At 43.3% G+C, this 287038-nt stretch overlaps 1 protein-coding gene, 1 long non-coding RNA gene and 1 pseudogene across 2 annotated transcripts; 2 read left to right on the plus strand and 1 right to left on the minus strand.

Moving 5' to 3' along the window:
* Positions 1 to 13318: 13318 nt before the first annotated feature.
* On the plus strand, positions 13319 to 22793 carry POLR2M (RNA polymerase II subunit M). The gene is made up of 4 exons (XM_062206005.1): positions 13319 to 13553; positions 15519 to 16178; positions 18725 to 18929; positions 21622 to 22793. The coding sequence occupies exons 1-4, from the start codon at positions 13441 to 13443 to the stop codon at positions 21763 to 21765; spliced, it is 1122 nt and encodes a 373-aa protein (XP_062061989.1). The 5' UTR covers positions 13319 to 13440; the 3' UTR covers positions 21766 to 22793.
* Positions 22794 to 27156: 4363 nt separating this feature from the next.
* LOC133769576 (uncharacterized) lies at positions 27157 to 187141 on the plus strand. Its single transcript, XR_009867211.1, has 4 exons — positions 27157 to 27360; positions 100905 to 101145; positions 150166 to 150283; positions 186812 to 187141. It is a non-coding gene; the product is annotated as an uncharacterized LOC133769576 (long non-coding RNA).
* Positions 187142 to 218068: 30927 nt separating this feature from the next.
* LOC133770586 (zinc finger protein 200-like) lies at positions 218069 to 231195 on the minus strand (annotated as a pseudogene).
* Between the last annotated feature and the right edge of the window lie 55843 nt (positions 231196 to 287038).

A 287038-nucleotide genomic window follows, 5' to 3' on the forward strand; every position in this document is an offset into this window, starting at 1 on the left:
TTTTAATTGATGTCATTTTCAGTTTTATTTACTAGCACAAATAATATGGTAATGGATTTTCTGACACACATCTGATTTGATATAGATATAGAATTTCTTTAGGAAGTCTACATACATAAAGGCTGTGTGTTGGATTGTAGTGTGGGAACATCTTCAAATTTACTAGATTTGGCTGGATTCCTTTTCAAAGATTCTGTCAATTCAGTCTTCATTGTAATACATAAGTTTCAATTTCTCCTATCATAAAGATTTAAAAATTTCAAAGATTTTTGTTTTATTTTGCATTGCTATGAAGTTGAAGATATTTTTTGTCTCCTGACTTTTCCAGTTTCCTCTTTTATGAACTGTGTATGTTCTCATCTGTTTTCTCACTGAATTGTTTGTTTTGCCTATTGATTGGTAAGAGCTCTTTTTATATTCTAGACACTACTTTGCTGATTATATACATAGGAACTTTTCCCCTTTTACACTACAGATGTTTTTGCCTAAATGTAGTTGGATTTATGAGTTAGTTCCCAGAGAGCTTGAAACTGAACTCCAATACAGTGCCTTGGAAGCAGACCTTTTCCAGCCCTGAAGTTTTTTTTGTCCTGCTTTGATAATTCCAAATCGATCTCTTCCTAAAGACTAACTTACTGAATGAAAGAAGTGATGGGTTAGGTCCAGTTGGCCCCATGGGGTTCCAGAGCACCAGATCTCTTCTATGGGTAACATCTTGCTATTAGACTTCATCTTGGAGTTTTTATTTAATTTTTTTTTTAACAGAAACCCCAGGCCCTAAGCAAGCAATAGAATAGTCACCTGCACTGGCCCCAAGAGTGAATGAAGCCCACTATGCCATCATCAAAATTTCCAACAGAATACAATGGCTGTCCTGTCATTGACCAATCAAAGGGAGACAATGAGCACTGCAGAAAAACCAACACCTGCAAATGAGCCGAACATGCACCTCTAACCCCCAATTGCATATTGTACGGTCCTTTACTCTTCCTCTCTTGGGAAGTCTTGGACATTAAATGATAACTGCCTATACTTCTTTCTCTAACATTTGCAAAAAAATAAATTCTTCCTTCCTTCCTCTACCCTGACGTCAGTGATCGACCTGCTGCATGACTGGCAAGCTGACCCAGGTTTTGGGTTTCTGCAACGAACTTCTAATGTGTGCCTTAGGAAATTCTTCATAACTTGTGATCATTAAGATTTTTTTCTGTGAACTTTTTTTAAAGTTTTTAACAGTAGTTTGTTAATCCATCTGGAATTAATTCTCACATGTGTTATAAGTTATTTTTTTTTCCATATAGGCAATCAATTTCCCTAGCATGAATTATGAAAATTCAGTATTTCCTCATAATTTTAAGTCTCAATTCTGACAAATGTCAAGTTTTCACGTATACATGGGTCTGTTTTGGTGTTCTCTATTCTGTTTAATTGGTCTGTTTGTTGTGAAGATCATATGAAATTAATAAACTGTAATTAAAAGGCACAGCACACAATAGGGGAAAGCGAAAACCAACATTCTCTCTCCTCAGTCAGTTCTCTAAGCCTAGTCTAGTCATACATCAAGTCTTGATTTTCCTAATGGAAAGATGCTGTTGTGTTCCTCTGTGACCTTATCTGTTCCAAGTCTTATTCTCAATGACTTTATCTGTTCCAAGTCTCTGGCTATCCTTTGGTACAAATTACCTACTAGTCAGTATTCTGCTGCCCAAGTTCCTGCCTCTTGGTCCACTGTTGCTATGGCCAAGTCTGGTGCAAAAATTGAGCATGTATGTCCACCTACAGCACTCCCACCCTCCCACCCCCACTCTCCAGTGATCCCATGTAGGGGGCAGGGCCATCTCTTTGTACTGAGGGACCCAACAAGTGTGGAACTGAACATTTTCAGTCTTTGTTACATCAACATTCCTGTATCAGTAATCCAAGTGAAGGAGGCAAAATTAGATTTCTTAAAGAAAAAGGCCATCTGTCAGCAGTTTAGAGGGAAAAGGCAGATTACATTACAGGTAGGGAGACCACTTAGGCTATCGTAATATTTCAGTCAAGGGTTTGGACAAAAGCAATGGCAACAATGATGAGTATATAAGGGATGCTGAAAGAGGTGGCAGAAGGAAGAGCATACAGAGAGGAAGGGAAAGATATGAAAGGTTTTTGGGCTGCAGGATTTCATGACCTGTTAGGTCGAAGGGAAATGAATAGTTAGGCTTAGATTCTTAGTCTCTGACCTGAGTAGCTAAGTGGATGGCAATGCCACTTAAAGAATGGGAATTAAAAAAAAAAGGAGAGTGAGGTAGGCAGAAGGAAATGTAAGTTTGGTTTAGGATAAGTTGAGTCTGAGAAGTCTTTGGGAAATCCAGGCAGTAAGGCTTTTAGTCTACTCTAACTCCGGTTGACAGCAAAAACTCAAAAGCCTGGAGAGATTTATGCCTTGGAATTCGTAGCAAAAAACAGTGGGTAACAAAGTCAGGTGCAGTGAGAAGGAGAAAGATTAAACAGCATTTCTTGAGTTTGACAGCCAGAAGGAGACTTGTGGCACTGGCAAGAATGGTGAAGAAATGGAGCCAGAGTGTGGACAATTCTTTAAAGAAGCTTATATCTGAGAAAGAAGGGGGAGAGAAGCAAATGGGGAATGGCATGAGAGTATAATCGATATGCTATTCACTGGTCATACTTAAAATGTTTTTTGACTTATCAAATAAAATCATTGCCATAATCAAGGCATTACCTTGGTAATGATTTTATTTGATAAGTCAAAAATACTTTCTCTTGCCCTTTATTTTATTTCCCCCCAGCCCTGCCTACGACTCATGTCACCTAGAATCACTGACCTGCTTTCTGTCATTGTAGATGAATTTGTACATTTTTACAACTTTATATAGATGGAATCAGAGTGTATACTCTTTTTTCTGTCTGCTTTCTCAATATCATTGATTTTCACTGGAGTCGCATGCATCATTGTCTTTAACTGTATGGATATACCACAATTTGTTTATCCTTTCACTTTTGACATTGGGTATAAATAAATGACATTGGGTCATTTATATGTCTTCACTGTTACAAATAAAGCTTATAGGAACATCTGTATATGGATGTATGCTTTTGTTTCTCTTGGGTAAATACCTAGAAGAATGGCTAGGTCATATGGCGGATTGTAAGTAACTGCCAAACTAGTTTTCAATGTGGCTACACTATTTCACATTCCAATTAGCAGTGTAGAAGAGTTCTAGTTGATCTACATCCTTCCCAACACTTGGTATGGCAAGTCTTCCTAATTTCAGAAATTCTGATAAATGTGTATTAGTACCTTCTGGTGCTTAATTTGCATTTTCCTAGTATATAATAACATTGATCATCTTTTCATGTGGTTATTTTCATCTATTCATCTTCTTTGGTGAGATGGACATTCAAATATTTTATAACCTATTCTTGAAAGTGACATCCCCTCACTTCTGCCATATTCTATTAAATGAGTCAATAAGTGCAGTTCATGTTCAGTTGGAGGAAATTAGCTTGGAGTAGGACAACTAGGGACCATCTTAAAGGTTTCCTATCACTGATAGATTCCTATTTGTCTTAGCATAAAATCCAAACCCCATGTCTTGGTCTATAAAGCCCTCCAAGATCTAGTCCCAGCCTTCCACATGGGTCTTTTTGTTACTTGAATATGCTGAGCTGCTTCTCCTTTTAGGAACTTAGTATTTTCTCTTTCTTCTTGAGATGTTTTTCCATTAGACTTTCCCATGGCTGAAACTTCTTGTCACTCAGGTCTCAGTTTACAAGTTATCTCTTTGGAAAAACAACCATAAGCACCCAATCAATCTGAGTAACCTCTCCCAGTCACTCCTTAACACATCACCCTGTTTAAATTTTCTATGTGAAACTTAGGACTATCTGTTAGAATGTATGTTTCAGTGTGGCAGGAAATATGTTTGTCTCATTCATCGCTATATCTCCCCTGCCTGCAACAATGTTTTGCATATGCAAGGCACTCAATAAGTATTTATTGGATGAACAATGAATGACATCTCTAAGGAGGCAAGGACAAATGGGATCCAGAACATAGTTAGAGGGATTAATCTTGGGTAATGTTCCTGTGACTATTCATGTTTAATAAATTACTTCAAACTTAAAGATACAAACTTACTGTATTTGTTATGCTTCAGATACTATAGGTCAGCAATTCAGAAAAGGCTACCTCTGCTCTACAATGTCTGGTGCCTCAGTTTGAAAGTTTTGAAATCTTGGACGTTCTCAACAGTTGGGGCCTGGAATTATCTATAGATCTGTTCACTCATGTCTGGTGGTTAATGTGTCTTGTTGGTTCAGACTCCAGCTTGGGCTGCCAGCCCAAGCACCTCACAAACTCAGGCTTCTTTGTGATTTGCTTGCTGAGTTCCAAGTATAAGTCCCCATGAAAGTTAGAAACTGTATCAACTTTCATCACCTATGCTGGAAAAATCATTTTTGCTCTAGTCATAAACATGTCTAGATTCCAGGATAGAGAAGACTTGCCTCATCTCTTGATAGGTAGAATATTAAAACTCACATAGTAAGAAGAACATGTAGAATGGGAAATACTTTTGTTGCCATCTGGTCAACCCCAGATACATCATGGCCAGTTTTGGGGTCATTCATGCCTCAACCCTGAGAACCAACTTAAGAAAACAGAAAAACAACTTGGAAACTAAAGATTATAATAGGTGCCAACTTTTGTATTTTTAAGTTGTATTTATTTATAGGAAAGGCAGAGTTACAGAGACAGATAGACAGAAAGAGGTATCTTCCATCTGCTGGTTCACTGCCCAAGTGACCACAATAGCCAGGGGTGAGCCAGGCCGAAGCCAGGAGCCAGGAAATTCTTCCAAGTCTCCCAGGTGGGTGGCAGGGACCCAAATAGTTGGGCCATCTTCCATTGTTTTCTCAGGCATGATAGCAGACAGCTGGAATGGAAGTGGAGCAGCCAGGACTCAAACCTGTGCCCATATGTGATACTGGCACTGCAGTTACCCACTACTCTGCAGCATTAGTGTCCAGGTTAAAAACTTTTTTCTTCAATTGTGTAAAGACAAATGGAAGCCATTCCCAGTACCACTGGCAAAGTGATTTAGATTTTTAAATCTTCTACTGAGCATTGAAAAATAAAAGCCAAAGCCGGCACTGTGATATAGTAGGTTAAGCCCCCGTCTGTGATGCCTACATCCCATAGGGGCACTGGTTTATGTCTTGGCTGCTCCTATTCTGATCCAGCACTCTGTCCAGGCCTGGGAAAGCAGTAGAAGATGGCCCAAGTGCATGGGCCCCTGCACCCATGTGGGAGACCCGGAAGAAGCTCCTGGCTCCTGGCTTCTGATCAGCTTGGCTCCAGCTGTTGTGGACATCTGGGGAGTGAACCAGTGGATGCAAGACCTCTCTCTCTTTCCTCTTTCTGCCTTTCAAATAAATAAGTAAATCATAAAAAAGGTTGTCTCTTTTCTAATACATGTTCTTAGTACCTTTGTTAAAGATCAGTTGGATGTAGGTACATGAGTTTATTTATAGGGTCTCTGTTTCATTGGTCTATGGCTCTGTTTTTATACCACTGTCATGCTGTTTTTTTTTTTTTTTTTTTCAGGCAGAGTTAGACAGTGAGAGAGACAGAGAGAAAGGTCTTCCTTCCATTGGTTCACCCCCCAAATGGCCACTACAGCCAGCTTGAGCCGATCTGAAGCCAGGAGCCACGTGCTTCCTCCTGGTCTCCCACGCGGGTGCAGGGCCCAAGCACTTGGGCCATCCTCCACTGCCTTCCTGGGCCACAGCAGAGAGCCAGACTGGAAGAGGGGCAACTGGGACAGAATCCGGCGCCCAGACCGAGACTAGAACCCAGTGTAGCCGGTGCTACAGGTGGAGGATTAGCCTAGTGAGCCGCGGCACCAGCCAGTCATGCTGTTTTATGTTTTGAAGCTTCATAATATGTTTTAAAGTTCTCTTTTTTCTAGTTTTGTGAAAAATGTCATTGATTAAGTAGTAAAAGTCTCCCACCAAAGAAAAGTGTGGAACCAGACAGTTTTACTGCTGAATTCTTTCAAACATTGCTTTGAATCTATAAATCACTTTGGGTATATGAACATTTTAATGATATTAATTTTTCCAATCAATGAACACAGATGTCTTTCCATTTCTTTATGTCATCTTCAATTTTTCAATAATGATTTATATATATTTAAGATTTATTTTATTTATTTGAAAGAGTTACAGAGAGAGGAAGAGACAAAGAGCTTCCATCCACTGGTTCACTCCCCAACTGGCCGCAACTGCCGCAGCTGAGCTGATCTGAAGCCAGGAGCTTCTTCTGAGTTTCCCATGTGGATGCAGGGTCCCAAGCACTTTGGCCATCTTCTGCTGCTTTCCCAAGCCATTATCAGGGAGCTGGATTGGAAGTAGGGCAGCCGGGACCTGAACCAGCACCCATGTGGGATGCTGGTGCTGCAGGCTGGGATTTTAACCCGCCACACCACAGTGTTGGCCCCCAGGGATTCATACTTTTTCTCATAGAAATCTTTTCACCTGCTTGGTTAAATTTATTCCTAGGTATTTTATTCCATTTTATTATTTTTGTAGCTATGGAAATGAGTTTGCTTTCTTGATTTCTTTCTCACATAACTTGCTACTGGTGTATTCTATGCTATTGATTTTTGCAGTTGATTTTGTTTCCTCCAACTCTTTTTTTTAAGATTTATTTATTTGAAAGTCAGAGTTACATACACAGAGAGAAGGACAGGCAGAGAGATAGATAGATAGAGAGAGAGAGAGAGAGAGAGAGAGAGAGAGAGAGAGTCTTCCACCCACTGGTTTCACAACGGTCACAACGTTGGCCACAATGGCCGGAGCTTCGCCGATCCAAAGCCAGGAGCCGGGAGCTTCTTCCGGGTCTCCCACGTGGGTGCAGGGGCCCAAGGACTTGGGCCAACCTCTACTGCTTTCCCAGACCATAGCAGAGAGCTGGGTTGGAAGTAGAGCAGCTGGGATGCTGGCACTGCAGGGAGCAGCTTTACCCACTACACCACAGTGCCGGCCCCTTTCCTGCAATGTTGCTGAATTCATTAATTAGTTCTAACAGCTTGTTGGTGGAATATGTGAGTTTTTCTATATATAAGATCATGTCATCTGCAAACAGGGACAATTTGACTTCTTCCTTTTCAATTTGCATACTCTTTATTTCATTATTTCTTTCTTTTGCCTAGCTGCTCAGGTTAGGAGTTGCAAGTATTGGCCGGCGCCGCGGCTCAATAGGCTAATCCTCCGCCTGCGGCGCCAGCACCCCCGGTTCTAGTCCTGTTCGGGGTGCCGGATTCTGTCCCAGTTGCCCCTCTTCCAGTCTGGCTCTCTGTTGTGGCCCAGGAAGGCAGTGGAGGATGGCCCAAGTGCTTGGGCCCTGCACCCGCGTGGGAGACCAGGAGGAAGCACCTGGCTCCTGGCTTCGGATCAGTGGGGTGTGCTGGCCGCAGAAGAATATTCACCATGATCAAGTGGGATTCAGCCCTAGGATCCAAGAAGGTTCGGCATAATCAAATCAATAATCATAATACATCAAATGAACAAAATGAATGGTAAAAAAAAAATCATGTTTATCAACAGCTAAATGATAAAAAGCATTTGATAAGTCCAATATTCCTTCATGATAAAAACTGGGCAAATTAGGCTTATAAGAAATGTACCTAAACATAAAAAAGCTTATATACAACAAGCTAACAGTTAACATATACTGAATGAAAAAAAACAAGATAACGATGCCCAACTTCACCACTTTGACTCAACATAGTACTTGCAACTCCTTTTTTTTTTTTTTTTTTCCAACAGGCAGAGTGGACAGTGAGAGAGAGAGAGAGAGAAAGGTCTTCCTTTTCTGTTGGTTCACAACCATACTATCCTGAAAGCACCTGGGCTCATATTTATACTCTTCTTATTGTGCTGTTGGATTTGATCTTCTAGTATTTTGTCAAGAATTTTTGCGTATATGTTTATGATGGATACTGGCCAGTACCTTTTTTTCCCCCTATTTTTTAAAGGTTTATTTATTGGGGCTGGCACAGTGGTGCATTAGGTTAATCCTCCTCCTGCGGCGCCAGTATCCCATATGGGCGCTGGTTCTAGTCCCAGTTGCTTTTCTTCCAATCCAGCTCTCTGCTGTGGCCCGGGATGGCCCAAGTTCTTGGGCCCCTGCACTCGCATGGGAGACTGGGAAGAAGCACCTGGCTCCTGGCTTCGGATTGGCACAGCTCTGGCCATTGCAGCCAACTGGGGAGTGAACCAACGGAAGGAAGACCTTTCTCTCTGTCTCTCTCTCTCACTGTCTGTAACTCTACCTGTCAAATAAATAAATAAAATCTTTTTTAAAAAAAGGTTTATTTATTTACTTGAGAGTAAGAGTTACACAGAGAGAGGAGAGGTAGAGAGAGAGAGAGCAGTCTTCCATCTGCTGGTTCACTCCCCAATTGGCTGCAATGGCCGGAGCCGTGCCAATCCAAAGCCAGGAGCCAGGATCCTCTTCCAGGTCTCCCACATGGGTGCAGGCGCCCAAGGACTTTGGTCATCTTCTACTGCTATCCCAGGCCATAGCAGAGAGCTGGATCAGAAGTGGAGCAGCCAGGACTTGAACCAGTGCCCATATGGGATGCTGGCACTGCAGGCAGAGCTTAACCCTCTATGCCACAGCACCAGCCCCAGTACCTTCATTTTTTTGTTGTTTCTTCGCTTTGATATCAAAGTTATGTTGACCTCACAAAATGAGTTTGGCAGAGTACCTTCCTCTTCTTTTTTTTTTTGAAATAATTTAAGAAGAATTGTTATTCTTCTTTAAATGTTTGGTAGTATTCTGCAATGAAACCACCTGGCTTTGAGCTTTCCTTTAAAGGGAGATTTTGTTTGATGATTTTAATATGCTGCTCATTATTGATCTGTTCAGGTATTCTATTTGTCCTTGATTTCATTTTTGTAAACTGTATGTGTCCAGGAATTCGTCCACTTATTTTATTTCATCAAATTTGTTGTTAGATATTTGTTCTTAGTAAACTCTAATAATTCTCTTTATTTCTGTGGTGTTAGTCATCTCCATTTTCATTTCTGATTTTATACATTTGAATCTTGTCTTTTTTCTTGGTTTAGCTGAGAGTTTCAATTTTATTCATCTTTTCAAAAAATTAGCTACTCTACTTTTCAAAAATCTCTATGTCATTTATTTATGGTTTGAGTTTTATTACCTTTTCCTTCTGCTAATTTTGGATTTGATTTGTTCTTATTTTTCTAATTCCTTTAGATGCAGTGATAAGTCGTTTATTTGAGATCTTTCTGCTTTTTTATGCAGACATTGATTGCTATATACTTCCCTCTTGGGACTACTTTTGCTATATTCCATAGATGTTTTGGGTTTCCATTTTCACTTGTTTCAAGACATTTTTTTTAATTTCCTCCTTAATTTCTCCCTTGACCTATTGGTTCTTCAGGAGTGAGTTGTTTAGTTTACGTTTATTTATGTAGTTTTCAAATAATCCTTTGTTATTAATCTCTAGCTTCCTTGCATTGTGATCAGAAAAGTTATTAGATATAATTTTTATTCTTTTGAATTTGATGAGATTGATTTTGTTACCTACCAGATGATCGATCCTGGAGAATATTTCATGTGCTAGGGAGAAGAATGTGTATTCTGCAGCTGTTGGAGTGAATGTTCTGTAAATGTGTGTTTGGTAGTTCCAAACAAGTATCAAAATGTATGAAGTATCAAGTATCCAACTGAACTAGGGTGTGATTTAACTCCACTGTTTCTTCCTTGATTTTCTGTCCAAATGGTCTGTTCATTTCTGAAAGTGGGTTGTTAAAGTCCTCTACTATTTTTATTGGAATCTATCTCTCCCTGTTGGTCTATTAATATTTATTTTATGTATTTGGGATCTCTAATACTGGCTGCATATATATATCTATAGTTGTTATTTTTTCTAACTGAGCTGAACACTTTGTTTATATTATGATATTCTTTGTCTCTTTTTACTGCTTTTTATTTAAAATATATTTTATCCAAAGGCATTACAGCTACTTCTTGTTTCTTTTGGGCTTTTGGGTTATAATATATCCTTTACTTTCAGTCTATAAGTGTCCTTAGAGGTGTGATGAGTTTCTTTTTTTTTTTTTTTGGAAGGCAGAGTGGACAGTGAAAGAGAGAGGGAGAGAGAAAGGCCTTCCTTTTTCCGTTGGTTCACCCCCCAATGGCCGCTGCGGCTGGCACACGGCGCCGATCCGAAGCCAGGAGCCAGATGCTTCTCCTGGTCTCCCATGCGGGTACAGGGCCCAAGCACTTGGGCCATCCTCCACTGCACTCCCGGGCTACAGCAGAGAGCTGGACTGGAAGAGGAGCAACCGGGACAGAATCCAGCACCCCAACCGGGACTAGAACCGGGGGTTCTGGCACCGCAGGCGGAGGATTAGCCTAGTGAGCTGTGGTGCCAGCCCTGATGAGTTTCTTATAAGCAGCATATAGTTAGGTCTTATTTAACTGGAGAGTTTAATCATTTATATTTTAGGTATTTAGTTGTGGGTAAAGTCTCACTACTGCCATTTTGATACTTGTTTTCTAGTTTATTGTAGTTTCTCTCTCTCTCTCTCTCTCTCTCTCACACACACACACACTTTCTTTTGTAATTAAGTGATTTTTCCCTAGTAGCATGTTTTTGGTTCTTTGCTTATTATTTTTGGCAAGTCAGTTATAGATTTTTGCTTTGTGACTACCATGATGCTTACAAAAATCTTATTTTGGTTGTAACAAGCTATTTTGAAATGAGAGCAACTTGTCATTGATTATAAAAATAGAGAAACAGGCCGGCGCCGTGGCTCACTAGGCTAATCCTCCGCCTGCAGCACTGGCACCCCGGGTTCTAGTCCCGGTTGGGGTGCAGGATTCTGTCCCGGTTGCTCCTCTGCCAGTCCAGCTCTCTGCTGTGGCCCGGGAGGGCAGTGGAGGATGGCCCAAGTCCTTGGGCTCTGCACCTGCATGGGAGACCCGGAGGAAGCACCTGGCTCCTGGCTTCCGACCAGCGCAGAGCGCCGGCTGCAATGCACTGGCCGTAGAAGCCACTTGGTGGGTGAACCAACAGATAAAGGAAGATCTTTTTCTCTCTCTCTCACTGTCTAACTCTGCCTGTCAAAAATAAATAAATAAATAAAAGAGAAACAAAAAAGCCAAAAAGAGATAAGAGATATGAATAAAGAACACTATACTCACACTCCATCCTCCCCCACATTTTGATTTTTTTTGAATTTCCGAATTTCCATATTTCCATTTACCTATTTCTATATTGCCTGTCTCTTAAGATTTTAATATAGTTATTATTTTCTTAAATTGTCTTGTTTTTAGCCTTAACAGTAAATATATAAAAGATTTATGCACAGTATTAGAGCATTCTGAACTTGTCTGTATGATTATTCTTACCAACAATTTTTCCACCTTTTGGTGTTTTTTCCTTACTCATTAACATCTTTCAGTCTGAAGAACCACTTGCAGTATTTCTTGTAAGCAAGGTGTGGTGGTGATAAATTTTCTCAGCTTTTGTTTGTCTGGTAATGTCTTTATCTCTTCTTCATATCTGAAGGACAGCTTTGCTGGGTACAATATTCTTGGCTGGCAATGTTTCCTTTTTTTTTTTTTTTTTAAGATGTATTTATTTACTTGAAAGGCGGAGTTACAGAGAAGCAGAGGTAGAGAGAGAGAGAGAGAGAGAGAGAGAGAGACATGTCCTCCATCTGCTGGTTCATTCCCCAGGTGGCCACAATGGCCAGAGCTGAGCTTATCCGAAACCAGGTGCTAGGAGCTTCTTCTGAGTCTCCCATGCAGGTGCAGGAGCCTAAGCAGTTGGGCCATCTTCTACTGCTTTCCCAGGCCATTGCAGAGAGTTGGATCGGAAGAGGAGCAGCCGGGACTAGAACCAGTGCCCATATGGGATGCTGGCACCGTAGATGACGGCTTAACCCGCTATGCCACAGCGCTGGCCCCCTGACTCTAGGTCTTTACATAAGCATTTCTTACTCAGCTAGGACTTGAGTAAGTTATTGAAGCCCCGAAAGCAAGGTTTATATTGAGAATGTGTGTTTATGTTAGTTACTCTGATCACAATGGACTAGATGGGGCTGGGGTGAGGGACAGAAATAGCTACATTTGAACTCCTTGAAGTAGCTTTGGATTTTACCTGGCGCTTCTGTCTGGTTGCAAGTTGCTTGCGTTTCTATAGTATCTTATATTGGACTGAGAAAACATCAACTGTCTGTATCAAAGAGTGAGGGGAGGGTGTTTGGAAAGTATGGGGTAATCCAAACCCTTCATGTCCGGTGTCCGCTGTGAGTCTACAAGCTCCCCATTCTTTCCTTCGGGATGTAGCTCTGGTAGCTCAGCTATAGAGCGGGTAGAAGCTGACTCTGATGCCTACCACACTGCCTCCTCAACAGCCAGAAAGAAAACTGTGCAACCATTTTATATGTTCGTAAATAGGTCTAAAGGGAAGAGCGGTGCCTTCAAATCGGGGTGCTGGAAAAGGGAACTGAGTTTGGAACCTGGAGCTGTCACTTAATTTGTGCCCTGGGAATATTTGCTCCCATTTTTTTATTTTTTATTTTTATTTTTTTTTTACAGGCAGAGTGGACAGTGAGAGAGAGAGACAGAGAGAAAGGTCTTCCTTTTGCCGTTGGTTCACCCTCCAAGGGCCACTGCGGCCAGCGCACCGCGCTGATCCGAAGCCAGGAGCCAGGTGCTTCTCCTGGTCTCCTATGGGGTGCAGGGCCCAAGGACTTGGGCCATCCTCCACTGCACTCCCGGGCCACAGCAGAGAGCTGGCCTGGAAGAGGGGCAACCGGGACAGGACCGGTGCCCCGACCGGGACTAGAACCCGGTGTGCCGGCACCGCAAGGCGGTTGCTCCCATTTTTATGCCTCTGTTTTCCTATAGGCAAAACCGGGAATTAAGAAAGGTTTTCAAAATTTGTATAGATAGCGTCCTCGTCACCTCTGTTGTGGATCTCTGGAAGAAAGAGAGAGAGAGAGAGAGAGAGAGAGAGAGAGAGAGTGTGTGTGTACATGAATGTGCCTTATCCTAACTCCTACTCCTACCGCTTCTGAATACACAGGTGAACGTCTGCGGAACGTGCCAACCTGCACACACAGCGAAGTCCCGCCAAGCCCAGGCGCTGACGTCATCCCCCAGAACTTCCGCCCCTTCGCGCTCCCCCGGGCGCCCCCTTCTCCTGGTCCGTGTTCGTTTCCGGCGTTTCAATAAAGCTCGATTCGCCGCGAAGAAGACTTGTTCTTCCGGGAAAATGGCGACTCCCGCTCGTGCCCCGGAGTCGCCGCCCGCCGCGGATCCTGCGCCAGCGGCGGGGCCTGCTGAGGAAGCCGAGTGCCCGCCGCCTCGCCAGCCTCAGCCCCCGCAGAATGTCCTTGCTGCCCCGCGGCTTCGAGCCCCAAGTTCCCGAGGACTTGGGGCAGCGGAGTTTGGTGGAGCTGCGGGAGATGTTGAAGCGCCAGGAGAGACTTTTGCGCAACGAGTAAGCTGGGGTCCCTCCGAGTCACAGCCCGACTCCTAGGGTTGGGGCTCCCGGGGACGCCCCCTGCCTTCCACCGCCCCGCTCCCTCCACTGGAAGGTGACCTTGCCTCGGGCCGATTCGTTTCGGTCCCGCGGCCTGCAGGCAGCCGCAAAGCCACGCCACGTTCCGGCCGCCGCCGCTGCCCGTGGCGGTGGCTCGTGTCCCCAGCGGCTGCTCAGCGTGGAGCTAAGCTGGTCAGCAGGCTCCTCGTTGGTTTTATTTACTCAGTTCCCATGCTGGCTTTGAAGGGGAAGCTTGTGTCCCAGATAACCCCGTTCTCCCGCCCCGTGCCTGGTGCCGAAAAGAGGTTGCTGGTTTTCTCTCTCGATCCTTTTCTTACGGGAACCGGTGAGGAATGAGAAGAGTGAGATTTAAAGAACGGTTTCTCAGGCCGAGAACTTGACTCCCATTCAGCTGGCAGACGTAGCGGATGGTCAGCAGGGGCGCGAAATGACAAAAGGGGTGTTTGAAAGGCAGCTTCGTGTCCAGCAGCTCGGAGCAGGATGGCTTGACGGACTAAGAGGCTGAAGACCCCAGGAGGATACTTTTGGAGAGGTTTCCTGCAAGGAGGTCGCAGGAAAGTGAACTGGGACGGCGGCCGTGGGATTGGCAAAACTTTGTCAGGCAGGGATTAAGATGGCTGAAGTTTCCCATGTGTAAGGAGAGCCACTAAAAAAAATAGGAAAAGTGAGGGAAGGGAGTAGAGGCAAGGTTGATTTGTACTTTGAGTGCATGGAGTTGAGAGGAGAGCAGGAGAGAGGGAGGGGGAAGGGAGGGAGGGAGGAGGGGGTTGGAGAAATTGGGGACTCTTGATTGCAGAGTTGTTCATAGGTAGTTGAAACGGAGAGCATGAATGTAATGTCAGAGAAGAAAAACTACTGGAGGGCCTCAGATGTAACCTCGCCTCTTATGTATTGTATGGCTGAGAAAAGGAAATTAGAAAAGAAACTTATGTCACTTCCAAAAAAGCACAGTCACTTGGGGGTCTTTGTAGTAGACAGGTGTTGCGGTGACATTGTGAGAATGGCAGTGAATTAACATTTCGGTATGAAGATCTCCTTATACTCTTATTTAAGAGCTGGGCATGCCAAAGAGCTCTTGTTTTTCGTGAACACATGAGCACACATTGCACTTCAGAGCCAGGATGGCATCACACATCACGTGGCTTCTAGAAAAGTTCACCCTACCCCTGTGAGAACTTGAGAGAGAGGTGGTAAATAACGCTTTAGTAGTGTTGTTGGAATGATTCTGACCCTGCAGGCCCATTCCCCCACCAGGCTTTGGAGATTACATTTTAAAAACTATGAATTTGGGGGATATCTTGTATGATAATCACACAGGTTAAGTCTCCCCTATCTGAAATGCTTAGGACCAGAAATGTCTCAGATTTTGTTGTTTTTTTTTTTAATTGTCTTTAATATTTGTATATTCATAATGAGATATTTAGGGGATGAGACCCAAGTCTAAACACAGTTCATGTATGTTGCATATGCACATAGCTTGACTTTTAGACAGGTTTTTATTGTGCCTGCATTTTGACTACAATTGTCACATAAAGTCAGGCATGGATTTTCCACTTAGAACATCATGTTAGCGCTAAAAAAATTTCCAGATTTTCAGATGAGAAGTGTTCAGCCTGTATTCTTCAAGTCCTTTTGCCAAGATTCTACATAGAAGAGACAGATGAGGCCCATATTCTCTGTCCTTCTATCCACTTGTTTTTAAATGTATTTGGAAAATTGTTGTATTGTTTCATTCCTGTTTGGGAGCTGTTAAAAATCAGACATTAACTTAAAAATCAGCTTTGCTCCCTTGGAGGAAGGTGCTTTTTCTCTCCTTGGAGGATGGTGCTTTGTCTGTTAAGTGTTACGCCTCAAGTTTAAAGCCATGGCCCTAATGTATACCTGTTCTTTTCCATTTGACAGAAAATTCATTTGCAAATTGCCCGACAAAGGTAAAAAGGTCATAGACACCGTTGCCAAACTGAAAGCTGCCATTGCAGGACGTGAAGAGGTTAGAGGGAAAAGTGAACTCTTTCATCCTGTTAGTTTAGACTGTGCGCTAAGGCAAAAAGCAGATGCAGTTGATGTGGACATACACAAGGCCCAGAATTCTGACCAGATACTTGATACGTCATCACTAGTTCCTGGCTGTTCCTCTGTAGATAACGTCAAGTCATCTCAGACAACCTCACATAAACAGGGACTTGTACCTCCTCCTCACATAGGTGAGGAAGAGACTCTAGAGGCTGAGGACCCCGTGAACAAGTGCCCAGCTTCCAGCAACAACAGCGCCAGCGTGCTTTCCTCGGCTGAAGCCGGAGGGCATCTCCCTCAGCATAGTGTTTCAAGTCAAGCGGAGGACGTTTCCAGCAGCCTTGACAACCTGTTTATTGATAAGTTGCAAAGGATCACAATTGCAGACCAGAGTGAACATCCCTCAGAAGAATACACGAGTTCTGAGAACTTGACTGAGAACGTGACGGGCTTTGGGAGCGGGACTCAGAAGAAGCCTCATTACTTGGAAGTGCTAGAAATGCGAGCCAAAAACCCACTGCCCTCACCACATAAATTTAAAACCAATGTGTAAGTATCGTTGGAAACATACTAGCACAGGAACCTACTATTTGTTCTACCCCAAAATTTGGGAGGCGGCCTTAAGCACATTTGGCTTCCTTTGAGCGCTGCTTGTGGTTAGAGATGGAGCATATTATGGAAGCAGTGAGACTAGCCTCACTGGAGAGAGGATTCTTGTTGAAAAATACTTTTGTTTTTAAAGCCAAATAATTGAACAGATTTTATGTTGGTGGGGGAGTATTAAATTTCAGGATACTTAGCCAGTATTTCATAATAAACAGAGCTAAGGAGAGAATTTATTGACTTTTTTATTAGAACCAGTTTCTGGTTACAGCTCCCCCTTTGATTAGTCTGTAAGGGCAAAGCAATGCAAGAAGTGATGGACTCTCAGCAACATTGTACTTATACTTGTGTGTTCACGCTATATGTAGGCCTCTGGTGCTGTGAGGACACAGTGAAACAAAGTTTCTGTTACTCAGTCTAGGATGCTGATGAGGAATCAAGGTTTGCATACCTGGTGAAAAAAAAAATCAAAGTATATAATAATAGTTTCAGTGGGAAGGGAGATGAGAGGAGGATAATAAACTGTGAAAACAGATTCAGGCAGCATGGGCAAAAACCTTGCTTCTGAGTTCCTTGCCATTGTTTGGTTTTTGAGATCTCCAGGAAAAAAAAAAAACTCTTTAAGAGAAAATAGTAGGTAATTACTTGTAGCAGGTGTAACGTCCAAATAAGTAGTGGCTGGTTCATGCCTATGTTTCCAAAGATGGAACATCAGATCCAAACTCAAACTATTACTATACTACTTTGAAAAACAAAATCTTTAGCTAAAAATATCTAAAAGGTGTTTTTTTTGGTTATTTTATTATTATAAAGGGACTTGAGTGAACGTTCAGCTTTATCCTACCTCACTATTTGTTTTTAACCTCAAATCATCTTATTTCTGGTGTGTAAGAAACTAAGATTATACTACTTTAAATTTTAGGAGTAAAAAGTAATCTGTGAGTAATCTCTCATCTTGTATGCAGTGAGGTATCTTTCTTCACTTCTATAAGGACATTTTAGAAAATCTAGTCAATAAATAAAAGATGTAATGATCCTGATTCTGTATTATGATCTGGCTGGGATCGAGAGAGATTAGGAAATAATAATGAGGGCCTCTGAAGGTTAAGGAATTTAAAGAGAAGGAATTTTCTGTGCAGTTAGATCAGGAAAGGCTAGGCCTTGATGAGTCAGTAGGCCATAAATAGGCAGGGAATGGGTGGCTTCCATGTGTGAGCAGTGCCTTGGAGTTTGGACAGTGGATGAGGTTGTGTCCTTTGGCACCTCCTCTGCTTTCCTTTGGCTTCAGAGGCAATTTGAATGCTAAAAGCTGCCTTTTATCTGCTTTTAGTCTAAGTCTTGCTAGAACTTTAGATTTGTGTGGCAGGTTATCTATAAAACATGACCACTTGGGTGTCTGTGACAACTCAGGTTTTTCATGTACAAAGTGAAACTCCTATTTATATCTAAACTGACTTTCCTCCCATAATCTCTAGGTTAGAGTGCTACCATATCTCTCTGCCCCATCCCCTCCACTACCTCCCAGGTGTCTTTTCTTTATATTTGCTAGCTGTGAAGATCCACATAATTTATTTCCTTAATCTTCCATCTCTATAAATGTTCCTATCTTCATCCCCTCCTGTCACAGTGAAGGTTTGCATCTCTCTTGAGCTATAGTTGTGGACTGTTCTTGCCTAGAGTCTTAACTACCAGTCTTTCTTCTCCACTCCTGCCAGAATCAAACTTGTAATATGCAAATCTCTACCAGTTATTCAGACTGTAACTCTTCCTTGTGATCTGGGCCCAGCCTACTTCCCAGCCCTCTCTTGCCTTTTCTGTCTTTTCCGTCCTCTTACTTCTGTATGCTGCAGCCATGTTGCCCCTCACTCCTGGTGCTCCAGTGCCCTTCTCCCCCTGTTACATGGTGAGCACTTATTATTCCAAAGCTGTTCACATTTCACTTTTTTGAAACTGGCAAACTCCTTGTCCCTTGCTAGAACTGGTCGCAACTATGATAGGATCTGTGGCATTATATTTCACTGAAACTGTTTACATGTTTATTTCCCTCTTTTGGACAGTAAGCCCTATAGCCAATGTTCTTTGAATGAATAAGTGAAAAACATAGCTTGGATTCGATGTAAGATTTAAAGAGGGAAGGAAGAAGAAAGAGCTTGTGTGTGCTGTATGTAGATACTCCTTGACCTATGATGGGGTATGTCTTGATAGCGCATCATAAATTAGACATACTACAGCTAACCTACAGAACACCATGGCTTAGTCTAGCCTACCTGCAATGCTCAGAACACTTATATTCACATACCGTCAGGAGAAGTCATCAACACGTGCCTGTTTTATAATATAGTGACTACCTCATGTAATTTATTGAATGCCATACTGAGAGTGAAAAACCGAATGGTCGTATGGATGTACTTTACCATTGTTAAGTTAGGAGCTCACTTGCTCTATTAATGGGAAAATACCTGATTGTATAAGGTAAGTTTTCCCTCCTTTAGGTTACCTTCGCGACAGAGTGATTTGTCTAGTCACCGACAGCGGGGAGAGTCTCCTGTTGCCTCAGAAGAGCGGCGACGCAGGGACAGGCAGCATCTTGATGACATCACAGCAGCTCGGCTTCTCCCACTTCACCATCTGCCTACACAGCTGCTCTCTATAGAGGAATCTTTGGCACTTCAGAAACAGCAGAAACAGAATTATGAGGTATTTAGAGTACAGTTTTTTTCTTGTCTGTGTGTTGATGGGTCAGAATTCATTGCAGGTAGTCGGGAAGGAAAGAATGCAGTAGAAGGGGTTGGGTGCTAGAGAAATGGTCAGCCATCCCACTGGCCATCAGTCATGTGCCTTTAGTTTACAAAGAGTCACAAAGTTGCTAAGACTTCTGGGAAACAGCTGGAGGTGATCAAGTCTCCCTCAGTATTACAAAGTGGTGATTTGCCAGGAAACATGGGGAGACGACTGCAAAATTTTACATCTTAAAGCCCATTGCTGTACCACTTCTGTCAGGATAGGATAGCAATGTTCCTTTGTCTTTCACCTTCTAAATTAGATTCATTGGTGGAATCTAACCCAGAATCAGGGAACTGTAGCTCCCAGGCTTCCGTCTGTGCAGTACCAGGGGAGTGCCGAGGAGCGGTAGAGGATAGCAGGTTGCCAACAGATGGTGGGACACACTGCTTACAGCATCATCTGCTTTTGGTGACTTCGTGTTAGGTAGTACTTTGTCCACTGATCCATGTGTTTGACATAGAACTTTAAGTGGATGTTGAGAATATATGTATAGATTAATGGGATGGGAGAAAATGTGTGTAGAATATAGGGGGAATAGAAAGGGTTGCTGTACTTAGTGATAATTTGAGCCTCCGGGTAAAGTATCCTGTCTTACTTCCTAGATATTGCTTAGCTAGATCCCCATCAGTTGCTATGCACTAACTAATAGAAAACTAGGCTCTATTCTCCCTTCACTTTTCCTTTTTTTCTTTTTTTAAAGATTTATTTTATTTATTTGAAAGAGTTACAGAGAGAGGTCTTCCATCTGCTGGTTCACTTCCCAGATGGTCACAACAGCCAGAGCTGAGCCGATCAGGAGCCAGGAGCTTCTTCGGGTGTCCCACACAGGTGCAGGGGCCCAAGAATTTGGCCCATCTTCTGCTTTCCCAGGCCATAGCAGAGAGCTGGATAGGAAGCAGAGCAGCCGGGACTAGAACTGGCACCCATATGGGATGTAGCATTGCAGGTGGCGGCTTAACCTGCTATACCACAGCACCGGCCCCTGCCTTCACTTTTCTTAAAAATTCAGTTGTCCTGGATTGGTATTTTTGAAGCACTCTTTTTTTTCCCTCAGATTTATTCATTTATTTGAAAGGCAGAGAGAGAGAGATCTTTGATCTGCTGGTTCACTTCCAAAATGGCCACAACGGCCAGAGCTGAACTCATCAGGAGCCAGGAATTTCTTCCGGATCTCTCATGTGGGTGCAGGAGCCCAAGTACTTGGGCCATCTTTTACTCCGTTCCCAGGCACATTAGCAGGGGCTGGATTGGAAGTGGAGCAGTCAAGATTCAGACCAGTCCCATGGGGGATGCCAACACTGCAGATGGCAGCTTTGCCTGCAGTACAACAGCGCCAGCTCCCCACTCCTTTTTAGTAGTCATTTGTTTTCCCTTTTGGTGCATTAGAAGTGTCACCTACTTAGGACTGCAACATCAAGGAAATGTTTTTAAATTATCTGTGGAATCATAAATGCCATCCTAAGATGTTTTTAGGTTAAATTAAACCCTGCAGCTTGAAATTAGCTTCCTTGCTAGAGACATTGTAGTTGCTCCCACTATACTTTTAATATTCCTAGCCTGAGGGGAAGACAATAAAGAAGTTGAAGTGATAAAGGAAGAAGGAAGCATGAGAAAAGGGAGGAGCAAAGCCAGGAATGAGCATTGCCACCTGCCAGCAGTTGGTGGTGAAGCCCTTGGGTGTGTGCAGTAAGCACATCACCAGTGTCTAAAATTTATTTGGACTTTTGTTGGATACTTGTTTCTGTAGGACTTTTTTTTTTTTTTTTTAAAGATTTTATTTATTTATTTGAGAGGTAGAATTACAGACAGTGATAGGAAGAGACAGAAAGAAAGGTCTTCCACCTGCTGGTTCACTCCCCAAATGGCTGCAATGGCCAGAGCTGCTCTGATCAGAAGCCAGGAGGCAGGAGCTTCTTCTGGGTCTCCCACAGGGTACAGGGACCCAAGGACCTGGGCCATCTTCTACTGCTTTCCCAGGCCATAGCAGAGAGCTGGATTGGAAGAGGAGCAGCCGGGACTAGAACCGGTGCCCATGTGGGATGCCGGCGCTGCAGGCGAAGGATTAATGTGCTACGCCATGGCGCTGGCCCCTCTGTAGGACTTTTTTTGGATAGAGGTAGTCATTTTTCTAGCATTAATTTCTTGATTTTCATTGTGCTATTGAAGTATAACTCTCAGGCCTAGAAGCTAAGATTTAATCTAGGGAGGAATGCTCTGTCAGGGAATTCAGTACAGCACTGGAGATTTTTGACATTAGATAAGTCTCATTGTTTTGTATGTACACATGCATGTGCCCACAGACTTAATGTACCCATATTTGTAACTGTTGTAAAGTTAATTTGTAAAGAGGTAGGATATTTCAGTGCATTGTTGTTCGGTAGTGGACATCAGTTACCACAGCTAGCAGGCTGATAGCTCTCAGAAGCATTGCCCCTTTGTATTTGTTGTGGGGCACAGCCATTGGGTTCCTCCCATTGCTGGAGAGACCTTCAAGTGGGGTGTTAATGCCTCTTTTTTTCTGAGTCTGTTTGAAGAACTTACCATTGAAAAATTGTAAGGAAAAGGTGTGAATGTGTAACTTTTTCCTTTCCCCTTTGTTTTAAAGGAGATGCAAGCAAAGCTCGCAGCACAAAAATTAGCTGAAAAACTGAATATTAAAATGCAGAGTTACAATCCAGAAGGGGAATCTTCCAGGCAGTACCGGGAAGTAAGGGATGAAGATGATCAGTCCTCTGATGATGAATGCTGAAGATGGGCATTGGATCATCTCCTAAACCTCAGGCTGTTGAAATGCCATCTCTCACATCATACTTTGTAAGCATCAAGATCAGTGTCAGACCTTGTTGAGGAAAGAATTTTGTGAAGTTACACAACGGCAGCTGTGAACAAAAGCCCAGTTTGTCTTTTAGATGACTTTCATGTGCTTGAAGTTTAATATTTGAAAACTGTATGTAACCACATTGTATTAAAGTTTTGCAGTATGTTGTGCATCGGTCTGATATTTGAGTGTATGATAAAACACATTTTTTTCCTTTAAGCCAAATGAAAGATAATTTTATTTTTTAATAACTCAATCAAATAGGATTTATTACATGTCTTTCAGTGAAACACTTAGTTGTCCCAGGCAGCTAAAGTAAATTAGGAAGACATAGTTCCCTGCTTTTTTAAATAATGAAAGGATGAAGTCTGGAGAATTCTGCATGTTTGCATGGAGTTACTGAGATACTGGGTTTGAAATACCTAGGAAGATACTCAGAAAATTTTTAACAAATGTTTGTTTCCTTCCGTCTCACCTTAGGAAGAATGTTACCTTTCCTCTGATCAGGAATAAGGATTACTTTGAGTATATGCTGGAAGGTGGAGGGTCTGTATAGATGACCAGGTTTGCCTGGAGTACTATGAGATATAGGAAAAGTCCAAGCCGACTGTGCTTGGTGGGAGCAATATCTCTTCTGTGTTTCACCTGATTTGAGTTCATTGCTCTCACGCATGATGGGTTCATTGTGTAGGACATGAATGTTTAGTAAGGAAACCAATAGTTGTTTTTTAAAAGTTACAATTGAATTGTCAGTGTATTTTTTTTTTCTTCAAAGAGGCATACATAGGTTGTAGAAACCTCAGTCTTATACACACACACATGTGTTCATGTCCTTTTAAGTGATTTTATGGGTGTCTCCAGAGATTAATAGTTATGTTACAAAAAAAAAAAATTGTCTAAAATGTTGGAGCTTTTAAAAAATGTTGAAAGGAAAATAAAATATTAGAGCAACTTAAACACTCATGGTTGTATTTTACTGGTATTTAGTTAAATTTAACTTCCTACTATAAAAGAGTGTTCATGTATGAGATTTGACTGAAAATATGTTTGATAGGAAGGGCTCAGTTCTGTTTCGTACACTTCCAGTTGTGGTAACTGCTTTCTGTCTCCCCTCTCCTCCTGGAAAAGCAGATGAAAAAAATGTACTGAGCTAACAGTCTTAACTGTTTTTAATTTTTGTAAGTAATAACATGCTTTCACACCATAAAATTTGACGTTCCATGTCAATAGAATGAAATACACCTGTTATTTCTGGAAAATTGAGTGGTATGCAAGGGCTTATGTGCAGGTACTTACAGTGTCCTGTAATCCTAACACCCAGACACAATCTGAACATTTCACTGTTTGTTTTTGTACTTTTCTATGTATAGCCATACACATATTTTTTTAGATTTTATTTATTTTTTATTTATTTGACAGAGTTATAGACGATGAGAGAGACAGAGAGAAAGGTCTTCCTTCCATTGGTTCACTCCCCAAATGGCCGCTACGGCTGGCCTGCTGCGCTGATCCGAAGCCAGGAGCCAGGTGCTTCTTCCTGGTCTCCCATGCGGATGCAGGGCCCAAGCACTTGGGCCATCCTCCACTGCCCTCCTGGGCCACAGCAGAGATCTGGACTGGAAGAGGAGCAACTGGGACTAGAACCCGGCGCCCACACGGGATGCCAGTGCCGCAGGCAGAGGATTAACCAAGTGAGCCACGACGCCGGCCCTAACCATACACATATTTTTTAAAAACGCGTCATCCTGTACACTGTTCATTAATCTGTGCTCTATGCATTGTATACATTTTCCCATATTAGATATTTTGCATTTTAGGTAGCTGCAGATTGTTCCATAAAATGGGATGCCATAACTTTTATAATCATTTTTCTCTTAACAACTTGATTGTTTTATGTAATCTATAAACAGTGATATAATCAGCATCTATAATCGCATCTGTTCAAAATAACACTTCCAGAAGGTACATTTCTAGAGGTAAAATTGCTAGGTGAAGGTATATGTGTGGTTTTTTTTTTTTTTTTTTTTTTTTTTTTGATACTCAAGAGTACTTCAAAAAGCTCATGGAAAATGCATATTTGTAAAAACTGCATGGATTTCAGAATTTTTTACATGAAAATAAACGTATCTTTTAATTCCATTTTTCCTTGAACTTTTTGAAATATTCTGGCAGGTCATTCCAGCGGTTGTGTCCATTTAGATTCCCACTAGCATTATCTTAAACTCTGAGAATTAAAAATTACTAAAAATATTTGCAGATTAAATAATTACAGAAAGGGGCTACATTTAAAATTAGTGATTACTTAGGGAAAGTTGAATGTTTTTTCATGTGGCCATTTATATTCATTTTTTTGAAAATTGCTCTTAACATTTTTTTCCTTTTCTCACCTTTTTTCTTGGTTTATAAGTTCTTTATGGCAAAATTTTTTTATATTACTTGCTTTTCAGTAAAATTTGTAGTGTTTCTATATTGAAGTTTTTGTTTTTAGGAGTCTACCTTTGCATGAGTACTTGAACATACTTTTCCTATTCCCAAAAGATATTCCACTTTTAAGACATTTTTAATTCAAAAGGAATTTTTATTTTCCTTATAATCATTTAATATACTCAGTTTTATCATAAAAAATTTCTTTTGAAGCATTGTAGGAGATGAGGATTTAATTTTAATTTTTGCAGTTTCCAGTTGGTTCAGAATCATAAATCACTGCTTCTCCCTCTTGATTTATAATGCTATTTTTATAGAATATTAAATTTCTATGTCTTTTGTGTCTTGGACCTATTTCTGAGAGACTTTCTAATTATTTATATTCTATCAGCAGGAGTTTAATTGATGCCAATATTTGGTAGTATAAGTCATCCCTTGTTCTTTTATTTGTGAAATATACAGAAAAGTATATAAAACCCATGTGTAGTTCAGTGGATAAGGGAACATTGGTGTAGTCCAGAACTAGACAGAAGCTACTGCTGGCACTCCATAAACTCCATGTGTCCAGACCCTCTTGATACTTCTGTCTTTTGGAATTGACAATCATCCTGAACACGATAGTTCTACACTCTCCTGGAAAATTATTTTACCAGTGATATGTGAACGATATAGTCTTGTTTTGGCCACTTTGGACTTCTCTAAAAATGGAATCATTCTTTAGGTTGTGTGTAGTGTCTTTCACTCAACGTTGTTTGTAAAATTAATGTCACATGGAGGTGTGATTTATTTTCATTGCTATATAATGTGCTATTCCGTTAATATCTGCATTTATTCTATGTGATGGACACTGATGGTATTTTCAGTTTTTGGCTATGGTAAGTAATCCTGTAATAAGCTTTGTGTGCATAGACATGTTTCTGTAAGATACACACAGGAGGGGAATTGTTGGGTTTTAAGATACAAATATCTTTCACATTTTGTATTCCCACAATCTCGTTCATGTTGTAAGAGAGTTCCAGTTTGTCAGCATTTGATATTGCCAGATTTTATTTTAGCCAGTGTGATGTTTACATAGTAGCGGTTCATAGTGGTTTTATTTTGTATTTCTCTGATTAGGAATGACACTGAGCAACTTCATTATTCCTCATTTTTTGTTGCTGGATTTGTTTTGAAAAGTGCCTTTTGTCTGTTTTCTATCATGTGTCAGATATCCTTTTCCCCTCATTGATTTGAAGGATGTATTCTAGATACTAGGCTTTGGTATTTGATTGAAAATTTTGATATTTGGCTCGTTATATTTGTTATAAATATCCTCTCCCTTTCTAGGAATCACTTTTATTTGCTTCATGGTATACTAACCAATAGAAATTAATTTTAGTGGCAAATCCATCCTTTATGCTTAGTGCCTTTTGAGTCTTGTTTTTTCCTGTAGTCAAGAAGAGATGTTATTTTAAAACACTTTATTTAAAAGTTAAATAATTTTGCCTTTCACATTAGATCTTTGATATTCCCTGTAGTATATTCATGGTTGAGGCAGGGATCCTAGCCATATGGAGTACATAGACAGCCCTTTCCAGCTGCTCCTGTGTAGGTCAAGCATCTGTGTATGTCTGTGTTACTTTCTAGATTCTCTCCTTGGTTCCATTAACCTATTGGCACTAGTATTACACAAATAATGTCTAATTTTTGGTAGCTTTGTGTTACAGTTAGAGCAAGGCCTATCATATTATTATTCAAAGTGGGTTGGCTGGTTTTGATCCTTTGCATTTTCACACAAATTTTCAAGTCAGTTTGTCATGTTGGGCGAAAAAATCCTTGGTAGTGCAGCTTCTTCCTCATTCACTTTCCAGAAATGCTTGTTATTTTGCCATAATCAATTAATTTTTTATTCCTCTCTGTATCTTTTTGTAAGTATTTTATGTGTTTTTGAGAAGCAGAGACAAAGATCTCCCTTGTGGTGGTTCATGTCTCAAATGCCGGTAACAGGGCTGGGCCAGTCTGAAGCCAAGAGTCAGGACTTCAGAGTCACCCATATACAAGGCAGGTACCCAACACTTGAGCCATCACGTGCTGACTCCCAGGATGTGTACTGGAAACTGGATTCAGGAGTGGAGCTGGAACTCAAACATACGCTCTAATATATGAGCCTCCCAGGCAGCATCTTAGCCACTGTGCCAAATGTTCTCTCCCTAGCCATATATATTTTAAAACTTAAGGGATAGAAGATTGGAATCTTGTCATTTAGTAAAGTATACTCAATGTTTCTATAATGGTGACTCCTTTTACTTTCTTGGTTCAGTAGGAAATTCAGAATACTGTTTCAGTGTGAATACCCACAGTATTGTGCAGTTTGGATTGAGAGGAGATAATAAGTTAGGAAGAGAAAGGATTTTAAGAAGTCAAATTGAAATTCAAAACAAGAATATGGAGTGAGTGCAGTCATTGTGAACTCTGGTCTTCAGTGGCAAGCATTAAACTAGAGCTTAACCTGAACGTGGAAGACTGTAAGGATTAATCTCATTGTACAGTAGTCATGTATAGGAGTAGTAATTCTTCATTTTCATAAGACATGTCCACTAATCCATGTTACAGTCTCTGAGGAGTCAGGAGAATTTCTGTGAGCCATTATGGAGGATTGGTAGTTGGTAGGATCATCTCTGTTTCCTGTAACTGGGATGTGAGGTGATTCGCTCAAGGTCTCTCAGGCAGCCAAGACTGAACCCAGCATTCGAGATTTTGGACCCTGGACTGCAGGGCCTTCTAGGTGAACACTGCAAATCAAGATTGCATTCAGGCTTTAAAAACCGAATGCTCAAGTTCCTCTGAAGGTGTTTGTCTACCAAAGAGAATTGTTATGATTTCTTATGGATGTTTTGTTTTTAATTGTTTTAGGACCACGTGGCCATTTCAGCCACTGCTGCTGCCTTCTCTGTTCCTAACTTGATAGTTGGCTGCGTGACACTGGAAGATACTCGAGGAAAAGTGACATCAGGTGTCACAGAGTTTATTCAGGATGGCCAGGTTTGTCACACTGAGTGAAAGTAAAGTTGGAGGAAAAAGAAATCACCTTTGTACAGGAGAACTTGAGAGTGCCTATGCCAAGTAAGTGAAAGGATTATGTACCCAGCTTTTATGGAGATCATACATGGTCATGTGAAAAACATGGCAAATCTCATTAGTGACGAGCTGCTAGACAGCAGGGAGAAGCTTAAAGCTGTTATTTTAATTCCTGGGTAAAGTGAGGAAGCTTTGATTCTGGGCCGATGAACTAAAGCTAGTGTTGGATGATACGGAACTACAGCCAGACCACAAATCAGACGCGATTCTGAGAGCAGAGCCTGAAAGGCTGCACAATTAAATATGATCTATTACTTCCCAGATGATTTTAGAAAACTTGGAATAAAAAAAGAGGAGAAAAAAGGGTAAGCCACCGGAATAGCATTAGATTATTAGATTTAGGATTTAACTGCCACTATTTCCTTTGAATCCAGTGGGAAGTTCTGTACTCTCTTGACTATTAAATCTCCAAGATGAGGTCAGCAACCCCTTATCTAATGTATGGGGTATGTTTTGAGAGAAAAACATTTCAAAGTACGGTCTTTATGGAGCACTTTGAGGACCAAAAGATTTTATATGAAAACCTTATTGTAACGATGGTAACAATTATGCTTGAAGTAGTTTAGGAGGTTCCCTTTGCCCATGAAGTAAAATGTTTTAAAATCACCACCATATGAAACTTTAAGTTTCGTGTTAAAATTAACTGAGAACAATAGTGAGTCCCTCAAAAAGCTATTCTGACAAGGGGAAATTAGGACATTGAGCTAAGGAGAGACCCAGCTTTGTATGGAAAAATTTCACATTATTAAGGCAAAAGAATGAGAGTTGTAAATCAAGTCCTTATTTAGAGACTACAGAAATATTTCTTAAAAGATGGAAACTCAGCTCAGTGCTTGTAAATTTTGTCTGAAAGTATTGCTAGTAAATACATCAGTTCTCCTGATCAGTACCACATATATTTATTGCATTAAATAGCTTTTCTAGTGATTGCCTTGTAAAAATGAAAGCATGTCCCCTATTGATTATTTAGATTTTTAAAAAGATTTATTTATTTATTTGAAAGGCAGAGTTACAGAGAGGCAGAGGCAGAGAGAGAGAAGTCTTCCATCCGCTGACCAGTCCTCAAATGGCCATTCCCAGGCCACTCCCCAAATGTCCACAATGACCAGAGCTGAGTCGATCCAAAGCCAGGAGCCAGGAGCCTCCTCCAGGTCTCCCACGTGGGTGCAGGGGCCCAAACACTTGGGATGTCTTCTACTGCTTTCCCAGACCGTAGCAGAGAGCTGGATCGGAAGTGGAGCAGCCAGGACTTGAACCAGCGCCCATATGGGACACCAGCACTGCAGGTGGAGGCTTAGGCCTCACCGCCACAGCACTGGCCCCAGTTATTTAGATTTTTTTTTTTTTTTTAAGATTTATTCATTTATTTGAAAGAGTTACATAGAGGAGAGGCAGTGAGAGAGAGAGAGAGAGAGAGAGAGAGAGAGAGAGAGAGAGAGAAGGGTAGGTCTTTTCATCTGCTGGTTCACTCCCCAATTCGCAAGGGCCAGAGCTGTACTGATCTGAAGCCAGGAGCTAGGAGCCTCCTCTGGGTCTTCCCTTGTGGGTGCAGGGGCCCAAGGACTTGGGCCGTCTTCTATTGCTTTCTCAGGCCACAGCAGAGAACTGGATTGAAAGTGGAGCAGCCAGGACTTGAACTGGCATCCATATGGGATGGTGGCACTGCAGGCAGCAACTTTACCTGTTAAGCCACAGCGCTGGCCCCTGGCCCCTAGAGCTAAAGTCATTGTGATGACAAGACTCCATATGGCCTGCTCTCAGCATCTGTGACAGTGTCACTCACCTGTGGTCATGCAGGTTCCTTGCTGTTGCTGTGACAGGTGAGGATGCTCCCACCAAAGGGGCCTTTGCATTGCTATCATGAATGTTCCTTCCCCAGAGATAAGCAGGGCTTGTTTCCCATTTCTACAAGTATTATTCAAGTGTCATCTTATCAGGGATGTTAGTAAATTTGAAATAAGCCCCCTTCATGTTTTTCCTAGAATGGGGCAGTTTCCTGCTTGTTTATCATCTGACTTCCCCCACTACAATATGAGTGCAAGGACTTTTGTTTATTGCTATCCCTAGGCTAGAATAGTGCTAATCACAGAGTAGGCACTCAATAATATTTTGGTAGCTGGATGCATGGGTGAGTGAGAGGAGAAAGTGGGTAGGTGGAGAAGAGGAAGGCGGGACTTGGGGAGCCACCCCTGCATGTGCCTGATCCTCTTCACTTCTATGTGTGGTATTGCCGCCTCCCACCTCCACAGCAATTTGTTGGTTAGGAAATGATTTTGCATCTGTGGTTTCTCTTAATCTTCATCCCTACCCTGGGGGAAGAGGGGGTAGTATTATTCCAGCATTCTCCTGAGAGGGTAATTGAAGGGCGAGGGAGTGCCTTTCTCAAGGTCACACTCTATGAAGACCTGCATCTGTTTTCCTCTAAGTCAAGTGCCCTTTTCAATTTCCCATGCTGCCTTTCCTATTGCACTGTTTGTTTGCATTCCAGACAGTTAGTGCCTGGTTTTCTGTGGGCGCCCAGCAAGGCTAGAGAGGGGGAATAATCCCATTTCATGTCACCAGGGCCCTTGTAATGGGCCTAAGGCCAGGCCCTTCCCTCTGAGTCTGACAGCAAGCAACACCATGACAGCATCTAGCACTCTTTTTTTTTTTTTTTTTTAATTTTAAAAAAAGATTTAATTTATTTGAAAGGCAGAGAGAGAGAATCAGAGACAGGCAGAGATCTTTTGTCTGCTGATTCGCTCAAATTCCCACAGCCACCAGATATGGGCCAGGCTGAAGTCAGTAGCCTGGAACTTAATCTGAGTAAATTGTGTGGGTAGCAGGGACCCAAGTATTTGAGCCATCACCCACTGCCTTCCAGGATCCATGCTAGCAGGAAGCTAGACTTGGAAGCAGAGCTGGGACTTGACCCAGGCAACTCTGATGAGTTTTCCAAGCAGTGACTGAAAAATCTGTCACATTCCACATGCCTGCTTCCAGGCTGTAGCCTTCCTGAGTACCTTCCTTAATGATAAGAGAGAATGGGAGACAGAAGACAAGGAGCAGGAAAAGAGTCCTCTTTCACACTCAGCCCATCCTAGGTTTTAAGAAGCCACCATCCACAGCCATTGCCTCACCCGGAGGACCGGTCCAGTACTCGGATCTGTGGCTTTCTCTCAGACTAATGTGGGCAAGCTGTTTACTCTGAACTCCTCAGTCTGGAAAGTGGGGTCAGCTCATAGGCTGATTGTGAGCATTGGAAGCCTTCTGTCTAATGACTTTCAGCTGTTACTCTCCCAGCTTCCAGCCTGTGTCCTTGAGAAGGGCCACATCTCACCACCTTCCTGCCCCTCTCTCTGAAGCACTGCTTTATAGAAGAGGACAGGAGAGTCAGACCACCTCCTTGGAGCCCTTTCAAGAATAGCTGCTAATAGCTTGCGTTACAGAAGGAGCATCATTTGAAGAACAAGACCTGGGCGTTCCTTCAGAAATGAGGGTTATTCTATCACGCTGCAGTTCCTAGGTTTGGGAGCCAGAGTAGAAGGCACTAACTTCACAGGCAGAGAACAGTCTTGATGGGATGATGACATAGGTATTCAGCTTTGCACTTTGTCTGTGATGACCTGTAGGCAATCTTGCAGACAGACGTAGGGACAATGAGAAAACAAGCCTGACCTTAGTCCATGATGGGGCTGCTTCGTACGAGAAAGTGGCTGAAGCCCACTGATTGGATGCCCAGGGAGAGCACAGAACTGGAAGAGAAATCAAGCAATGACAGAATCTTGGGGGACGCGATTGCAGATGAGCAAGAGCCGTCCTGATGTGCAGCAGATTTGGGCTGGGCTTCCAGGCACACACCATTGTTACCCAAAGTGCAGGGGGCCAAGAGACAAACAGCAGCAACGACCTCGTTTCCAGTGCAAAGGAGGGGTTTGGCTTTGACACTGAACCTTGGATTGGATGTGGACTGGTGAGATGGGGAGTGTTTAGGTTCAGCATTCATGAAGGCAGGGAGGCAGGACAATGCAGGGCATCTGAGAAATGGTGAGAAGATGGTTATATCTGGTCAGGAGTACTCATAGAATTGGATTAGAACTCCAAAAGCATTTAAAAATTCACGAGTCACAGACTGAAGTTTTGGAACTTCGAAATGTTTACTATTATTACGGACTCAGAAATAGAATTATTATGCAGGACATTTCATCAAGGGGAGCTCTTGGAAAAAAACACTGGGGGAAAGGAAGGGAAGGATCAAAGTTGATGTGGGAGAAGTTGGGCTGTGTTAAGATCTCATCAAAGACCTCAGCGGGCCTCTGCAGAAGCCCTGGGGGTTGGCTAGCACTTCCAAGAAGTTTCTCTAAGGGTTGTGTAGAGGGTTGAGTAGTGGCCCCCAAAAGATACGTCCTAGTCCTAACCCTTTGTTGTAGTGAATGTGAACTTATTCGGAAATATGGTCTTTGCAAATATAGTTAATTGAAGGATCTCAAAATCACCATGCATTTAGAGGGAGCCCTAAGGCCAATGACAGGTGTCCTCCCAAGACAAAGGAGAGGGAGACTGGACACTAGCACTCCCAGAGGAGAAGGCCATGTCAAGACAAACGCCATGCATCTACAAGCCAAGGAATGCCTAAAGCTGTCAGAACCTGGTAAGAAGACATGGACTGGACTCTCCCTTAGGGTCTCTAGAAAGAACCAACTGGCTGACACCGTGATTTTAGGCTCCTGGCTCCCATGACTGTGAGAGAATGCATTTGTTGCTTTAAGCTGCCCAGTTTGTGGTTATAGGTTGTAGCAGCCCAAGGAAGGGAAGCCAGGAAGCCAGGCATTCTTACTGTGCAGGATCAATCACTGGGCATGGACTGCCCCTGAAGGACACACGGCTTTGGGCAGGCCAGTTGTCTTGTGCCAGACCAATCCCCAAAGAGAGCTGACAGCTGAAGGCCTTGGTCTGCCAGCTCTCGGAGAAGCACTCTTCACGCTCAGATGGGATGGGGGCGGCACACTAGAGCAGCCACTTCTCTGTCCCTCAGCTTTCCCACCTACACAGTGGGAATAACACTCCTGTTATGGACCTAACTCACGGGTTTATTAGGAAAGTAAGTTAAATGACCATACTAATGACTAATGAGGCAAGTGCAGGAATTCGTACTCATCTTTGCCCGGCATGTTGTAGGCCTCCAGGACACAGTGGCCAGTAGCTGTTATTTTAGGGGACGTATCCAGGGTCACATAGCTGCCAGAGCCAGGCTGGAACCCAGACTTCCTGACTCTCAGGTGAATGTTTCTTCTATGGCAGGTTCTCTCCCTGAGTGTGCAATCACGCCTTCTTCCATGACACTGATAGTAGTTTTATGCAGTGAAACAAAATTTGTGCTTCACAAAAGCTCTGTGATTTCCCCTCATCCTCTGCAGAGAAGAGCCTTGAGTTGTCTGAAATTCATTCACACTCTCTCAGGCAGACCCTGTGTGACCAAAGACATTAATTTGTGAGACAGGCCGGGGCAGAAGGGCAGCTGAGGCTGGGCACAGCTCCCTCCGCTACAGCTAATTGGCCTCTGAGGCCCGTGTCCCAGCGTCTGCTGACATGGCATTCCTGAGAAGTGGGGAGAGGCCAGATACTATCGTTTCAAAGAGGACAAAGTGAAGGACAGAGAGATTAGCCGATTTGCCCCCTTAATTATGTGGTGAGCTAGAGATGAAGTCAAGAATTGAATCCAGATTTCTCAAGTCCCAGATGGGTTATTTCATCAGGAGGTCCTGCCACATTCCTTCCCTTGGAACCACCCCCTCTCTGGATCCCAGAAACGCATACCTGGGTTGAGTTCATGGATGCGTGTGTGTCTGTGTCTGTCTTTCAGCTCCATTCTCTCCATTAGAATGATTCTTAAAAGGAAAGCAAAAGTTCTTGTTTTTAGAAAATGGTTACTTAATTGAGAATAGCCTAGGTGACACACAGATTGTTTAAATGTTCTTAACCACATCTATTTTTCAAGAATTTTTGGGTTGGCACATCCAGGGCCCAAACCGATCTTTTCAGATTTCACCCGTGCGTTTTCTTTCCAGAAGATTTTGCATATGGAAGCATTGTGTAAGTTATTAATATTAAAAGAAAGTTTGTGCAGTAAAAAAAAAAAAAAACTGATTAAATTCACCTGGTCACATGTGGAATTAGGAAGGGACAGTGGCCGTCCAGATTTTTCCATCGGCAACCTCCCCCAAGCAGGGGAACTTGAAGAACCTTACTGTGGGCTTTCACCACTAGAGGGCTCGACCTGAGTTATCCACCGAATATTCCAAGTACAATTGGTAAACATTTCCAGATTTTCAGGCCACGTTAGCTTCCCAACAAGGTAATGTAGCAAAGATTACTGTCACTGCTGGCTTCAGGTACAGATCCCAATTACATTCCCTTCTCCCTCAATTAAATTCTATATTTTAAAAAGGCATGGGCAATGCAAGATTCAAACCAGTTTGCAAAATCTCTTACCTATGACTGACTACATTGTTTGTATTTTGGTTACTCTTTTTAAAAAACCACCGAGGAAAATGCCATCCCATAAGTCTTCTCAGTCCATCATCTTGCCTTGTACCCTGTGCCCAGCCCTTTTATCTCAGCCTGGATCTCCTTTGGAAACAGAGATTATTTTCTCTTTGTGTCATCTCGTGCTGATGGGAATAGGGGTATTTAGTCATTCTTTCCTTCAGAGAGCTCAGAAGTTCTCTGAAACAAGACATGCTTGTTCGTTTGTTTGCTTAGCCATTCATTCATCTATTCGTTACGCAAACCCTATACCGTAGGCTGTAGGATTAATTCTTGAGCTCTTAAAATTAACAGCCCAGTGGGAATCCTAATATGAACTAATGTGGGAAGTGTAATAGAAGGGTGTTGTGGAAACAAGAATTCTATTCAATTTTTCCCTCCCCAGGTGTTGACTGATCCTTACCCTGTTCCAGACTCAAAAGAGATCATATAGTGCTAAAATTATTATAGCACATCACCAGGTAATGCTCCATTACTTCAAGTGTTGGGTTTAAAAGCGTGTTCCCTCTATGCTCAACTTAAAATAAAAATAATTCTGTTAGCAAGAAAGCAACAAAAGTATCCTGAGGAAGACAGCTGGACTCTTGGGCTAGAAATCAAGATAAACTTTGTGATGGGGATGGGTTGGGGGTAGGGAAGGGAGGGTGGGAGAGTGACAATTCTTATTTTGCTCTTAAAAAAGGACATGCTTTGAGTCATTTCTTGGGATTCAGATTGTCTAGTTTCTAAAGTGAAGGACTTGGATCTTGTCCATTTGTCCCCAAATATGCCTCTTAAAACAGAAGTCCTGAGAAAAATGGAATTTGGTGGTAAAATCAGTTTGAGAAATATGACATAATCTCTGCCCCCATTACCTTCTCTCCATGGAAATTCAAAATCACAAGTAAAGAGCCCATTTAATTTTATGTAACCCAGCATTTCCCAAATGTATTTGCCTGGAGACCCAATTTTATATAATAGCTATTAACATAGAAATCTTGGACTAGATGTTCATTGAAAAGCCAATAAACATTTATTGAGCGACTACTTTGTGCTAGGAAGTCACCTCTCGGGCTCTATTGTGTGAGCCCATGAATCACATGATTTAATCAAATCAACAGCATAACTGGAGTTTTTTTTCTGCAGATAACACCTTCTAATTAATCTTTCCACAGTTCCCAGGAGTGACTTCCTTCCTTCCAAAGGGCACTGTTTAGTATCATTAGTGGCGTTTCGCCTGGGTGCCAAACTTTCTTCACCTTTTATTAGAGTTCAGATCAGATTTACTTCATTTTAATTAAAACAGTGAACAGCAGAGGATTAATAGTGTTTACCTCGTGCTGGTCTTCAGTCCTCATCTATCCTAGCTTGGAAGATTGGACCAGCCTTAAGATGCAATGTTCATGCAAACTTTATTCATTTCCTCTTTCTTTGGGCTCTAGGTGCTTTAACAATTTCAGTAAAATTCAGTTAGTTTTGGGGAGGAGGAACTTTTAGTATATGTTTCTTTAGAGCAGCTAATTAAAAAAACATCCCCATCTGGTCAGCTCTAAATAGACTGGCTTTGTCTTTTGCCACTTTCACACAAAGCCTGAGGATATCATCTACTATCTTCTTAAAATCTTCTCCCAGGTGGCTTATTCCACAAAAACTGAAGGAAGTGAGTTTTGACAGAAAGCCTGGTTTCCAACATTTTAAGATTGTTTTACTTTAGGTTTTCAAAAGAAGACAGGGTATGTGAGAGTGAAGGAGAGGAAAAGTGAACATGGGCTCATGGTGAGAAATCCCATTGCCTGCTCTAACTTTGCTTGACATAAAATGAGGAAAATAGAATAGGCAGGAAGTTAGAATCTGCAAGTTAGGAATTCTAAACTCTGGACTGTATTCTTTTTTATTCTCTTAAATTGATTCTATGCTGCTGATTGTAATGCCTAAGTGATACTGCTGATAAATATTATCTTTGTGGAGACATAGGGCATCACCATATGTCAAATCTGCAGACTAATTCTTTATGCAAGCCTAGCAGATTTTTGTGGATATGGGCCAGGAATTTTAATGAAAGAAAACATCAAAGATACAGAAGAAATGAGAATATTAGTCAAGGAAGATACACAGCGATGCTCTCTGATAACCCCTGGTATTGACATTAGAACTCTGTGGGAGCAACTTAAATAAACATCTGGACACCGAGTTTAGACATTTTCAGTGACAAACCCCAGACAGATCTTTTCGACTTGCAATAATAAATATTTCAGAGGCTATATGAATCAACTGAAAATCCTGTTTTCAATTATTCTAGTTTTATAAATAGAGCATAGTTAATTATTCAAGTATAGAATTTCTTTTGAAGATTAGGCGAATTTTATATTTCCTTTGTCCATGTTATACTTCAGTTTTATTATTCATATCAAATTTATGTCTGTGTGTTCAAAAATAATATAGTTAGCTTGCCAGATACTATTAAATCAGAATCCAGCTGAGCTTGATTTTTTTTTATTATTTTATTTTCAGGAAAGACCCTTTTACAGCCCTCAGCACTGCTCACTGAACTTGTTCAGTGTGGCCAGCCCCAGTCAAGGACATCAGTGCTAGTAAAAGGGGGACGTCCAACTCCCTGGCTTTCCTTACACTCTGATTGTTCGCACCATCAGTTTGGCCATCAGTTAGGAAGGCAGCAGAAGGGTGTGTGCTGGTAGTGGTACAAGGGAGCTGAACTTCTTGAACAACTTGACCCAAGTAAAAGAGCTATGGAATCGGTGACCACAGCTACTTCGATTGTTCTGATATAAATGTAATCATATCAATACAAGCTAGTCCAAAAAGTTGAAAATAAGAGAGGGAAGGGTAATTAGATATATGCAAGATCTCTAGAGAGCCCAACACAGGCACATGAAAAGTTAGCATCTATAGGAGGTAGTTCTTAATTTTTTTTTAAAAAATTATTTAAAAAAATTATTTCCATTTTATTTGAAAGGGAGAGAGAGAGAGAGAGAGAGAGAGAGAGAGATCTTCCATCTACTAGGGCACTCCCAAGATGCTCAGAACAGTCAGGGCTAGGCCAGGTTGAACTCAGTCTGGATCTCCGACATGGGTAGCAGGGACCCGAGTACTTGAGCCTTCACCTGCTGCCTTCCAGGGTGTGCATTAACAGGCAACTGGAGTGGGAAGTAGAGCCAGGACTTGGACCCAGGCACTGCAGTGTGTGATGCCTCAATATGTATGATCCACTTTGGCATTGAGAGTGTGGCAAACATTGGCTTGATAGACAGCTGCTGGAACTTTTTTATTTGGTATTTGCCAGGGTGGTCTTGGTGAAATAGTTATGTACACACTTGCTCCTCCCCTCAACCCTGACCAGACTGTAAACTCATGGGTTAGGGCTACTTCATTGCTGGGTTTGACATAGATGGCCTTTTATGATACTTTCAATAAAGAGGTTCTAATTTCACCTCTGATAATTTGGAGGGGAAGAAATTTAGGCAAGCTGCAGTGTCTCCATTTGTCCAGTTTAAAATCTAACAAGTGAAACAGATTGAGTATTCCTTATCCCTAAATCCAAAATCTGAAACTTTTTGAGGCCAACATGATACTACACGTGGAAAACTCCATATAATAAAACTCTATGGGAGTTGTTTCCTGCACAAAATTACCAAAAATACTGTATACAGTTACCTCCAGGTATGTGTATGAGATATCTATGAGACATAAATGTAGACCTGGGTCCTATCCCAAGATATCCATATCATATTATGTATATACAAGTATTCCAATTTTAAAAAAAGAAATTCAAAATGCTTCTGGCCCCAAACATTTTATATAAGGGATAGTCAACCTGTAATAATAACCAGCATCCATTGAGCTCTTATTAAATATAAGGTACTGTGTTAGAACCTACATTAAAGAAATACATATAGGGGCCAGCATTGGGATATAGCAGGTAAAGCCACTGCCTGTGATGCCAGCAACCCATGTGACTGCTCCACTTTCTATCCAGTTCCCTGCTAATGTGCCCAGGAAAGCAATGGAGGTGGCCCAAGTCCGTAGGCCTCTGTACGCATGTGGGAGACCCAGATGAAGCTCCTGCTTCTTGGCTTCAGCCTGGCCCAGCCCCGTCCATTGTGGCCATTTGTGGAGTGAACTGGTGGATGGAGGATCTCTCTATGTCTCTCCCTCCCTCCCCTGTAACTCTACCTTTCAAATAAATAAAATAAATATTAAAAAAGAAATACATGTTTATGATATAAAAAGCCAGATAGAACTAACTTTATATTGAACAAAAGCAATTGCCTTTCCAACCCCATCCCATTTCTAAAGCAGTGCCTAGTTTTTCTCAGTTCTTTATCTCCAGATTTCTGAACAATATGCTTCTAGAACTATTGTTTCATTTTTGAAATAGATATTATCTACTGACTGAAGAATGCGGCTTAGTATGCCCGTCCACTCCCTCGCATGTCTGCTCCCCCATCCTCTCAAGTTTTAATGAAATATTCAGTGTTTACATTATAATGACTATACATAATGTTTTCTATTAACAATATTTTCAGAGTATTGTAGGATTACGTTTCCTTCTTTATATGGTTTACGTTTGCTTTGGAATGCACCATCACTTCATTTGTTTGCTTAATTTTTTTATGTGCATAGAATAGGAAGACTCAGACTTTCCCACAGAAGCATAAAGTTCCTCTCCTTATTGTCAAACAAGTCAAACAAATTATCATTCCGTTCTCTTCCTCGGAGCCCTCCCTGCAGACTCCTCTGCTCCACTCCACTCTGGAGTGATGACTTTCTTTGTCTGATACACACTGTCTGCTGATACCTCCCTTTAGTCTATCCCTGACCATTTTCTTTACCTCGCTCCTCCAACTGATCTGCTTTCTGGATCTCATATCTATGTCTGTCACAAGCGTTGATGGAACACATTTTCCACCAAATATGGAAGCCTAGGAGCTGGATTTTTTACACCTTGCATATCTGATGTCTTATTCTATCCTTTTTGTTGTTGTTCAGATGGGTATAGGATTCTAATCAGGAAATCCTTTCCCTTTCGGGTTAATGACTCTCATGTCTTAGCTTCTAGCTAGGAGAAATTTTATGGCATTCTGATTCTGAATTCCTTTTTTTTTTAAAAAAAAAAAAGTCAATCAATTTTTTTTGACTTTTTTTTTAGGATTTATTTATTTGAGAGGCAGAGTTATAGAAAGAGAGAGGGAAAGACAGAGAGAAAGATCTTCCATCCACTGGTTCATTCCTCAAATGGCCACAAAGGCCATCGGAAGCTGGGCCGATCCAAAGCTAGGAACCAGGAGCTTCTTCCGGGTCTCCCACATGCGTGTAGGGGCCCAAGCACTTGGGCCATCTTCCACTGCTTTTCCAGGCCATAAGCAGGGAGCTGGATTGGAAGTGGAGAAGCTGAGACTTGAACCAGCGCCCATATGGGATGCTGGCACTGCAGGCGGAGGCTTAACCTGCTACGCCACAGCGCTGGCTCCCCTAATTTCTCGGTATGTGACCTTCCTCTCTGTCTCTCTCCTCCTACCTTCCATCTCTCTTGGTCTTTCAACATTTTGAGTCTTTTGGCAGGATATTAAAGTACTATGGTGCATGCTTTAGCGTCAGCTCTCCTCCTTCTTTTTATGGAGGTGTGAGGAGTGTTAGCACTTGGAATTATTCAATCCAGAAAAGCATCTTGGGGAAACTGTTGTATTAGATATTTGACTCCTTTCCAGTTTCTATCTTCTGATGATGGGATTTTTAGTAGTCAGATATTGGATTTCCTATATTTGTATTTTTGTTCATTATATTGTTTTTGTTTTATTCTCTGAATTATCTCTCTTTCAAATATCTTTTTTTTTATTTTCTTGCGTCTCTGTCATGTTAGATACTATCTTCTGATCTGTTCTATCTGGCTGTCTAGTGAGTTACTACAAAGTTGTGGGGAGGGTCTGGAATGAAGGGTCAGTCATTCTTTCTTTGGGAGATCCCCGGATGTTAGCATGGGTCCATCTTTCAGGTTCTTGAGTCTCCTGCCTTTGAGGTAGGCTTGTTGCCTACATTCAGGAGGCAGTTCTAGGATGCTCCTGTTCAGCCAACAATCTTCTATTTTCCTTTCCCTTATTTTTAATAATTGCCTCGTGCTGCCCTTTGATGTGCATCCTAGAGTATCCTTGAGTGTCTGCTAACAATAGTTGGGTTCGTTCTTCTCTGTACTATCTCCAGAGGCCACCATCAGATGGGGGTTTTGGGGGAATAGATCTCGAAGTCTGTGCATTACCCTATCAACAAATCCTCTGTCCCTCAGGCTGACATTCTTTTTTTAAAATTTTTCTTTTATTTGACAGGTAGAGTTATAGACAGTGAGAGAGAGAGCCAGAGAGAAAGGTCTTCCTTCCATTGGTTCACTCCCCAAATGGCTGCAATGGATGGTGCTGCGCTGATCTGAAGCCAGGAGCCAGGTGCTTCCTCCTGGTCTCCCATGCGGGTGCAGGAGTCCAAGCACTTGGGCCATCCTCCACTGCCTTCCTGGGCCACAGCGGAGAGCTGGACTGGAAGAGGAGCAACCAGGACTAGAACCCGGCGCCCATATGGGATGCTGGCGCCACAGGTGGAGGATTAACCAAGTGAACCACAGCGCCAGGCCTGGGCTGACTTTCATAGATTCCCACTGCTTCCCATTTCAGAACCTTGCTGGGGTTCAGTGGTGTTTATTGGCTTGCTTTGGATCAGTTTCTCCCTTCTCCAAGCAGTTATATATTAGCTTTCTTTACTCTTGTGAATGCACACATGGGTTGGTACAATTTTTATGCTTCTCCTTTCATTTCAGTAGGTAGGATGGATTGAAATGCATGTATCCAATCTGTACAGTTTAACTGGAAGTCTTAAGCAGTCTTTCCAGCTACCTTGTAGTGTAGGAGTGTACAGTGATTATCCCTGTGTTACCAATGGTGAAATGGTCATAGATTAAAAGACAGAGCTAGGAACTGAGATGAAGTTGGATCTTCAACTCGGATCTGTGTAACCCTCTGCAATGGAGGGTTGGACTTGGTGGTCACCAAAGAAATGATTGTCAACTCTGATGCTGGAACCTCCCAGGAAGGTTTAAAAAGTGCTAATACCTGGGCCATACTGAAATCAATAGGATCAGACTCTCCGAGGATAGGTTCCAGGCGCTGACATGTTACAGCTTCCTTGGGAGATTCTAGTGCCCATCCTGGCTTGAGAACCACTGCTCTGACTTTTCCAACTCCATTCCGTCTAGGGCAGAAGCTTGCTCTGCCGTGTGCAAGTCTGAATCTCTCTGAATCGTCCCAGGTGCCTTCCTCAATAGCTTTCTATCCCTTTTGCCCCTGCTCGCTTTTTATACCAGCTGTGTTCAGATAAAGTTGACAGCATTAGCAAGCAAAAACACAGGATTTCCAGTTAAATTCGAATTTCAGATAAACAACAAATAATTTTTCAGCATAGTGTCCCATGTGTGACATTTGTAACATATCTCTATTAAAAAATCATTTGATGGGGGCTGGCATTGTGGTGTAGTGGGTAAAGCTGCTGCCTGCAATGCTGGCATCCCATATGGGCACTGGTTTCAGACCCTTCTGATCTAGCTCCCTGATAATGGGTTGGGTTAGCAGTAGATGGCCTAAGTCTTGGGCCCCTGCCACGCATACAGGAGACCTAGAGAAAGCTCCTGGCTCCTGGCTTTAGCCTGGCCCAGCCTGGCCATTACAGCCCTCTGGGGAGTGACCCAATGGATGGGAGATCTCTCTCTATATATCTCTCCCTCTTTCTCAGTGACTCTGAGTTTCCAATAAGTAAATAAATCTTTAAAAAAACTAAGAAAATAAAAAATCATTTGATCATTGGAAATTCAAATTTAATGAAGCAACCTGTATTTTGTCTATATACTTTATAGAGATCCCTCAAGGTTGGCAGAACGTCTACCCTGGGAGCAGCCTGCTTTCAAGCCCTCTGTGTTCCCAGCCTCCCCTTGGCACAGCCGTGTGTCCTGGAGGAAGACCATGGGTCTGGGCCAAAGTGGTGCCCTGACTTTGACTCCTTTTCCTCCTATAAACAGCATGATTATATTTGTCATGCCACTGAAATAACTATTTCTTCCAATATATCTTCCCTAATTTTTCCTGTGTATCCTTTTCTTTGGGAGTAATAAACAGGTTGGGGTGGTTATTGTTATTATTGTTATTATTGCTATTTTAAAGCTTTATTTTATTTATTTGAAAGGCAGTGTGACAGAGGGAAGGAGTGATAGAGAGAGAAAGAGATCTTCTGTCTGCTGGTTCACTCCCCAAATGGCAACAGTGGTCATTTGGAGATGGGTCAGACTGAAGCCAGGAGCTGGAAGCTCCATCCAGGTCTCCCATGTGAGTGGCAAGGCCCCAAGCACTTGGTCTATTATCAGCTGCTTTCACAGGTACATTAGCAGGAAGCTGGGTTGGAAGCAGAGCAGCTGGGACTTGAACACTCTGATATGGGCTACTGGTGTTATAGGTGGCTTAACCCGCTGTGCAACAACACTGGTCCCATGGAGTTATTATTTTTTTAAAAAAAGTATTTGAAAGGCAGAGTGGGAAAGAGGAAGAGGGGGAAGGAGGGTGGGGGGAGAGAGAGAGAGGGAGAGAGAAGAGAGAAAAGATCTTCCATCTGCTGGTTTATTCTCCAAATGTTCGCAACAGGTAGGGCTGGGCCAGGCTGAAGCCAGAAGCCAGCAACTCTGTCTGGGTTTCCCACATGGGTGACAGGGACACTGCTGCCTCCCAGAGTATGCATTAACAGGAAGTGGGGTCAGGCGTAGAGTGAGGACTCAAATCCAGGTACTCCCATATGGGATGTGGGCATCTCGAGTGGCACTTTAACCCACTGTACCACAAGTCCTGGCCCAGTTTGGAGATACTGGGCTTGTTCCCCAGACGGTGAGAAGGTGTGTCTAGAAGTCTTGCCTTTCAGTACCCCCAGAACTTGTGTCTTTATGGTATGCTAACGGGGCATTGGGACTCTTAGGAACTGATTGGGTTGTTGGGATACTTCCTTATTGCATCCTTTCCAATGGGCTTTCCATGCAAGGTACTAGGGCACACGATTTAAGGAGGCACTCATTTTCAGGGTCATGCAAGTTTAAGGCCAGTATTTGCATGTCCTTGAGAACGAGCGCTGGGGCCAGTGTAGCAGGTAAAGCTGCTGTCTGCAATGCTGGCATCCCATATGGACTCCACCACTTGATCCAGTTCCCTGCTAATGTGCCTGGGAAAGCAGTGGAATATGTCCAGGGTGTTTTGGCCCCTGCACCCAAGTTGGAGACCTAGAAGAATCTTCTGGCTCCTGGCTTTGGACTGGCCCAGCCTCAGCCATTGTGGCCATTTTGGGAGTGAACCAGCAGATAGAAGATTCTCTCTCTTGCTCTCTCTCTTTCTGTCTCTCCTTCTCTATTTCTAACTCTGCCTTTCAAATAAATAACTAAATCTTTAAAAAATGATACTTTATGGAAAGCCAAGACACTGTGGCAAAAAAAAAAAAAGAAAAAAAAAAAAGACCTAAATGAAAGATCTCTGTGAGTGAGATCCCAGCGGAAAGAATGGGCCATCAAAGAAGGAGGTACCTTTCTCTGAATGGAGGAGAGAACTTCCACTTTGACTATGGCCTTGTCTAAATAAGAAAGGAGTTGGTGAACTCAGAGGCTTCCATAGCCTTGGCAGCTCATGACAAGAGCCTCAGGTGATTACTGATGTCATAAGTAAGAGTGTCAATTGTTAAATCAACAACAGGAGTCACTGTGCACTTACTCCCCATGTAGGATCTCTGTCCTTAATGTGTTGCACTATGTGAATTAATGGTATAACTAGTACTCAAACAGTACTTTATACTTTGTGTTTCTGTGTGGGTGCAAACTGTTGAAATCTTTACTTAGTATATACTAAATTGATCTTCTGTGTATAGAGATAATTGAAAATGAATCTTTTTTTTAACTTTTATTTAATGAATATAAATTTCCAAAGTACAGCTTATGGATTATAATGGCTTCTCCCCCCCACCCCCCCCATAACTTCCCTTCCACCCGCAACCCTCCCCTTTCCTGCTCCCTCTCCCCTCCCATTCACATCAAGATTCATTTTCATTTATCATGAATCTTGATGTGAATGGGAGGGGAGAGATGGGATGGTTGCGGGTGGGACAGAGGTTATGGGGGGAAAAAGCCGCTATAATCCAAAACTTGTACTTTTGAAATTTGTATTTATTAAATAAAAGTTAAAAAAAAGTTTAAAAAAAGATGATTAAAAAAAAAGAATGAGTGCCTCTTTGAATTGTATATCCTAGTTCCTATCCTGTTTCCCAGTCTGGCTCTGCCTCCAAGAGAGATAGCACCTCCTGCTTGTTCTGAAAGAAAATAGGTCTCGGATCACGCTTAAGTGGCAAGAGGAGCTTCATAAGCCCCACATGCTTGATTTTTGTCATCGTTGCTTCTTCTGCAGCTTGTGGATGCTAAGTCCTGTTCCCTTGGTCCATGGGGCCACCAGTACATTGTGAACACGTGGGAACAGGTTTGTGAAACACACGTCTTAGGGACACAGATGAATCTCCAAAACTTCTTAAAAATATTCGTTGACGCTTAGGAAAATAGGGTCACAAGGAAAATCCATTCCTGTCCTCAAGGAGTTTATGGTGTGTGTCTTAAGTTAAAATTGTATAACCTCTCTGTTGATAAAATATATTTTCTCCAAAAAGAAACAAATTCACCAAACCTTTCTGCATTATTTGTAGCAGAAATAAGGTCACCGATGCTGTCAGTTGAGTGTGTTACTGTGAAAGGCTCTTCATGTTGCAGATTGTTTGTAATTTCTTCATTTGTAAAATGATGGGGGATCAGATGAAACAATCTGTATGACCCCTCTGTGTTTTAAAACTTCCTTGCTTTCTCTATTTTATTTCCCACTCCCCTGGCACTTACGTCTTAGGAAGCAACAAAAATATTTCTATTTTGTGTATCTTTCTTGGTTTATCACTTAATCTAGTTCCATATCCTGACATGTTGCTTTGTCTAAAACCTGTATTTTAATTTTTTAAAATGCAATTTATCTTTTATAACTCTTTTTCATGTCCCATAAAAATGATGGATAAGGGAAGGTAGATAAAACTACAGATCAATCTTAGATTCTGATAATCTAATAAATGCTTTGAGCACCAATCTTGCAGTTTACGACCCCTTGCCAATTGATTTATGGCCTTGTAGTAAATTTTCTCTCCCACTTATCCAATATTTATTGGAACATCTTGTTCTTAACAGACAAAGTACTGTATAAAACATCTGTCACAACAAAAGCCAATTCAATTAAATGTCTTTTACTTCCACATCTACTTTTCTGGTTTTCTCTGGCATCCAGATTACAAAACAACAAGCCATGTTATGGACAACCTTTGAATGAGGTTTGGGAATGTAATAAGTGTTTGAAATATTAAAATTAATCAGAAAGAAGTGAAATATCCCTATTTACACCCAACACGAGAGGGCTGGACCCTGCCCATGTAAGTGCTGGCCCACCCACTGGTTCTGATGTCTTCATCTTAAGGGCTCTAATACACATTCTCCCCTCATAGACCCTATAACATGGAAGATTTTCTTTAGAAGTCAACTTCATTTACCTGGCAATAATTATTGAATTGTTAGTCTAAAGATGTATTTACCAATCCCCTTGTTAGTCAGTACTAATCCCCTTTCACTCACAGAGTTGATATAATGACAGCCCAAACAAAGGAAAATAAACATGTATAATTTCTTTAGGCATTTTGAGATGGTAAAATAATCTCAGGGCCTCTTCATGACCATCTTTGAAAGTACTACTAAGCAAATATGAATGGGAAAGTTTTTACTCAGCCTCTGTTCCCTCCAGTTCGATTCCATGGGGCTGGGTTGGTGGGGGAGAGCCCAGTTCTCTAAGAATTGCCTTGGTGAGTGGACCCCTCAGGTTGTCTGCGGCTGCTTCACAGAGCTGCCCTTCTTTTTAACATTTCCTTTGTTTAAGAGTGACAAATGCTCAAAAGAGTCCTCAGCCCCTCTTTTTGCACAGTAGACCTCTGAGGTCTACCCTGAAGGTCAGCTCATGGATTATTTAAATCGGTCAACGTGCAACACTTCCATAGTTTAAATTTTTCCAGAATTCAAGGTTCAACTTTTGTTGCTGTTTTCGCTAAATTGTTTCCCAAATGTAACATGGATCAGTGGCATATTGAAAGTGTAGGTGTATTTACTCCACACGGATGTCATTTCTGCTAACACCAGGAATTACATGTGCAGGGCAGAGGGAGGAACAGGGAGTGAGGGATCAGACCAGCAGAAGCGAATGCCCAAGGTTTTTCAGAAGACTGCGCCAGGAGTTTTGATGTTAGAATTGAAATCTGAAATACATACTCACATTAAGGAAAAGGAAGAAAAAGCATTCTGTTGATGGACAGCAGCAGTTCCAGAGCCATTGTCTTTGCCATGTATGGGAATTTCTTGTCTATAGGAAAGTTTGGAAATATTCTGAATTGGAGAGTCACACTAATTGCCACAGTGGTGGTTATTTTTCCCCTTGGACTTAACCCTTCAGTCCTGATAGTCTCATATTCACAGTGAGGAGGGATAGACTAGGTAGCTTTAGTCAACAGAATCTCCAATGCATTCTCTTCTAAATCTTTTACAGAAGTGTCTTTCTTGACAGCTGAAGGGCGAAGAAGGAAGCACACACACGCAGGTTGGAGTAACATAGACAAGGAACTTTGCAGTTTGTTGGTTTTGGTCATCTCTGGCCTGGCTGCTCTGGGTTCCTTTGAGAACAGAATGTATTTTAAGTTCTATCTTTAAAACACAGCTGCTGATGGCCAAAAATAGTTTGTAAACCTTGCAAGTTGTCCTTGGGCAATTTATTTATGTTAGCTCTGAGTGTCTCCTACCCTGGGAAAAAAAACTCCACTGAATGCAGGTGGACTTGTAAAGTCCTGCACTGGACTCCCAAATCTACCCTTTCCTAGCAGTGCCACCTTCTAGCAGGTCCAGAGCAGAACTGTGAAGAGGCAGCTTGTTCAGGGAGGCCCTAAACTCACTGTTTGCTCTTGGGTCCCTGTTTTCACTGCTCTCTTCTTGCATAGAGCATTGCTGCACTGAAGGCTGCCTCCCAGGGTCTCTGCCTGTCTCTCCCAATAGTGCCTACTGATCTACTTCCCAAGGGCCAAGGGGCTCCCTCCTCTGCGACAGCATAGACCCTGTTTGGAGTTTCCTGGCTGCACGAACTTGGACAGGTTCCTTAGCCTTTCTGTGTTTTGATCTTCTTACCTATGAAATGGGTTTGTGCAGATCAAGTGATATGTTGCACACCAATCACCTAGTACAGTGTTCAGCACCTATCAGGAGGTGTTGTAACATTTGTTCTTCTTAGTGTGATTAACAACATTGGGCTGGAAGTGACCGTCTACCATAATGCCTGGACATTTTCCTGTGCATATCCGTAATGCCTTAGGCCAGAGTATGGAAACCCCTGGACATTGACTTATTGCCACCATGGGAGCTGCCTGGGGCTAGGGTGTATGAATGTGAAAGAGGCTCTGGCCACCCTGGTAAGCCAGAGTTTGAAAGGCTACAAGATGGTGGCAAAATGCACCAGTAAGGTGCCAGGAAAAGTTTCTGGGGCTTTTGCTAGGTGTATATCTTTGGGGGTACAGTGCTCTGGGGATACAACCAGCAGGTATAGCTGTTTCCTGCCCTTACCAAACTTCTGGTTTGGCAGGGGAGAGAGCAGCCAACAAGTTATTGCCCTGCAATCCTCCAGCTAAGGTGTTTTCTTTCTGTTTTTCTGGCTCCATCCACTGCCTCTTCCCTACCCTGCTCACTTTCTATGTACCCCTGCCTGAAGTTTGGACTATTTCTAGCATTCACTTACTAGTCCATCCAAGCCTTGTCTCTGTCACTTGAGGCCTTCCTCAGCCAAGGATCAGCCACACGGCCAACGATCTCTAACCTCTAAGAGGTGGCTCAAAAACTCAAATGGCTCCTCCCCCAGGCTCTCCAGGGCCTTGCTTCCCCTGAATCTCCCGCTAACACTCAGACTGACCTATGCAAGTCACCTTTCTGCCAGGCTCCGCTGTGCAAGCTCCTGCCTGCTCTCTGTCCTCCCAGCACGGAGCACAGCGCATTGAAGGTGTGCCATCTTGCCTCGGCCCAGAGTCTGTGGTCCCCATTTAGAGGACAGGATGAGACAGCTTAACCACAGGGGAGCTGTTGATCTGGCCACAATGAATTATTACTGCTGATTTGCTTGTGTTTCATTTTTAATATTTCAGTCAACAAACACCAAGAAATAGCTGACCCCCTTAGCGCATGGTGCGCCTTTAGGCAAAATTACCAAATATGCAGCATTTTTGCTTGTCTTCCTTCTCTTGATTGCACTTTCATGAGCTCAGTGACGGGTCACTTGTTCTTGGTTGCTGTACCAAAGCCTGCTGGCAGGTCCTTCCTTCTCCCTCGGGAGTAGCCAGTTGCTAGCACTCTTCTTGGGTGGTGCAACCTGTTTCAACTCGATCTAAAGCCTATGCGAAAGGATTACAGACATCCTCATGCCAGGGGGGATCTTGCTTAGCCCCCCGAAATGACACCAAGGCGACCTGAGTTCCTCCTTATCTTGATTTTGTTGTTATTCCCTCAGGGATAGTTCTCTGCAGACAGATGTGAGGGTGGGGAGTCTGGGGGGCATTGCTGGTGGTGAGTTCCTGTGCCAGCTGATAAGTGTGTCTGTCAGTTCCCCGGGAAAGGGGAGCCCCCTAGCCTGGCCCTGTTCTTCTCCCCTTACCTCGCGGACCGCTCCTGCACGGGCTCCTCTCTCTGCTCTCGGTCTCTGACAATGGGCTTCTTTCAAGCGCTGCCCCGTCCCTTGCCTTCGCCGCTTCCCGCTCTGTGGGCTCGTCTATTCTCATGGTTTCATCAGCACCTCTTTGTAGATGACCTCTTCAGCCACGACCCTTTCCTGTGCCCCAGACTGCATTTCCAACTGCTGACAGGATGTCTCCACTCGCGGATCCCGAAGGCCGGCAGCCTTGGCCTTCCCCTTCCCCGCCGGCTCACAGCCTCAGAGAGGGCTTCCTCACCTGGGTGTGCATTTCAAGCAGGGCACCCACCAGGCCTCCAGAGTTGCTGGCTGAAGACTGGGGAGTCTACGGAATGCCTGCTGTCTGGCAGCAAGCGTGGGCCCAAGGTAGAGATGTGAGTACAGGTCTCTAGGAGATGTTAAAGCACTCAGTCTAGAGAAGGAGAGAGGTGCCTGGAGAATTCAAGGCACTCACAAGACTGAGAGAGGCGTGCAAGGTGCTCTGCAGGGCAGCGTGCAACAAACGTTGTCATGGTGAGGAGATCTCAGCCTTGGCTGGTCTTGCCTTTCCTCCCCATCGCTGCCACCATCGTGGTTCAGTCTCGTCACTCACAACTAGATTTCTGCTTTCTCTTTGATTTTTCTCCATCACCAGCTATTTTTTCCAGAACACCCCTCTTACCATTTTATTCTAACCTCAAGAGGAAAAAAAATCCACCCAGTGCTCCATTCTTTGTGGCCTTGCTTAAGCACAGTAGTTAATGCATGGATTGTGGTGTCAGGCTCACTGGGCTAGAATCTCAGCTCTGCTACTGAATTGCTGTGTAACCCTAGCAAGACACTTAACCTCTCTGCACCTCAGTTTTCTCATCAGTTAAATGGGGATGATAATATTACCTATGGTAAGAACAGAATGAGTTAACACAGGCAAAAATTGTTATAAGCACTACATGAAACTGTTGTTATGATTCTTTTCTGTTGCTTCTAAGTAGTAGGGGCTCCTGCTCCCCTGAGGCCTTCCCAGAGGCCTTGAGGATTTCAGTTCCCCAGGATGACATCTCACCAACTGCCCTGGTTTCCCGGGTTGTGTTGCCGTTGCTCATCTTTGAAGCCTGGTCCGGCTTCCTTAACCATTGTGGACTGTTTCCCAGGTGACATCAGTTCCCAGTGACCCCTCTCTCTGTTGCCTGGATGTAGGTCACAGATAGACTAGAGGCCCTTAAATGCATTTCTTTATAGCCTTCCTCTCTTCACACACTGGCCTTCCTTTAAACAAGACAAGACACTGTGTAGAACATTTAAGATGAAAACACTGCCGTCCCTGTGGCTTCCGAGGGAGCCTTCCTTCATGCCATTTATACCCTCTCCGATCAGGAGTCAGCAAATTTGATATGTTGGGGCCAAGGAATAGATACTTCAGGCATTGCAGGACATATGCCTACAGCTCAACTCTCAACAACTCATGGCAGTATGTGACTGTCATGCTATAACATTTCCTCTACAAAAACTCTGGGGAGACTAGATTCAGCCCATATGCTGTGGTTTGCTGATTCCTGCTCCAGACGAGAGCCAGTTTGCTGGGCAAGTCCCCTGCCCAGCAAATCTTGAATTTTTCTCCCTAGAGCGGATGACTGCCTGGTTGTTGGGGGAAGCCTTAGCCCCTTAGCCTTAGCCAATGATCACGCAGCCTGGGGCGTGAAGGTGAAGGAGTTCTTTGTCTGACAGGTTTGTTCCTGAGATCAGCCAGAGCTAGAGAAGATAGGACCCAGGGGGCTGAAGACATTTAAGCCAAAGAAAACCAGAAGTTCTTCTCATCCCTCTCTTCCTCCCTAACCCACAGTCCATTCATGCTGCCTTCAGCCCTACTCCCAGAGGTAAATAAATATACATTTTATATCCATCTCAGACAGATTTTTGTTATTAAGAAAGGAAATTAAAAGTCTCTTAAGTGTAGATAATATGCAGTTTGCTAGACAAATTGACAATAGCCAGGAAATTTGAAACATAGGACTCCACACTCCTCCGCTGGAGTGCCTTTGGATTGTAGCATCTCTGGGCAGTGGCCCCGTCCCAAATGCCCTCTCAGTGGATGCCATGAGGAACCTGTCTGAGGGCCCTGCCACTGCAAACCCCAGCACTGGTGTGGCGTTTGTGCCTGCTCTTCCCACTCACCCTCATTGACAGTGGGTGGGGAAGGCAGCCCACTCCCAAACTAATCCAGCGCTAAACCCTGGGTTACCCTCTCTTAATGGAATCCTCCTCCAAGGGAGACGACAACATTCATCTCCAGGGAATGTCCTGCTTGCATTGTCACCAGGGGAGTAATTGTAATTTAAATCAATGGGTACTGGAGAGAAGGTGAACCACTTTGCCCTCCCCTGCGCTTGACATTTTGAACATGGGACAGTGAAAGGTGACTTGGTTTATTTATGGATCTATGATGGCTTAGTGCTCAAAAAGGTTCCTGCCAAGAACCACAAGAAATCTTCCTTGGATTGTATCTTTAAACACTTTTTTTTTTTTTTTTACTGGTCAATATTTGGTGGGGGGGAGGGTGGATCCAGTGAAAGCCATATTCATTTGATACTGCATCCATTCTCCTGTATCTCACTGGCTATGCTGAAAGCAAATCCTTTCTCCAGTATTTCTGACATCTGGTGTTAATATTGCACAGTCTTTGTTTCGTGTACTTTTGATAGACAACATTTTTTTGCGAGCATTTTGTTATTAGATTCTACAAAATGTTGATGTTAATCTGTGCTGCCCTGGTCTGCATGGAACACAAGGTCAGACTGAAGCCGTCCTTGGGAGCATCTTTGGGAGAGTATTTCTGGGATCAAGCAGCATATTTTGACATCCTTCCAAGGGCGTTTGACTTTGTTTTGTAGAAACACCGTGCACATTTAACCCAAAGGAAAAGTCAGGGTTGCTCTTCGCTTCAAATCTCTCAGCCAGCCTCTCTGCTGCTGTGTCAGGAATGCTCCCAGTTAAAAGGACAGGTGTCAGGATTTGTCTCATTCATTGGGTGTCCCTGGACCTTGGTTGGGGCGGGGGGTGACAGGGGGCTCTGTGAATGGATGGCCAGGCTGTATTCTAAAGGGACTTTCAGCTCTTTCTGGTTCTGAATTGACTTCAAAGCAGGAACTTGTTTTTCTGGAGTGTTCATTCTGAAATAGGTTGATACACGCCCATCCTACAGGTCAAGCTGCTCTACAGAGTTGGCCAGGCCTATCTGCAAATGGGCAAGAGGGTTCTGAGTACATACGGAGGGACGTCCACTGTCACCTTCACTGTTTTTTTTTTTTTTTTTCAGTTTTGCTTTTGCACTTTTTGAAAAAGATTTATTCATCCACTTGAAAGGGAGAGGGACAGAGAAAGAGAGGGAGAGAGGAAGGGAGAAGGAGATCTTTATCTGTTGGTCACTCCCCAGATGGCTGTAACAGCCAGGGCTGCACAGGCCAAAACCAGGAGCCCAGAGCTGCATCTGTGTCTTCCACCTGGATGACTAGAGCCCAAGCACCTAAGCTGTCCTCTGCCGCCTTCCCAGGGCACATTAGAAGGGAGCTGAATCAGAAGTAGAGCAGCCAGGACTCACATTGGCACTCTTACAAGAGATACCAGTGTTGCAGGTGGCAGCTTAGCCTGCTGCACCACAATGCTGGCCCCCCTTACTGGTTCTAAGGACAATGAGGCACTGATGAAAGTACAACTTATGTGGTATATGAAATGTTAGTGTACTGGAGCCATTTTCATCAAGATTTTGGGATGAGGAATGGTGGTGAGGTTAAAGCAAGGGGGTGTGACAGTCAGCAGCATTTCCCACCTGGAAATTCTGGGACCTGGCTTAGGTCATGCAGCAAGTTGCTCTTGACATGACTAGATCATGGGCCAAGGTCTGCGTGTTCCCACTTACAAATCACCTGGGGATGGAATACAGAACTTGATCTTCCTTGATCAGAAATATTGATTATGGGGTGGATGTCTGGCACAGTGGTTAAGATGCTGGGGTTTGTGTTGCGCTTCTTCCAAATGGCTCAAGTAGTTGGGTTCTGGCCACCTGTGTGGGTGACTCTTACTGAGTTCCCAACTCTTGGCTTTTCCAGGACCAGTTCCAGCTGATGCAGTCATTTGGAGAGTGAGTTAGCAGTTGGGAGAGCTCTTGTCTGTTTCTCGGCCTTTCAAATAAATAAATAAATTTAAAAATGTAAATTTTGATGGCCATTTATACATATTTCCAATATTTTTCTTTTACATATAAATTAATAATATCAACACAATAGATAATGTAGATTCCCTAGAATAGTAGAAAGAACTAAGACCAGAACATCGAGAACTTGAGAAATGTAGTCATGTGTTGACTTGTGCAGAGTGGCCCCCCAAAGTGGTCCTCTCCTTGATCTTCTTTCCATAGCACCTGATTCATCCCAAAGAAATGCCAAGACTGCTTTTTTTTTTTTAAACCCCTTACATGTTTATTTTAACTTAAACTTCGTTATTGAGTTCTTAATTCACACATATTCTCCAAGTTCAATAAAGAAGAAAATAAAATACAAATGCACACATTTGTATAAGAGAAATTTGTCATCTAATCAAATGTGTTATGATAGAATTAGGAACCACAGATGAGAAAAATCCCAGAGCACACCTGGCCATAGATTGGTGGTGCCTCACAAGAGAAAAAGATCTCTTAATCTCTATCATGAGCAATTATTTTGGCAACCACGTTGATGAACTTGCCAAACTTGCTTAAATTCTACCAATTGGTAGAAGGATCTCTAAGATGTATCTTTAAGAGAAATGAGCAAGGTGTAGAACAGGCTGCACAGTGTCCCACTATGTGGATAAAAAAATTAAAAAGAATTATCTGTATGTATGTCTAGAATATATCTAGATGAATATACCAAAACCAGGAAGGTTACATTGGGGAAAATGAGCTGAATGGTCAGGGTCCAGAGTAGGACCCATTTGATTTTACTGGGCAGTATTTCGTATCTTTTGAAATTTAAACTATGGACCTGCATTATCTGTTTCTGCAGAAATAGTTACTTAAAACCAGTTACTGAAAAGATAAATAATTAGTGAGCCCTCAGTAAATGCTTGGTAGACTTTTGGAGCCCATCCTTCTAAAAGAAAATATAGCTCACAAGTTGGTCTGTAGAAATAAGTATCCTAACCCCTCAGTTACTCTCTACCTCAAAACAGAACACTCAATATCATAACTTCCTTTTCTTAAGATTCATTTATTTATTTGAAAGGCAGAGATACAGAGATAGACAGATAGATAGATAGATAGAAGGATAGATAGATAAGTGATAGAAAGAAAGAGAATCTTCCATCTGCTGGTTCACTCCCATAATGGCCACAACTGCCGGAACTGGGCCAGTCCAAAGCCAGGAGTCTCTTCCACATCTCACACGTGGGTGCAGGGGCTCAAAGACTTGGACCATCTTCTGTTGCTCTCCCAGGTGCATTAGCAGGGAGATGGATCAGAAGTGGAACAGCTGAGACTTGAACTGGCATCCAAATTGAATGCCGGCCCTGCAGGCATTTGCTTAACCTTCTATGCCACAGTGCTGGGCCCCCCAATATCATGACATTTAACAAAGAATTGAACACTTTTAAAACTTGACTGCTACTTCCCCCTTTATTTTCAGCAATCACAGCCCAGAGTAATGGCCCAGAAGGTGATAGGCATCAAAGGTAGCTTTGCATTTAGGCGGATGACGTCTCCTGTTTGCAAACAGGTGCCTCTAAGTACAGAAAAGAGAGGTAGTCAATTATTTGGGATCCTCTTGTAGAGGGACAAGCTTGTTTTCAGATGATTGTACCCAGAGGCAGTCTCTGGATAGAAGGTCAGGGTTAAGGCATATAGCTAATGACGCAGTAAATGAACATGACTTTCTAGAAATGTCGGGGGGCGGGGAGAAGGAAATGAGGGTGAAAGGCCTTTATAATCCTATAATATTCCAAATATAATTGCCATCTGACTCAGATTGTCTCAAAGGTTATAGTGCATAGACCACTTTTTTAGTGGCATATCTTTGTCATTAAAAAAATAATAGTTGGGAGGAAATGATTTCACCTCAGAGTTTAATTTTCTCTGTAACTGTCTTGTTTTCTTCCAGAGATTCGGGGATTTCCTGGGAATGATGTGGAATCAATGAATTTCCTAGGGTTGCTCTTCTTGGGGCATTGGTTTAGATCTGGCATTGCTTTCTTAGGGACGATAAGTAGGGATGGGGCACAAGCAGGATCCAGGCTGCTAAGCATCCATTCCTATTCCATCACCTCCTGGCTCCGTAGCTCGGACAAGCCTGGGGTCATCTGTGAATTTCAGTTGCTGCATCTGTGCAGTGGGGTTGCTGAGACTGATGTGAAAAGCTGCCTTGAGGCTGAAACATGAAGATTGGTATCCAGCAGCTTCTGGAGTCAACACTCAGAAATGTTTCCTTTCCCTTTGCGGAGAGCCCTGTGATGGAGACCACCACTCCCACCGTGGCTGCGGCCCCTTTCCCTGTTTCTGGCTTCCTGGATGAGCCTTGCATAGAAATCAGTGAACCCTTGGACGAGGTGTGTGACACGCTATAGATGGTTTTACCTATTAGACACAGAGCTTTCTTGAGAGGACCTTTTATTTCCTTTGCTTGGAGAAGTGCTATTTCACAATCTCTCAGTAGATGTCAGCAGTACAGCAAACATCCCTGTGCCCATCGAGGAAGCAGTGTTGTTCAAAAGCGCCTTTCCCGGTGAAAATACCAGCAGTAAATTCTTCCCTTTGCAATGCTCTTTAGGGAACCCAGAATCAAAGTGGTGAGATCCCTCAAAGTACCTGTAGATACTTACATACTTTTGCATTTGAAAGACAACCTTTTATTCTCTGTGATGAAAACATCATTTAGGAGACTGGGTTGGGATTATAGCAACTTTTCAAAATTTTCTGCAAATTTATCTCTCATTTACCCTCCAGGCAAGAGTGAAATAATAGAAGATGTCCAATATTTTGCTTCTTCCTGTGAAGTAAATCAAAACCGTGGGAATGTTTCTCCCTAATTTAATTTACTGCTGTCTCCTCAAATATATCTTTTATTGTATCCAATTAACCCTCTGATTGCTACCACAGACAGCTGCAATGGGGTCAAAGACTAAGGCAGAATTTTCTTGTCCAAACAAAAGGGATGATGTGAGTTAGTGGCCAAGCAATATTTTAACGGGGCTATCGACCCAAGGCTCCCCGAGACCTTTCATATCTAAGCCCCCTCTCCGTGCATCTTCCCTGCTCACCCTCAGGTTTGATGTGAGCTAGGTCCATACTGCTATGATGTAGGAATGTCTCTGCTTACTTCTATCCTATGTCCCTACTATGAGGGGTCTTTAAAATGTTCATGGAAATGCATATTATGAAAAAACTATGCATAAGTTGGGTTTCAATTTGCTTGCACCAAAATAACTATCTCTCATTTCTATTTTCCATGGACTTTTGGAAGTAGCCTTCTAATATATCATTGTGCTGCAACTCTTGGCTTCAGATTAGATTGGCTCTTGGATTTTAGGTTTGCCTTGATTCTGATCCTTATAGCTTTCTATTGAAGCATCAGTCTACAGTGGTTTCCTGCCATTCCTATCATGCTCAAGGTTTTGGTCACAGGGAAATATATTGTGTCCCAGGTTTTCAGAATTTATGGCTGAGCTCTTTAAGCAGTGAGCTTCCTGTCTATAAGCACTTATTCATCAGTGGTTCGCAAATATGGCCGAACACTGGGTTCATCTGGAAAGCAAACAGCAACTAGGACAGCCAGCCCTCTTGGTTTGTCCAGGACAGTTTTGGCACTCAAAGTCCCATGTCCTAGGGTACCTTTCTGTTTGGGACAAGACATGATGCATTGTCACTTCACAAGCTAGGACCTACTAGGTTCCATTTCCAGAGATTCTGGTTTAAGTGAGCACTGGGATTCTCAAAAACTTCCTAGGTGATTCTAATGTGCAACCAAGGTTTTGACCCACACGACCATAGTCAGAAATGCTATCTACAGAAGGGGCTCTGCATCGGGTAAGCTGCTGGAATAGGTGGCATTGTGGACTTTCTATAATGGGATAATTTCCAACACATGAAACCACTGGACTCTCGAGTAGAAAGGACTAGAGTCAGGACCAGTGTGTAGGGCAAGTGAGGTACCTGCCTCATACCTGAAACTTACAGGGGTTACTGAGAACTCCAGTAATAAAAATAGATATTTTAAGACATCAAAGTTAAAGCAAGAAATTCATGCTGAATCAAAGATCAAACTTTCAAATAAAGACAAGATCAGTAACAGTGCCATGTTAGCTATATTGGGGCCTGCAGCAAAAGGAAAATCAATAGTACTGGTCCTGTTTTATTTAAGAGTTTGATCTTTTGTTTGTCATGGATTTTTTGCATTAATGTTGATTTTCCAGTGTTACATTTAAGTAGTGTATATCTTGGTTATTGAGTTTTTGATAACCCCCCTTTAAATTTTGACTACAGAAGGGCACCTCACTTGCCTCTCCAAGTCCACTTCCTGGAAAGAGTGCCCCTGCCAGCCTCATCAACAGCAGATAGGGGTCTCTGGCCTTCTTGGAGTTACTGTGGGCCCAGAGATGAGCAGTTTTGCCCCACCCACTGTCGCTATGAAGACTTGGCTTCCTTGGGAGCAGGCTACAGCACTGGTAGAACCAAATGATTAGAAGTCATAAGGAGCCTACCAGAGGAGCTGGAGTGTGTGGTACTTAGCACCCAGCTGTTTGGATTACCTATCCTAGGAAATGCTAGATGAGCTGCAGGTTTCTGCTGATTTAAACTCCTACAGGTGCAGGCATTTGGTGTGTTTGTAAAGACACCAGTCTGGATGCCCACATCCCGTATCAGAGTACCTGGGTTTTATACTTGGCACCACCACGGATTCCAGCTTTCTTTTTTTTTTTTTTTTTAAGATTTTATTTATTTATTTGAAAGTCAGAGTTACACAGAGAGAGGAGAGGCAGAGAGAGAGGTCTTCCATCCGTTGATTCACTCCCCAATTGGCCGCAACGGCTGGAGCTGGGCTTATCCGAAGCCAGTTTATTCTGGGTCTCCCATGTGGGTGCAGGGGCCCAAGGACTTGGACCATCTTCTACTGCTTTCCCAGGCCATAGCAGAGAGCTAGATTGGAAGTAGAGCAGCCGAGTCTTGAACTGGCGCCCATATGGGATGCTGGTGCTTCAGGCCAGGGCATTAACCCACTGCACCACAATGCCAGCCCCCGGATTCCAGCTTTCTATCAGTGCAGATCCTAGGAGGCAGCAGGTGATGATTCAAATAGTTGGAGTCTCCAGAGTAGAGGACATCTGTAGTCTCACAGACTGGTCTGGCCAAAGCCAGGAGCTGGGGACTCAACCATGGTTTCCCACATGGGTAGCAGGAATCCAACTTCAAGCGCCATGGGTGAATGAAAGGAAAGGTGGGATAAAAGTGTGGAGAGTTATGTAGGGACCTGACTGGAGACAGGGCGGGATCCGATAGCAGGTGCTATGGTTTGACTGGACCCTTCGTGATTCAGGTGTTGCCAATGTGATGGAATTAAAGGGTGGGGCCCTTCAAAGCTGATTAGGCCGTGAGGGTCTCATTGTGAACTGGAGCAAGGCCTTTGTAAAAGAGGCAGCATTTGTCTGGCTTGCTCCTGTCATGTGAGGACACAGAGATCCTCTACTCTGGAGAATGCTGCCCTCAATTTTGGACTTCCAGCTTCCAGAACTGTGTGAAATTCTTCATGAATTGTGCAGTCTGTGATATTCTGTTAATGGCAGCACAAGTGGACTAAAACCACAGGAGGCTGTGTATGAGCTTTGTCATCTGTGTGGCTTTGTCCCTGGGAATGTGATGACAGCAGAGAGGGCTGGCATCCTGCAACCACAGATTGTACTGGCTGTGAGCAGAGCACAGGCCTGGGCCCTGTCTCTTGTGGGACTCCCTGGTGGACGCTGATAGACGTGTTCTCAGTAAGGGCTACTCACTAGTCTCAGGTAAGGAGGTTTTTTAAGGCTTTGGAAAACCCAGAATTTGGACAATTCTGCAAGTCCAGGTGAAGAACCTTCTCTGTGCCAGGCATTGCACCAGGACTCAGCATCCAACCATGAATGAGGACCAGTGACTGCCTTCAAGCGTAGCAGGACAGAGTCAAGGGTCGGGGGTCGGGGTCCAGTGTGGAGCACTTGACTAGTCCCTAACGGGGCTTAGACTGCAAGTAGAGCAGAAAGTTCAGGAAGGATTTGGAAGGAAGCAATGATTGAGCTGAGACTGTGGAGTGGGGAATGGTGGGGACAAGCAGAGCTCATGGACCCACAGCATAATCCAGGAGGTGAGCAGGCAGGGCTTGGGGGAAATGGCAAGAAACTGAATGGAGCTGGAACTGATGCTGAGAGTCCCATCAGCAGGCCAGAGTTCAACTTTCTTCCAAGGGGGCACTGGAGCCTGCTGTGGATTTAATTGTGGGAGACAATGAATTTGGTCAGACTTGCCTTTTGGAAAGGGGTCACTGGGCAGAGCAAGAGTGGCTTGGGTAGGGAAGAGGCTGGGGATAGTGGCAGTTAGAACTGGAACAGGAATGTTGGGATCAGATTCCAGCCAGAAGCAATGGGACTTGGTTTGGAGCAGGGAGTGAGGCAGAGGGAAAGTTAGGGGTGGATACATAGTAAATATGAATACATAAATTCATACATTTAATCTTAGACTTCTGTGCACAAATGTTTTCATAAGGGTTTCAGATCTATCTAAAAGGACTCTTCTGTTTGTTCCAGATCTAGTGAATCTTCAAAATGCTGCAGCCAAGTGTTTTGAGGCCATATTGATGTTTGCTGTTTGTAGCGTTGGACACGCCACACTGTAGAAGGGATGTTGGAGAGCAATACTGTGCCTTCTCCACGTGCAGATGGAGAAGCAAAGGCCCTTTAAGCAGAAGAGGCTTCTTGAAAGTCTCCAGCCTCACACAGGCTGAAGAGAGCGCCTGGAGTTGAGCGGGACCTGCTCACCTTCCCTTTGGCCTCCTTCGTGGGCCGCCAGCATCCCTGAATCAGAAGCTCTCAGTGGAGCTGTCAGCCTCTCCCACTGCAAAGCGCTGCAGAACAGCCAGTACCCACCTCAGCGTTGCTCTGCTCAGAAGACTGCAGGGCCAAATGTGTCTGGGAACGTGCACCCCACTGTCTCCCCCTTGGTGCTTGACAGGATGAGTAGAGCCCACTAAGGTATCTCTGAAGATGCCTCCTTAGCTTAATGTCACTTTTTACCTGTAGAATCTTTCCCCTGCCTCACATGAAACTACTAGCATCTCAGGGAAGCACAAGCCCAAGCACATCTCCAGGTGATTCTCATGTGCAGGTTGAGGACTTGCTGGCACGGACTGGCAGCATGGGCATTACTTGGGAGCCGGGTAGAGATAGGGGATTACGAGGCCCACCTCACAGTTCCTGAAGCAGACTGTGTTGTACAAATCCCCACGTGGCTGATGAGCACATTTAAGTTTGAGGCGCCCTTTGCTAAATCACCCATTCTCAGACTTGGCTGCACATTGGACTCAGCAGATACCTAGGTGCCATTCCTATTGCTGGTGGTAAGGGCCCCAGAAATTGTTTTATTGTGGCATGGTAACATAAAACTTAGCATTTTAGCCATTTTTAAATGTACAGTTTAGGAGCACTGAGTACATTCACCATACTGTACAACCATCACGACCATTCATTTTCAGAACTATTCAACACCCCCACCACCACCACCACCAAATACCCATTAAACAATATGGGCAGAGGACTTTTAAAAATCTGTCCAGCCGATTCTCAGTGCAGGAGAGTTTGCAAACCGCTTGTCTAGATTATTTGCTCACTATATTTAGAATTTGCCTCCAAACCTGTGGTCCCTACAAGAGTGAAGCCTGGGCTTGTGTCCTGAAAGAACCTCATTCAAATATAGGGCTCTGTGAGAAGGCCTGGTCCATAAACATGCAAGGGTAGCACAAAGCAACAATGATCTGAGGGCCTACGTAAGGCAGCTGTCTGGTCTGGGACCTGCCCTGGAAATGTAAATCAAGAATCACAATTATCATGCTATATTATTTGGGGAGACAGTTTAATGCAATCAAAAGAACACACGTTTTAGAGCCAGACAAACCTGAAAAATCCTGGCTTAATCAATTTTGAATTAGGTCACCACAAGCAAGTCATCTTACCATCCTGAACCTCTGTTTTCTTTTCTTTTTTTTTTTTTAAATTTTTTTTTTTTTTAAATTTTTGACAGGCAGAGTGGACAGTGAGAGAGAGACAGAGAGAAAGGTCTTCCTTTTGCCGTTGGTTCACCCTCCAATGGCCGCCACGGTAGGCGCGCTGCGGCCGGCGCACTGCGCTGATCCGATGGCAGGAGCCAGGTGCTTCTCCTGGTCTCCCATGGGGTGCAGGGCCCAAGAACCTGGGCCATCCTCCACTGCACTCCCTGGCCACAGCAGAGAGCTGGCCTGGAAGAGGGGCAACCGGGACAGGATCGGTGCCCTGACCGGGACTAGAACCCGGTGTGCTGGCGCCGCAAGGCGGAGGATTAGCCTAGTGAGCCGCGGCGCTGGCTGAACCTCTGTTTTCTTATCTGTAAATTGGGAATTGTACTACCTGTCTCACTTCATAGGATTATTGTGAGAATTAAATGAGATGACATGTGCCTGGCATATAGCAAGTGCTCAATGGATAGAAGTAATTATTTACATATGACAGTTGTGTCATTACTGATTACAAATGGACTGCCTTAAGTTTTGTGTATCATTTGTTATTCAAGGACGAGAGAATGTGACTATTAACAGTTAAATAGTTTTGTTTTAAAGATTTATTTATTTGAGAGGTTGAGTTACAAACAGACGGAGGGAGAGACAGAGAGAAAAGTCTTCCATCTGCTGGTTCACTTCCCAAGTGGCAGCAACAGCTGGAGCTGAGCTGATCAAGCCCAGAGCCAGGAGCTTCTTCTAGGTCTCCCACGTGGGTGCAAGGGCCCAAGCACTTGGGTCATCCTCCACTGCTTTCCTAGGCCATCCATAGTAGAGACCTAGATTGGAAGAGGAGCAGCCCGGACACAAACTGGTACCCATATGGAATACCGGCACCACAGGCAGAGGCCTAGCCCACTACACCACAGTGCCAGCCCCTAAAATAGTTGTTAAAATGGGAAAAATATTAGTAAAATATTGAACCATTGAAGAGCCCCCTTTTATTATAGTGTAATAGAAGAAGCACCATTATCAAACTTCAGATATCTGAGCTCTTTTTAACTGTGTGTTCTTGGGAAAGTCAAACTCTCAGGGACTCAGTTTCTTTATCTAGAAAATGGAGAGCTTAAAAGTGATGTATAGGCCGGCGCCGTGACTCACTAGCTAATCCTCCACCAGTGGCGCCGGCACTCTGGGTTGTAGTCCTGGTCGGGGTGCCGGATTCTGTCCCGGTTGCTCCTCTTCCAGTCCAGCTCTCTGCTGTGGTCCGGGAAGGCAATGGAAGATGGCCCAGGTCGTTGGGCCCTGCACCCGCATGGGAGACCAAAGAGGCACCTGGCTCCTGGCTTCGGATTGGCGCGGTGCGCCGGCTGTAGCGGCCTTTGGGGGGGTGAACCAATGGCAAAGAAAGACCTTTCTCTCTGTCTCTCTCACTGTCCACTCTGCCTGTCAAAAAAAAAAAAAAGGGTGTATGTGCATCAAAAATTGTGTGTATTTGAATAAAGTTTTCCCACATCTTATGTCTTCTGGGGACCTATCAAAGATTCACTCTTTTCTTCCTCCATCATTGCCCTAAGCTACCAGCTGCCAGGATAAGACCTCCCTCCATCCTCAGTCCAGGGCCTCTTTCATTGCCTGAAGGACCTGACACGTGTAGAACACTGTTAGTTAGCATCTTCTTGTTCCCACAGATATCCATTAAATAGAAAATTCTTTTCAGCACCCTTTCCATTTACTCTGAACTCTCAACCAAGGCAAGATCTTTCCTAAACCAGGATCAATTTTGTTTGGGCTGAGATGATTCTGGAATATATACATAATCTGAACCTCCAGGAGGAAATGTTGGCATGTTACTAATACAGTTCAAAATACGTACTGTCACATATTTTCCAATCTGTAATAGCATGTGTCAGTTTATTAAATCACTGTGTGGCACATGGGATTGTATTTATACTCCTTATGCATGTTTTTTACAGTATTGTAGTCAGGATGAATTATGCTTGAAGATTTGTAGACTATTTTTTTTTGTTCTTGATGGCCTAGCTTTGATTTATCATCAAAATTACTTTGGTTACATGATTAAACCAAATGTTATCTCTTTTTTCATGCACGTTTTGGAATGTATAAGCTGATGAATATTGGTGATTTAAGATTGAGAATCAGGCTAAAATTTCTATTTTGTAACTAAATGTTCTATTCATAAGAAATGAAGAAACGATATGGAGTTAAATTACCAAAAATAGTTCAAAAGTCTTGAACATAGGATGTGTGTGTGTGTGTGTGTAAGAGATGGCAGTGGGAAGTATATTTGACAGAGTCTACAGGGATGAGGTCAGAAAGGGTCTGAAATCCTATGCCAATTATCGACATTTTATCCTATGCACTGGGGCTCACACACTCAAATACCAACTGAGATCAGGCCGAATGAGTGAGGTAACAGGCAACAAAGAAGTCCTGCATAAGAAATGACATCTTGGCTTGTGCTTTTACAAATAAGATATAATTTGTTGATAAAATGTATAAGAAAAGATTTCAAATCTACAAAGAACAATGCATTTTCACATGTCTTTAAATGTGGTTCCCATCAACTCTTTAATTTTTCCACTCCTAACAGAGGCAAAGAAAAATATTTCTGTACTATGGGAAAAATGTGCGCACAGGATCACCTGTAGCAATTCATTCTCACTGCAGGTCAGGGATAGTGAGTAGTGGGGGCTGACACTATTTGGCTCCAGTTAAGATGGGTGGTCCTGGGAAAAGTTTGCCCCATGTGAATAGGACTGAATTTTTAAGAAATATCAGAAATTCACTTTCTGTTAAGTCTGTCATTTTATATGTTGGCTCAACAACAAATGAAAAAATGTGCATAAAAAACAGACATATCACTCACATCTGTAAACCGGATTCTACCCAGAGATTACCATCTTTAGATCACTATTAGTGACCACAGAGTTTAAGATGGACGCATGTGATCAATTTGCATTTTAGGATTATTTATATCCCATGATGTATTAATATGAAGGGTACTAATTAATTAAAGTATTGCCATTGGCATCTTTGTCTAAAAGTGTTTTTTAAATTTTTAAAAGATTTTATTTATTTATTTGAGAAGTGGAGTTACAGAGAGAGGAAGAGACAGGTGAAAGCCATTCCTTCTGCTGGTTTACTCCCCAAATGGCTGCAATGGCCAGAGCTGGGCTGATCTGAAGCCAGGAGCTTCTCTGTGTCTCCCATGTGGGTGCAGGGGCCCAAGGACTTGGGCCATCTTCCTCTGCTTTCCCAGGCCACAGCAGACAGTTGGATCAGAAGAGAAGCAACCAGGACACGAACCAGCACCCATACGGGATTCTGGTGTTGCAGGCAGAGCTTAGCCTACTATGCATCAGCACTGGCCTCTATCTAAATGTATTTAACTCTGTCACAGGAGTGCTTTGCCAACATTTATAGACAAATAGGACCAATGCTAGTATTCCCATTTTATAGATGAGAACTGAAGCATAGGGAACAGAGTCATGATTTCAACTCAGGCCATCTGATTCCAGAATGTGGCATTTAGCTACTATGTCATATTGCTGGCTAACAATAACAAAAGCTTGTTAATGCATCCGGAAGACTGTGCATGTGTGTTTGGGGTAGGGGTGAGTATAACTTTGATATATGATTATATTTAGATTGTAGTTGTAAAAAACACGGAAGAAAAGGAATATTGCTACAGGAGGAGAATGTAGGCTCAGAATTAATTAGATAACTGAAAGAGGAGTAGAAAATGAAATACAACTAGCATGTGAGCTTTTATTCTCTACCTGCTGCTATATATAACACTCATTTTATTTCTGTAAATGACTTCTGATAACCTGTATTTCTATTTGGCTGTACCTGTAGGATCCAGGTCTGGTTACTATTTTGCTAAATTGGTTTACTACTGTTACCATAACAAATTATGACAAAGTTAGTGGCTTAAAATGACCCATCTTTCTTATATTTCAGTCCTGGACATCGGAAGTCCAAAAATGTGTCTTATGAGGTTAGCATCAGGTATTGGCTAAAATTAAGGCTATATTCCATCCGCATGCTCTCAGAGGGAGATTGTTCTTTGACTTGCTCAGTCTCTGCAGGCCACCAACATTCTCTCTCTTGTGCCGCCTCTTTTTATTAAAATTTTTATTTATATAAATGGAACAAATTTCATGTATTTCATACACAGTTTTAAGAACATAACACCACTTCCCACTCCATCCTCCCTCCCTCCCTCCCATCTTTCCTCCTACTTCCTTTCTCAGTAACATCTCTAAATCTCTCTGCTACTCTGATCTGGCCCTCGTGCCTCCGTCTTATAAGGGCCCTGTGATTACATTGGGCTGGACCACTAAGATAATCCAGATAATTCTTAGTCTGTTAGGGCTGCCATAACACACAACAACAATTTGCTTTCTCACAGTGCTGGAAGTCTGGAAGTTGAAGATCAGGGTTCTGGCAGGGTTGATTCTCCTGAGGCTTTTCAACTTAACTTGAAGATGGCCTCCTGGCTTTGTCCTCACATGACCTTTTCTCTAAAATTTCTACACACCCTTGGTTTCTCTTCCTCTTCTTAGAAGGATACCAGTTCTATTGGGTTAGGACCCTACTCTTGTGATGTCATTTAAGCTTAATGGTCCTGTTTCCAAAACACTTACATGAGGGATTTGAGCTTCTACATAGAAATTTTGCAGGGTGCATAACTCAATTCATCACATCTCTGCATTTCAAGATCTTTAATTTTGGGGTCAGTGTTGTGGCTTTGTGGATAACACCTCTGCCTGTGATGCTGGTGTCTCATAAGGGCACCAGTTTATGTCCTGGCTGCTCCGCTTCCAATCCATCCCCTTGCTAATAGCCCAGGAAAGCAGCAGAAGAAGGCCCAAGTGCTTGGACCCCTGCACCCATGTGGGAGTCCTGGATGAAGCTCCTGGCTCCTAGTTTTGGCCTGGCTCAGCCCCAGCCATTGCAGCCACCTGGGAAGTGAATCAACAGATGGACAATCTCTCTCTCCTTCTCTCTTAATTCTGACTTTCAAATAAATAAACAAATATTTTAAAAGGGCCCTTAACTTAATCATATCTGCTAAGTTTTTTTAAATAAGGTCTATGGATTAAATGTGGACATCTTCAGGGTATATTACTGTTTATCACATCTTCTGAGCTTCAAACTCCTAATCCGAAGAGGGAAATTTCTAAAATAGCATCAATAAAAAGTGCTACCACTCTATAAGTCAAAGTGAGAGAGCATACTTAGATGAAGAACCCCAGAGCCTTGTCTTCTCTGTGGAAAATCTGATTTATTTGACAAAAAAGAGTAAGCAATAATGCAGGCTGTGAGATCTCGGGAAGGCGAATGAATGTCCTGGTGTCTCTTGTCCCATGTGATACTCTCCACAGAGCCCCATAGGTGTTTTGCTCCTGGTGTGTTGAGGTAATGGAGAGCAGGGAGGGGAAACAAGCTGTCTTTTTGCCTTTGCAAGGGGGCACGTCCTGAATCTTCATTGGTTGTCAAGTGCTGGCTCTGCCTGTTCAGTACTAAGAACAGACCTCTTGCTCAGCAGGTGGCCCTGAGGCAGATAGATGTTCACTTTCCTTGGGGCAGAAGGGGGAGTAGTCAAGGAGGTAAACCGACATGGGCCTTAACAAACTTAAGGAAACATGACATCTTAATGAAAATCTGACCCAGGATTGGATCCTGGACTGGGAAAAGACAATTAATGGAACAATTGATGGAATTTAAACCAAGTCTGTATTTTCGATAAGAAGCCTAGTAGCCATGTTCCTTTGCTGATTATGATTATTATACCTGGATTATGTCAGATATTAACCTTTGCAGCCTCTGATTGAAAGGTAGGTAGAAGTTCTTTGCACTAACTTTACAACCTTCTTCTAAGTCTGAAATTATTTTAATCTGAAAAAATTAAAAAACAGAAGAGTAATTTAAAATAAAAGAATTCACTAAGGGACACATGTAGTTGTGTGCTTCTCCTGAGCATTGGGGTGAACCTAGGCAGGTGCTCAGGTATAGGCCTCTGGGAGGGTCTGTGGCAGCTGACCATGAACCCCACCTGGAGAACCCCATGTGCTTTGCCCTAGTTTTCTTAAAAAACTTTGATTTACATAAAAATGATATGTAGGAGTAGTTCTGCTCTGATTTAATTTATGAATTGAGAAAAACTATTAGGAGGACCCACCCTTGAATCTTATGTGAGGGGCTGGAAAGGACAGGCACAGAGAGAACTTTGGGAATAGACATGAAAGCTCAGGTGATCTGAGTCAGAATCCAAGGGAATCTGACTCAGTTGGCTAATGGAGTGAACATTCTATTAATTAAATACCCAAGTCCCCACAGGCAGATCATGGATTTACAAAGATCTGAATTCACAGAGCAGATGGACACATCCAAACCTTCTCTGGTGACTCAGAAGATTTTGCAGGATCAACATAAAGGCACCAGTGGGCACTGATGATATACAGAAGTCTTGGCTTTCACCCTTCTCTAGCAAGAACAGAATATCCCAAGTCTTCTGGTCATCTTGGTGTTGTCTTTAATGGAAATAACTCAAGAAGCAAAAATTCCATTTGGGGACTTTTAGTATACTTTTGTTAGAGAGACCATAATGCTAATCATAAAGGAGATAAGAATCACTAAGAACAGTAATAGCCATCAAATCTTGTATTTATTTATTGCTTTTCATAACTCAGAAGGATCTGCATACATTAATATTTATAAGTTTTTCAGGACATGGATTGAGATCAAAAGGGAGCTCATATTCCAAATGGAGAAGAGAAAGATGAAACAGGCCTCTCCCCATGCTGGAAACTTTACCTGGGATCGAGAGAAGCTAGACTGCATGAAGTCCAGGATCTTCTGACACACAGGGATGTGGTCTTATGGTAGTCATAGCCCAATCAGTGTCCTGGGGTCGGGTTCAGGCAGATTCATATCTTCTCTGAGATAAGAGTGGGGGAAATCTGGGGAGAGGGACAAAGAGGTTTCACTTTCTTTCACAATCTTGAGACTCCTAATGTGTAGTTTTTGCTTTAACTCCTCTGATGAGAGACTTATTTTTTATTTGTGATGTTACTGCTCTTGACGGTTTCTCCAGATGGGTCACAGTCACTGAGTTTGTTTGGCCAAAGTGCTGGATGTGACGAGTGTCTTTGGTTCCATTGGCTATGGCTGAGGGTGCAGGATCGCAGGTAACTACTTTAGAAAACATAGACTTCGCCGTGTTCTCTCTCAATGGTTCTCTTCCCAGGAGAAGTTCTGGGAGTGGCTCCATGCTCTGGAGGCATTTCTTAGGAGAATCCCCTCTGAATGTGACTGCCTCCTTGTTACTTCATTCCTTTCAAGCTGAATTAAATCATCCTGCACTTGAACTTTTGTTTGTTCAAGAAACTTAAATTCATTTTACCAAACCATTCTCTGGCATGTGTGGGGTACTTTTCCCTCTAGCGCCATGCTGGGGCACCCTTTGGGCATACATGTGATATAATCCCTCCCCTGGACATCAGCAGTCTGAGTACACATGACTATATGGTATGTCCATAGCTCTGAGTTCATGATCACATTCATCCGTGTACAAATAATAGTCTTCCACACTCCCACAAAGCCTCCCCAAGTATTCTAGTGAGTTTGTGAAGAGAACACTTCCTCAGAGCCCCAAATTGATCTGCCAGTCATCACGGGGTTCTCATCATGTTCTTCCCTCCCCCATCCCTTACTCAATCTCTGCTGGTGGCAATGCCAGCCTCTGTGCCCAGAGTAAATTCTGCTCCTACAGTTGTTATAGGGTTTTCTTTTCTTTTTTTTTTTTAAGGTTTATTTATTTAGAAAGATTTATATGCATGCACGTGCACACACACACACAGATCTTTCATTCACTGATTCACTCCCCAGGTGGGTGCCACAGTCAGAACTGGGCCAAGCCAAATCCGGGAGCTTCATCCAGGTCCCCCAGATGGGCACAGGGGCCCAAATACTTGAGACATCTTCCCTGCTTCTCCCAGGGCATTAGCAGGGAGCTGGATTGGAAGCAGAGCATCTGGGACACAAACCAATGTTCATATGGGATGATGGCATTGCAGGCAGCGGCTTTACCTGCTACGTCACAATGCTGGCCCCTACTCAAAGGGGTTTCTGTGCTCATGTGGAGGGAGGAGAGACCCTCCTCTGTTGAGTCCTCATTTGCCACCTGGATCCCTGGCGGCCCTTCTTTTGCTAAGTCTCTCCCCATTCCTCTTAGAAGCAGCCTTTTTTTCTCTTTGGCCTTGATGTCTTTCTCCCTCTGGAATCCCAACAATAGATAGGGAATGGGCCCATGAGACAAGCTTCCTTGCTCTCCTCTCTGTCCTTTTGCTTCACATAACCTGCAAACAGCACTATCCTCCACCCTCAGCCCCCAATCTGCCCTCTGCACTCACATCAGTTCATGCCCAGGCACACCCAGGAACACCTTGCCCTGGGACCACCAACAACCAATCTTGTCAGTCATGTGTCTCACCTAGAAAATTCTGTATATCATCAGTGAGAGAGTCCCTTCAATCTGGAGACATTCTTGAGAAAAGGTGAATTAATATTGACTTGGAAACCAACAACCTAATAAACTGAACATTTCTTTATTGATGGAAGTCACTAAAAATCCTTTAAGTTAATTGTATTCTTTTCCTTTTTATTGTATTGTGGTACAATATACATAAAATTCACCATTTTAACTATTTTAAAGTGTACAGTTCAGTGGCAGTAACTGCATTTGCATTGTTGTGCAGCCTTCACGGCCATCCATCTCCAGGATTTTCTCATCTTTCCAAACTGAAACTTTGTACCTAGTAAACAATAACTTTCAATTGTCCCCTTCCCTCTAGCTATTGATAATCATCAATATTTTTTCTTCCTATGAATTTGACTATCCTAAGTATCTCATATAAGTGAAGTCATACAGCATGTGACCTTTGTGACTGAATTATTTCACTTATCATAGTGTCTTCAAAGTTCATTATATCACAACTTATGTCAGATTTACTGTTTAGGTTCCATAATATTCTTTTATTTTTTGATAGGCAGAGTTAGACAGTGAGAGAGAGAGAGAGAGACAGAGAGAAAGGTTTTCCTTTTCTGTTGGTTCACCCCCCAAATGGCCGCTACAGCCGGCGCACTGCACCGATCCGAAGCCAGGAGCCAGATGCTTCCTCCTGGTCTCCCATGCACATGCAGGGCCCAAGCACTTGGGCCATCCTCCACTGCCTTCCTGGGCCACAGCAGAGAGCTGGACTGGAAGAGGAGCAACCGGGACTGAATCCGGCGCCCCAACCAGGACTAGAACTTGGGGTGCCGGCGCCGTAGGCGGAGGATTAGTCAAGTAAGCCACGGCGCCGGCCTAGGCTCCATAATATTCTATACATGGTCACATATATTATAGTTTTTTAATTCATTCATCTGTCAATGCATATTTTGGTTGCTTCTGCCTTTTGGCTACTGGGAATCATATTTTTAATTTTTAGTTTTCTAGTAGCCATGCTTAAAGAGTTTAAAAAGGTGAAATTACTTTTAAAAATATGTTATTTAATTTAATATACTCAGAATTTTATCACTTCAACATATAATACATTGAAAACATTTATGGATAAAACATTTTACATTCCCTTTCTCATACAAAGTCTTTGCTAGCTAGTGTGTACTTTATAGCACATCTCCATTTGGACTAGACATATTTCAAGTGCTCAATAGCTACACATAAAACCACTGGCTACTCTAGTAGATAGTGTAGATCTAACTCACCACAGGGGTAGAATTTGGGGATAGTAACAAGATCTTGTTTCCCTGTCTTTGGATTGTCTGTCTGAGATAGACAGCATCTCAAGTGAATCTTTGGTAAGGTATAGATTTCTGTTCATTGTTACCTAATTTCACAGGCAGGTGCTTGGAGTTCTGAATCTCTATGGCTCCAAATGATTAACTCCAGGTTGAAATAATCAGTCTGATATTGTGAATACATAAGGGATTGATTTACCTTCTCCCCAGGCAGAGGTACACATACCACTATTTATGTACACCAAGAATGTTATATGTCCAACAAATTCAGGGTATCAAATATGTTTGATTTATCTATATATGTTAGAACATACCTGTGATATTTCTTATGGACATGTATATGCATCTGAAAATAACACTGCACTATAACCTTTTGCTTACTAGTGAGTTTAGTGATGATTTGTTGAGTGCTTTTTATAGGTCAGGCAATTGCTAGGCCCTGGGGGTCCAACCACAATGGAAGGACACAGTTCTCATCCTCAAGGGGTTTGAGCTGCAGTTTATTGTCCCTTCCAGGCAGTGACTTTGACATTGGCTAACATGGAAAGGGGAAGCCCCACCCTTATCAGTCTGGGAAACCTTTGTAGTTTCTCTCTCTCCTCTAAGCTGAGTTACCTTTGGGAACTTCATGGGTTGCTGTATCACAGAATTTATGTAGCAAATTGAGCGCTTATTTTTGTAAATATAAAGTATAAATGCAAGAGTGTAAAAAAAACCCCTCCTAAATACTGGAGCTCACTAAATGACAGCTGTGTGGCTGGACATATTTTGCCACATCCTCAGCTCCCAAATAGGAAGCCTGGGTTTTATTTCACAAGTCTTCTTTTGGCAGCCAATGAAGGTCCTAGTGGCATATTTTATGTCACAATACAAGTGGTTCCTAGAGAGAGGTTTCATAATCCATGGTGCATGGGTGCCAGTTGAGCCTGAGCCTGATTTCTTCTCTTTGTTTATGCAAAAAATATGTATACAATGCCTGAAAATGCTCTAGTCCTTTCTTTCATCCCCTGTTCACATTCACGAGAAAATTAGATTGTCAGGAGCTTGAACGTGTGGGCCACTCCAGAAAATTAATTCCTTTATGCAGCCTATGAATCGAGGTCTTGGAGCTATAGCCTCATTTCCTTAGGGAACATTTCTTAAAATTAATGGATTCTTACTAGCTATCTCATTGTGATATAAATGTTTCCATTCAACTGATTTCTAGAATTACAGATTAAAACCATGTTGAATCTGGATGGGGGTCATTTTCTTCCTTTCAGGGCAAGTTTCTGGGGGATTTGGGTAAGAATTTAGCAGAGGCATCTGCTTCTCCATCACTCCCTGTTGTATCTGGGAGGACGGTTCAGAGCACGGGTCCTGGAGTTGGTGAGGGGAAAGTCAAGTTCCTCTGTTTCTTCTCATCACCATCAGCCAGTTCAAGAGCCCAGCCCCTCTCTTCACTCTATCCAACCAAACAGTACCCACTGTTGCCCACACTAGGAATTTGCCACCTCTTGGTCTTTCTTCTACACTTTTATTTGTTCAAAGTGTCTTCCTGCTTTTCAAAACCAGCTCAAGTGTCATAACCTTCTTGAGCAACTCCCCTAATTGTACATTCTCTGTTCTTCCCACCATCTGGTTTCTCCTACTTGATTCATCCCTCTCAGCTCAGACCACAACACAGATGACAGATGTCTTCATTCATTTAACTGAACACCATAGGCTGGATATTTTTATCCAAGGGAATGGTGCCAGCATCTACCTGATAAAGATCTTCATGCTGCACCATCCAATGGCAGAAAGCAGAAAAGCAAGTTAGCAAATAACATGGAGGGAGAAAGGGAGAGGAAACTATCCTTTGATCAGGAGCCCACTTCTGCAATAACTAAGCTGACCCTGCAATTATGACATTAATCATTAATGGCGATTAAGTTTCCAACACATGAACTTTGTTGGGGGGGGGTCATTCAAACCATAGCAACAGGTAACCACAGTATCACCAGGTCTTTCCAGGAGGTAAATATGGAAGCAGTTCCATCAATATTAATACTCAGAGTTAACTCCTGGCCCCTACTGGCTTATGGAAAAAAGTCCAGTTTCTTGTAACATCCCCCATTATCTTGTGGCATGTTTCTCAGTATTTTAGGGAGAACTTCATTTACATGTCTCCTTGTATCAGTAAAGGGTGCCAATCACTGCTCACCTCTGTTGCTTTGGGGTCCATTCTACAATCTGATTTCTATTGCCCTGGAGAGGTCATCGTGGCTATCTGACCACTCTATAAAAGTCTCTGGGGTCCCAGGACTTCCCAGTTGAGCCACAAAGCAGTACTATCTTGGCCTGGTCCAGCATGCTCCATTCTCTTGGTGCTTGTTCTGATCTGGGCTTCTTGCTCAGCACCAGGGTTCACATGTGTTGTCAGGGGAACAGGATAGATTGGAGTCAAGATATCCTCATCAGCAAACTGTCCTTCAGAGTCATTTGTGGAATGTGGCTTGTCAGGCTTTGCCTTACCCCTTAGCCCTTTTGTCAGCCCTGAAATTTAAGGCAGAAAGATAAAGAAGAGAGATTCTGTTTGATTTTATGTTGAAAAAAGATAGCTCTTTTATATCTTTAAGCAAATCATATTCTTTTATGAAAGTCTCCCCTTCCCAATCCTCTCTCTCAGTCATGGATCTAGAGTATTTCTAACGTGATGGGTGCCTGAAGTCTTCTCTGAGGATGGAGGATGAGCCAGGAGAGCTATCAGATGTCCCACACACCAAGCCACATACAAATGGCCTGCAGCTTCCATTGGCAGCCTACAGATAATTGACTTTGGAAGCTCATTCTGATAGGCAAACTCAGACCTTGGGCGCTGAGGCCCCTTTGAGCATTTTCACATGGTAATAAAAATAATGCCTGTGTTATACTTTGATATCTGTTAACTTATTCAGCCTTCTGAAGGCATTATTGTTACTACTAGCTGCATTTTATAGGTGAGGAGCCCAGCTGTGGGATGAAGATATTTGCTCATTGATATGCAAAGATGCTGGAACAAGAGCTGGTGAAAGTCAGATAGACGTGGCTCTGGTTCTGCAGTTAGGTCAAGACTGAGTGAGTGGAGCACAGGCCCCCTTGCTCTCCTGTCTGTGCACAAACCTTCACTATTACATGGGTGGTTCTGTTCTAATCCAGGCTGTCTGCATGTGAGTCTGCTGTCTTCCCTTCTACAGCAATATCCTCCCATTATGTGAGTAAAATCAGAGAATGAGGGACCTAAGGTAGAGATATTGTTCCTGTTGTTTGGATCTGACTTCTGCATAGGCAACACAGGTTGTTGGTTTTTTCATGTGATTTGAGGAACATAAGAATCTTCCTTTTCTGTTTGTAATTCCCTTCCTGAAGCCTGGGATTTGATTAAGAATTCACTTTAGGCTTAGCCCCTTTTGAGTACGCAGGTCTTACATAGGCCTCTTCACCCTTCTAAGACTCCAGTCACAGCTGAAAAGTTAAAAAGGATTGAGTGAGGTCACTAATTTTTTTAAATTAAGTTATAATTCCTACACTATAAAACTCACCCTTTAAAAGCATGCAATTTAACATTTTTTAGTCTAGAAACAACGTGGTTCACTCATTGCTACTATCTAATTCCAAAACTTTCCAACACCCTTAAAAGCAACCCTGTGCCCACTACCAGTCATTCTTAATTCCCCATTGCCCCAGTCTCTGACAATTGCTGACCTGCTTTCTGTGTCTATAGATTTGCCTGTTCTCGACACATCACATGGATACAATCACCTACCAGTCATTCACACCTGATTAGTTCATGAGACTTCTCTTTGAAATAATTCAGAGAGAGTAGAAAATTGGACAAATAGGAGCCTTAGGGGAGAAAAACAAAAGATCATTTCCTATCTTTGACATTGCCTTGGAGATAGAGTACACACGTAGGGAGACTACATAAAGACGAAGGTACCAGAGAGAGCCCAGCAGGGTACTTGTAACATTGCTGTGGCCTGGCGCCCCTGAGATGGACATTTCTGAGAAGTGTCCAGGAGGAATTGCATGGGCTGCAGCTGACGGGAGTTCATCTTGCCTTTCAGGGCAGGGAAAGGATCCATGTACATCTCTCTCCAAAGGCAATTATGTGAGATTTGCAGGAGTGCAGCTGCCAATGGGAACTGCAGGCCATTTGTACATGGCCTGGTATGTGGGACTCTGCCGACAGCTTTCCTTGCTCTTCCCTCTACCCTCAGGGGAGACTTCAGGCAGCTGCAAGAGCCCCCCTCAACTGCTGTCCACCCCAGTCTTGGCTCTGAAATGAGTGTTTCTTCTGAGTCAATGCCAGCCATCTCAGTCACGCGATGAAGCTGTGGCTAGGACGCTATTCCTTCATCCCCCATGTGGCACCTGAATCCAACCTATGGGGTCAAAGGAGCCCCTGTGCTGGCTGAGGGGATGTTGATTTTAATATAGGCTCTGCCTTTTTTTTTTTTTTTTTTTTGGATTAAGATGGCAGAGTAGGGAGGGAGCCTACCACTCTAGTCTAGGAGAAGATAGTTTAAAAAAAAATGGAGAGAGTGCAGTCTCAGGGAAAAGTTAGGAGAAAACAGCAGAGGAAGTGAACGCAAATTAGAGGGACATGGCAGACCTATGTGGAGGGTGTGGACATGCACTGATCAGGACCCAGGAGCCTGGAGCCTCTGCACCAACTTTGGAGGGAGGTGAGACCAGATTGCAGCAGCCCAAGCCACTGGAATAGAGCTGCAGGAAAAGCCTGGAGGGAATCTGGATTGGAGCCCTGTGGAGGATAGTGCACCTGCCAAACTAGAAGTGGGAACAAAATGGTGGGGGGCATGTTTCTCTCTCTCTGTTCACAGAGCTCCCTGGCCACACTACAAGCCCCTAGGTAGTCCCTGAAAGCAGGCACTCTGCTAGTCAACATGGGCATAGTCCAAAGATAAAAACCGCCACAGCAAAAAAAAAAAAAAAAAAAAAAAGAATCCAATGAGTATCTCCAAAATGCCTAATAATAAATGCACCCATTCAAGAAACAAGAATAAGGAACACAACATGACACCCTCAAAAGAATACAACACTTCAATACTAGATTGTGAGATGAAAAGTTTGAAGCAATGCCAGAAATGGAATTCAAAAAATTGATAATAAGATTACATAGAAGTAATCAGAAGCAAATACATGAACTAATGAAATCCCTACATGACATGAAAGAAAATTTCGGCCGTCACCGCGGCTCAATAGGCTAATCCTCCGCCTTGCGGCGCCAGCACACCGGGTTCTAGTCCTGGTCGGAGCGCCGGATTCTGTCCCGCTTGCCCTCTTCCAGGCCAGCTCTCTGCTGTGGCCTGGGAAGGCAGTGGAGGATGGCCCAAGTCCTTGGGCCCTGCACCCGCATGGGAGACCAGGAGAAGCACCTGGCTCCTGGCTTCGGATTAGCATGGTGCGCCAGCTGCAGTGGCCATTGGGGGGTGAACCAACGGAAAAGGAAGACCTTTCTCTCTGTCTCTCTCTCTCTCTCACTGTCCACTCTGCCTGTCAAAAAAAAAAAAAAAAAAAAAGAAAGAAAATTTCTCCCATGAAATTGAGATCTAAAGAGAAACAAATGAAATCTTGGAAATGAATAATTCAATAGAACAAATATGAATGCAGTGGAAAGCCTTAACAACAGATGAGTGAAGCAGAAGAAAGAATATCCGACTTGGAAGACAAATCGCAGGAAATTATACAGTCAGACAAAAAACAAGAAGAGGAAATTAAAAAACTAAAAAACACTGTTCAGCATCTATAAGATACTATCCAATGATCCAACATATGCGTACTAGTACTTCCTGAAGAAAAAGGATTAGAAGGCCTTTTTAGTGAAATAATAACAGACATTTCCCCCAATTTGGAGAAAGAAAGGGACATCCAAGTAAAGGAAGCACATAGAACTCCTAATAGGCATGACCAGAATAGATCTTCACCAAGAAACATTGTACTCAAACTCACCACAGTAAAACATAAAGAAAATATTCTAAAACGTGCATGGAGAGACATGCCAGATTACTTTCAGAGGATCTCCAATTAGACTTAACAGCAGACTTTTTATCAGAAACCCTACAGGCTAGGAGAAAATGGCGAGATATATTCCAAATCTTAAGAGAAAAAAACTGTCAACCCAGAATACTGTGCCCTGCGAAGCTCTCATTTACAAATAAAGGTGAAATAAAGACCTATATAACAAACAGAAATTGAAAGAATTTGTCACTACCCATCCAGCCTTGCAAAAGATGTTTAAGAATGTGCTGCATACAGAAACATGGTCATCGTTTCAAAAAAAGGTAAGGAAAGAAAATCTCCCAGTAAAAGTACAAAGGAAATCCAAAGTAAAAAATAGAAATATTTATGGAAAAATGGCAGGGCAAAGTCATTACTTATCAATAGTTACTTTGAATGTAAATGGCCTCAACTCTCCAGTTAAAAGACACAGACTGGCTGAATGGATTAAGAAAACAAAACAAAACAAAAAAACCCAAAAAACTCGGGGCTGACTCTGTGGTGTTGTGGGTAGAGCTGCTGTCTGCAGTGCTGACAACCCATATGGGCGCCAGTTTGAGCCTCGGCTTCTTCACTTCCAATCCAGCTCTCTGCTATGGCCTGGGAAAGCAGTAGAAGATGGCCCAAGTCCTTGGGCCTCTGCACCCATGTGGGAGATCTGGAAGAATCTCCAGGCTCCTGGCTTTGGACTAGCCCAGCTCCAACAGTTGTGGCCATTATGGGAGTGAACCAGCGGGTGGAAGACCTCTCTCTCTCTCTTTCTGCCTCTCCATCTCTCTCTTTGTAACTCTGACTTTCAAATAAATAAATAAATCTTTAAAAAATAAATAAAAACAAAATCCATCTATTTGCTGCCTACAAGAAACATGTCTTACAAACAAAGATGTCTGCAGACTATAAGCGAAAGGATGGAAAAATATATTCCATGCTAAAAGAAACAAAAAAGAGCTGGTATAGCCATCCTAATATAAGACGAAAAGACTTTAATACAAAAACTGTTAAAAGAGACAAGGGCACAATGTAATGATTATGGGATCAATTCAACAGGAAGATGTAACTTATAACATATATGCACCTATTTATAGGGCACCTGGCTATTTAAAAGAGATGTTAAAGATCTAAAGGGAGACATAGACTCCAAAACAGAAGTAATGGGGGACTTCAATACCCAGCTTTCAGCAATGACTTGAACAGCCCTTATCTTGACTGTGGATGAACAGTTTTTTTTTTTAAATACTATTTGTTGAACTCTTTGCTTAACATAGAGTTAAACATGTGTATAAACTCAATTAAAAATAGGTCTCAGTAAAAAAGACTGGGAATAAAGGAGGGAGGAGGAAGAGGGATTGGGAGTATTGGTGGGAGGGTGGGCATGGTAGGAAGAATCACCATCTTCCTGAAGTTGTAATTATGAAGTATATGCAGTTTCTAAAGCTGTATAATTCTGCATACATTCATACGGACTTACTTCTAAGGGTACAGTTTAAAAACTTGCAAGTCCTCTTAAGCTGGGTGGTAAAAATACCATCTTAAGTCTTAAAGTGATCATGTTCATAAGATTAAGCGTCTGGTAATAATAATAGATAGAATTAAAAAGGAGTGAATATTCCAATATGGGAAACAGTCCACACAGCAGATTTATAGAGTGACAAACGCTTTAAATAGCACTCCAACCTCAGAATCAGCCCATAGGCATTCTGGTCTGGCTGAAAAGCCCATGAGAACATTTCAGGCATGGAAAGCCAAGACACTGTGGCCAAAATTGTACTACATGAAGGACCTTGGTGGGTGAGACCCCAGTGGAAATAAAAGAAGGAGGTACTTTTCTCTGAAGGGAGGAGAGAACTACCACTTTGCTTATGGCCCCATTTAAATACTGATGGAGTTTGTGAATTCAAAAGGCTTCCATAGTCCACTGCAGTGGCTTTCAAGGTGGTAAGCCTGGGCTTCAGCAGAAGTCAGCTTGTGAAGAGCCCTGGCAGCTCTGCCAAGAGTTGGATCACTGGAAATGGACCTGCCCTGGAGTCAAAGGACGCCCAGGTCAGAGCCACAGATCTTGCTGGCTCCAAGCTGAAAAGCCCTTCACTTGGCCCAGCTTCCAAAGTGACCACCATAGCTGAGGGACAGCCAAGTAGGGTCAGTAACATTGCAGGCAGAACTGTAAATTCCCTGTTAGAGATGTCACCTGCCTTTACCTGGCCAGCTCTCCTCCCAGGCCAGATAGGTAATGGAGGTCAACAGGGTGCCTTCCCCAAGAGGTACATGCCTCCCTCATGATGTACCCCACAAGAAGAAATAGACGGGTTTGGGCCTCATAACTGGCAAGGTCTTGGAGCCCACCTGATTATTGTCAAGCCCTTTTTGTTAGTTTCTATTTGCCTCCCAATCAGAAAACATCCATGTTTAGACAACACCTTTCTTAGGTCTTCTAATAATGACTGTCCTTTATTTTAGACCCTGTCTAGCCCACTTGGGGCCTCATTCCTTTATAATCATATCCTCTACTCTAACATCAATGGCTCTACTCCCAACTTGTATGTATTGATGGTCCTCTCCCCCACTCAATGTATGATTGTTCAGAATTTCTCTACAGACAAACTCCTGTACCTGCAAAAGTTGAGTGGCTTTTATCCTGGTCTTGGTTGGGATCAGCTTTAAACCACGTCCATCAAATAGTCCTCACAAGGGTCCAGAGACCTCCCTCATTTCCTCTCCTCTATGAAATCCTCTCATTACTTGGTTAATGCCACTCTTAGGATCATGGGTTTATATTCTTAACCTGTCCTTTATACTACTGTGTCTGCTTAAGTGTTTAAAGGAGTTGATAATGGAACGAACCAAGACCAAATGCTGCTACAGGGTATACTTGGCTCCCCATCCAGGAGACAGCAGCTTGAGACATCGCCCCATGCCAGCGAAGAGTACCTCCTTGCCCCATGACAGCAGGAAGTAGCTCTAAAGACAGATCATCATCCCTTTACCCCTCCTGGACTTTTGGGGTTAATGTAATCTCATACAACTCCTGCTTTATAAAAAACAAAAGGGGGGAATGTTAGTAAAATGATGCAGTCTTACCTATGGTGAGATCTACACCCTGACACCATCCTAGGCTCTAGCCCCTGCCACCATTGCTGGAAGCCAGGTGGCCACAAGGCCCAACCACTGTTGTCAAGCTCCACCCCCATCCTATTGGAATTCGCTGCTCCTACTTCCCTAACCCCCACTCCCCCCCCCCCCCCGGCAAAGTTTTAAAAGGACCTTTTCCTGAGCACGTGTCTCTCTCTCACTCTCTCCTTCTCTCCGTCTCCTGATCTCTCTTTCTGTCTATCTATCTCTTGGTCTCTCCTATGCTCTCCTGCTTCTTTTCCTTCTTCGCCCCTTCCCTCCGGTCTGTCGGGTTTCCTCCAATAAACACTTTCCCTTAAAAAAAAAAAAAGGCTTCCATAGCCTAGGCAGCTCATGTTAAGAACCTTGGGTGATCACTGATGTCATACATAAGAGTGTTAATTGTTAAATTAACAAGAATTATTGTGCACTAACTTCCCATGCAGGACCTGTGTCCTCAATGAGTTGTATTATAATTTTGTCTAAGTGCTCACAAAAGATGTATCATTCTTGGGTGCTTTTTAAAGTTAATTAAGTTTTTAAAAAAAGTGAAATTAACTTCAACATGTAATGACTTTGAATAGTCCTTGTCTCTATTGTTAAGGAACAATTTTTTTTGTTTGTTTTGTTTTTAGTTTTTTCTTCCAAGCAAATTGTTGAGCTCTTTACTTAGTATAGAGTTGGTCTTCTATGTATAAAGTTAATTGAAAATGAATCTTAGTGAAGAATGGGACTAGGGATGGGAGAGGGAGAGTGAGGAGGGTTGGGAGTGTGGATGAGAGGGTGGATATGGTGGGAGGAATCACTATATTCCTAAAGTTGTACTTATGAAATGCATTTAGTCTGTATTCCTTAAATAAAAGGTTTCTTGGCCGGCGCCGCCGCTCACTAGGCTAATCCTCCGCCTTGTGGCGCCGGCACACCGGGTTCTAGTCCCGGTCAGGGCTCCGGATTCTGTCCTGGTCGCCCCTCTTCCAGGCCAGCTCTCTGCTGTGGCCCGGGAAGGCAGTGGAGGATTGCCCAGCTCCCTGGGCCCTGCACCCACATGGGAGACCAGGAGGAAGCACCTGGCTCCTGGCTTCGGATCAGTGGGGTGTGCCGGCCGCAGTGCGCCGGCCATGGCGGCCATTGGAGGGTGAACCAATGGCAAAGGAAGGCCTTTCTCTCTGTCTCTCTCTCTCTCACTGTCCACTCTACCTGTCAAAAAAATAAAAATAAAAATAAATAAATAAAAGGTTTCTTTGGGGGGAATTTTTTTTTTTTAAAGCCTCTGCCTTCCTTTCTTTGGTGGGTGGAGGGGAGTGACAATATGTAAATCATGTTGACTTCATGAACCTTAGTTTTCTCATCTGTAAAAGGATTGACTTCCCATTTTGTTACAAAATTTATTCAGGCAACTCTTCTGTAAAATTAGGAAGTTAGATCAATTAGTTTACAAGCTCTTTCTTTGTTCCATGGATTCTAAATAGTCTTTGGCAGGGTGGGCACTGATTGAGAGCCTGTCCATGTTCAGATTTGTCCCAAGCATATCTGAAGAGCCACCATGTTACTGGCTGTCTTTTAAAGCTAATCATCCAATGGGGCCAGATTCCTACAGATTAATTTAAAATCCTGTTTAAAACACCTGCCAGATGGAGACATTATTCTAGATTAAAGAAGAATTAGGAAATGCAAGAACCAAATACAAAGTTTTTAATTGGATCTTGCACAAAACAAAAACAAAAACCCAGTAACCTTCAGTGGACATTTCTGGAACGATTGAGGTTTGCACCAGAGAGCCCCCAAATCTTCCCCACTTCCACCTCTCGGTCTGCAGGGCCCCGCTCTGACTTCTACCTCAGAGTTCCTTTCCTGGATGTTCAGGCTCCTTGGCCTTGCCCTCCCTCTGTGCCCACGCACATCATTTCTTCTGGCCTCGCCCTTCATGTTTTCCCTCACCCAGGGATTTCTGTTTATGGGACTCACTATCTGTGCATGTGTGAGCAAGTGGAAGCTGCTCAAGACCAGGGTCCTGGCTTCTGTGCTATTCCCCATTCCCAGGCAACACATTCAATACATAGTTTTGTTACTGAATTTGGAAAAGTTCCTCACATTCAAATATTACTATGTTTTTTATTTCTACTGAACGCAGTGTTTCATATTTGGGATCTCTCGCTCATTTTTCAGAAGTGAGGGCAACGTGGGCTAGATCAGCCTGGATCCTGACAAAGCCCAGCCTGCCCTGGGCTCTGGGCCCTGTGTTTATTTTACAACAATTAGAGGCATACAGGCTCCCCTGCAGACAGGTTAATCTATCAGCCTAAACTTGTGCAACAGCCCTACTCGGGCAGGCCTGCTGCAAGGACCTTAAGCACAGCTTTAAAAATTACCTTGGTAACAGGATGTTGAGAGGCACTTTTCTTGTTTCTTTAGAAAATGGTCACCAGGCCCCAAACTGGGGGTGAAGAGACATTACTAGTTCTCATTTCAAAGGAAGTCCACAGTCTAGGATCAAACTGCCCACCAGGACTGACCGAGCAGGGCCAGGACAAGCCCATCACAATCAACCACCCTCTTCTCACCCGACCCCCAGACAGAGATGGGGAGGAGAATGGAGGAATCGCTTTGAAATTGGGACCAACCAGCTTAACTGCCTGCTATGGTGTTCACCACCTTTCCCTGCTCTCCTGGCCCCCAGAACAAAGTGTGAGGGGCCACAAGAAAACAGTGTCTGAAGATTAGCTCTGCCTGCGAGGGGAGACTGGTATCCAGGTATCCAGTTGAACATTTGCTTGGTCAACACATTTGTTCACTAGAAATCATTTGTCAGTGTCTGGAGATTCTTTTGGTTGTCACAACTGGAAAGTTACTCTAGGTATCTGGTGTACAGAGGCCAAAAATCCTACTATGCACAAGAGAGTCCTGCACAACAAATGATTATCTGGCCCAAAATGTCAATATGCCACTGTCAAGAAACCCTGATATAAAAACCCACTGCTTTGCCGGTGCTGTGGTGCAGTGGGTTAAAGCCCCAGCCTGCAGTGCCAGCATCCCATATGGGTGCCGGTCGAGTCCCGGCTGCTCCTCTTCCGATCCAGCTCTCTGCTAATGGCCTGGGAAAGCAGTGGAAGATGGCCCAAGTCCTTGGGCCCCTGCACCCTCGTGGGAGTCCTGGAGGAGGCGCCTGGCTGCTGGCTTCAGATCGGCTCAGCTCTGGTTGTTGCAGTCATTTGGGGAGTGAACTGATGGAATGGAAGACCTCTCTCTGACTCTACCTCTCTCTGTAACTCTGTCTTTCAAATAATAATAATAATAATAAAAAAAACCCACTGCTGAGAAGGGGAGAGATTTTTTCCAGGGTACATGCTAACGATTGCATGCTCTCCTTATATCCATTCTATGTATTTGTGTATTCTCATGCAAAATGCTCTGCTCATGGCCCACACCCTAGGATTGATACTCTTATTTTTAGCTTAAGCATTATGTTCTAGTGACTGTGATCACACATAGGTGCTTTTGAAAGGAAATCAGCTCTATTGGAATAATAGTAGTAAAAATAATGTAATAATAATAATGAAATTGGGGACAGCATTGTAGAATGGCAGGTGAACTGTTGCCACAATGCCAGCATCCCATAGGGGTGCTGATTTGAGTCCTAACTACTTCACTTTGGATCCAGCTCCCTGGTAATGGCCTGAGAAAAGCAGTGGAAGATGCCCAAGTGCGTGTGCCCTACCTCCCATTTGGGAGGCCCAGATGAAGCTCCAGGCTCCAGGCTTTGGACTGGCCCAGCACTGGCTGTGCAGCCATCTGGGTAATGAACCAGCAGATGGAAAAATCTCTCTTTCTCTGTCTCTCCCTCTCTGTAACTCTGTCTTTCTAAATACATTCATACATACATAAATTTGCTGCACATTAGAATTCACTGGGACTCATTGATGTCATAAATAAGAGTGTCAATTGTTAAATCAACAATGGGAGTCACTGTGGACTTACTCCCCAAATAGGATCTTTGTCCTTAATGTGTTATACTATGCAAATTAATGGTAAAATTAATATTCAAACAATACTTTATACTTTGTGTGTCTGTGTGGGTGCAATATATTGAAATCTTTACTTAGTATATAACTAAGTTGATCTTCTGTATATAAAGATAATTAAAAATGAATTTTAATGAAGAATGGGATGGAAGAGGGAGTAGAAGATGGGATGGTTTGCGGGTGGGAGGGTAGTTATGGGGGGAAAACCGCTATAATCCAAAAGTTGTACTTTCAAAATTTATATTTATTAAATAAAAGTTAAAAAAAAGAATCCTCTGGGAGTCTTTAAAATTCCTAATGAAACAGCTTTGTCCTATGTCAATTAAATGATAGACTTTCTGGTGGTAGAATTTAAAAAATTGCCTAAGTGATTCCATTGTTCAGCTGAGTCTGAGAACTGTTGCTCTTCAGAAACCTTCCTCTCCTAATGCGTGTCATTAGGGGAATTCACTCTGCTGCAATTGTAGAACAGGGCCTGACAGACTCAGTCGTGCTAGGCCAGCCCACGTGCCAGGCTGGCGACATTGGGAGGTTGCTTCAATGAACCCATTTCAGGTACTAGTTGTTCAACAACAGCTTCAGTATATAGGTGTGTATTACTAATTAGCTACATATTTATATGTACTGTATGTCCTTCGCTAACCATCACCTATTTTTACTAATGATTGGTAAGATGCCTCTAGCCCTCCAGAGGCTGTGGGTTAGTCCTTGATAATCTTGTATGTATAGTCATCATTTGGAGCATCACTCTAGCTCTCCATCTTTGTATGTTGGCTCCATGCCTCTTACTATCTCTCTCTTCCATCTCTACTTCTTCCTCCATGCATTGTCCTCTTGCCATGGACTCAAATCCTTTAAAGCTCAAATCAATGAATCTGGCTTTTGTGAATGTTGGGACATTGGAAGGTTTTCACAAAAATGATTTTTAAATTAAGTAATATATAAAAAGGATGCAAGTAATACAGATATTAAAATAATCAAATGAAGACTTGTGAGCTTGTAACCCCCGAGCCCAAGAGCTCAATGATTGCCCCTCCTTGGTGCAAATGACTGATCTCCCTTCCTGTGCTGGGCCATCTCCAATTTTATTTTTGCTTTCCCATTGGGAAATAAAAGAAAAATTCTCAGAGATGTGTGTGTGTCTAGATAATATTTGGTTTAGTTTGTTTTTGAGCTATACTGCAATGGTAGCATACTATGAATAATCCTTTGTTGTTTTTTTTTTCTTTATATATTGTTGCAAGTTTCATCTTTTAGGCAAATAAGATAATTTAACTCATTTTCAAAGCTGGTTAATATTCCATTGTGTAAATATGCATAGTTTACTTATCTGTTGTATTGTTGACTGGCATTTGTGGTGCTTGCTTTTTTGTTATTTTGAACAAAGCTATAAACATTCTCTTATACTTCTACAGGATGTGACCAAGCATTTTCTTTTCTTTATTTTTTTATTTGACAGGTAGAGTTATAGACAGAGAGAAAGGCCCTCCTTCCACTGGCTCACTCCCCAAATGGCCGCCACGGCCGGTGCGCTGCGCCGATCCGAAGCCAGGAGCCAGGTGCCTCCTCCTGGTCTTCCATGCGGGTGCAGGGCCCAAGGACTTGGGCCACAGCAGAGAGCTGGACTGGAAGAGGAGCAACCAGGACTAGAACCTGGCACCCATATGGGATGCCGGTGCCACAGGCGGAGGATTAACCAAGTGAGCCAAAGCGCCGGCCCCGCAAGCATTTTCTTAATCAAAGCTTCTCAAAGTTTAATGGACATAGGGATCACCCTGGGGAATCTTGTCAAACTATGGTTTCTACTTCTATATCTTTGGGAGGAGGCCTGAAAGTGGTGCCAATATTCTGTGGACACACTTTTGGTGGCAAGCATCTGATTGACCAGTCTTACCCCTGGCTCTTGTAAATGACTGGTCACCCTTCCCCCATGTAGCTACTTAGTCTTCTGAAATGGCTATACTGATCGATGTTCCCAGATATGGTGTTTGATAGATACCTTCTCAAGGCCTTCCTTGTTGGTGGTGGTCTTGAGATCTTGATTTGCATCTATCTATTGATGAAGTTAAGTGACCTTATTTTGCTGATTGGCCATGCATGTGCATTGTTTCTTCTGTGAAAAGCCTATTTGTATCTTTTGACCATTTTTCTTTTAGATTGAATGCCTTCCTCGTATTAACGTGTGGCATCTCTTCTTCCCCTTCTGTGCCCTGATTCAAACCTTCCATTGGTTATATGTGTTGCAAATATTGGCATTCAATTTTATTACTCTCTTTGGCATTTTTTATGGTGTCCTTTGCTGGGTGGAAATTCTTTATTTTAATATGATTGATTTTTATCAATTTTTATGTTCAGAGGATTTTTTTTTAATGTCTCTTAAAAGACACACATCCAAATGAAGTCTGTAGTTTAGCTAACAGTATTACACCATTGGTAATTTCTTAGTTTTGATCACTGTATGAAGGTTATGTAAGATGTTAACTTTACAGAAGCTAGATGAGGTATAAAGGAATTCTTTATGCCATTTTTTTTTTGCAACTAAACTTCTCTGTAAATCTAAAATTATTTCACAATAATTTTTTTTCAGAAGCCCATCCCTGTCCTAAGGTTATAAATATATTCTTCTATATTTGATTCTGAAAGTTTTGCTTTTCATATTTAGGTCCTTGGTCCATCTGGAATTGATTTTGTGTTTGGCGTAAGGTATGGGTTTAATTCTGTGTTTTCCCCACATGGATCGTCAAGTGTCCTATCATCATTTACTGAGTAGCGTCTTCTTTCCCTAGTGCTTTGCAGTGCCAACTTTGTCATATACCAAATATACATAGGAGAGTGGTTCTTTACAGACCTTCTACCTATAGAGACATTCAAGACTAACCTCTGTGAGGAGTGCTCCTAGGAAGACTCTAGTGTAATCGCCCCAAACCCTTTCCTCCCTAGATGACCTTTTCTCTAAAGGCAGTGCCTCTGTATGCAGCAAGATCAAGGGGACTGTTCATTCTTGAGTTTGCAGCGCACTCAGGTCACCTGCTTAACTTGTTCTTTTGACTTCTAGACTTCTGTTTTTGTTTTTAATTTGAGAGGCAGAGAGACAGATACAGAGAAAGAGCAATGGAGAGAGAGAGAAAGAACGTGAGTGCTGCTATCTGCTAGTTAACTCCCCAAATATCTAAATGGCTGGGACTGGGCTGGGCCTGCCTGAAGCCAGGAACCAGGCATTCAGTCCCAATCTCTCATAGGGTGGCAAGAACCCAGTTACTTGAGCTCTTATCACTGCCTCTCGGTGTCTGCATTGCAGGAATCTGGAGTCAGGTGTTGAAACCAAGATGCCAGTATGGGACACAGGTGGCCTAACCAGCTTCTTAACCAGTAGGCTAAACACCAGTCCCATGTTTTGTCTTTTGAAATACAAATCGTTTAAGTTGGGAAAGAACTTGGTGTTGAAATTTTCTAGCCCTTTCAGTGTACAGTTGAAAAAAATTTGAGTTAAGCAAATAACTCTAAGGTCTGATTCTTGGTTGATGGAATAGCTGAGATTAGACCCAATTTCTCAACTTTCAGTTCTTTTCCCTCCTGTGTTTCTCATTCCAATTCACAGTACCGCTTCCTGCCCAGCCGTCTGAGTTAGAAATGTGGAGGTTCTCCTTGCCGCTCCTTCCTTGCCTATGCGCACTTCCTGTTATGAACACATTCTGGTAATTCTGCCCTAGAGACCTTTTACAAATGTGTTCTGTCCCATTCATTCCCTTGTCCACAGCCCTACTTCATGTTCTTCTCAATGCCTGATTGCATCATAATGAGAACCCCTTTGTTGGCTTGTTTCAAATCATTCATTCATTCAATCCATTCACTTGCTTAACTGTTCTAAAAATTTTAAAACACTTACCTGGTTTTGTCTTCTTGTGAAGGGATGAAGTTGTAACTTTCACCATTTGGCATTCATCTAACTGGTCCATCTGTTAAAACTTGTCCCCTTCCTTCCATGAGTCGGGGCTGTACCCAGTGTGAACTATTGGATGTTTCTGAGAATTGCCACACCTGTTTGGGCCCTGATACCCCACACATGATCTATGCATGCAGAGCACCCCCTTTTTCTACCTCTGACAGTTGCGCTCACTTTTCAAGATTCAGAAAAATGCTGTCTTCTCCATGAAGGCTGTCTGAATGCCTTAGGTACAGCTAATCGCTCTCATGGCATTTTGTGTGATTCTATAAACCTCTATAACAATGGGCTTGTGCATATTTTTGTCTACCTTTGCAGTCTGTACACCCCTTGAGTTCTCTAGCCATAGTCTACTGCCTTTGTACCCTAAAGGTCTGGTGCACAGCGAACTTAATATGCTATCACTATCTTTGCCTACGGCAAATGTTATTCATTGGTTGAATCAATAAAATCATGAAAAATACTTAGGAAATAAGTTTTTAAATTTTTTTTTATTCTGCAGACCTATCATTTTCTCATTACTTCTTTATTAACTAGAACTCTTGTGGTAGCAAGTACAGAAATTCTATATGCTTAAAGTTAAGTCACACAAGAGGCAAGTATTGGCTTATGAAGCAGGGCAAGCACTGGCTTTCTGGGCAGTAGAACCAGGGTTTCATATGTGCTCAGAGTGCTGTATTCTGAATTCTGGCCTTGGGCTTCTCTACATAACAGCCTTTTCCTGCCCATTGATTGCCTCCCAGAGAAGCTCTGGACCAATATTAATAGCAACAAGACAAGGAGCTAAGAGCCTATCTCCCAGTGTGGTCTGAAACCATGATTGACTGAATTTGCATTTAGTGCCAGCCCCTAAAGGGGGCTCTGAGGAAGTAGAGTCAGTTAAGGGAATAAACAAACATGGCAAAAATGGAGAAGAAAGAGTAGATCCCCCCCAAAGATGAGAGCCATAGCACTTATAGGTTATGAGTCCTATATTTATGATGAGCTAGAGGCTAGGATGCAGAAAATGCCTTTCTTTTGTTCAGGCACAGTGTTTGGACAAGAAAAAAGCATAGTGTTTGCACACTCAGCTGAAATACTTGACGAAATGAGTATGTTTCCTTCTAATGAAGTTATTCCATCTTTTGGGCAATGTCTTCATGTTTGACAAGTACCAGGGACTTTAATTGAAAATTACTTTGGGAATCTTGCCAGCCATTACAAATTGGAAATATGAAAACCCTTCTCCTGGGTCAGGAGTGTAACAAGCCCCATGTCAAATGTCATTACCCCACGTGCATTCTAGGACTGTGCAGGTGGGAAGCTAAGTGTTGATTGCATATTTTAGCCCAAGAATAATTTCCTGAATGGCAATTTGTTCCTTTATTTGATGAAACTGAGGTTTTCAACAGCAGTAAAATGTAATCTTTCCAGAGTGTATTTCCGTGGGTTATGAAGATTGATTATGCTGCTTAGTGAGAGATTCATTATTTGGTTATTTAGACTATGATTTATTAAAAAGAAAAAAAGTAGAAAAGCTAATGATTTCCAGTTAGAAAGGCTTGTCCCCTGAACAAGGGTATTTAGCTCAGCATTGCTTCTAATTGATAGAGCTGGTGGGGGAGAGGGGGTGGGAGCCGGGGGAGCCAGGAGACCAAGGCCTGTTTTTAGCTGAACCAATGATGCTTTCTCAGACGGCCAAGGGGCCCCCTAATTTCTCTGGATTTCTACCCACTTCTCACCACCCAGAAAAAAAAAGACCCAGAAGACATTCAAGGGTGAAGAGCTGTGAGAAAATTAAACAAGAAAGAACCCAGCAGGTCAAGCCTTCTTGAGCCAAGGTGCAGGACAGAGAGAGTGAGAGACCTAGGATCCCAGAGAAGGGCTCAGACCCAGCTCACAGGGGATGGAGGCAGCTGTGGGGGAGCCACTGTTCTGGAGCCAACTCCAGCTCTTGCATGGTTGTGCTCAGCCCCTGCACAGGGTCTCAGGCTGATGGGGCAGACCGTGACCAGCCAGGGCAACCCCACAGCACGGATTCCCTAACAAACCTTCCCCATGGCCACACACATCTCTTCAGAAAAACAAGCACAAGCAAAACAAAACCTCCTAGAACCAAAAACAGAAAAAAAAAAAAAGAAAAAAAGAAAAACAAAGCAAAACTTAAAAAAAAAAAAAAGGCTCTGGGTGGGATGTTGTTCACATCAAGGAGACCTAGAGGAAGAAAACAAAGAAGAGTGGGCACATGAGTCCCCTTGCCCCTCTTCCGTGTCCACCACTGTGTCTCTGCTCGTTCTGTTGTGCCCCAGCCACTGCCCTCCGAGATAGCCCTTGCGCTGTCTGACACCACGGGAGTAGGGCACAGGAGGCTGAGAAAGGGCCTTGCTTCCAACAAAGGGCTCCTCCTGTCTGGGGAGGGGGCCCTCAGGGTGAGAATGAAGTGGTGGACAGGAAATCCTTTGTTTCATGATAGAAACCAGCCCTGACTCCTAGAAAAATTGCCAGAAAAATCCCTGAGCAAGAGCTGAGATAATGACCATCATAATTACTCCCTGTTGAACCCCAAAAGGGCTGGGACCTGACGTCATGATTTTTTTTTTCTTTGCTTTGTAAGAACCATGCAGGGCAGGCTTTGTTGCTGCTACTCTCTGCTTTGTTGGAAAAGCAGATGTTATCCTCTCTCTTCTACAGATGAGGAAACCAAGGCTCCAGGGTTTTGTCTTGTCCAGGGTTTTGACTCTGGAAGTTTAGTCACCTTGCTGTCCTCTAGCCTGTCTCTGGGCCCATTGGAGGCAGCGAACAATTTTTGCACAGGTGAGCGTATTTGCATCAGACTTGGTAGCCGCATTCACACCCATCTCTTGGTTTTGCTGTATGGTCAGCTGTGGGACAGAGACGGCATCCAATGCAGGTGAATGGAAGGAGCTTCAGGTGAAAGGAGCATGGGGATGCCTTCGACGTTGGAGTCTCTGAGTTCAGAAACCCAGTATTGCTGGCCATCTTGTCTCATGAGAGGACACCTCTGACCTTGTTCCAGATCAAAGCTCTGGGGTACTATTTGAGGAGGGATGCCTTGCTTGCTAGGATGCCAGGGAGAAAATAACTTCATCATTGTGATCTGGGAGGAGAGGGGATGGAAATGGCACCAGCATGGAGCTCTGCCAAGGACAGCTCCCATTTGAACTTCAAAGCGATCCAAACCAGGAGAAGCATGGTCACTGGGGACCAGAGCAGCCTTTACTGTTTCTTTGAGACCATCCCAACCCAGTTCCCACAAAACCATGCTTCAAATTCCTCCAGCATTCTTACATTTCCTTATTATCGTATCCCTGTGGAAAATACTAACCTTCCAGTACCCAAAGAGATTCTGGTTTCCAGGATACAATGACAAAGTCCATTCAAAGCTTTAAAAAAATTCATTTTCTAGAAGTACTGCTCTAGAGTGACAAATTTCACCATCAGGTTTTGCTGCATCTTCTTTAAGATTTGAGTTCAATTTTTTTTTTTTTTTAAATCAGCATGGGATGGGTAGGTTGTTTTTCCAGGCCTTCTGCACATCATAGTTTACTATAGAGGCAACAAAAATTTGATGAGGATTCCTTTGGACCTGAGAAACGTGGAGTCGAGTTTTATAGTGCATTTTCGACTCACAAAGGCAATGCTTGGCACTGAATACAGAGAAGAGGCTGGGCAGTGGTAGTGAGGTTGCTGTTTGTGCACAGTCTAGTTTGGGTTTCATTAATTGAACTGTAAATGAGAAGTTCAAATGTCAATACATAATTAGAATATAAAGCATCATGCAGGAAAGAATGCTTTGGCCATGGCAGCCAAAAATGTTATGTCTGTGTTGTTTGTGACCTTTGTTAGCTGGGTGATTATCAGTGGCTGAGGGCTAACACTATGCCCTTCTGGATTCTTAGCTGTGTCCCCAAGTCCTAGCACTGGAGTCTTTCTTGTGTGGCAGGGTGGGCTGGGACCTTCTGAGAGCTACGTGGCAGATGGGGTAAGACTGCTAAATTGTAGCCTACTCTTGCTCGCAAGCCAAGACACCCAAGCCTCCCTTCTCTTTCCTGACTTATACAGACAGGTTTAGTGGAAGGTCTGCCTAACATAGCAGTATACATCACTATGTGCAAGCCATAAAAATTGTCAGTTTCTTCATCAATTAATTTGCAGTATTAAAAAATGCTTAATTTACAGCACAATTATGAAGTTGAGAAAACAGAGAGCACTTTGTAAAATCCCATGTGACTATAAAGTGTTATTATTTTAATGTTGCAGAACCAGCAGTATTTTTATCATATCACTTAACTTCAAGCCAACCATCCATACATTCTCCAAATTTCCAGCTCCATTTCTACATGCCAACATTTCTGTTTCTCAGTGCAGCAAGAATCATTTCCACTGTACCTTTAAGTCTCATTAACCAAACCCATAGAACATTGGTTATTATTTTCTTTCCTAAGTGGAAATCTTCAGAACAGCTTCTCCAAAATAATTGCTGTTTTGCAATATTAGAAATATTTCAATGGTGACAGCTTGGAAATGCTTTAACTTTTAAATACTTAAACCAAATAATAAATAAACCCTTGTGATTAATGTTTCCAGAAGGGACGATTAACATTATCCTTACAGCTGTTCATGATATAATATCAAAATGAAAAACATACACAAGAAAAACAGCAAGCCCAGGCTGACTTCGTGTCACCTTTTTTTTTTTTTTTTTGCAAATAGCTCTAATGTGAAGACATCCTCAGTAAGACTCAACCAACGATATTTCATCTGATCATCATTTAGCCAAACCACAACAATACTCCGGAGGCCTCTTCAGTTTCACTGACAGCATCTGTCATTTCAGTTACTGCAAATGCAATCTCTTGCAGTGATGCTAGCTGGGGCACTCTGCGACCTGAAAGGAAAACGAATCTTTTAATAAAAAAATTTCATGTTTTATTTTTGACATAGGACTTAATAGTAGCTCAGGAAGAGAGGTTTATTGCTTTTGTTGTTTTTTGTTTGGGAGGACTTCAAAACAAAACAAAGCCTGGATGTGGGCAAATGCATGTGTTCCTGATTTAACTATGTACCTGAGCTTCTAAATTGCAAGAATTCCTGTTTACATCAAAGGTGGTTTTAAAGACCAGAAGGTAGAACTCTGACTTAAGAAATCCATAATCTTAGTAGCCAATAATTTATTGGCAGAATTCCCTAGCAATGCATGATTTTTATGAGAATAATAATAACTCCCATATGTGGCAGGCTTTGCTGTGCAGATACTGGGTTAGGTGGTCTTCTATGCCTTATCTGACTTGGACCTCTTGACAATCCCTTGAGGTAAGTATCATTTCTCTCATTTTGAAAGTGAGGAAACTGAGGCTTAGCTGAGTTGTTAAGCAGGGCTCCAGCCCTGCATTTCCTGGCTCAAAATACCATTCTTCCTTCCCTGCTGTTCGTATACCACTGACGTCCATTGAAGGAGTTGCTGAGGCCACAGTCATCTGTGCCATCAAGATAGCTTTTGATGGGGAATGTCCATTCCATTCCTTAGCTCCCTTTGCCCCTTTGCTTTCTTTCCAGTGGGTCCTTGTATGTGATGGGGGGTGGACTAAGAACAGGAGTGCTCTCTTGCAGGCCTGGCAGTTGTGTCTCACCATTTGAGATTCATGAAAATGGCATTCCTCCTGGGTGACACCTCCTCCCCAGGGGTGTCTGCCCCTCCCCTGGCTCTGATCTGCTAATAGGTCCCTGACAATCTAGGAATGCCCAGTGCAACATTCACCAAGGGCAGCGGAGCTTTGATTTGGGACAAATGCCCTGTGATGGATGGGTTCTGGCTGATATGTTTCCCTACTGGGGCTCAGAAGTGGGAGGGAGAAGAGGGGTGGAGGTGCCAGCTCCAGCCATGTGGGGAAACCTGGAATGTTAGCCCCTGTCAACTACGCCATCACACCTTCTGACACATCCGTTCATCAGGTGGCTTGTGAAGCCCCTTTGGGGGCTTTTTCTGTATCCAGGAAAGATGGCTCCTTCCAGGGGTATGGCAAGGGACTGAGTGTGTGTACCATCACGTGAGCAGCAATTCTTGTTTGTGCGGGAAAAAGTGTTCCCATGTTAGTCTAGTTCACACTGATCTTAAAAGTGAGGCAAGGCTTAGGTCAGCAAGGATCTAAAATGAAAGCTGTTGTGGAGGAAAAACCCATAAAGCACAGGCCTCTAAAGGGGGGGTGTGGTTTGCAGATTATAATTTAGGCTGCTTTTTGCCTCTAGAATTTATCCCAAACTTTTAGTTTTCAGGAAACTTCCGTTTGAATAGTGGAATAGCTAAGTTCTTTAAATTCTCTTCGTGGTGTGGCTCAGTGTAGTCTGTGGTTTGGGACTCAGATTAGACACTACCCGAAAGTCCTCCTCGACCACCCAAATCTACTTCAGTTTCTTCACTGTGGGCTTCCACAGCAGCCTTTGCTTCTCCTTACTGATAGATGTCTGTACTGGAATTGTCTGCTTAATTACTGCTTCCTCACTAGAGAGAAGGCATTGGGGCTTGTACACAGTTTTGCACTACATCACTACAACATAAGAGAGAAATTGATAAGGGTCTAACGGGGACCCAGAGAAGCCACTGTAGGTAAGCTATAAAGAAAGTAGTTCATGTAAAAAAAATTGTTTACATGGATATCATCAAGAAAAAGTTGTTCTTAAGATGTTTGCAGATGTAAGATGCTGTAGAATTTGTACCATGATTGTTTTTCTCTCTCTGGCGGTTACACTTTCTACACCTAAAACACATTGCTCTTCTCACAGCATTGGCATCTGAATTGTGGGGCCAGTTTTTCATAATAAAGTCAGTATGATGGACCATTTTTAGCAGAAGATCCATTAAATAACCACTGTCAATGCACCTAACAATCATAGAATGATTGTGTGTGTGTGCGTGTGTGTGTGTGTGTGTGTGTGTGAAGCACAATGATGTCATTTGGTTGTACGCTTGCTGTGGTCTTATCAGGTTGGATGTTAATTGCTGTTGTGAACAAGCATCATTCAGGGCTCAGACCACAAAGGAGAGCATGGGTCTCCTAAGTCCCATCAGGGGTCCTTTACCTTTGGTAACAAGAGGTTCCCTGTGGTCCAGAATCCACTCACATATTTGTCACCCCAGGATGATGGATGGCTGTAGGAAACTGGCCAAGAAGGAGATGAGGATGACAAAAGGTTGGGTCAAAGTCAGAGCTCTGTAGAGATAAAGTTGGAGGAACACAGCTAGAGACAAAACCAAGAACCACAGGAAGGGCCCCAGGCTGGCTCTCGGACCTCAGCCAGTTACACGGCTCCCCTACACTTTGGAAACATGAGTGTTACTTGGTCTCTGCCAGGCCTTCTAGCTTCCTTATCACATAAGTCTATAAACTCACAGTTTTCTGACGTAATGAAAAGAAAGAACCAGGACTTGGGAGTTTCGTTTCCCAACTCTATTACTGTCACCCAGTTAGTGTGACAGAGAGGACCCAATAGAGGACAGGGTCTGTTTTCCCCCTGTCTTTATTTACATGTTTGTGTTGAAGAAGGGGATCTATCTTTTTTTCTTTTTGTTTGTTCTGTAAAAGGGAACTAGTGTAATTCGTGTTTTTAATTATAAAGGAAATTCTGAAATATAAGCAATACATCCTTCAGAAAATTCACAAATAGAAAGGAAACAAAAATCCATCTGTAATATCATCAAAGGAAACTACTACTAATTTCTTACATTTTCATACTTTCTCCTATGCATATACAGATTGGTAAGTCAATATTTATGATTTATAAAACTAAACATAAACTTGATGATTTTATTCACCCAATTTTGAAGTTTGCTGTTCTTAGTTAAATATGTGACAAACATTTTCATTTCAATGAATGCAATCTGTTATACATTTATTACAACCTATTATACATTTTAATGGCTGCAGAGTGGCATGATTAATTATCCAGTCTGCTCTGTGTCTTGATGGCCAATATTTTGCTATAATAAACATCAGCTTGGTGGATATCTTCAGTAACTCACCAGAGGCTCCAGAATCTGAACTTTTAGAAATGGCTGTGGCCAGTGCGGGTGGATTAGAAAACAAAAGCTGAGTGCTGTGGCATCCTGGAGCTCCCAGATCCTGTCTGTGAACCTTGGGAAAACAGTTAGTTCTGAAACCAAACTAAGTTTGAGTCAGTGTGGGGAGCAGCTGATTGGTGTTGGAACTAACCTTATCTCTAGGGATCCTTTGGAGTAGGAATGACCTAAAACTAGAACATATTTCCTGGAACTGTTTATCTCCAAAGGGCTAAATCTACAGCGTCTTCCAAAAGAGTAGACATTTTGCCCAAAGAACAAAATGACTGTAGTTATGCCTTGAGAATTTCTTAACTGTTAACACAATTGTTTATTCTTGTTTGGAGCCTGGTGGAGCCTGTTGTCTGTGTGGAGCCATCAGGGAGTTATGGGATGTGGAGGAGGTAGGGGGAGACCAGAAAAGGCAGAACTCAGAGGATTCTCATCTCTAGGAGACAGTGCTGTCAGTGGTTTAGAATGTTCTGGCAGTGTCGTGCCCATTCTCATACTGAATTTCACTACAACCCTTGGAGTCATTCTGTTTACAGATGAAGAAAAAGAAGTAAGCAATATCAGATCACTCTTTTGAGGCCAGTTCACAGGGCAGAGCTGAGATTTATTTGGATCCTTGCCTTTCTGGTACTTTCTATCAGACCAGGCTGAAAAGCTTAAGAGTTACCTATTACCCCCAATGAAGAAAAAGCTAATCAGTATCTGAGAATGATGAGTTATTAAGAATGTGTAAGAAAGCTGGAAATAATGATAAAAATGTGGGGCACCAACTCATGCTCCATCCCATATGTGGGACACTTAATTCTAAGTTACCACCTTGCCTTTAGACCAAAATCTTGTCATGTGTTTAAGAGTGTGGCTACATTTCAGGCATGGAAAGCCAAGACACTGTGGCAAAAAAATGTCCTACATGAAGGATCTCTGTGAGAGAGACCCCTGTGGAAAGAAGTGGCCATCAAAGAAGGATGCACTATTCTCTGAAGGGAGGAGAGAACTTTCACTTTGCTTATGGTCTTGTCTAAATACTGACGGGGATTGTAGATTCATATGGCTTCCATAGCCTTGGCATCTCATGTCAAGAGCCTTGGGTGATTGTGGAGATCATACATAAGAGTGTTAATTGTTAAATTAGCCACAGAAGTCACTGTGTGGTTATTTCCCATGTAGGACTTCTGTTCTCAGTGAGTTGTATTATGAGAATCAGCTGTAAAACTTGTTCTCAGTTTTTTTTGTGTGTGTGTGTATGTGTGCAAATTGTTGAGCTCTTTACTTAGTATAGAGTTGGTCTTCTGTGTATAAAGTTAATTGAAAATGAATCTTAATGGAGAATGGGTCTGGGAATGGGAGAGGGAGGAGGAGGTAAGAGTGGGAGGGTGGGTATGGTGGGAAGAATCACTATATTCCTAAAGTTGCACTTATGAAATTTGTACTCATTAAATAAAAATTTTCTTTGGGAAAAATAGTAAACTGAATGGAGGCTAAGATCTTCCTCATTTCTCTTCCCTCAGTGACTTCACAATGACAAGAGCTTAGAAATACAATCTATTCTGGACTTGGGTCTAGGGAAGTAGTATGAAAGCACAGAGTAGTTAGAACATTCCTTAAGTAGCCACTGGTCCAACCCACCATGTAGCAAAGTCGTATCCCCCTGCCCAAAGGGCTATAAAATCCTTAAGAGTTGGGCTTGCTTTTCAGGATGGGGCTTTGACTGTCGTGCCCATTCAACTTCCTCTTGTCATCCTTGTTAAAGAGTTGACCAACTATGGTTTGTAGAGGTCAGATAGAGAATAATTTAGATGTTGTGGCCCATGTGCCCCTTGCCTAATTACTCAGCTTTGCCACTGAAGGGAAAAAGTCGCCACCGTGAGCATGTAAACAAGCATGGTATCTGGCAATAAAACATAATTTAGCAAGTACCTGAGGTTTGCTAGCACTTGCCTTAGTCTAACAGTTTTATCAAAGCCCTTGCACCTTCCTTTCATTTTTCCAAGATAATGCTTTGAAGCATGAGCTTTCTCTAGTTTACTGGGCACTGGACACAGAGCTGCACACATGTAAGGCATCTAACATTTTTCTCCTCCCATAAGTGAATAGAAGCTACCTTTACTCCAAAATGCCAATGTGACTGAAATCAGAGCCAGTTCTTTGCAGTTTCTTTTCTCTGGATATGGTTTTGTATGATGGTCACAGGTGTCCTGAAGAATGACCCTTTTATCTAAGGGAAAACAAGGCTATCACATGGTTTTGTCAGAGCAGTCTGGATTCAGGGCTAACTGACTCCATCTAGAGAAACCATCAGCTTCAATATCTCATTTTCTTTTTCCAGTAGTTTCTGATGAGACATAGTAGTGAACACCAGGGCTGCTTACTCCTAAGTTGTCTCTCTCCTAGAAGAATTCAAAGGATGTTGGACTAAGACACAGGGAACTTTGGTGTTATCTCCTGCTCTAATAGCTGCCTTACCTTGAGTACTCTGCTATCCTGTAGTCTACTCAGGGTCACCTTTACCAAACACAAAAGAATTAAGTTGGATCATTAACTTACACTATATATAAAACTTTACTGAAAATTGATCAAATGCTTAAATATAAGTGCTGAAACTAGAAAACTCTTTGGAAAAAACAGGGAAAGTCTTTGTGACATTAGCTATGATACCAAAGGCATAGGCAATAAAAGAGATAATCAATACATTGAAATTCATCAAAGTTAAAAATTTCTATGTATCAGAGGACACAATCAATAGAGTGAAAAGATAATCCATGGGATGGAAGCAGTATTTGAAAATTATATATATGATAAGTAATTAATATGTAGAATATGTAAAGAACTCCTACAACTCAACAAGGGAAAAAAACTCAACCCCCTAGTTCCAAAAAAGATTTAAAAAATGGGCAAAAGACTTGGATAAATATTTAGACATTTCTCCAGAAAAGCTTTACAAATGTCTAGAAAGCACATGAAAACATGCTCAATCCAAACCTTTAGGATGGCTTCTATTAATAGAGCAAATAGCAACTAGATAACCACAAGATTGTGAGAAACTAGAACCATCGTGCCCTGTTAGTGGAAATGTAAAATGGTGTAGTTGCTTTGGAAAACAGACAATCCCTCCAAATGTAAAAATAGAATTTTTATGTGATCCAGAAATTCAATTTCTAGGTATACTCAAAAGAGTTGAAAGCAAGGTCTCACAGAGGGATTTGCATACCCATATTCATAACAGCATTGTTCACAACAGTCAAAAGGTGGCAATAACCTTAATATTCATTAAGAGATTAATGGAGAAACAAAATGTGGCACATACATGCAATGGAATACTATTCAGCCTTAGGAAAGAAATTCTGAGACATGCTGCAACATGGATGAACCTTGAAAACATTGTGCTAGGTAAAATAAGCCAGTCACATATATACACATACTAAATGGTTCCATGTATATACGTTACCTAGGGAAGCGAAATCCATACCATACAAACAGGAAAGTAGAATGGTGACCCTAGGGAAGGAGAACAGGGTCTGGCCATTCCATCAATAAAGAGTTTTAGTTTTGCCAAATGAAAAGTGTTCTGGAAATGGGTGGTGGCGTTGGTTGCACAACAATGTGAATGTGCTTAATGCCACTCAACTGTACACTTAAAATTTAACACGGTGAATTCTGTTCCATGTGTTTTACTATAGTTAAAAATGAAAAAAAGCTAAAAGCATGTCCTCTTTAGATGATTGCTAAGGCCCCTTTTTCTCTAAAGTATTGCATTTCTACTCTACCGTGCCCTTGGAGATGAGTTTAGAGGACACAGTTATGCTATGAAGCAGAAGGTTAGTTCTTCCATTCCTAATCACAGTCTCTGCACTCTGTATCTCTTCACAGAGACGATCAGATCATCTTCAAATGCTTGATCTCATACGTGACTTACAAAAGCACTGCAACATTGGTAGGGCTGTAATATTGTACCCTTTTACAGACAAAATAGCTGAGGCTCAGGAGTTGACATGACTTGTTTAGAGCATTGAGTTAACACACAGGCACTTTAAAAAGCTTGTAAAAAATTTTAAAAATTCATTTTGGTGCAAAACAAATTTGAAAATACATGTATTTTTAAATAATGCATATTTTCATGAACTTTTGAAGACTTATTGTATGCATGGATTTCAAACATTTTTTAAAAATTTATTTGACAGGTAGAGTTTATAGACAGTGAGAGAGAGAGAGACAGAGAGAAAGGTCTTCCTTCCATTGGTTCATTCTCTAAGTGGCCGCAATGGCTGGAGCTACACCGATCCGAAACCAGGAACCAGGAGTTTCTTCCTGGTCTCCCAAGTAGGTGCAGGGGCCCAAGGACTTGGGCCATCTTCTACTGCTTTCCCAGGTCACAGCAGACAGCTGGACTGGACGAGGAGCAACCGGGATTAGAACCCGGCGCCAATATGGGATGCCAGCACAGCAGGCGGAGGATTGACCTAGTGCACCACGGCGCCAGCCCCTCAAACATTTTTGCGTTAAAATAGACTTGTCTTTTTAATTCCATGTCTCACACACTATCTGAAGTGGCCTCCTGTGCGGTCATGCAGGGTCCCCTCCAGCTCTCCTCTGTAACATTCCTTGGAAACCCTAAGGGACTGCTCTCCAAGCTGTGGTTGACACCGCACTCAGCAGTGTACCCGGGAGATTGGCCCCACTGACAGCTGTAGCTTTCCCTTGAGGTCTCTTGAGTCTTTCTCTCTTGGTGGTTTCCTCTCCCTCCATAAAGAACTTGAAGCCTTTGATACTTCTCACAAAGTGGGTGGGAGGAAACAAAGGAATTGGGAATTCAGTGAGCACTCACTACAGAGCAGTGCTGCCCGCATCACACCTTTACTAGAGAAGTGATACCACTTCCTTTTTGAGAGAGGGGGGGAAATGTGGCTCTAGGGTGGACTGGATCACAAAGCTGGGGAGTGAAGTCACAGTTGTCCGTCTCTGTCATCTTTGCAGAAACAGGGGGACCTGGCGTTAAAGACACCCAGTGCACTGGAGCTAAAAAGCCAAGCCTCAGAACCAAGCAAATGGAATTTCTCTCTATGAGCAGTAAGCTGTCTTGGTCAAAATACTTCCACTGAGCTGGCAAGCATCAGGGGAGGCCCTGAGATGCAGCAGGAAGCAGATGGACCTGGTGGCTCTTTGGCTCCTTTATGACGCTCCCTTACCGCTGAGGAGGTGGGGAATAAACATAAAGGTAAGCGTACAAGTGCGACATTTTTAGATTGTGGTAAATCCCATAAGGGCAACAAAAGAGACAGTGGCATTGGGGGTAACTGGGCAAACTGAGTGGGTGTTTGGGGAAGTGGTGCATGAGTTCTGAACTAAAAGGAGAGAAACCCCAGAGGAGAGAAAAAGGGAGAACAAGCTGGGCAGGGGACTGCAAGTGCAGGTGCCTCCTGCTGGACAGAGCTTGGAGAACGGAGGGTCAGTGTGGCTGAGCACAGCGAGTGAGGTGCGTGTGGAGAAGGCCGCAGTGGCCAAGTCGAGAGGAGCCTTGAAGGCCATGGTCCAGAGGCTGGATTGTATTCCCAGAGCAATGAGAATCTGTAGAGTTTTCAGCTCAGCTTGGAAGGGTGGTTCTACAGTGGAGGCTCCTCATAACTCAAAACTCACAGAGAAATTTGGAGAGCATTCTGTCATGGCTGCCCAGCACACTGGCCTGGCCCAGACTATCTCTTCTGCAAAAATATTTCTGCTTACCCACATGGAAAAAGCCTAGTTAACATATTTTAGGAGTTAGAGAGTGAATACATTCTTCAGTGTTTCTCTTATGATGAGCCATGAGTAGAGCTGGATCAGTGTGATTAGAAAAGTAGCACAGGGCCAACAATTAAGCTGCTAGTTAGGGCTCTCGTGTCCCACAGCTGAATACCTGGGTTTCTGGGAGCAGTGATGGCTCTAGTGGTGGGGTTCCTATCACCCACAGGAGAGACCAGAATTGAATTCCTAGCTCTTGGCTTCAGCCCACCCAGCTCTGGCTGGTGAGGGCATTAGGGAAGTAAACTAATGGATGAGTTTTGTCTATCTGTCTCTGTGCCTCTCAAATAAATAAGATGAAAAATAACAAAAAAGTAGTAACTTCATATAATCAGGTAATATTTTTTCCTCCTCCTCCTCTCTCTCTTCCTTCCTTCCTTCCTTCCTTCCTTCCTTCCTTCCTTCCTTCCTTCCTTCCTTCTTTTTGCAAGTATATTTAAATCCATGGCTTCGAGGAAAGGAGCTGGCTCTCCCTTGGCGCTCCACATGTCCTTTTGAGCTCATGTCTTGAAATCTGGGGCAGATTCATCTGACACAGACCTCTAGGAAGGCATTTCATGTTGGAGGGAAGACAGTCCATTGTGGATGCCTTGCAGAGTGCCCTGGATGGGAGAAGCTTGCAAAACCCACCAACAAGTTAAGTAATCTCCACTTCCCCAGCAACTCTCCAGCAGCATAGTACTCAGAGGACCAACAACAGGAAGGCAGGAAGCCCATGGTGCCAGAACCTGGGGAGAGAAAAAGATGATGAAAAATAACTTCCGGAAGAAATAAACTCACATTTTAAATAGAAACAGGATTTAAAGAAAAATAAAGCCAAACATCCCATCCAACAGGAAATGATGATCAGCTTTAAGAAATTCCAGGGAGAGTACCCTGGGACAGTTGAAAAATTGGCACAAGGACATCAGTTGGGCTGAGGAGGAGCTAAGGATGGATTGACAAGTTTCCCAAACATCTGGAGTTGTTCTCAGTGTCCTAACAATCTACCAGGATCCTCAGAGGGTAGAGATGTCACCAATGTGCCAGAGGAGTTTGGTGAAGGTGGTATGGACACTTGTCACCATTGGTCCATGACCTCCTGCAGTCAGTGGATAATTACTGTGTGCACAGATTCCAGGCACCAGGGATATTTAGGGAAAAAAAAAAACAAAACAGCCTGCATCCCTGCTCTCAAGAGGCACACACCCATTGCTCTGGGAACACTATGCTTCCCAATTGGAGAGTTCCTTAAGATTGTTTATGAGAGCGACCTGCCATACTCCAGCAATGGGCCAGGAAAAGTGACTGAAGCTAGATCATCAGATGTACTCTCCCTGAAATTTGAATCATAAGGAGTGACAAAAAATACTGGGGGAAACATAGTTGGAGTAGATTCATCCACATTCTGCAGAGAAATCTCCTCTTGTGGTTGAGACCTGGAACCTCGGAACTACTGTCTTTCAAGGCAGCGCCCTCAGTCCTCCCATAAATTCTGTGAGCTGCTGCATAGCTATTGGATGGATGCCAACTCTGCTTAGGTTTGCCAGTGTCGGCGTCTGTTGCTTGCAGCCAATGATCCTTGACTAAGAGGACCAGGAGGAAGCGGTTTTATATAAATGATTGCCTTTGCAATTTAGATTAAAATTTTGAATTCTTATGTATAAATCTTATTTTTCTAACTTAGATACTCTTGTCTAAACTATTGAAATGGACTTCCTTTGTTCTCTTTGCCTTCAGTTTCTCACAGTGTCTCCAGGCACTACAGTCAGGATTATTATTCTAAACTGTTTCTTTACTTCTTCAGAATCCTCAGCCTCCTTAGCCCGGTGGGCAAAGCCTGCCAAAGTCTGGTCCTGCCTTTGTAACTTGCTCCTGACATTCTCACATATGCAATGTTAAGGCCACATGGCAAGGGTGGTGGGGGGAGGGCTACTCATTCTCAAGTTCTTAATGCAGTGGTCTACCTCAGTGCCTTTGCACAGTCCTTCCCTCGCCCAGGAATACCATGTTTCTGTGTTCTTTGTAAGCTCTACTTTATCTTGAAGAACTCAGTTGAAATATTAGCTCTGGCATGAAGCCATCTCTGACCACCTAGAAGGAATTAATCACATCTCCCTCTGTGTTCCCATGACCCCTATCTTGAACTGCTACTGTTGGCTTCCGTCTTGACCCTGGGGTAGCTTTATGCATGTTCATGGGCTAGTCCACATGCAGCCAAGGGCCTGCATCTCTGGTCTTGTAAAGCTTAGTAAAGTGCCAGGCTAAACAGACGATGAATGTCCTGGAATTAATTTAATTCGCTAGGCATAAGACTGTAAAAGTTATTATTAGTTGAAATTGATCTGAAGATGAAGAGTCAGGTTCAGACCACACAGTCAAAAACCAGGCCTTCCTCATACAGTCTCCTTCAACGCACAGACCAACGGCCCTTGTGCCACCTCTGCGCTGGATGTCGGCTGTCTCCTCTCCATGGTCTACCCGGTCCCTAGCACATGCCAGGAGTTAAGTAAGTTATTGTTGAATGAATGAATAGATAAATGAACTTGATCCTCATTTACCCTAGGATGAATCGTGACTCATACCCACCCCCTAACACTTGTTAGGCCTCATGCAAGAGTAGAAAGAAGTCTAACATAGCAGGTGTCTGAATATTTCCAAGTTACCAAGGAAGTTAAATAATTGTTCTACTTTTTGTTTTCTTTCTACCTTGACTAAGGCGTCTTCACTACTGGGACTTTGTCAGAAAGTGGCTCAGGAAAGGTTCACTGTAGACTTGCAGCCCTGGGCCTGCTCACTTCTCTTCTTCCCCTGGCTGTGCCTCATTCCTTGAGCGGCCACACATATCTTAACTGTGGCCACAGCACCCCACAAAACACTACCGTTGGTCCCACATTGGTTCTCCCTTGAACCTAGGGGTTTGCATATTGCAAGTCTTGCCTGTCCTTAGGAGGGCCAGGCCAAAGATGAGACCCACACAGGTATGGAAGCAGCTCAGAGACTTTGAAGCAAGGATTTCCGGAGTCCTGCATACAAGGGCATGGTCCAGAAAGGGAAGTATGGACTCCATCCTGCATACTCATCATTTTACAGGGAGAATGGTTAGACGAGGGCAAGAGTAGACCCAGGGCAGGGCCCTTTCCTGCCCAGCTCCAAGGACAGTACTGCTCTGGCTTTATACTTTCACTTAGAGATTTATCCTCCTAGGGATCGAATAAGAAAGCCATCCCTCCCTCCACTTCATGAGTCTGCTTCTACAGTGTTTACCCTGGGAGGTTGCAAAAAGCCCCAAAAGTGCTGTGGGTGAGAGTGAAGCCGCATGATCCCTAAGGGGAGTCACAGGACGAAATGCAATAGGTGAGGTCCTTCTCAGTGTGGGGGCGAGAGTCACTTTCACATCAAGTATGCTTGACCGTGGAGGTCCAGAAGTTTCTGTTCCTCAGTGTGACTTCTGCCGTGAAGCACGGAGCTTGGACATCGCCTTGGACAGACCCAGGCAGGCGGGAGGCCTGAAGGCTGACAATGACACTGCAGTTTTTCTGAGCCGAGCGAAACCAGTGGCGGGCGCTTTAAAGAAAGAAGGAGATTTTCTGCACAAGGTCTTTCAAATGGGCTCCTGCAGACAGCTGTGGCCAAGCTTTTGAAATATTTCTAGCCTCCGTTTTCCTGCTGTGAAGTCTTTCGAGCAACAGCTTAGGAGCGATGAGCTGTTTGCTATTCTGGGGCAGTGGGTGTGCAGATGAAAGGGCAGATGAGTTGGGGCGGAATCATTCCCCAAGCGCCCATAAAATTTTTGATCTTTGGCCCCTGCTGTAAAGTGACTCTGGGAATGCCGGTCAGAAAGGACGGCGAGTTCCGCGGCACGAGGCCTTGCCAGGACCTCCATCTGGGCACCTGGAATACAGTCCTTGGCACCCAGGGCACCAAGATGGGGACTTTCACCACTCCTGGTGGCTCCATAGGCCTGTTGCAACCCCAGAGGATCTCAGCCAGACGACACTGAGAAGTGGGGAGGTCTCATGAGCTAAGCCTTGGCAAGGGTGTTGATGCAAAGAAGCAAATATTCCACCAAGAAAGTAAAGTTTTGTCTGTGCTTAAACTGAGGATTTAAATCACTTAGGTTCAGGTGAGTTGAGGCTGCTTGATTTGCTGAGCAGAGCGCTTAGCTGGGAGTCAGGAGACTGGGAGTGAGCTCTGGACTGTGTCACCACTTGGCTGGGTGACTGGCCAAATTACATCCCTCCCTGGAAAATGAGAGCTTTGGACTATTTGTCCTAGAAGTTACCATCCAACTCTAGGGTTTGAAATTAAGTTTTCAGAGGTAGTGGGTTCCAAGAGGCGGTCCTGGAAACGTTGTCATGTATTCCTCACGTTGAAAGGATTTCCTGATTGCGTTTTTCTCCCGATAACTATACCATTTGCTTAGCGTTGGGACTTTGAGCTCTGGCAATCTAAGTTCAGTCCCAGCTTCGTCACTGATAACTGTGGGCTTTGGGTGCATGTTGGTCCCTTTGCTTTCCTTATCTGTGAGGATATCACCTGCTTCCCCAGTGGCTGGGAGAGTTAGATGATAGCTGTGCATGCTCCTCTGGTGTTAGCTCTCCATCTGCACGGCAGCACTGCTCTTGAGATTGGCAAGGCTGGGCTGGCTCGTGGGAGATGCCACAGGAGGGAACTGATTGTCCTTGGGCTAGGACTTCCAAGGCCATTACTGAGGAGGGTACAGGCTTTTCCCAGACACAATGTTCCATTTTTTCCCCATCGGAAACCCATGTTCCACACTGGATGAAGCAAAGGACATGGCCCACAGGCAAGGTTTCCTAAAGTAGCTCCAGGGTGATCCAGGTGTATTCCTCAGATCCAGAGGCTGTGTCAGAAACAAAGCCATAGAAGTTCAAAGCCCTAGCTGGGATGGGAGGAGCTCTGATATAATGCCAAGGGTGCTGGCTTTGGAGTTAGGGTTGGGATAAGGACTCTGTTTCATTTGACTTTGTGTCCCTGATGCTTAATAATGTCACTGTCATTCTGCTGGGGCTAAATAAATGTATGCTTATTGAATAGAGGAAGAAAAGAGGAAAGAAAAAAAGAACAGAAAGGAAGGAAGGAAAGAGGGGCTAAGCTTGACTGCTGGCTTTGCCGCATGAAACGTGGAGCGTCAGTTTCCTCATTTGTAAAATGCGGTTTAAAATTTTTACCTCCGAGGTTGGAGGATTCATTGTGGTACAGCATTTTAATCTGCAAGCTATTATGTTTCTACCATCTACATCTATCTGTCTTTTGTCTGACAGTCTGGGATAATAGCAAAAATAACAAAATCCAAGCTGAAAGTTGCAGGAAGTGAACATGGAAGCCCTTTTCCTGATTGGTTAATCCCCATGAAAACGGCATGGCTTCCAACTGTATTTTAATTTAACATGGGTGTTGATTCATCATATTTACTTTCTTGGCCTCAGGGTTTGTGTATTTTTTTGAGAAAAGAGGCAAATCGTAATAAAATAAATTCATAAAAATTTTCCTTGTTGTTTGGGTTTTACCTAGAATATTGTTACTCCACTCAGTGATTTTCATTCTGTACACTGAAGATGTTGAGCTTCAGCTCATTAGCAACCTGCTCAGCTGTGAAGGAAATACTCAACTTCTGTAATGTATGACCCAAGGCAAGGCATTCAGCCGTTTTGCTCTCCTGGGTGAGACACGTGCAGACCCTGTGTTCTGAGTAGCATTGGCTTACACTTCTTTCTGGTGCTGCTCCTGTGCTTCCTTAGCACAGTAGTTATTCTGAGCATATCATGTGCCCAGCATTGTGCGAGGGGCTGAGACTAGAGGATGAACAAGACACAGGCCTTGTCCTCAAATCAAAGGGCAGACACAATAGTAATTGCACACATACTAATTGGCTAATTTCCAAATATCATTGAAATGAAATTCTTTTGAAATTACCCAGACATGGAATTAACCAGGCCATAGTTTCCAAGTAGAACAGAAAAATCAAGTAATACTGAGCTCCTAGTTTGTGTTAATGTGATGTGAGTGTCTCACACGTACCAGTTCAGGCCCCCGCTTTCCAAGTGCTCCTGAAAGCAGTCAGCTCCCATTGTGCCGCAGGAGTAACTGAAACGCAGAGAAGTTAGCTGGTCGGCACAGGGTCTTTATAGTTATGTATACTCAAGCCTTGCCCTTTCAACTCTATCACATCACAACAGAATAATGTACCCAAGTAAGTAAAAACAACTTTTCACCCGTTCTTCCGATGCCTTATAGAATTTCTGAAGTCTAGAGTCAAGATGTTTTGGGTGAAACACTGCAGGTTGGTCCAGTTCTGGGGCAGTAGCCTGGCAGCCACGCTGCAGCTTCATTCACAGTGAGTCAGGAGTGCTCCCTTCTGAGCACCACCCTCTGACGGGCTTATGTTCTTTATGGGTCTTGGCAGGAGGGAGAAGTAGTTAAAGCCACATTTGGCTTCAACAGAAGCCAAATCCATGTGATCCATGTGACCTTTGAGTGACTTCCTCATCTGTAAATTGGAAATGATAATACTATATATATATATATATATAGATAGATAGATAGATATCATGGGACTGTTGTACTAAATCAGATAGTATCTATAAAGTGTTCCTTAAGTAGGAGACCTAGAAATGTACATTAGCTATGATTCTTTTTATCCTTCAGACATTTCCAAAGATGGAGTGGGCTGGCAGAAGCTCACTTGGAGCACAGGGAGCTTAAGCATTAGGTTAGCTAACTCTGAGCCATTCGGTCCACTACATCAATAGGCCTATGAATGTGGTTTTTGGAAGTTCTAGGACCATTGTTGACCACCTCTATGTTTTTTCAGTTTATATTTCATAGTACCTGGCAGAAAAATACAATGTTTCTAGTCAATGAATGGTTAAGAGTACTTAGTACAAATTAAGTACCTTAGTGGAAATAAAAGTCACATCCCCCTCTCACGTCACAGTGTTATGAGAGTCCCATTGTTTAGTGTCCAACAACATTGCCAAGACGCATGTTAAGAAGGTTGTCTGGCCAGGTGTCCCAGGCCTGTCCTTGAGTGTGAAGTGAGTCCTCCACCATTTCTTGAGTACAGTAGAATATCACTCAACAGAAGCCAAGATTTTGATTCCAAAAGGGTTCTCGCAGATACTGCCTTTTCCTAATTTCTGCAGTCAGTTCTGGTCTCTGTGGCTCTTCCCGTCCAAGTTGTGCTTGGGCTGTGCAGGAACTGAGCAAGAGCCTTTATCCATTTCATCAGGGCCCAGACATCTGGGATGCCTCTAGGGATCCAATTAATTAAAAGCATGCCTCACATGCAAATATGTCCATTCAGTTGTTCTGCATTGAAATAAATGAAGCAGGTTTTTTTTTTTTTTAAATAGCATCAAGATTTCAATTTTATTATCTTTTTGTTTCCCTTCCACTGACATACATACTTCGTTGTTTTTTAGAGGGTAGCATGTTTAGAAGGAAATTATACTGGTTAGATTTTGATTGTGAGTCACTGAAAAGTTTAATGTACCACTGGCCCAACAATTAGGAAATTCACTATGTCATGTAACAGGAAGCTCAGAAATAGGGTGGGCTGTGGGGCTGATTCAGCTGCCCAGTGACGTCATTGAGCATCCCAGTTCTCAGGGCCTCTGAGCTGCACCATCCCGTGTGTTAGCTTTGCCTTCACGCTAGCTCTCCACATCTAGACCAGACAATGTCCAGAGGGAGCAAAAGACAATACCTTCTTTGTGTCTGTATTTTTATCTAGGAGCAGCTGGCACTCTACCTCTCAGATTGTATTAGCCAGGTTTCTATCCCATGCCCATCCCCAAATCAGTCTTCAGCAAGGGGAATGGGATGAGCATAATCAGCCTGAATGAGTCATTTGGGGAAGAATGGGTGTTGGGCTGGGAAGCCATCCCTACTCCAGTAGACATAGGCACTATTTTAAACTTGTGGATTCCAGTTGGTGACCACCCCAGTGCCATGGATGCTGTAGGTCATTAGTACAAAGTTGACAGTGATGCCCAAAAAAGGTTTAGGTTCTGTCATCTCTGTCATTGAAACCTGTTTAAATCTGCTGCTTGGAGGTTCCCTAACGCCTTCGTCTAGCTTAGCATAAGCACGGACAAACTACAAGGATGCCAGCGTGTCTCTAAGCTAGTGGTGCCTCTTGGGGCTGTATCACAAAAGCAGGAACTGGGGAGTGGCCTGGATCTGTGGTTTGGCAGGTCCACTGAGGCTCTGTCCGCATTCCTCCCTGAAGGCAGGACGGATGATGAGTGCAGAGCTGGCTTCCTCAGTCTGGCTCATGCAGAGTGAGGGGAATTCTCAAGACGCACCACTCTGAGCAGTCCTTTCTGGGTTCTATGGCTTCACTTGCCCACTGATTAACTATGAGTATTAGAGGGGCCTAGAAATGATCACTATGGCTATTTGAATAATAAAATCAAGTTCTTGCATCATTTCACTGTTCCTTTGAGGGGGAAAAGTGTTTGGAGCTCAAAACCCATGAAGACCTTTCCTGTTTCTGATGTCTGTATCACAGACTTGGCTGCAAAGGTTAAATGTTTTGGATTACAAAATGTACATTATATGGGGGTCTTCCTATAAATCAACAAGGCAGGTATGTTAAACACAGAAAAATATCTACAGCTGTTCCCTTACTCATCCTGCTTGTTATTTAACTCAGTCTGGGCCCTAAGGAACATTTTTAGTTGTACTGTCAACAGTTTCAAAACAAAGAAGAAACTGCGACTGGCAAATGAGGAACCCAGCTGGCCCTCTGTTTAGGCTCCCACTGCATATACTTTAATCCTGACACCTGCAAGCTATTTAATCAGGATTTACAATTGAACATGAAGGATGAGGGTCCACAGGGCTGTGTTCCTAGTGTTTGGATTGCAAATGATGGAGAAAAACTTTGTTATCGGATGTTGTAGTTATTTGAAGTTGGGTGCCCTCTAACCCACGGGGAACCCAGCATCATTTATCACTCCCCAGAAAAAACTCAGCTCAGGCAGACGCTGCCCCTCACAGCCCAACATTCTATTTTTGCTTTTCCTGTATTCTAGAGTAAACAAACTTGGAATTTATGAACATTAAGAAAAATAATTTCCAGAGAGCATGTGGCAGGAGAAAGTAGTTCAGAGTGAAAATAGTGAAAGTATAGTCTTGATTTGGACACAAAGCAAAACGTAGACAAGGGCATTTGCCTACCGTCTGGCCAAGGTGTACAGTATACAGAATGTCCTCTACTTGCAAAGTTACCAACTTTCATGGAAAAGAACAAAGCCTTGAGTTAGAGAAAAATATGGCAATTGTGCCCAATACAACAGATGGAATTTACAGTTGCTTGTAAATGAGCAAATTACTCAAATGGATTTTTTAAAATGCTCTAATTTTGGAGTTGGAAAAAATCACCTTAGGAAAAATCCTAAAAGTCTAGAATGGAAACTTTTTGTAAGATTAGCTACCTTAACGGTGTGATTGGAAGGAGCCTCCAGAAATGGCAACTGATCACTACTTATCAAGTCTCCTCTGGGTTGAGTATTTTAGGAGAAAGGAAAAACCAGAAGACAAGTCCCTGCCCTCAGGAAGCTTCTCCTCTCCTTAGAAGAGAAGGTCCCAGTTGAGACAATAAGAAAACGAGTTAGAACAGAACAGTGTTTCAATAAAAGGAATTTCAGAGAGGAGATGATCATTGCCAACTGAATGCATCAAATAGAACTTTCAGAAAAACCTGGAGTTTGATTTGAAAATGCAAGTAATTGAGATAGCACTGGTTCCCAACATACTGTAGCATAAAGAGACCAAAATGTTTAGACCCACTGAACATTAATGTTTAGAATCCACTAACTGAGAAATACTTACTGAAAAACTGCTATGAAAATTTACATTAAAAATTATGTTTGTGGCCTGGCTTCATGGTGCCTAACGATGCCAATATCCCATATGAGCAACAGTTTGAGTTCCAGCTACTCCATTTCTGGTCCACCTGCCTGCTAATGTGCATTGGAAAGCAGTGGAAGATGGCCCAAAAACTTGGGCCCCTGTCACTCACATGGAAGACCTGGATGGAGTTTCAGGTTCCTGGCTTCAGCCTGGCCCATCCCCAGCCATTACAGTCATTTGGGGAGTGAACCAGTACATGGAAGATCTTTCTCTCTATATATAATTATATATATCTCTTCCTCTCTCTCTGTAACTCTGAATTTCAAACAAATAAATCTTTAAAAAATGTTATGTTGTTATTTTAATCATAGCAATATTTACATGCATTTGGAAAACAGTACAAAAAGGTGCAAGGCAAAGAGCTCAACCAGTCAATGTTCAAGATACGATTTTGTATAGGGCTTCATATCTTTTTCTTGTAATAGTTCTATTTTTTTTTTTTTTTTGACAGGCAGAGTGGACAGTGAGAGAAAGAGAGAGAGAGAAAGGTCTTCCTTTTTGCCGTTGGTTCACCCTCCAATGGCCACCGCGGTAGGTGCGCTGCGGCCGGCGCACCACGCTGATCCGATGGCAGGAGCCAGGTGCTTCTCCTGGTCTCCCATGGGGTGCAGGGCCCAAGCACTTGGGCCATCCTCCACTGCACTCCCTGGCCACAGCAGAGAGCTGGCCTGGAAGAGGGGCAACCGGGACAGGATCGGTGCCCTGACCGGGACTAGAACCCGGTGTGCCGGCGTTCTAGAGTCTTATGTCCACTGGCTTTGAATAATGTGTTTGGGTGCTTATGAAACTGTGCTCATAGGCATTAGAGCAAATGCCTGCTGAATTGAGCAGATGGTCCTGTAGACATCTGAAACACTTCAGGGGCAGTGATCAAAGAAGATGGGGCTTGGATGTTGCTTTCGTAGCAACTTTCAGTATCTCCAACAGCAAGTCAGCCCTTCCAGCAATTCCCTTCTCTTCATCCACTGATTTCAATATGCCCAGGTTGGCAGTGGCACAAATTCTAATGAATCTAGAGAGGGAAAGCTAAAAAGTATGGACAAAGTCATTTAACATCTTCCGCTGGACATGCAACAAGCTTACCATGAAAATCCCTTTTACTGTCAAGAGTTTGCACTACTTTTAAAGACTACCAGGCTACTAGATTTGCTGCTCTCCTCAAGCAACTGCTTTATCCATGTGAATAAGAAAATGTGCTAATTTTTTTCCTGAATGTTAAATAGCAGATGTTTCCTTATGTTTTTAAGCATTCAAAACACAGGAAAACAGAGAAGAAAATTCAGCCAGTTTTCTGCTGTGATTGTTTTGGCACATAACATCATTTTGAATGCTGATTGTTTTCACCTAATATACTGGGCTTAGATTCCTTGTCAATATGTATTTTCTAAATCCTGATTTTTAATGGCTGCATAATATTTGACCTCATGAATTTCCCATATATATTTGACCAAATTCTTTTTGTTACACTCCTAGGTTGTCTCCATCTTTTTAAACTTTAACAATGAAGTGATGAATATTTTTATACATAAATCTTTATGCTTATCTGCAAGAAAATTCATCTTCATTTGACCAAACACCTTGAATTCTATAGTTAAATTCTGGAGTTTTCTATCTTGTTTTGGCTTTCTACCAGTTTCAGATATTTTTCCCCCCAGATACATTCAAGTTTAATTGACAAATAAATAAAAATTGTGGATATTCAAGGTACACAGTGTGATGATTTGATATACATATAGACTGTATAACAATTACCACAATCAAATCAATTAACTTAACCAGCACCAGCCATAGTTACCATGTGTGTATGTCCTCATGTGCTCTTATCAAATTTCAAGTAAATTATACAACAAATTAACTATAGTGACCTTGCTGTATATTAGTGTATTATTCTTCCTCTTACAAATAAAGAAGGTTCAGAACCCTTTGACAACATCTCCTCATTCCTCCCCACCACCTTCCAGCTGTTGGCAGCCATGATTCTACTCTGCTTCTATGAGTTCAACTTTTTAAGGTTCTAAATTAAGTGAGATAATATAGTATTTGTCTTCATGTGTCTGGTTTTTTTCACTTAGCATGATGTCCTCCGAATTCATCCATGTTGTAGCAAGTAATAACACCTACTTTTTTGTATGACTGAATAACACTGCATTATATGTATGTGTATATATATATATATATATATACACACATATATATATAATCCAGGTTTCCTTTTCCGTTCTTCTTTTAATGGATACTTAAGTTGTTTCCATTAGTTGGCCGATGTGAACAATACTGCAATGAACATAGCAGTGCAGAAATCTTTCAAAGATACTGATTTCACTTCTTTTGAATGTATACGGATATACAATATTCATATATTGTATATAATAATAATATATTCTTAATTATATATTCTTTTTTTTTAATTTGACATATAGAGTTAAACAGTGAGAGAGAGAGAGAGAGAGAGAGAGAGAGAGAGAGAGAGAAAGGTCTTCCTTTGCCGTTGGTTCACCCTCCAAATGGATGCTATGGCCGGAGCTACGCCAATCCGAAGCCAGGAGCCAGGTACTTCTTCCTGGTCTCCCACATGGGTGCAGGCACCCAAGCACTTGGGCCATCCTCCACTGCCTTCCCGGGCCACAGCAGAGAGCTGGACTGGAAGAGGAGCAACCAGAACTAGAACACGGTGTCCATATGGGATGCCGGCGCTGCAAGGCGGATGATTAGTCAAGTGAGCCACGGAGCCGGCCCCAATAATATATTCTTAATAATATAGAATATAAGCAGAGTGAGACTGCTGGATCATGTGGTAGTTCTATTTTTCATTTTTTTTTTTTTGAGAAAATTCCATACTGTTTCCCATGATGGCTGCGCTAATTTAACATTCCTACCAACACTGTGTAGGGAAGGGTTCCTTTTTCTCTACAACCTCACCAATGCTAGTTATAACTTGTCTTTTTGATAATAGCCAGATAGATGTGGGGTGATACCCACAGTAGTTTTGATTTGTCTTTCCCTGGTGATAGGTGATGTTGAACCCTGGTTCATATATCTGTTGGCCATTGCATGTCTCATTTGGAAAAATGTCTTTTCAGTTCTTGTGCTCATTTTAATTGGGTTTTATTTATTTTTGAGTATTGAATTATGTAAGATTCATTTATATTTTGATTAACACCTTATCATATATTTGGTTTACAAGTATTTTCTCCCATTCTGTAGGTTGCCTTTTAATATTGGTTGATTGTCTCCTTAGCTGTGCAAAAACTTTGAGTTTGCTGCAGTCCCACTTGTTTATTTTTGCTTTTCTTTCCTATGCTTTTGGTGTCAAATTTTTAAAAATTGGTAAGAGCAACATTAAGGGATTTCTTTTCTCTAAGCTTTCTTTTAGGAGTTTCATGGTTTCAGGTCTTATATCTCAGTCTAATACACTTTAAGTTTTATATATAGTGTAAGCCAGGGTTCCAATTTTATTCTTTTGCATGTATATATTTTGTTTTTCCAGTACCACCAATTGGAACTATTATTTTTCCATGGCATATTTTGAAACCATTGTCAAAGATTGGTTAGGCATATATGCATTTTTTTCCTGGACTATCAATGATGTTCCATTGGTCTGTGTGTCTGTATTTTTTTTTTTTCTGTCAGTACCATACTGTTTGATTACCATAGCTTTGTATTATCAAAGAGTTTAAAACCTCAAGCATTGTTATTCTCTCTCCAGGTTTCTATGTTTGTTTGAGGGATCTTTGTGGCTTCAGAGAAATTTTAGAATTTTAAAAAATTTCTGTGAAAAGTGTATATGAATTTTTTTAAAGATTTATTTTTATTTGAAAGTCAGAGTTACACAGAGAGAAGGAGAGGCAAAGAGAGAGAGAGAGAGAGAGAGAGGTCTTCCATCTACTGGTTCACTCCCCAATTGGCTGCAATGGCCATAGCTGTGCCAATCCGAAGCCAGGAGCCAGGTGCGTCTTCCCAATCTCCCACATGGTGCAGTGGCCCAAGGACCTGGGCCATCTTCTACTGCTTTCCCAGGCCATAGCAGAGAGCTGGGTCGGAAGTGGAGCAGCTGGGACTTGAACCAGCACCCAGACGGCGGCTTTACCCACTGTGCCACAGCGCTGGCCCCAGTACTGTGTGAATTTTAATAGGGATTGTCATGAATCTGTAGATTGCTTTTGAGAAGTATAGAAAATTTAACAATATTAATTATTCCAACCCATGAACATGAGCTCTTGTCCTACTTATCTGTGTCTTAACTTTCTTTTATCAGCATCTTTTCGTTTTCAATGCATAGGCATTTCACTTCCTTGGTTAAATTTATTCTTAAATAATTTATTCTTTTTGGTATCATGGAAATATGAAGGATCATAAGAGACTTTTATGAACAATTATATGCCAATAAGCTGGATAATCTCTGAGAAATGGATAAATTCCTAGGAGCTTACAGTCCAGCAAGACTGAATCATGAAGAAATAGAAAATATGAACAGATTAGTATCGAGTATGAGATCAAATCAGTAATCAAAAACCTCCAAACAGAGAAAATCCCAGGACTTGATGATTTCACAGGTGAATTCTACCAAGAATTTAAAGAATGATTTATTCCAGTCTTTCTCTAATTCTTCCAAAATTTTGAGGAGGAAAAAATACTTCCAAATTAAATCCCTGAGGCCTGCATTACCCCCATAACAAAGCAATATTAGGATACTACAAGAGAATTACAGGCTAATATTTCTAATGAACATAAATGCAAAAATACTTAACAAAATACCAGCAAACTGGATTCAATAGGAGCATCAAACACCATGATCAGGTGGATATGCAAACCACTGAATGTGATACTGAATGAAGGGTAAAAATCACATGCATCATTTAATAGATGCAGAAAAAATATTGAACAAAATTCAACATCATTTCCATAATGAAACCACGTGACAAATTAGGTATAGATTGAATGCACCTCAATGAAAACCATATGTGTAAGCCTAGAGCTAACATATTATTTAATGATGAAAAGCTAAAAGCTTTTCCTCTAAGATCAAAAATAAGACATGCGCTTGCCATGTCTGTTCAACATAGTACTAGAAGTCCTAGCCAGAGCAGTTATCCAAAAAAGAAATTAAAGACCTATAAATGAGAAAGGAAGAAGTTAAACTGTCTCTGTTTGCAGATGACATGATCTTATATTTAGAAAACCCTAAAGACTCCACTAAAATCTCTCAGAGCTAATAGAAAAGTTTAGTACAGTTGTAGAATACAATACCAATGTACAAAAAATCAGTTACAATTCTATACAGTGGATTTTCTACCAAAGAAATGAAGAAAATAATGCCAATTATAATAGCCTCTAAAGAATGAAGTTCTTAGAAATTAGTTTAACCAAGGAAATGAAAGATCAGATTCTATTTGAGATCTTCATTTAGCCATTGACGAAAGTACAGCTAATACAAGGCTGTGAGGTTACCTATTGCCACATGGGAAAGTCAGAAGAGCAGAAATTACCTTTTTGTCTTCTTATGGGAAGTTGAAGAAACAGTGCATTGTGCAACACAAGTAGTTGATAGAGGAGGAATTCGCACATAGGAACTCAATGCGTGGAGAGCCAGGTAAGTTCAGGGCAGGGCACGGTGCTTAAACTCTTGCTGAAAGGAAGAAATTCCAACTGAGCTCATCCTTGGAGTTTGGTCTTTTTGCCAATAAAATGGAGTGGTTTTTTTGAAAAGAGTATTTCTGTTTCTTTTTTTTTTCTTTTTAAGATTTATTTATTTATCTGAAAGGCAGAGTTACTGAGAGAGTGAGAGAGAAAGAGAGAGAGAGAAACAGAGAGAGAGAGAGAGATCTTTCATCCGCTGGCTCACTCTCCAGATGGCTGCAATGGCCGGAGCAGAACCAGTCTGAAGTCAGGAGCCAGGAGCTTCTTCCAGGTCTCCCACATGGGCCATCTTCTTCTGCTTCTCTATGCGCATTGGCAAGGAGCTGGATTGGAAGTGGAGCAGCCAGGACTCGAATGGGCACCCTTAAGGGATGCCGGCACTGCAAGCAGCAGCTTTACCCACAGTCACAGTGCCAGCCTCTAATGATCCACCTTAATTCATTTGATTATTTATGGAAACTGCCCCTTTAACAAATAAGTACTACTTAAGACCATCCTAAACAAATGAAATTGTAATTGCCCTGATTTGAGAAAAACAAAATTAAGATAACAGAATTTTTTGCAAGAAGATACTAGTTTCTTACTTTTGCATTCATAGAAAGTGTACATAGTTAAGCATTCTTAAAAATATTTGTTATTTTATTCTTTTTTCAGCTTGGCATTTGCATGCTGATAACTGTCTTTCAAAGTATTCCTCTAGTACATGAGTAGAGAACTTAAATATATCAAAAATTGTGAGGGAAATAGAATGATATTGTATAATAATTATAATCCTAAAGTGTGTCAGACCCAATTTCTTAAATTTCTAAGGATCAGAAAAACCCGTTATAACATTCATATAGAGAAAAGAAAATATCAAAATGTTTGAGAATTTATTTTAAATGAACAAAATCCTAATAACAACATTTGACAAAAATAACATTGATAAAACCTCTGGCTCAATATCACATGTTAATAAACTTGCAAAAATCCTACTCAGAAGTATTAAGATGCTAAAATATGTATTGTGTTGTGCAGGAGTTTATGGATAGTTCATAAATGGGAAATCCATGAATGTATAAAATATTATCTCAATATATGATCAAAATGCATAAGACCCAACATCTTTCATGTTTAAAGCTTTCAATTAACTTGGTATAAAATGATACATACTGTACCTGAAAAATTATACACACACATAAGCCAATAGCTCTGTAGCATCATTCTTAATCATGAGACATTAGGGCAATTTCTTTACAAGAGAAATAGGAGGATATTATCACCATTATTTTTATATTCATAATATAATATGAAAATCCTGGTCAACGATGTGTATCTTGAAACAGGAAAGAGTAGGCTGTGTTACTCACAAATAATTTGATGGTTAATCTCGATCAGAGGTAGGTGAACAGTGCGTTAAGGACTAGACTCAGTCAGTGGATGACTTTTATAAATAAAGGTTCATTGGAATGCAGTCCTGCCTTTGGCTTCTATATTATCTGTGGCTGTTTTCCCACTACTGTGGCAGAGTTTAATAGTTGTGACAGCAACCTCGTGGCTCATAAAGTCTTAAATATTTACTATCTGGCTTTTTACAGGAAAAAAAAAAATGTGACCACTCATCTAGCATACCACAAGAAAGCAGTTAAAGAAACCAGTCAGGTGTCAAAAGGTAAAATCTACCAAGTTTAGCTTTATACTAAACCAACACTAAGTTATATAATATTCAAAACTTTACAAAAAATAACACATTTGGACATACATAAGAGACAAGCTCTACACAAAGAAAATCACCCAATTTTAGTGAAGAGTATAAAAGAATATATAAGTAAATGTAGGACGTAGTATGTACTGAGTGTCAGACAAATGGCAATTCTTCTGTAGTATTTTGTAAATTTAATGTAATTTCAATAAAAAATTGCAATTTGGGAGGAAACCAAAATGAGCCATAAATTAATGTTTAAGAACTGTAAAAAAGAATTGACTAGCAGGTAAATAGACCCTTCAACATAGAATGCCAGACATTATTGACGTTTATTTCTTATTTACATAAAGTCCAAGATAATGTTTCAGCAACTCTTGGGAGGTGCAAGGACCCAGGCTGCTTCTCTCTTCTACAGCCTCAAGGTTGTCTTTGGGATCCTCTCAGTTCTCCACAGCGGGAAAGGGAAGAACATGGAGAATTGCTTATGTGAGTGTTTGTTTTCAGAGACCACGCTTGAGGTGGCACACTTCACTTTCCTTTATGCTCTCTCAGTCATAGAACTGTAACGAACTATAAGAGAGCCTGGGAAATGTAGTCCAGTTCTGTGCCTAGAAGGAATTACAAAAGGGGCTTAGTGAACAGCCTGCGAAGTCTGCCATAGCACCAGATGGGCAAGTTCAGAAACAGACCTCAGCATATGTCAGAATTTATTATGTGATAAATATGGCATTGCAAATCAGTGAGGAAATTACAGTCAATTAACAGAGCTATAACCAAAGATTTTGGTTATATCTTTACCTTCACATTACACAATAAAATTAATTCCAGATGTACTACATGGAAGTATATGTAAAAACTAAAACCCTAAAAACATTTGTATTTACTAGAATATACCTACCTTATATAGTAATATATACTATAATAATTTTAGATAAATAGCTTGATATTTTGATAGGGAAGGTCTTTCTAAATATAAAAAAGAAGAAATCAATAAAGATTGATTATGTCAAAATTAGCCAAAGAAAATAAAAAGGCAAATGTCAAAAGGAAGAAGATGTTTTAAATATAACAGTCAAGATTCAGATCCTAAATATGTAAAAGTGTTTATCATCAATGAGAAAAATGTAAATTCTGCAATTGAAAAATAAGAAATTAGGTGGAAGTGATTATTAAACAGGTAAAATATTAAACCTCAGTAACAAGAACAGCTTAGGAGTGGAATGACCTGATTGAGTTGCAACGTTCCGTCTAGGTAACTGGCATTCTTGTGGAACCAACCACTCAGGGTTCTATCAGGATTAAGTGAGATAAATAAAGAGCAAAGTAAGCACTCAACAAATGGTAGCCACTACTATTTTTATTACTCAAGTTATTCATGAGCATATTTTTAGGGGAAAGTAGGAAGATTCAAAATGTATAGTCAGTATGATTTTATTAAAACACACAGAGATGCACACAGCAGCAAGGAAGCGCACTAGAACTTTAGAAGGAGTCCTCTCCTGGTTATGGGCTTAGCAATAATTGCTATTTTCTCCTTCATACATTTGTATATTTTTCAAAATTTGCTTAGGAACATGTATTGTTATGGCTACATAAATCTTTTAAAATCTCTAAGAAACATTAAGTATACATCTTTAATGAAATGTTGAGTGACCCTAAATAGTTCAAGTTGGCCTGCTGCTGATTTGTTTATGAAACCAGGTTTGTTTCAAAACCACCATGGGTGGGCATTTGGCACAGTGGTTAAGATGCCACTTGGGATGCCAGTATCCTATATCAGAGTATCTGGGTTTGAGTCCTGACTCTGCTGTCAATTCCAGCTTCCCATTAAACTGTACGCTGGGAAGTGGCAAATCATGGTTCAAGTAGTTGGGTCCCTGCCACCCACATAGGAGACTGGGAATGGGAGATCTGAACTGAGTTCCCAGCTCCTGGCTTTGATCTGGCCCAGTCCCAGCTGTGGCAGGCATTTGGGAAATAAGTCAGTGGATGGGAGATTTCTGTCTCTGTGCCTTTCAAATAAAATAAGTAATTAAAAAAAAAAAATTCCAGGGGCCAGCGCTGTGGCTCAATGGGTTAAGCCACTGCCTGCAGTGCCAGTATCCCATATGGGCACTGGTTCAAGCCTTGGCTGTTCCACCTCCAATCCAGGTCCTTGCTAATGTGCCTGGGAAGTCAACAGAAGATGCCCCAAGTCCTTGGACCCCTGCACCCACCTGGGAGACCCAGAAGAAGCTCCTGGCTCCTGGCTTCAGCCTGGCCCAACCCTGGCTTTTGTTGCCATTTGGGGAAAGAATCAGTGGATGGAAGATCTCTCTCTCTCTCTGTCTCTCTCTCTCTCTCTGTAATTCTGCCTTTCAAATAAATAAATAAATCTTTAAAAAAAAATCCAGACCACAGAAAAGTCTCTATTTCTTTTTTTGCTTCATTTCCAGCCCAGTAAGAGTCCCTCTTTTTCATCTGTCCAAATTAAGTGTGAAATAATTACTCAGAAAGGAGTCAGAATGATAACCAAAGTACTTTGGGAAGACTGGATTATGACAGGTTTGTTCCAAATGTAGCTAAAACGATGTGAGTAGAGGTGCTGCCCTGGAGGAATGCCAGCTGGTCCGAGGCATCTGTCTTGTCTCAGTCCCAGTGCTGCTTCTCATGTATTGTGTCCAGTGTGTACTCCTCAGGCCATTCCCGTCCTAATCTCCTGTTCTACTCTGGTTTTTCCCTTTGCCCACTACTCCTGTTCCTTGGAAAGTTACTTAAGTATCAGTTTCCTCACCTGCAAACAAGGGTGAGTGATGCCTTCTCCATGGGATTGCTTTGCATAAAACATTTAGAATGATGCTTGCCACAGAGCTGATGCTAAATAAACGGAGGTTGTTATTATTCTCGTACTCACTCTTCAGATGTCAACATACAGACTCTCATTCACTTTTCCTGCTTTGTTTCTGAGATAGGAAATGAAGGGGGAGGAGGGCAGGAGGGTAGGGGTGAATTTCTCCTTTGCCCACGCCTGGATAGATAATTTCTAAATAACTTCAAGAAAGCAAGCATTCATCGAACATTTCTTTCTTTCTTCTTCTTCTTCTTTTTTTTTTTTTGACAGGCAGAGTTGGACAGTGAGAGAGAGAGAGAGAGAGACAGCGAGAACAAACATTTCTTGTAGCTTGTCCCTGAGATGTACAAGTCAGACGTACCATTTATATGTGATAGCGTACCTATGGTAGAACCTCCCGGTCCCAGTCCCTACCTCACCCACCACTCCTGCTGTAGGCAAAGGTCACAAACATTATCTCAGGAAGCCTCCTTTCCTTGACCACATCAGATTAGACCAGGATGTGCTCTTGTCATTAAATGCACTATGGCTGACAAACAGCCTATGGTGATGTTAGGTGGAAACTGTTTTATTTTTTGATCCTGCTTCAGTTATTCTCAAAAAAACTCTCCTGGCTTTCCTTTACCACAGGCAGTGATTCTTCTGGTCCACTTCTGAGTTGGCTGGCTCCACGGGCATGTGTTCTGCTGCTTCTGCAGGGGTTGGCCCTGGGTGGCTCAGAGGACAGAGGTGAGGGGAGCCTGACAGTCCCTAGCTGTCTGGTCCAAACATGGGTCCACATGGCTCTCCTGTGATTCAGCCTCTAACCTGGATTCTATCAGCAATCAGAATGACCCAGTGCCTTCCAACAGCTCTTTATTTTATTTTCCAGCTTATTCAGAACCTGAATAGAGAAGAGGACTGATTTTTTGGGAAGACTTCCCTGAATTTTTAACTTGCACATAGCAGCAGGACCCATTAAATCGTCTCTCAGACACAGAGAGACTGAATTTAGCAAGACTTTCAGTCAAATACCCAACAGAAAATTCCCCCACATGTGCAGATGGAACACATCTGCTGGTTCACTCCTCAATTGGCCACAATGGCTGGAGCTCTGCCTATCTGACGCCAGGAACCAGGAGCCAGGAGTTTTCTCTGGGTCTCCCACATGGGTGCAGGGGCCCAAGGACTTGGGCATCTTCTGCTGCTTTCCCAGGCCATAAGCAGAGAGCTGGATTGGAGGTGGAGCAGCCAGGACTCGAACTGGTGCCCATATGGAATGCTGGCACTGCAGGTGGCGGCTTTACCCGCTATGCCACAGCACTGGCCCATAGATGTATATGTTTCAGTATGGAAACATATGCACACATATAAATTATTATGTTTAATATAAAAAACTCATACCATGCGATAATATTTTTTAAGTGACAACCCACACATAAAGGTGATTAACACCATATACAGTTTGGGAATGTGTTTATGAGAGAGAACTATTAAGACTTCATATCTAGGCCGGCGCCGCGGCTCAACAGGCTAATCCTCCGCCTTGCGGCGCTGGCACACCGGGTTCTAGTCCCGGTCGGGGCACCAATTCTGTCCCGGTTGTCCCTCTTCCAGGCCAGCTCTCTGCTGTGGCCCGGGAGTGCAGTGGAGGATGGCCCAAGTCCTTGGGTCCTGCACCCCATGGGAGACCAGGAGAAGCACCTGGCTCCTGCCATCGGATCAGGTGCGCCGGCCGCAGCGCGCCAACCGCGGCGGCCATTGGAGGGTGAACCAACGGCAAAAGGAAGACCTTTCTCTCTGTCTCTCTCACTGTCCACTCTGCCTGTCAAAAAATTAAAAAAAAAAAAGACTTTATATCAAAACTGTAATGGTGATTGCTTCAAAGAGAGAGAGAGATGGGGCCAGAGCCATGGTGCAGTAGGTTAATCCTCCATCTGCTGTGCCAGTATCCAATATGGACACTGGTTCTTGTCCTGGTGCTCCTCTTCCAGTCCAGCTCTCTGCTGTGCCCTGGAAAGGCAGTGGAGGATGCCCAAGTGCTTGGGCCCCTGTACCTGCATGGGAGACCAGGAGGAAGCACCTGGCTCCTGGCTTTGGATTGGTGCAGCTCTGGCCATTGCGGCCATTTAGGGAGTGAACCAACGGAAGGAAGACCTTTCTCTCTGTCTCTCCCTCTCACTGTCTGTAACTCTAACTCTGAAATAAATAAATAATCTTTTTTTAAAAAAAAGAGAGTGAGCAAACACAATTTGGTCCAAGAGAACATTGTAGCATTTTATTTTTCAAAGGAGTCGTTAAGCATATATTGTGTAATTCCTGAAAAATCATTCACATGGGAAAAAGAGAGCAAATATGGCAAAATACCAATAGCCGTTTATCCATTATGGTAGGAGGATGGATGTGCTGTGCTATTCATTGTACTTTTCTATAAATGATCTTCTGTAAAACATAAAGACATAAATTAAAATGAGGGACTGTTATTGAAAGAATCTTCCAGAGCCAGGAAGTACAGAGGCTGAACAGTCAGCATCAGGTGTAACAGCTGGAAGTGTGTCCTGCACTGCAGCAGAGGTCACAGGAGCTGGAGGCCACGTCCAAGGTTGTGAGAGGAGCCCCAGGACTAAGTGGTCAGAGAAAAGGAAGCCACGGAGGGTGGAGTGGACAGTGCAGCCAGGCCTGGGGTGTTCTCCACTGCCGACCTAGTTCCCATTCCAGTCCGTATTTGTGCTAGTCAGTATTTTGTTGCTGTAGTGAAATGCCTGAGAGAAGCTACTTATATAGAAAAAAGATTATTTAGCTAACAGTTTGGGAGGCTAAAACCCCAAATAACTTAATGCAGGCCTAATGAAAAGCTAATGGAATGCAATCTTAAAGAAAGTCTAGGAAGGAGAAAGGGAGAGAGAGAGAGAGAGACAGAGAGAGAGAGAGAGAGAGAGAGAGAGAGAGAGATCTCCCATCCGCTTTTCCACTTCTCCACAAATATTCGCAATGGTAAGGCTGGGTCAACAAAAGCTGGGCACCAAGAACTCAGTCCAGGTCTTGCGTGTGAGTTGCAGGAACTAAACTTAGTTGGGTTATCACTGCTGCCTCGTAAGGTCTGAACTGGCAGAAAGTTGTAGATAGGATTTAGAGCTGGGAATCAAACCCAGGCACTGTGATGTGGAAAAGAGCCGCCTTAGCACAAGCTAAATGCCTACTCCTTCCTCTGTTTTTCAAATGTCTCTTTTTCTGCTACAGGATCCCACAGCTGCTATTTCAAAACATTTTTTACCTTTCATCCACGCCCCACCATACCCTGAGTGATCTTCTTCCTCAGGTTAGTTATCTGCTTCCTCTCCCACTGGGAGTCCTCAGTTCCCCACCCCACACCTGACACACCCCATTTCCCTCACCACTTCTCCCTTCTCTGGGTTGTCAAAAAGGAAGGCTGATCCCTATCTTCTGACCAACTCAATAGATATATTCATCTCCTTTACCCCTTTCCAATGCCTCCTCTTGATCAGCTCATCACATTCCAGCTCAAGTTACTTCTCCCCAAATCGGTGCCCCCTCTTCCTGCCACCCATGCCTCTCTTTTCTTTAAGTGGTGGTTTGAGAGAGGTGCTGACAAGGCCCTTAGTGACCTGACCCTTATCACTTGTCTATCCTCATCTCTACATTTCCTGCCACTGCACTCCAGCCAAACCCAACTGCTGTAGTTCTCTGAAAGTTAGACTCTATATTCTTTGAAACGCCATCTCCATTTCCTGAAATATGGCCTCTCCCTGCTCCCCTCCACCTGGCCTGGCTGACGCCCATACTTCCTATCTCACATCCTGACAGAACAACTTTCAAAACACCCCTTCCAGGAACCCTTCCTGACTCCCCAGATCCAAAACAGAACCTCTCTGTGTTCTCTTGGTGTACATTGTTCACGCTGTCTTCACTCTGATCTCATGGCACAAAAGCTGCTTGTCCACGTCTCTGTTTCATTCTGCACTGGACTGTAAGCTCCTTGAGGGACAGAGCACACCTTGACTATTTCCCCCACATATTGGACCCAGCAAATAGTTGGAGCTCAGTAAACAGCTGTTGGGTTAAAAGAACAGCCTACATCAGCTGCTTCTACCTTGAACATAAACTGCTGGATTCTTACTATCTATTACACTCCCATCACTCATGCCCCAGACTCTTTTATCTGCCTTTTCTATCAGCCACCCTATGAGATGTTCTTGCCCATTCCTTCCTGACTGGCAGAGCCATTGCTCCCTTCTCAGCCTTGGACTCCTCAACCTCGCTGAAGTCTGTGACACACTTGTTCAATTTTCCATCCCTTACATTCTCTCCTCCTTTGGTCTCTGGAATATGGTACTCCCCTGGTCCTCACCCAACCTCTGTGACTTCTCTTAAACTTCTTAGCTCTCTTCTCTTCCTTTCCCTCTCTTAACAGATCTCAAATTCTGTCATTTTCTCTCTTACACTTGCTTCTCTTCCTTAGATCCCTGTTTCTGTGCACTGTATCAGTATCTTCTGTGACACGAGGGCTGAAAAATCACAGGATCTTTCTTGATTTCTGTCTCCATTTATGAGAGCTTCTAACTGGAAGCAGCCAAGTCCAGTAACTTCTGCTTTTTTTTTTTGACAGGCAGAGTTAGACAGTGAGAGAGAGAGAGAGAGAGAGAGAGAGAGAGAGAGAGAGAAAGGTCTTCCTTCCATTGGTTCACCCCCCAAATGGCCGCTACGGCCAGCGCATGTGCTTCCTCCTGGTCTCCCATGCGGGTGCAGGGCCTGAGCACTTGGGCCATCCTCCACTGCCTTCCCGGGCCACAGCAGAGCTGGACTGGAAGAGGAGCAACTGGGACAGAATCCAGCACCCTGACTGGCGCCAGGTGGAGGATTAGCCAAGTGAGGCGCGGTGCCGGCCAACTTCTGCTTTCTAAATGTTGCTCCACACTTCTAACTCTTGTTCTAGTTCATTCCATCTTGCTTGCATTCCTGCCTGGAGTCCTGGTGACGATCACTACCTCTAAATCGGGCCCAGCCCTGACCCCACTCCACTGTCTTCTCATCTCCCCCAGAACTCTTTCCTTGGTATGACATTGCCTAAAATATACAATTGTTGACTCTTGCTACTGGAATAAAGTCAAAACTGTGAAGAAGAGTTTGGGGCCCTACTCAACCTGGACCACCAACCTTCTTTCCAGACTTATCTCTCAACACAAGACCACTCCTTGTACTGCTACTATTTCCTGCCCTTTCCTGCCTACCTGGCTCTGCTTCCACCTGAACTCCCCTTCCCCACCACTTCACTGCTTTGTGTAGAACTCTTACCTAATCTTCGCGCTCACTGTAAATGTCAGTTCTCCCGGGAAGCCTTCCCTGATCTCTCACCTCTAAGCTGCATTTTAGTCTGGATATCATCATGTCCCGCTGCCTTCAGGAGTAAATCCTGAAATCTCAGGGGTTCAGTTATTTTCCATTGTCATCACAGTCTGATATGCGTCAAGAAGCTCTCCTTGGTTAGGTATCTGAAGGTAACTCAGGAATCCGGGTCGCTTGCATCTGTCTCATCTGCTCTCAGACTTGTCCACTGCAGTAGTGCGGCGGAGAGGGGAGGCCTGGAGGATGTGTGCTCGCTCTTCATGGCCTCGAGCCAGAAGCAGCCCATCATGTATTCTCACATTCCCATTGTTGAAGGTGCAATCACAATGTTCCCAGGAAACCACAGGGAAGGCTGAGAAATGTAAGGAAGTGTATGGACATTTCGTCAGCATTGCATTTTGCTTTGCCATTGCAAAAGGTGATCAACTGCTCCAGTTTGCCTGACACTGTCCTAGTTTCAGCACTGAAATGTCCCAGGGGCCGGTGCTGTGGCACAGCGGGTTAACACCCTGGCCTGAAGCGCCGGCATCGCCTATGGGCACTGGTTCGAGACCTGGCTGCTCCTCTTCTGATCCAGCTCTCTGCTATGGCCTGGGAAAGCAGTAGAAGATGGCCCAAGTCCTTGGGCCCCTGCACCCATGTGGGAGACCTGGAAGAAGGCTCCTGGCTCCTGCCTTCGGATTGGTGCAGTTTTGGCCGTTGCGGCCAGTTGGGGAGTGAACCAGTGGATGGAAGACCTCTCTCTCTCTGCCTCTCCTTTCTCTGTGTAACTCTGACTTTCAAATAAACAAATAAATCTTTTTTTTAAAAAAAGAAATGTCCCAGCCCCAGGAAAACCATCCTTCCTGAGGAAACCCAGAAGGTTGTCCATACATGCACAGACACAGACGTGGACATACATGCATGTGCAGGCATGCAACACACACACACACACACACCAATTCTACCACATGTATGAATTAATCCGCAGACCCCATGCCCCTCCTATCTCCAACATTTTTCTTGTACCTTGGCATAGGTACTACATAGCTATCTGTATTTCCACTTTTTTCTAGTTTTGGATAACAAGCTTCTTGGACCAGAGACAGGATCACACGGATCTTTTTCATTCCCCACCCCCAACCAAGGTCAAGAATATTGTCTGTACTGAGTAGATAACTTGCACAGGGGTTTTGAATGTCATTTTGTTTTTGATTATATAGGTCATATATATTCTGTGTAAGAAAAACCAGGCGAGCAAAAAGAGAGAAAACAGTTTTTAAAATCACCTTAATTACTAGTTTTCTTTCAAAATTAGAATTTATCCTTTGGAGTGATACAAATACAAACACACACATACACATACACACAGTCACACGTGTGTGTGTATAAAATATTTGTGAATTGTAAAGAAAAACTGGATCATATTGCACAGGCTGTTCTGTAAGTTATTTTTCTACTTGAACAATATAGCTTATAAATGTTTATGAAATTAAATTGAAAGTAATATAATTAAATGACTTACATTTATTGGGCCTAAATTGTAATATACCTGGGAATGCTGGTATGATTAGCAGCTGTATCATGTTCTATAACTTGGCATGCTAAGCATTTTGAATAATTGACTGGTTGTGTTTCTTTTTTTGAAGTAAATGCAAGTGATATAAAAGGTTCCAGAACAAAGCAAAAGATGGGCAACTGCCCAATTTATTATATAAAGCAAACGTAACCTTGGTACCCACAACTGACCAAGATATCATTAAAAAAACAAGAGAAAAACCAAGAGATCAAGCTTACTTTGGAATATTGATCTTTAATAAAATACAAGAAAATAGAATATAAGAAGTTATCAAATAAATAAATGATAATGATAATAATTATAATAGCTAACACTAGCAGAAATCTATTTGCCAGCCACTGAATACTTTTCATACAACAACCCATTTAATTCTCCTAACAAACACCCTGTAAGGTACCATTTCACAGATGAAGAAAATGAGGACTAGAGAGTGTGAATAACTTGCATAAGTTCATGTAACTTTAACTACCCAGAAATGCATGAAGGGATCACTACAAGCAAATCTGTTTACATAATATAGCTGAAACCAGGAGCCCAGATCCCCATCCGGGTCTCCCACCTGGGTGGTAGGGGCCTGAGTACTGGGCCCTCTTCCACTGCCTTCCCAAGCACATTAGCTGGGAGCTGAATCCCTAAACATGTTTTCATAGTCCTTGTGGCTAATTTAGGTTAAATTTCTAGAAAAAAGTCCCCCAAATTTCTACTTCTACCAGGTATGGAGAGCGTGCTATTTCCTCCACACTGTCATCTACAATAATTCCAAAGGGGTACTGAATATTTACACATGTATCCATATTTACACATGTGTCCATACATGTGTGATACATATGAAAAAATTACAGAAACATTACCTGGAGTTGTGACTATTTTGAATAAATCGAGAGATCTGTCTGACTCCTAAACAGCAGTGATATATATTCCGTGAAGTTATTAGTTCTTTCTGAAATAGTGTACTAATGAAATGCTGTACCAATGGGAATTTTCTTGGAATTAGCCTAAATGATTCCACAAGTTTTCTGGAAGAATGAATAAGTGAGCGTATCAATGAATGTCCTCAAAAAAGAAAAGGAAGGAGAGAAGAACACCCTCCATCCAATTTTCAAAAAGCAATAATAGGTAAAGTAATAGCTGAGCAAAACTGAAAATATTCCCTTCTACCCTGAGCCATGCTCCTCTTCTACATACACGAGCCATTGGGGAAAAAGGTCTGAGAACCAGCTGGTAAAATCTGGTGGAACTCAAGTTTGTGGCAACCACTTAATTCCCCAATTTTAATTAAATAAGAATTTAATTAATTAATTAACTAATAAGCACTATTATTTTTCACAAGGCTTTGCTTTCCCAACAGTAACTCACTATGCTATGATTGGGGTTAATTGCTTCCCATAGCTTGTTTCATGTGATGAAAATAGGAATATTTTTATTGTGCTTTTAACTTTTTAAAAGAGATTTATTTATTTGAAAGGCAGAGTTACAGAGAGAAAAGGGGATGGAGAAAGAGAGAGAGAGAGGGAGAGAGAAAAGAGAGAGAGAGAGAGATCTTCCATCTGCTGGTTCACTCCCCAGGTGGTTGCAATGGCCAGCACTGGGCCAGGCTGAAGTCAGGAGCCAGGGGCTTCTTCTGGGTCTCCCATGTGGGTGGCAGGGGCCTAAATTCTTGGGCCATCTTCTGCCTCCTTCCCAGGCACATTAGCAGGGAGCTTAATCATAAATAGAGCAGCCATGACTTGAACTGGTGCTCACATGGGATGCCAGCATTGCAGACAGCGGCTCACTCTGCTGCACCACAGTGCTGGCCCCTTGTGCTTTTAACTTTTAAAAGAAATTCTAGTACACGTATTGACAAAGGAGGCACAACTCTCACTCCAGATGGCTGGTGACGAATCTGTGAGAATTGCTGTGCTTGAAGTGGACTTTGAGGTGCGAGGGTATGTTGCATTTTGACCAATGTTGGCCGTGTTTGTTGATGTTAAAAATGGAGAAATGGAAATGTTTGTATTCCTAAACTCAGATTTCTTTAAAGCACCAAGGTTTAGGCTCTTTCCTTGGATGTTATTGTTTAAAACATGGTTCTCTGAGGACACGTGGTCAGGCTGTATGAAAACAGAAGTTCATTTGTTTAAACTTATCGGCGGGAAACTTGCTCATATAATCTTGTTCCACAGGCCTTTTCACTTTAAGAATAATTTGAAAGAAGGACGCCAACTACACATAATATCTTTAGAGAGTGAGAGGGAGATACTGAGCCACCCACTCCCAGAGATGCTCACACACAGCGAGATGAACCAGTTGGCAGTGACACCCAAGCCACTCTGAGTTCAAAGTAGGAGCCACCTCAGAGTTCCCACCATCTGAAGAGGACCTTGGCTTTTTCCTTTGAAGCGATTCCTTTGAAGGTCAAGGTAAAAGGTCCATGTTGACTCAAGAAATTGCTAATCTATAGAAGGATGTGGCCTCTGCTCCATCACACATTTGTAATGTTCACATGAGGTTAACAAAACAAATGGTTGTGACGGAAATGCGTGAGTTGGGGCCCTGCTTTCTTTTCAACTGTCCCTGTCACAGGAGCATTTCTCCAAGATCAGATAGGCCCCAGGCTACGAAAGAAATCCAAATCAGATCCTGAGTTAATTTCAAGTTTCTTGAATTTCTGTCATCAGGAGTTCATGCTCTGCAGTGGGCTGCTGCTTGCCAAGAAGATACAGAGAAAACTTAGAGTTACAAGATCTGAGTCGAAATCCCAAATCTTCCTTAATTAAGTAGTATCATCCCTGGCAAGTTTTCTCAGTTACTCTTCTCGACCTGCCTCAGACTAAGTCCTGCCAAACAATTTCTTTAAACAAGCTGAATATTTTTAAAAACCCAACATTTTCTGAGAAATATTTTGAATGTAGAACCCAGAAATAGGTAGGACTTACAAACTGAACTCTAAGACCTAGATGAATTCTAAGAGCATCAGCTGGCTCGTTGACACTCAAGCATTTTTCAACAATGCTACAGCATCACCAGAATGTTGTGACTTTTATTTTGTTATCTTCGATTCCTAGCATCCTGAATCCTGTTAATTAGGAAATACTGCATACTTTCCCCACACTCATCCCTACTCCTATCCACACAAATATTGGGCCCAAATTGTTGGTGTACAGAAGATGGTGTATCAGGTATTGAATCTAAAAGCCTTTTTCTTCTGGAGAAGATGTACTGTCTGGAAGAAAAAACTGGAAATTTGAGACAAGAAACTTTGGTCAAATATTTTGTTATGCAATTGATGCAGGTGACACCTCCCCAAATACCACCCTCCTTGCTAATAAGGTCACTCATGGAATTTGGAATGGATGTTGCATATGCTAGCCACCAAATGGCCTGCCTCAGAGTCCCAAGGGGTCCTATGTTTGGATAAAGTCTCTCTAACCCCTCTGTTATTGTTTATTCGAGTACTGATTCAAGGACCTTCTTCCATCTCACCCCCTCCCCACCAGCCACCACCACCAAAGAAATACCACCCAGAAAGCTAAGAGATCAACCACAGAGTGTGCAAAATGGGTGAGGATAGACTATATAACTTTAAAGAGGTAAAGGAACAGGCATGCTTGGAGTTAAAGGAGTGGATTTGGCTACCCCAAGTTAGGATTTTAAATGTAATTATGAATATAGATAAATGCATATTATTTACAGAGAGAAACCCATATATAAATCTAGCTATCAGTTATCTATATCTATCTATCTATTACCTATTATCTATCTATATAGTTATATCATCTATTCATGTGTGTCTTGTGGTCCGATGTCTGGGGATACTCATATAGTGCACATAAATTACATTTTTATAGCTACTTTACTGCTAGGACTAAAGAAGTTTTCTCCATATTGATAACATTTTCCATCTTCTCAGAGTGCTAAGTTCATTGAATCTACATGAAAGTCGTTTTCCTTATGTGAAAGTAAGTTACTATCCCAGGTCACTTTGGGAGGCTGAACTTTTCCTCATCTAGGAATGGGGCTGGCCAAAGCCACATTGGATGCTCTCCCCAGGCCTTTGGTAGTCTGGATTGTAGAAGAGGATCAAGAACACCTGTACTGGTCCTCCATATGGTCTCCTGGGTGGGTGGTGGGCTTCTCACCTGGCAGTCTTTCAGGCCATCATGTGAATGAAGGCATCTGTGTGGATGCTCTGAAGCAATCTGTCAGCAGAATGTTGCTGAAACCCAAGTGAGGACACTGGGTTTGCCAGTGATGTGTCCACCATTTGGTCCCCTCAAGAGATGTTGGTTCAGCTGCTTGCGGAGGGATGGGAATGATATCTGGGGACACAGTGCAGAGGCCTGGATTGTTTCTGAGACATGGTTTGATGGTTGTGATTAATTGTGGAGATTGAGATAGAACACGTTTGTAGGAGATAAAGGGACTGATGTTTTAGAAATTTAGAAAGGGTTCAGCCATGAATTTTGTTGACAATGAGCAGTTGCTCACACATTCAACATTAAGTTTTTGTTTGCAATAATTGTTTTATGCTCAATTCTTCTTTGGTCAATTCTCCACATTGCTACTGGATACAAGACATTGTGACCTTGGTTAAAATCTCTCAAGGAGCTAGAATGATAGCAGAAATCCTGTTTAGAAAATTCTTCTTTCTGCTTTTCTATGTTTTTTCCATATTGTCTACAAAAACAAGTGTTCTGAAAGAATACTTTACATGAAATTATTTTCCTTTTAGATTTGAGACACAGAGACAGTGGCAGAAAGAGTTCCCATTTGCTGGCATACTTTTCAGATGCCTGCAGGGGACAGCACTGGGCTGAGGCTGAACTTGGGAGTCAGGAACTCAATCTGGGTCCCCATGTGGGTGACAGGAACCCGATTACTTGAGCCCTCATCACTGCCTTCCAGGGTCTGCATTAGCAGGAGGCTGGAGTTAGGAGATGGAGCCAAGACTAGAATCTAGGCACTATGATATGAAATACAAGAATCTTAACTGCTAGACTGACCACCTGCTCCTAAACATTTCTAAAGAAATCTTTTTATATATTTCTTTGCCTTTAGGATAAAGTATATATTTGTCACCAGTGACAAGAGCCTCCATCTCTGGTTCCTACTTGCCCACTGAGTGTCCATTAATGAGCTACCCTCTAACATGCACCTCCAACCGGGTGCAACTGCTCTCCATCTCTCTCTTCTGGGTCTTTTGGCTCCTTGGTTAACACTTCTTTTGTCCTTCAAGACTTGGTCCAAGAATTGTCTCCCAGTTGCCACCAACTCCGACCCTATCCTCTACACCAGTACCTTCTCCCATAGTCAACCAAAGCAGAGTCCTAAGAAGATTCTAGAAAATGTGTTACGATATTAGTCATACCTGGAGAAGAGAGGGAAATGTGAGCACTTGGAAGATTTAGGATGTCTTTGTAGAATACACAGTGCTTCTCTAAGTTTGATTTCCTGCTTACATCCAGTATTGGCTCACAGTCCAATTTCCTGGTGGGAAAAGAGAGAAAAAGTAGATTTATAATTATTATAAAAATTATAAACCCTTATACACACAGAATTTAGAGTTTTCAAAATGCTTTCATAGTGATATTGTATTTAACTCACAACCAATGTTCTGAGCTGAACATGGTACAAACTATGCTTCCTTGTTTGGTGCCAAACTTTTTGGAGTTAATGATGCCAGGGTTCAGAGAAATGAATTATTATGTTCAAGATCTCACGTTTAATTCATGCAAGAGTCAGAGGAAACCAACTACAAATGCTTTGCTCTTTTGTTATATTAAAGGACCTTTAAGATAAGCTGGTGTTAGAAGGTAGCTTAATATATATAGAGTCAAGATTCCATCCAGTTTTGAATCCCTTCTGCCTGTTCTTCCACAGGCCTCCCCTGGCCAACATAAAATCTTGTCACCCCGCTCCTCATCACCAGACCAGGGACAGGGAGTTCATTGCATTCTTTTTTCTATCCTTGAACGACTAATAAATCACAGCCTTTACTGTAAAATTCTCCACGCTTGGTATTGTGCTCAGTGTTTTACAAGTAAGGAGCCACCTTACACGATAGCAAATACTATTTCTAGTTCACAGAGGAGGAATTTGAGACACAGAAAGGGTTGAGTGTCTTACGTATGGTCTTATAGAAAGTTTGTTACAGCACTGGGATTCAAACCCAGTTTGCCTGAGTCCTACCATATTACATGGCTATTTACCCAAATCAAATTTCCTATGCTTTTTAACTATCGGCTTTACTTTTGGTACCCCCTCAAAGACAGTATAAGTTCTTTTTATATGAGACAACATTCAATACTCTATTGGCAGGCAACTATTTTGTTTTGTCAGAACCTCCTTATCCTAGGCCAGTTGTTACCAGCTTTTATACCTTTTTAAGTTTGATAGTTTCAGATTCTCTCTTCAACTTTCCAACTGCTCATTTGTGTTTCACCAGTTTGTCTGTGTCTTAATGAAAATATTGCACACAAAATGAAATGTGATAGTTGAGGTGCTGTTTAACCAGCAGTATAAATAATGTGACTAATTTTGAACTGACTTAAAAATAAAACCACAGGCATTTCATAAATGATTACTCTAAGCTATGGTTCCTTTATCCTGACCTTAGGCCACTTTTTTTTTTTGGACCCACATATAGCTAGAACTTCACATATAACTCTAGAAAACTTCACTTTACATTTGCTTCTCCTTATAGCCTATCAAGATCTGTTTGTCAACAACTCATTGCGACTGTCTATTCTATTTGTTTGTGTCTCAGTCTTGTGGGATCTGCAAATCTATTTCTTCTGTATCTTTATGCTAGCCGTTGGTTTCAAACATTAACGAAACATACAACATTTCCAAGTTTGATATCTATCTATATTCTATAGATATTTAACCCTTTATGGATTTTCCTAATTGCCCTTAAATCCAGTAAACTATTTCTCCATTCGGTCCATATAGATATCAAGACATCTTTTGCTAATTTTGCTGAAAAAAGATAAACTGAGGCAGTTATCTTGTAGCCCTATCCCCAGCAAAATTTGTTCATTCATCCAACTGTTGCCAATAACTTGTCATCTCATAATGCTAAACACAGTGGAAGGTGCAATGATAAACATGCTGTGGTTTATGTTCACAAGATGCTTGTGTAACAGACTGAGAGAAAAACACAAGATGACCATGCAGGGGGAATACGATCAACCAGTGAGGATGGTACCCACCACTCCAGGTCCTGCAAATCTGGTGTGAAGAGGTGATGGGATGAGGAAAGGAAGACAGGTCTTGGAGTCACATGACTATTTTTTAAAGATTTATTTATTTATTCAAAAGTCAGAATTATGCAGAGAGGCAGAGAGAGAGGTCTTCCATCCGCTGGTTCACTCCTCAACTGGCCGCAACAGCTGGAGCTGCGCTGATCCGAAGGCAGGAGCCAGGAGCTTCTTCCAGGTCTCCCACATGGGTGCAGGGGCCCAAGGACTTGGGCATCTTCTACTGCTTTCCCAGGCCACAGAAGAGAGCTGGACTGGAAGTGGAGCAGCCGGGACTTGAACCGGCACCCGATGCCGGCACTTCAGGCCAGGACGTTAACCCGCTGCGCCACAGCGCCGGCCCCCTGACCTGACTTTCTAAGGAAGAAACAAACCAAGAGATATGAGGAAAATTGCCAGGGATTACAAAAGTACCCAGTGACAGAACTGGGTCTGTGGATTTCAGTTCAGTCTCCTTTTCATTATACATTTTGCTCAGGATCACTTCCCACCTCAGTCTTAACCATATATGTATCTTACAACAGGATTAAAAGATTTTCCACAGCTATAATTTACTAGACTCGTTGTTTGGAAGACTATTAATACTCTATTGATATTATTAACTAATGGTCTATTAAATATGAATGTTTACTGAATTGGTACTCCAATCATTTTCCTGAAAGAAATCTAAAAAGGCCACCTGCGGAAGCTTATCATTTAATACAAATACTTGGGCAGGTGCACCCACCACTTTCTCTCCTTAGCTCTGTATGTGCATCCATTTGCTCCCCATGCCTTCCCATTCTTTTTGTCTGCCTGCCCAAATCGTCCACTAATTATCAATTTTAATTCAAGTCTTAGACTCTCACCTGGTTGGCAACAGATGGAGTTGTACTATTTCATTCTAATCATTTCAGGAAGCAGAAGAATATATTGATATTTAAGACACAAGAGAATGGATTCAGCTTAGAAAAGGAGCAAGCATCACAGGGAAAAAAGAGAAAGTTATATGAAGCAAATGTAAAACTGAACTAGAAACCAAAACAAAAAAAATGATAATTAAATAACAGATTTGCTCGTTTGGCAACTCTAGCCAAAGGAGCCTCTAGGAAACCTCAGAAGTAAACACACACATACAACACTCATAAAATTGGAAAAAGACCAAATCACCTAAAGAGTATAAAATTCTGGGGCGGACATTGTGTCACAACAGGTGAAGCTGCCACTTTGGATGCCTATATCCCATACTGGAGTGCCTAGGGTTGAGTCCCGCTTCTGCTCTGGTTCAGTTTCCTGCTAGTGTGCCCAGGAGGCAGCACACGATGGCACTACTACTTGAGTCCTGTCTCCTATCAGGGAGGATCAGGATGGAGCTCCTTACTCCTGGCTTCTACCTGACCCAGCCCTGGATATTTCAGGCATTTGAGGAGTAAGCCAGTGAATGGAAGAACTCTGTCTTGTTCTGATACTAACTTTCAAACAAACAAATGAATAAACCTTTTTTTTTTTAAAAAAGCTAATGATTCTTTTAAAATATAAAATTCTATAAATGATTTAATAAAACATCATATATAATTTTATTAAATGTAAATACTTCAATACAATGATTTTCCAGAAAATATATTATCCGAAAGTAGAAATTCCAAAGAAAGGTTAACTGTGGAAATAATCGAGGATGTTGAAGAACCTTCACCAAAAGGAATTCAGATAAAGGGTTCACAGCTGAATACTTCCAGACACTCCTTCCAGACCTTTAATCAACAGATAATTCCTGTGTTACATAAAACCTTCCAGAGAACAAAAATATGAAGAATTACCAAATTTCTCAGGCCCAGTTCCAAATCAGGTAAAGATTGTGAATAAAACAGAAAGCCAATAAGAACAAGGACAATTGAAGACCAGCCCTTCCGAAATTAATAATAATGCATTAGGAGAGGGACATATCATAATCTAGTTAAGTTGCACCAGAAATATAGGAATATTCCCAAAAATAATAATATAGCATTTTAATTTTTAACTATGCTCCTTAGTTGATTTAAATTAAATATTATTCAAGATTCAAAATAGTTTAAATAGGACTAAAAGCCCATTTACTCATTTCCCTAAGAAGATAAAGAATATGTATTCCAAACAACTAATCAACATTCTATTAGATGTAGAGCAAATATTTTTGAAAATATTAAATTAATTAATTCTACTCCCCTTTGAATTTATTCCTCAGGTAGCTCTCCATCTCCTAAACTTGACATCTATAGAAGCTATGGGTTCCAAGTCTTTTTTTTTTTTTCTCTCTCCTTTTCGAGGGAAAACCACCAGAAACACCACCCACACCATCACCTGTCAATGCCCACAGAATTAGCAGCAACCAGGCAGAGAGGCATCCAGCCTGAATGTTGCCAGAGTTCCCCCACAGATTGGCATCTTGGTCATGAAACTGATGTTCCTTGCTGGAAGGAGGCTATGACCAAGGAAAAATAAGAGCTTACTGTTTCCAGCTCAAAGGTTTGGAAGGAAGAAGGACAAGAGAAGAGAGCATCAAAGGATGCAAGATAAGAGACATGTTCCAAGCTCCTCCTGGAGCTTTGAAACCTGGAACAAAAGAGACACAGGTTAGCATGACACTGACAACGCCGTGGCCCAGCATTGTCCCAGAGAGGGCGCTGAGCTCTCCCTCAGCCTCCCACATGAACTGAGCAGTTCCAGAAGCTGATCCTTTAGGGAAAAAACTGGAAGGAATGGAGAGGAGTTGAGAACCAGGGGTCCCTCGTGGGGAGGAGCTGTATGAAGGACATAGTGGGAACACAGAGGGGTCTGACTGAACCACTAGCCACAGTCATCACCTGCCAGTTCCCAGAGGATCAGCAGTGAGCCAGGCAGACAGGCGTTGCCATGGAGAGATCAGTGAGATTCTGAGGGGACCGTACACATCTGAGGACACTTCCACTGGCATGAGACAAGCAACTGCCTAGAAGATGAGCAATCATGTGATCTTATAGTTTAACATCACAACTAATCATCACAGACATGTAAATGATATGACCAGGATTTACTCTTTATAATCTTATTCTTTATAGTCTTGTTATAGATGAATTGATTAAAGAGTTAAAAAATGAAAGACAATGTTCACACATGGGGAAAATATCAGCTTTCTAAGTTTTGAAGTAACGAAATAAGTTTGAAAGGCAATAACTGCAAATTCCTTATAGGTAATCTAAGAGCTTCAATCTAATACCACAAAAGTAGATCCTTTAAATATATTCTTGATGTAATAATAGAGGGTCTTTCCTTAAAAAAATGAAGAAAATTTATTTGAACATATGCACTATTTAGGGAAATATGCCTGCTTTTAAGGTATTAGTTTTTCCCATTTAAATAAAACAAAAATGTGGATGTTTGCATTTATCATCATTTAATATTGTTTTTAAAATTCTCAGTAATACAATAAAAATGCAATGAAAAGAAAATACATAATGATTGTAAATGGAAAGATAAGCTATACTTATTCGTAAAGGATGGTACTTCTAAAAAATCCTGGAGGATCAACTGAAAATCCTTTGGAATAGTGGTTCCCAAATTTCTCTCTGTCTTGAAATGTACCTAAGGAATGTCACAAGGATTTTGATGCTTGAGTCTCATCCAGAAGCTGCAACTTAACTGGTCTGGGGTGTGTCCTGGACTTTGGAATTTTTCAAAATCCCTAGGGGATTCTAATGTGCAGACAAATATGATAATCACTTTATAATTAATAGGTGAGCTCAGTACATCAGCTATATTCAAGGTCATTGTACAAAAGTAGGTTTCCTACCCTACAAATAAGTAGTTAGAAAATAAGAACAGAAAAAAAAATCTCATTTATAATAGTGACAAATGTAAAAATACCCAAGAAGTATATTACTAAGAAAAGTATAATATTTGTGCAATGTAAATTATATCATTTTACTGGGAGACATAGCAGGAAGCTTGAATAAGTTAAGAGACATAGACTATTTATAAATACAGGGCAGTTCCAGACTGTACCAGAGGAGGATTTAGAAAGAAGGGGCTGGGGGCTGATGCTGTGGCGCAGTTGGTTAATGCCCTGGCCATATGGGTGCTGGTTTGAGACCCGGCTGCTCCACTTCCAATCCAGCTCTCTGCTATGGCCTGAGAAAGCACTGGAGGATGGCCCAAGTTCTTGGGCCCCTGCACCTGTGTAGGAGACCCTGAGGAGGCTCCTGGCTCCTGGCTTTGGATCAGTGCAGCTCCGGCCGTTGTGGCCATCTGGGGAGTGAACCAGCGGATGGAAGACCTCTCTCTCTGTCTCAACCTCTCTGTAACTCTGCCTGTCAAATAAATAAAATAAAGTTTAAACAAAAAAAAAGAGAGAAGAGGTTGAAAAGTAAAATCCTAAGAAAGTAATTTCAAATTTGAATAAAGAGATTTTTAAAAAGTTTAAAAAAGCATGTTCAAAAAATAACAACGGAGTTTGTTTTACTAGGTGTTAAGTGAGTTTATAAAGGCGCAATTTTGGTCTAAGAAAAAGAAGATTAATAAGAAAACATTTGCAGCAAATGACAAGATTAATATTCGTAGCTCATAAAAGGCTATTAAAATAATAAATTGAGGTCACAAAACGAAAATGATGGAAAGACATAAAACAATGTGTAAAAACAAAAGATCATGAATGAAACTTTTTATTAAAAATCTTAAGAGACACATGAAAATTATATTTATGGTATACCATATGCTGTTTTGCTATATGAATAGATTGTGCTGTCCAATCAGGGTTAACATATCTATCTCCTCAAATGTTTAACATTTGAAAGCATTTCTTCAAAATTTGTGTGTGTGTGTGTGTGCGCGCGCAGTACATTATTATAATCACCTTTCTGTGTTGCAGAATCCTGGAATTTTTTCATCCTATCTAATTGTAACATAGTAACTGTTAATCAAACTTTCCCTCCCCTTTTCAGTCCCCTTCCCTCCTTAGCCTCTATTAACCACCATTATACTTTTAACTTCTATGAGATCGCTATTTCTAATTTATTGATTGGCAAGATAAAAAAACCAAAAACACGGCCCTCACTGAAGCGGGTGAGGGGTGAGGGGAAGGAGCTCTGTGAGACAGCCAAACGTTTATGAGTCTGTCAGTCGATCCTGGAAAGCAAATTGGCAACATATACCCAGAATCTTAAAATATTTTTTCTCTGACACATAATCCCAGTTCTAAGACCATTCTTTCCCAACAGGAAGACAAGGGTTTACATCTAAGGGTAGTATGAATGATATACAAAATTGGAACTGACCTACAAGTCTAGCAACAGAGAAACAGATGAACAGGTCTTTAAGATCCATCCTTATAGTGGGAGAGTGTGGGACAAATAAGAGGGGACTTCAGAAAGTTCATGGAAAAATACAATTAAAAATAAGTATATTTCAGTGGACAAATATTTTGAAATCCATGTATAGTGTTTTTGTGATATGTATTTTCTGTAAATTTTTTGAAAACTCCTTGTCCTTTACTTTTGCAAACAGATAAAAATAATTTTTAATGCATTTATTGATGTTAGAAAACAAAGAAGAGACAGAAATATGCTAAAATTTAGGTAGTGATGAGTAGCAGACTTTTTTCTATATTAGATTATTTTAACACCAGTATTTGTTTTTATAACAAACATTATTAGTATTAGTTTATGAACAGAGATAAAGACAGGGAGAAAAGGAAAAGAAACAAGAAAAAGACTAATGACTAAATATTGTGGGAAACCCATATTTATAAAAGCATGACAATTAATAGGCAAATAGGAAAATGACAAAATAATTTACATAAAGAAAAGTTAACATTGTACCATATTAAATGTTGTTCATAAAGAAATCTCAGTTAAGGTGCCAATTCATGGCTAAGAGTCAACTGAAAACTTAAACTAATTCCCAGTGTTGAGGAGGTTAGAGTGGAAATAATCATACATATAAAAAGTTGGAGCATCGTAAATTGATGCAGTAGTTTTTTAAAAGCAATTTGATTCCAAACACTAAAAACTCTAATAATGTCCACAGCCTTTGAAAAGCCTAATCTCACTTTGGGAAACGCTTCTGAAGAAATTATTCAAAAAGGAAAAGATAGAAAAAAGATGTCCATTGCAGTTTTAATTAAAATGTTAATTTTGAAAATACTGTAGAGAACAAGACACATCATGATACATCAACCCCATAGACTCTTGGGATGCTATAAAACTAAGGAAGATGTATGGTTTCTATCTTGAGTGCAGAATAAATGCAGAAGGCAAAACTGTATGTAGACAATTGATGACATTAGGAAACAGAGACTAGGAAGGAAAAAAATGTGCTAGGATGGTGAAATTATAGATTCATTTCCTTTATGTAATTGTATATATAATTATATAACAATTACATATATAATCAAATTACATAATATATAAATTATATACTATAAATCATAATTAAATTAGATGATATATTATCTAATTATATATATTATAGAATAATTAACATAATTGCTTCATATAATATATATTATATATAATAATTATGTGTAATTGTTTTAACAGTGGGCAAAAATAGCAGGCGAGAAGTATTAGAGGAAAGGGAGCAAAGGGGAAAACAGTCTTTATGCATTAATTACACACAAATTTAAGCATCAATTGAAGATAAAGACCTTTAATGCACCTGCAAAGTAGGTATTACCTTCATTCCCATAGGTGCGTAGATAGCAGCCTGAACAGGCAATCACTTTACAATCTGGAATTAAAAATGTAGTCCCTTTTCTGGTTCCATTTTGCCTCCTGCCTCTAAATGTGTATACACTGCTGCTGCCTGTTAGCCTTTATGTGTCATAGTTTTATTGGGATATGATGGAAGTTATGAAACATCTTCCCCAGAAAAACTTTCAAGAATGCATAAAATTTGCATGTTCAGCACTTCCTAAAGGTAAGGTCACCATGAACCTTGTTTTATGGCTGTTGTCCTGGAAAATCAATAGTGCCACTCTTCATTCTCGAAGTCCTTCTGATTTGGATTATAAATTACACGATTATCTTTAATTAAAGGCCACGCATGGTCTTTCCCTTTTCTTCTTGTCAACCCCCCGCCTACCCTTTTATGTTTCCACTTGTGTGACTTCTTTAAGTAAAGCATCCAAACAGAGGCATTTTCTCTGCCTACCCAGTGTGAGGAGAGAAGTCATGAACAGGGAATGACCATCTACCTTATCTTGTCTTGTGCATCAGCTAAAACTTGAAAATATTGGTCAGCAGATAGCATGGAACTTTTGCCTGGGTACAGAAGTCTTGGGGATGCGTGCAGCCTCTTGTCAGGACTCAATGGTTGACTGCATTTGGGACCTAAACGCTTTGGTGAGGGTTAAGAGATGAGACCTGGGGCCCAGGACATGCAGTATGGTACTAGGAGAAAGTCAACTACCAGGGGACACCCCAAATATGTCCCCTGGCCATACTTGGTCAGCCTTCAACATTGTCTTTTTAAGGTAAAGGTATTGAAGCAAACACTAAAGCCAGAGTCATGGTCCACTGAAGTTAGAGGGGGTCTGGACCAGATTGACACCTGTGGTTCACAATCAGGCAAAACAGTAGAAACACATTGGATACTGGCTCTGGAGGAATTATGGCAGCTGTTGGGAGGCCTGCGTTCCTTCATGCTGGCATGGGGATGATGCTGGTTTTGTTGTTGTCCTCAAAGTCCAGAGGAGCTGAGGGAAAACCATGGATGTTAATGAGAAGCGCTGCCCACATGGAGGGCAGAGAAGATATGATGGACAAGCATACGGCAAGGAGTTGCTCCTTGCCTCTGACTCAATCTGTCCAAAGCAAGGCTTCTTCACCTGGGATCCATGAACTCAACTGAGAGAAAAATCCATCATTATTTCCATGAACCTATCCTATAAATTATCACTTTTGATTTGTATGAATCTGGGTAACCAGTCACAGCAATAGGAATAGTAAAAATGGCTTTTTCACCATCAAAATCTCTGATATTCTTATAGATGGTTCCAGTGTATATTTTTTAAAGATTTATTTTATTTCATTTTTTGGGAAGATTGACTTTCTTTTTTATTTATTTATATATATTAATTTTATTTGTTATACAAATTTCATGTATTTCATATATAAAGATTTAGGAGCATAGTGACATTCCCCCCCCCGTTCCCTCTCACCGATGCTCCAACACTTCTTCCTCCTTCCTCTCACATTCCTTCTCTTAATTTTTACAAAGATTTATATTCTCTTTACTTAATAATCATATAGCTAAGCCTACACTAAGTAAAGGATTTTAGCAAATACTATGAAGAAGCAAGAAAAGAAAAAACAAAACAAAACAAAACACTGTTCTTCAGTGGAAGAGACAAGGGCTGTAAACAATCCTTGAATCTCACAATGTCTATTTCACTCCAATACATTACATATCAAGTACTCTATTAGTTACCTTGGATCAATGAAACATATGATTCTGGGACTGGATTATTTTTTAATTCTTTTTTTTTTTTTATTTGACAGAGTTATAGACAGTGAGAGAGAGAGAGACAGAGAGAAAGGTCTTCCTTCCGTTGGTTCACCCCCCAAATGGCCGCCACAGCCAGCACTGTGCCAGTCCGAAGCCAGGAGCCAGGCGCTTCTTCCTGGTCTCCCATGCGGGTGCAGGGGCCCAAGTACTTGGGCCATCCTCCACTGCCTTCCCAGGCCACAGCAGAGAGCTGGACTGGAAGAGGGGCAGCTGGGACTAGAACCGGAACCCATATGGGATGCTGGCACCACAGGCGGAGGATTAACCAAGTGAGCCACAGTGCTGGTCCCCAGGACTGGCTTATTTAAGTATAATGGTTTCTGGTTGCATCCATTTGTTGCAAAAGACAGGATTTCATTTTTTTTACAGTTAAGTAGTACTCCATAGTGTGTATATACCATAATTTCTTTATCCAACCAACAGTTGATTGGCATATGGGTTGATTCCATTACTTTGCTATTGTTAATTTTGCTGCAATGAACATGGGGGTACAGATAACAGTTTCATATGCTGATTTCTTTTGGTTTGGGTAAATTCCCAGAACTGGGATGACTGGATCATATGTTAGGTCTGTATTCAGATTTCTGAGCTATCTCCATACTGTCTTCCACAGTACCAGTTTACATTCGCACCAACAGTGGACATGGGTACCTTTTCCCCCACATCCTCACCAGCATTTGTCATTTGTTGATTTCTGTATGTGAACCATTCTAACTGGAGTGAGGTGAAACTTCACTGTGGTTTTGATTTGCATTTCCCTGATGGCTAGTGGTCCTGAGCATTTTCTCAAGTGTCTGTTGGCCATTTGAATTTCCCTTCTTAAAGAATGTCTGTTCAAGTCCTTTGCCCATTCCTTAACTGGATTGTTTGTTTTGTTGTTGAATTTCTTGAGCATTTTATAAATTCTGGATGTTAACCTTTTATCAGTTACATAGTTTCAAAGATGTTCTCCCATTCTGTCAGTTGCCTCTTCACTTTGCTGAGTGTTTTTTTTTTAATCATTCAGTACTGAGTTCATTTGCATTAGGAGAATTTCATACTTTATTTTTTTTTTATTTGACAGAGTTAGACAGTGAGAGAGAGAGAGAGAGACAGAGAGAAAGGTCTTCCTTCCATTGGTTCACCTCCAAATGGCCGCTACTGCCGGAGCTAAAGCGATCTGAAGCCAGGAGCCAGGTGCTTCCTCCTGGTCTCCTAGGCGGGTGCAGGGCGCAAGCACCTGGGCCATTCTCCACTGCCTTCCCGGGCTACAGCAGAGAGCTGGACTGGAAGAGGAGCAACCAGGACCAGAAACCGGGGCCCATATGGGATGCTGGTGCTGCAGGCAGAGGATTAACCAAGTGAGCCATGGTGCTGGCCCCGCTGAGTGTTTCTTTTGCATTGCAGAATGTCCTCAGCTTGATATAATCCCATTTGTCAATTTTGGCTTTGATTGCCTGTGCTTCTGAGGTCTTTTCCAAGAAGTCTGCCTATGCCAATGTCTTGCAGAGTTTTCCCACTGTTCTGTAGTAATTTGATGGTATCAGGTCATAGATTGAGGTCTTTGATCCATTTTGAGTGAATTTTTGTGTAAGGTGTAAAGTAGGGGTCTACAAACTTCTGCACATGGAGATCCAGGTTCCCCTGCACCATTTGTTAAAGAGATGTCCTTGGTCCAGGGATCGATATTAGCTCCTTTGTCCAAGATAAGTTGCATGGTTTGATTTCTGGAGTTTCTGTTTTGTTCCATTGGTCTATAAGTCTGCTTTTGTGCCAGTACCAGGCTGTTCTGATTATAACTGCTTGGTAATATGTCTTGAAATCAGGGATTGTGAGGCCTCCAATATTGGTCAGGTCCATTTAGTCCATAGTATCAATTAGCTCTGTTGTTTCTTTGTTGATTTTCTGTTTAACTGATCTGTCTATTGATGAAAGTAAGTGTTCAAGCCCTCCATTACTATTTTTTTTTTAAGATTTACTTATTTATTTGAAAGTCAGAGTTACACAGAAAGAGAAGGAAAGGCAGAGAGAGAGGTCTTCCATCCACTGGTTCACTCCCCAGATGGCCACAATGGCCAGAGCTGTGCTGATCGGAAACCAGGAGCCAAGAGTTTCTTCTGGGTCTCCCACACAGGTACAGGGGCCCAAGGACTTGGGCCATCTTCCACTGCTTTCCCAGGCGACAGCAGAGAGCTGGATTGGAAGTGAGCAGCCGGGACTCAAACCGGCACCCATTTGGGATGCCGGCACTGCAGGTGGCAGCCTCACCCACACAGCGTCACTCCCTGCCTTCCCCCAACCCCTGCCCATTACTATTGTATTGGCGTCTATGTCTCCCCTTAGATCCATTATCATTTCTTTACGTAGCCAGGTGCCCTGTAATTGGGTGTGTATGCATTTATTATAGTCACATCTTCCGGTTGAATTGATCCCTTAATCATTACAAAGTACTCTTCTTTGTCTCTTTTAACAGCTTTTATGTTAAAGTCTATTTTGTCTGATATTAGGATGGCAGCACCTGCCCTTTTTTGCTTTCCATTAGCAAGGAATATCTTTTTCCATCCTTTCACTGTGAGTCTGTATCTTTCTTTGTGAGAGGTATTTCTTGTAGGCAGCAAATAGGTGGGTCTTGTTTTTTAATCCATTCAGCCAGTCTTTTAACTAGAAAGTTGAGACCATTTACATTCAAGGTGACTTTTGATAAGTAATGACTTGGTCCTCCCTTTTTTCTATAAATAATTCCTATTGTTTACTTTGAATTTCTTTTGTACTTTTGCTGGGGTATTTTCTGACTTCACATTCTTCCATGATTATGGCTATCTTTTTGTGTGTAGCACATCCTTAAGCATTAAGACTGGGAGAGTGGCAACTACTTCTTTCAATTTCCTTTTGTGTAGAAGGTCTTTATTTCACCTTCATCTATAAAAGAGAGGTTTGCAGGATACAGTGTTCTGCTTTAACAATTTTTTTTTTCAAGACTTGGACTGCATCTCCCCATTCCCTTCTAGCTTGCAGGGTTTCTGATGAGAAGTCAGCTGTAAGTCCAATTGGAGATCTTTTGAATGTAATCTGGCATTTTCTCATGCACATTTTAGAATGTTTTCTCTATGTTTTACTGTGGCAAGTTTGACTACAATGTGTCATGGTGAAGGTCTTTTCTTATTTGGACATTCCTTTCTTTCTCCAAATTGGGGAAATTTTCTGTAATTATTTCACTAAATAGGCCTTCTAGTCCATTCTCTCTTTCTACACATTAAGCAACTCCTAAAATCCGTATGTTGGGTCATTTTTATGTGTTCTATTTGCTTCTTGTTATTTATTTATTTATTTGGTTTGACTGTAAGATTTCCAGAGATGTCTTCTAGTTCCAATATTCTTTCTTCTGCCTCACCAAGTCTGCTGTTAAGGCTTTCCACCACATTTTTCATTTGATCTATTGAATTCTTCATTTCTAATATTTTCTTTTGATTTCTCTTTAAAATTCAATTTCATGGGAAAAATTGTCATTCATATCATGCATGGTTTTCTTTAGTTTGTGGACTTGCTTCTGATTGCCTTTGAGTAGCCCTGGGATTAATTTTTTGAATTCCCTTTCTGGCGTTTCCTCAGTCTCTTCATCTTCACATTCTGATGTTGAAATGTTGTTGTGTTCCTTTGGGGGGTCATGGTATCATCATTATTCTTGTGTTTTAAGTTTCTGCGTTTGTTTTTAGGCATTTGTGGGGTTGATTTTTTTGTTTCTTTGTTTTTGTCCTCTGATGGCTTTTATCTTTGAGCTATGCCTCTGTGGCTTAGCAGGATGTCTGCACTTTTAGCGAATTTTTTTTTTTAATTTTTTTAAAGATTTATTTATTTATTTGAAAGTCAGAGTTACACAGAGAGAGAAGGAAAGGAAGAGAGAGAGAGAGAGAGAGAGAGAGAGAGGTCTTCCATCCTCTGGTTCACTCTCCAATTGCCTGCAACAGCTGGTGCTGTGCTGATCCAAAGCCAGGAAACAGGAGATTTTCCAGGTCTCCCACGTGGGTGCAGGGGCCCAAGGACCTGGGCCATCTTACACTGCTTTCCCAGGTCATAGCAGAGAGCTGGATCAGAAGTGGAGTAGCTGGGACACGAACCGGGACCCATATGGGATGCCGGCACTGCATGCGGCAGCTTCACCCACTATGCCTCAGTGCTGGCCCCTCAGTGAATTTTGAGAGGTTTGTGGTGGGTGTGGCCAGGGAGCTCTGGTTAGTGCTCCAGGGTGGGGTGAGTATCTAGGGTAACACCGACATCGGGCATGGTTGATCTCAGTTTTCTGGGTGCCAGTCACCAGTGTGTTCCGTGCCACTGTGAGAACTGCACAAATGATCTGCGCAGTCCTAACTGTGAGCACAGTGAGCATGTGGAGCCACTCACAGTGATCGCCCAGAGACCCAGCTACTCCCTGCACCTTCTCACATAACCACTGAGACTCCCAGTCTCAGCACACGAGGCTCCCACAGTCGCTGGGTGCCGAGGTTTCTGTTTGCCCTGCCAGCCTGCCCAGTAGATAGACAGTCAGATGTTCCCCAAGAAAGCTCCACCTAGGCTTGATCCTGGGAGGCTGCAGACACCTCACCATCCTACGTGGTTGCACAGCCACCTTCTAGATAGGCTGAAAGTCAGTGGGGGCTGGGGATTGTTTCCTCTGCTGGAATCACTGGGTCACATGGGTACACAGGAGCCGCTGGCCAAATGTTGCTCCAGCACTGCCACCAGTACTGTTGTGAGGGTGGCGTCCTGTCTCAGCCGGTTGTTGTGTGTACACACAAGGGCTTGCCCAGTTGCTGCCCATACCCCAAATGGTGCCTGCCCTTTCTCTGCCAGGCAGCAGGAGCTGTTGTGGGGAAGCTGGAGAAAGACAAACATGCCCCTTCTACTTCCACTGGGTCCTGGGCAACCGCTAGTCCCCAAGGTCCAGTCCGGATTCACGCTATGCTCTCCCTCTGGTTATATCGCCATGGGTTGCTCCAGTCGGGTCTCACCTCCATCTCAAAGCTACCGCCACTCCGCCTCCTAGCCGCTGCCATCGTGGGCTGTGCCCGCATTCTTCCTGTGCAGCTGTACCTTCCACACAGGTCCGCGGGGTTCCTCCTGTTCTTGTAGGGTTTCCAGTGTGTTTTTCTCCAATTCTGCCCTCAAAGTACACTTCCTACACCCCTTTCTTTCACTGTTTATCCCTAGTCTAGTGCATCATGTCACCCCCTAATCTACTATCTTGGCAAAATACTAAAGATTTATTTTATTTATTTCAAAGGCAGAGTTACACAGAGAGAGAGAGGGCCAAATGGCCACAATGGCTGGGGCTGGGCCAAGCAGAAGCCAGGAGCCAGAAGCTTCTTCCAGGTCTCCAGCATGGGTGCAGGAGCCCAAGCATTTGGGCCATCCTCCGCTGCTTTCCCAGGCACATTAGTGGGGAGCTGGATCAGAAGTGGAGCAGCTAGGACTCCAATTGGCACCTAAATAGGATGCTGGCACTGCAGTTGGTGGCTTTACCCTCTACACCACAATGCCAGCTCCCTTGTAAATATTTCTAAGTAACATTTATGCTCACTAGTTCTTGGAGATTATGGTAATTATCTGTGGTACCTCTGTTTTTCATGTGTTAAGGATACATAAATTATGCTAAGATTTGTATTTTTTCAGATTTGAAGAAAATTCTAATGGGTGTGCTTTAATAGAATTGATTTTTTGTCACATTACATATTTTATTTTAAGTATTTAAGAATATTATTTTCATACAGAATCTCTGGGCCTCATCACACTGCTGAAGGGGTTCCTGGCATAGAAGTTATGGCTCACAATGATGAATTATAAAGAACTGGAGCAGAGCAACTGGCAGCCTCCAAATACAAAGGAAAGGTAAGAAAATGGAAAGGCGGTTGCCTGATATAGTAGGTTTAAGCTGTGCGTGTATATTTAAAGGTTGCACTGTATCCTTTAAAATGTGCAAGTGTTATATGTTAATCCAGAAGTTAAAAATAAACTTAAAATATGGGAACACTTGGAAAGTAAAATTATCATACCACTCAGTTTTGTCATAGATCACTCTTGTGGTGGTTATACAATATTTCTATTGTGAGTTGAAAAATAATTATAGAAATATGAGCTATTTCTGGTTAGGCAGTGGTCAATAGAAGAGTTCTTCTTTGGCATTATCCTGTCTTCATCTAAATACTCATTCTTATTTTTTTAAAGAGTTATTTTATTTATTTGAAAGGGTTACAGAGAGAGGTAGAGCCAGAGAGAGAGAGAGAAGTCTTCCATTCTGCTGGTTCATTTCTGAAATAACCACAATGGCCAGAGCTGAGCTGATCTGAAGCCAGGAGCCAGGAGCTTCTTCCAGGTTTCCCATGTGGGTGCAGGGCCCAAGAACTTAGGCCATCTTCTACTGATTTATCAGGCCATAGCAGAGAACTGGATTGGAAGTGGAGCAGCCGGGACTCGAGCCAGTGCCTATATGGGATGCCAGTGCTGAAGGCTAGGGCTTTAACCGACTGCGCCACAGAGCCGGCTCCAAAATACTCATTCTTATTTTGAAGACTCCTTCCTCTTTCCTTGCTTCAATGTGAATTCTTTCACTTATATCCCTAGGTTTCTTGTTTTCAGAACTGTACAATGGCTGTGTATCTTTAAAAAATATAGCTTATTTACTTTCATCTATGAGGGAGAGAGAGAAAGAAAGAAAGATAGAGAAAGAGAGAGAAAGAGAATCTTTCATCTGCCAGTTCACTCCCCAAATGCCTACAACAGCCAGGGCTGAGCTAGGGTGATGCCAAGGAGCCCAGAACTCCACCTTGGTCTCCGACATGAGTGAAAGGGCCAAGCACTGAGCTGTCATCTCCTGCTCTCCAGGATGCATTAACAGGAAGCTGAATTGGAACAAAGTAGTGGGGACTTGAGTTGGCACTCTGGTATGGGATGTGGGTGTCTCAAGCTGTGGCTTAATCTACTGTGCCACCACACCCATTTGTGGATGGCTATAGATCGTATGGTCCCAAGAAATAGGATCCTCCCACTTCTATTCTGTGGACTTTTTTAAAAACAGATTTTTGGGTGTTCATATTTTCCCAGTCTGCCCCCTTTATGCAACCCAACCTCCCCAAAGGAAGTGGGACATGCATGCCTATTACATAAGTACTCAAGACGTCTCATGATTCCACAGGATAATGAGTAAGTACCCTTGCATTATGTTGTCAGAGTGATAAGGAATGTTGAAGGAGTGTGGAGACCTAGATAAATGACAATGCTAATGGAAATCAGCGATAACATGTTGAAGACTTCTGTACCATTTGCATGATTTATATCATTTGTAACTTAGTTTTCTTTGTAGGTCATCTTCTGATATAATCTACAGAATGAATTTCTGAGGCAGATGTTAATATACACATTTTTAGCAGCCAAGTTAAACTGAGGTACAAATAGGTGAGGGACACACATAATAGCAAAGCCAAAGTTTGAATCTAACCTGTTTTTACACTACATGCCTTTAGTCAGCATACTAGCTCATCTCCTTCAGATTTGGGAACCTTTCTACTTCTCCAAAATATATAGTGATATGGAAATGAACCTTATTGTCCATATAATGATAAGGTCAAGAAAATTATTAAAGATAAGAAGTGAAAATCTAGACATAGAGAATTATAATTGTTGTCTCACTTTGCCTGTTTTTCATGACTATAATGGAAGACTGGAGGCACTAGAGAGGTTTATTTGGCTCACGGTTCTGGAGGTTCAAAGGCATGGTACTGGCATCGGCTTGCCTCTAGTAAAGTTCTCATGATAGGAGACCATGGGGTAGTACCATGATAATAGGATCATGTGCCAGAGTGAGTGACCACATCACAAACCAGGAAGCCAGAGAATGAGTCAGGGGTTAGGCTCACTCCTGTAACAACTCACTCTCTCAGTAGCTAAAGGGTTCTGTGAGAGCTACCTTAGTTGCATCCAAGGGCAGCAACTTCAGTGATCTGTCACTAGGTTCTACCTCTTAAAGGCTCACCATTTTCAACACCCCCCTACAAGGGACCAACTTTCAAACATAGGAACCTCTGGGGACAAACAGCATCAAACCATAGCATTGCTCACTTCAAAAGAATTGACTGCAGGTGTACCTTAAATGCTGAGCCCTCAGCTCAAATACACTCAACTAAGGTAGAGGGAGTCCAAAGGGCAGAAGAAACACCTATTATCTTAATGTTCTGCATTAAAAAAAAAAAAGAGATAGGCGCCTTCAACAAAATGCAGATCATCAAATTCAACAAAAACTATCAGGCTTTTCTTCCTTCCCACTCCACTTTAGGGCAACATTTATTGGATAAAGAACCTTTATCCAAGGGGCTTCCAGCAAGATGGCAGAATAGGAAGGGAGCACACTGATAGTTCAGGAAAAGACAGTTTAATAAAAGCGGAGATACTGCAGGTTCAAGGAAGAGTTAGGGAAGAAACAGCAGAGGAAACTCTTCCAGAACTAGTGGTTCACGGTGGACCTACCTGGAGGGCACGGGCGCCCATGGCTCGAGACCCCAGCCGCGGAATCTATGCACCAGCACTGGAAAGGGAGGTGAGGCGAAACCTCAGTAGCCCGAGACACCAGCAGGAAAGCGGAATGAGGAGCCTAGAAGGAATGAGGCTTGAAGCCCCATGGGGGAAAGTTCACCAGGCTAGCTAGAGGAGAGAGGAAAAAAAAGGGGGGGGGATTGGTACGGACACGAGTCTCTCTCTTCACTCACCTTTCAAAGGCGATCAAGACAAAGAGCAGGCACCATTTTGGACATATGTAAAAGCTGCGCCGGCCATCAGCCAAGCAGAAAAACCTGACTCTGGGGGGTGGGTGAAATAACAGGAGGTTAGGACCTAGTGAATGTGTGGAGCTAATGAACTGAGACTGTGAAGGACTGAAGGTGTGGGAGAGAACTCATGGAGTTCACGTGAGTACTCTCCAGAGATACCACAAACTCGGTAACCTTGGCAACCCGGTGGGAGACTGCAGGGGAATTTGAGCTCACACTGAGGGCAGCACAGATCCTTTGTGTTGTCCTTGGGACAGAGCAGACAAATATTATACCCACAGGAGCCAGAGATCAGAAACTGACTGCTTTCAATTCCGCTCAGCCGTGAGGAATTACTTCCCTTCTGAATCAAAGAGGCGAGAGAGAGAGAGAGAGAGAGAGAGAGAGAGAGAGAGAGAGATTTACCATGCCTAATCTGGGTGTGTCACCTTTGGCACACCCTTAACCCTGAAGAACCAAACAGAGCTCTCTGGCCACACCCATCACAAGCCTCTAAGGATCCATCAAAAGCAGATAGTCCACTTAGTACAGTCATAGTATAATGAGAAAAAAACACCACAGTGAGGGAAGAAGAAACCAAAGAATATCTCCACAATGCCAAGCAACAAACACAGAAACCAAGGAAACAAGAACAAGGAAGACATTATTATGCCCGCAAATGAACAAAATACCCCAATCCAAGATTATGAAGGTGATGAGATAGAAGAAATGCAAGATACAGATTTCAAAAAAATTTATAATGAGAACATTTAGAAGTTTTCAAAAACAAATTCTTGAACTACAGAAATCCTTACTGGACAGGATAGAAAATCTCTCTCATGAAAATGAAATCTTAAGGAGGAATCAAATTGAAATGCAGAAACTAGTAGAACAGGAAAGTGTGATAGTGAAGAGAAATCAAAATGAAATAAAGAACTCAATAGATCAAATGACAAGCACATTAGAGAGCCTTAAAAACAGAGTCAGTGAGACAGAAGAGAGAATATCAGACTTAGAAGACAGAGCACAGGAAAGTATACAATCAAACCAAAGGAAAGAAGAGGAAATTAGAAATCTAAAAAATTTTGTTGGGAATCTACAGGATAGTATTTAAAAACCCAACATTCGAGTTCTAGGAGTTCTTGAAGGCATGGAGAGAGAGAAAGGATTAGAAGGCCTTTTTAGTGAGATACTTGCAGAGAACTTCCCGGGTTTGGAGAAGAACAGAAACATCCTAGTACAGGAAGCTCATAGAACCCCTAGTAAACATGATCAAAAGAGATCATCACCACGACCTGTTGTAATTAAACTCACCACAGTGAAACGAAGAAAAGATTCTAAAATGTGCAAGAGAGAAACGTCAGATTATTCTCAGAGGATCTCCAATTAGACTCACAGCAGACTTCTCATCAGAAACCGTACAGGCTAGGAGGGAATGGTGAGACATAGCCCAGGTACTAAGAGAGAAAAACTGCCAGCCCAGAATATTATATCCTGCAAAGCTCTCATTTGTGAATGAAGGTGAAGTAAAGACTTTTCATAGCAAACAGAAACTGAAAGAATTTGTCGCCACTCATCAAGCCATGCAAAAGATGCTTAAAGATGTGTTACACACAGAAACACGGTCACCAATATGAAAGAAGGTAAAGGAAGAAAACCTCACAGCAAAAGATCACACGAAGTTCAAAGCATATATTAGAAAATATCTTTGGGAAAATGGCAGGGCAAAGTCGCTACTTATCAATAGTCACATTGAACGTTAATGGCCTCAACTCTCCTGTTAAAAGACACAGATCGGCTGAATGGATTGAGGAACAAAACCCATCTATTTGCTGCTTACAAGAAACACATCTTTCCAACAAAGATGCATGCAGACTGAAAGCGAAAGGCTGGAAAAAGATATTCCACGCCAACAGAAATGAAAAAAGAGCAGGCATAGCCATCTTAATATCATACAAAATAAACTTTAACACAAAAACTGTTAAGAGAGACAAAGAGGAGCACTATATAATGAAAAAGAGATCAATTCAACAGGAAGTTATAATGATTATCAATGTATATGCACCTAATTACAGGGCACCAGTTTATTTAAAAGATATGTTAAGGGACTTAGAGGGAGACTTAGACTCCAATAAAATAGTACTGGGGGACTTCAATACTCCACTCTAAGAAATAGACAGATCAACTGGACAGAAGATCAACATAGAAACAGTAGATTTAAATGACACTATAGCCAAATGGATCTAACAAATATCTACAGAACTTTTCATCCTACACTTAAAGAATTTACATTCTTCTCAGCAGTACATGAAACCTACTCTAGGATTGACCACATACTAGGCCATAAAGCAAGTCTCAGCAAATTCAAAAGAATTAGCATCTTACGATGCAGCTTCTTAGACAACAGTTGAATGAAGTTGGAAATTAGCAACTCAGGAATCCCTAGAGCATATGCAAACACATGGAGATTTAACAACATGCTCCTGAATGAACAATGGGTCATAGAAGAAATCAAAAGAGAAATCAAAAACTTTCTGGAAGTAAATGAGGATAACAGCACAACATATTAAAACTTATGGGATATAGGCCGGCGCCGCAGCTCAATACGCTAATCCTCTGCCTTGCGGCACCGGCACACCGGGTTCTAGTCCTGGTCGGGGCACCGATCCTGTCCCAGTTGCCCCTCTTCCAGGCCAGCTCTCTGCTGTGGCCAGGGAGTGCAGTGGAGGATGGCCCAAGTCCTTAGGCCCTGCACCCCATGGGAGACCAGGATAAGTACCTGGCTCCTGCCATCGGATCAGTGCGGTGCGCTGGCCGCAGCGCACCCTCCACGGTGGCCATTAGAGGGTGAACCAACGGCAAAAGGAAGACCTTTCTCTCTCTCTCTCACACTGTCCACTCTGCCTGTGGGATATAGCAAAAGCAGTGTTAAGAGGAAAGTTTATAGCAATAGGTGCCTACATCAAGAAATTAGAAAGGCACCACATAAATGAGCTCTCAATGCATCTCAAGGATCTAGAAAAACTGCAGGAAACCAGACCCAAATCTAGTAGGAGAAGAGAAATAATTAAAATCAATGAAGAAATCAACAGGATTGAATAAAAAAAATTACAAAAAATCAGCCAAACGAGGAGCTGGTTTTTTGAAAAAATAAACAAAATTGACACCCCATTGGCCCAACTAACTAAAAAAGAAGAGAAAAGACCTAAATCAATAAAATCAGAGATGAAAAAGGAAACATAACAACAGACACCACAGAAATAAAAAGAATCATCAGAAATTACCACAAGGAGTTGTATGCCAGCAAATAGGGAAATCTATCAGAAATGGACAGATTCTTGGACACATACAACCTACCTAAATTGAACCAAGAAGACATAGAAAACCTAAACAGACCCATAACTGAGACAGAAATTGAAACAGTAGTAAAGGTCTTCCCAACAAAGAAAAGCCTAGGACCAGATGGATTCACTGCTGAATTCTACCAGACTTTTAAAGAAGAACTAACTCAAATTCTTCTCAAACTATTCAGAACAATCAAAAAGAGAATCCTCCTAAATTCTTTCTATGAAGTCAGCATCACCTAAATTCCTAAGCCCAAAAAAGATGCTGCATTGAAAGAAAATTACAGACCAATATCCCTGATGAACATAGACGCAAAAATCCTCAATAAAATTCTGGTCAATAGAATGCAACAACACATCAGAAAGATCATCCACCCAGACCAAGTGGGATTTATCCCTGGTATGCAGGGATTGTTCAGTGTTCACAAATCAATGTGATACACCACATTAACAAACTGCAGAAGAAAAACCATATGATTATCTCAATAGATGCAAAGAAAGCATTTGATAAAATACAACACCCTTTCATGATGAAAACTCTAAGCAAACTGGGTATAGAAGGAACATTCCTCAATACAATCAAAGCAATTTATAAAAAACCCACGGCCAGCATCCTATTGAATGAGGAAAAGTTGGAAGCATTTCCACTGGGATCTGGTACCAGACAGGGATGCCCACTCTCACCACTGCTCTTCAATATAGTTTTGGAAGTTTTGGCCAGAGCCATTAGGCAAGAAAAAGAAATTAAAGCAATACAAATTGGGAAAGAATATCAAACTATCCCTCTTTGCAGATGATATGATTCTTTATTTAGGGGATCCAAAGAACTCTACTAAGAGACTATTGGAACTCATAGAAGAGTTTGGCAAAGTAGCAGGATATAAAATCAATGCACAAAAATCAACAGCCTTTGTATACACAGGCAATGCTATGGTTGAGAAAGAACTTCTAAGATCAATCCCATTCACAATAGCCACAAAAACAATCAAATGCCTTGGAATAAACTTAACCAAGGAAGATAAAGATCTCTAAGATGAGAATTTAAAAATCTTATAGAAAGAAATAGAAGAGGATACCAAAAAATGGAAAAATCTTCCATGTTCATGGATTGGAAGAATCAATATCATCAAAATGTCCATTCTCCCAAAAGCAATTTATAGATTCAATGTGATACCAATCAAAATACCAAAGACATTCTTCTCAGATCTGGAAAAAAAGGTGCTGAAATTCATATGGAGACACAGGAGACCTTGAATAGCTGAGGCAAATTTGTGCAACAGAAACAAAGACGGAGGCATCACAATACCAGATTTCAGGACATACTACAGGGCAGTTGTAATCAAAACAGCATGGTACTGGTACAGAAACAGATGGATAGACCAATGGAACAGAATAGAAACACCAGAAATCAATCCAAACATCTACAGCCAACTTATATTTGATCAAGTATCTAAAACCAATCCCTGGAGTAAGGACAGTCTATTCAATAAATGGTGCTGGGAAAACTGGATTTCCACATTAGGAAGCATGAAGAAAGACCCCTACCTTTCACCTTACACAAAAATTCACTCAACATGGATTAAAAACCTAAATTTACGACCAGACACCATCAAATTATTAGAGAACATTGGAGAAACCCTGCAAGATATAGGTACTGGCAAAGACTTCTTGGAAAAGATTCTGGAAGCACAGGTGGTCAAAGCCAAAATTAACAATTGGGGTTGCATCAAATCGAGAAGTTTCTGTACTTCAAAAGAAACAGTCAGGAAAGTGAAGAGGCAACCGACAGAATGGGAAAAAATATTTGCAAATTAGGCAACTGATAAAGGATTAATAACCAGAGTCTACAAAGAGATCAAGAAACTCCACAACAACAAAACAAACAACCCACTCAAGAGATGGGCCAAGGACATCAATAGACATTTTTCAAAAGAGGAAATCCAAATGGCCAACAGACACATGAAAAAATGTTCAGAATCACTAACCATCAGGGAAATGCAAATCAAAACTACAATGAGGTTTCACCTCACCCAGGTTAGAATGGCTCACATTCAGAAATCTACCAACAACAGATGCTGGCGAGGATGTGGGGAGAAAGGGACACTGACCCACTGTTGGTGGGAATGCAAACTGGTTAAGCCACTATGGAAGTCAGTCTGGACATTCCTCAGAAACCTGAATATAACCCTACCATACAACCCAGCCATCCCACTCCTTGGAATTTACCCAAAGGAAATTAAATTGGCAAACAAAAAAGCGGTCTGTACCTTAATGTTTATTGCAGCTCAATTCACAATAGCTAAGACCTGGAACCAACCCAAATGCCCATCAACAGTAGACTGGATAAAGAAATTATGGGACATGTACTCTATAGAATACTATACAGCAGTCAAAACCAATGAAATCCTGTCACTTGCAACAAAATGCAGGAATCTGGAAAACATCATGCTGAGTGAAATAAGCCAGTCCCAAAGGGACAAATATCATATGTTCTCCCTGATCGGTGACAACTAACCTAGCACCAAAAAGGAAACCTGTTGAATTAAAATGGACACTAAGAGAAACAGTGACTTGATCGGCCCTTGTTCTGACTGTTGATGAACAACTTAATATGTTATCCCTGTTAGTATTTTTTTTGTTCTACTTAATACTATTGGTTGAACTCTGTAATTAACACACAATTATTCTTAGGTGTTTAAATTTAACTGAAAAGTGATCTCTGTTAAATATGAGTGGGAATAAGAGAGGGAGGAGATGTACAATTTGGGACATGCTCAATTTGACTTGCTCCGAATGGTGGAGTTAGAAATGTGCCAGGGGATTCCAATACAATCCCATCAATGTGGCATGTACCAATGCCATCTCACTAGTCAAAGTGATCAATTTCAGCTCACGATTGATCATACTGATAGGTCTAAGAGTCAAAGGGATCACATAAACAAGACTAGTGTCTGCTAATACTAACTGATAGAATCAAAAAAGGAGAGAAGGTTCCAACATGGGAAGCGGGATACACAGCAGACTCACAGAATGGCAGATGTCCTAAACAGCGCTCTGGCCTCAGAATCAGCCCTTAAGGCATTCGGATCTGGCTCAAGAGCCCATGAGAGTATTTTAGGCATGGAAAGCCAAGACACTCTGGCAAAAAAAAAGGACCTAAATGAAAGATCTCTATGAGTGAGATCCCACTAGAAAGAACAGACCATCAAAGAAGGAGGTACCTTTCTCTGAAGGGAGGCGTGAACTTTCACTTTGACTATGACCTTGTCTAAATAAGATCGAAGTCGACAAACTCAAAAGGCTTCCATAGCCTTGGCAACTCATAACTGGAGCCTAGGGAGATTACTGACACCATAAACAAGAGTGTCAAATTGTTAAGTCAACATCAGGAGTCACTGTGCACTTACTCCTCATGTAAGATCTCTGTCCTTAATGTGTTATCCAACGTGAATTAATGCTGTAACTAGTATTCAAACAGTATTTTACACTTTATGTTCTGTGTGAGTACAAACTGTTGAAATCTTTACTTAATATATACTAAGTTGATCTTCTGTATATAAAGAGAATTGAAAATGAATCTTGATGTGAATGGAATAGGAGAGGGAGCAGGAGAGGGAGGGTTGCGGGTGGGAGGGAAGTTATGGAGGGGGGGAAGCCATTGTAATCCATAAGCTGTACTTTGGAAATTTATATTTACTAAATAAAAGTTTAAAAAAAAACCTTCATCCAAAGAATGTTTAGAGCATTCCTTTTCCAATTAAACTCACACTTTACCAAATAATTTTTAAAAAATTTTTAAAGAAAACTTTTATTTAATAAATATAAATTTCGAAAGTACAGGTTTTGGATTATAGCAGTTTTCCCCTCATAACCACCCTCCCACCCGCAAACCATCCCATCTCCTACTCCCTCTTCCATCCTGTTCTTCATTAAGATTCATTTTCTTTTCTTTCTTTCTTTCTTTCTTTTTTTTTTTTTGACAGGCAGAGTGTACAGTGTGTGTGAGAGAGAGAAAGGTCTTCCTTTTGCCGTTGGTTCACCCCCCAATGGCCGCTGCGGCCAGCGCGCTGCGGCCGGCACACTGCGCTGATCTGCAGGAGCCAGGTGCTTCTCCTGGTCTCCCATGGGGTGCAGGGCCCAAGGACTTGGGCTATCCTCCACTGCACTCCCTGGCCACAGCAGAGAGCTGGAGAGGAAGAGGAGCAACCGGGACAGAATCCGACGCCCCAACCGGGACTAGAACCCAGTGTGCTGGAGCCGCAGGCGGAGGATTAGCCTACTGAGCCGTGGCGCTGGCCCATTAAAATTCATTTTTAATTATCGTTATATACAGAAGATCAATTTAGTATATACTAAGTAAAGATTTCAACAGATTGCACTGACACAGATACACAAAGTATAAAGTACTGTTTGAAGACTATTTTTACCATTAATTATCACAGTGCAACACATTAAGGACAGAGATCCTATATGGGGAGGAAGTTTACAGTGACTCCTGTTGTTGATTTAACAATTGATGCTCTTATTTATGACGTCAGTCATCACCCAAGGCTCTTGTCATGAGTTGCCAAGACTATGGAAGCTTCTTGAATTCACAAACTCTGACCTTATTTAGACAAGACCATAATCAAAGTGGAAGTTCTCTCCTCCCTTCAGAGAAAGGTAAATCCTTTTTTGATGGCCCCTTCTTTCCACTGGGATCTCACTCATAGAGATCTTTCATTTAGGTTTTTTTTTTTTTTTTTTTTTTTTTTTTCCCGAGTGTCTTTGGCTTTCCATGCCTGAGAAACTCTCATGGGCTTTTTAGCTGGATCTGAGTTCCTTAAGGGCTTATTCTGAGGCCAGAGTGCTGTTTAGGGAATTTCCCATTCTATCAGTCTGCTGTGTATCCCACTTCCCTTTTTAATTCTATCAATTATTATTAGTGGACACTGGTCTTATTTATGTGATCTCTTTGACACTTTATCCTATCTTTATGATCAATTGGGAAGTTAAACTGATCACTTTGACTAGTAAGATGGCATTAAAACATGCCAACTTAATGGAATTTGGAGTCCCATGGCAAGTTTCTAGCTCTACCATTAGGGTAAGTCTGAGTGAACATGTGTCAAACTGTACATCTCCTCCCTCTTTTATTCCTACTCTTATTTTTAACAAGGATCAGTTTTCAGTTAACTTTAAACACCTAAGAATAATGGTGTGTTAATTAAAGAGTTCAGCCAATGGTATTAAATAGAAAAAGAAAATACTAAAAAGAATAAAATAGTAAGCTGTTCCTCCACAGTCAGGAGAAGGGCTGATCAAGTCACTGTTTCTCGTAGTGTCAGTTTCACTTCTACAGGTTTCCTTTTAGGTGCTCAGTTAGTTGTCACCGATCAGGGAGAACATATGATATTTGTCCCTTTGGGACTGGCTTATTTCACTCAGCATGATGTTTTCCAGATTCCTCTATTTTGTTGCAAATGACCGGATATCATTTTTTTTTTACCGTTGTGTAGTATCCTGTAGAGTACATATTCCGTAATTTCTTATCTAGTCTTCTGTTGGGCTTACCAAATAAATTTAATCAAATCACAAGATGTATAATCATAATTCAATTTAAAGTAGGTGGAGAGGATATTGTAGTTTAAAAGAGTGCAATCTTTATTGTCTTCCCCATAAAATCTATATTGATTTCTAAACTTGAGAAATCCTATATGGTTGATTAAATTGTTTTGTGTAGTTCAGTTTCTTTACCAGAAGTCTGTCAATCAGTTAATCTTTTGCTCTGGACTTGACTGCAGAGATGAGGGATGTGCCCACCTGCAAATCTCATTCAGACCTTGCCTTGTCTTTACTTGATTCTCAGCGTGTGTGTTTTAACTGACCAAGGAAGGTGGATGTTCATGGTCAGTACCAGGTGTTCACTGAAGCTGTATATCCCACCCTGGGCATTGAGTGGTGGCATCCTTACATACAACTCTCCCTCCCCATGCTCCAGGGCAGGGATTAGTTTCCCTGTGTGTCCCCAGTACCTGGAATGCTTAATCTTGTTTATCATGAACTTTAGGCAAAAAAAAAAAAAACCGGAAAAACCTGGAGAAATAACTCAGACTGGATTCTCGAGTTCCTTGAATGCTGTAGCTAGGAGTTTGAGCTTTATTTTGTGTACAAATAAAAAAATGTATACCGTGTGCAGTGGTGAGCGTGGAGCTGTTGAGTGGAAGGACGACATGATGCACAGTGGTTTTTATAGAGAAGGCACTGGCAGCAACTTAGAAAGTGGGTCACAGAAAGCAACACTGATAGGTGGGGAGGGACCAACCATGAGGTCATCAGAGCAGCACAAATGAGGACCAGAATTAGGGCTGTGGCTGAGAGTACGGAGGAGGCCCCTGACCAAAAGACACACTTTGAAATTCAATTTAGAGCAGTTCTTTCTACACTGCTTGTCTGGTTTTGTTTTCAAACTTAAGAGTTTATTTTAAAAATAAAGCTTTCTTTTCCCATTGGAATTCTGAAGTTTCACATGTCTGCGAAAAAATTACTTGGGTTTTAGAAATTTACTTTGGAAGCTTAAGGCTGTCAATCAACTTCTAAGCTATACCCAAAGTCCTTGCAATGCTCCACACTGCCCTCCCCCAAAAGCAAGGCTAATGCCCCACTGCCTGGCAATTATATTAGCGAGCCACACATTACGCAAGTGAGTCTTAAATGTTGTCCATCTTAAACAAATTCCTTTTGTCTATCTCAGGCCATATGGAAATGATGTAGTGAGGGTAAAACAAAATCTAACTGAAAACATCCTTTCAGGGGAATTAGAGGATTAAGCTCTACCCTCAACTAGTCTTATCAAACCTTTGGAAGGGAGCCCGTGGAAAGGGTCTAGGGCACCCACAGGGGAAATGTTACATTCTGGAGAGCTGGGTGCAAGCTAGTGAGATGAGATTTAGCCTGACCCTGATCTAACTCCCAGCCCTAGGCAAAAGCAAGTCACATCTGTAGTTATTTAATGCATCAAAAAGACCATACCAAGGAGGAGGTAGACAGGGTTTTCTAGTTCACACCTTGTTACAAATATTCCTTGACAATGGCTAGGTATAAACAAAGGCAATGGACAGCCATCCAATGCTTTGTTTGGTTCTGCCCTATAAACTCAAAACGTTTGTTAAACCCCAAGTGCCAGATACTTTTCAACATAAAAAGGATTTATTCTTTTGACAGAAGAAAATATTTTACCTTGGCTTTGAGGAGGAGACTTTTACATATTTCATCCGTGACTTCAAACGAAGGCAACAAGTCCTGATGTGGGGCTTTAAAAACACTTCTCACAACAGATTCTGACTCTAAAGATGCTGTCCATGTCTCGGTACTCTTGTTTCTTTGAAGCCCCTGATTACATTATGTCATTTCCTTTCCTTGAACAGAAGACTGTTGAAGGCCGACCCAGGGATTCTGATAGTGGAGGTGCCTGTCATATCAATGGAGGTGGATTGTTTTTGTGGTCAGATGGCCTGGCACGGTAGCAGACAGATAGATCCTCCAGGCTTGGAAAGGGCCTGCATTGCCCAGGAGTGAGGATCACACAGAAAGAGAGGACAGAACAAATTCAGGCTAGGCCTTGCTGCTTTTCGTGTGACCTCGTTGTCCTCAGGGCTGGCAATGTGTGACAGAACCACTTATCTTGGTGTTAAATAGCAGTGTTCAACAAGGGGCAACTTTGTTCCCTAAGGGGGCACTTGACAATGCCCGGAGATATGTTTATTGTAAAGACCAGTGTAAGGATGGGAATGCTACCAGCAGCTGATGGGTAGAGCCCAAGGATGCAACGAGATATCCGACAGTACACAGGACAGCTCCTCAAAAACAAACAAACAAAAAAACAACAACAACAACAAAAAAACACAGTGTGCAGCCCCCAGTGTCAACAGCGCTGAGGCTCAGAAACTCTGGTATAAAATCACTGCTGACCAAAGGGAAGACAAGTCATTATATCTGGAGACACCGTTACCATGACATTAAATTCTAAAGGCTGCCCCATTTGAAGAAGCCGATGCTCCAGATGATGAGAACACTAGTATCCGAAGGGGTGATGAGTCTGGGGGATTCCTTCTTCTCACTGGGGATACACCTGTCACTGACAAGCTGTGCCCCTTTGGGAGACATTTCTTATGTCTGCCTGCCCCAAACCCACCTCTTTCCCATCTGTGGACAGCGCCTTGGTCTTCCTTTAGCCATGGGGTGCACATGTACCCTCAGCTAGCCTGCTCAGGGTCTCCATCCCAGCAGGACTGACACAAGGTGACAAATGGCAGAGTCAGTTCATTCCTGAAGAATTAGTCCTTGTGATTTAGCACCTGGATGCTCAGTGCACTTTCTTTCCTGTTCAAAGCCTGGCAGCTCATTTTCATTTCTCTTGTACCATTCCAATGAATGTCTGCTAGGTGGTGAATGTTTGTGTGCCCTTAATATTCCTATGCTGAAGTCCTAATCTCCAACATGCGAGTGCTTTACGTGTGCTTTGTCTCCAAGGGGGTGCAGGTATTGGAAGCTTGTTCTTTACTAGGGTGATGTTGGGGGGTGGGAACTTTTAAGAGATGGGGTCTAATGGGAGGGTCTTAAGTCACTGAAGGTCCTGCCCTCTGAAGAGTTACTCTCTGATATCTCTCTTTCTTCCTGGTTGGCACACGATCCGCCATAGGGCCTTTGGGAGGGTCTGAGCTATGCTGTTTAGACTTTCACCCTCCAAAACTGTGAGCTAAATAACCCTTTTCTTTGCAGGAAATACCTCAGGTTTAGGAGTAAATCAGTCTTCAGGGTGGGGCTCTCAGGAATGAGGTTTCTACCCTTATAAGAGGCCGCATGAGAGAGATGTTCTCTCTCTCTCTCCTCCTCCCTACTCCCCTCCCACCTCCACCCCCATGTACAAATTAGCAAGAAAGTGGCCATCTGCAAAAAGTGACCCCTCGTCAGTCAGGAGTCTTTTGGCATCTTGATCCTGAACTTCTCAGGCTCCCAAACTGTAAGAAACAAATGTTTGTTGTTTCAGCCACCCGATTTACGGTAATTTGTTAAAAAATAGCTGAATCTGATTAGGACAATTTCTTTTTTGTTTTTCTTCTTGCAACTAGTGAGAACTGGCTGCAAAGAAAGAACCAAAATATCTCAAGATTACTATTCACATGCCTGGGTGATACAGATTTGAGTGATACCAGATCTGTGAACCACTTCATGATTAGTTCTAGAGATTTTGAAAGGGACTAACTAAAACCACACCAGCCCAGACCCCACGCCTAACTACACGTTGTCTAGTACACAAGGAAAAACAGTTCATTTATTCATTTGAAAAGCAGAGAAAGAAATCTCCCATCTTCCAATTCACTCACCAAATACTTGACAGCTAGAGCTGGACCAAGTTAACGCTAGGAGCCAGTCTCCCACACTGGTGGGAGAAGTCCCCATCACCACTGCCTTCCAGAGTGCGCCAGACCAGGAAGTTAGAGCAGAGAGCAGAGCTGAGACTTGAAGCAGGCACTCTGATATAGGACGGAGGTACCCAAGTGGCATGTTAACTGCTGTGCCAACCATCTGCACCCCCACCCACCCAGGCGTGACTTTGTAAGCCTGCAGTGATCTTGAAGCATCAGGCCCTAGGAGCAGGTTGATCCACTAAAAATGCTAACTGAAAAATCATTGCCTCAGAAAAGCAGACTTGGCAAAGCATGAAAGGACCTGAGAAATACAATCTGAAATAACTCAAATCTCTTTCTTCTTGTGTTCTGGGCACAAAAGGCAATTACAAGGCAAGTGTTCTAATTAAATATGTGGAATGATATGACTATTGGTTATGGAGGGTGATACCATGAAAACCTACGTATGCTTAAAGATATTAAATAGAGATTCTCCCCAAATTGGATGAAAATATCATGAAATGTATTAATTTTTACACCTTGCATTTTTCCTTTTTATTTTTTAAAAAGATTTATCTATCACCTGAAAGGCAGAATTACAGAGAGAGAGAGAGAGAGAGAGAGAGAGATCTTCCATCCAATGGTTCATTCAAGATGACTGCAATGGCCAGGGTTGTGCTAGGCTGAATCCAGGAGGCACACATTTCATTTGGGTCTCCCATGTGGGTACAGGGGCCCAAGTACTTGGGTCATCCTCCACTGCTTTCCCAAGCCATTAGCAGGGTGTTGGATTGGAAGCACAGCAGCTGCGACATGTACTGCTGCCCACATGGGATGACAGTGTTGTGGGCCATGGCTTAACACATTATGCTGCAACACCAGCCCGCTGTGTTTTCCTTTTTTAATTATTAAAAGAATAAAAAAATATAAGAGCAGTCCCCTTCTTTTCTTCCTCTTCCTTCTTCTTTCCTAGAATAAACACAATTAAGAAGTTGGTCTATAATATACTATTCATCATTCCAGACATCTTTCCCTGCCTAACCAAACCTATTGACACCTTGTTTCTCCAATGAATCATAAAATCAGGATCATGCTATACATGTTTTTTGGTACTTTCCTTTTCTCAGATTCTGTCTTGGACATCCTCCTATGTCAGTATGTATTATGTCATACATGTTCTTTCATTGCACTTTTTTTTTTTGTAGCTTGTACAATGTTTTCTCAGCACATTACTGGTTAATTTCTGAATCACTCATAAAAAATGATTAAAAAATAACGGTGATTCCAGGACCACCTCTGGCTGGCCTGTTTTTGTTCTAGGTGAAGAGCTGCTGGCCTGCTGCCCATGATATATGATTGCTGTTGTTACACAAGGGCAGAAATATGCCATGAGTGTTTCTTCCAAGCAGCAGGCTCCAGGGCGAAAGGAGGGTCCTGGGTGGACTGCTCAGCAGAGAAAGGTAGACTGCCCTGGAAACTCATTCCTGCACCAAACAAAATAGAGCAGCCAATTTCTCCCACGCATCCCCTCCCCCAGACCTGCAATCCGCAATAATTTTGCAGAAATAAAGCAAATGGATTGCCACATTCCTCCACGTCTATTACACTTGACTATTCTTTGCAGGAGCTACTCAGGACCAAATGTTTGGAAAGGAAGTTGGCTGGCCACAGTGTCTTTTTCTTTCTTTTTTATTTTTTTAAAAAACTTTTCTGCTGCAGCTGCAAAATAGGAAAAAAAAGAAGAAAAAGAAAAAAAATGCAACTCCCCCCAATCAAAGACCTTTTAGGAAAAATTCTCCATTTATTTATTTATTTATTGAAAAGCTCTTGCACTTTACATATTTAAGCTTACATATGCTGAGAAGTCTTGATAGCCATTGAGAGCTTAAAAATTTATTTTGATGCTAAGCATTTGGTAATTACTTTCACTTCTAAAAATTTTTTCCTTTACACATTTTATTTATTTGAAAGGTGGAGAGACAGAGAGAGAAAACTGACAGAGATCTCTATTGTAACCATCCATTGTGTTACCCTCACATGCCTGCAACAACCAGAGCTTGGCTGGGCTGAAGCCAAGAACCCTGAACTCAATCTAGGTTGCCCATGTGGGTGACGGGACACATTTACCTGCGCCATCACCTGCTGTCTCCCAGGATGTACATTAGCAGGCAGCTGGAATTGGGTTCATAGTTGGGACTACAACTTGGGTGCTCTGATGTGGCATGTGGCTACCCCAAGTCTTCCAAGGGGAGCCTTAATCGTTATACCCAACATTTGCCACATAGAGATTTATTTTCTTACAAATGAGTGGGTCCTTTGAATCAGGATTAACAATTGAATTTCTTGGCTTCAGGTACTCTGTAGCCAGCTGAGCCTCCAAAGACTGTTTTCTCAAGGGTTATGGCTTTGTTAGACAACAGGCAACATTGCTATTGATTAGAATGACAAAATACTTTCCAAAATCTTCTCCAATGTCTGTGCTTAGCATGTCCAAGCTCGGCCTTCCCTTCAGTCTGCACAGCTGGGGCCTCTAGTCTAGAAGACAGCTGCCAGCACGGCGTTACAGGTGACTTAGAATTCTCTCTTCTCAGGTAGGCCCTACTGGCTACTACAGTCAGAGGGCACTGATCCAACAGTCGCTCACAGCGCTGCATCACGGAGCCCCCCTTGCCTTCAGGGCCATTTTCTGCCCCTGTGCCGCTTGGCAAAGTTCTCACCCTTCAAGGCCCAGATCACGCGCTACTTCCTTTCACTCACACCCTCCCCTTTCCTTCCCTAGATACAAGTAAGCTTGCACAATTAGGTGACATTTTGTTCATACTATTGCCATTCACCGTGTAATTTTAGTTATCAGTAGCATTAACATTGTTATAATAAAAGCAGCTATCCTCAAAATACTCACTAGCTTCCAGAAACTGGGCTATGGGTTTATATTAGGTCATTTCAATATAATTGGATTTTGTCACATTTTACAGAGGGTGAAATTAATATCCAGAGACATAAAGTTGTCCAAATTCACATACTAAGTTTATGGGGGTACTTCTAAAAATTCATTAAAGCATGAAATTAGATGCCATTGCTGTGGCGTAGTGGATTGAGCCACCACCTACAAAGCCAGCGTCCCGTATGCTCACAGGTTTGAGTCCTGACTTCTCCACTTCTGATCCAGCTCTCTGCTAATGTGCTTGGTAAAGTTATGGAAGACGGCCTAAGTCCTTGGGCCCTGCACCCATGTGGGAGACCCAGAAGAAGCCCCTGGGTTCTGGCTTTGGCCTGACCCAGCCTTGGTCATTGTGGTCATTTGGGGAATGAATCAGCAGGTAGAAGATCTCTCTCTCTCTCTCTCTATCTCTCTCTCTCTTTGAATAAGTCTGCCTTTCAAATAGAATAAACCTTTTTTAAAAAGATGGAATTAAAAGATGCATGCATGTTGGTGAAAAAAAATTTGAAAGCCATGCATGTTAGAGGTCTTCAAAACTGTCATGAAAAATACATATTACGAAGAACTATGAGGGGATTCAAAAATTTTTGGCACCAAAATAAAATTATCTTTTGATTGCATTTTCCAATGAACTTTTTGAAGTTTCCTTCTATCTGTCTGTTTCCCATTACTATAATAAGATACATGGGACTGGGTAACTTTAAAAAGAAAAGAGGTTTATTTAGCTCACAGATCTGGAAGTTCAAGGGCATGATGCTGGCATTAGCTTAGCTCTGCAGGCCTCATGGCAGATGATGGGGTGTGTGTGAGAGGGCGAGATCACATTGCCCGACAGAAAGCCAAAGGGCCTGGGATCTCACAATCCCTTCAAAGGGCGTACTCTCCATGATCTAAGGACCTCCCATTATGCGCCACCTCTGCTTAAAGTCCACCACCCTGGGGACCAATCTTCTCACACACAAATCTTTGACCAAGTCAAACCGTATCCAAGCATTGCACCATTCTGAGTGACAGAATCCAGTGCAGTGACACTGCCCCGCCCATCTGGTTCTGGAGTCTGTGGTCTTTCGCCCTGAACTACTGAGCACTTTTACACCCACCTTCTCTTCTTGTTGGCTTGTGAATTTTGAAGGACGTTCTCAGCTTTGTCCACATTTGTGTTCACTCTCTCGTGTATAGCGGGTCCCAAAACAGCACTTTTCTTTGAAAGGGTGGTTTCATCTAGATATTGAAGGCTGAGGTTTTGTTGTTTTTGTTTTTGCAGGAAATTGATGAACAAATAGAATCAAATTGCTTGCTATTGGGCTGGACTGAGCACTCTCATGTTGTCAACTGCCCTAGGCATGGAATACTGCCAGTCTTACAGAGGCAAGTTTGAGGGAGAACAATGGGGGAGATGGGCCCATAGCATTGGATATTAGCCAGAGGGGCAAAGATTATGTATGAAGATAAGCTTCAGAGATGGGGTGATGGAGCCTAAAGACTAGACTACACTTTGAGTGTTTACAATGCTCATTTTTTTCTTTATTTTCCTTTCCATTTCCTCTCCTGTTTCCCATTTTGAGATGGAAACAGAAATTCAGAGAGGACTAAGTAACTTAGTTACATGAATAAGTTACATGGATAGTCAGTGACTAAGCTTCCTATTCAGGCACAAGGCCAAAGCTGCTACCACTTGGGTAAAGTGTGATAATTTAATTTTTTAAAAGATTTATTTATTTATTTGAAAGTGAGAGGGAGAGAGAGAGATAGGTCTTCCATCCACTGGTTCATTCCCCAACTGGCTGTAATGGCCGGAGCTGTGTCAATCCGAAGCCAGGAGCCAGGAGCTTCCTCTGGGTCTCCCACGCAGGTGAAGGGGCCCAAGGACTTGGGCAGTCTTCCACTGGTTTCCCAGGCCACAGCAGAGAGCTGGATCAGAAGTGGAGCAGCTGGGACTAGAACCAGTGCCCACATGGGATGCTGGAGCTGCAGGCGGCAGCTTTACCTGCTATGCCACAGCACCAGCCTCTATAATTTAATTTCATATCTAACACCATTGCTCTGCCATTCCTGAGGCCATAGCTTGCAAATATAGTTTTGTGCCTTACAGAAAAGGAGTATACTGGCTTCATACAGAAATGTAGAATATAGTGCTTAGCAAGGATTGGGAGGGTTTGCCTAGCTCTGGCTCTGCTGAACTTTGGCTTGGCACATTTGCCCAGCACACAAGGAAAACGAGCTGAAACACATAGCCAGCTGCCTTCAGCTGACACAGGGAGTCTGGACGAATGCTGTAGCCATACTCTGCAAATGGAAACCATTCTTTCTGGTGGGGAGAGCCCTGTAGAGAACCAGCATTCTTTGCAATCCATCCAATCCACAGCAGCCCTTTGATGGAGAACAGGGAGAGCCCCAGGGTGAGAAGAATGGGGATGTCACCCTCAGCCTCACCCCCACTGCTTTGAAAGCCAGTTCCGCCCCTCGCATTTGCAGGGCCCACACACCATGTGTCTAAATAGTTCACAGTTATAAATCAAACCTACACACTGCCAGATAAAATATGTTCTGTCCTCCCCCCTGGACAAATCTAACTTCATCACAATGTGGATGGTCAGGCTGGAATTTACAGCTCTCAAGCTCGTGGAGTTCTCTACTGGAACAAGGTGGTACAGGGAGAAGCGGCTCCTGGCTGGAGGTTCACTCTCTATCCCCCAGTGCACAGGCTTTTTGAGTGCACATTTGTGATGTGGCAGTCCACACAGCACAGTTCTGTCCATATCCTCAGTATCCAGCTGCCCCTTGGCCATTCTGAGCCTGGGATTACATCTTCAAGCAGAGTCATTTGAAGCAGAGAATTCCAGGATGCCCAGTTCCTGAAGTGATGCTTAGACAAGCCCAGTGTCCAGGGGGTGTTTCTGGACAAGAGTCATGGCAAGGCCCTGTAAAGCCCTATAAACAGCAGGTCTGGGCAGGATCAACCTTGCCTAAGTCTATGCTAAAGAAAGAAGTTTCATAATCATGATTTTTTAGAGTGCCTGGGTTTGAGTCCCAGTTCCAGTTTTTCTGCCAATGCACATCTTGGGAGGCAGCAGGTGATGGCTCAAGTATTTTATTCCCTGCTACCCATGTGGGAGACCCACATGGAGTTGTGGGCTCCTGGCTTCAGGTGGATCCAACCTCTGCTATTGTGGGCATTTGAGGAGAAAAGCAGTGGATGGGAGTTTCTCTCTCTCTCTCTCTAAATGAAATGAACAAATAAAATTTGAAAATAAAACAAAATTCAAATACAATTTGAATGAATTACAGTCACAGAAGTCAAGGGGTGGATTTTAAGTCGGAGGTTATTGGAATACCAAAGCCATCATACACTTTGAGTGCTTTCTGCAGTAAGGTAGATTTAAGTAGTGATTGATTCTTATCCCCTGTGTCAGTTAAGATTCAATATCCCCTGCTCTTGGTGTATTATCAACACACTGGTATGTTTTTTCAAGTATAACCAAATACTAAAGATCAACAATTTTAAATTAAAAATTTCCTGCATTTTATGGAACATCTATATTAGAAATAGTGAAAGAAGAAGATTGCCTTCTTTGTGTAAATTGACAATTTTATATGACCTTTAAGCAGAGAAACTTTAAATTTGAGCACTAAAGCTTTCTGTGTTCAGTCCCTCCCCAGCCGGAAAGGGGTGAAGGGCCCATGCCTGGATTTCTTCAGGTGTGAAAAGCTATCATCACTTCATCATTTCCTTCGGAGCAGCGTTGCCTTTCAGTGCTAGGTATTCTGTTTCATTTGGAGTCTTTACATTGGGCCCTGAATCCTTGGGATTACAGTTGCCCAGTCCTGCACACGCGCAGATGAAGTGAGGCTCCTGCTGGATCTATCACGGGATTGACGCATTATTCCTCATGTCATTTAAGGAGCCTGATGTAGTCTTACTGAAGTCCCCAGGCCCAACCCTGTTTGGGTCTCAACAAAATATTTGTAAAAATACATATAAAACTTCATTTTAGGGGATAGCATTTCAATAAATTTAGCTGTTCACATTTTCCATTTCCATTGTCAGGCCAAACATTTTTGGTATTTCCTAGCTTTTTTTTTTTTTTGGCCAGGATTCATTTAAAATAATTAAGGTTTTGATAAATGGTGGCATAGTAGTTCCATCCCCATGCTTTGTGAAATATGGAAGAACAGGTCAAATAAGGTTAAATGTTGGATGACAGGGAATCCCTGTTCTTGACATCAATTCTAAATTTGTAAGAAACTTGAATCTTGTAGTGCTCAGCTCTTCCACTTCATGTCTGATGGATATCACTGCCATAAAGGAAGTCTTTGAAATGTTAAACAGAATGCTTGTGGTTTCAAAACATTTTCTCCTCCTCTGGTGCAGTCTCCACAGCTGTCTTCACTGCCCCTCCTTCCTCCTACCCAAGGAGTTCTGTCGACCATGCACCTCCTCCAAGTGCCTTCCGCCTTCAGCCCTCTGACCAAACAGAAATGGCCACCCCCACTCAGAGTTTAGAGAGATTTCCTAAAGCCCAAAGGGTCCCCAGAGTTTTAGACTCCTCTAAGAACCTTAGCTTCCCACAGGTGACACAAGTGTTGCTGTTGTGGCAATTACTAAGTCTTTGTGCAGAGAGAATTAATTCAGATCCAAGATAAAGGAATGTGCCCATCTTACTCCCGCCTGGCCCACTTGGGAACCTATCTTCTGGGGTCACTTTCAGGATTGAGGTAGCATTTATATTTTTTCCTTTGTCCAGGGGGAAACTTTTTGTCAATATATGTTAAGCAATTCTACCTTTTTAGTGTCTATCAAGTTTTCATAATTAGTTCTAACCTATCACCTGTGAGAGCCTTTCATTTTGCTGGAGGTGTGACTTTCATGTGATACAGGCTTTGGGAGAATTTTACCATGAAAATTTCCTTAGGTGTCTATAATGGTGTTCAAGTAGCAAAGTTTGTGTGCTATTTGGGATTTTCTCATTTGCTAACAGAGGAACTATATGTTTGATTATAAGTTGTGTCTCTTGCAGCTGAATATTAATTTAAGCAAGGTATATGGAACTTAAGTCTTCAGTAGTGTTTGCAGAATGAACCAGATATGACTTCATGAAAAATCAACAAACCAATAGAATAGTTGGCACAGATGAGAATCCAGTTTCTTGGTAATGTACAAATAAGAGAGAAGGCAAAGGTGACATCCTTTGAATGACGAAAACACTTTGAATGAGATAGGAAAAAAAGAAAAAAAAAAGAGATAAAATCAGTTGACATGAGCTTGTCTAGAAACTTGGACTCAGACTTAAAGATCAAGATGATAAGCTTAATTCACAGTTTCCCCTTGAAATGACAGAAAAATTAAAGTGTGGATAGTGTTGGAAGACAGAAATTGAATTCCAGACAGTAGTGAAGAGATGGAAAGAAATCTTAGCAGTTAGAAGACAAACCTCCTGTACAGGTATGGGTGCCGTTTGCCAAGCCTTGAGAAACAAACACTGAGTCAGCAGCTTCACACATCAACAGCGAGGCTGTTCCTGGTATGGAGTTCCAGTAACAAAGCATTCACGCTCTGCCTTCATTCCAGTTCTCCCCTTACTCTCTTCTTGTTCCAGGTGGTTGGCTAGGTCGTTGGAAAAAACAATTCCTTAAAGGGGAACATTTTTGAGCTTGTTCAGTGTGAAGGTGTGCTTCCCAGAATTGACCTGACAGCAGGGTAAAGCGAAACTGAAAAGCTGAGTCCAGGGTGACCCGAGAGGTCTAGGTCTGTGGTGTGTGTGTGTGTGTGTGTGTTCACAGAATAGGCATCTACTAGGAAAAAGAAACTAGGGGATGTGGATTAGGACTTTTTAAGAAACTTTGTTCAGCCGGCGCCATGGCTCACTTGGCTAATCCTCCACCTGCGGCGCTGGCACCCTGGGTTCTAGTCCCAGCTGGGGTGCCCCTCTTCCAGTCCAACTCAAGAAACACCTGGCTCTTGGCTTTGGCTCAGCGCAGCACGCTGGTCATAGCAGCTATTTGGGGAGTGAACCAATGGAAGGAAGACCTTTCTCTCTGTCTCTCTCTCTCACTGTCTGTCAAAAAAGAAGAAAAGAAACCTTTTTATTCAGTCTGCGATGTAATTCCCTTCTCTGGTTCCCACCAAACTTCAGGAAATATTCAATATTTTTGAAGTGTGATTTACATGCTTTGGGTTGGCTGAGGGTGATGATTTTAGCCTGACAGGAGGAGAGCAGGATGGACACAGCAGACCTAACTTTTACGAGGGCTACAGGGGGTCAACATCAGACATTTGAGGACAACCAATATATGCGTAGAACCAAATGACAACAGTTGACCCTCCAGAATTCTGCCATGCAGGGAACAGAACTTGAGAGGAAAATAATTATAATTACTTTGAGGATACTGGAGAATATGCTATAGTTATAGAACAGAGAAGAACCATACAATTATTTGGAAACATTAAAACGTTACCCAACGTAGACTCAGTAAAAAGCTTAGTGTGGATTTTGCTGAAGAACAATGCAATTTGAAAGATCAAGTCAAGGATGCCTTCTGGAACAGAGAATAATAAACGTTCTGAGATGATGATGTCGGAACTCCAAGGATGAAGGAGAAAACACTAAATCCCGTTAGAAAGAAGGCTTTAAACAGAAATGGAAGGAAGGGCAAAAGAAGAAAAAGAAGGAAGGGAGAAGAGGAGAGCAAAACAAAACAAAAAGAACCATGAAAGGCTCAAAATCAGGAGTAGGAAAAACACAGGTCATATTGACCACCGTGCAGTGAAACCAGAAATCAATAAAAGGATGGATGGAAAAAAGATGCATCTTTGAATTTTCAAACCCTAGACAACTATTGGGTGAAAGGAGACATAAAATGAGAATTAACAGAAAACATCAGCAAATGCTGAATATTACAGTAAGTATAGTGCAATGTTGATGGACAGCAGCAACAACAGGGACCCGCCAACAAGTAGAACTGCTAGTGAGGGGGTTCAGAGGGTTGTTTTAAAAGAGATGATAATTATGTATAATTTTCATTCAAGTTTTTGAAGTCTTGATGAATGATTTTCTATGAGAAAAGAATACCAAAATCAGTTTGACAAGATAGTGAAATAATGCTAGACCCATGCCCCAGAGTGTTCACAGACTTAGTTTTCAGGGTAATTTCTGAAAAGTTTTTAAAGAATATGTGACTGCTGAATCATTTATGTTTTTATTCATTTATTTGAGAGGAAGAGAGGGAGGAAGGGATGGAGAAAGAGACATCAGGAGTGAGAATGAGAGAGAGAGAGAGAGAAAAAGAGAGAGAGAGAGAGAGAGAGAATCTTCTACCCAGTGGTTCACTCCATAAATGGCTGCAACGGCTACATCCAGGTCTGGGCCAGGTCAAAGCTAGGACCCAGGAACTCCAAGTCACCCACATGGGTGACAGGAGCCCAAATACTTGAGCCTTCTTCCTCTACCTTCCCTGGCGCATTAACAGGGAGCTGGATCAGATGTGAAGAGACCAATAATCGAACCAGCACTCTGATATGGGATGTAGTGGATTGTGGTTGTTGACTCTGCTGTGCCACAGAGCCAGTCCCTGCCAAGTCAATTAATTGTTTGATGCCATTAAAACATAGACTTACACTGCTGCTAACTTACATTGAGTTGCTGTCACAATATCAAACTGAATATCAAACAAAATAGAACACAGAGACAACTCTACATATGAACAATGAAAAAAGTCCCAAGTAAACTTTTGATAGAATGTGAAAAGAGTAATACATCATGACCAAGTAGGCTTTATCCCAGAAATTCAAGCATCTATTATATTAATACTTTAAAATGATAACAGTTGATACTTTTAATAGCTGCTGAAAAAGAATTTGGTAAAATTCAACAACCATTGCGTATTATAAAAAAAGAAAGAAGAATAGGAAATTTAGATGTAGTCCAAAATATTGTTTTAAAAGAGAAGGGAATTATGATATTTCTTATAGCAAACTATTGGGAATCATGACTTTTTTCTATGTATTTAGTCTGTAAGAAGTACTTTCTTGGGCCGGCGCTGTGGCGTAGTGGGTAAAGTTGCTGCCTGCAGTGCCAGCATCCAATATGGGTGCCGGTTCGAGACCCGGCTGCTCCACTTCTGATCCAGCTCTCTCTATGGCTTGGGAAAGCAGTAGGAGATGGCCCAAGTCCTTGGGGCCCTGCACCTGCATGGGAGACCCAGAAGAAGCTCCTGGCTCCTGGCCTCGAATCAGCACAGCTCCGGCCATTGTGGCCATCTGGGAAGTGAACCAGCAGATGAAAGACTTCTCTCTCTCTACCTCTACCTCTACCTCTACCTCTACCTCTACCTCTACCTCTACCTCTACCTCTACCTCTACCTCTCCTTCTCTCTGTGTGTAACTGTGACTTTCAAGTAAAAAATAAAATAAATCTTTTTTAAAAAAGATACTTTCCTAACAAATGCTATTACTAGGGGGAAAAGAATGAGTTGATTTTCTTAAGACTGACCTCAAGTAATATTCTGGCTCAATTTAGAATGTGTTAGGTTAATTGAAGAATCACAGATTTCTCAACATTTGTCATCAAATAGGAATTTTTGATTATACTTCAAAAGCATGTTTCTCTGGTATCCCAGTCAAAATAACATTATGGAAACACTCAATGGCTCATGATTTACATGATTTAAGAGGACATTTGAAGGTCATCTCATTTGTAGGAGTTATTTCAGGACTCAGTCATTCTATTTTTAATTTAAAAATTATTTTAATTTAGAGACAGGTAATTCTGTGTAATTAATCATTTCTGCTTCTACCTCTTGTTTTGGAAATCCCTGTGGACCACATGACATCAGTCTATTAATATGGTCAGATTAGAAAGATGGTCTCACCACGAAGAACTACATTTAATGCAGTATCCCCTTGAGATTTTACAGTTGTTATGTCCTATTTGTTAAACCCGGAAGTATCAACTACTTAGCAATCATCATAGCATAATAGAGCAGTCAGAACAGAAGTCAAGCCCGGGGGTGGGCAAGGAACTTGGGGGTTAAGATGCCTGCAACACACACTGTATCACCTTGTTTGATTTCCGGGTCCAGTTGCTGACTCCAGCCTCCTGCTAATGCAGACTCCAGGAGGCAACAGGGATAGTGTAAGTAGTAGGGTTCCTGCCACCCACAGAAGAGACTTAGATTGTGTTTCCCAGTTCTTAGCTTTGGCCCTGGCCCAGCCCTAACCATTGCAGGCTTGCAGAAACTGAACCCAGTAGATAGGAGCACTCTATCTCTCTTTCTCTTCCTCTCTCTCTCTCATAAGTAAATAAATGAATAATTTTTTAAGAAAGGAAAAGGAGAGACCCACAGTCTATCAGAATGAGTATCCTGTATTCTACTCTGTTCCAAACAAGTTGAGGGGCATGTCTGTGGGGCATCAAGCCTAGACTGGCCCAATAGACCGGGGTTCCATGTTCTTTACAGAGAGACTGAGGACTAGGCATCAGGTACAGTCCCTTGAAGGACTCACTCAGCCTCAGAGCTTCCATCAGAACTTCAATTTAGAAGTCCACTCTCAATTTGCCCTTCTTGCTTTGTTGCATTTAGCTGTTGTGCCATTGCCACACTATTTCCTCCTTCACCATCATTATTCTCAGTCCTTTGAACTTGAAGTGTATGGCAGTATATTTGCTGGTGATGGACTGGTGATGGCCTATGTAGTGGTGGTCCACAGGAAGCAGGAGAGCTAGGTAGATGGGACATCTGTATAAACTGCACACTAACAATAGGCAGCAGGCCAAGGTATAGGCAGCACAAGGTACCAGGCACCAGGGAGCCAAGGTCAAGGAGCAAGGCATTTGAACCAGAGTCCTGGGTAGGATTTCACGGCAGCCAATGCGGCTCCAGAGTGCAATGTAAGGCTTCAGTGCAGGTATTGGAGAGAATTTCCTAGTTATTTATACTTGTAAAACAGAAGTTTAAAAGCAAAACATCCACTCCAATAGTAGGATACTTTTGGAGCTTGGGCCAAAGAATGGATCCTGACACACTGCAAGACTTGCTAACACCTGTGAGTGTCTGAGCTGTCTGGACTGTTCAGGCTTACACTTGAAAAACAATATGTGGCAACTTACAGAATCCACAGATGTGAAAGAAACAATAGAGAATGGGATCTGAAATGCTGGGGCTGGACTTGCCCTCTCCTCTGGCTACTCCCAAATCTTCATGCTCAGGGTCATCTTCAGTCTTTGTGCATACATTGCCCATTGGGAGTCAGTGGATCAGGAGTGAGCCAGGCATGCTGAGTAAGCAGGTTACACTCAAACCCCAACATGTGGTTTTGGCAAGCAGGAGTCTTTGCTTTGATAAGCTGCATGGTTGGGGCCAACACTGTGGCGTAGTGGGTAAAGCCATGGCCTGCAGTACCAGCATCCCATATGGACGTGAGTTTTTTGAGTCTCAGCTGCCCCACTTCTGATCCAGCTCCCTGCTAATACACCTGGGAAAGCAGTAGAAGATGGCCCAAGCACTTGGTCCCCAGCACCCACATGGGAGACCTGGAAGAAGCTCCTGTCTCCTGGCTTTGGCCTGGCCCATCCCTGGCTGTTGTGGCCAACTGGGGAGTGAACCAGTGGATGGAAGATCTCTCTCTCTCTCTCTCTCTCTCTCTCTCTCTCTCTCTCTCTCTCTCCTGTCTTTCTCTGTAACTCAATGAATAATAAATAAATTTTACTCTCAAATAATAAATAAATGTTTCAAAAGAAAGAAAAGCTGCATGGTTGCCACCAAGCTATATTATAAGGAGTATACTGTCTACCGGTTTCTGTGGATAACCCTAGCCTTAGAAAACACAGGACAGTGAGAAAAGTGTGTGGGTGGGGCTAAGTTTTCAGAAGTTAAGGTTCAGATTTGGACTGTAAGATACTGGCTGCATTATTAAAAGTTGGTGGGGGCCAGGTGCTGTGGTGCAGTGGGTAAAGCCGCTGCCTGCAGTGATGACATCCCATATGAGCACCAGTTCGAATCCCAGCTGCTCTACTTCCAATCCAGCTCTCTGCTATTGCCTGGGAAAGCAGAAGATGGCTCCAATAAATATCATATGTTCTCCCTGATGTGTAACAACTAACTGAGCACCTAAAAGGAACTCTGTAGAAGTGAAACTGACACTATGAGAAGCAATGACTTGATCAGCCCTTGTCCTGACTGTCGAGGAACAGCTTACTATTTTATTTTTTTTTGCTATTTTCTTTTTTTACTTAATAGCATTGGTTGAACTCTTTAATTAACACACAATTGTTTTTAGGAGTTTAAATCCAATTGAAAATTGATCCCAGTAAAAAATAAGAGTGGGAATAAGAGACAGAGGAGATGTACAGTTCAGCACATGTTCCCACGGACTTACACCTAAGGGTAAAGCTAAAAACTTGCCATGGGACTCCAAATCCCATTAAACTGGGTGGTACTAATACCATATTACTAAGTGATCGTTTTAAGTGTGTAACTGATCATGTGGATAGGAATAAGTGTCAAAGGGATCACATAAATAAGACCAAGTGTCTGCTAATAGCAATAGATAGAATTAAAAAGGAGAGAAGGATCCAACAATGGGAAGCAGGCCATTACAGCAGACTCATAGAATGAGAAATGCCCTACATAGTACCCTGACCTCAGAATCAGCCCTTAAGGCATTCTGATCTGGCTAAAAAGCTCATGAGAATATTTCAGGCATGTAACTGTAGCAAAACGCTGTAGCAAAAATGACCTAAATGAAAGATCTCTGTGAGTGAGATCCCAGCAGAAAGAATGGGCCATCAAAGAAGGAGGTACCTTTCTCTGAAGGGAGGAAAGAACTTCCACTTTGATTATGGCCTTGTCTAAATAAGGTCAGAGTTTGTGGACTCAAGAGGCTTCCATAGCCTTGGCAGCCCATGACAAGAGCCTCGGGTGATGACTGACGTCATAAATAAGAGTGTCAATTGTTAAATCAACAACAGGAATCACTGTGCACTTGCTCCCCATATAGGACCTCTGTCCTTAGTGACTTGTACTATGAGAAGTAACTGTAGAATTTGTCTTCAAACAATACTTTATACTTTGTGTGTCTGTGTAGGTGCAAACTGTCAAAATCCTTACTTAATATAGAGTTGGTATTTGGCCGGCGCCTGCAGCACCAGCACCCTGGGTTCTAGTCCTGGTTGGGGCGCTGGATTCTGTCCCGGTTGCTCCTCTTCCAGTCCAGCTCTCTGCCGTGGCCTGGGAAGGCAGTGGAGGATGGCCCAAGTGTTTGGGCCCTGCACCCGCATGGGAGACCAGGAGGAAGCACCTGGCTCCTGGCTTCGGATTGACGCAGCATGCTGGCCATAGTGGCCATTTGTGGAGTGAACCAGCGGAGGGAAGACCTTTCTCTCTGTCTCTCTCTCTAACTGTCTAACTCTGCCTGTCAAAAAAAAATTAATAGAGTTGGTCTTCTGTACATAAAGATAATTAAAAATGAATCTTAGTGAAGAATGGGATGGGAGAAGGGGATGGGAGTAGGGCTGGGAGGGTGGATATGGGGGGAAGAACCACAATATGCCTAAAGCTATACCTATGAAATTTATATTTATTAAATAAAGCTATCTTAAAAAATAAAAATAAGAAGATAACCCGTCTTTGCGCCCTTGCACCCACATGGGAGATCTGGAAGAAGCTCCTGGCTTCAGACTGGCCCAGCTCTGGCTGTTGTAGCCATTTGGGGAGTGACGCAGCAGATGGAAGACCTCCCTCTCTCCCTCTGCCTCTGCCTCTCTGTAACTCTGCCTTTCAAAATAAATGAATAAATCTTTAAAATAAAAAGTTGGTGCTCCATGAGGGCAACTGCTTTGTCCTCCACTACTCTGCTGCAGTCATACCACCCGGCACACTACTTGGCATGAAGAGGAACTCAGTAAATATTTATTGAATAAATGATTGCAGACCTTGACTTAAATCTTGGCTCTGCTACTGAACTGGTTGTGTGGCTTAACAATCATTAAATATCTCTGAGATTCTTTTTTTTCACCATTGGAAACAGAATATTGCATATACAAACTACATAATAGATCTTAGTAAACGGTGCCAGTATTGAGGAGCAGAACATATTCTGTCTTTGCAAATTACAAGCTATTCAAGAAGTAGAAATTATCCTGTTCATCTTTGTAGACTGGATTTAGCACACCATTCTTCACTTTATAGATGCTCAGCAAATAGTTTGTTGCTAAACAGCTGTGTGCATAGTGCTCACATGAGGGGTAGTCCAATGCCTTTTGAGAACAAGGACTCTGCAGTCAGATGCTGATGGCCAAGTTCTGTTTCAACCACTTAAGTGGTATGTGATCTCAAGCAATTGACTTAATCCTTGTTTGCCTCAATTTCTTTGTCTAAAAAATACAGATAATATAAGCACTTTCTCATATAGTTATTGCAAGTGTTAAATGAGATCATATACATGAGGAACTTGGAAAAAGTTCATGGAAATGTGTGTTATGAAAAAATACACATGCATTTCAAAACTGTTATGCACCAAAATGAGCTTATCTTTTAGTTCTGTTTTCCACAAACTTTTTGAAGCACACTTCAAAAAGGGTGTAAAGTGTATAAAGCACTTTGAACAATGTCTAGCTTGTGATGAGTTCTCTTTAAGCATTTCCTAATTCTTAAGTGCAATTCATCTTTGAAAGTTTTAATTCTGAAATAAGACTTCAAGTACACCCTTCCTTCACTCAACTGTCATTAATGCTAACATCTTAATAACCCCAGCATGGTAATCAAAAGAGGAAATAAATGTCTGATACTGGTTAATACAAACCATCAGTTTTTCCACTACTGTCTTTTTCTGTTTCATTCTGGAGTTTTTAAAAAGATTTATTTATTTATTTATTTATTTATTTGGAAGGCAGAATTATAGAGAGGGGGAGAGGCACAGAGATAAAAGGAGAGCTAGATCTTCCATCTGCTGGTTCGCTCTCCAGATGGCCACAAAGGCAGGGGCTAGGCCCGGCTGAAGCCAGGAGCCAGGAGCTTCTTCTGTGTCTCCCACATGGATGGCAGGGGCACAAGCACTTGGGCCACCCTCCATTGCTTCCACATGCCATTAGTATGGAGAGGGATCAGAAGTGGTACAGCAGGCACATGGACTGGTGCCCATATGGGATGCCAGTGTCATAGGTAGAGGCTTTATCTACTATACCACAATGCCAATCTTTCAATCCAGAATTTGACATTGCATTTAGTGTTCATGATTCTTTAATCTCCTCAAATGTGTAACAGTTCCTTAGTCTTTCACCTCACCTTGAAGAATACTACTCAGTTATTTTTTATGGCATCCTTCAATTTGGATTACTTTTATGATTTCTGAAGATTTAGGTTGAGAATATGAATATTTTTAAGAAATATTGTTTTTTAAAAACTTATTTGAGAGGCAGAGAGATAGAGATACAAATAGAAAGACAAAGCTCCCATCTGCTGGTTCACCTCCCAAGTGCCTGCCACAGCCAGTCTGGGATAGGGTGGGAGCCATGAACTAAGAACTCAATCTCAGTCTCCCATTGGGTGGCAGGTACTCACCAACTTGATCTGCACCTGCTGGCTTCCAGGGTCTGCACTGGCAGGAAGGTGGAATAAGAAGCCAGAGCTGGGAATAAAACACAGGTATTCTGGTACATGACTTGGGCATCTTATGTGCTACGCCCAATACTCACCCAGGTTATCTGTAGGTTATTTGTCGGGCAAAACCATACAGAGTTCTTCTCACTACACGATAGCAGGACATATTTTATAAATGGTGTTGTTAACTTTGAATACTTGGTTAAGATAATATCCAGACTTTTTCACTAAAAAGGTACTATTTTCCTTTTTATAATTAATGTGGGTTGTATTGGTAGACATTTTGAGATTTTGCAAATATTTTGTTTCTTTTGCTTTTTAACAGATTTATTTTTAAAGTCGGAGTTACAGAGAGGGAAGGAAAAAGAGAGAGAAAGAGAATATTCTATTTTCTGGTTCACTCCCCAGGTGGCTGCAACAGCTAGGGCTGGGCCAGGAACCAAGAGGTTCATCTGAATCTTCTCTGTGGATGGCAGGGCCCCAGACACTTGGGTCATCTTCTGCTGCTTTTTTCAGGCCATTAGCAGGAAGCTGGATTGGAAGTGGAGCAATCGGGATGTGAACCAGCATCCATTTGGGATGCTGGCATTGTAGGCCATGGCTTTACCTGCTACGCCACAAAGTATCTTGTTTCTTATAAGATTTTTCACTCATTAACTTTAGTGACCGTTGATGGTTCTTGTCTGTTACTGTGGTGTTTGCCCAATGGTGATTTTCTATTTCTATGAATCCTCCTCTATTTTTAAATTGAGTTATGCCACAAGAAGAGCCACTTTTCTTTTTATTTACTCATTTATTTATATGGCTGGATTGAGGATTATTTATTTTACTTTATTACTGTTGTCAAGTATTTTATTGCTTTGATTGCACCAGATTTGACCACTGGGAGTTGCTTCCTGTGTTCTCTCAGTATGTCAGCGTCATTTTTAAGGTCTTACATATTTCATGGAATTATAAGATATTTCAAGTTCATCTTGTATTTTTCCTGCTCCAGCCCTGGAATCAACTCTTTCAAGGAGTCCTGGTTCTTTTACCGTACAATGGTATTTAGAAACCAACATCTGGGTGCTACGTGTGCTTGGTGCTTTTGAGGTGTCATTACTTCTAGGTCTCCACAGTGGACATAGTTAGGAAATATATGTATGAACACTAATAAGCATATGTATATGTATGTATATGCATTTCTTTTAATTTAGTTTTAATTAACCAAGGACAGATTTTATGTCCTCTTAACTATTTTCCAAAGAGACACAGACCATGAACTATCATCTTACTTGTAGTTCTACACATTTGCTTATTGCTTCAGTAAGTGCCATAGCATATTCCAATGGCTCTAACTGAATTAATACTGTTGTTTTGAGGAAAAGGAAACGAAAAGGCTTTGCTCCCTCTAGTGGTCAAACTGAGTAACTGGTATTTCATGGCCTTGGAACCAGAGTTTGATCATATGAACGAGATAGTGACCTGATACCTAATTTATTAACCTACAGGGTAGAATATATGGCAAAATAGAATTAGTTTACGACTATCTTGTATCAGGAGTAACCCTAAATATAGTAATTAATAACTAATGCTTGGCTGGGTTGCTTGAGACTGTATAGTAATATCAGCAACATTTTATAAAAGGTGTTCACATAAATCATCTCACTTGACCCTCTCAAAAATCTTGGGAGACAGAGCAGACTTTTATTATCCAAACTTTACAAACAAGAAACCTGTCTCAAGTTCAATGATTTGCTTAAGTTAACACGGTTTGTTCAGGACAGAAATGGAACTGGAATTGAACTTGTATGGTAAAAAAGAATTTGTCTGATTCACGATTGCAAGCCTTCTGCTCTTTCTGCTAAAGGGTTTTAATATATGTTAAACATCTCATTACAATTGAAGAAGATTGCAAAACATGAACCCAGAAAATCTGGCCCTGTAATTTAAAAAGTAAAGGAAGGAAAGAAAGGAAAAAAAAACTCCCATATTTTGACTCTTGGAAATATTTTTAGCAGTTCGTAAAAGTGAGAAAAAGACAATCCTAACTATCAGTGAAGTTCTTTATCAAGTTAACACCTAGTTAAAACAGGTAATGGAAGCCTTATAAATACGAAATCCAGACTCTCAATAAACTCACTACCACCAGATGTGGACTGAGATACACACCAGTCTGGGAAGCTGGCCACCATAAACCCTCTGAGAGCCATAGAGGAGTCATATAACCATCTCACTCCATGTGATCACTGGTCTTTTACAGCGTTGCCCTGCCTTTGGCTGAGTAGAGATATCTCCATTAATCTACTCCTAACTAAAAGGATGCGTTTTCTCATTTTCATTTAGACATATTTGAAAATAGGAAAGAGATCGATCAATACACTCATCTTTCTGCAATCATTTGAGAGACCAAAATGGCCATGGTGGTAATATATGGCATGTACAATGTGAATCCGTAAAAGCTTCTGGTCTTTCAAGGTTATTACAGAGACAACCATGGGAAGTAATAAAGCTGCGTCGTTTATTTAAAGTGAAGGACTTAATCTTGTCTCTCTTGGTACTTCCTCTCCTTTCTCTATTTTCGAAGTGCTGACTAGATGATATGGAAGAAAAGAAAGGTGCCAATTTCAAACCCTCAAGAAGTCCGTTTGGTGAACTGATGTTAGATAAAATCTATCAACTATTTCAGAAATAAAAATTAGTGGTATTAGCTTTCACACTGATGCCAGACTTAAGCCTTGACATGTGTCATTTTGTTTAAGTATCAGTGCAGAAATGACACAAAAGACACCTGTCTTCCCACTGAGACTGACAGAACTCCTAGGAGAGCTGCATTATTTGGACCCTAGAAAGTTGATGCTTTGCATAAAGTTCACTGCAGCTGTTTATACCTCCGATGTACTGTGAAATGTGATTGCTAAATCTGGTTTGGAAAAATCAGAATGGGTAAAATATACTGTGAAATAGAATTTCCAATACTATTTGGGAAAACAGACAAACAACCTGTAAAAACACATGCATCTGATACTCTTTGGGGTGAAGGCTATGATGAGAACCGACAGGTTCTATAACATTTTTCTTGTTGTCTTTTCCCACTGCCCTCAGCTAGCCTGTGAGGAGACAAAGAGCAGGTTCATGTCAACATCTGGCTAGTGTCCAGACATGAGCAATAATGCTCTCCACCCACACACAGGTGCTGCCATGTGAAATGTCTGGATGCCACATGGCACAGCCTAACAGGGTATGCCTTGGAGGCAATGGGTGCGCCCTGTGCTCTGGTCCATTGCATCCACGGGCACAATCCCAGAGTGACACATGGAATGGAGGAATCTTCACTTCCAGCCAACTTGTAACTTTTGTCTGTTTTTCAGGAAATACAGCGACCACAGCAGTCGTCCCTGCTTGTGTGTCCCCTGGAAACCTGGGAAAAGCAGGAGGAGGAGAGGGGCTTCAGTACACAGCTACCAAGAGCCTGCTTCCCAGGAAATGGAGAACTTGTGCTCTGTGAGTAAACCATCTAAACCCCACCATGAACAGGATCAGAGGGCCAGCTCCAGAAGTCACTGCCGCATGGGATGGTCTGTAGCATTGATCCATGTGGGCTGGGCTCATCCTTGCAGCCATCTCTTTCACCATTCTTTTTTTTAAAGACATATTTATTTATTTGAAAGGCAGAGATACAGAGAGGCAGAGTGATAGAGAGAGAGGCCTGCCATCTGCTGGGTTCGTTCCCCAAATGGCTGCAATGGCTGGAACCGGACAGATCCAAAACTGGTAGTCTGAAGCTTCTTCCAGGTCTCCCACATGGGTGCAGGGGCCCAAGCACTTGGGCCATCTTCTACTGCTTTCCCAGGCCAAAGCAGAGAGTTGGATTGGAAGAGGAGCAGCTGGGACTAGCACCGGCACCCACATGGGATGCCGGCACTGCAGGAAGTGGCCTCACCCGCTCTGTCACAGCACTGGCCCCTCTCTTACTATTCTGAACAGTGCCAACGCTCCAGCCCTTGGACACTCTTTTCCCATTCGATTCTGTGTGTGCTGGTGGGTTTGCCCCGCCCCCCATCTCCCAGCAATGTGATCCCCTGAAGTCTGGATTATGCATCTCCGTATACTAGTGCCAGCCTCAGTGTTTGAGATGCAGTATGAATCAAATAAACAGGTTCTGTTTGCACGAAAGAATGAATGAGGAAGCATGAGAAATAACACTGTGGTCTGCGTGGGCCCTCAGGTTTAAAACACAGCTGAAGGAAGTCTAGTCCAATCCAGTGTTTCCCTAAGTGTGATATGCAGAACCTAAGTGCCTTTGGTATACTTTGCTCTCTTTCCCTGTAAAGAATAGAAGTTGGCAGGGGTATGCTATGGTAAAATAAGTTCAGGAAATTCTGGCTAGTGTATGTTCCTCCTAAAGAATTATGCATGTTTGGGTTAATCCTCCACCTGCAGTGCCGGCATCCCATATGGGTGCCAGTTCTCATCCCGGCTGCTCCTTTTCTAATCTAGCTCTCTGCTGTGGCCTGGGAAAGCAGTGGAAGATGGCCCAAGTGCTTGGGCCCCTGTACCCATGTGGAGAGACCTGGAAGAAGCTCCGGCCTCCCAGCTTCGGATCATTCCAGTTCTGACTGTTACGGCCATGTGGGGAGTGAACCAGTGGATGGAAGACCCTTTCTCTCTGTTTCTCCCTCTCACTGTCTATAACTCTACCTCTCAAATAAATAAAAATCTGAAAAAAATATGCATATTTCATAAAATTCCTGAGGGAAGTGACAACTGAGAAACTGTTTAAAGATTGGTTTCATCAGACGTGTTAGCAAACTAAAGCCAGCTCTGGAGATTATGTGCTGTTTTATCAGCAATCTCTGATCAGCTGACGGTCCGTTGGAGAAAAATGCCACACAGAGGAGCTTCCATGATAGCGGTGGTTCTCAAAGTGTGTTTCCCACAGCAGCAAGCAGCCAGAACAGCAACAGTATCTGGAAACTTGTTAGAAATACCGAGTTCTGGGTCCCGCCACAGACCTACTGAGTCAGAAACTGGAGGCACAGAGGAGATGCAGCAATGGGCACTTTAACGAGTGCTCCAGGGGATTCCGATGCACACGAAGTGTGAGAACCACTGCACTGCAGACTCTCCTGGTTCTGGGTTGTGTGAGGGCAGGAGAGCTTTATCTGGGAGGTGGGTCAGGAGAAGGAATTGCGGGTGTGGTGGGTCAGGAGAAGGAATTGCGGGTGTGTGGTTAGTCCCACCTCAGATCCTCGGGGTGGGTCTGTCTGTCTACAAGGAGGGGACATTCTGATCTGCCCCCTTGGCAGGCAGGCGGTAAATTCAGCAGGCCGGCATTCTCTGTGGGGGAAGGTATATGGTTTCCAGGGTTGCCTGTGACAAGGTGAGTGACCGTCTAACTCAGAGATGCCCACAAATCTAAAGCCTCAGCTTCCAATAAGGCTATCTTTAGAAGATAACGTTTTGACTTCCGTTTGCCGTCTTCAGTGTTTTGTATCTTGAACAGTTCTGAACTTGAGTGGGGAAGGGAAGCGGAAGGTTTTAGAAGAGTTTCCATGTTGCGAAGCACTCAAGTCAAGGCGGATAGTAACCCTGGAGTCGTACTCGTGGCTGTCCCCATTACTGATGGCGCCTGTAAGATCCCAGTTTTGTTGGCTATCTGGAATGTTATATTTTGGACCATTATATATTTGTGACCATTGGCTGGGCTCTATGTGAGTGAGTTTTGAGATCAGTTAAATTCTAACACAGGTGTGGGAAGCAGAGGCAGGTAGGTCAAAAATCTGCTGTTCCAGGGTCAGTTGTCATTGGAACAAACAAGTCCACAACTAAGATGCGAGTTTGGAAATACTGCACTTTGCCACCTCATCACCCATGTCTTTTTTTTTTTTTTTTTTTTGCCAGGCTGAGTTAGACAGTGAAACAGAGAGACAGAGAGAAAGGTCTTCCTTCTCTTGGTTCACCCCCAAATGGCTGCCATGGCCGGCGCTGCGCCAATCTGAAGCCAGGAGCCAGGTGCTTCTTCCTGGTCTCCCATGCGGGTGCAGGGCCCAAGCACTTGGGCCATCCTCCACTGCCCTCCCGGGCCACAGCAGAGAGCTGGCCTGGAAAAGGGGCAACCGGGACAGAATCCGGGGCCCCAACTGTGACTAGAACCTGGGGTGCCAGCGCCGCAGGCGGAGGATTAGCCAAGTGAGCCACGGCGTTGGCCCACCCATGTCTTAACCTATTAGGAAGGAGCATGCTGAGCCAAGGACCAGTTGCAGGTGGCTCACCAGACCATTTTCCTGTAAAAGGGAGACACAGACACTGCCTTTGGGGTTTCTTTCCATGCGTTCATCAGTGTGGGTCCACCTTCCAGAACCTGCCCGCCTCCAGCATGCTGAGAAAGTAGAGTTCCAGGCAGAGAACTGGCCCAAGCTTCCGGCTGCTGTGAGCCTTGCTTAGAGCAGCTAGCAGCCGCCGTAGATGTCTCTCATCACAATGGCTAACCAGGCCCAGCGGACCCTCTCTCAACTCAGGCTTCCAATTCAAAAGGCAAAACATCCTGACCAAGGGAACTGAAGAGGAGTTATCTAGGGCATTTGATCCTTGTGGTCATTTCGCAGACAAAAATGTTCCATCCATCGCTTTCTTCAAGGGCAGGAATTTGGTACTCAAATTATCCAGCTCATTACAGTACTTCTCTTGGCATTCGCAAAGGAAATTGTTGTGTGTGTCTGTGAGAAAGAGATTTAATGTCTTTATGTTCCTTTGATGCCTGCCTCCCCTGAGTTTCTATAACCACAACCAAGGATACCCTTGCATGCAGTTTTGTAATGTGAAGCCCTGACATAGAATATTGGGATGGGTGTAAGGGGGAGGGAGTGAAACTTTACTTTTCTAAAATTACTTATGAGCTGCCAATTCTGAAAATTAGCCTTTATGTAATTAGTTTTGAATGACAGCAAGCCCAAGCCAGTTAAGATAGAAGAAAGTAGAGAGGTACGAGCACCGTGGGAGTGCGCCTGTCTAATCTCCCGCATATCCCTAACGCTAAGGCTAATCAAGAGAATGTTGCTGCATGAAAGAGTGACTGATTAAGAGGAAACTGGGACGGCTTTTGCAAAGTTGACAAAAGAACGTCAGAACATTTCAAAGTCTCCTCAGAACAGACAGTAAACATGGAGACCTTCCTTGCTCTTTTTTCTGCTTCTCCCTGTGAGACTTATACGGTGGTCATGTTTCAGAAGAGGTGCTCAAAATACCTTACAGGTTTCGAGTGCCGTCCAACCCATAGCTTCGTGTTTAGGAGCAGGGGCTGTGGAGGCAGACCACCTCCGTCGGCATCCACACACCACACACCTGCCCTGGGACTCTGGACAAGCTGTTCCCCTCTTGGTATCCCAGTGAGCTCATCTATAGAATCAGGTCATGGCCGGCGCCGTGGCTCACTTGGCTAATCCTCCGCCTGCGCACCTGCACCCCGGGTTCTAGTCCTAGTCGGGGTGCCGGATTCTGTCTCGGTTGCCCCTCTTCCAGGCCAGCTCTCTGCTATGGCCCGGGAAGGCAGTGGAGGATGGCCCAAGTGCTTGGGCCCTGCACCCGCATGGGAGACCAGGAAGAAGCACTTGGCTCCTGGCTTCAGATCGGCACAGTTCCAGGTATAGCGGCCATTTTGGGGGTGAACAAATGGAAGGAAGACCTTTCTCTCTCTCTCTCTCTCTCTCTCTCTCTGTCTCTCTCACTGTCTAACTCTGCCTGTCCAAAAAAAAAAAAAAAAAAAGAATCAGGTTGTAACAATGCCCATCTCACAGCTTTGTGGGCAGGAATAAACTCCTCACATCAAAGGCTTAGCACCATCACAGGCACATGGTGAGCACTTGGTTGATGCTAACCACCATGAGCATTATTTTGTGGGAATAATCAGTCCCTCTGCTTGGGACTGGAACCATTTCCAGTTGACTGGGAATCATATGGCTGTCTTTTTTTTTTAAAGACTGATTTATTTATTTGAAAGGCAGAGTTACAGAGAGGCAAAGGCAGAGAGAAAAAGAGAGAGAGAGAGAGAAAGAGAGAGAGAGAGGAAGAGAAAGTAAGTCTTCCATCCGCTGGTTCACTCCTCAGATGGCCACAATGGCTGGAGCTGTGCCCATCTGAAGCCAGGAGCCAGGAGATTCTTCTGGATCCCGCATGCGGGTGCAGGGGCCCAAGGGCTTGGGCCATCCTCCACTGCCCTCCCAGGCCATAGCAGAGAGCTGGATAGAAAATGGAGCAGCCAGGTCTCAAACCAGCGCCCACATGGGATGCCGGCACTGCAGGTGGCAGCTTTGCCCACTACATATATGGCTGTCTTAATAATGGCATTGATGGGCAGAGTTTTCTAGTAAATCTCCACAGGTATAAAATGTGCAACTTTTCTTATAATTCGTTCGTAGGCTGACTTGAAGGTAAAGATGCTGGTTCATTCATCTTTGTGGCTCACGTTTTATGCAGCCTAGTAGCTTTGCATAGTGGGTGCTCCAAAAATTATAATTTGTAAGAATTTATTTTCATTTTATTTGAATTGGGGGGGAGGTACAGGGAGACGGAGACAGACAAGACAAAGATCTACCTGCTGGTTCACTCCAAAGATGCCTGCCACAGCCAAGGCTGGACCAAGGTAAAGCCAGAATCCTGGAACTCAACCTGAGCTCCTGTGGGCTTCCAGTACCCGAGTACGTGAGCCATCATCCGCCACCTCCCAGAGTGTGCATTAGCAGGAAGCTGGAATCAGAAGTGGGGCCTCAAATGCAGGTGCTCCAATATGAGATGTGGGCATCCCTAGCAACATCGCAAGTGCTGTGCCAAATGCCACACCTCAGTGAACATAAAAATAAATAATCATGCCCTGTGAGTAAACTCATCGAAGTGCTTTGTCGCGTGAAATCTCATGTCTAAGCAAGGCTGATCTAAGTGGAAAGGCTTCTGGCAGTGTCTGAAGAAAGGAGCAATGGTGACTGGACTTGAGCTGTGCGATGGAAATTTCTGTGTTCATAGACAAGTTCTGGGTCTGCTGTCCAGCAGGAGTGCTATGTCCACACACGTGGAAAGTGGCCGCCTGGCTAATGTACTTAATTGTCAATCTTATTTAATTTTAACTAACTTAATTACAATTGACCGAGCCACTTGTGGCTAGTGATCGCATGGTGGGCAGCACACGCGTAGGCCTCCTGTTGAGAATCCAGCAGGAAGGGCCATGTGAGGCAGGCCTATTTACGTGAAAGCAGCAGTTTTCAAAGGGTGCTCCCCAGACCCAGGCCACCTGGACACTTGTTAGAAATGCAGATTCCTGAGTCTCTCACAGCACCTTCTGAAATAGACATTCTGGGGACGAGATGGAGCAAGTTGTATCTTCTCAAGCCTTTTGTGTTTCTGTCGCACACCCCAGTTAGAGAACCTGTGACTCACAGTACGAAAGGAAGCAAAAGCAAAACTCTGACTTGCATAGGGCACCTTTTTCATGGTGTTGGTTCTTAGACACTGTCTTTGTGGGATGGCTGCATAGTAACACACACACACACACACACGCTACTGTGTTCTGCTGGGGATTCTGATTTGGGAACTATAGAAAAAAAATCACAAATCTGCATTTTTCTAAGGTTCTAAAGTGATACTGCTGTATAGCCAAATTTGGGGGCCCCTGATAGACCTGTTAGGAGGGTCTCTGAAATTTTATCTTGGGTTCTGTCTGTGAGATCTCAAGCAAGTCATTTGCGTTACCAAGCACTCAAGTTTCTCGGGTGTAAGGGTTGGTCCAGGTCAGCGGTCTCAGCTTTATTACTACGTTACTCTCACAAGTTTCTGTCTTTGAAGAAAAAACGTGGAGTTGTGAGCTGGGGTAACTTTTTCATGTCAGTGTTGGAATTTATTGATCATTTTTTTTTTCCATTCAAGTGGATATTTTCCAGATTCTTGATGCTTGTTCTAACATCAGATTTTCATCACCAGTGACTTTAGAAAACTTGTTCTGTGAATTTCTCTGCTGCTTGTGATCAGCAGATGCTCCGTTACCATTGATCTTTGAAAATCCGATGCTGTGTGCTTTACGTGTTCCTTACCCAGCCTGTTGAACACTCATAGTTTTCTGCATTTTCAGTTTACCGTGATAGAGCTTTGCTGGTTCTGTGACTGATGTACCATCCACTGTCAAGGATTCCTGTGACATTGAGGGATCCACCCTTTCAATACATGATTCGGGTCTTCATTTCTAGTTTTGTGCAGTGTTTTTTCATTAATCTCTGTTCCTCACTTTCAGTGTGAACTTCAGTCATTTACCCTTGTGTTTCTTCAGGCCATGGATGGTGGTCATTCCAGTATCATCGTTTTCTGTAAGGTGTTTCAGGCACTGCTGTCCAGTTTATCCCATAGTCTGACTTTCTCTTCTGTGAACATAAATGCTTCCTCCTATCTCTGTTACCCATAACAGTATCTATAGACCTTTTGGACATTTTCTGTACCGTATTTACACCACAGAACAGAGGATAGACAAGAACTAGGGTAAGTATTGCAAATGGGTCTTGGTCTCTTGTGGAGTCCCTTGGGGATCCTAATGTTGGCATGTCTAGCCTATACAAGTGCCATTTATTACTGTTTGTGGATGTGTCTGTGTAGGAGAATCTGGATATTTGCCAAAAAGGTGTATCACAGCCGAAGAAGGCTGGAGGGTCTTTTCATGCCTGATAGACTGTGTTGTGCATCTGTATTTTGACTGTGACCTGTCACATGGGTCAGGTGTGGAATTTTCCACTTCCGCTAGTGTTATGTTGGTGCTTGAAACATTTTAGATTTTGGATTTTCAGATGAGGGATTCTCAGTCTATTCTATAATCAGGGAAAAGTGAAGGTTGTTAGGAAAAGTAAGCTATCTATGCTTCACTCAATCTGACAAAAACAATGACACCAAAAGATTATAATAAATTACATATTCAGACATGTGTTGCTTAACAAGAGGATATGTTCTGGGAAATGCACCATTAGGTGATTTGTTGTTGTGCAAACATTAAAGAGTGTACTTAGAAGGATAGCCTACTACACAGCTGGGCTGTACTGGATGACCTATTGCCCTTACGCTCCAAACCTGTACAACATGCTACTGTAATGAACATTGTGGGCAACTATAACACAATGATAAATATTTCTGTTTTGAAGCACAGAAAAGGAACAGTAAGAATACTTTATGAGAGATAAGAATGGAACACCTGTGTAGGGCATTAGCCATGAATGAAGTCTGCAGAGCTAGAAGTTGCTAGACGTCGATGAGTGCAGGGTGAGCAACTATGAAGGTCCAGTGCACTTCTACACACCACTGTAGACTTTATAAACACTGTACACTTAGACTAAACTACATTTATAAGAAAAAATTCTTTCTTCAGTAATAAATTAACTTTAGCTTACAGTAACTTTTTTTACTTTATAAACTTTTTAATTTTTTAAAACTTTTGGGCTTCTTTGTAATAACACTTAGTTCAAACCCAAACACATTGTGCAGCTGTACCAAAATATTTTCTTTCGTGATATCCTTATTCCCTAAACTTTTTTCTATCTAATTTTTTTTCACTTATTAAACTTGTTTTTCTTAAAAACTAAGACACAGACCCACGCATTAGCCCAGGCATACACAGGGGTGGGAGTATCAATAGCACTGTCTTCCACCTCCACCTCGTTCCACTGGAAGATCTTCAGAGCCAAAAGCATACATGGAGCTGTCGTTCTCCTGTGATAACAATGCCTTCTCTGGACACCGCCTGAAGGTCCTGCCTGAGGATGTTTGACAGCTAACTTTTTTTATAAGTAGAAAGAGTACACTCTAAAATAATATAAAAATATAGTGTAGTAAATATGTACATCAGTAATAGAAGTTTCTTATCATTAGGATGTGTTAGGTGTAATACCTAATTGTGCCTGAGTATGCCAGACTTTGATATGACTGGAAGCACAGTAGGATGGTTATAGCAGCAGCATCACAAACACACTCCGGCATTATTAACAGCTATGACCTTAGCTATATAAAAATAATTTTTCAGCTTTAGTATAATCTTATGGGGCCACCATCATACATGTAATCTGTTGTTGATTGAAATGTCCATATGTGGCATACAAGTATGTATGAAATACACAGAAAGCAGCCACTGGAAAAGCTATCAAAAACACACTGTAGAGGCAGGCATATGGCACAGCAGTTGACTTACTACTCGGGATGTTGGCATCCCCTGCTGGGGTGCCTGGTTCAAGTTCCAGCTTCAATTGCAATACAGCTTCCTGCTAATTCACATCCCAGGGAGCAACAGATGTTGGGTCTCTGTCACCCATGCAGGAGGCACAGATTGAGTTCCTGGCTCCTGGCTTTGGCCTGGCCCAGTGCCAGCTGTTGTGGGCATTTGGGGAGTGAATCAGCAGGTGGAAGATCTCTCTCAGTCTCTCTATCTCTTTCTTTCTCTGAAAATAAAACTAAAACCTTAAAACTTAAATTTTAAATTTAAAACTGCTAGAGATAACTCAAAGAGGAATTCTTAAAAATCATCAAAGAAAGCTACAAGACAGAAAAAGTAAAGCATAAATGGAAACAGAAAAAATGAGATATCAGTTCATAAATAAGAATAATTAAACCTTAATATGAAAGGCCTTAAAAGGTCACAGAAAATATATATTATGAAAAAATATGAATGGATTTCAAAACTTCTGGTACCAAGATGAACTTACCCTTTAATTTCATTTCCATGAAATTTTGAAGTACTCTCACATATCAATCATTACATTAAATGTAAATGGTCTTTTTTCTTTAAAGGCAGAGAAAGAGAAAGAGAGATCTTCCATCTGTTGGTTCAGTCTCCCAAGTGGCCACAATGTCAGGGGCTAGGCCAGGACCCAGGAACAGGGGTGCAGGGGCCCAAGCATTTGAACCATCTTTCACTGCTTTCCCTGGTATATTAGCTTGGAGCTGGATTGAAAGTGGAGCAGCCAGGATTTGAACTATTTCTCATATTGGATGCCAGCATCACAGGTGGGAGCTTAACCAGCTGCACCACAGTGTCAGCCCCTATTTACTAATCCTTTTTTTTAAAATTTGCATTAAAAACATGACCAAACTATCTATAAGAAGCTCAAGTAAAATATAGGCAGATTGAAGGAAAAGGTATGGGGAAGATGTATCAGGCAACCATTAATCAAAAGAAAGCAGAGGTGATTATTTTAATATCAAATAAGGTTGACATCAGAACAAAGAAAATTATGAGACACAGAACGGGACACCACATAAGAATGAAAGCATGAATCCACCAAGAACATATAGTGGTATGTGTACATTAAGCATAGGGCTATAAAATGATGGAACAGAAAGAAGAAATCAACAAATTCACAATTATAGTTGAATACTTCAACACCATTCTCTCAACAATTAATAGAACAACTAGGCAGACAATTAGCAAGAATATAGCAAAATGCAACAACTCCATCACTGACAGGATCTAATTAATGTTTATCATTCAACAATAAAGTTTTTAAGAAATAGAATTAAAATTTTAAGAATTAAAATTAAGAATTATATGTTCTCTGACCACAATAGAATTAAACTTGAAATCAGTAATAGCAACATAACAGAAAAATCACCAAACCCTTGGATGCTAACCAACACACTTCTAAGGTCAAAGAGGATGTGTTAAGATAAATTATAAAAAATACGTTGAACAAAATTAAAATGAAAATACAACATGTTGCAATTTGTGGGATATAGTTAAAGCAATGTTGAGGGGGAAATATATAGCACTAAATTAACAAAATTTTTTAAACTTTTATTTAATAAACATAAATTTCAAAAGTACAACTTTTGGATTATAGTGGTTTCCCCTCCATAACCTCCCTCCCACCTGCAAACCATCCCATATCCCATTCCCTCTCCCATCCTATTCACATCAAGATTCATTTTCAATTATCTTTATATACAGAAGATCAACTTAGTATATACTAAGTAAAGATTTCAACAGTTTGCACCCACACAGATACACAAAATATAAAGTACTGATGAGTAGTAGTTTTACCATTAATTCACATAGTACAACACATTAAGGACAGAGATCCTACATGGGGAGGAAGTTTACAGTGACTCCCGTTGTTGATTTAACAATTGGCACTCTTATTTATGACATCAGTCATCACCCAAGGCTCTTGTCATGAGCTGCCAAGGCTATGGAAGCCTCTTGAGTCCACAAACTCTGACCTTATTTAGACAAGACCATAATCAAAGTGGAAGTTCTCTCCTCCCTTCCGAGAAAGGTACCTCCTTCTTGATGGCAGTTCTTTTGGCTGGGATCTCACTCACAAAGATCTGTCATTTAGTTTTTTTTTTTTTTTTCCCACAGTGTCTTGGCTTTCCATGCCTGAGAAACTCTCATGGGCTTTCTAGCCAGATCTGAATGCCTTAAGGGCTGATTCTGAGGCCAGAGTGCTTAAATATACAATTGAAAAGGAAAGGGCTGGTGTTGTAGCATAGTGAGTTAAGCCACCACCTGCAATGCCAGCATCTCATATAAGCACCAGTTGGAGTCCTGACTGCTCCACTTCTGATCCAACTCCGTGCTAATGTGCCTGGGAGAGCCGTAGAGGATGGTTCAAGTGCTTGGGCCCTGCACTAATGTTGGGAGACCCAGAAGAAGCTTGGCTCCTGGCTTCAGCCTGGCCCAGCCAGCCCCTGCCATTGCGGCCATTTAGGGGACTGAACCAGCGGATGGAAGATTCATTCTCTCTTTCCCTCTCTCTGTCTCCCCTCCCTCCCTCCCCCTCTGTGTTTCTCTCTTTCCCTATAAACTCTGCCTTTAAAATAAATTTTAAAATCCTGTAAAAAAGATAATAAAGTACAACTAACTCTACACACAAAATTTGACAAATTAGATGAAATTAACCCGTTCTAAGAAAAGTTAACACTACCATAATTCACCCATATAATTTGAATAGCCCTAAGAAATTAAGGAAATTGAATTCATAATATTAAAATTACCCCAAAAAGGAAATCTCTAGGGCCCCATGGTTCCACTGGAGAATGCTATCAAACATTTAAAGAAGTATAAACACTAGTTTTATACAATCTCTTCCAAAAAATAAGAGAGGAGATAATACTTAATTCATTTTATGCAGCCTGTGTTATCCTGTTAACAAACCAAATACAGTTCCAGAAAAGGGAAACTACAAAGCAATATCTTTCTTGAATATAGATGCAAAAATTCTTAATACAATTTTAGAAAATAGACCTGAATGCTATATAACAATAATTATATTCCATGTTCCAATAGTGTTTACTCAAGGAATGCAAGTTTGGTTCAATACTGGAAAAATCAGAGTAATATATTATAAAAATATTACAGAAGAAAAAATACATGATAATGTCAACTGGTGCAAAAGAAGATTTTGACAAAATTCAACATTACTTATGATAAAAAAGAAAACCTCCTAGCAAAATAGGAATAGAAGAGATTTCCTCAACAAAATAAAGAACATGTACAAAAACATATGTTGTACATTGTTTTTAATGGTGAAAGGCTAAATGATTTCTTTCCCAAAGATCATAATGAAGCAAAGATGTCAGCATTCGTAACTTTTATTCAGCAATGTACTAGTTGTTCTAGTCATTGTTATAAAGCAAAAAAAAAAAAGGACAAAATACGAACAAAACCATACAAAATTGCCTCTATTTGTAGTTGACATAGTTACCTAGTAAAATTTTCTTTTATTTATTTATTTATTTATTTATTTGACAGAGTGGATAGTGAGAGAGAGAGAGAAAGTACCTATTAAAATTTTCAAGGAGTCTATCCCCACCAAAAATCCTAAAACTAATATGTGAGTTCTGCTAAATTGTGAGATACAAAATAGACATTCAAAAATGAATTGTATTTTAATAACAATAACAGCAAATGTATAGAGATCGACATTAAAAATAAAATATTAATTACAATAAAAAATTTAGGTACAAATCTAAAAACATGTACAGGACTTTTGTGCTAAAAACTACAAAATTTTGTGAAAAATATCCAAGAAGGTTGGGGGTTGTACCAAGCTTCAAGCAGCTTTAGGGGCACTTTTAGGGGTCAGCACCACAGCAGACCAAAATTAAGGAATGACTGAAGTGCCGCCCCTTTGACAGCTGCTTGCCCAGGAACTGCTGGCATAACAACCTGGAATGCAGAACAGAGGCACGTTTCCTGGGAAGATCTGAACTGGCCCTTCTGCCCTGCCCTTCTCTCAGGGTAGCAAAAGATGTATCTGGGTACATTTTGTCCTTTTCCTGAGATCCTGAATCATGACATAACCAATATTAAAAACTCATTTGGAAAGAGAAAAAGAAATACCAAAGAAGATATAAATAAAGGGAGAGACAGGTCATGTTCACAGAATAGAAGACTCAACATAGTGAGTATGTCCATACTTCCTTAATTATGTGCACATTTAACAATGCCTACCAAAATGTAATAATTTTTTGTAGATGTATGGAATATTATTCTAAAAATTTTATAAAAATTTAAAAAATAGAATAGCTAATACAGTTTTAGAAAAGACAAAGTGGGAGGAATCAGTCTACACAATTTTAAGACTTACATAGATACAATAATTAAGATGCAGTATTGGTGGAGGTATAGACACATAGATCAACAGAATACAGTATGCAACACAGAAAGAACCACATGCAAGAACGCCAAGGTGCCATTCAATGGTGGTATAATTCAATGTAAGGACAGTATTTTCATCAAGTAAGTACTAGGGTACTGGACATCCTAAGGCCCAAAAACACCAAACAGTGAAAAACCACCCCTCAACCTAGACCTTATACCTTACACAAAATTAGTTTAAAATGGATCACAGACGTACTCATAAAATGTAAAATTATAAAACTTAGAAATGAATATAGGAGAAAATCTTTAGCATCTGGATCCAAGCCCAGGATTTTTTTTTTTTTTTTTTTTTGACAGGCAGAGTGGATAGTGAGAGAGAGAGACAGAGAAAGGTCTTCCTTTTTGCCGTTGGTTCACCCTCCAATGGCCGCTGCGGCCGGCGCATCGCACTGATCCGAAGCCAGGAGCCAGGTGCTTCTCCTGGTCTCCCATGCGGGTGCAGGGCCCAAGGACTTGGGCCATCCTCCACTGCCTTCCCGGGCCATAGCAGAGAGCTGACCTGGAAGAAGAGCAACCGGGATAGAATCCAGCGCCCCGACTGGGACTAGAACCCGGTGTGCCGGCGCCGCAAGGTGGAGGATTAGCCTGTTAAGCCACGGCGCCGGCCCAAGCCCAGGATTTCTTACAGCTGATACTGAAAGCCCAATCCATAAAGGGAAAAATTGATACATTAGGCTCCATCAAAATTTAAAAAATTTTCTCTGTTAAAGAACTTTGTTTTTAGCATACAAGTCTTGTACATGTTTTTAGATTTAGACCTTTTTTTTTTTTTTTTTTTTTTGGACAATGAAAGGAAATGCTATAAACTGGGAGAAAATATTTGCAAACCACATCTGATAAAGGAATAGTATCCAAAATGTATTTTTAAAAACCTCAAAATCAACAGCAAAAACAATCCAATTAGGAAGTGGGCAAAAGATATGATGAAGCATTTCGCTGAAGAAGACATACAGATGGCAAAACAATGCCAGTTAAAGCCACAGGAGATATACTACATACTTTCTAAATGGCTAAAATAAAGAATAGTGACAACACTAAAATGCTGAGGAGGCTAAGGAGAAACTGGCTTACTTGTACATTGCTTGTGGGAATGTAAGATGGTGTAGCTACTCTGAAAAAGAGTTGGGAAGTTGCTTAAAAAAAACTAAACTAGACATGCAAATATCATACACCAATTGATTTTACTCTTGGGCATTTATCACATAGAAATGAAAACCTACATTTATACAAAAACCTGTACATGAATATTCATAGCAGCCTTGTTATTAATAGCCAGAAACTGGAAACATCAATATGCTTTAATGGGTGAATGGTTAAGCAACCTACACTATGGAATATTACTTTGCAATGAAAAGAATGAACTATTGGTATGTACAACTACTTGGATGAATCTCCAGAAAATTATGCTGAGTGAAGAAAGCAAATCCCCAAAGGTTGCAAGTTGTATGATTCTATATTTATAGCATGCTTGATGTAACAAAATTATAGAAATGGAGGACAAATTAATCACTTCCCTCTATGTGTGTATCTTAGTGCAAATTTTCCAATTTTTATATGGACATTTGTTATATTGGGTTGGGGCCATGCTAATGACTTTAACTTGATTACCTCTATAAAGACCGTATCTCTAACAAGGTCACATTTGAGGTCCTGGACGTAACAACTTCAGCAAGGCAAGAGGATGCACTTCAACCCACAGATGTGCTACAAAAATCAGGTGACATAACCACGTGAAAATCCTTGACAAAAGATTCTATGAAACCCAAGACTTACTTACCAGGAAGATTATAAGAAAATGGTATCCAGGAAGTTCCAGATCCATCTATGCTTACAAAATGATCCTCAGTTAACCCATTTAGCTTGGTCCTTCTGTGTCACCATTTTTTTTTCAGATTTGAGATTAGACTCATGATCTCTATAACAACCGCGGCTCTATTGTTCTATTAGTTCTGATTTTGTTTTAAAATAACTTTCTGAACATTCACCTATAGGAAATCAATGTTCATTACAGACTAGGTAGAACAGGCCTAAAAGCATAAGAAAAAATATGCCCATAGTTTTGCAACTCAGAAAAATCTCAATATTACTATTTTGGTGTTTACCCTAGCCCTAGCTTAAGCACATGTACATAGAAAAAAAATTAATTATATATATATAACACATATATATATACACACATACATAAACACACGTTTTACACACTGCTGATCACTCTATAGAATTCTATGACTTTTTCTTCTGATATTATACTGTAAACATTTTCCTGTCATAATTATTTTTAAAAGGCAGTGCTTAGGGGTTCTAGAACATCCCACCGAATGGAAGATCTATATTTAATGTAGACAGAGTTCCTTCAAGCCAGTCTCTCTGTGTTCAGAAAGAAATTGTTGCGAATTTGTGCCATCCGCCCAAATACAGTTTTAGTCTCTGACAAGTACTTCCCAGGATGCCTCCATTCACTCGCATTGGGAATAGATGTGAGCAGGTGGGAGCAAACTCTGGCCCTGCCGTAAGGGGGCTGAACCGCCTGCTTAGAGTCCTGAGGCCCCACCCGCTGGGGAAAGGAAGTGGACATTTCATTTGAATGGATGCCCACTTTTCGGGCCAACATAGCAGCTGGGAGAAGGAAGAGTCGCTGAGAAAGGGAGGCTGGGCCGGCGCCTTGGCCTAACAGGCTAATTCTCTGCCTTGCGCTGCCGGCACACCGGGTTCTAGTCCCGGTCGGGGCGCCGGATTCTGTCCCGGTTGTCCCTCTTCCAGGCCAGCTCTCTGCTGTGGCCTGGGAAGGCAGTGGAGGATGGCCCAGGTCCTTGGGCCTTGCACCCGCATGGGAGACCGGGAGAGGCACCTGGCTCCTGGCTTCGGATCAGCGAGATGCGCCGGCTGCAGTGGCTATTGGAGGGTGAACCAACGGCAAAAAGGAAGACCTTTCTCTCTGTCTCTCTCTCACTATCCACTCTGCCTGTCAAAAAAAAAAAAAAAAAAAAAAAAAAAAAAAAAAGAAAGGGAGGCTGGAGAAGCCGGGAGGAGGGCGAATGGCAGGGCAAGGGGCGGAAGCACCTCTGCAGAGGCAGCGTCCCACTGGGGCTTCTCAGCTTTCACCTCCAGGCTTCCCAGAGCACCCCTGCTCCCTTTCTGCTCCCCAAGACTTCCTTGGGTATGGCTGGCACTGGGCCATCCACATGAAAAGCACAATAAAAACACAATTTTCAGCAGGTGCGGCAGCCCAAAGAGGATCTCGTAGTGCGGACCACAGACGGCGACCCCAGCTCGGCAGCTGCAGGAGCGCGAGCCCAGATGTGGAGGGAGACAATGGCCGTACTCATAAAACCACTGCAGAAGTCATTTGCGTCGGCGACCTTCCGGGCTGTCACAGGATACAGCCACCAGCAGAGACCGCATCTGTCAGGCGTTCTTGAGGATCAGGAGGACCAACGTTAGATGCTGGAGGAACTGCGGTGGCGTTGATGTTTTCTCTTTCTGGGAAAGGAATCCCCCACAGGCCTTAAAATGCTCCAATTTTGGCTTACGCCAGAAAGAAATGACTGTTGAGTTTTGTCGACAGCTTTTCCTTTTGATTTGATGTATCTAAGTGGAGTGAGCAGCAGAAGAAACCATCTCTGATCCCAGGTCTGTCACTCATTAGATGTGAGATTTTGAACAAATGGTATGTAGGATTTTTCAGTGAATGATTTAACTCTTCTGGATCTCGACTTCCTCAAACATAAAATAAAAAACGTTGGATTGCTAAAGATTTTCTACATTTTTGACACTGTTCAAGTGAGATCTTGCACAGTAAGATGGATGACTGATATTTATCAGATCATACATCGCCAGTGGTCTCGTTGCAGAAACCCAGGAGCCCTCTGCCCTGCCTGGAGCTTACCCTTTAGTTCTGTGGCGGAGGCAGAGTGAATGTGTATAGGTATGTGGCTGAGGCAGCGGGGGATGCTCAGAAAGCTCTAGACAGGAACTGTTGACCAACAGTTGCGTTTATGGCAGTGTTAATTCATAATAGCCCCAAATGGAAACAAATCAAATACCTGTCAACTGGTGAGCAGTAGATGAAGAAATTGTGGTAATCCATGTGATGGAATATTATGCAATTACATAGAGGACTGAAGTAGTGACCAGCTGCAACCTGGACGAACCTTGAAAACATTATGCTAAGTAAAAGAATGCAGGCACAAAAGATCACATAGGACATGACTCCATTCATGTGGAATGTCTGGAACAGGCAAGTGCATGGAGACGGCGTGGGGCAGGAGAGTGGGTAGGAGAAAAAGAGGGGCACGCTACTGAGCATGGATAATGGAAATATTCTGAAACTAGAAAATGGTGATAGTTGCAGACCTAAGTAAATAGCTACTTAAATGTGCACTTTAAATGGGTGAATGTTGCGGTTGGCATTGTGGCATAATGGGTTAAGCTGCCACCTGCAACACCAGCATCCCATACAGGCTCCTGGCTCCTGGCTTTGGTCTGGCCCAGCCCTAGCAACTGCAGCCATTTAGGGAGTGAACCAAAGACCTCCACTTCCCTGCCTGTAACTGTGCCTTTCAGAAAAATAAAGTAAATCCTTTTTCAAAAAGGTGAAAGCTATGTGAATTACATTTTGATAAAGCATTATTTAAAAAGGTATTATGGGCCGGTGCCACGGCTCACTAGGCTAATCCTCCGCCTGCGGCGCCGGCACCCGGGATTCTAGTCTCGGTCGGGGTGCCGGATTCTGTCCTGGTTGCCCCTCTTGCAGTCCAGCTCTCTGCTATGGCCTGGGAGTGCAGTGGAGGATGGCCCAAGTGCTTGGGCCCTGCACCCACATGGGAGACCAGGAGAAACACCTGACTCCTGGCTACGGATCAGTGCGGTGCACCGGTCGCAGTGGCCACTGGGAGGTGAACCAACGGAAAAAGGAAGACCTTTCTCTCTCTCTCTCTCTCTCTCTCTCTCTCTCACTGTCCACTCTATCTGTCAAAAAAAAAAAAAAAAAGATGGCACCTGGGGCACCCACATCCCATATTGTAGTGCCAGGTTCAAGTCCTGGCTTTTCTGTTTCTGAACCAGCTTCCTGCTGATGTGCAACCTGAGAGGCAGCAGATTATGACTTGAATACTTGGGTCCCTACTACCCATGTGGGGGACCCTGTTTGAGTTTCCAGATTCTGGCTTTGGCCTGGCTCAGTGCCAGCTATTGTCAACTTATGGGGAGTGAATCAGCAGATGGAAGATCTCTCTCTCTCTCTGCTTTTCAAAAAAATGAAAATGCATTTTTAAAAATTTAATGAATAATATTCAAGAAAATAAAAATGCCACTGGAAAAAAGAAAGATAGCTTGGATTGACTAGAAAATGTTGAAAAGATTAAAATAGGAGTATTTAAAGATTTATTTACTTATTTGAAAGGCAAAGTTACAGAGAGAGAAGGAGAGACATTGAGAAAGATCTTCCATCCTCTGACTCACTGACCAAATGGCCGCAATGGTGAGGGCTGGGCCAGGCTGAAGCCAGGAGCCGGGAGCTTCATCCGGCTTTTCGTGTGGGTGCAAGGGCCCAAGCACTTGCGCCATCTTCTACTGCTTTCCCAGGCATATTCAAAGGGAGCTGGATTGGAAGTGGGGATGTGCATTATGCCACAACACCAGCCCCTAAATAGGAGTTAAATATCTTTCCTCTTCTGGAAATCCCAGGTCCATATGCTTTTAGAGGAGAATTCTACCAAACTCTTAAAAAACAGTTAATTCAAATCTTAAATATATCAAGACTGGGTTAATTTAGTTGTGGTGGCATTATACATTGTGTATTAATATCAATAACAATAACAATAATCATAATAAAATATCTAGATAAAATAACAACATAAACTGTCAGAATATAGAAGAAAAATTTGTCGGCCGGCGCTGCAGCTCAATAGGCTAATCCTCCGCCTGCGGCGCAGGCACACCGGGTTCTAGTCCTGGTCGGGGCGCCGGATTCTGTCCTGGTTGCCCCTCTTCCAGGCCAGCTCTCTGCTATGGCCCGGGAGTGCAGTGGAGGATGGCCCAAGTCCTTGGGCCCTGCACCCCATGGGAGACCAGAAGCACCTGACTCCTGGCTACGGATCAGCGCGGTGCGCCGGCTGCAGCGTGCCGGCTGCAGCGTGCCGGCTGCAGCATGCCGGCTGCAGTGGCCATTGGGTGGGGTGAACCAACGGAAAAAGGAAGACCTTTCTCTCTGTCTCTCTCTCTCTCTCACTGTCCACTCTGCCTGTCAAAAAAATAAAAAAGATTAAAAAATTAAAAAAAAAGAAAAATTTGTCACACTTATTTTATGAAGCTAGTCAATGTTAATTACAAAATCAGATAACAATACCAGGTAAGGAAATCACAGACCCATTTCATTTGTGAACATAACTGAAAATGTAATCAAAATTTAGGTTCTCAAATGAGATACCAAATTTTTAGAAATGCACCATGGGAGTGGGTGTTGGCACAGAAGCAGCTACCTAAGATCCCCACATCCCATGTCTGAGTGCCTTGGTTCTAATCCTGGCTTCACTCCTAACTCCAGCTTCCTGCTCATGCATTCCCTGGGAGGCAGCAGGAGATGGCTCAAGTGGTTGGGTCCCTGCCACCCACACAGGTAGCCTGGAATGCGTTCCCAGCTGCTGCAGGCATTTGGGGAGTGAACCAGGGAATGGGAGTTAGGGCTTTGCTCTCTTTCTCTCCTTCTCCCTCTCCCTCTATTCTCCTAACTCTCTGCCTTTCAAATGAAAATAAATAAATACTTTAAAAATGTATCCTGCGTAAGGAACTTATGCAAAAGCTCAGGGTGGTTTAACAGTCGAAATTCTATCCGTGTAACCTGCCTCATTAATCGACTAAGCAATGGTAAACATGATTTCTAAAACGACTAGAGAAAATCATTTATCTAGTCAGGAATTTTAAAAACTGCTTAGAACTCAGAGTAGCAGAGCAACCTTAATTTAATAAAGATTATATACAAAAACCCGCAGCACATGTTGATGGAGGAGTTTTAGACGTTTTTCCTAGTGATGGAGCAGGGGAGGGGGCTTAACCCCTTTGTGTGTAGGGGTTAAGGTGTTAATACAGATTCACAGATCAGACAAGTGGCAGAGTCAGCTATAAAATCCTAGTTCACGGGCTTACTTGTAACGAAACATGGAAAATTCCAGACTTGATGAGCATCCAATCTCTGGCCTACATCAGTATCTACTCCATACAGAATTCTCTACCTCAAGTACTCTTCTGTTCCCAGTGGTCTTCATGAGCTGAATCCTTTTCTAAATTACAGCAGGCAAAACATTTCCATCCAGGATTTCACCTCTGTCTCCCACCACGCAGCGCCTTAGACCTGCCTTCAGGAGGGAGACAACTTCTCCCAAGTCTGTCTTCTACCCCTCTGGGCGCTGCAGCCTCAGATGCTCAGATCCCTGCCTGGGGATCCATCACACCTGTGCAGACCCAGTGTATGGGGCCCCTAACCTCCAGAATCACCTCCAAGGATTGCACTGAGCCTCTCTTGTTGGGATGTGGGATGTGGGATAAGGAGACAGCACCCTCTCCACTCCCACACTTACTAACAAAGCAGCAGCAGCTCTCCAAAGAGTTCCTCCTGTTTCAGGTTGTTTGTATTCTTCTTGCTTTGTCATGACATCTGGCAGCCTTGCTGAACTTTCTCATTTTTCAATTTATTCCCCTGCTGATTCTATTAGGCTTCTCCAGCTATGTCATCATATATGCAAATAAACATACTGTTATCTATTCACTTCCAATCTTTTCCTATATGTTGGTCAGGCCATCCACTATTGTATGAGTTATCAGCATTCTTGACTTCGTCCCAGTTTTAAAGGGACATCCAGATATTCCTGTACCTAGGGCATCTTTGAAAGCAGAGCAGGATCTGTGCAGTTGCACAGGTCCCCAGGCTTGGAAGAATGCTTTGCTTTTGCAGTCTTGAAATAATAGCATTTATGAAAAAGGAGTCTTGAATTTTCAATGTGCATTGGGCATTGCAAGTTATGTGGCAGGATCTGTCTAGATAATAATCAGAGATGGTTATATAACAAAATCCGTAACAGTCAAGAATTAGCTAAGTGGAATTTCTGCTCAGAGGCCTTGTCTTAACAAGTTAGGAAACTGTCCTTGTATTGACACAGCAGAGCTGTATTTTTCAGTCTATTTTTTTTTAAAGATTTATTTTATTTACTTGAAACACAGAGTTACAGAGAAAGGGAGAGACAGAGAGAAAGGTTTTATCCATTGGTTCACTCCCCAAATGGCCTCAACAGCTAGAGCTGAGCTGATCTGAAGCCAGGAGCCAGAAGTTTCTTCTGTGTCTCCCACGTGGGTGCAGGGGCACAAGGACTTGGGCCATCATCTGCTGCTTTCCCAGGCACATTAGCAGGGAGATGAATTGGAAGAGGAGCAGCCGGGACTCGAACCAGTGCCCATATGGGATACCGGCACCACAGACTGTTAACCCACTGTGTCACAGTGCCAGCCCCAGTTTTTAGCCTTTTGATAAGTGGGATTCTGTATAAATAGGATTGATTTTGTCTTTAAAAATAGAGGTTCCCTTTCTTCAGCATGTGTATGTTTTATGGGATATTGTGGCTCATCCTGAAACAGAGTGGGTTGTTAGGAATTAGTTTCTCTTATTACTTCAGAAGTCAAATCATTCCAAGTTGTTTTCAGCAGAGGACAACCAGAAGGCTGAACACAGAAACCAGCACAGGAGACTATTGGTCATTCCCTTCCAGAGCTGGAAGACTTCACTGACGTTCACCAGGGAATTTATAAGTTTTCCTTTTTCTGGGAAGCAAATGGGCTTAACCAAGTGTGGCTGCCGTCACATGAAGCTCTGTGTGCCCTTTCCTGTGCCATGTTCATAATATTCCTGTGAAAAGTCACTTCTGGTCCAGGAATTATGCTTACTTGAGTTTGTGAGAAACCGGAGAGGCATTGGCTCGTTAGTGGCCTCCATGAGGTAAGACAGTGGGAGCCCCAGGGGAAGTACTGAGGGGGTTCAGAGCTCCTCCCCCATGGATTCATTTCCGGACCCTGTTTTGGGTCGGGAACCAGCCCTTCTGAGCCCTACCTTTGCACAAGGGAGTTGAAACAAAGTGGAGGACCAAGGCTCCTTAGCTGCTCAGATTGGTCCCACCTCTGGTAGACGCCTGATAGTTGAAGCGCTGTCTCAAATGAGCAATGAGGGAGAATAAATATAAAGAAACACAAGCTCTGACCAGCTGACAAGAATCCACGGAAGGCCCCTCCCATAGAGGGGAGTCATCTCTACATCTGGCATTTCTAGAACAAAGGTTTTGTCCCACGAAGAGGGATTGAGAAAGGGGGAATGCTTGGCCCAGAGACAAATACACAGGGACCTTGAAGGGACAGCACATGTGTGTGGCTTGCAGAGGGCAGAACCAAGGGCCCAGTTTCAGCTCGATATAAGGAGCATCTTTCAACCTAGAGCCCACCTGAAGTCCAGCTATTCACACAGAACCATTGGAGGCATGTTTGGACTATAACCAATGTTCAGAAAAGTGCACGTGTAACTGCAAAGCTCTTTGAAAGGTTATAAACTACACACACCCACCTAACTAGCACTGATAACTCAACCAGCTCCTAAGCAAGCTCCTTGTGTTTCCATCCATTCAGTACCTCTTTCCAAGGGCAACCGTTATTCCTACTTCTAACACTATCCCCCAGTTGCACCTGTTCTGTATTTTATATAAATGCAATCAGAGATTGAGACCTTTTTTGTGCCTCTGGTTTCATGGGCTCATCACTGTGACTCAGCCATGTTGTTACTGATACTTGTCAATGACATTCTCATTATGTAAACACAGAAGCGTCCTTCAAAAAGTTCACTGAAAACAGAATTTAAAACGTGAGTTTATTTTGGTCCAAAAATTTTTGTTTCATCATATAGGAGAAAACTATGCATGGATTGCTAAAAACAATTGGCACAAAAATAAACTCATTTTTTAAATGCTGTTTTTCTATGAACTTTCTGAAGTACCTTTATAGCATTATTTAAGTACCCAGTTTACTATTTATGGTCATTTGGGTAATTTCCAATTTGGTGCAATCATAAAGAGTGTCACTCTGAAAATATGTTCAACAGATCTATACTTATTTCCCTTTGACGGATACCTAGGAGTGAAGTTGCTGGGTTGTAGAGTATGAGTTTTGGAAATTCTGCCAACAGCTTTCCAAAGTATTGATACAACTCGCGCTCTTGCCAGAAGTGTGGGAGTTCAGAGGCTTTGCAGCTTCCATAATGCTATCCCCAGCTGCCCCGTCAGAAACATCGGGGGTGTCACCATTAGGGGGCCACACTGTGGAGCAAGCCCACGCTCCTTCTCATCAGCTATTTACACGAGAGCTCCTTGGATCTGTTCCTGAGAGACTTTGATGAGACTCGGGATAAGAGCAGGAGAATGCTGTGCACTTATGGTAGGGGGCGGGACACAGCAGAAAGCCAGACAAGCTCCATACTGCCCCTGCACCTCACTCGTGGCCCTCAGGTTAAATCACTGTGGCTGTCAGGTCTTTATCAACCCATGAGGATCACAGGTTTGGGACAAGGTTTTGCTTAACCACCAAGCAGAGACATGGACTCCCTCATTCCCCAGAGAGGAAGAAAGAGCAGCACTGGTATCTCTCATGCCCCTCACCATGTAGTCCACTGGTTCCCTTGGCTTCTGTGTACTGGTCCACTGCCCTATACCCCTCCACCCCCCTAACCTTCTTCTTTACTTTTCTCCAAAACAAGAATTATTTTGCACATTTTCTTTCCAAGTACAAAAATAGGAGAGAAGGGAACAGCTAATCTGGTCCAGCTGCTGGTTTTGCTACTTGACAAAAAAATTTTTTTACAGTAATTTTCTCTCTAGTTTCCCCTCACATCTGCACAACCTTCCACCTCCCACCACCCATACATATGCACCCCTTACAAAACTACTCTCTTTAGAATCCAGAGAATGTATTTTTCTCAGCTGCCCATAACTGGGACCCAGCCAACTGAAGGGATCGGGTCACAAGTGCCTAGCCAGCATGCCAGCATGTTCACCTCCTGCCTGGTGCACATTCCAGTTGAATAACTGCTTCCTGTGAATTCCAGCACATCTCACATCAGGTGATGTCCTTGCCTTCGGGCATTTAGGGAGGTTGGAGGGTAGGCAGAAATGGCAAGAAGAACCCCACATATGCAAATGGAGCAGACAGTGATGTGACTTATGTTTCCTTGTAAATTACCATATTTGAAACTAAATTGTGTGAATTCCTTTATTCAGTCTGCAGCTCCTGAGCATCTTAGGGTAGCCTTGGTGTTAGAGGCCAGGGTCAACTCAAGCGTATTTTTGCTACATGGTAAGAACTACATTGCACTGAGGAAGTTCATGATGAAGGCTGGTATACAAAGGACACTTGAGGACTTATCAAGTATCTTCTGTGTGATCACAGAACATACGAAGGTACTTCAAAAAGTTCATTGAACTTGGAATTACAATTTGTTTTGGTGCAAAATATTGTGAAACTGAAGCTTAATTTTTTCACAATATGTATTTTCCATGAATTTCATGAAGAACTCTTGTACAATCATCCAAACCGAGGTTCTATGTGGAAAATGTCATAAACAATTACACTGGGATGGCTGGCGTAAACTGGAACTGTCCCAGGCAAACAAGGACAAATGAGCGCTCAGTGAGAGCAGGGGTAGGCGTTTTGCCCATGGCCTACGGCACTGGCTTTGACAAGAGTGATTTCCAGCCGCGTTGCAGTGGGAATGGAGACTCTGACTTCCCAGGATTCCCAGGGACCCTTTTCCCAGTGGAGTTTCCTTCGTGTAGCCAAACTCATAAACACCAAGTGGCACATTTCTGGTCCGTTCAGTGACTCACCCAAACTTCTCCAGGGGCCAGCTCAGCCTGTCTGCCCCCTCCTCAAGCCTCCCTCTGCTTCACACCCCTTCCATGGTACATGAGGAGGTGGGAATCGCCTTCAGTTTACAGTTACTCTCCACGCTGCTTGGTAGGTGACTCTTCTGCTATCTTTTGTGGCATCTGAAGCCAAATATGGAAATTCAAGGGTTGCAGATGGAATCTTGATCCTCAGATACTTCGTGATTCTACAATTTTGTCTAAGAATGTGGACTTTTTTTTTTCAATGCAACTTCTGAAATTTCTTTCAGGAGACAGCTGTAAAAGTCACACTTGGCTAAGCAGTTCTGGGAAGGAATCATCATATCCAGATCCAGGTTACATTTCCTTGGAAAGCTTATGGGAAGGGATTTTCTTTAAGAGCATTATCTCATTTTTGGCTGAAGAGAACCTAGTGACAGGATTTTTCTCATTCTTAGCATTGAGACCCCGCTATGAAGCTATTACTTTTTCCCCTAGTTTCTGTTCCAGGCCTGGAAGGAGAGAGAAATTCAGAAAAAGAAGGAAACTGTATCCATAGGGAATTACTAAGGCAGCACATTTTGCAAGAGGGCAGTATACCTTTTCTGTCTGGGTATCCCCAACTGCTAGCTTGCATCATCAACACTTAGTAAGTGTTGACCAAATTGAACATGAATGAATGAGTGAAAAATTGAAATAAATTAGACTATTTTTTTGCTTGGTGTTACAAAAGGAGAATAAATACTCAAAAACATCTTTTATGCATGATGCTCCCAAAATAAATGGGGGGGGGGCAGAACTGGGGCACCATGATTTCTTGGGTTGATTATTGACCTGGGTAGCTTCACAATTTTCTACAAACTTGTGCACTAGCCATGGTGGAGGTATGGTAGGTTCTGGAAGGTGTGGATTCAGACTTCTTTGTAGTACAGAAACAGCTTGTAATTTTCAGAATTTATTTGAGGGGGCAGCTATTGCCTTTGCCTGCTCTGCATCCATGCCCCCTGCTGTTGTTCAGAGCTCATCAGCTTTCCTTTGGAGGATTCACCTCTTAACGCATTCTCAGTACATGTGACTCTGGAACTTACCATACCTTTTTTATCTGGTGTTGGCCACATGAACCAGATGTTCCATCAAGAGCACAATGATTGCTTTAGAGATGGGAAAATGACTCCGTATTACTCAAGAAGGGTCAATCCCTGTGCTTTTGCTGTTACTTTGGACAAACAGGCATGGGAGTCTTCTGCTGCCAGGGGCCATATTTGCCACTAAGGGGAAAAGCCTGATATGAGCTAATAAATTATCTTTATTTTTAAAGTTAAGATCAGGTTGATTTTCTCTCTCTTCCTCCTGAGAGCCATGACTACAGCAGCCTCTGTGTGCTCTGAGGCCCCCAAATCACCCATGGGGTACTGTGATCTTTGATCAGATATTTGTGCCAACTCCTTGTTGTCCACACTGGATGATGAACTTGGAGCCACTGAGTGTGAAGTCATAGAGCTTTCATTAAGTCTGTCTCCTTGTGTTCGGGCTTCCCAAAAGGTCCTACTGAGCTCTTCTTGGTGTCCAGCACACCATCCTTGTGGCAAGTACATCAGCATTCTGAGAACACAGCACATTCTCTCTGCTGGGGGCTGAGTTTCCAGGTTGGCCTCAGCTTCTCCAGAAGACAGTAGCTAGACTTCATTACTATGGGAACCTTTAAAGTGGTTCTCTGAGGCCTGGGCTCCTGGCCTATATCCACGCTCCTCAAAATGCCCATTCACAAACTATTTGTTACTGATCCATAATAAGTCAAATAATACTTAATGATATTGTTGTATCACCTGATGGCAGAATCTCCTTGAAGGTCAATAAAGAAATAACTCAGGGACTGACAATGGTCTGCAGACCTGACTTGCAGTAACACTTGCCTAGTCCTCCTCCAGTTCCCACAGTCACATACAATGCAGTTGTCCTTGACTGTAGTCAAATTCCTAGATGCCAACCTCTTATGGTGGGGCAGTCTCATTATCTTCTGAAAATGATGAATTCATAACAGTGTCTCAGTCTTGACTACACATTGAAATCACCTGTTGGGCTTTCAACAGCTGGATTCCATTCTGAAGCATTTTTATTTGATGGGGCTGGGGAGTACCCTGAGCATTTGGGGTTTTTAGGAGTTCCCTGGGTGACTCCAATATGCAGCCAAAGTGGATAACTGTTTCACCAGCTATGGATCAGTAGCTACTCGATGATAATGTGTGTAAGATGATTTAGGAAATTTGCTTGAAATGTATTTTTCTAAGCTCCACTTCCTGAGACTTTGTTTCAGTAGGATCCTGTAATTTACTTTTTTAACAAGTGGCTCAGAATATTTTAATGAAGGTAATTCATGAACCACAGCATTTAAGAACATTGCTTAGATGGATGTCTAGATAAGTTAGATCAAGATAAACTTAAATAAGAAAAGATTTTAAAAAGTTTTCAGTGATTGAAATGTTGAAGTCTCATCAAGAACCTGGTGAATCTGTTTCCCCTCCTGTGGATCTCATTTATGTTGGGCTGTCATAGCAGAGAAGTGATGAATGAGCTGTGAAAAGTGTCCACTGAACTCCAGGTATCAGTGGGCCACCTTATTATCTTGGAATTTCCCAATCCAATATCATTACTACTCTGTCCCGTTGTACGTGGACATCTCTGCCACTGAGCTCTCAAAACAAGTTTCTCCGTATCAGCATAAAAGGAAATGCTAAAGGGATTAGCCCAAGATAGCCTAGACTGGGCTTAGAAGGGGCCAGGTACAATAAGTGAATCTCAATGACATTATGATGGAGCAGGCTTCCCTCCATCTACCTTCTTAGACTGTGAGACCATTTCACCACTTGAATGACACTATAATGGCAACAAGGGGAAAACCATCTTTGATCAGGATAAGGTGGTTTATACTTTCAGAAGTCCACCTGGTATTTACTCAGCTGGTCCAAAAGACTGAAAGGCAAGAAGAGAGAGGGGGGAGAGGAAAGAGAGAGGAGAGAAAGAGAGAGAGAGAGAGAATCTCAGCGGTGAACACCCTAAAGGAGAATTTCCCCACCTCTGTCTTGCTGATGAATAGTACCCAGCTCCCACAAATGGAGGAAGTGCTGATCATCCATCGTCTTCCAGTTAATATCTATGTTGTTATGGCTGTCTGAATCCAGGCCCAGAATGAGGATTTGTTCATTTGTGAAGGGCATGGGCCTGGAAGATCAGTTCTGTGGGAAAGTCCCATTACAGAATGGTGGACCGCTCCTAGTGTAAGAAACCTAATGTCTGAATACTTGTTCATGATTCTTAGAGAACATTTGAAGTGGTGGATGTTGGCAAAAAAGATCTTTTCAACAATTTCTGAATCACCATTTTAGTGATACTGAGGTCTTAACTCAACTTTAGTTTAATTGTGGGGAAAGCCGGCTATGCTTAAGTTCTAAGTATTGTGATTTCCCAAGATTATGTTCTGTGTAAATCAGTTTCAACTCAGTTTACATATATTGTCCTTGCATGATTATTAAGAATATTTAATAAAAATGGATCTAGTTTGAATGACAAATTGTATGGCAACCCAATTCATGGAGGTTTTTTTTTTTTTCCCAGTTAAGTCTATGAAAATATTTTCTCTTTTAAAAAATTTATCTTTAATGAAGCAAAGAAACCGGTTCGGAAATGGAAGTAGGAAAGATGTTTGCTTAAAAATAACTATTGCAACATTTACAAAGTTTTCTAATATCAATTCAACTCAATAGGAATCCAACAATAATTTTAAAAATCTTTCAGGCGGTTTCAAAGACCTTTTGGTGGACATTGTTGACTCTTCTCTGCCTCAATGCCCTTTCCTTTGAGGAATCTACACTTGCTAAAGGCCATCAGATAAAACTGTAGCTGAATTTTTTGTTAAGCCAGGATTGTTTTTGAATCTTACAGTGAGTATCTACTACACCAGTTAAGACAAAAGCGAAGAAAATTAAATCCCTTGTTCCAGGGAGGATCCTCAGGAAATGAGGAGATATAAACAAAATGTTCTGCCACAAAACTATTGTCCCTCAAGCAGTGCCTGTTCCCAAAAATTTTGTTATGTCCTCAGCAGTGAGCACAGAGACCCACACAGTTGCCAATCGCTTGCCACCCAGCTTTATCTCTCTTTCTGAGCCTAAACTAGGCTTAGTTTCTAGCTCATTTCTGGAATGTGGGGAATGATGAGTAGATTGGCAGCTTGCTTAATGATGGGGCCTTACCCTTGTCTCTTTTGGTACTCCAGCTGCTCTTGAGAGAGGAAAGTATGGCTGAGCCTATCATATCAACATCATTTTCATTACCAACATACCAATCGCTTATTTGTGAGCTCACCATATGCCAGGATCTGTTTTAAACACTACATATGGACATTTACTCTCTTCCTTATGAAGAAATGCTATCATTACCTTCTGTGGCAGATGAAAGAAAATGAGGCAAATGTAATTTAAGTGACTTACTTGAGTTCACACAAGTGGTAAGATGTGAAACCAGGCTTCAAATGAAGCACTATGAGTGTAGAATCTGTGTTTCTAACCTCTTTCTGAACAGTCACTCAGGTGTGAATGACAACCTGGATGGCAAATACATACTTCTGCTGGCACTATTTCCCTCTCTATCTTCATTTTTCCTTCCCTTTACACTAAAACTCTAATTTCTCAAATAACGTGATTATACTCTCCAACAGCTCTCCATTTGCTCTCCTCCCATCTATCTTAAATTCCCTTCAGTCAGGCATTCACCCCAACACCTCATTAAAATTGTTCCATCGAAAGAACTAATGACTTCCATACTTCCATATGGATAGATATGATGGGAATGCTCAATTTTTATCTTTTTTGATGAGTCAGTAGCTAACAAGTTGATCATTCTCAACTTCTTGTAAAACACATTCCATTGGCTGCCATGGCACCATATTCCCCTACCTCAATGGACACTCACTATCTAGTCCCTGAGCTAGCACCTCTTGGACTCCCTGACATCCCAATATTGGTGTCTCTGGGCTTGGTTCTTAAATTCCTCTCTATCTACACTCTCTTCATTTACTCATTCAGTTTCATAGTTTCCAATACCTATGTTTTTGCATTTATTTCCCTTATCTCTAGAATCTAATATCAACTGACATCCAGGCTTTACATTCTGAAACCAAGCTCTTATATTAAGCTCAACAAAACCAAGAAGACTTCACTTGCCTACACTGCTCCTCCATTTCACTTCCCATCACACCATTTGCTACCCCTTCATCCAATCTTTCATCATCCCTTTCCTGGATTCTTTAGTAGCTTCTTAATTAGTCTTTCTGCTTCTATTCTTGCCCCTCTTTAGTCCATTCACAACATAGCAACCAAATAGATCCTGTTTAAATGTGAGTCAGATTACAGTACTGCTTTGTTCAAAATAATGCAATGGCTTCCCATTGCAGAGTGTGTCAGGTTGTATATCCAACCACTATTTTCTGGTCCATGTGCTCAACTTATGACTTCAGAGAAGTGAAGTTTCTATTTTCTGTGTTGCATCTGAACAGACACATGACTATGGCTATTAGAAGCCACTGTGCTATCAGATCAGTACTTTGGTTCTTTCAGGGGAATGTAGTTCCAGATTAAGCACCTTCACATTATTTTTCTTTAGTGCGAGTTACCATATAGGGGAAAGAATGGGTATGCTTTCAGTAGAAACGAGTCACTGTGTTCACTTGGCAAGAAAATGGGCTCCAGAATCATATCCAAAGGCTTTCTTAGGAAAGAGGTCTGTGATTCATACATGTGTACAACTTCACAAAAGAAAGTTCCTTAGCCCCCCAAAAGTGTAGATGCTAAGTGTACTGCAGTCCTTGGGGATGGTTCCTTCCCTGCAGTTTTAGCCAAGACAGGTATTTATCCAATTTTGACTACAACGAGGTTTTCACATATCTGTATCTTTTTGGGCAGCTTAGGAATTCAGAATTTCTTATGAAACTTTCCAATCTAAGTCAGGAACATCAAACCTTTTCATGATCTCACTTTTGCTTTTGGATTTTACACAGAGTGCGTTTCTCTCACATGGGTACAGTTTGACAGCTGGTCAAATCGTCTCCCACTTTCTCTCTCTCTCTCTCTCTCTCTCTCTCTCTTTCTTTTTTCAATCTACAGGCTCTCACCTCATGACTGTGAAGATGTATCAACAGTTTCCTTCATTATTTGGAAAAGTTTCCCCAAATTATGGACCCATAAATATCTTCTTTACCTGGATTCCTTCATGGTGATTCCAATGAGAATTTTGACTGCATTTTTTTTTCTTTCATACTGAGAACACGAATACTGATTGTCTCCTGCAAGGATTCACTCATGTTTGAAGTTCATTTATGGATGGAAACTTTTTCTATATGGTTATATATGGCGTTTTTCTCCTGTGTGTCTTTTTGGTGGGAAATAAGAATTTCATTAAACTGTTTCCCATACAGTAAACAAGTGCCATCTCCTTGTTTTTTGATTTCAAGTAAGTGCAGTAACATTGATGCCATTGTATTTTGAGAGTTCCTGTAGTGGCATATCATGTTCAATGGTATCCAAAAGATGTCTCATTCTCCTTTTTAAAAAAAAAATTTTTTTTTATTTACTTGAAAGGCAGAGAGACAAAGACATACAGAGATCTTCTAGCCACTGGTTCAGTCCTCACATATCTGCAATAGCTGGAACTGGGCCAGGCTGAGGCCAGAAGCCCAAAACCCAATCTGGGTCTCCCATGTGGGTAGCAGGGGCTCAAGTGCTTAAGCCGTCTTCTGCTGTCCTCCCAGGTGCATTATCACGGAACTGGATCAGAAGCAGAGCAGCCAGGACTCAAACTGAGTGCTATGATGTGGGATTCTGGTGTTGCAAGCCACTGTATGGCAATGCCAGCCCCAAGGCATTACTGTTACTGACTGTCGTGGGACTACGATCCAGAAAGTGGATTCTGAAATGGGTTACTCAGGTTTTCTGTTTGTATATATTGCTTACTACAAGGTGACTCTCAACAAATAGGGGAAACTGCTGCCCTCAGCTGGAGCTCTGTGGCTAGGTTGTAGTGAGATCATCTCAACCTCTTCCTCCTCTGAGGGGGGCTGTTGAGCAGAATCCAGGTTCCCAGGTTCTTCTTGAGAGTGAAATACAGGCAAACCCTCAAAGGCCACCGGCTCCTTGGGGTCCGCTTTCAGACACAGAGGCACCGTGTGTGAGGGACTCCCTTTCTGGGCAGAAGCTTCACTAAGGGACAAGGTTGCACTCTGTTGGTAAAAGCTTCAGAGCGCATCCTTCATAGTAACCAAGATCATCTGGACTTGCTGGTTGCTGGAAGAGACTTGGCTTGGGCAGGAAGGCAGGTGAGTGCTTTAGTGCGGGCCACCGGTGGCATCTTGAAGTAAGTCTTGGTTCAGCTTGGAGTCCAGCAGAGCACAAAGGACTGTGTTAGCTCTGAGGGCACAGGAACCACTTTTGCAGCCATTTTATCTTCCGCAGACTACACTCGCTTCTTGGAGCTTGCAGGCACCTCTTACCGAAGGAAATGTCCCAGATGGGTAAGCACCCAGGGCTTCTGCCACCTCTGGGCGCTCGCTGGGGGCAGCACTGAGACTCAGGGTAGGGGAACCACTGGGCCTTGCCCTTCCTGTCACCCTCACAGGCTGGGAACAGCTATTGGTGAAAGCCTTCTTCAGTTGAAAAATCCGTAGAGACGCAGTGCCTTCTGGGAGGCTGGAGGGCTCGCAATTCTAAAATCGCACCCAGTGCCTACTCCAAGCGAGAAAGCCTGGTTTCCTCTTTCGGGGCAACCAGCCTCCGCTTGAGAAAATGGGGCTCGAGGCTGGCTGGCCCCGCTTTCAGGGCCTCAGAGAGGCCACGTGGGTGAACACCACCCCCATCCCCACCCCCGCTCCGTAGTTTTACCTGGGAAACGGAAAGCAGGAAGCTGGCTCCAGTCCTCCCTGGCAGGCTGGTACCCCCCGAGGCGTGACTGGGCTAACTCCAGGGCCTGCTAGGGAAATACCTCAGCCGAGGGCCTCTCTGCAGCCTCCTGAAGGACCCACTTCCAACCCAGAACCACGCCACTAAACTACTCCAGAGAAATGGCAAAATAACCAGGATGTCTTAAGCCACAGAATCCTAGGGTTATTTGTTACTCAGAAAAAATATATATATATACACGTGCCTACCTTTTATTAAAAAAAAAACAAGTAACCACTCTCTTCCCAATAATCTTCTCTCTTTCCTGATGTATTTTTACCCCCAGCACTTATTATCGAGTAATATACTTTATATTTTCCTTGTCTTGCTCACTGCCTGCTCAGTAATGCAGGGTCTAAGAAGATAGACTTTTTTGCATAGTTTATTCATTGCAAACCCCCAGGACCAGGCATTTAGCCAGGACTCGATAAATACTGTGCTATGGTTTGGATGTGATTTGTCCCCCAAGGGTTCATGTGTAGGAAGCTTGGTCTCCAATGACAGTAAGAGATGGAGTCTAATGGGATGATTGGATCACTGGGGGCATCACCCCAGAAGAGATTAAGTTGTTTTTGTGGGATCCCAGATCGTTCCCCTGAGAGTGGGTTGTTGTAAAAGAGTTAGCTTTGCCCCTGAATCACTCTGCCACCCTGTCTTGCGATGCGATCTCTCTCTCCCTCGTATGCACTCTGCCACTGTGATGCCATCCACCATGAGGCCATTACCAGACTCATGCAGAAACCAGGGCCATGCTCTTGGACCTCCAGAATTCTGAGCTGAGTAAACCTCTTTTCTTTACGAATTACCCAGCGTAGCAATGGTAAACAGACTACTACAATCTATTAAGTGGCTGATCAATTGCCACCATGTGATCAATTGGTAATGACCATCTCAAACCCTGTGTTAGGAAGGATCGGCCGCACATGGTGGGAAGAATGTGGCAATCAGTTAGTGACGATTGCTATGGGTGTGAAAGTAGCAGCAGCATCAGGGTTGCCATGTGGTTCCCTCCCTTGTTCTATCCCTGCCCCCTTTCTTCAGGCACAGTTCATTAACCTGGTATCCTGTACCCATGATTACAGGGTCTATATTTTGTCCAAAGCTCCAGATAAAGCAGCTCACTTCACAATTTAACATCATAATATTAGGAGAAATAGTTCTCTCCTGCTAAGTCTCAATACAAATGCCAAGATTCAATTTATCTGTTGGCTCTTCATTATCTTCTGAGGAGGCAAAGAATAACTGGTGGCCATTATCTTTGAAATAGCTCCACATAAAACAGAAAATAAACATTAAGACATGAAAACTCTAAGGCTTTCAGTGGGGGAATTTTAACCTTGAAAACTGTCCAGCAGAATTCAAGAGTTTATGTAGGAATTCGAAAGTAATTTGCAAAGTGGGCGAAACAGTCACGCAGCCCGTGAGAATACCACCAGCTCTGCTGTGAATGACAAGATGGAATGCAACATTCCTGAGCATCAACTCTGCAGTATTGCTTGTGGATCTAGTGGTTCTGTTTGAAACTATCACCCTCATTTATTCATTCAAAAACATTTTCTGACTGTCTGCTCTGTTCTTCACATTGCTTTAAGTGCTAGGAAATCAGCAAGGAATTAAACAGAGTCTTTGCCTCAAACATCTTACATTCCCTTCTAATAGCATGATTTTCTGGCTGGTACTGCTCATATCAACCAGACAGAACTTAAACATCTAAGACATTTCTATTGTCCATATTTCTTTGTCCCTCATCACATAGAATGAAAGATAGAGTAGGAAGATCCATGCAGTTTTACTCTGCCTGTCAGGATTTTTATTGGTTGTCCTCAAATCTGGAAAATTTTTTTCATTTCAGTTCCATCTTCTAAATCCAAATACTACTTTCACAGGATTTTGAATTACTTTAAGGTGATAATGTTCCAGGTTCCTTCTGGGAAGCCTGGAGAAGTCTGGTGTGGGAAAAACTTTGAGATGCTCAGTGAACACCAGGTCTACTCAAGACCCATTTCTCAGACTGAACCCTGGGTGCATCACAGGCACGAGAGGCAGCTCTGAGTGATTCAGTTTTCAAATTATCAGTCATAAATAACTAGATAATGCACTAGGCAGTAGGAAACACAAGAGTACCACAAAAAGTTCATGGAAATGGAATTATAGAATTTTGTCTTTTTTTTTTTTTAAAAAGATCTATGTATTTGAGAGGCAGAATTATAGACAGAGAGGGAGGAATTGAGAGAGGGGTCTTGCATCCACTATTCACTCCCCAGTTGGCCACAATGGCTGGAACTCAGCCGATCTGAAGCCAGGAGCCAGGAGCTTCTTTCAGGTCTCCCACACAGGTGCAGGGCTCCAAGCACTAGGACCATCTTCCACTGCCTTTCCAGGCCATTAGTAAGGAGCTGGATTGAAGTGTAGCAGTCAGGACTCGAATCACTGCCCATATGGGATGTCAGCACTGCAGGTGGCGGCTTAACCTACTAGGCCACAGTGCCAGCCCCATAGTTTTTTCATAGCATGCATTTTCCGTGAACTTTTGAAGACCTTCTCATAAGTCAGTCAATCAGCCATCCAGCAGCCTGCCATTCATCATGGCAACAATCACAGGGATGACAGACTAAGAAAAAGAGGGTTGAGGATGGACTTCTGGGGCACACCAACATGTCACATTCATTTTCTCATTTGATCCTCAACATACTTATTGTTGTAGGAAATAAGAGCACTGGGACCTGACTTTTTAGATAAGAGAGAGGATGCTTTCAAATACTGCGGTTTACTTGAGGTCTCACAGTCAGGAATAGTCCTCGTAGGACCCTCTGCAACACCACTGCTCTGTGACATAGACTTCTGGAGAGAAACAGAGCATTAACGGTGTCAGATTTCTTTTCCTTCATTGTGATGATCCCTCTGGCAATTCCCCCTTAGATTTGGGAGAAGAAGGAAAGCTTGCAGTAGCTTGGGCCTCCCTTGTATACCACAGAGCCCAAGCCAAAACATTTGAGATGATGCCTATCATCCTGCCTACAGCTAACTTCCCTGTGTCTCCAAACAAGCCCATGTTTTTTTCCTACTGAAATTGCGGTCAAAGAAGCACAGCCGAAACTCAGGTAAGTTTCATATTTTTGCCACACAGCAGTCTAGGCAACTTGAACAGGTATAACCAAGGGAATTTTTTTTTAATTATTCATTTATTTGAGAGGGAGGTATGGTGGGAGGAGAGGCAGAGATGGAGAGGAAGAGAGAGAGAGAGAGAGAAAGAGAGGAAGAGAGAGAGAGAGAGAGAAAAGAGAAATGAGAATGCAACTCTGAAGTAGATGCCTACAATTTGCCAGGACAGGGCCACAGTAAGTCTGGGAGCTGGGAACTCAATCTAGGTCTCCCACGTGGGTGACAGGGACTCAGGGATTTGAGCCATCACTGTTGCTCCCTAAGCTCTACTTTAGCAGAATGTTGAAATTAGGAACCAGAACTGGGTATCCAATCCAGGCAATCCAAAATGGGACACAATCTTCTTAAACTACTAGACTAAATGCCTGCCTCAAGAAAACAAAACACTTTAATAAAACAAGCTAGAAATAATTTCTTCTTCACAAATGCCAAGCTCCATGTTTATGTTCTCTGAAATTTCTTGGCTGCTCGGCGCCGTCCTCGTCCAGCAAGAGACAGAGACCGAACACTTTGCACGGGGTTCCTTTATTGCTCGGCAAGCAGGAGATCCAGCTTCGATCTCTTCTGGGCAGGAACTTTCCTTACACCCGCGTAGCAAGGGTTTATATGCACAATACACGTCACAAATCAGGTGATAGGCTAGAAGCGCGGGGATAGGACAATCTCGTGGCAAGGCGGGAAGGAGCGAGCTAGAGCGGGAAATCTAAGGCGGGAAGGAGCGAGCAAGAGCGGGAACTCCCTGAGATGAGGAAGAACCCGGAAGCAGGGAGTCGGCGCCATCTTAGGGGCACGGTTCCTCCGGTCTGGTTCCCTACATCTCCCTCCTTTTGTTTTTGCACAAATCACATCCCCGACGGCCCTGGCTCATGAGGGCCGGGAGAATATTTACTAGGCAGAGAGTAGAGGTGCATACCCAGCGTGCTTGTGATCCGTTAGTTACGGAACTTCAAGGGCCTGGCCACAACCCCTGATGTCTCCGTTAGGGATCAGTTTTTATTCCCTTTTGCTGGGGCAGGCTGGGAATTGAACCTGCATGCATATGCATATGCTCTCCCAGGACCCCCGGAACCCCCGGGTGGACTCCTGCTGCAGTACCTTTGGTCTCGCATACCCAGTTTTCGCTCCCCGTCAGGGATGGGTGATACAGCCCAATGAATGAGAGGGGGAACAAGACAACTCGAGGAAGGTGTGTGCCTGATGGAGGCATTGTCCATATGTAGCCGCGTGGTAGGCCGGGGATCCCCTGGAGGGGCAGATATGCAGTTTTGTCCCCACAATCAGCTGTGGCGATGTGAGTACGCTGCAGTACGGTGTTGCTGGTCCCCCCCTTGCAGTCGCAAGGGTTGCCTACGTTCTGCAGTAAAGCAGTGGGGTTGGAGTTAAAGCCCGCATAAGAGCCAGGGAGCAAAGCCGCTGCCAGTATGAAGAAGCGGAAGGGGTGCATCTCACGTCTCGTTGTTTTGTTGCAATTTGTCGTCCTGTGAGAGCGTGGTAATCTCGGTTATCTCGGGGGAGATGTCGTCCGTAGGTGATAGAGGTGTATCTTGTGGCGGCGGGGCTGTTTTTCTGACCAATCTTTCCGGTATTCAGAGAGGTTCTCTTCCAGATTCCTGTGGGAAGACACAGACCGCGCCTCGGTTCCAGCATAATACCGGATCCGGGCCGTACCACTTTCCCGTGAGGACATCTTTCCAACGGACATAGCCTCGTGAAGATGGCTCCTTTAACATGTGTCTCTCAGCGGGGGACATAGAATGATCTGTCAAATTCAAAAAGTTTATAGTAAACAGTGCAAGGGAGAGGCGCATTCGAGGGGTTTTGCCCGTGGCAATTCCCTCCTTTTGTTTTAAGAGAAAAGCCTTGAGGGTTTGATGAGCCCTTTCAATTATGGCCTGTCCCTGAGGGTTATAAGGGATTCCAGTTTTATGTTGTACCTGCATACGGGTGCAGAAATCTTGGAATGATTTACTTGTGTATGCAGGACCATTATCTGTTTTTAAAGTTTTTGGTTTGCCCCAGGCTGCCCATGCAGCAAGGCAGTGATTAATGACATGGGTGGTACGCTCACCCGTCTCCAGAGAAGCAAAAATTACTTGGGAACAGGTGTCAACTGACACATGAACATACTTTAAGGTCCCAAACTTGGATATGTGGGTGACATCCATCTGTCAGATATGTTCTGGTAGTAATCCTCGGGGATTAACCCCCACCGAAGGCACAGGGGTTAAAGTAGGGCATGCGGCACAATGGCGAACAATATCGCGAGCGGCAGCACGAGAAAGACCGAATTTGGCGGTAAGGGTTTTTGTGTTTACATGGAACTCTGAATGAAACTGGATAGCCTGCTCTTCTGGGGAAGAAAATTGGAGTATCCAAATGGGGCGTGTGGCTTGATTAGCTATAGCATTGCCTGTGGTCATGGGTCCAGGTAAGGAAGAATGAGCTCTAATATGAGTAATAAAGAAAGGAGCAGACCGATTTCAAATAGATTTTTGCAGGGTGAGGAAAACTGTCGCTACGGAGGATGAAGAATTGACTAGTCCTGCGGCCTCAAGGATAGACACAGAATTAACCACATAGCGTGAATCAGACACAATATTGACAGGTCCGGGGAAATCAGAGAAGACTTGGTTAACTATAAGAAGTTTAGTTACCTGGGGGGAGTTAGTAGCGAATTGGAATGTTTTTGGCACAGATCCTGAAACAACATATGTACCGACTCCTGTTTTAGAACCGTCGGTATACACTACTGGGGCTCCCTGTAAGGGCTTTTGGGATGTGGACTTTGGAAAAATAACTGGGTGAGACTGAACAAAGGTTAGCAAAGGATCAGAGGGTGTTTTGTTTGTAATAGTTGTGGAAGTGGAGCAGACTAAAACCGCCCAAGCATCAGTACAAGCGATTAGCACACGTACCTGTTCCATGGAATAGGGGACAACAATGGTGGATGGTTCGCGTCCAAAATGTTGGATAGCCCTCTGAATGGCTAGGAGAGTTATCTCCGCCACTGCCACGGGATAGTAACTAATAGATCTAGTAGATGACATTGAGGGATGGATCCAGAGGAGAGGCCCATCCTGCCATAGGACCGCGGTGGGCTGTTTAAGGGTGTTGAGGACCCAAAGAGTAAGGTCTCCCGCAGGGTCCCAACGTTTTAGGGCAGCTTTACTAAGGGCATCGTTGACAATTGACAGTGTTTGTTTGGCCTCAGAGGTGAAGGTTTGGGGGGAAGCAAGATCCGGGTCTCCTTTAAGTATATTAAAGAGGGGCTGCAATGCAGCATTAGGAATGTTAAGGTAGGGCCTAATCCAATTGATATCCCCTAAAAGTTTTTGTAAGTCATTTAGAGTGGAGATAGTATTGATTTTTATTTGAATTTTTTGAGGTCTAATTTGAGTAGGGGCGACTATAGCCCCAAGATAAGAAACTACAGACGACAATTGCACCTTATTAGGTGCAATATGCAGCCCTGCCCCTTCCAGCACTTGTTGGAGTGTACTGTATAAGGTCAGGAGCCTCTCTGCTGTGGGGGCTGCACACAGTAGGTCGTCCATATAATGTAGGCACCTGTAGTCGGAATATCGGTCTCTAAGAGGTTTTAGTACTTGGGCTACATAGACTTGACACATGGTGGGGCTATTAGTCATACCCTGAGGCAAGACTGTCCACTCCCAACGCTTGTTCGGTTGTTTTTGGTTTTGGGTGGGGACAGTAAAAGCAAAACGTGGGGTATCCTTTTTGTCCAATGGAATGGAAAAGAAACAATCCTTAAGATCTATTACAATAACAGGCCATTGGTTGGGAAGTGCCGAAAGCAGAGGAAGACCACGTTGCACAGGGCCCATAGGCTGCATCTGTGCGTTGACTGCCCTAAGATCATGTAAGAGTCTCCATTGACCTAATTTTTTGCGGATGGCAAAAATAGGCGTATTCCATGGAGAGGTGGATGGGATCAAATGACCAGTGTTGACCTGCTCCAAGACCAGAGTGTTGACTGCCTCCAGTTTCTCCTGAGATAGGGGCCACTGTGGAACCCAGACGGGTACGTCCGTTAGCCACGAGATGGGTAAAGGCTCCACTGGTTTAGGAGGCGAAACAGTGACCCCTAGGAAAAACCCAGGCCAACTTTACTTGGTCTTTGTTTTGGTTTAATGGGGGAAGGGTGGCCCTGGAGCTGGACACCGAGTCCCTTGCCTGGGACGTAACCCATATTTTGTAGCATAGATCGTACTGCAGGGGAAGTGGTGACCAAAGCAACATCCATTTTGGCCAGGACGTCTCTCCCCCAAAGGGAAATGGGTAGAGGTAAAATGAATGGAGAAAACTGTCCTCTATGACCCTCGCTATCCTGCCATGACAACAAGGCTGCACTGATTTTTGGGAAATGAGCAAAACCAAGTCCTTGCAAGGTTTGTTCCGCCACATTTGTAGGCCATGTACTAGGCCAGTCCTTTGTTGTTATAATGGATTTGTCGGCTCCTGTGTCTAAAAGTCCCTTAATGTCCTTGCCATTAATCTGTAACACTAAAGTGGGACGTTCATTTAAAAGCATATGTAAGCCGGTAAAATTAATGCCAGAGGACCCAAAGTTACCAGCGCCGCGAACGTGGTTTTTAGCTGGGATTAAAGAGTGAAGACTGGGCAGTAATAACATTTGTGCGATACGGTCTCCAGGATTGATTACTAAAGGTCCCTGAGGGGCCTGAACCATGATCTTTACTTTACCAGTGAAATCAGAGTCAACTACCCCGGGGATCACAGCTAGCCCTCGGAGGGCGGCGGAGGACCGACCCAACACTAATCCAACCGAATCCGGGGGCAGAGGACCGGAGCAGTCGCTCTCCACTAATTGTACCCCCATCTCCGGAGTTAAGAGGAGAGGGGAGGTGGCGCGGAGGTCCAGGCCTGCGGACCCGTGAGTGGCACGGGCTGAGGGTGCACTGGGTGTAGCGCAGACACGGGAGGTGGAACCTGAGAGTAGATTTGATTTTGGGGGCTCCTCGCTGGGTTGGGGAGCCCCCTCTGGCCGTTTTTTGGCCCCTGGGCGCTACCTGTAAGTGGGTTGCCATCGATATCGAAAGCAGAACGGCATACCTCTGCCCTATGAGGGCCCTTGCGGCAACGGCGACAAGGCTCTATGCCTGAAGGCTGTGCCGTGGAATACCCATGGCTGAGATTGGGGCAATCGCGTTTTCTGTGACCCGGTTGATGACATTGGAAGCAAAGTCCTGAAGATATGGGGGGTCGGGTCGATTTAGATTTTGGACTGTTTTCTTTGACTTTTGCCAGCATCGCAGCTAGGCCCGCATTAGTAAGTGGCCCACCGGTATCTCTGCAGTATTTTAACCAGGAGTCCAGAGATTTATGTTTATATTGTTGAAGAATGTTTTTGCACTCTTTATTAGCCTGCTCAAAAATAATTTGTTTGACCAGTGGCTGAACGTCAACCTCGGAAGGGAAAATACGCGACGCAGCCTCAAGTATGCGAGCGACAAAATCAGCGAAGGGTTCGGCCGTGCCCTGAACGATCTTGGTGAGGTGGCTAGCTGAGTCACTTGGATTGGACGCCTGCCTCCACGCACGTTGGGCACAGTTGGAAATTTGCCTGTATACTTGTCTAGGGAATTGGGTCTGGTCAGCCTGATAAGGTCCACGCCCTAAAAGCATATCAGCATTCCACGTAGGGTGGCCGTCCTCAGCATTTTCATCTGTCTGGTCATGACAGCACTCTGTATTCATAGATTGCCACAAAAGAAAGCCGCCTGGACTTAAACAGGCCCGAGCCAATTGGGTCCAGTCGCTAGGTGTTAAAATGGACTGGCCGACTGATTCAAGGAGTGACAATGTGAATGGGGCTGTGGGTCCATAGTCATGGACCGCAGCCTTAAGTTGTTTTAATACTGTCATGTCCAATGGTTCGTGCCGGGCCTCTCGCGTGCCCAAAGCCAAAACAGGGTAAGCCTGAGCGGGGGCAGCGGGAGCGCCAGTTCGCAACTGTTTCCAGGCTTGTTGATGAAACTGTCTGCCTGAAAAAGGTGGCACATTTGGGACGTTTAATGGCCATGGCGGCACGGGTGTTAGATGGGGCTGAGGCACGCCTACATGACCGCCAGTAGGAGGCGCTGCGTCTTTAATCTGATGGGCGGGCACGACATCGATAGGAGGAGCCGTAGGCACTAGAGGGCGTAAACAGGCATCTTTTAACTTTTGCCGCAGCTGCGCATACGTAGGAGGCGGGGATTTAGGATCGCCGTCCCCTTCCCCCTCAGACTCAGAGGAGGCGGAGCCACATTCGGAGCCTGAGGCCAGTGAGGAAGTCTGGCATCCCGTGTCCTTAAATTGTATGAGGTCCCGGGCGCCATCCGAGCTCTGAGAACGAACTTCCTCGAGAGCCTCGCGAACCGCCGTAAGAGTCGGGCGGTCCGCTCCCACCGACCTCTCCTCTTGGAGGCACGCCCGCAGTAGTTCCCATAAGGGGAGAACAACGGGGTCGATATCGGGTTCCTGGGGATCGTTAACTGTGCGCCGGAGATCCTTTCCTAATTTCTCCCAAGACTCAAGAGTTATTTGGCCCTCGTGGGTGAGCCACGGCGCAAAGAAATCAACACTTCCAAGGAACCTGACAAGTGTGGTCTTAGAAACCTTAATCCCTTTGCTACGCAATAATGCTTTTAACGGATTAAGCAACATTGAATGGCTAGATGAATTTCCCATTTTCAGTTTAAAGCGGGAAGACACGTCCGCTATCTTATTTTCAGTTTAAAGCGGGGGAACAAGTCTGCTATTCTTTCAGTTTAAAGCGGGGAAACAAGTCTGCTATTCTTTCAGTTTAAAGCGGGGAAACACGTCCGCTATCTTAGGGTGCGTCCACCCTCCAACCACGAGATATACCTCACTCGCGGGGCCCAGACGGTAAGACTGACCTCGCTTACCTTCTACTTACCGGGCAACGTAGAGGAAGCTCCCCGTACGGGCCACCAGCTGCTCGGCGCCGTCCTCGTCCAGCAAGAGACAGAGACCGAACACTTTGCACGGGGTTCCTTTATTGCTCGGCAAGCAGGAGATCCAGCTTCGATCTCTTCTGGGCAGGAACTTTCCTTACACCCGCGTAGCAAGGGTTTATATGCACAATACACGTCACAAATCAGGTGATAGGCTAGAAGCGCGGGGATAGGACAATCTCGTGGCAAGGCGGGAAGGAGCGAGCTAGAGCGGGAAATCTAAGGCGGGAAGGAGCGAGCAAGAGCGGGAACTCCCTGAGATGAGGAAGAACCCGGAAGCAGGGAGTCGGCGCCATCTTAGGGGCACGGTTCCTCCGGTCTGGTTCCCTACACTTGGCGACATGCTTAATTTGGGGAATCTGAGTTTACAAGAGGAAAGCCAGGAGGAAGCAGGCTGCCTGCCCTCCCAGCTCAAGGCTGTGTTTGGCCGCGAGAACATCTGCACTGATTGTTGCTTGGGGTGTGATAACCAGGAACCATAGTGATGCTTTGAGTCTCTCACTGGTGTATGAGGAGTGAGGAATGAGGGGGACATAACCAGGCAGGTCCTACATCACAGTTTTTTAAGAAGTATGAACTTATCCTATACTCCCAACATCTGCTAACAAAACTCCAAGATCTTCAAGGGGGCAAGGTTAGCCCATGGAATGTCCAGTGGAGGATATTGCATGGGCATGGTTATACTAGAATAGTGTGATTGAAACAAATATTGGACTGGGCACCCCGTGTTCAGTCTGGCCATGTGAGAAAGGACATGGATCCCCTCCTCCATGCCACCTTCTGCCTGCACAGGACTGATGCTCTGCTCTTCTTCCTAGTTTGGTACTTCACGTAGTTCTTCCCATCCTCAAATTCCCCAAATCCCCCAACTCAGTCTGCTTTCCTCTCCTGTCATTGAAACGGCTTCCCAAGCCTCACGGAAAAGCGACCCCGCATCCTCCTAGCCCCAGCTTCCTTTGGCTGACCTTCAGAGTCAGCATACGCGCATGCTCCCTTCTCATCACAGGTTTTTCGTCTTCCCATCACAGGAGCAAGCAGAGGAGAGGTGCTAACAGGAGTAGTAAGCAAGGTGAATCACAAATTTTCTTGGTATTTTATTTCCCGCGTTCTCACGGATCCCTCCTGCCTCCACGTCCCTTAGCTGGTTCTAGAAGTCTCCCCAGTGTGGGGCCCTCAGTTCCACAATCTGCAGGTTTCTATCTTTTTACTCCAAAGGTGAGGCTCATTCATCAGTATTCTCCTTCCTCTTTCCTTTTAATTGAAAAACGGCCAAATTCTGCCTCCCACCGCTACACTGCAAAAAACTGTCCAGGCCAGAGATGTCCCTTCTACATGAACTCCCTTGCAAGCCTGAGTATCAACAGAAAACAGTAAACACTCTTGCTTACCGCCCCTTGCAGTCCTTCTTCTCTTTAAGCCAACATCCCTGGGTAACTGCACATATGTTCCTGCCTTTGACTGCCTCTCATTCTCTTTGCACCATCCTCAGAGCCAGACGCTGCCCACACAGCCAGGATTCCGATGCCCCACTTCTGTTGATTTCTCCTTTTTTCTGATCTGTTTCCTCCATTTGCTGGGCACCTGAAGATGAGCAATCATTGCCTGGCAGTATACTGGCTGATTGTGGACCACAGGCATTTGGGAGATGGAAGGGAACAGAATGGATTGTATAATACACTTTTAAAATATTTAACATTTAAAATTTTAATATTATAACCAGCTTCCTGGAAGAACCTGGTGCCCCTGGACCCTCTTGCCACTACTACGTGGTACCTACACTCCCTGCATTCCCCCTCTTCCCTCCTGCAGCTTTCTATCAAGCCATCATAGAGACAGAAAATCAGCTTTCTTTGGAGAATCACAGACCTTCAATACCTTGATGGCTGACTATGTAGTGAATACTCATAAACACATTACATAACCAAGAAAGAACTGGGCACAAGAGTCTTAGAAAATGGTTACAACATTTCTATAGGAAACCAGATACATATTTTCACTTTTGACTGGAATTATGATTTTGGGACATATTTAAATATTTTCATCTTGCTATTTGATTGTTCTTTACAGATTTAAGATCAACTTAATTTAGTACTATTAAACATATAGTCTTAAAAAAGTATGTTTTGTTAAATTTAAAGGAAAGCTGATTGGTAAATAATTGCATATTTACTCCTTGAATTTATTTTTAAATATTTTCATGTTTTATTAATGGAGCCATCATCTGCTAAATGTTGTGGAATCCAGTGTCTCTTCACTATTGCCAACAGTAGGTCAAAAACATGGACAAATGAAGAAAATGTAGAACTCTACTCCCTCTACAAAGATTCAGAAGGAAAGAACGTGTTGCCTAGCATTCTGATATAGCACCACAGGAAAGAGGATATGGGATCTCTGCTATGTTCCCAGGGGTGGAAAAACATCTAGTGCTTCATTTGGAGAACAGCACTGCTCGTCCTCAGAATTCAGAAGTTATAATCATCAGATACTTGATCATTTTACCTAAAAATTATTGAATCTTGTGAGAAACATATCTTCTTTCAAGCATTGAATAAGCCTTTGAGGAAATAAAGCATTTCCTAATATATTATGTTTATTATAGAAATCCATGCAAAATATTAACATATAATTATTACATATTTAGCATTATAGAATACATCTTAATGCAGAAATGGTTTATTCTTATTTTTGTCAGAAAGATCACAAGATCTTAACCACCTACCTAAATTTGGCATGTGTTACTAAAAGGAAATCATGGAAATATGGAATCACAGATTTTTTTAAACTTTTATTTAATAAACATAAATTTCAAAAGTACAATGTTTGGATTATAGCGGCTTCCCCCACCCCCCATAACTTACCCCCCACCCGCAACCATCCCATCTCCCACTCCCTCTCCCATCCATTCTTCATTAAGGTTCATTTTTAATTATCTTTATATATAGAAGATCAACTTAGTATATATATATATATATATATATATATATATATGCAAAGATTTCAACAGTTTGCACCCACACAGATACACAAAGTATAAATAACTGTTTGAGTACTAGTTTTACCGTTAATTTGCATAGTACAACACATTAAGGACAGAGATCCTACATGGGGAGTAGGTGCACAGTGACTCCCGTTGTTGATTTAACAATTGACACTCTTATTTATGATGTCAGTAATCACCTGAGGCTCTTGTCATGAGCTGCCAAGGCTATGGAAGCCTCTTGAGTTCACAAATGCTGACTTTATTTAGACAAGGCCATAATCAAAATGGAAGTTCTCTCCTCTCTTCAGAGAAAGGTACCTCCTGCTTTGATGGCCCCTTCTTTCCACTGAGATCTCACTCACAGAGATCTTTCATTTAGGTCATTTTTTTGCCACAATGTCTTGGCTTTCCATGCCTGAAAACCTCTCATGGGCTTTTTAGCCAGATGAATGCCTTAAGGGCTGATTCTGAGGCCAGAGTGCTGTTTAGGGCATCTGCCATTCTATGAGTCTGCTGTGTATCCTGCTTCCCATGTTGGATCGCTCTCTCCTTTTTAATTCTATCTGTTAGTATTAGCAGACACTAGTCTTGTTTGTGTGATCTCTTTGACACTTAATCCTATGATTATAATCAATTAAGAACTTAAACTGATCACTTTGACTAGTAAGATGGCATTGGTACATGCCACCTTGATGGGATTGAATTGGAATCCCCTGACACGTTTCTAGCTCTACCATTAGGGGTAAGTCCACGTGAGCATGTGCTGAACTGTACATCTCCTCTCTCTCTTATTCCCACTCTTATATTTAACAGGGATCACTTTTCAGTTAACTTTAAACACCTAAGAATAATGGTGTGTTAGTTAAAGAGTTCAGCCAATGCTATCAAGTAGAAAAAAAAATACTAAAAGGAATAAAATATTAAGTTGTTCCTTGACAGTCAGGACAAGGGCTGATCAAGTCATTGTTTCTCAGAGTATCAATTTCACTTCTACGGGGTTCTTTTTAGGTGCTCAATTAGTTGTCACCGATCAGGGAGAACATATGATATTTGTCCCACTGGGACTGGCTTATTTCACTCAGCATGATGATTTCCAGATTCCTCCATTTTGTTGCAAATTACCGGATTTCTTTTTTTGTTTGTTTGTTTACTGCTGTATAGTATTCTATAGAGTACATGCCCCATAATTTCTTTATCCAGTCTACTGTTGATGGGCGTTTAGGTTGATTCCAGGTCTTAGCTATTGTGAATTGAGCTGCAATAAACATTGAGGTGCAGACAGCTCTTTTATTTGCCAATTTAATTTCCTTTGGGTAAATTCCAAGGAGTGGGATTGCTGGGTCATGTGCTGGGGCTATATTCAGGTTTCTGAGGAATCTCCAAACTGTCTTCCATAGTGGCTTTACCAGTTTGCATTCTCACCAACAGTGAATTAGTGTGCCTTTTTCCCCACATCCTTGCCATAATCTGTTGCTAGTTGATTTCTGTATGTGAGCTATTCTAACCGGGGTGAGGTAAAACCTCATTGTGGTTTTGTTTTGCATTTCCCTGATGGCTAGTGATCCTGAACATTTTTTCATGTGTCTGTTGGCCATTTGGATTTCCTCTTTTGAAAAATGTCTATTTAGGTCCTTGGCCCATTTCTTAAGTGGGTTGTTTGTTTTGTTGTTGTGGAGTTTCTTGATCTCTTTGTAGACTCTCGTTATTAATCCTTTATCAGTTGCCTAATTTGCAAATATTTTTTTCCCATTCTGTCAGTTGCCTCTTCACTTTCCTGACTGTTTCTTTTGCAGTACAGAAACTTCCCAATTTGATGTAATGGAGTCACAGCTTTTTAAAAATTAAGACACTTTGGAGATCATCTAACCAAATCTTGACCAAATTTTGCAGATGAAGAAGTGGAGTTCAAAAGAGGGAGCATCACCATGCCAGTCGCACACCCTGATGCTAACAGAGTCGACATGAGTTCTGGCAACACCTCTGGGTTTACTTTCCTTTCTAATACATGACATTTCTTCCTTGAAAAATGCAAATGACATGGAGGTTCCCACATAAGATTTCAGGAGGGCATACAGTACATATGAAGAAAATAATGAAAACACAATGTTGGAAGGAAAGAAAAAGAAAAGAATGTGTCCATACATATGTCTGGAAGAATACATGCTCCATGAGAACTGTGATCAGTGTTACTACTACAAGTGTTATATTTTATATTCATGAATATCTTATATTTATGAGAGCATGGAATTTTGTCTATTTTGTTCACTGAAGTCTCTCCAGGAACAAAAAAATTGAGGACATAGTAGGTGTTTGGCAAATAGTATGACCACATATGTGCCACTTCCCAGGATACTCCTGTTTATGCCTAATTTTGGGGGTCCCATACCTTAGTGTCGTCTTTCATTTCTCAAATGTATTTCCTTATTATTGAATATTTTTGAATGAGTAATTGGTCAAATATGGGTTTATGGATTTTTTTATATTTCCTTTTGATTTATGTAAATTTTCTAAACCTTATACAATAAACATGTTTGTTTGTCTAATGACGGGGAAGGTGCTTTGTTTCTTTTTTTAGATTAAAATTAAAACTTTGGCTCTTGACCAAATCAGCTACAATTGTCCAGGATATTCACTTAAGAGAATTATTTTATTTCCTGATAATAACCTAAACATTAAAATTGACCTCCAAAACATGGATTTTTTTCAAAAAAAAAAAAAAGCAAAACTACCCAGTTTATATATACAGTATTTTTTTCTTCACACTTATGCTTGCTATATATACATGTGTGTGTATATATATATATATATTTAACTTTTATTTAATGAATATAAATTTCCAGAGTACAGCTTATGGATTACAATGGTTTCCCCCCACCCATAACTTCCCTCCCACACGCAACCCTCCCCTTTCCTGCTCCCTATTAAGATACTCTAGAATACCACAGCAAAAATGAGCCACACAGCTGATGACTAGAGCCTAGGGAGATTACTGATGCCATGAACAGGAGTGTCAAATTGTTAAATCAGCAACAGGAGTCACTGTGTACTTACACCCCATGTGGGATCTGTCCCTAATATGTCGTCTAAAGCGAAGTGATGCTATAACTAGTACTGAAACAGTATTTTTATACTTTGTGTTTCTGTGTGGGCACAAACTGATGAGGTCTTTACTAATTATATACTGAATTGATCTTCTGTATATAAAGAGAATTGGAAATGAAAAAAAACAACCTGGTGTTAAAAAGGAAATGGCATAGAAAATTAATTAATTTGAAAAAAAAATTATGTAGGATCTCTGTCTTTAATGTGCTGTACATTGCTATTTAATGCTATAATTAGTAATCCAATGGTAGTTTTTTCACTTTATGTTGCTATATGGGCAAAGTGTTGAAATCTTTACCTAATATATACTAAACTGATCTTCTGTATATAAAGAGAATTGAAAATGAATCTTTACATGAATGGAAGGGGAAAGGGAGCGGGAAAGGGGAGGGTTGCGGGCGGGAGGGAAGTTATGGGAGGGGGGAAGCCATTGTAACCCATAAGCTATACTTTGGAAATTTATATTCATTAAATAAAAGTTTAATAAAAAAAAAGAGCCACAATTTTTTAAGCTCAGATGATAATACAGTTTAGTTTTCAAATTATGCAACTTTAAAAAAATTACGTAACAACAGAGCATTGGTAATGAATAAGCACAGAAGCTTTTCAAATGTCTTAATTTTTGTAAAGGTTTTTTTTTTTTTTTTTTGACAGGCAGAGTGGACAGTGAGAGAGAGAGAGAGAGAGAGAGAGAGAGAAAGGTCTTCCTTTTGCCTTTGGTTCACCCTCCAATGGCCGCCGAGGCTGGCGCGCTGTGGCCGGCGCACGCGCTGATCCGATGGCAGGAGCCAGGTGCTTCTCCTGGTCTCCCATGGGGTGCAGGGCCCAAGCACTTGGGCCATCCTCCACTGCACTCCCTGGCCACAGCAGAGAGCTGGCCTGGAAGAGGGACAACCGGGACAGAATCCGGCGCCCCGACTGGGACTCGAACCCGGTGTGCCAGTGCCGCTAGGTGGAGGATTAGCCGATTGAGCCGCGGCACCGGCCCAATTTTTGTAAAGGTTTTAAAGAATAATTTTTGTCAATTCCTCAGAGTGTTTTGTTCTTGCACAGTGTTAAGAATGCCCAGTTGTCTTCCATTACTATGAAAAGTGGTTGTTCATAAAAATGTAATAAATATCTGCCCAACCATAAGCCTCATTAAAAACACATTTTCTTATTCTCTCTTTTTAAAAGATTTATTTACTTATTTGAAATGCAGAGCTGCAGAGAGAGATGGAGAGACAGAGAGAGAGAGGTCTTCCATCCACTGGTTCACTCCCCAAATGGCCACAATGACTGGAACTGGGCCAGTCCGAAGCCAGGAGTCAGGAGCTTCTTCCAGGTCTCCTACGTGGGTGCAGGGGCCCAAGCATTTGAACCATCTTCTGCTGCTTTCCCAGGCACATTAGCAGAGTGCTGGATTGGAAGTGAAGCAGCTGGGACTCAAACTTGTGCCCATAGGGGATGTCGGCCCTGTACGCAGTGGCTTTACCTGCTACACCACAATGCCAGTCTCTCTTATTCTCTTAAGTTGAAGAAACTATATATATATATATATATTATATATATATATATATATACATATATACATACATACATACACACACACACACACACACACACACACACACACATATATATATATATATATATATATAGTGTATACACACACATAACACTAAGTTTAACATTGGTTTAACATTGCAGAAATACAAATCAGAATTTGGTGAGAGGAGGTATGGAATAGGGAAAAGGTATTGGTGAATCCTGAGAAAAATAAAAGACAGAAACAGGGTAAGCCCTTCCTACCCTACCCCTAACAGTGGAACTGATTACAACAGCAGAGTTGGAGCTACAGGACTAGAGAGAGCAAGAAAGACATCCTTGGGCACCATGCCTGAATTCTCTGCCCTTCCTGCCACTCCCACCTCCTGGTTCCCAAGACGCTGAATTTTTGATCCTCCAACTCATCAAACTTGAGCCTTGTCTTCTGCAGCATGCCTGAGACTTGGTCCTAAGCATTCCGCAGTAGTTCCCTTTCAAGGTCCCTCCTTCAGTGTGGTGTTGGTCTCCCACCAATGGCTCATTCTTGCATCAGTACATTTCTGTCTCACTCAGCATCACCCCCAGAGTGCTGCATGTTCAGCTGTCTTCAGATTGCTTTCCTTCAGATGGCCTGCCATTACTGGAATACAAATGAATGAATGGAAGCCAAGCACCTACTACGTGCAAGCTGCCCATGGGGATGCATTTTCATCTTTTTATATCATCAGAGTTAATTGGAGGAAATATAGAAAAATATTGGCTCACAGAGGGAACTGGAAGTGGACCCCACCTGGGCAGAGCATATGTGCATGGGACCCATTTACTGCTTTCATCACTTGCCTTCGTGGGACGGAGCCACATCTGGATCCCATTACAATTATGAAAGGTGCAGGCTTCATGCTTGTTCCAAAGTCCGGCTCTGATTTCACAACCAGCCTGGAGAAGCACGAGGCAAGTAAATACTTCCTGTTCCATTTGTAATCAACATGCACTTGACATCAATAAACTGGGATAATTACATTATCATTATCATTACCATCATTATTATTGGACACAATCGAGGAGATGTTAATAGAGGTTTTTACAGAATACTCCTGGGACAGATGCAACTGAAAATAGAGTGGAGGGTAGGGAGAGGATGCCATTTGTCTCTTTTCTTAGATAAGTAGATGGGAGAACTTTTTAAATGTTCTCAAAAAGCTGTGGAGATTGAACTAATAGAATAGCAATTGATGGCTTCCATTGTTTTGTCCACAAAAAAAAAAAAAAAAATCTCACACTCTCCAGGACTTGAACATTTTCTGGAGCCCTAGGATGTTAGAAAAGCAGAAGACCTTGGAGATAGTCATGTTCAAGCTCCTCTCTCTCTCTCTCTCTCTCTCTCTCTCTGGATGTGTGTGAGTATGTGTGTGTGTGTGTGTGTGTCTGTTTCACTGTGAGGAAATTGAGACCCAATGAACTTGTGTACATGTTCATTTGTAAAGCTCAAGCTAGAACACTGGCCATGGCCTATCTCCTCCCTCCCTCCCTCCCTCCCTCCCATTGCTTAAGAAGAGCTAAGCCAGGCCACCAATACTGTTAAAGGGCAGCTTCCTAAATGGAATTATACTTTTTCATGACTTCTCTCTGGCCCTTGGGCTTTTTATGTATTGTCCATTATCTAATGCAATATAAATATTTGGAAAACAGATACTCTATCCCTGAAGATGGAATTGGGATGAGTGAATTTTGTAGCAGATTTATTCCACTGAAAATCTTCTGGGTAGTGTAGTTGTAAGACATTGGCAAGAATTGTAGCAAGATTCTTCTTCTCTGATTTATGTTTGATATTCAGTCAACTCTTCTTTTTTGTAAATTTTTTGTTTACAAAAAGGGAACAAATTTCATGTATTTCATACATATAGTTTTAAGAGCATAATGATCCCATTCCCAAATTCCATTATCATGGATTGAAGCCCAGGTAGTACATGTGTGTGCGTGTGTGTGTGTGCTGGGGGTAGGGTGCACAGGCTCATGAATTATTTTGTGTTCTCCATTAGTTTGCATATCACACCTATGATCCTGCTGTGTTTTGGGAAGTGGTTGAGCAATGGATAAATCACCCGTTCAATGGAACAACCTGGCATATCCATATTTGCAAGTGTGAATGTGATTGTTCACAGACCCCTCCCTGCCCCCATCCGCTTTAGGCTTATTTCATCTCCATTATCAAAAATGTAAAAAAAAAAATAATACCACCTAGGATCTATATTCTTAGAACACTCCCATGCACTGCTGGGAACCAGGCGACAAGATCATCTCTACATGTATCCTTAACCCTTTTGATTAATAAACAAATACTGTTCATATTAAAATAATTTTAATTATAATTAAAAATAAAATATGATTCAAAAGCAAGTATTTACCCAGAAGCACTTCCCAAGTCACTACTTCTATGAGTATTTTAAAAGAAATGAACCATGGATCTTATGTCTTGGCTACAGTGGTCAATCATGTGAAACCAATCCTTTGCAAAGTCAGCTTTGTCTAAAAAAAAAGGGGGGGGGGACAAAGGTGCATCCAGGGTGGCTGCTCCTAAAAACTGGGCAAGAGGAAGAGCGATGTTCACCTTCAAATTTGGGTCTTGGGCTCGCGTCATTCAATTTGCTCACCTTTTTGGTATGGAATGGCCTTCCGATTTTTCTCAACATCTTAATGATTTATGGTAAATACGGGTTACTTCTAAGAACTCTTCCTGGAGGAATAGCAGAATTATGTAATGGCCTCCCAAGAGGCCAGCTTAGCATCGTAGCTCCCCTTTCTCTAATTCAGGGCCGTAACAAGAAAATAAAACCTCATTTAACTGTTTATTCAACCCAAATAAATGTGGCTCCAGGCCTGCCTGCCAAGATTTTACAGTGCCAGAGGCAAAGGGACAAGAAACCAGAAAGGGAAAGGAGGAAAGAGATTTGTAAGATGTGGGCAGGCGAGGGAAGGAAACAGCTCTCAGGGCCAGTGAGCTTCCTGCCTCCCCAGACCCTGTTTGTGAAATCTGAGCTCTCACTCCCCCAACACATGGAGCCAGGACACAAAATGGATGAAAAATAGGAAAGCATCAAGCCATTTCCTGACTTCTCCATTATGGTCTCACCTTTTACCAACTGGGCCCCAGACTGGACAGGTGTGAACATTTTCCTTCACATTGCATCCTGTCCCTCAGCCCTTCCCTGGAGTTCCAAGGGGGCTGCATGCCCTAAGAGACCCCAAAAAGTAAGTTGGTTGATCCTCTTCCCTCTGACCTAGCTGTTGAATATTGCATCTGCCATTTGGAATATTCCAGGTACAAATAACACACAACTCTACTTGCCTGTTTCAAGCTTGAACCATTCCATTTCCAAAATGTTTTCTGCTTAGGAGCAAGAAGGGAGAACTTTAAAAATAAAAAAAGCCTGGCTTATCTTCCTTCCCTGTGCTCTTCTGTCTATTGTCTTGTGAGTTTTTCTCCCAGCCTTATGTGACAGGCAAAGAAAGTATGTTATTGTGATTAACCTGAGACTGAGGGATTACATGATTGCTCTAAATGTCTGAGACCTGTGGCTTAGGCCTCACATCTTGTTGATGACTTAGCCCAGATCTTTGTCATTTCATGACTTGCACTGATTCCTAGAAAAATGTCAGGACAGCATGTGAGTCCCTGTTTAGCAGAAAAGAAGAGCTGAGATTGAGCAGAGCTTTAAGAACCAACTGCCTTCCTAAGAGCTTCATACTGGGAGGGTAGAACTGAACTGGGAAGCCAGAAAACCAGACGCTTTCCAACAAGCAGAAGGGAACTTGAATGCTAGTTGAGCTGGGGGTTTCTGGGGACTCAGTCTGGAATGGTTGGAGAGAAGAGGAAGAGGTTTGTTAGACGTGAAAGGAAACATGTTGTTGCCTTGAAGGACTTGCTGCCAGAGTTCAGTGATCTTTTCTTAGACTCACTTTTGCAGTTCCTAGTGGTTGCTGCTAAAAAGAACCTCAGTGTATCCATCAAGGGAAGAGGTCAGGAACTTGAATACCAAAGCCAAGTTTGTGGACTTGAAATATGTTTCTGTACTTATTAATGTGTAATGTGGGACAAGTTATTCAAGTTTTCTATGCCTTATAATAAGATTGGAATATCAGTAGTACCTTCAGAGAGTTGTTGGAAGGGCCACGTTAACTAAAATGTACAGAAGCCTTTAAATCAATGTCTAGCACAAAGAAAGTGCTGTATTTTTATGAATGAAGAAACTGAAGACCCAGTCTTAAGATGACTTCTTGAGGTCCCATACCTTTGGAGCAGCCTTAATGAAGCCAAAAGCCAGATCTCACAACTCACATACCAATGTATTTCTAATAGATCCAAGTACTGGGAACTGAATGGAAGGTTACAATGCAGAAACAGTGAGTTTTGGCTCAAGATCAAAAATATTTGCTGTGAATAGATGTAAATTCTCACAGTAGTTGAAAGATGTCCAAGAATCAGGGGCGGATATTTATTTAATTTTAATACAGAAGATCACTAACTATGTTTATAGGGTAAGAGAATGAAGACAGTGATGAGGGCAGTGTTGAATAATTAAGGGGTTGAGAGAAGACAAAAAAAAAGGAATAATTAATGGAGTGGGAGCCTGGAAAAGGTAGAAGGATTTTTGGCACAGAACCCAGGCAGAGGAATTAGCCTTGGATGTTCAGAAGGACATTGCCTCCTCTGAGACCCATGGTAAGGGGGTGAGGGTGGAGGTGGAGGGAGTCTACCTGGGGAGCAGGGGACAAAGTCCTTGGCTGACAAGTGTGGCAGATAAAGCATTGGAGAAGAGCAGTGAGGACTTTCAGTGGCCACTGTGGGAATAGAATAGAGCATTACCTAGTGGGTGAGCTTCACTGAGCAGAGGGGAGGAAGACTCCTGCACCTTAAAGGGAGTCAGTCATGGTTTCCATCCAACATCATAGAATTCTTTCCAGTATCACTCAGAAGCTCGGCTTCAGAAAAGGGGGTTCTGTCTGGTTGGAATAACCCAGAATTGGGAGTTTGCAGGAAAATGTCCAGAAGAAAGATGTATGAAAATTGAAGTTCCCCACAGAAGGACCTAGACTTGGGTAGAAAGAAATAGAGATGGGAGGAGACTGTAAGGGAGAAATGGAGGAAATCAATAAGCTGAATGTTGCAAAGAGTCAAAAGTCTGGAAGTGAGGGAATGTGGCCAGATGTGTTGACACTAGGGTTTAAGATCTTAGAGGTGGAATGATTCAGCTAACCCAGAAGGTGTGTGGCGGAAGAGGAATGTCATATGAAACCAACAACCTATCCACAGGCTGTTCTTTGGGTAGGGAATCTGGGCATAGTGACCCTTAGGTAACTGATTTTAGATAACTTTATCCTCTTCATAAAAACATCTATTTAATTTGAAAATCAGAGAGAGAGAGAGAGAGAGAGAGAGAGAGAGATCTTTCATCTACTTGTTCACTCCCAAATGGCCACAAAAACTGGAGCTGGGCCAGGCTGAACCAGGATCCCAGAGCTCCATCCAGGTCTCCCACGTGAGTGCCAGCAACCCAAGTACCTGAGTTACCATCTATTGCCTCCTGAGTTTCCCATTAGAGGACACGGGATCAGAAACAGAGCAGCCAGGACTCAAACCAAGCACTCTGATGTGGGATAAGGGTATCCATGCAGTGACTTAACTCCTATGCCAAATATTTGTGCCCCCCTCCCATATTCCTCTTTTCTGATAATAATTCAAAATTTCTATCATCAGGATGATCCTGAGGGTCCTATGAAAGTTGCTGACAGTCAATTATGCCTCTGCAAGTATGATTTTCCTGGATCTACTCCAGACTGGTGGGTTGACCCAGGCCTCATACATCTTTCCAGGGTAGCTCTTACATATCCAGCCCAGATTCTTTCCCATTTCTGACAGGTACTAAGAGACTTTGGGGGATCATCTTGATTCCAATCATAGGTGTGTGCTTCAAAGAACAGTAGTACTTCTGAATACTTCCTTAAGTATTGCTATAAATTAATGTAAACTATAAAAATCTATTTATATCTTCAGCATGTATTACACTGTGGGGAATTATTACATTAATTTTTCTTCTATTATATAAACAAATACTTCCTTTTACTTGGATTTGTCTCACTCAGGCTTCTAAAGATTCTCGTTGGGGTGGGTATGATGGTATAGTGGGTTAAGTCACTGCTTGAGACACCCACATCCCATGTAGGAGTGCCTGAAATTGAGTTCCACCTCTGTCTCTAATCCAGCTTCCTGCTAATGTGCAGCTGGGGAGGCAGCAATGATGCTCAAGTACCTGGGTCCCTGCCACCCATGTGGGAGATCTGGATAGAGTTCCTGGTTCCAGGCTTTAGCCTGGCCCAGCCCTGTCTCTTGTGGGGCATTTGGAGAATGAAACAGCAGAGAGAAGACCATTCTGCCTCACCCACCTCTTGCTCTAAAGCTTTAAAAAGGCTACTTCTTGATTTTAGAATCTTGGACCCACACGCTTTATGATTTCAGAGACTATTTTTCCCTCGTACTTTACCTTTGCAGAGCTGAGTTCTAACATTTTTGTCTGTTTAAATCCAGCCTCACTGCCTTCATCTCAGGTCCTTCTCTGAGACGGAGGTCAGTCACCATAGTAAGGACAATGACCATGTACTTTGCTTTACTTTCACATAACTCATCTTTTTGAGTAACTATAATCTTAAAAGTTAGGAAAATCATTCTTCCTGTTGCATAGATTAGAAGGATGTGAAGTGACTTCCCAAGGGACATGCCTATGACTCCAAATTCCGGGCTTTCTTTACCACCCCCCACCCCCCACCCCCCCCGTACTATAGTATTATAGTTAGGAGCATGAATTTTTCTGGCCCTACACTCAAAGTTCCATCCTACTGCTTTCTATGAATTTGAACAAGTTGCTTAATTTCTAGTAGTCTGAATTAATATCCTTATTAATAAAACCAGGGTAGACGTTCCTATGTGGATGAAATGAGGCAACATCTTTGAGCACTCAGTCCCTCAGAGCTACAATTTCAAATCCTTTATGTCTTTCTTGAGAACAAAATTCCTGCTACTTTTCTTGAATTACAAGACCTTGAATTCGTAATTTATAATTATATTTTGGAAAAATTTTCTGTTACTTAACACTTTACTAGGTGTAAGCTAATTTGTACATTTTGTGTCCACTCACATGTCATTGAAACAACTGAACTACAAAAGAACAGATTTTTTTTTCAAAGTGCACATGTAACATTTATGAGGTCAGACCATATTCTGGGCCATTAAATAAGCTTCAGTAAATTTAAAAAGATTAACACCCTATAATCTTTTTCTCTGACCACAATGAAATAAGTAAGAAATAGCAAATAAATAAATCCTCAGATATTTGGAAACTAAATAACACACACACACACACACACATTATTCTGAATAACCCATAGGTTTATAGATCAAAGAAGAAATTAAAGGCAAGTCTGAAATTGAACTGAATGAAAATGAAAACACAGCATATTAAATTTGTAGGATGCAGTTAAGTCATAACTAATTATATTGTAATATTATCAAAAATCAATTTAGTTAACCATATTAGAGTAAAAAATAAAAATCATATAATCCATGAGTGCAAAAAAAGAAAAAAACACACATGCATTTATGCTAAAACATTAGACCTAGAGTGTAATTTCCTTTGCCCAGTAAAGGCCATCTTTGGAAATAGCAACAGCCAGCATCTTACTTTACAGTGAAAGACCAAATGCTTTACCTCTCAGCCTAGACACAAGGTCTGGCTGCTCTCAACACTCCTATTCAAAGTGTGCTTGAGACAAGAAAAGAAGGAAAAGGAAGCCAGATAGAATACTTGATTATCAGATGAGGTGATCATTTGTATAGAGGGAGGTTTTTGTGTTCTTCTAAAGCCTGGAAACTAATATATGGGCTTATAGTAGCCCTAAAATGCATAAAATGTATAGCAACAAATCTTACAAAATATGTGTAATAGTTATACAAACATAAAAAATGCCACAACACACACACACAAACTACAAAACACTGATAAAGGAAACTAAAAGGGATCCAAATAATTGGTAAGATACACAATGTTCATGGATTAGAAAACTTAATAAAGATGTTACTTCAGATAAATCTATAGATTCAAAGCAATTCCAATCAAAATCTGTCTCGGCAAATTGTGTGTGTGTGTGTGTGTAACTAGACAAGCTGGCTCAAATTTTTTGAGAATATCCTATACAGTTTTAAAAAGGAACAGAGTTGGATACACACTCTACTTGATTTCAAGACTTTCCATAAAGCAAGAGTAATCAAGACAGTATAATACTGATGAAATAACCAACATATACTAAAGGAACAGAGAAACCATAAATAGGTTCACATAATTACATAGTATGAGATTTATTCAATTGGTTTTTATCAAAGGTACAAAGGAAATTTAATGGGTAAAATGCAATTTAATGTTTCAAATAAATGGTATTAAAACAAAGATAACTATATGAAAAAAAATGAAGTAAAACCCCTATTTTACATACTATAAAATTTGAAGTTGATAAGAAGAAGCATAAAACTTAAAACTATAAAACTTTTAGAAGAAAATCAGGAGAATTCCTTGGATAACTTATTTTTTCAAGGACTTCTAAATTATGATACAGTGCCCATGCATGTGTCATGTTCCATAATAAAAGTCTCTCCTGGGAACTAAGAGGTACAGAGAGAGCACCTTTGTTGAATGTTTTCAACTGTCCTAGATCTTCTATTTTTTTAAAAGATTTTTTATTTATTTGAGAGGTAGAGTTATAGACAGTGAGAGGAAGAGACAGAGAGAAAGGTCTTCCTTCTGTTGGTTCACTCCCCAAATGACCACAAAAGGCTGGAGCTGTGCCGATCTGAAGCCAGAAGCCAGGAGCTTCTTCCCAGTCTCCCATGTGGGTGCAGGGGCCCCAGCACTTAGGCCATCTTCCACTGCTTTCCCAGGCCATAGCAGAGAGCTGGATTGGAAGAGGAGTAGCCAGGAGTAGAACTGGCATCCATATGGGATGCCTGCACCACAGGTGGAGGATTAACCTACTGCGCCATGGCACCGGCCCCTGTTGGATAACTTAAATTTCTTAAATACAACACCAAAAAGCACCATTCAACAAAGAAAAATTCAAAAATTGAACTTCATCAAAATTAAGGACTTTTGCTCTTTTAAAGAAACTGTCAGAAGGATGAAAATACAAATCACAAATTTGTGGAAAATATTTTAAGTCATATCTGATAAAGGTCTTACAGCCACAAACATAAGGAACTCTGAAAACTTAATAGAAAATAAACACACAATAAAAATGTCTGGGAAGATTCGAATAGACACTTCACTGAGAAGACATGAAAAATTTGGGAGGAAATGGAATTCAAAGATAAGTTTATTTTGGCATAAAAAATCTGAAATCCATGCATAATTTTTTCATAATACATATTTTTTCTTGAACTTTTTGAAGACCTTTCATATGATGGATTTCAAAAAAAGATTATATCAAAATAAACTTATCTTCTAATTCCATTTTTCATGGATGTTCTGAAGTGTTGTATCAGTGACAATAAGTTCCTATAAAGATACTCAACATTGTTAATCATTTGGGAAATGGAAATTAAACACAATGTGATATCATTATCCAGCTATTAGAGAGGCTAGCAACCAAAACCTGCACAACCATCTTTTGGCAAGGATTCAGAGCAACTCAAATTCTCATCTATTCCTCACTGGAGTGTAAAATGGCCTGGTCACTTTGAAAACCAGTTTGACAATTTCTTAAAATGTTAAACATACACTATGCTACCCAGAAATATCTCTCCTAAGATATTTACCCAAATATATACCTCAGTATAATGATATCTAATATTCACACAACCTGCCCACAGATGTTTATATGAGTGTAATTCAAAAGTCTGTAGAAAAATGGAATTTAAGGGTGAGCTCCTTTCTGGTGCAAAAAAGTTTAAATCCATGCATACTTTTGTCATAATACACATTTTCCATGAACTATATAAAACCCCCTCATAACAGTTTTAGATACAACTGGCAAAAACTGGAACCAAGTGTTCCAATTCTGGTGAACGGGTAAACAAACTGTGGTACACCCACACACATGAACATTGTTGGGCAATAAAGAGGGATAAACTACTAATACACACTGTAGCATGGATGGCTCTCAGGTGCATTTCACCAAGCCAAACTTAAATGCTACATATTGCAGGATTCCATTTGTATGACATTTTAAAAAAGGCAAACTCCAAGGACAGGAAACAGATGAGTAATTACCTTGAGCTGGAGGCAGGGGAAAAGAGTGAATTGTAATCGGGCTTGGAAGATGCCTGAAGGGATCAAACTGTCGTGGTAGTTATCCTACTGTATGCATTTGCCAAAACCTAGAGAACTATGCATTAAGGAGAGTTCATTGACTGCATGTATTTTGCCTTATTTTAAAAATGAAAAGAAATCAGTTTTCTGTTGACCAGGCTCCATAATGGGTGAACAGAGAAACTGACATTTGAATCCAGTGCTTTCTGACTCCAAAGTATGGCAGAGACAGTGGGGTTCACATGTCTGATTCCCATTCTTTCCCTTGTTACGATGGCTAAGGAGAGTTTGTGTTCCACACGGCCCCACCAAACAACAATGGATCCTCGGTCAGCCTGGGTTCCTGGATGCCTGCGGGAAACAATGGCCCCACTGATTTGGACAAGACAAGTTGCATGCATGGAATGTAACGCCTCTTGCATGTTGAGCCACTGGGATGGGGCTGTTTGTTCTTGCCGCATAACATAGGACCCCTGACTGATACAACACTGCTGCACTTCCCAGTATTTCCTTTTTTCTTTTTCTTTTTCTTTTTTTTTTTTTTGACAGGCAGAGTGGACAGTGAGAGAGAGAGACAGAGAGAAAGGTCTTCCTTTGCCGTTGGTTCACCCTCCAATGGCCGCCGCACGCGCTGATCCGATGGCAGGAGCCAGGTGCTTCTCCTGGTCTCCCATGGGGTGCAGGGCCCAAGGACTTGGGCCATCCTCCACTGCACTCCCTGGCCACAGGCAGAGAGCTGGCCTGGAAGAGGGGCAACCGGGACAGGATCGGTGCCCCGACCGGGACTAGAACCCGGTGTGCTGGCGCCGCAAGGCGGAGGATTAGCCTAGTGAGCTGCGGCGCCGGCTCTGTATTTCCTTTTTTCTAAGACCCAAGGATCTGTGTGAAGACTTTTGGTTAATAATCCTGAACAAGAGAACCAGGAGATAGTTCTCGAGGGCCTTGAATCCAGGATTTGGAAATAGTTTTCAATGAGTGTGAGATTGACACTCCCACATAGCTGGATGTCAAGATCCAGTCTAAAAGGGCCCGGTTAGGACTGTGCCTAGCTGCAAAGCTTTGTTGACTCTTTAACTTGGCCCCTTATGACTCTGCCTGGGACTCATTTTCCTTGGTATTGAACATCTAAATTCCTCGCTGGCAGTCTCTCCAAAGGCCACAGTCTTTGGGCAACAAGAGTATCCAGGGCCTTCCTATTTGGGACCAAGAGCCCTGGCTGGCTCCTGCACTTGCAGGCAGTGTTTCCTGTACAGGTTGCAGTGTTCTGTGGAAAATGTGAAGCAGAAATTGTTGTGATAAGCCTGGAGCTGAGAGGCCTCTCGGGAGCAGCCCTGGTGAGCTGGGTCACCTCATTTCACGAGGGCCAGCCCTCAGGGAGACTCCCCAGGCTTAATTAAAGCCAGCAGGAGCCTATTTGACATGAGCAGAGCCAAACAGCAAGGGCAGCAAAAGGCAAGCTAAGCCAACCCAGCGCGTCCAGCTAGGAGCGAACTTGGGGAGTCAAGCTCGAGCCACCCATTCACAGCCAAGGCACGTGCTGAGTGAGGGGACAACACAAGGACAGCTGTGGGTTCGAGACCGTGGGGCAGCTGAAAGGTGAATGAGAGAGCCTGGGCAGAAAGGCACCACAGCTGATGCTGGAGGGGTCCCGGGTCTTCTTTTAGAAACTGTTTCCCAGGGCAGAGCTGCGGGTAATCACCAGGGTATGCAGCTGGGGCTGTGTGGGTTGGGGCACACAGGAATCCCAAACAGAAGTGCTCATCAAAGGAACAGACGTTTTAAAGCCAGACACTGCCATCTTACCTCCTCTTAAAAGATTTGCTCACCTGCTCCCGCCCGGATAAGCTTCTCCCTCTCCTGGGAGGGGCTTTTTATCTCCACTGGACACTGACTCCTGCATGAGTAGTAGGTGGGCAGCAGGGACCTGGTCCTCTGTCGCTGTGTGTCCCTCACCACCGCTGCTCTAGGCCCCATCTGCAGACCCAGCAGGGGCTGACCCTGGCTCCAGGGGCTGCCTACCTCGCGCCATGCTTTGGGCTGGAGCAGAGCAGATGAAGAAATTATGCTGCTTTATTTTTCACCCACACTCACATGCTCTGGGGTTGCTTTTGAGAAGACTGGGTTTCTAGACCTGCAGAGATGATAAGGCAGTTGACAACTGGCCTGATGAAGCTCTTGCACATCTGCACAGCCCTCTGGAGTGCAAAGCTCTTTCACATACCTTCTCTCATGTTCCCCCTAATTCCTTATGAGCTCATTAGAACAGGGCATTCTTATCCTCATCCCACAGATGAGAGAAAGGGGGCCCAGGAAATATTAAATGACTCACTCAAGTCACAGGGAGAGAGCCAGTTCCGTCTGTGGGTTTTCAAACTATTTGGAGGTCCCTTGGTTACGTTCTTGAAGCTCAGGGTGTTTTGAGTCCATTTGGTACCACACTAACAGAACACCTGAGGCTGGGTAATTTACAATGAGCAGAAATTTACGTTCACAGTTTTAGGGGCTGGGAAGTCCACGTTCAAGGGGCCGGTAGCTGGTGCTGCTTCCAAGATGGCACCTTCAATGCTGAGTGTCCTCACAAGACAGGAAAGGAAGAAGTAAAAGATGTTCAAACCTGACCTTGTATCAGTAATACCAACACCAGGCAGAGTCCTCATGGCCCAATAACTTCCCAAAGGTTTCATGTCCCAATGCCACCACAGTGTCAATCACATTTTCAACATGTCCCCAGAGAGGAAACACTCAAACCTTAGCAAGGGTAGAGAGGATTCCTGGGTCTTCTCCACCATGTCATCCAGGAAAGATTTTTTTTTCTTACTGTCATATTCTCATATGGGACCTTAGTAAATGATTTCTCCTGATTTTTTAAACCAGATGTTTAAATGATTCACAAATAGTTTGGCGATCAATGCTCTCACTTTTCAGATGAGTAGACAGAGACCAAGAGAGGTAATACGATTTTCCCAAGGTCATGCAGAATAAATAGCCAAGATGGTGACAGACCCATTTCTCCTGCTTTCAGGCCAGGTCTCACTTTGTTACCCAAAATGTGTTCCTGGGCCAGAATTTTGCAGTGTGTTTTTACCCCTTCCTGTGCTGACCTTTCTTTCCAGTATCCAAACAGAACCTCTGAATTTAGGGCAGGAAAAAGCCCAATCCTAGGAATAGGTTTCACATTTCACTAATGACAACACCGAGGCCAGGGAGGCATGCTTTTCCCACAGCACACAGCACATCAGGGGCAGAAGCAGAGTGAACCCAGAGCCCTTGGCCTCTGGAGCACCAGTCTTCCACGCCACTGGGTCCACCCTCAGCCTCTTGAGCTGTCCTCCCCAGGTCACCACCCTCCTTCCGCCCCAGCGCAGGCATTCACTTTCTACCTTGAGTAATCCAAATCCCTTTCCTCACTGACATTAAATTACCTCCTCCCTTGACCCAGGATAGCTGGTCCCTCAGAACCAGATGAGCACCCTTTCCAACGCACCTGGGCCTCAATCCCAGAATGTCCCCCTCTCCATCCCTGTCCTATCACCTGGTTACAAGTCATCATACTTAAGACTGCATGTCTCCAAAGTGTCATAATATATGACGGAAGAAGTGGGTGGGGGTGGGGTGGAGGGGGAGGAGGAGGTGTCCTTCTGTCCAGGTCTCTAGCTCTGGAGAACAGGTTTGATGTATCATATCTAATGTTTAATTACATTACTATAACATAACATGCTTATTAACTATAGTCTGTCATATTGATAAGATATGTATTATAATTATAATATAATGCATTATTCCATGATATGTAATATTATACTATAATTACAGGATGAGCATCTTTAATCTGAAAATCCAAAGTTTTCCCAAATCCAAAACTTTTTGAGTGAGATGATGACAGTGAAAAATTCCACACCATGAAACCCCTTGTCTCATACATAAAATGACCTAAAATATTATGTAAAGTTACCTTTTACATATAAAAGTGTATGAGGGAGGTCTTCAAAAAGTTCATGGAAAATTGTATAATGAAAACATGTGCCTGAAGGGGGGGCATTTGGTGTAGCAGTGACGATACCACTTGGGACACCTGCCTGCCATATCAGAGACCCTGGCGTTGAGTTGCTCTGCTTCTCATCCAGCTTCCTGCTAATGTGCATCCTGGAAGCAGCAAGTGATGGCTCAGCTATTTGAGATCCTGCCACCCGGAAGGAGCTCCAGGATCCTGGCTTTGGCCAGACCCAGCCCCAGTTGTTATAGGCATTCAGGGAGTGAACCAGCATATAGAAGATCTCTCTGTCTTTCTTCATCCAAATAAATTTGAAAAACTATGCATGAATTGCAATTTTTGCACCAAAATAAATTTGTCTTTTAATTCCATCTTTGCACAAACTTTCTGAAATCCCTTTAAAAAAAGATTTATTTATTTATTTATTTGAGAGGCAGAGTTACAGAGAGAGAGAGAGAGAGAGAGGGAGAGAAAAAGAGAGGTATCTTGTATCCACTGGTTCACTCCCCTAATGCTCGCAGCCTGAATTGGGATGGGTCGATCCGAAGCCAGGAGCCGGGAGCTTTTTCTGGGTCTCTCATGTAGGTGCAGGGGCCCAAACACTTGGGCCATCTTCCACTGCTTTCCCAGGCCATTAGCAGGGAGCTGGATCAGAAGTAGAGCAGCCAGGCTGGAACTATGCCCACATGGGATGCCGGTGCCGCAGGCGGAGGCTTAACCTACCGCACCACAGCGCCGGCCCCCTGAAGTCCCTTTGTACATGAAACATATAAATGCATGTTGTGCTTAGTCCTGGGTCCAATTTCCAAGATATCTCATTATGCTTACACAAGTACTCCAAAATTCAAAACAAATCTAAAATCCCAAACACGTCTGGTCCCAAACATTTCAGATAATAGGTACATGTAGCCTGTATTGTATTATATATTGTATGATAAAATGTTATAATTATATATAATGATTCATATATATAATTATTCATATTGTGAGTTGATTAGTAGTACATCTCTGTATACTTGCCCAGGATTAATTCTTGGGGAGGAGAGAGAGAAGGAGCCTAAGCAGTATATTTCATTTGTTAGAAGAATAAAAACTAAATTCGAAATGCATTTCCCCACAGTGTTTGTCTTGTAACTCTCCAACATTTAAATGCTCCTTAGAACCCTTATCCTTATGGGTTTCAGTCTCCTGAACTCAGAGCTTTCTAAACTGAAACGTACTAGCTTCTGACAAGCTGTCAAAATACTTAATAGTTATCAGCAGGATACTACTTCCTGGCCAAACCAAACAGATGCCTGGGTCCGATGGTCCGGGTTGAGCTGGAAACATCCAATCTGTGAGTTCGGCAAATGTTCTAGATTTGGAAACTGTCTGTCTGTGTCCCAGGGTTGGGAGGACGAACCACTGGAGGTTGCTGTGTCTCATGTCACCCCTTTTATGAGCTTCAATTTACTCACCTGCAACAGGGCTGAGTAAGGGAGCTGGAATAATTATCCCTCACCATGGACCTGTGAGAAACAATTAGAGAAACATTGCAAAGTGTTTGCATGAGCAAATTCATCTGAAAAACCACTTGAACGGGCCTCTGGGGAACAACAAACAGACTTTTACAAGTTCACAGTTACTTAGCTAAGATCAGGTGATGATATTTTATTTCAGGAAAAGAAAACACCATGTGCATGCCTGGGCCCAGGGAGGACCATCTGGGGAGGAGGATGGGGAGCGCTGCCCCGAGTGGCCCCAGCACTCACCCTTTCCGGTCCTACGGCACTGGAGGCATCTTCAGCGACATCCTGAGTCCTGCGTCTCTCTTCCCAGATGTTCGGCTTTTCTGGGCATCCCTCTTCGTGGCACCCACTCAGCTTTGTGTGGTCTTCTTGGGTTTCATTTTTCTTTTTTTTTGGCTTTTGCTTTCTTTTAGAAAGTTTTCAGATGAAAATGCACCATAATGTCTCAGTGCTTAAGTCTGGCATTAGGTGGGAACTGGCTGAAAGTATCCTCTCCTTTACCTCCACATTTCCCAGACTGTTCTTCAGAAATAAAAGGATCCGACGTGCTACAAGTGCACTTCAACAAGTTCATGGGATGGGGCCAGTGTTGCGGTACAGTGGGTTAAACTACTGCCCTTGACACTGACACTGGCATCCCTTATGAGCACTGATCTGAGTCTCCCAGCAGCTCCCCTTCTTCTTCTTCTTCTCCTTCTCTTTGTTTTAAGATTTTATTTCTTTATTTGAAGAAGTTACAGATAGAGAGAGGGAGAGACAGAGAAAGGTCTTCCATCGGAAGAGGGGCATCTGGAACTCAAATGGCACCTGCATGGGATGCCAGTGCTGCAGGCGGAGGCTTAGCCCACTATACCACAGTGCTGCACCGGCGCCCCTGCTGCTCCTCTTCTGATCCAGCTCACTGCTAATGCACCTGGGAAACCATCGGAGGGTGGCCCAAGTACTTGGGCTCCTGCCACCGAAGTGGGAGACCCAGATGGAGTTCTGGGTTCCTGGCTTCAGCCAGGCCCAGTCCTAGCCATTGCAGCCACTTGCAGAGTGAACCAGCAGATGTGAGATCTCTTTCTCTCTCTGTTTCTCCTCTCTCTGTGTAACTCTTTCAAATAACTATACATTAAAAAAAGAAAGAAAGTTCATGGGAAAATGAAATTAAAAGATACATTTAGGGGCCAGCGCTGTAGTGTAGCTGGTAAAGCCGCCGCCTGCAGTGCTGGCATCCCATATGGGTGCTGGTTTGAGTCCCAGGCTATTCCACTTCCCATCCAGCTTTCTGCTATGGCCTGGGAAAGCAGTAGAAGATGGCCCAAGTCCTTGGGCCCTGCACCCACGCGGGAGGCCCAGAGGAAGCTCCTGGCTCCTGCCTTCAGATCGGCACAGTTCTGGCCGTTGTGGCCATTTGGGGGAGTGAGTCAGCGGATGGAAGACCTCTCTCTCTCTCTCCTCCCCCCTGCCTCTTTGTAACTCTGCCTTTCAAATAAATAAATAAATCTTTTTAAAAAAGATATATTCAGGGTGGCATTGTGGCAAAGCAGGTTAAACCATGGCTTGACCTGCCCTCATCCTGTATCAGAGTGCTGGTTTGAGTACTGACTACTTCATGCTTCCAACCCAGCTTCTTGACAATATACTTTGGAGGCAGCAGATGATGGCCAAGTACTTGGACCTCTGCCACCCACGTGGGAGACTTGGATGGAATTCTAGCTTCGGGCCTCAGTCTGGCCCAGCCCTGATGTTGTAGGCATTTGGGGAGTGAACCAACAGATGGAAGATCTCTCTCACTCTGCCTCTCCCTCTTTCTCTGTCATTCTGCCTTTCAAATAGATAAGTTTATTTGAGTGAAAACAATTTTTGAAATCCATGCATAGTTTTTTTTTCCCATGATATGCACCTTCCATAACCTTTTTCAACACCCTTCATGTTTGGCAAATAATTTTCTCCTCCCTTCCCTCCTTCCCTCCTTCCTTCCTTCCCTCTTTCCTTCTGTTTAAAGAATTTCCAGGATTCTTAGCTCTGGGATCAGGATGCCTCTACTTGGTGAGGTGACGTTAGGGGCTTTGTGCATCCTGACAGCTCAGAGAGAAATGCCAGTGACGTTTTATCTCAAGAGCTGTGTGCGCTTCTCTGCTGTTGACCTGGGGAACTGTACCCTTACACCTCGGGACACAAGAGGCCTCGGGGCCTCAATGCTCCCTCCAACAACTGCAGTTATGGGAGTCGTGTGGAAGGATGGACATGAGCTCAGGCCCGACTCATGGGTGTCCCGCCACAGGAGGAAGCAGTGGAGGCCAGGAGACCCCAGGCTGGGCAGGCTATGTGTGCAGTGACTGCTGAGTCACTGTTGTGACTCTTCACTCCGCGTCTCTGGGCCCATGAGCGCCTTGCAATCCATGAGTAGATTTCAGACTTTTAGTTGTTACATTTTTTTTTTTTTCAGCTGCAGAATCTTTTTCTCAAAATCCCAGCCTAGGGCCTTACTCTTGGAAATGGACCAAGGGGAGCTATCTTCGGTTGAAGGGGGTTGGAGGGCATGCTCAGCCAGGCCACTTCTGATTCCAGGATCCTGGCTGAGGGCCCCGGAAGGAGAGCACGTTCTAGACCCTTTCCGTCCTGGTGGCCCCTGCCAGAAACCATAGCATAGCCCCCTCTCCCGGGTGTCCAGCGTCCCTGCCGGCCTCCCCTGTTGCCCAGAAACCGGTTGAAACGAGGCATTTGGATTCTGGCTTGAGGCCCCCGCAGATGTGAAGGCTGACCTGGGACCTGGGAGGGGGCCCGGGTTGGGGGCGCTGGTGACCTCACAGGGGAGGAGATCAAAGGAGGCCGAGCGCCTCCGACCCAGGGCCCGGACAGCTGTGCGCGCCGAGAGCGGAGGGCGGGCCCCGATCGCTGCAGGCGGGGAGCAGGGCGGCTCCGGGGCCGCCTGCGAGTTCCAGGCGGTACCTGCTTTCCCTCGCGGCCGCTTCCACGGCGGCCACTTGTGCAGAGGGAGGCGGCGGAATTCCTGGCTGTTTTCGTTCCTTGGGCGCGCTCTCGGCGCCCCCGCCCCGCCCGCACCTCCTCCGGCCTCGCCGGGATCGCAGGTCCTGCAGCGCAGCCGCCTTCCCGTCGGGCCGGACTTCACGTCTCACATTCCACGCGGAGGCCTCGGCCCCGCACCGCCCGGCCGCCCCGCTTCACCGAGGCGAGACGTTGAACCCCGCCCGCCCCGGGAGGCACCCATCCTGGGCCCGGAGCCCGGGCTCGCTCCCTGGTGAAACCAAGGCGATAACAGTTCTCATGGTATTTTCAATTAAAAATTCCTGAAATGCTTCCAGCATCAGCCAGCCGGAGAGGAGGGTGATGGAGAACAAATGGTGACAAGGAGAGAAGGGAAGCGGGGAGAAGGCGCGAGGGGGTGGGGAGACCGGGGAGAAATCTGCCAGGAACCAGAAGCCAGGGATGCGCAACGACTGAGACCTGAAACCAGACCGGCCATGGCGCAGAGGAAGAGGGAGGGCACGAAGGACAAGGCTGCGGTAGCACGGGGAGACCCGCGCGCCCAGAGCAGCAGCTGGGTGTGGACACACTGGGAAAGATCGGGGGCTTGCGAAAGGAAGCGGCAAAATCCAGAGAGGCGGCTGGCACGGAGTGGGCGTTCCCTAGCCGCCTCCTGTGTAGGGTTCCTCACCCTTCTTTCTTTATTCTTTATCAGTCTTTATCACGCTGACCAGAGGGGCCATCTCCAAAGTACCCCTAAGGCCACAGGAAACGCGATGTTCATGGCAAAGCCTTTGGCTGGCTTTTGAACAGTTGTGGAGAAGGCAGCCCAGCCATGCCCCTCAAGTCAGGGAGTTGGCACATTTGTTTTGTGGACTCGGCTGTGGCTACCCATGCGTCCTGCTGGAGGAGGGTGGCCCACAGGCAGAGGTAACCCCAGGGTGGGAGAGGAGGAAGGCCTGTTCGAACACACCACCGCAGAGTGCTTGCCAAGCGGGATACACGGGCCAGTCATTTCACAAGCAAATAGCAGACCCAAATCCCACAGGCACCCACTGCCCCACCAAGACGTGCAGAAGAGGGAAGTCACTAAAATCAGCAGGGAGTGTGGTCACCAGGAAGCCGCCTGTGGGATCCTCTGCAGCAAAGAGCCATACAGATAAGGTTGGGACCCAGTGGCTTCTCCTGCTGGATCTGATACCCCCAGGGTCCTCTGGCTCAGACGACCACACCGCCTCTGATGTAGTGAGTGCATGTTAGAAACACGTTCCTCTCGCTCACTGTTACTGTCCGTCACCTCCTACCTGAAAACCACTTCCTCTCCACGGCCCCCCTGCAGTCAGCCAACTCTGGCCATCATCCCCTCCCACCTGGGGCATGGCGCTGGCTTCCTAATGACCTCTTTCCGTCCATTCGTGCTGTGGCATTTCACGGCTTAGACTGAAGCTTTACTATGGCTTCTCACTGCCTTTGTATGGAGTCCACGAGAACAGGGAAGGGCTACACATCCTCCGCAACTAGTCTCTCTGTAACCTACACCGTACTGGCCCCTTGGCCAGTATCTAGCCTAGGAACACACTAAATTGCTTTCTGCCATGTAGCGTTAGCACCTGTAACCTGTAACAGAGTTCCAGGTGCTGGGGCCTGGGGGTTCTCCTTGGCATCTCCTGGAGGAAGGGAAGCCTCAAAGGGAAGAAGTCCTCTGCCTCTGCCGATCTGGAGTCTAGTCCTGCCTGGTGATTGCTGGCTGTAGCAGCAGCGGACCATTTCAGAAAACTGAGGGTCCTTGGAACCCCCAGCAGCTCCAGTACCTCCTGACTTCTAACGGCATCGTATCTGCTTCCCACTGACCGGGCACCTGCTACCTCCAAATTAACTCAAGAGAGCAACCCCAGACTGTGCTGGGTGGGAGAACAGGGAGTTCTGAATTATAAGGCTAATTCACCCCATCAGTCTGAAGTGGAGGTCGGGTGTAAGGGCTTACATTTGTTTGTTATTATTATTTTTATTGAGAGAGAGAGAGAGAGAGAGAGAGAGAGAGAACACTCCTGTCTACCTGGCTACTGATTCACTCCCCAGATGCTCACAATAGCTGGGACTGGGCTGGGTTGAAGCCAGGAGCTCAGCACTTAGTCCCCATGTGAGTGCCAGGAACCCAACTTCTTGGGCCACTATCACTGCTTCCCAGGGTTTGCATTGGCGGGAAGCTGGAGTAAGGGGCCTGAACCAGGTATCAAACCCAGGCACTCCAGTGTGGGACGGGGTGTCCAGTCACTAAGCTAAGTGCTGTTGCCTCTCATGTAGTGGAAGGTCCCCTACTCCCCCAGCCCTCGTATCTCCGCCCCGAAAGGTTCTTCGAACTCTGCACACCCAAAGCCCCACCCTCATTCCCCAGGACATTCACCCCTCTCAGCCAGAAACCAGAGCCCCACAGCGACCCACAGCGACCCACAGTGCCCCTGGCTCAGCAGCAGATGCCAATGGGCTGATCCTCTGCCAGGGCTTCTCCTCGTTCAGAGGGCAATGGGCAGCCTTGCCTTACAGGCAAAGTGACCTGGAGTTTTGTGTTTATCCCTGGAGGATGCTTGTCACTAGTTCTTTTTACATTTCCCAGGAACAGGTGCCACTGTAAAAATTTAATATTTTTTTTTCTGAAGATGCTAAAGTCTAAGGCAGAAAGCTAACTTTCTACTTACATGATTCTGACCTTATGGAAGAACTCGACCTTTTAATGCCTAGATATATATGGACATAGACATAGACAGATATAGGGATACAGAGATAGATAGATGATAGATAGAAGATAGATAGATAGATACGCCTCCTTCTTTAACCATGTTCATTTCAAAGCCCCCTCCCACAGCAGCCACTGCCTCTGTCGACCCATGCAGGCTGGAGGGCGCCATCTGCATACAGTTTCTCCCATTCTGCCATTTTTTTTCTGAATGGGTGCAGCTTTTCTTTCACTTCTCAGCTCAAACATCTTCAGGGAGTTTGTTCTGTCTCCGAGTGCTCTCTCCCTCCTTCTCTCTCTTTCTTTCTCTCCCTCTCCCCTCCCCCTCCTCCTTCTCTCTCTCTTCCATTCATTCTTTCCTTACAGTACTGTATGTCAGGCTCTGTGCCAAGTGTTGGAGATGTAAAGATGAGTCAAAACAAACGTACCTCTGTCCTTTCGGGGCTTCTGTCTGGAGAGCAGGGGAGACAGACAATAAGCTTGTTGAGTCTAAGCGAGCTCCAGGTCTGCAAGGTGCATGTGCTGTGAAGAACTGTAATGGGGAAAACTGACCCAGTCAGGGAGGTCAGGAAAGCTGCCTCAGGTACCCAGGGAGATGTAGAAACATTCCAAATAGAGGGAAAGCCCACATAGAGGTCACTAAGGACGTGGTAGAGCCTCAAAGAGCCCTAGGGACATGTTCAGGAATCTGTCTTGATTTTAAAAGCAAAGAGAAGACGTTGAGGTTTTAAGTGTGGGATGGGGTAGGAGGGTCATAGGGTAGGGGAGTGGGGTGTGAGGGTCAAGGGTCGCAGTCTTCTTCCACGGTGTCACTATGGCTGAATTGTGTTAGAGTGGATTGTAAGGGCCCATACTGGGTGGGTTAGACCCGGTAAAGGGTTCTACAGTGGTCCAATCAAAAGATGCTGGTGAAGGGACAAGTGTTTGGCCTAGTGTTTGAAATGCCAGTTAAGATGCCTACGTCCTATATCAAAGTCCCTGGGTCCAGTTCCTAACTCCTGGTCCTGATTTCAGCTTCCTGGTAATGCAGACTCTGGGAGGGAGCAGGTGATGGCTATGTAATTGGGTTGGGTTTCTGCCACCCACCTGGGGGACCTGGATTGAGTCCCTGGCTCCTGACTTCAGCCTGGCCTAGTCCCAGCTGTTGAAGGCATTTGGAAAATCAGCCAGTGGGTGGCAACCCTGTCCAACTGTCTGCCTCTACCTCTCAAACACACACACACAGAGATAAATAAATAAACTAATTAATTAATTAATTAAATGGTGGTGTTAGCAGGGACAATGGCATGGAAGATGGAGAGAGGTGCAGATTTCTGGGAGATACTTAGGAGTGAGCTCCAGGCAGCTTGGCGAGGTAGTGAATAGAGAATGAGGGGTGTGGGCATTCCCTGGTTTGGGGCATACACACAGGTAGGGGGAGGGTGCTATTCTCTGAGTTGGGTAGGGCAGGGCATGCGTTCCATGATGCACCCACCCCTCATCTAGGCCTGGCTTCCCTGTATAAACCCACCCAGAACTCAGCACCGCTGTAATTAGTCATTATCTGGATAGCTTTGTGTTTATTGCATGAATTTCTTGGACAATTACTAGCTCCATGAGGGTGGAATTTGAATTTGTATTATTCACCGAGAAATCTGCAAGGCTTGGCTTGTTGGCATTCAGCAAACATTTGTTGAATACATTAGTGACCATCTGCCTCGCTCCATCCACCCAAGGGAAATCACCATTTGAAACATTCACCATTTCTGTAACCTCCATGTTTCCCAAAAAGAATTTGTTACTAACTTCACATGCTGGAGTTGAAAAGCACTGGGCTTGGAGTCAAGAGCTCTGGGTTGAAGTCCCAGTAGTTATGTGCTGTGCTAGCAAGAGGGCTACAGAGGAGTCAGAAATACTCAGAAACACTTTCCAAGCCAGGTGGGACAGAATACCACATAGCAAACCAAGACGCCAAGATTATCATCCTGAAGGCGTGGTCTCCAGCATGCACTATGGCTCACTTTGTTTTTGTTTTATTTCTTTTTATCATTCCTACTTTTTTTTAATGGCAAGGGACTTCAGAGTGAGCAGATCAGATATCTCCAAGAAGGGACCACATGGTTTCCAAACAGTGGGTTTGCCTTTGAAAGAAATTTCTCCAAGAGCCATTCTCTAAGAGACACTTACCTCCCAGCATCATTTCCTTGGGAAGAAGTCAGAAGGGTCAGGGCCTGTCCTCTGAGTCACAGGTGGTAGAGCAGGGGCACTCCCTTGTACTCAGGAGACCTGGTTCCAGATCCGTCCTGCTGTGTGAATGGACAAGCAACAACTCCTGCCTAGCCCAGGCCAGGGTTTCCGCATGTACAGCATAAAAGCTTTGTGCTACTCTGATGGAACCTGGTATTGGGAGTGTTGTTGCAGAAGCTGACGGAATGGAAGCTTACAAGGCCCGAGCTGAGAAGTGCCAGAGCTGATAACACGCACCTACTGACTTAATCAGGAGAAGCTATTGGGTACAAGTTTGAATCTCCAACTCTTCAATCTCCTGGGGGCATTTCTGTCTTTACATCAGTAAAGCACACCCTGAACCTCATCCTAAAATAGGTCTCCTATTATTTCCTATCCTAGCATCCTATAAAGTAAACCCATAAAAACTGCACAATTTAACACTAAATATTCATATGACTATGTTTTAAACGTGTGTGTCTGCTCCTGGGCTCTATCAAGTGCCTATTGTGTTTGAACAGAACTGCACACAGGGCCTCCCAGGCACAGATTAAATGAAGATCTGTTGAATGAATGGATAGGTAGAAGGGTGGGTTGCCCTTCAAATGAGCCACCTGCTTTCTGTTTTTTTCATAAATTTGCTCTATCATCCCCAATAGCTGAACCCCCATCCCACAATCCCAGCAGAGCCCAAATGATTTTCCCTGGCCCCAAGAGAAGGAAGGGGATCTCCTCCACTAGCTTGTCAGACATAGCACAGGGACCCTGTTTGCTGATGACACGGCAGTCGTCCTGACAGTTTGTCTTTTATGATTAATGAGAGTTAGAAATTAGCCCAGCCCTGAAGATTACTTCGGGGCACCAGCCATACTCATATGACCCAGTTTCTGGAATAAGTTGCCAAGACCTCCAAGACCACTGTGGTCCCAGCAATGATGGCAGTTTCATTATGTGTTCCTGTTGCTCGCCAGGCCTGTGCTGACCACATCCCAAATAGTATCATTCCTCCTCCCCAACACCCCGCAGTGTAGACACTATTCAGATCTCCAGTGCCCAAATGAAGGCATCAAGGCCCAGAAAAGGACTTGTTCCAGATCATGCAAACTGCAGTGAGCTGAACTGGGTCGGGATACCAGCAGCCTTGCCTGTACTCAGTACAGAGGCCATTGCGACAGGCTCCCTCCTGTCCTTAAAGTGTGTTCCTTTCCATTAAGTTCTGCTCCAGCTGTGAGCTTTCTAGTCGAGGGTTCATATTGGGTCTCCAAGTAATGCCCAATTGCAAAGCAGGCGGGTGTGGAGAGGGCTGCTGTGTCCCGGGGAGAGGAAATATTTTGATTTTTGAGTGTAAATGGTGCATACAAGCTCCACAGATTGTCCTCCAGGGGCTGCAGGCTGTGCTTTCAGGAAATGCTCAAGTGTCCGCTTTGGACAGGCTCAGCCCAGGGAGGAGAGGCAGGTGCCCAGCTGCTCCTGCCAGGTTTGGGCAAGGAGGCCCTGACCAAGGCTACTCCCACACCTGGGCTTCCCCAGTAGAAGCCCGTCACTGAGGGTCCGGTTCACAGAGGTAAGCTCCTTCTCACAATTGCATGTATTTCAATTTTAAACAAGAAGAATCAAAAATAAAATGTAGGAATTAAATCCAAAAGTGTGCCAAGCAACAGACCACAACACATAGAGGATTGATGGATAGTTCCTAGATCATCGTGTTAGAGTAACAGGAACCCTTCCAAATTAGTGCTTGTTAACCCCTTTTTAATTGGTTGGATTAAAATCAACTTTCAAACAAGTCTGGAACCAATATGCTGTTGTTTCTCATGTTTGTATCAATCTTACAGCTGTTGCTTTGCTAGGATTAATTTGTCTCTGAGGGGTTTCAACACTATCCTCCCTGGTGCATTTTCAGAGCCCATAATGTCATGTAATCGGGACCATGTTATTTTTGTCTGAATCTCTGGGAGTGATGTAAGAGGAAAAAGGAAACTAGCTAACTCCCAGCCATTTGACCAAAGGTTAAATTAGTCTTGGCCTTTCCCCAACTGGACAGAAGACCGCTCAAATATTTATTCCACCCAGCCAGGCAGAGTGGACGGCCTCTTCCCTTCCTCTGGAAGACTTCTCCCTAGGACATCCTTCCCCTTATGCCCTGGAATAATGCGCCCATACTCTTGCCTCCCTCCCCTCCCCCCACCATCTTCCCATGGTTGCAAACAGATCATTAGCACAGGAGAAAAGTGTGTGGAAAGTCATGGGAGGAGGAGGAACTGGAAGTGTGGTTTTTTTCCTTGAAGAAGACGTCCCTTTGCTCGGTGACCGCGTGGAGGGCACACCTCCTGGCCCGTTGGCCTCATCACAAAGCAGATGGCCTGCAGCACTGGGATCTCAGGAGCACCCTGCTAGCTCCGAGCAGGGTTTCCAACTGAGACTGCCAAGCAGTGCAAGCCAAAAACTCTGCCCACACCCTATTGTAAGTCACATAGACATGTCAACATGTCACTCTGTCAAACTTACCTTTCTTCCATATGTGGGAGTTCCACTGGGACCTGTGAGCGGGTCTCAGAAAGTTAACATCTCCCCACTTCTGCCATCTGTTTTATGTGGTGGATCTTCAAAAAGTCCCTGGAAAATGTGTATTTTTGTAAAAGCTATGAATGGATTTGAGGTTTTTTACACTAAAATTTATCTTTTAATTCTACTCTCTACGAAATTTTTAAGTGTTTTTTTTTTTTATTTTTTTTTTAATTTACTTGGAAGGCAGAGTTACAGAGAGAGAAAGAGAAGGAGAGACAGGGATCTTCCATTCGCTGGTTCACTCCCCCAAATGGTCAGCCGCAACAGCTGAAGCTGGGCCAAGCCAGAGCCAGGAGGCAGGAGCTTCTTCCACATCTCCCATGTGGGTGCAGGGGCCCAAGCACTTGGGCCATCTTCCACTGCTTTCCCAGGACATTAGCAGGGAGCTGGATCAGAAGTAGAGCAGCCAGACTGGAACTATGCCCACATGGGATGCCGGCGCCACAGGCAGAGGCTTAACCAGCTACACCACAATGCCAGCCCCCTCTTTACAAGCTTTTTGAAGTACCCTTGTATTTTAAGTAACTTTAGGGCATGAATTGTGGCTATGGGGCAGTATACCAACCACAGTAAAATATTTATGTTTCATTTTGGCTGTTTTCTTTTGTTAGGAAGCAGAAACTCATCAGTGACTTGTAAGGCAAACCACTGTCTTCTAAAATAACATCTCTTCATCCAGGAGCAGGCGACACAGGAGAATGAGCTAGTGTTTTGGAGCTAGAAGACTTGTAAAGGCAACGACTAACGTTGGTTTAGAATTCACCAAGTCCATGCCAAGTGCTTTCTGTGCATTATTTCCATTAACCAGTGCAACAATCCCAGGGGGTGGGACTTTTATTGTCCTTGTTTTCAGAGGTGGAAAGTGACACTTCAAGAGTCCGGATTGGTCAGTGCTGCGGCTCACTTGACTAATCCTCCACCTGCGGCGCCAGCACCCCGGGCTCTAGTCCCCGTCAGAGCGCCAGATTCTGTCCTGGTTGCTCCTCTTCCAGGCCAGCTCTCTGCTGTGGCCTGGGAAGGCAGTGGAGGATGGGCCAAGTGCTTGGGCCCTGCACCCACATGGGAGACCAGGAGGAAGCACTTGGCTCCTGGCTTCGGATCGGCACTGCGCACTGGCTGCAACGCACCGGCCATAGCAGTCACTTGGAGAGTGAACCAACGGAAAAAGGAAGATCTTTGTCTCTCTCTTTATCTCTCTCTCTGTCTAACTCTGCCTGTCAAAAAAAAAAAAAAAAAAAAGAGTCTGGATAAGAGGCCTGAAGTCCCAGAGAAAGGTGGGAAACCAGCATGGGGCTATTGAGATGGGCTCGCTCAGCGGCTCCAGGCTCCTTCCCCAGCAGAAGGCTACAGGTCCAGCCTCAGTTTCTTCCTCTCCAAAATGGGGAGAATAAAATTCGTCTCTTCCATAATCAAGGCTTGGTTCTAAGACTCAAGTGAGGCATAGATTTCAAAACACTAGGAACTGTGCAAGTGTTCTTGTTGGTATTTTTATGACTGAGAAGTGTTGCACAGAGGCTGCTGCCTCCTGAGCTTCTATTGATGGCATCAGCTCTCGGCATTCTTGGAGTAGTTAACAGTGAGGTAGAGCCGTGTGGACGGTGGAGGTGATGTTTAAGTTCTCAGTGGCTGCAGTGTAACAGGAAGTAGGAGCAAGATAGGGAAGGGATCTAGGAAAAACAAGGGCACAGGGCGGCAAGGAGAGAGAAGCAACCCCTGGTCAGTTTTTCTACTTCCTCCCATCCTGATGTCCATTTGGTCTGTTTTGTCCATCCTCATCCAATCAAAGTCCCCCAGATGCTTCTTTCAGGCAGCTCTCACATATGATGTCCCTGCTTCCCTGTATCACTGTCTTAGCTCAGGTGCTCATCCCCACTCACTCAGGCTTTGTCACAGATGCCTTTGCCATCTCATCCCCTTCCAGCTCAGCCTCCATCCTGCCATCAGAATTCTTATTCCTCAAAGACTACACCATCCTGTCTTTAATTTCTGAGGGTGCGTAGCTACCCTTCACCACCTGAGCCTGTGTGCAACCACAGGTGAACCACGTCCCTCAGTCCTGTTCCAACCACACTGAACCACTGACTGTTGCCCTTCTGTGACATCCCCTCTCTCATCTCTGTGCTTTCAGTGTTTAGGAAGTGGGGAAGATGTCCCTTCCTGTCTTTACCCGCGGTACTCTCAGGCGTCCTGCAAAGTACAGCTCACGAATCAGCCGTATATTCAGACTGCACTCTATTTGAATTGCTCCCAGGCAATTATTACCTGTTATTCTTCCTCAAGTTTTCTGAAATGTGTGTTAGTCAACCACCAAATCCTAGTCTTGATGTCTGCTGCACTTGATAGGAGTTACCTGAAAGTATGAATGAGCCACTGAGTTTGGACCTGGGGTTGTGTGCTGGATGGCTTTTCCTCTTTTTTCTCTGTTCATTGACTGGGTTCTCACGCACGCTTTCATGAGCTTTCCAACCACTGCAGAGACTGTACTATTTGCCTCACAATGTAGTATGACTATTTCTGATTCTTCTTTTTTTAAAAAAGATTTATTTATTTGAAAGAGAGAGAGAGAGGTCTTCTATCTGTGGGTTCACTTCCCAACTGACTGCAACAGCCAGGGTTGGACCAGGCCAAAGTCAGGAGCCAGGAGCTTCTTCCAGATCTCATGTGGGTGCTTGGGGCCATCCTCTACTGCTTTCCCAGGCACATTGGCAAGGAGCTGGATTGGAAGTGGAGTGGCTGGGATTTGAAGCAGCACTTATATGGGACACCTGCCCCTCGGATTCTTCTTGCTTTGGAGAATTGGGTGGTATAAAATACATTAAAGCAAGAAAACAGTGCTTTTTTATTAATTGAAGTTTTTATTCAAACACACACTTTTAGTGAACCCTTGAGATCCTTGGAAACGATTTTAGGTCAGGGCAAGGTTTGAACACCTCTGCCAGCAAATTAATCCACAAGAATGGACCTCCACACCTCCTTTGTTCTTCTGTTCTCATTGGTTTAATGAAAAGGGTTGGGATGCCATTGATGACACCGTGTTATCCAAAGAGGCAAGACTTGGAGCTTCTTTCCATTGAAAAGAATGCTTGGCAAGCACGAGCATGTTTCCATTATTTTTCATGAAAACCTACTCCATTTTCGTGGGCTAACCACAGCTATTTTGGGGATACATGGATTAGATATATGGACCTGCAAAACCAAAATGTCATAGAGGCTTTAATTATTCCAGTATAGCATCCATTGATTACACACACACACACACACGTATACATATTCTGTTCTGAATTGTCCCCGTCTACCAGCATATATAACAGCCTAAAATAGAACAGATTTAACTTTTAATTTTTACTGGCCTCATTACAAATGAGAATTACATCATGTGTGGTTAAAAGCAACTGCAAAAGCTTCAGCCAAGTTAAAATGAATGATTTGCACAGAAAGCCTCTCCTTAGAAATATTTCTTGGGCTTAGCCAGAATGCTAGACAAAACCAATTTATTTTCTGGGAAATTACGGTAGTACTGAGAGTGGTTATCTGGTCAGTGGCTCCCAAATACTCACCCAGGGATTAAGGTGGCTCGTGGCTCTCAAAAGGATGTCTTCAAATGTGCTCCCCCAGATCCTGGCCCAGATAGATAATATGACTTAGTGTGTCTGGCGGGAGCCTGGAAACCTGCACCTTTGCAAAACCCCCGTGATTCTGATGCACCTTGCCTAGCTGGGTATAACTTAGGCAGCACCCTTGTAATGCTCTGGCTGGCAGCTCTGCCCAGGGATCTGCAGTGCTGGTGGTTATGCCCTGCCTTCTGGTGTTCCCTGACGAGAGCCACAGGCCAAACAGATAAGCTTGCCCCTCAGAGACCTGGAGTTTGGCATTAGTGGGTAGTCTACAGGCTTTTCATCTGAGAGTGAGTCGTCGTCACAGCTTCCTCTGGAGTTACTCGATTATGGACTGGTCCAGGTGAAACCGCTCCTCGCAGGGTCTATTCCTGGAGCTTTCCTCCGATCCAGACCAGCCTCTCCTTCTGGTTTAGACCTGGCACCCTGTGTCCAGTGGGAACCCTTGTCCATGAGGTCAACAGGCAGTACTGGCCTCAGCCTGTTTTCGGTGCTGCAGGTCAAAGGCCTGACTGATGGACAAAGCCCTGGAGAAAGCTCCCCGAGGATGATACAGGTGCAGTTGCCTTAGCACCCCCAGTGCTGGCTGGACATTTTTATTTCAAAAGTTGCATTGAGCAAGAGCATAGCACATTACCGGGAGATGGCCGGTGTCCAAGGCAGCAGGTGACCACCAGACAGCACCTTCTTTAATATGAATCATTAAGCATTTTGGATTTTTCCTTCTTTGTCATCAGATATATGTTTTAAGAATATTTTAAATATGTAAGTGATTTCATCCTCAGAAATGAGGAGAATAAAAAAATCACTCAAACTGAATGCGTGATTCTTATATAGGTCAAGAAAGTAATTTTAAAGTTTTTATTATTTATTTATTTATTTTTATTTTTTATTTTTTTGACAGGCTGAGTGGATAGTGAGAGAGAGAGAGAGAGAGAGACAGAGAGAAAGGTCTTCCTTTTTGCCGTTGGTTCACCCTCCAATGGCCGCTGCGGCCGACGCATCGCGCTGATCCGAAGCCAGGAGCCAGGTGCTTCTCCTGGTCTCCCATGCGGGTGCAGGGCCAAGGACCTGGGACCGGGATAGAATCCGGCGCCCCAACCGGGACTAGAACCCGTGTGCCGACGCTGCAAGGTGGAGGATTAGCCTGTTAAGCCACGGCACCGGCCCAAGTTTTTATTATTTATTTATTTAGAGAGAAGAGAGATCCCATCCACTGAGTTAACTCCCCAAATGCCCACAACAACTAGGGCCAGACTGGGGCCAAAGCCAGGAGCCAGGAACACAGTCCAGGTCTCCCATGTGGGCAGCAGGAACCCATTACTTGAGCCATCACAGCTGCTTCCCAGGGTCTGCGTCCTCATCAAGCTGGAGTCAGGAGCTGGAGCTGGCAATCAAACCCACTGTTTGCACTCTGTTGTGGGAGGCAGGTATTTAAATACTGGGCTAAACACCTGACCAAGAAAGTAATTGAAATCTGGAAAAGGTAACTGGATCTTTACCTTCATCTTTCTTTTGGAACAGATAGGAATTTGCATTCCTGCTTTTTTTCAGTGTGTTGATTTCTCATTATAAAATGGATTGTTCTGGAGTGAAAGCAATAAATTACATACCTACAGAAAAACTGCTATTGAGAGATGAATACCCAGGAGCTGTGCACTCCTGGTGGAGATCATTTCAAGATATCACCAAATCTTTGCTGTTTCACACTTAACTCAGATATTTACTGTATGAGAGTACTTCAGGAAGTTTCTGGAAAGGGAGTTAAAAGGTGTTTATTTTGGTACAAAAGCATTGAAACCCTTGCCTAGTTTTTTCATAATACTCATTTTCCACAAACTTTTTGAAGTACCCCCCTATCTGGAACTGCTTACAGATGAATCCTAGAATCATTCCTTCTCCATGGTGAAGAGGAGCCTTGGAAAGTCTCACATCCAATCCTGTTTGCAGATGAGGCACCAAAGCCCTGAAGGGTTGTGTGCTGCCTCATGACCCAGAGATGTAGGCACCACACTGGCTCTGAAACCTGGGGTGTCTTGGCTCACGGTGGCTCTCCCTGCCTCAGCTCTGAATGAGAGACTAAAGCCCTCCAAGCCTGGGCAGATGTTTGGCTTGGCAAATAAGACACTGGTTAAGATGTTGGCATCCTACGTAGAGTGCCCAGGTTCCCGTCCTGTCTCTGTTCCTGCTTTCAGCTTCCCGCTAATGTGGGCCCTGGGAGGCAGCAGTAACTGGTTCCCTACCACCCATGTGAGAGCTCTGGATTGGGTTCCAAGCCTCTGGCTTCAGAAACAAGACCAACCCTGGCTGTTGTGCTGTTGTGGCCATTTGGTACATGAACACTCAGATAGATTTCTCTCTCTCTCTCTCTCTCTCTCTCTCACACACACACACACACACACACCAACACAAACAACTACCTATCTCCCATGTGTTTCCCTCATACTGATGATGGACACTATCACTGTTTATTTCCTCTTTTTGAGGTCTCCAGTTTCTCCCCAATCTCAAAAATATTCCAGGGAATATGCTCATTCCCTGGACCATGTTCAAGGCTAAGGAAGCAGCCAGGTGTGCAGCTCTTGGTCACCTCTCTCTGGCAGATGATGTCAAGAACAATGTCCAGGGAAGGAAAGAAAGAGGGGAGGGAGAGAGAAAAGAGGGAGGGGAGAACAGTGGGTGGAAAGAGGAAAGGGGAGAAGTAGGGAAGAAGGGAGAGAGGGAGGCGGTAGGTGGAGCCTCCTCAGGGTGAAGCAATGGAACAGTGAGTCCTTCTCCGTCTGATCCCATGGACAAGTTGAACACGGAGTGGTGACATGATAGATGTGCTTTTTTTTTTTTTAATTAACTTGAAAGGAAGCGTTAAGAGAGAGGGAGAGAGAGAGAGAGGTCTTCCATCTGCTGGTTCACTCCCCAGATGGCCACAACAGCCAGAGCCAAAGCCCAGGGCCAGGAGCTTCCTCCAGGTCTCCCACGTGGGTGGCAGGAGCCTGAGCTCTTGGGCCATCTTCTGCTGCTTTCCCAGGTGCATTAGCAGAGAACTGGGTCGGAAGTGGAGCAGCCAGCACACAAACTGGCGCCCAAAGGGAATGCTGGTGCTGCAGGCAGAGACTTAACTCTCTACACCCCAATGCTGGCCCCCCTCTTTTTTTACTTATTTGTAATTTGCCCCCGTCTCAGGCATCTGCAGCCTAAGATGCATTGAAGGAGTCCCATAGCACATGTGGGTGGCTGGGGCTTCCTCCCTTCCCTGTCCTTTGCACCTCCTATCAGGTATGTGGTAGTGTAGCCCCCCCAACAGCAGGCCTTGGCCTCTGAGTTTCTTTCTGAAGAGGCTGTAGCTTTCACCATGAACTTGGTAAGCATCCTGCTCACTTCGAGTGTATTTCCTGTTTCCTTAATGAACTGAGCTTCCTTCCATGGCTACAAAAGCACATTTTTGGCTCCTGCCCACTTGTGCCATGTTCTTTTCTTGCTTAGCGGTTCATCTTGTGACGGCAGTCCTGATGGGCATTCTCTTGGTGTCGGGTTCCAAGCCATGCCAACTGGGTGTGGGTGCTCCACCAGCCCCCAAAAGAATTCATTGAATGAAGAAACTTTTAAAGTATTCTTATGGGTGGCACTTAGGGGCTATTACAAATGTATCCAGGTTATCTCTTTCATGGAGATTTTTAAAATAATATTTGGAGCATAGAGAGATATTCCCTGACCTCTCCTGCATCCCTAAAGAGCCCTGAAGTAAGCAGAGAGATGTGGAAAGGAAAACCAGCATAGTAATGCGTGTGCCCCACCATTGCCACAGAGCCTCTGACACTGCGAGAGGACCATGTGCCACTCACACTGTCCCAGCTGTATCTTCAAAGATGATAGGTCTGGAGAAGAATAACAAAAGTGCTCAAACGCTGTTGTGAGAACCTGATCATCCCAAGTCCTCCAGGAGGTGGATGGGAATCCGAACGTTGGTGGAGCCTAGGAGCCAGGCTCCATCCATCACCTTCAAAGCATCGTCCCTCAAGGGGTGCTTCCTGGGGGGCTCCCAGGGCAAACAGGCATCCCATTTGCATTTCTTTGTTGCTTTGTTTGCATTTTGCACTTCACCACCTGCTGTACCCAAAGGTAGAAGTTCATTAAAATATTCTCCAGCTGAGGCAGGCAGTCCTTCTTCTTAGGAGAGAGGCCTCCGTTTTCCCACACAGCTCCTCCCAGGCCCAGGTCTTAGGTCAGGGCAAGCTCAAGGCAGAACTTTCTCTTCAAGTTGTAGGAACTTGCCATTGTAGAGCATCTTCCTCCTTTGTTTTCAGAACCCCTTCCTCCTCTTATTCATGTCCAGTAGTTTATGCTTCCTTGGACACACTCGTGTTCCTCTAATAAGCCTCCTTCAATTTATCTATCTATCTATCAATCTATCTATTCCACTTATTTGTAAGGGAGAGAGAAGGAAAGTCAGAGGGAGAGTGCCCATTTGCTGGTCCTCCCACTCCCCAGTTGCCCATGATGCCCAGTGTTGGGCTAGGGCCGGAGCCAGGAGCCAGCAACTCAATCCAGGTTACTTGAACCATGACCACTCCTCCCAGGGCCTGCATTAGTGGGATGCTCAAGTCAGAAACAGAAGTCAGGACTTGAAGCCAGACATTGCAACATAGGGTATGGGTACCTTAACCTCTAGGCTGGATGCCTGCTCCCAGCCTGCTTTGTGGACCAGAGAGAGTTAAATGCTTGACTCTGTTCACACAAACTTACAGATGGACAGTGGGTCTGATCTGATGGAGTATCATAAACCAACACATCTATGCAGATACACGCTAAGCTTTTGAGAGCTGAGCATTTTTCTTCCCCAAGTCCTCTTTCTGGAAGGAATGAGCACTGACTCCCATGGAGAGGAATATTTTTCTTTAATATTTCTGTGTCATCTCCAGCTACTCCAGGACCTATCTGCAGATGGGCACCCTGTGAAGAGGGCCCCTCACAAAGTTCTTGGCATGTTTAGATGAGTTTTTGAAACTTTTCTTAAGGATGACTTGGCTGTATTTGTTAAGTTGCATTTATTTATGAGCCCAAATTAGTATAACATGTTAACAGTTACATTTGATCTTTAATGTATCTGGAGTGAAAATATTTTCATGCGGGAATGGCAATTGTATTTTCTGAAACAAACACCAATATGCCTACTCTTTCAATAAGCCTAAATATTTGAAGATGGATTCTGTTATAGAATCGGAGATGTGTGTGGTTACCATATGAAGGCATCTTCAAAAACTTAATGACAAATGAATATTATGAAAAAAATGATGTGTGGATTTCAGACTATGTTTGCACCAAAATAAACTTCACTTTTAATTTCATTTTCCATGGACTTTTTGAAGTACCCAATATTTAACCCGCACATTTAAAAGAGAAAATGTATTTTGGTGAAAGACTTTCAAAACCACAGCATAGTGTTTTCATAACACGCATTTTGCATGAACTTTTTGAAGATCACTTACATGCTCTAATAAAGGATGTTTGGACCTGAATCCATTCCAAAAACAAAAATATCATTCCAAGTTATTCAATTACTTATTTTAAAATTACTTTTAAAGTTGCCATTTAACTTAGTAGAGAGCTAACTATTCTCTAAGAATCTTGAGCAAACTACTTAAGCTCTCCGAGTCTCAGTTTCTTTCTCTGTAAATTGAAGATAATGGTGATAGCTGCCTCACCTGGTTTTGGGAACCCAAAGGGTAACATGTGAAAGTGTTTTGAAATGCAAATGTGACTTGTCAATGATTTGTGTCTTTGGAGCATTGATTGGGAGCGAAAGAATCTTCCTACCCAAAGCTGACTTTCCCTATGCCCGCAAGCAAAATATTCATGCTGTGTATAAGATTTCTTTAGGAGCTGCACTTCTACTAAAGAAGTCTGGTGAGGTGTGTGTTAAAAAAAATTAAGTTTTTGCAGAATCAAGACCCAGCCTGGATGTTTTTATGCCTCGGAGAAATTGACTTTGTGTTAGTAGAGCACTAAAACTTGAGCATCAGAATCTTGACTCACGGGTGAAAGTTCACTAAGTTGGACAAGCCTTTGGATTTCTCTGGCCTGAGTTCCCTTATCTGTAGAATGACATTGGGGTAAATGTGGATTTTTCCCACTCCATGTGGGCTGCTTCTTGCTGACCTGTGGGTGTGGGAGGAAGAGGGGTTAGGATCACAGCAGCCTTCCAACCTCCGGGTACTCCCTCATGACTCCCCTGGTTATGTTCATATTAAGCTCGAGAAAACAAAGAAGGGCAGAGGAGTTAGCTAAGCTCACACAGAGTATGCACCTTTCAGACAGTCTGTGTTGAGAGCCAGATATACTGGGATAAGCTATTATATGTACTGGAAAATTTTATTCCTTTGATTTACCCATTCAAATTAACCTATGAACACGTTCTTACCAGAAACTGGAATTTTCCTGATACAGCTAAAGTACCCTTTGACAATCCCACTCCCATACCAAGCTCTTCCTCAGAAGTAACACTGATCTTTCTAAGTCCTTCTGTGTCCCTTTACAATGATGCATACACATTATGCATGTTTGGTACATTTGTAGCTTACATGGTACCATGCATTATCTGTTTTTCTGCCACAAGCCTTCTTCATTTAGCAGTATGTTTAAAAACACATTGTCCTCTCTCTTCCTGGCACATGGAAGTGTAGTTCATGGTAGAGCTACACAAAAATGTCGCTGTTGCCAGAATCTCACTGCTGAAGGCACTGCTGAGATTACTAGTAGAAGTGAAGGTCTTTTCATGATCTGACTGGCATTTTATACCAATCCTTCGGTGAACTATCTACTCATATTCTTTGGCTTTCTGTTAGTCTTTTTCTTACTGATTTTTAGGAGCTCTTTATATATTCTGGATATTGATTATTGATCTGTTAGTTATATTACAAATATTTTTTCTAGCCTGTAATGTACATATTTTTTAAAGAGTTATTTATTTATTTGAGAAGAATAGTTAAGACAGTGAGAAGAAGAGACAGAGAGAAAAGTCTTCTGTCCGCTGGTTCACTCCCCAATTGGCCACAACGGCTGGAGCTGAGCAAATCCGAAGCCAGGAGCCAGGAGCTTCCTTTGGGTCTCCCACACAGGTACAGGGGCCCAAAGACTTGGGCCATCTTCTACTGCTTTCCCAGACCATAGCAGAGAGCTGGATCAGAAGTGGAGCAGCCTGGACTAGAACCGGTGCCCATATGGGATGCCAGCGCTGCAGGCAGAGGATTAACCTACTGTACCACAGCACCGGCCTCTGTAATGTACATATTTTAAAAATACCACTATTGAGTGCTTATCTCTAACTTGGTATGCATGGTCAACCACCCCATAGCCTGGCAAACTATGTATTACTCACTCCCTCAGTCTGCAGAAGAGAATATGAAAGGGAAAGGATAGGCATCCTGCCCTATGTCCCACATAAATGACACAGCCCATCTTGGAAGCCTGCCTGTCTGACTCCAGGTGCAGTCTTACTATCACTCTTGACCTTTGTCTCTATTAATGACCTCACTTGACCAAATGAAAGCATTATTTTTTTAAGATTTATTTTATTTTATTTATTTGAAAGAGTTACAGAAAGAGGTAGAGACAGAGAGAGGTCTTGCATCCGCTGGTTCACTCCCCAAATGGTTGCAATGGCCAGAGCTGCACTGATCCGAAGCCAGGAACCAGGAGCTTCTTCTGGGTCTCCCACATGGGCACAGGGGCCCAAAGACTTTGGCCATCTTCTACTGCTTTCCCAGGCCATAGCAGAGAGCTGGGTTGGAAGAGGGGCAGCCAGGACTAGAACCGGCGCCCATATGGGATGCCAGTGCTTCAGGCCAGGGCATTAACCTGCTGTGCCACAGCACCGGGCCCTGAAAGCATTATTTTTAAAATCTCAGGTATACTCATCATTAAAGACAAATTCTTTAATTCAACCAGCAAATTCTCATGTACTAATGTCATTCACTGTGACAATGTGCAACAGGAGCAGGCAGTAGAAATCAAACTGCAAACCCTTTGGAGTTTGCTGTGCTGAGCAGAGCCCACCACGGTGCCTGACATGGGTAGGTGCATGGAATTGATGAGGTGAACGTTTCTCTCTCTAGTGGGCGGAGTTCTGCTTGCCAGGAGGCAGTCTATTTCCACTCCTGGAACCCCCCCACTCCGAACCATGGGCTGAGAGCTGTGTGACGAAGTCCTCTAGACCTACCCGGCCTCTGCTGGGTTCCCTCTTTCTCATCCTTCATTGCTCCTCTGGGATTCCAGCAGAGCGGCCTTCAGTCCACAGGCCAGTGGGGACACCAGAGCAGCCTGGATGGAAATCAGCCACTGTGGTCAGAGTCAAGAAGTGGAGCCCAGGCCCTGAGTTTATCAACAAGAACGTTCTTGCAAATCATGGCACAGCCACTTCTGCCAAGGTCCATTCAGAATTTCAGAGGAGAGCATTAAAGTCCTCATTTCCATTTGTGACCAGAAAGGAGTCCTTGTCACCTCCTCCCCACTTTCAGGATCAGCCTGCCTGCCGGCCCTACCAGCACCTCCCAGTCTTTTTATGCACACTTGGGAATGGATCTGCCCTTGGGAGATGCATAGATAATCTCCCCTTGAAGTTGATTCTGGGTACTTCTGGTCTTCTTTTGTAACTTATCTCTGCTTATTTTTAAAATAGAAGCTAGTGATCTAGAGAGAGTCAAGCTTGAGGTTGAGAAAGATCCTGGGCTTTGGACATGCCTTTCCATCTTCTATCTCTGTTTCACCAGGCAAACAGCAAATGCCTGGTACATAGCAGGCTACGTAATAAACCATAATGTTCTTGCTCTCTGCCCTCTGCCCTCCATTCATTTTTAAAATTTTTTTTTTATTTTTTATTTTTTTGACAGGCAGAGTGGACAGTGAGAGAGAGAGACAGAGAGAAAGGTCTTCCTTTTGCCGTTGGTTCACCCTCCAATGGCCGCCACGGCCAGCGCACCGCGCTGATCCAATGGCAGGAGCCAGGTGCTTCTCCTGGTCTCCCATGGGGTGCAGGGCCCAAGGACTTGGGCCATCCTCCACTGCACTCCCTGGCCACAGCAGAGAGCTGGCCTGGAAGAGGGGCAACTGGGACAGAATCCGGCGCCCCGACCGGGACTAAAACCCGGTGTGCCGGCGCCGCACACCGAGGTTTAGCCTAGTGAGCCGTGGCGCTGGCCCTCCATTCATTTTTTAAAGATTCCTTTTTGGAAGCAAGGAGATATGAACTAACTCAAATGTTACCTTCTCTACAAAGACTATCTCCAAACTATCTCCAGCCCAGTTCTCTTATCAAAATGTATTACTTTCTTCCTCTGCCTTCCAGTTGCAGGTTATTGGCTACCTATAACAGCATTTATCATAGGATATTATAGTGACTTATGTGCGTCATGGTATCCCACATTGGACTGGGCGCTTATGAGGACCAGTGCTTCTCCTTCACTGGTGGTCCCGTATCTAGTACTGTACTTGGCATTGAGCATTCGTCAGCTCAGTCTTGCTGAAAGTGTGAAGGAGGGGATGGCAAGAGGAAAGAGGTAGAGGAGGTGGGGAGGGCCTCTGGGAAAAGGAGTGGATACCCGTGAGTGCAGAGCTGGAAGGATACCAAAGGAGTCCGATGGAGATGGAACAAGAATGAGTGGAAGGTGGGCATGGTTTGGCAGAGGCTGGGGGCTGGGGTCTTTGCCGCCTCTCCTGAATGCTCCGCCCCAGGGCCTAGAAGAAGAGTGATTTCTAGCTCCTGAACTGCTGCCTTTGGTGTCTTCTGAAAGATACCAAAGTGGCAGGGGCAGGCACTGGGCCTAGTGCTTAAGATCCTTGTGTCCCATACAGGAGTGTTTAGGTTCAACTTCACACCTCAACTCCTGACTCCAGCTTCCTACCAACGTGAACCCTGAGATGAAACAGTGATGTCTCCAGGACCCACACGGGAGACCTGGACTGAGTTCCCAGTCAGCTCCCAGCTCTAACAACCCTGCTTGTTGCAGACATTTGAACCACCAGATGGAAGTTCTCTTTCTCTCTCTCCCTCTTTCTCTCTCTCTCTCTTTCTCTCCTCCCTCTCCCTCGCCCTCTCCCCTCCATCTCCTCCCAGCCTCCTGGCCCTGAAGTAAATAATACTTAAAAAAGTCTCAGTTACCATCAACAAAACAAGATTAATCAGACCTCACCCAGGGTAGTGGTGAGATTTACACAGAACAATGTAATGTGACGAAACATCATGAATGAGAGGAACACACATTGGGAAGAACAAGCCAGCCCTGAGGTTTAAATACTTGTGCAAAGGGGGAGGAGTCACTGCACAGCTGGGACCAGAACCCAGACACCTGACCTCCTCGTCAGTGCTCTCTCCTGCCACATCGGAGTGTCCCCATGGGAGCTCAGGAGTGAGGAACAATGGGTTATATGAAATGCAGAGAAATTCCTGCTACACTCACACACACAGACCACACTTCTGTCCAGCTTCCAGCTCCCAGGTGAGCCCATTGGACGCTTAGAAACAGGAAACAACCAAGCTATGAAGTAAACTGATCTAAGTGTTGAAAAGATAATTTGCCCAAAGCCAGACCCCTGGTGAAGCTTCATTGTGTTATCTGTTAGCTAAGGGTAGGAGGCTGTGGAAGGGAAGGGTTGCCGGGACCAGTAAAGAGAAGATCTGTAAGGCCATGACTGACGCAGACATCAGGAACAAGAGGCCAAGGCTCTCTAGAATTCCCAGCTCCTTTTCTGGTAGAGTTTTTCAGATATGAAATCAGCCAACTTGGAGAAACAACCTTTGCAGTACAGGTTTTCACGCCACAAACGATAGTAGGAAGGAGAGAGGCGGTACCCACGGTGGAGCCTGTGTCTCCCCACAGGTGCCTGGGAAAAGGCAGAAGGGAGCTGTTCAGTTTCCTCAGCAGCAGCAGCTGGACGCCTCGGAGTATTCATCCAGCACTCCGGGTGGGCTCGAAGCCTGGGAGAAGCCCTCCCTGGCGTGGTTCCGGGCTGGAGGGGCGCTCAGCTTTCCCACTGGCAGGAGGGAGACTCCGGGGTGAACGTGGCCATAGCTCTCCAGTCCCAGGGCAGCAAAACAGCACGAGCCAGTGCAGGCTGGGCCCTGGGGACCTGGCAGGCGCAGAGGGAAGGGCACGGCACACAAGACCTGTTGTCATCCCCCCGCCACTCCAAACCCCAGCTGCCTGGGCTGTGAGATAAGGAGACTTCAGGGAAGCCACCATGCCTGCCTGGACACCAGCTGCAGCACGAGCACTTAGGCTGTACATGAAAAATGTCAATGACATCTTTGGAGTGGTACCAAGAAAAGGATTCCAGGTTTGCTTCTGGAAAGAGCTTGGAAAGCCGAAGACAAGAGATTGGAAGAAAATCTCCCACTACCACGGGGCTTTAAAATGTTCGTGCACAGATGGAATGAAAAGAGAAGTTTATTTTGGTGCAAAATATTTTTTTAATTACATTCCTAATTTTTTCATAATACACATTTTACATGAATTTTTTAAGATATTTTTTGTATGTGTGTGTTTGCTTTTGACTTTTAAACCTAATACGTGCCATTAACCACTCAAAAGAGTCTAAAATTATTCACATTTATAATAAGATGAGCAACAACTACAGATCTCTGGGCCCTGCCCTGGTCCGATTGAGTCAGAATATCCAGAGAGGAAATGGGACAGTTGTTTTTAAGCAATTTTCTAAAATGATTCTGATGCCAAGTTCAAGAGCCATTGCCCTCAAGGACCACTTTCCCTCCTCACTCTTGACCCCTATTCCACCGATAAAGCAAACTGAATAACTGAATGCCCAGAGTAGCACTGACTGGGCCAAGTCACCTACTTGCTTAGAAACAGAGCTGCCGGTGAAATCCTGGTCTCCAGTGTCCAGATTTCCACACCTTGATGTCGCTCTCACCTCAGTGCAGCCCCCAGCATCTTTTTTTTAAGATTTATTTATTTATTTGAAAGTCAGAGTTACACAGAGAGAGGAGAGGCAGAGAGAGAGAGAGAGAGAGAGAGAGAGAGAGAGGTCTTCCAGCGGCACCTATCCAAAGACAGGAGCCAGGAGCTTCCTCCGGGTCTCCCACACGTGTGCAGGGACCCTAAGACTTGGGCCATCTTCCACTGCTTTCCCAGGCCATAGCAGAGAGCTGGATTGGAAGTAGAACAGCCGGGTCTTGGACCGGTGTGCATATGGGATGCTGGCGCTTCAGGCCAGGGCATTAACCAGCTGAGCCATAGCACCAGCCCCTAACAACACATTTATATATAACTGTGGGTGAATGAGTAGCTCTGGACACCGGGAACACGGTTTTAGCCACTTCAGGACTAGCTAAGTGGCAAAGGTGCCAGTTCAGCACAATGTGATCAGAACCAAGCGAGGAGCTTGGGGTTCACTACAAGAAAAAGAAATATGTGTCTGATTTTATGTATCGATGGGCACTGGGGTTGCTTCCATCTTTGTCTATTCTGAATGAACATCCTAAGTGCATGAATGTATGGGTACCTGTTTGAGCCCCTGCGATGAGTGGATAGTGGTGAGACAGCCCTACCTGGCAAGTAGAGACATTGAGACGAACTCCCAATTTGCAAGCTTTGCACAGTTTTTCCATGGGCTTGCCCCTGCCCACCTCACGTCAGCTCTGTGCACCCAGCACCTGCTAGAGCAGGTTGAGCCCCGCCCTCCGCTGGTCTCCCTTTGCTGGCAGCTGTGGCCAGCATCCCCCAGGCTCCCACTCCTTCCCCTGGTGGGCTGGGCCCAGCACCGTGGGGTCTGTGGAACAAGGCTTCCGCCAAAGTGCCACACCTTCCTGCCTCCACAGCCAAAGACACGGATGCCTGACTCCAAGCTGTGTAGATAAGCACATCTCCTAGAGCCTTAATGACCTTCAAAATAGGAAAGAGCTTAATTGGAGGGTCTGAGAACCTCTCTCCTGGAGTAGAGTTTTAAAGGTTACCAAAACATTTCTGAACAATGTGTTGAATAGACAGGACTAAAACTGTGGTTTCATTTCCTGAAAAGAATTCATGACAAGCTTATTATTACAAAACCATTGATATCATTGAGGGTAAGTGGAAAAAACATGACGAGTGTTCCCAATATATACGTGGCTTTGGCATTAATTTATTTGTTATCTTTGAGAGGGAACAGAATGGAAAAAAAAAAAAAGCCAAATCGGAATCCTGGGTCATCACACCCCACGCTAAGCCATGAGGATACAGTGAGTTTCTGCTGTGTGGTTATTTTTCCAGGGTTTTTTAAGGTTATCAATTCCTCCTGTGAGCAAGCCTTGTATCTACTTCACAAGAATAAGGTTTTGTGAGGGGACTGAAAGGGAACAAACAAGTAGCAAAAGAAGTGTTCCGAGCGTTCTTCAGTGTTGCTATCTGCTGTTCCGTAGCATTGGCTGATTCTACTCAGGCCCCTGCTCTCAACATCTGGCCCTGAAAGGTCTCTGCTCTTCTTGCAAAGGGTCGCACTTTGCAGCCTTGGGGAGAAAAGAGCTTTTTTTTTTCCCCCAGAAAATTACCCATCCAGAGGGATCACCATCACCTTCTAGAACTGCTCTATTCAATCAGCACATCCAAATCCAGCAAGTCATTTTCCTTCCCAGGCAAAAAAAAAAAAAAAAAAAAAAAAAGTCCTCAGGATCTTTCAGCCAGGTGATGGCCATAACCAGCAACAAAAATCACAGAGCGTAGTAACAGTAACAGCCTCAACATCTAACATCCATTCAGCACAAGGTAGCACCCAAGTTCACGCGTGCTTCTCTCTCCCGTTACCCTTCTTGCTGCCTGTTCTTTTAAACAAGCAGGAATCGGGGCCACATCTCCTGTGTTAGAAAGTCTCAGTAACACCACAGATGGAGCAGAACCAACTGGGCACAGACATGTGGTTTTTAGACAGTCCTTGTCCTCCCAGCGTCCTGGCATTCACCACGGTACAGGTGCTAATCCCACCACTGACGCCTGCCACGTGGCTTCCACCTGGGAGCTGATCCCAAGCAAATGTGAGACTTACAGCCTCTTTGGGACAACAGCATTAGCACATCCTGACCTAATGATTCATCAATTGCTGTCACTGTTCGAGCTCATCTGCTGGGCTCTGTTAAGCACTCCACACGCACACACTCGTTCCATGCTCAGGATGGCTGTGTGAGGCTGGGAACGGTCCCATGCCACAGGTGGGCAAACTGAGGGTTTGGATGCCTAATTTTCTGAGGGCACACTGCGAGTGAAGGGAGGAGTGCTTTGGAATTCTGTTCCTTTGTATTATTGACAAACTTCCCTTTCTGGAATTAGAGCATGTTAGACTTGAACTTTAAGGACAAAATGTGTGATGAGTGGACAGCCCCCTTCCCCACACACATGCTCCCCGATGCCCAGCCTTTGAGAAGCCCCTCTCCCCCCACTCCCAGTGGCGGCACAGCATGTCTGTAACACAACAGTTCTGGGCAGGTTCTTCCAGTTAACAAGTGGCATCTGGATCGTATTCAACTTTACACAAATCCTGTATTGTTTATGAATGAACCTGCTCGGGAAGGGGAGACTGGGTCCCTGGCTTTTTCACGGACAGGCCCTAGCATTGAGTTTGCCAAGCTCTGGCAGGCTAGAGAAGCACTATGGGCTCTTGTTCATTGCGGTTCAGCTACTCCCATGGGAGACTTGAGGGTTGTCCAACCAGGAGGAACTGGGGAAAGGTACCTATCAGTCCATAAACTGAATTTTTCTCCCTAGCACTGGAAAGAAAGAGGTTGTCCCAGGGTCCTAGAATACTTGCATTTGGCTGCAGGTGGAGTAGGGACTGAAGAGTCTGTTCTTTCCAAGGCAGGTGTGCTAGAATCGATGGGCTTTTATCCTGTCCAGAATAAAAAACATGAACCCAGACTTGGAGATCTGCAGCTAGACTGGGGAAACCACATTGTAATAGAAATTTGGCAACTCTTTGATGAATAGCATCTACTGCATGAGATGCTCTTGAGAAACACCCAGAAAGCAAGGCCAGAAGACCTTGAAGCCATTAAAATATAGAGGTGCTCCGGCGCCAGCAGTGATGGGGTCCAGGGCACGCTGGCTTCAGGTTCTTCCTTGTTACACAGATAAATGGCCAAAGGAAACATTATCCAAGCAGTTTCACATCAAAGGCTAAATGGCAAGCTGATCTGCCTTTCAGTCTGGCCAACAAGCTGGCGAAGATCAGACGAGGGGCCTGTTTACGAAAAAGATTCACACCGACCAGAGTGGACGCCTCCTCACCACTGCTGAGCAGGTGCTGGAGGAGGTGCTCAGGGTGGTGGAGACGGCCCCGCCAGGGCCTATAGGATTGTAATCACTCTGCAGAACGTCTGCATCGTGGGTGCCAGGACCGAAACCTGAGGGAAAGTTGGGGCTGCAGTCATCCCCCTGATCCTTAGGTGGCTTGAGATGGTCAGATGATGGCTGACCTCTGGGCAAGTAAGAACCCTGAAGACCCCCCTGGCCTGGAGAGCAAGGGTCTCCATGATGGCCGCCAAGCAAGGTGAGACAGGATGAACTGTGACATCCTACAGACAGACCCACAAAGTGAAAAAAAAAAAAAAAAAAGCATTTTTCCTCCACTTTTTGTCATTGCTAAGGGTCATGTGTGTGCAGCTGGGGTCTCCCATCAACTAAAGAGTTCTGCCCATCATGGCATGGCATGGCATGGCGTGGTGTGGCGTGGCGTAGTCAGGCAGGGCGAAGATGGCCACCTTGAACCTGCAAAGGGAGTGGAGGCCACAGCTGCACGGTGACTTGCACCTTGTGAGTGAAAGATAAGGGGGCTGGAGTGGGGGCTTTTGTTTCCATTTCTGATCTCTGGTGCAATGTGCTTTTCATTCTGACATATTACCAGCCCACACCATGGGCAGAGTCGTCCATGGGTTACTCACTCAGCAGACCTGGGAAAGGTACCATGTGACCCTTCCACACACTGAGTGGATGTGCCAGGGAAGCAGTTACAGTGAGATTGCAAAGGAAGCCGCTGGCTATGGGTGGAGTGACCTTGGGCTGTGAGCTTCATGCGGGGGCGGGAGCCATGTCTGGCTTGCTTTGTGTTCCCAGCCCTGTGCCAGTGACTGGATGGCAAACATTTGGACGGCGGGGGAGGAGTGGGGGTTAGTGTTTCAGGGTCACTGAGTATGCAACCTCCATTCTCATCAGATAGCAGGGTGATTTTTTTTTTTAAAGGTGTAATGTGAAAATGGAGACTTTGAAAAGTTTGTGGAACATGTGTACTATGAAAAGACTGTGCATGAATTTTAAATTTTGCACCGAATTATGTTTATCTTTTAATTCCATTTTTCCATAAACTTTTTGAAGTCTTTTACATTTTCCAGTCTCATTCTGACTTTAGTTCCTCATCTTCATTTTTTATTCATACTTTAAATTAATATGATTTTCTTTTTATTATTTGTCATTGCTGTTATCGTTTAAGTCTACCTGGTGCTGAGTTTAACATTTGTGAAATATTAACCGACACCCTAAAACTGAAAAACTAACAAATGACAATACAAATTCATGTAACTGACAACAAGCATTCCTGTTCTGGCTGCACCGGCACCCCTGCCCCTGCCAAGATGCCACCAATACAGAACTAACAAATTCTGCATGGCGATTTTGTTCCCATTCACTGTTCACTCCCCAAATGCCCACAACAGCCAGGGCTGGGCCAGGGCCAAAGCCAGGAGCCAGGAACTCAATCTGGGTCTCCCATGTGAGGAGGGACCCAACTACTTCAGCCTCTCAGGGTGTGCATCAGCAGGAAACTGAATTGAGAGCAGAGTTGAGACTCAAACCCAGACAACTCCAATATGGGATGCAAGAAGAGGCATTGTAATCACTGTGCCAAATTCCCACTCCTCTACTCATCCTTGAACAGAAACTACCAGGCCAGTTGCCTCCTTTCCCAGCTTAGCCAGCTAACCTAATTTCTTCGAATGTACATGGCCCTTATCAGCTATGAGTTCCTGTCTCCTCCTGTGGGGTTGTGAAGTGGACAAGAGCATGGAGGGTCAGCAGAACACGGCAGGTGCTCTGTAGCTCCCAGCAGACAGGTCACTTTGCAAAATGGCTCAGAAGGGACCTGAGGCTTAGAGCTATCCTTGGGCATGGTAGAGTCTCATGGAAGGCTGCATGGTTCCCACCATGGAGTAGGGTGCCGCTCTTCAGCTCCCTCAGCTAACACACACATCAGTCCCAACTTCATAAAGACAGAGATCAACTCAAATGTCTTCAGCGCATCACCCTCCTACCCTCACCCTCTCTGACTTCTTCCTCGTGGCTGTCTGTGGTGTCACCCCTGACATGCTTTCCTCCCATGTCTCTGCCCACAGCCTCCACTTCTGCTGGGCCTTCTCCACTGCCCTGGTTTTGTTCTCATTCTCACTCTTGTTGTAACTAGAGCTGTCCCTATGGTGTCCATGCCATCGTGCAGTCACGTGAGCCAAATCCCCAGCTCCTCTCTAAATCACCTGCTGGAGCTGTCTGTGTGAACGTCGCTTCATCACCCCAGTTTCTGTGTCCAAAGGCAGAAGCCAAGCTCTCTCCTCCGAGCTTTATTCCATGTGTCAGCTTCTATGGTGGGCAGCACTGTTTCCCTACCCACCCTACTCATTCATCAAGTGCAAGTCATGGCTCCATCGATTTCTTCCCCTCCTCTCGCTCTCCATGACTCAAGCCAATATGACACCAAAGTGACCTGTAAGCAGCTTTCCTCTTTCCAACAATTTTGCTCTGGTCACTGCTGCCAACAGCATCCAGCTCAAAACCCATGAACCACTCTGTTTCCTGCTACATCACCCTGGGCCACCCTTGGCTGACCTCCAGGGTCCTCTGGGGTCTGAACACCTGGTGGCGTGCAGTGCCTGCTATTGCCAGTGCATCTCCTATCACGGGAGTATGGCAAGCGTGGCCTCATCTCCGTGCCTCTGCGGATTATTCCTTTCACCAGAAATGCTGTTTTCCTGTTCCTGTGCCTACTGGACGCTTACCTCTCCCACTGACTTCTCTCGTTCATCAGCCTCTTTTCTTGAGCGCTTACCATTGTTGCAGAATGCACAGCAGATTGTTTTTTACTCTACATTCTAATATTCTTTTCCTTCATTTTCTGAAATGGCACGGACAGGATGCCATCAGCCTGAATGCACGGACATGTTTATGAAGAGAGGTGCTATAGGAACACCAGAGGTGGCTGACGTGAAAAATTACTGGAACTTTGCAGTGCTAATAAAAATGAAGGGATCTCTGCTAGTTTCACTCCTGGTGTCTGTACGGCTGTCTTCATGTGCCTTTATGTTAGTATCACAGAGGGATGAGGGCTAAGAAATTTCGTCTTGAAGAACTTTCCACTTACGTCTACTTCATTCGAGATTCCTGCTGTGCACACACACCACAATGGCAGCTTTCTATAGGACTTTATTTATTTATTGGACAAGCAGAGTTAGACAGTGAGAGAGAGAGAGACACAGAGAAAGGTCTTCCTTCTGTTGGTTCACCCCTCAAATGGCTGCTATGGCCGGTGCACTGTGGCCAGCGCGCTGTTCTGATCCAAAGCCAGGGGCCAGGTGGCACCCCCCCCACCGCCCCGGTCTCCCATGTGGGTGCAGGGCCCAAGCATCTGGGCCATCCTCCACTGCACTCCTGGGCCACAGCAGAGAGCTGGACTGGAAGAGGAGCAACCGGGATGGAATCCGGCGCCCCAACCGGGACTAGAACCTGGGGTGCCAGCGCCGCAGGCAGAGGATTATTCAAGTGAGCCGTGGCGCCGGCCTCTATAGGACTTTTTTTTTTTTTCTTTTTTTTTTGACAGGCAGAGTGGACAGTGAGAGAGAGACAGAGAGAAAGGTCTTCCTTTTGCCGTTGGTTCACCCTCCAATGGCCGCCGCGGTAGGCGTGCTGCGGCTGGCGCACTGCGCTGATCCGATGGCAGGAGCCAGGTGCTTCTCCTGGTCTCCCATGGGGTGCAGGGCCCAAGCACTTGGGCCATCCTCCACTGCACTCCCTGGCCACAGCAGAGAGCTGGCCTGGAAGAGGGGCAACCGGGACAGGATCGGTGCCCCGACCGGGACTAGAACCCGGTGTGCCGGCGCCGCAAGGCGGAGGATTAGCCTGTTGAGCCACGGCGCCGGCCTCTATAGGACTTTTAAATGACTATTCACATCCACCTCTTTCTCATTTGCTGCCTGGTAGCTCAAGGTGCTGAACATGGGGTTGATTTGTTGGGCATCCCACATCTTACATTTCAGAGTTTCGCCCATGTTCCAGGGCTGCAGAATCCCATGTGCCATTTGTTC

This window comes from Lepus europaeus, chromosome 11 (genome assembly GCF_033115175.1).
Source record: "Lepus europaeus isolate LE1 chromosome 11, mLepTim1.pri, whole genome shotgun sequence".
Lineage (NCBI taxonomy): Eukaryota > Metazoa > Chordata > Mammalia > Lagomorpha > Leporidae > Lepus > Lepus europaeus.

What these genes read in the sequence shown, in the direction of transcription:
- POLR2M (XM_062206005.1), top strand. Translation starts at nt 13,441, where the DNA reads ATGTCCTTGCTGCCCCGCGGCTTCGAGCCCCAAGTTCCCGAGGACTTG. An exon ending in CATAAATTTAAAACCAATGT is followed by an intron (nt 16,179 to 18,724) that starts GTAAGTATCGTT and finishes TCCCTCCTTTAG; the next exon opens with GTTACCTTCGCGACAGAGTG. An exon ending in AGCAGAAACAGAATTATGAG is followed by an intron (nt 18,930 to 21,621) that starts GTATTTAGAGTA and finishes TTTGTTTTAAAG; the next exon opens with GAGATGCAAGCAAAGCTCGC.